This window comes from Lineus longissimus, chromosome 10 (genome assembly GCF_910592395.1).
Source record: "Lineus longissimus chromosome 10, tnLinLong1.2, whole genome shotgun sequence".
Taxonomy (NCBI): domain Eukaryota; kingdom Metazoa; phylum Nemertea; class Pilidiophora; order Heteronemertea; family Lineidae; genus Lineus; species Lineus longissimus.
The window spans coordinates 12650436-12938793 of record NC_088317.1 but is presented as its reverse complement, the minus strand read 5'-3'; the positions used below and the strand labels follow the sequence as shown (position 1 = coordinate 12938793).

General features: G+C 42.3%; 6 protein-coding genes, 2 long non-coding RNA genes and 2 other non-coding genes across 18 annotated transcripts; 2 read left to right on the top strand and 8 right to left on the bottom strand.

The window, feature by feature from the left end:
* Positions 1 to 18480: 18480 nt before the first annotated feature.
* LOC135494356 (uncharacterized) lies at positions 18481 to 19996 on the bottom strand. Its single transcript, XM_064782274.1, has 3 exons — positions 19843 to 19996; positions 19567 to 19723; positions 18481 to 19408 (listed from the first exon to the last, which is right to left on the bottom strand). Exons 1-3 carry the CDS (start codon positions 19994 to 19996, stop codon positions 18754 to 18756), a joined length of 966 nt encoding a protein of 321 aa, XP_064638344.1. The 3' UTR covers positions 18481 to 18753.
* A 33-nt stretch (positions 19997 to 20029) lies between these two features.
* On the top strand, positions 20030 to 20698 carry LOC135494355 (uncharacterized). The gene has a single exon (XM_064782273.1). It carries the CDS (start codon positions 20030 to 20032, stop codon positions 20696 to 20698), a length of 669 nt encoding a protein of 222 aa, XP_064638343.1.
* Positions 20699 to 45877: 25179 nt separating this feature from the next.
* LOC135494354 (unconventional myosin-XVIIIa-like) lies at positions 45878 to 47359 on the bottom strand. The gene has a single exon (XM_064782272.1). It carries the CDS (start codon positions 47357 to 47359, stop codon positions 45878 to 45880), a length of 1482 nt encoding a protein of 493 aa, XP_064638342.1.
* Positions 47360 to 50443: 3084 nt separating this feature from the next.
* LOC135494910 (uncharacterized) lies at positions 50444 to 54576 on the bottom strand. Its single transcript, XR_010448488.1, has 3 exons — positions 54558 to 54576; positions 54014 to 54057; positions 50444 to 50483 (listed from the first exon to the last, which is right to left on the bottom strand). It is a non-coding gene; the product is annotated as an uncharacterized LOC135494910 (long non-coding RNA).
* A 34078-nt stretch (positions 54577 to 88654) lies between these two features.
* LOC135494986 (uncharacterized) lies at positions 88655 to 90407 on the bottom strand. Its single transcript, XR_010448499.1, has 4 exons — positions 90320 to 90407; positions 89895 to 89970; positions 89617 to 89687; positions 88655 to 89396 (listed from the first exon to the last, which is right to left on the bottom strand). It is a non-coding gene; the product is annotated as an uncharacterized LOC135494986 (long non-coding RNA).
* A 30003-nt stretch (positions 90408 to 120410) lies between these two features.
* Positions 120411 to 120530, bottom strand: LOC135495201 (U5 spliceosomal RNA). The gene has a single exon (XR_010448544.1). It is a non-coding gene; the product is annotated as a U5 spliceosomal RNA (small nuclear RNA).
* Positions 120531 to 120952: 422 nt separating this feature from the next.
* On the bottom strand, positions 120953 to 121071 carry LOC135495192 (5S ribosomal RNA). Its single transcript, XR_010448537.1, has one exon. It is a non-coding gene; the product is annotated as a 5S ribosomal RNA (ribosomal RNA).
* Positions 121072 to 136161: 15090 nt separating this feature from the next.
* Positions 136162 to 204113, top strand: LOC135494707 (serine/threonine-protein kinase PAK 3-like). Of its 7 annotated transcripts, none has more exons than XM_064782924.1 (16): positions 136162 to 136291; positions 141462 to 141549; positions 142151 to 142239; positions 151717 to 151820; positions 164927 to 165086; positions 176105 to 176128; positions 178999 to 179016; positions 182230 to 182414; positions 182964 to 183124; positions 185877 to 186063; positions 186802 to 186894; positions 188119 to 188218; positions 188532 to 188628; positions 193224 to 193323; positions 194980 to 195117; positions 195930 to 204113. In XM_064782924.1, the coding sequence occupies exons 2-16, from the start codon at positions 141488 to 141490 to the stop codon at positions 196011 to 196013; spliced, it is 1602 nt and encodes a 533-aa protein (XP_064638994.1). In that variant the 5' UTR covers positions 136162 to 136291; positions 141462 to 141487; the 3' UTR covers positions 196014 to 204113. The 7 variants fall into 7 exon arrangements, with proteins under 7 accessions (XP_064638994.1, XP_064638997.1, XP_064638998.1 ...); XM_064782927.1 differs by lacking the exon at positions 176105 to 176128 and adding an exon at positions 167016 to 167033; XM_064782925.1 differs by lacking the exon at positions 136162 to 136291 and adding an exon at positions 136753 to 136777.
* Positions 204114 to 218579: 14466 nt separating this feature from the next.
* On the bottom strand, positions 218580 to 219152 carry LOC135494353 (uncharacterized). The gene has a single exon (XM_064782271.1). It carries the CDS (start codon positions 219150 to 219152, stop codon positions 218580 to 218582), a length of 573 nt encoding a protein of 190 aa, XP_064638341.1.
* Positions 219153 to 249355: 30203 nt separating this feature from the next.
* LOC135494705 (uncharacterized) lies at positions 249356 to 276117 on the bottom strand. Of its 3 annotated transcripts, XM_064782921.1 has the most exons (14): positions 276016 to 276094; positions 271267 to 271359; positions 269713 to 269759; positions 269046 to 269091; positions 268497 to 268695; positions 266117 to 266254; positions 263434 to 263619; positions 261783 to 261953; positions 261417 to 261550; positions 259228 to 259453; positions 258593 to 258862; positions 257538 to 257759; positions 256870 to 257182; positions 249356 to 252054 (listed from the first exon to the last, which is right to left on the bottom strand). In XM_064782921.1, the coding sequence occupies exons 2-14, from the start codon at positions 271287 to 271289 to the stop codon at positions 252029 to 252031; spliced, it is 2001 nt and encodes a 666-aa protein (XP_064638991.1). In that variant the 5' UTR covers positions 271290 to 271359; positions 276016 to 276094; the 3' UTR covers positions 249356 to 252028. The 3 variants fall into 3 exon arrangements, with proteins under 3 accessions (XP_064638991.1, XP_064638992.1, XP_064638993.1); XM_064782922.1 differs by lacking the exon at positions 271267 to 271359 and having other exon boundaries at positions 276016 to 276117; XM_064782923.1 differs by lacking the exon at positions 271267 to 271359 and having other exon boundaries at positions 269713 to 269756; positions 276016 to 276113.
* Between the last annotated feature and the right edge of the window lie 12241 nt (positions 276118 to 288358).

Below are 288358 nucleotides of genomic sequence, written 5' to 3'. Positions count from 1 at the left end.
AGTCCTCATTTACCCCGATCAAATTATTCTTTTGAAAAAATAGAGCGACACTTATTGTTTTCAATTGGCTAATAAAATGAATCACATTCTTCACATGCGGAATAATCGTGCTCACTTCTGGCGTATACCCATTAGCTGCCCGAAAAAAACAAATCTTAATTTCATATTCAAAATATCCATTGAAGCCGCCCATCATAACAATATCTTTGTCCATTACAAACCACATACCCAATTGTTTTATCTTCTGCGTGAGTCTTATTCCATTCCTCATCACAATTGGATTCTTCAATTTCATTCGAACCCTCTTCCGACGCAAAAAATGAACATCGTAAATCGTGCCAGAAAAATATTGAGTCCTTAAATTGAAACAATAAATAAGTATATTTCCATCCCCGACCGTAATGTGCAATACTTGCTTATCAGCATCACGTTTGCATTTGTCACGCTTAGGAATTCTCATTTTTCCAACGACAAGGCCCCTCACAAAGTCATACAACAAAACACCTTTCTTTCCTGTTACTAGTAAAAAACTATTGAGAGATTTTAATGGCCAGTCACCATTTATCAATGTTGACGTTGAATGATGAGACTTTATGAACGCATCTTTATTTGCGCGATAACTATACACAATAACTTGTATGTTATGCGAGGAATATACAATAAACAGGATATGCCTCTGGAGACTGTCGTATTTGCAGCGGATCTTATTCTTTCCCTTTAAAATGAAATGCGGTATCAAATGCATTTCCCTGTCTAACGTGTAGTTTACGAAACGTTTCAGCTATAAAATGGAAGGAAAAGTTGGTTTGTTGGAACATGAGCGTGCCGTTTGCCTTGCGCAATCCCCAGGAATGCCATACGATGGCCAGCAGAACGACAAGAACTTAAGGCAGCACAAAACGACCTGGCGCAATTCTTTAAGACAAGCGGCAGAACAGGCTGAAGTAGATAATGATCTGTTAACACCTTCCTTCGCTGCCGAAGTTGGGGGATTCGGAGGGTAGTTGGTGAATCCTCTACGCAGATGTTGGACACTTGCGGTTGGATGCTAGGTTTTGTATCATTGGATTGCACTATTTGAATTCCATTAACCTCGCATCAAGTGATTTCAAGATGAATAGTTTATTTTATTTGGTTACCTCATCACGTGACCAAACTTCTACTCACACGCAATCAACCAAGGTTTATAGCGTTTACCTCAATAACTTGCACTGTAACATGATACGACCATCCCTTGACCCATTGAAATACAATTGAACTTCCTCAATCGTGTAATGCACTGGGCCCAGAGATGGCCCGACGGGCCTCATCGAATTCACGGAACGGACTGGACTGAAATGACTAGAACGTCAAACTTTCGGGGCGGTTGATGTGACCTTACTTATCCGAACTCTACTTATTGATAAAAGATTTGCACACGTCTATAATTTGCTGATGAGCTTGGTAATGTTTTGTACCTTCTTGGCGGTGATGTAATGGCTTTGTCGTGGTTATTTGAATCAATTATGTTGGATTTTTTAAATCCTGTACATTGTGGGGTGACCAACGCGTTTATTAACTTAACCAGTTAAGAGCAACAGCGATGGGAAATGGAGATTTATTCACGGCTGGATCCGTCATGATCAGCCCCACTATGTGATAAATCCCCTACAGTCAACCGCATCACCTACCACGGTCATAACACCAGGTTAAACATACCTGCGGCCCAGCTGGTAGTCGATTCCGGCCTGTATTCTGTTGTTTTTTTATGGCACAAGTTCCAAGCTGTTCCAGTCCAGTCAGTTCTGTCAATTCAGTAAAGCCAACAGCAGTTCAGATTTGTTGAATGCGTTGCAATCCAATGATGCAAAACTTAGCGTCCGAAATCTGCGCCAGGTTTTACCAACTACCATTTTTGAGGATTGCTATTTGCGTCTGTAGCACTAACTACTGATGTATAAACCGATATGAATTATATTCAAAACTGTACACGCACAAGCTCTGATTGAGATGTAACCCAATATATATAAATTGTATTCAATACTATACAACGTTATGGTTGTACATCCTCCTACATTGACGGTCGAAAGACGACGCTCAAAAACCGACGCACCCAAACCGGCTAAATAGCTAACAGACGATAAGTTTTGTGATTCAAAGAAAAATTCACCAGTTACGGGAGCTGAGATTTGAATCACCGGAATTTTTTGTGGCTCATCATTCGAAAATATCACTTCAAAGAGAATCGACTCGAACTTTAGTCCAAATCCGCCATTGATTACTTCACTGGCGCCAAAAACTAATTCTTTTCACCTCAATTACATAATTTTTTTCAAAAAGGCCATTTAGGCGTTCAAGTCAGCGAGTGATACTCGTTATAAAATCACTGAACTATAACAATGCGATGTATGAAGAGAACAATCGTACAAATATCGGAATGAACGGTTATTTTGAGGAGAAGCTTTTTGGTAAATGTTCTGCCTGAGCCTAATGAGCGATCATATAACATTACTGTGGTACATGTGCATGTTGTGACGCGGACTGATTTTCAATATGGTGATGACGAATAGCATTGGAGGGACTACGTCCGCATGTCTCGTTTCCATGTATCGTACCCCGTATAGGTTAAATTGGTTGCTGGTCAAAATTGTCTTTAATTTCCAGCCTCTAAACGTTTCGCCCCTCTATTTCGGCGAGCCACAATGGATTCCCGCGTCTACTCTCTGTTCCCGGCAGCCCGATGAATTTCCTTTTGAGTCGCTATGCATCTTATTATCATTGAAGTGCGTATTTTATGATAATTAATTCTTATTCCGTCTTGGTATGTTCATTTGGCCTACCTTACATTCATAGATCTGGCTCCTACTAGTGGACAACACATCTGATCTCCTAAGGCATCGTCCTTCTTTGCGACTTAGCTGACATATCGAGTCACCCTGCTTAATATTGAAAAACAAACATCCGTGTATCAGGCAATACAAGCCACACCTAAATCTCGATAACGTTGACGGTATCGCTATATCTGGCTTGGTTAAGGTGTAGTTGTCCAAAACCTTCGCAAAAACCATTTGGTCTAACTTGTACATTTTGGCTATGGAGAAAATACTTTAGAATCAGGCAGAACAAAGGTTTTTAAAAAAATGAAATAAAAGTGTATGCGAACGATCAAACTGTACGATAATGAATTGTATATTAAAATCGGACAATGTCGGAGTATTGTCAAATTAATCTGGAAGAAGTTGGAAAAACCGTTCAGAAGTCGAAAAAAGCCTCAGACGACTACAACCAACCACATCAGATCGGGAGTGCATGATGAAAAATATTTAAATGAAGACTGTTGAAGATTTCTTGGTAATCAACAGCGCGTCTTTCTTTCATTTCTTTCATTTTACACAAAATACATTACGCGACTGCTGATGTAATATCGGGATCCGGATCCACCAGAAAGCACTTGAATTATCCGGCCAAGTGCCAATCACATAACTTGATCACATGCACCTTGCAATGAGCGTATGTCACACACAACAGTTTCTAAAGTGTTTTTCAACTATCCAGTCGATTTTGCAGCAAAAATTATGATATTGGGCCGGAAGCGGGCCTCGTGCATCCCACTTTGTCTGTTAAAATTCCGAAAGTAGGCCATTTCATGACATCATCATCTAATGAATGTCGGCGTGCAAGTTCCTGGGCTGAGGGGAGGGAGATGCAAAGGATATGGCAGAAGAATTGTTCAGAATGTGACTGGTCAAATCGTATTTTAGAATCGAAATCGGACTCAAAGCGGAGGGTCTATACCATATTTCTGAGGATTGAGTTAAAACGTAGTAAAAACTTGCAATATCAATTGTGATATCGCAGTCTGCAGACGAGTTTTATTGTCGAGGTTGGTCGGGCAACAACACTGCGATTTTTTGCTTAAATCTGATCACATTGGCGTGGGGATATAATGTGAAAGACACCAGTCTGCGGAACAGAATTATCTCCCTATCCCGTATTGGACACCCTGTCTCCTAATCATCCGTCAATCGCATCAGGATAGTAAACACGCCATACTGTCCATATGGATATTGGCAACGCATTTCCCTTCATTCTCTCCAAAGCTGTAACCTATACCACCTAGAGGAATCAGGCTTGGCGAGAATAAGTGAGCATTACTGCAAAGAGCGCGCCGTGAGTCACACTTCTCGTCTTCCTCAACCAGTCGACCGAATGCCTTATAATTTATATTTCTGCCGAACACTCACAGTAGTTTTTGTATGGGATTGCTGATGTCCGTCTACTGTGTGCCGATCACATCCATGCATCGTCGGTGGTATACATACATCGTGTAGATTTACATGTGCGGCAAGTGATTTCTAGGTCCAGCGGAGTTTTTATCATTTACAAAAATTCACTTTTCTGACAATCTGCTCTGATGAGATTTACATGTACTCAAAGTTAAATTGCCTGGAACTAGGATCAGGTCGTTTTCCTCCGACACTATATTTCATCTAATCATGTTGAACTCTGACATAAACAGCGCTATAGTAACATGGTGATCCCCGCGACTTATCCTTGCCCACCATGCTTGATGAATTCAAGACTCAGTTGGTCTGTCCTCTTCACACCACAAACCTCTTTGGTGGGATATTGATGAGCCCGACGATACTGTATATTCATGAAAATAACACCACTTCGGGATATTCAAGGCCCGGCCTCTTCTCTCGAGTCTATTCACCAGAGGTAACCAATGAGTGACTTCGCTGGCCCTCGCCGTCGGTCGGTAACTGGTGACGGCTCAGCCGAGCTGTCACGGTTACGCTAAACCACTTATTACCGCAGCCCTATTGATTCGAAGTGTTGTGGGCCTACTGGTCGATGAGTGCGCATGTGGAATGATGTAAATGGTAAGGCCACTCGCCGACCGTTTATACAGGTCGTCTCATAGAACTGAAGCACTTTTTAGATTGATCCAAACCCCCCAAACAAAAAAAATCCTTATTGAAACGCTGATGGAAAATCTACAACCGCTTGCATTAGTAAAGCAAAGTGAGATTCAGGCAATGATAGTAGTCACGAAATTCCGAAGAAAAACGAGGAGCTCATTCTCTGTTTTTCTACAACCCTCTTTTTTTTATTTAGACTCCCTAGGCCTACGTGGGAAAAAACAGAATCGAAGTTTCTAGGATTTGTGGTTTTCTTGTGTAATTCTAGGGCCTCTTAGGCCTATAAATGAAGCCCCACCGAGGGTACCCACGTTGCAGACAACCTGTGCGATAATGGATGCTGTAGAGCCGCTGAGAAAACGACGCCGGCGCTACACCGTGACAGAAAAACTTGCCTACCTGAGAGACCAGAAGGAGGACTGGTGAACGGCACGGTGCGCAGTATGAGAGAGTTCGCCGCCCACTATAACATCCCTTGGGAGACGTTAAGAAGGTGGAATCTCGAGGACCTCGAGCAGGAGCAAGAACAAGGGCATGGCCGGAAGAAGACGGTGATTGAGTCCCGTGATCCGTTCTGGCCACAGGTTGAGGACTAGCTTTACCAATGGCTGCAGCAGATGAGAGAGCGTCGCCTCGCAGTCTCCGTTCTCGACCTTCAAGATAAGGCGTTGGTAGTGTGGCAAAGCTGGTGGAATGAGTTAGCCCAAGATGTCAGAGAAGGGATTCAGCATCGTCGCCCTCAGCTATGGGATTTCAACGCATCCATAGGCTGGGTGGAGTGCTTGATGAAGAGACGCCACGTGTCCCTACGGAAGGTGACCAAGAATACAACGACCGTCCCCGCTGATGGTGCTGCAAGGATCCAGACCTTCCGAGATGCGGTTACTAGGAGCATCGATCGTCTTGATATACAGATGCGGTTCTTCTTTAACATGGACCAAACCTTTGTCTTGTTTGACGTGAGAACCATGTACACGGCCAACACTACGGGGGAGAAAGCCATAGACGTCCGATCATCCAGGTCCAATACCAAGCTGGGATACACCGTCACCCTCTGCACCGCAGCCTCTGGAGCAAAGTTGCCGGCGCACATCACCTTCCCCAGAAGAGGTTTCGTCCGGTTGTTTGCAGCCCTCCAAGACAACCCACCAGCAGATGTAAATATTACCCAATCGGAAACTGGTTGGATGAGGGAGGAAACGGCGCACCACTGGTTAGATGAAGTCATATCACCCTACGTCACCGACAACGAGACCGACCAGTTCCTGTTAATCGTCGATCATTATCGGGTCCACCGGACAGAGAACTTCCGGACGAGAGACCGCGATATGAGAGGCAGCCTGGATTACGTACCTGCTGGTTGCACATCTCTCGTACAACCGTTAGACGTTGCAGTCATGAAGTTCTTCAAATGTCACATACGGCGAAAATGTAAATCGTGGAAGAAGGACCACACGGACGAACGAGGAGACTGCCCTCACATCGGCCGGAGAGACGTGACCAACATCATTAGAGATACCTGGGATGCTGTTGATGAGGACGTTACGTGGGTACGATTCTGAACGCTGGACAATCTAATAATGTGTATCTTTAGCTTTGAAAAAAAATTGAATCGGGATTTGCATCGTTCTTTTTATTCCTTCACTGATCACTTCGGACAAGACTGTACATTCAGAGGGATGTTCGGTTTTGTCTCCGGATATGTGACGGACAACTTCTCATTCATACCAATTTCGCACTGCAAAGTATCTTTGAAAGCCCGAAGCTGGTAAGGGATAATAAGACCCGAAGACATGCTCCATTATCTCCCTGAGCTGTGCCTCACTTTGAAAGGGCAGGTCAGTCCCTAAAACCAGCAGAAGCCAATATGTCAGTTGGACTTTTTTCATGGACACCCTGTACACTATCAGCCATTAGCACTGGGACACCCTTTACACTACCAATGACGATTAGTTGAAGATGTTCTGGGACACTGAAGGCCCTGATCCCATTATCCCATTCATAGGAGACCTACGAATCGGTTTCAACAACCCAAGCAATAAGGATTTGACTAGAAACTGAGGTATATTGGATATGAGGCCTGGACGACCCTCTCTGGAATCCCAGCCAATGATCGGCCTTCTCAACATCTCTGTTCGCCACCCTATGAGTCAGGGGCGGCGACACCGGCTGTTAATGAAGTGGTGTTATTTTCTTGAATTTACAGTATGTTCGGCTAACGATTGTGAGTATGATAGTCGCCGTCGTCGTCGTCACATCTTCATAAAGGTTTTCGCAACCTTTATTAAGAGCTACGACCGACGAAAAACGATGTCAATTATCGATTAATCCCCCGATTCGCCTTACCACTTAATAGGTGAAAGAACGAATTAAAGATGATAAGCGGGTGTCGCGTACACGAGATACTTTTGCACGTCGTATATTACTTCTTTGTTTGTAAGGGTTGCGAAACATGCTTACTATCGAAACGCACACTCCGGCGCCGTGGAAGTAGTCAGTCCCATTCACAGCATGTCTAACCATAGCGGACATTCATGACAGTACACACAGGTATATAACCCATAGCAGACAGTCTGCTTTCTATTTTTGCATTGAACACTTTTAGCCAAAAACTTGTTAAAACATCTTTCTATTCTGGTGTACATGCTACACAACACGAGCACGTGCAATAATCATCACAACCTAGATAGATATGGGAGAAGCAGGCGCAATTTGCACCCTAAACTAGGCACAGGGCTACAAAAACACTGATTTCTTTACTTATTCAGGACAACTACATCAGTATAAACCTATTAACAGACGTGTTCAAGCTATCAACTAGAAATAGCAAATCGACGTCGAGTGTGCTGCCACAGAACAGGAAATAGCGTAACGAAGGTGGGCGCCTTACCAGGTCATCCTGTTCAGAGTGTCTCCTTGTACCTCCCTCAAAATCAAAGTACGGGGATCGCAGTTTCTCCGTGGCTGCCCCTTATCTCTAGACTCCCCAAAGCAATTACATCTGCTGAGACCCTCACCCTATTCAAATCCCTTCTTAAAACACACTTGTTCAATCTTCACTTCAAAAAATAGAGGAGGTAGCGCTTTGAGCAGGGTGACCTGGAAAGGAGCTTTACAAATTCTATATATAGTTATTCATTTATTATATTCGCTGTTGAATCTGCCTGTGCTTTCAATTTTTTTGCTGTTGTCTGCTAGCGCTCTGGTAACCATAGTGGATAGTACCTCGCTGACACTGTCCGAATCCCCATCTTTTTATACAGCAGGCGACAGCAAAAATAAAAATCCGGTAGCCAATCCCTAGATAATCACACCTACCTAGGGTACTGCACCACACAAATCGTCTTAACTTTAGGGCTCTTTTTAGAAGATGTACTTAACATATATACGTAATATACATGCATAAGACGGTGAGCCAGCGTGCTCCAAGAGAGAAGTTTAGTCACGGTCAGGCCGTACAGGCATATTTGTTTCCATCAATTAGTACCAATCGATGAGTTGTGCAATCGATATTTTCTTATCATTCCTCTCCCAATATAACATAAATGACAATATATACTGTCTATAACTTTGTAAAGCGTTTTAATCTTTTCACAATACCAACATAAACAGCGAAACGGTTAATGCATATTGTTGTTTCATGATGCGATATGCACATGTATATACAATATTGTACCGTAAGCAGTTACAATGTGCAATCATCAGTACTTAGTATGAATCTAGGTAATAAAGGCACTGGAAAAAAGGCACTGGAAAAAAAGGTACGGAAAAAAAGGCACTGGGAAAAAAGGCACTGGATAAAAAGGCACTGGAAAAAAAGGCACCGGAAAAAAAAGCACCAGAAAATCTCTACCTATGTAAAAAAGGCACTCGGCCCAAAAAAACTTTAAAAATCAAAAAGAATTTGGTGAATCATTGTGTCCTAGTATGTCTTTTCTGTAATTTTTTCCCTTCATTTTTCCAACTTGGAAATAGGAACAGCCTGTCAAAAATATAAAAGCCCATATCTCAAGCACCAAACAGAAACACATTTCCCAGGTATACCGTTTGTGTCTATACATTGCATACATTAATTTGGTATGATTAGGGTTGGCCAAATGTCATTTTTTTGGCTGGTCCAGATACGGGCTTTTATATTTTTGACCGGCTGTGACCGTAGTCCACCTGCGCCTTAAAGTAAATGAACAAGTAAATGAGCTTAAATATATCGTAGTTCAGGGATCTGCCTGTCGTGATTTGTTTTGCTGTGGACCCCCAAAATATGAGGGTTCGGCATTTTTTCTTTCAGAAATCACCATACCGTATTGTATCGTTGCCATTTTAGGAGCGAGCTAATAAAACATATGCATCCCGTCCTCGGTGGCCAATATTTATAGTGGTCTTCTGATGAATATGATGATGGTGTTTTTTTTTGTAAATTTGGGTAGTAGCATGTAATCATAGTGTAGCAGAAAAGCCTGGCCAGAGCGATAAGGACGTCTTAAACTGAGGACCAACACAATGTCACAACAATGTCACAACCAGGACAATACTTATGGTCGATAATAGTCTCAGGACTATTGCGACGCTAGGACCTTTTTAGCTACAACACCAACTCTGGTGTTCCCTTTTCCAATACCAGGAGATGTGATATTATGAGTCTTGATAATTGAACAATCTGACCATGGCAAACCACAAAAGACAAACTCTGGTTCTCTTTTAAATCATTTAATTTCCCTTCAGACTATCAACAGGCATAAAATACATCGGTTACAGATTCTACAGTGGCGCAAGCATTCAATCAAGGGTTTTATACCAGTTTGGTAAAAAGACTGTGGCTATTTCCCCCAATAACTCCCAAAAGTTACAGGTGATTTATGGCTGGATACAACCCCATGTCGATATCCTCCCCATTTATCAAGCGATAGAGTAAATCTAATAGCTCTTGTAAGAAGGCAATCAAATCCTCCAATTCAAGAAAGGTGCCAATTACTACAATATCATCTGCATATATATGCACACTAGGTGCCTCCAATGGCACAAACTGCTGCGGCATTGTTATATATAAAATGCTAGGATGATAAATGAAATATGGGTTGCACTTAGTTACTCTAAGTCAAAACACTTAGTTACTCTAAGTCAAAATGTCAACTTGAAAATGGCAAATTCTGCCACCTACCTGTTAGCCAGAAACAGTAGCAAAGCAATAAGATCAGGCTTGCATCTACCAATGTAGTGCGCACTGGTGCTTGCACAGCAGATTTACTTTGGTAAAATAAATCTTGCTAAAAATACGGTTGTCTCTTTTAGAGCTGTTAATTAGGCCATGTGTCCAGGCAATCTGAGGCTAACCAGGCTAATCAGGGTTTTATACAGCATCCACGGGGGTCACCCACGCGCTACAGACCCTCGAAATGCTAACCAAAACAAACACGTTTTGAAACATGTGCAAACTTCAGGCACAAAATACAACTAATTCCCCCAAGTCACAACTTCGAAAATAACACCCAAAGATTCTATAGATATTCCTAAACTAAATGGTACCTTTGAAATTACTTTCATACACATATTTACCTGAATTAACCGCTCACTCATCAAAACAATACATAAGTCTGACGTCATCCAACATGGAGGACAGTTTACAAAAAGTCACAAATCGCAGCATAAAAATGGTGAAATACAAGCGTTCACCTACTTGTCAACTTACCATGAGGCTCTCAATCACTAAGGACAAATGTATCCCTAAAGTTTGAAGGTCCAACCTAGCACAGTTTTAATAAAAATGGCCTTCAAACACGAAAATTTGATCCAGTAAAATTGATACGGTTGCATCTAAAATCCCAACCTGGAAAACAGGTACTTGTTACACAGCGGGTGTATGTAAAATATGAACCCAGGAGTTGTCCCCAGATGAAATGAAAGGTGAAAAGCTAATATTGTTACAATAGCATCAGACACCTATAGGCCCGTCTCTCCACCAGAGGGTTTTTTCTGCGCTGGTAGTGCTTGGAAGGGGTGCATTTAAGGGGTTAAAGTCGCGTTTCTTATGAACGTGTCCGTTGTGCAGCAATTGAATATGTTATCTGCGAGGCTCTAGTGGATAGATAAATGAAAATCAATTTGTACAAACCAACATATCTTTTGCCCAAGTTGGCCTTTAAAAGGGTAATCCAAGAGGCAATTGGGGACTTATTGTTTGGGGGGGGGGGGGGGTTCACAACTTGGCCATCAGGGGAGCCAAAACTTGAAACACAAAGGTTTATAGATGAAATATGTATTTAAATAAATTTATTCATTAAAGTCAGTTACCTTAAGGTTTAGCAACCTAAATTTAACAATTATGAACAAATTATCTTTTTCTTGGAAAACCATGCAAGCACATATGAACCAGGACACTATAGTATATAAAACCATTGAAGCAGAGCTTCCGGCCTCCCTTGTTGTTCGTTATCAGCTCCATGATCGTCACAGCACTCTGGTTTGTATGATACTGAATGGCTAACTGATGCCCACCTTATATATGTTTCTGTGAAGCCATCACTAAATTGCAGTAAAGAAGAAAGACGATCTAAAACAATACATGCGAAACCATGAAAAGAACTAAACAAAGAAATTTCTGGGAGGCCAGTCAGGATCACCAACAAAGAATCCATGATGAAGCCATCACGAAAATACACATACAAAGAAACTCATGAAGATTACATGGAAGCCATGAAATATGAACAATTAAAAATTTCTCTGTTTTGGAAGAATGGCCTCCGAAGTTGAAAAAGAACTGTTTTAATATTTAGAACATGGTTTCAACTTTTGGGAAGGGCATAGGCCTACTGTACATACTGGACACCATAAATACTGCTCAGTCAACATACCTTTCTATTACAGTAAATATTTCGTGGTAGAAAAACTCATCAAATATACATGTACAAGTTACTGTATGCCTAATAGCTACATGTAAGCCATTCAGTTAATTAATCAATTAACAGGTAATTATGGTTGATTATATCTAAGGTGACTTCCTAATTAGCCTTCTCCGTTCCGCCATATAACCCTTAGACTAAAATGTAAGTCTAGTATGTTAAAAAATTAGGCAAATCCGTGAACAACAATAAATTATTGCTTCCTTTAAGTTTACTTAAGTTCCTACCTCCTGTACATCCAAATAGGAAAAAACGAGGAAGAAAAATTTACAGAAAAGAACGTACAAGGACCCAAGGATTCACCAAATTCTTTTTGATTTTTAAAGTTTTTTTGGTCGAGTGCCTTTTTTACCTAGGTAGAGCTTTTCTGGTGCCTTTTTTTCCAGTGCCTTTTTTACCAGTGCCTTTTTCACCGGTGCCTTTTTTTCCAGTGCCTTTATTTCCAGTGCCTTTTTTCCAGTGCCTTTTTTACCAGTGCCTTTTTTCCGTACCTTTTTTCCAGTGCCTTTATTACCGGATACCACTTAGTATGTACCAGAGCGCAATTTTTTTACCCCAGGTCAAATGTTTTGTTGTTTTCAGATTCCCCTAGATGTCCACATTACTATGCAAAAACAGAAATGTTTAAGTTACATTGACTTTTAAAAATTCCATAGGAGTTATCTTCTTGCTATATATGGTGGCCTCAAACGCATGAATTGGGTGTGGCGCCATCATCAACACTCAAAAGCTTATAACTTTGTTAAAAATGACTCAATGCTATGAAGCACTGTTTGTGTTATAGAAAGGATATACAGTGACTACTTAGTTAACTGGTGCTTGGTCTAAAATTTTCTAAGTCACTAATAGAGGCCCAGAATGGGATATTGTCGATTTACGACCATGTAGGGCCTATACTAATCACATTTCAATGAAGAAAATGACAGAGTTTTGATTACATGTTCATTTCTTGATCTGGTCTTCTGTGGCCAATTTTATCAATCAATGGTTGGTATGAAAGGCAATTGCAGTTGTGTAATTTCCTAGGCCCTTTACCCTAACAATCATATTGGTCATTCCTGTAGAAAGTTCAAATCATGAGGAACACAACGTTGTTGTTACTGCTGATGCTTTCGCTCTTTGTCATGTGTCAGTCAATGATGGATGCTGGCAATGATGACGATGATGATGATGATGATGCCGATCAGCAGAATGGTGCTGCAGCAGTTGGTCTCCCTCGACGATGTAACAGTTACACTGTTGAAGCCAGGCTGCGACATGCCTTGGATTGCCAAACAGCAATTGAACATGGCCGCATTCTAAATGTCAATGAGTATGCTAGGCGCTATCGACTATCCCCAACAACGCTCAGGAGATGGATACACAACATCGATGAAATGACGGATCAAGTGGAGGAAAATGCAGAACGCCGGCGAGTCAGAACCGACCATGATGGTTGTTGGCCGGAAGTTGAGAATATCGTGCACCACCATTTTCAAGAACGGAGGAATATTGCCCTGCCCGTTTCTCGGTCGGACATTGTTAATGATGCAACGATTGAATTTCAGAACTGGTGGGGCCAACTCCCACACAATGAACTTGAGGACATTGCAGCACGTCGCCCCGAAAGGTCCCATTTTTCTGCATCAGTGGGTTGGGTTACAAATTTTATGAAACGGAAAAAGATTGTTTTCCGCCGTAAAACGAAAGATTCCACCACTGTACCGGCTGATGCACCACAGAGAGTGAGAGAATTTTAGACTGGCGTTAGGCAAACTGTAGCTGACAACCATGTCCACACGCTCTTGAACTTTAACGAAACGTTTGCTCAGTTGGACTTCCCTCCGATGTATACAGCTGAGACCAGAGGTACAGTAGATGTAAATGTGAAAACATCGCGAGGAAATGCCAAACTCGGGTGCACCGTTGGATTGACAGTTGGCTCCAACGGAGAAAAACCGCCTGCTCATGTTGTTTTCAGGCAGCCGGGCTTCGTGCGTCAGATTAGAGATTTGAACAACATTCCAGATAACGTACGGGTCACATCCTCGAGGTCTGGTTGGGAGAATGGAGAGACACTGCAACATTGGTTGGACAATGTTCTTTTCCCTTACATTGGCGATTTTGACTTTAATGACATCCTTCTGCTTTTGGACAGATTCCGACCGCATCAAGCAGAGGATTTCTGTTACCCAATGGTTGAAGCAGGCATACTGTTAGACAATATTCCTGCTAGGTGTACATCGCTGGCTCAGCCGTTAGATCTCACTATTATGAGGGGATTTAAAGCTATAATGCGAAAGTATTGGAAGTTATGGAAATGTGATGCAACTGAGGCTGACGGAAATTGCCGCAAAATTACATTACAGGATGTACTCGGCATTATAAGTAGAGCATGGAATGATGTAGCTCCTGAGTCTGCGGCTAAGTCATTTCAAGTGGCTGGCTTAACACCTCAACCAGATGGTCATTATCGTGATGATGTTGCAGATGATTTGTTGCTTGGTGAAAACGAATTGTCAGACTCCGATAATGATGATGATAACTTAAATTTTGACGACAACTTGGAATTGTAAAACAGTTGTAGTGCAAAGTAGTGAATAAGTAAATGTTGTTAATGGCATCGGTTATGTAAGTGTTAGTTACTTTACCCCCCAAGTTAAACTTTTGGGCAAAAATCTCACATCCCCTCCCTGATTCAAATGCCACTTTTTTTAGGGTTTACCCTGTAAAAAGCTTGTAACGACATTCATTTTCCATGAAAAGCACTGGCCAGTGATCGTAGTCTTGGATGGACTTTCTGCATGTCGGATTTCAAGCTATTAAAACTTTCTGAGTACTTGATGAAAGTGATCATAGTCAATAGGTATCAATGTTGACATGTGCAGTAGGCTCAAGTTGTCATTATTAGCCCATTCATGCTTCTCAAAAGGAATGTAGGCCCTGCACAACCCATCTGGGCCTAAAATGCATATTATAATGACCTATTATGGACTTAGAAAATTTTAGACCAGCACCAGTTAACTAAGTACTCACTGTATATATATATTATCAGAAATATCAATATTCAGGAGCATATCACCATCGTAGGGTGCACCAGGGCCCATTTTCATAATTGGCAGGTTACCATGGCGACGCATTCTTAACCTGTTGACCCTCATGGTACGTACCTCACGCGCTATGACAGGAATCAACCTCCACAGACAACGGATGCATGTTGGCCACATTCCCAAGAAGGAGGTACCCGGAACAGCCCTGTGAGTTATCTGATGCCCGATTCCAATGATGATGGGTTGTCAGCCCTGTTAAGATACCGCGACCAGGGGAGGGTTCTTCAAAGGAAATTATAGTAATATAATGCATAATTCTGACTACATATGGGCCCATCATCAACTAATACAGTACACATAAATGGAGTGTACAATTTACACACAATGTGTCTGCCTACTCAGGTCATACATGCATACATGCAGATAAAAATTCACTCTCGGTTTTTGATTCCGCTCAACCTTATAGGCCAAGCGCATGCTGGCCTAAAAGGGTTAAAATGAAATATAATGCTATCAATATTGACTTAAAAACATGCAAAAGATTTGGAAAAAATGTCCAGCATAGGGAATATAAAAGAAAATGTGTGTCCGCCCATCGAGACCCCGCACTGAACCCACCATTTTGAATACTAATAGGCCATAGCCCTGTATTAGACACTTTGTACATTACGTGTACATTGCTGGTCATAAGTTTTGGGGGAAAAAGTATCCCTAGGTCCAATCAATCCTCACAAAATTGTATACGTGTTAAGAAGAGCCCTTTCAAAATATAATAATAAAATTCTACAACATTGCAATACCAATTGTCTGAGAATAAATTACTTCTGTACAACATATCCGTCAAATCGACAGTCGCGCATTGATATGGCCCTATCAAAATACAAGTTCTAAACTGACCAGTGAGACCACACTTATTTAGATATATTATCAAAGCGTATTTCTGTGATGGCCTGACTCTGAAGATTTAGTATCGACCACAGATTATAATTAATTCCACTTTGATCCATCCCAGCCATGTATTTACCAAAACTTGACATTTCCATAAGCTCTATGTGCCAGTGCCTCACTTCTGGTCGTAAATGAATACATGTCTCTGCCCACCAGCTTTACAAATATAAGCCTGGCGCCAAATAACATGAATAAAGCCATACTACCTATATAGGCCGTGACAAAACGCTTACTCCAAGAAAAGCTGATTTGATAGCTGTGCCGCAATTTTTTATCGCCGAGTTATTCTTTATCAAATCGGTTACATTATTCAAGCATGTAAAAGTGTGGTTTGATTTTTCTCCGAGAATCTAATTTTGCGTTTAGGGAAAAGTACTTTTCACTAACACTCACCAGGCATAAACTTCTGATGGAAGAATTTTTGATGGGCCAACAAAAAAAATTTATTGGAATATAGGTAAACTATTCTTATTTAGCAGAATTCTGAAAACTGTTACTCTAACCCATTTGTGCGTTGATGCAAAAGTGCCGTTTGTTAGGAGAAACGGTCGTAGGGTTAATGGTGGAATTACCATAGTTGAATACATGTATATTACATGCCATCATAGAATCTATGATGGCCCATCGTTCTATGATGAGAACCTAGGTTTGTGATAATTATCATGTAGATTCGACCATCATCCTGACATAACCAGTGATTTTCAATATATAATGTACTCCGCCTCTCGATATCTCAAACCCCTGATGAAATCCATGCCCTTCAGACGGATGGTAATAAACGGTAGATAAAAAGCGCCAAATCATAGCGTCGCTCTGTATTAAAAGCGGATTTCGCACGAGTAACATGCACAAAGCCCTTCCCGCGCCAAAAACATTATCAAAGCGATCTTAGAATAACCGTCACCAAGTCAAACGTGAGTTGAAGCCTATTGTCAACATGTTCATCCTTATTAGAGTAACTGTTCTGCGCCGGACTTTTGAACAGGAATTAAATAGGTACATTTTTACCGCCCGGGAAAAAGTAAACAGTAGGCTGAATCGCTAACCGTGCGCAATCCGCTGTTAAGCTTGGTTATCGGAGGCTCTTTGTTGAATTTATCGTCCCCCGCTGCAAGTTTGTTTCATTTCGTAATAAATGCACAAAAACACTTCAACATAATGTATATCATCATAAAATCGATGTAGATTGAATAATCTAAATGTTAGGAACGTGTTTATTGTATACTATAACACAAATCTGAACATACGCTATACAAGGTGTGTAAAGTTAACGGGACAGCCACCCTTCCCAGCGGATTGTACTGGTTTTTCTCAGGGTTTTGTATTTGAGTTAGGTCAGGAGTATCAAAAACCTGTATCTCAGGATGTTCTACCATGGGCACGCTAATGAATCTCTGACGGAAACCTTTGCCTGAAAACAAGAATAATATCCAATACAATGCTATTATATTCTTTCATGGCCCCTCTAAAAAAATTAACGGATCCAATCATTATGAAAACAATGATGGCCCCATGGTAGATACGAGCATCTATTTTCATATCAGAATTCCTCGTAATCACCTCCGAAACATATACATATGTTTTGACATAAAGAGTTGTTGTGACCGACAGCCATTTTGGTTCAAATTGTGAGGAATATTGCCGATAATTTCTCTCTCTCGCAGTGTTTTTGAAATACAATACCCGGATCCTCTCGAACGAAGGGTGGAAATAGGGGGAAGACATACACCTTGATTTATCAGCACACAAATGATGGATATATGCATCGAAGGGAACTGATACAAGTGTTGATGTTCCATTTACTTAGACCACTGCGTTGCACACGCTGATTGTTCTCTGACAACCACTTAAACAATAGGCACCTCTAGACGCAAGGACCCAACGCGCCGCGTAGCGGCAAAATAGCGAGGCTGGCGAAACATTTTTAACGCATCACGTGATCTCATTATGGACTTATAGCGCGATTATGGGGTTGTAAGCTGTATATTATCACGAGGAAAGAATAGCACGCGACCTAAGGCCAACCTATTTATGTGAAGTGATGATTAGAAGGTAAATAGTTCAGGAAATGTTAATAAATAATCATTCCTTATCGTCTTTTGAGAGTATTTTTAATTGTATAAAAGTATATGCCTGCGTCAAGGCCCGTGCACACCAAAACCGCGCGTCGACCGCGGCGGAAAACGCGGCGGTTTCCGCCTGCAGACAGGGGTCACACAGGGGTTACACCAGCGCGCGAAACGATGCGCGAGGCGCGCTTTTCTACGCGGGAAATTCGTCCATTTGCCAAGATGATGGAGCCAGAAGAGGACGTCTGTGATATTTTGGCATTTTATGCCTATCTAAAGCATAGAAAACGCAAAGGGCAACGTACAATTTGGGTGCATGATATATTCCAAAAAAGGAAGAAGCTTGGCGAATATCATCACTTGGTGAAAAGTCTGTTCTCCTATGAAGACAAATTCTTTGAGTACTTCAAAATGAGTCCATGGCACTTTGAACATGTCCATGCTCTCATAGAGGCTGACATAAGGAGATCCGATACTAATTATCGCGAGGCAATCACCACTAGGGAACGGCTGGCCATTTGCTTGAGGTAAGTGATAAAAACTTGATCATTCAGTTCCTTGTAACAATGTTTATTTAACCAAACATACAAAGTGTAATGGTTGCAACTGAAAGATGATGAGTGAACGCATCACATCACATCACACTTCTCTGTGATGTATGAAATTACAGTGCAACATACGGCCAAAATAACACTTTCCATAAAACCTATAAACAACCTATATCAAGGGTACAAGGGCATCTTCGTTGCACGGATTATTGTCACCGACCCTCCTGGTCGTACACTGATCGAGACAAGAAATATTGATAAAAGTAAATTCGAAACAACAAAAATTAAATCGCGAACATAGGCTTTCTGGGTGCTTTTAAATGAACAGTCAACAGTACTTCACGCAAACAGTCGTTCCTCTACATTAGTTGTGTGAAAGTGCCTGAGTATGATGCATCAGACTCAAATGTGTTACTTGAGAGGGAGGCTGGTGTTTCACTCCGAGGCATAGGGTTGTATGGAAGCCTTTCCGCTGCCATCCCATAAGGTTGACTATAGACGCTAGTACTTGGTTGTGTGTAGCAGTACTCCTGTGTTGGTCTGAGTTGTTCTGCTGGTCGAGAATAAAGATGCTCCATTTCAGCATCATGGACAACTTTGTGGATGGAAAATCGAACTTCTGCCTGTGCTTTTGCGGGGAGCTTTCTGATGCTGTTTGCCATGGAATTGAGAAATAGGGTTACATAGTCGTCGGTTTCTTCTGCTCTTTTAGGGGTTGGTTCTTTCTTTGCTTTGAGGTAGTCAACAATGGCAACCTCCACTTCATCTGCAGCTTGCGCCTTAAAGCATCGCCTCTTTTTAGGTGGAGGTCTTGGAGTTGAGGCCGGGATCAAGCTAGTACTAGTAGATGGTATGTCTGCAACTTTGGAAGAAGGCGCTGGTTTCACAGGTTGAATTATACTGACGTCATCACTGTCATCTTCAGACAAAGGTTGCTGAGTATTTCCCTCTTGTGCTTCAACATCAGCAGTGCTTTCTCTCTCCGCCTCGCTATCGCTCAGGTTACCGCTTGTTCTGAAGAAAAAAGGTGGATCACGGTTAGAGTCGGAGGCATTGTCTGTGGCCGAGGTTAATGAGTCGGTACGGCTGGTGAGACAGAGTTGGTTCGTCAGGTTGGACTTGATGCCAAAGTTATTGTGGGGATAAAACCTAGGTATTTGTAGTCTACTTACTGGCGTTCTCCTAGAGTTGGAATTATAAATTCGAGTAGATGGGCATATTTATACGGCTTCACTTCTTTGGCCCTTTGTCCACTTTTGGTCTTAGATTTCTGTCGATATTTCACGAAGGCATCCCGGATATTCTTCCACTTTGTTTTTGCTTCAGTAACTGAAAGGATATTGAACAAGTACTTATTCTAACCGCTTTTCTCGTTGCAGGTTCCTGACAACTGGCGACTCATACTTAACAATATCATTCAGCTATCGTGTCGGGAAATCAACAGTTACTTCCATAGTAAGAGAAACATGCGATACCATTTGGAAGAGGCTTCAGCCATTGTATATGCCTAGACCCAACAGACAACAGTGGTCTGACACGGCAGCAGGATTTGGAGACCGTTGGCAATTCCCAAACTGCCTTGGTGCGCTCGACGGCAAACATGTCCTTATTACAGCACCTGTGAACTCCGGTAGTATGTACTTCAACTATAAGAAATCATTTTCTGTTGTTTTGATGGCTCTTGTTGACCACAAGTATTGCTTCAGCGCTATTGACGTCGGGGCGTACGGTTCTAATAGCGATGGCGGTATATTCAAAGCATGTCCACTCGGCAAGAAACTCGTGAATGGAACTCTGGATATACCTGAAGACAAGGCACTGCCAGGTACTACAGAACCTATGCCTCTTGTGATGATTGGAGATGAGGCGTTTCCGCTTCGTACTAATCTGATGCGTCCAGTACCGGGACGTGGACTCTCTAAAGAGGACAGGATTTTCAACTACCGCCTGTCTCGTGCACGTAGAATTGTCGAAAATGCTTTCGGCATCTTGGCAAATAGGTGGAGGATGTACCACAGGAAAATACCACTTGACCCAAACAATGTTGATTCGGTAGTCCGGGCCAGCTGTATCCTGCACAACATGATGCAAACCGACAGTCACCCACAAGGAGCACCAGCTTGTCCACCTATTGAGCAGGGCGGCGACATAACTGATGGAATTTTGAGGGACTTGGATGACAATGGAGGTCGTTCAGGTGCTGATGCAATGGACGTTAGAGACAGATTCAAAGAGTACTTTTCGTCTCCTCAAGGTTCCGTCTCGTGGCAGGATCAATGCTGCTTTGGGCATTGTGAGGAGTAGCGAACAAAAACTTTGGCGTGCCCGGGGCCTGTTTTTGAAGAGTAGGTCTATCATAGATTGTGGGTGACCAATGTCCGCGAATTCATATTCACTTAACATGTACATTGTAGCTTACTTGAACGCAACTCGGGACACTTTTCTGCGAGATGTACTTTGTACTGATCAGGTGTAAGGTGACTAAGATATAGAATTATAACAATTTGATGAAATTTCGTTATTTAGGATATCAGTCCACATGTATTACCTTGTTTTGACTTTTGACTATATGCGAGCAGCAGAATCTGAATTCTGGAATTTGACATTGGATACAATAGTGATGCCACCTATGAACGAGGAAAACACTTTCTTGTGTAAAGTGGACACATTATACATCTGCCAAGGTTGTCTTCTTTATAACATTTCATACATTTGTTATCTTGAGGTTGGCCTATTAGAGAACTGTAGCCTGGCTTAAAAAGGCACATAAGCATCGACCTTGAAAGTACATTTGAAGGGAAAATAAAGCAAACTCTCACCATCAATTCCAACTCGTTTTCCAATTGTCTTCCAGACATCCTCCTTGAAATCTGATCTTTTGTAATCTGCCTGTCTCTTGTCAAACAAAATCGGATTTTTCTCTACCTCGATAATCAAAAGTTCATGTATATCATGCTGGGGTCGCTCAGGAGAGGACTCGCTAGGTACATATCTCTTCGATTTCGCTTTGGGCATGATCAAGCCAGAGTTCCTGCTGTTGAAACAACTGGACCACGTGTGTAGATGAAGATATGACTGCACCCTCTTCACCTGATCTGCAGACTGAGCATGCGCAGTGAGAAAAAACGCCGCGGCTTGCGGGCTGAATAACTCAAAAGTTATCTGGCGCGGCGCCGCGGCGGCGACCGCGGCGCCGCGGCGGCGACCGCGCCGCGCCCGCGCGTCAATTTTTGCCGCGCGGTTTTGGTGTGTCCTATTCATAGAAAATCTATTGAAGTTATTTTCGCGGCGATGAACGCGCGTCGTTTTTCGCCGTCGCGGCCCGCGGCGCGGTTTTGGTGTGTACGGGCCTTTACAGAGTCTCTGCAATGGTCATTTTTATCACAGTAGTCTCGCGCAGCCAGACTTTCTTTACTTATTAGTCAAGCGCAAGCCAGGCGTTCTTTGTACTATACGTTTTACACCACAATGTATCTGGCCCGAAGAAACACTGCGCAAGATTACCTCGAGCTGGAGCTAAGAATAGATTATGCTAATGTGCATACTTCCTCATTGAGTTTTCCCAAAAGGTGCATATCGCGCGAAGCTACTTATTCTAATACCATTAGGCCCCGCGTGGTGGCGCTGAGGCGACCGCTGTAATCAAGAGAGTGAGTGGTTGAGTCACTCTAGAAGCTACTTGGTCATAACAAATGACGGACCTAACCAAAATTGCTTACATTTTCCCATTGCTACAATGAAAGACCAAATATTGAAACCACAAGTCTGTTGACTATACCCCCTCACACTCAGAAACCACAAACGCCAACCCCTTCCTGCTTCCTTAATACTTCTGGATCTGCTATTTAGCAATGGTACAACTGTCAGTAAACATGCAGCCCTAGTAGGCCTATTTTGGTGTCTTGCTTCATTATACATGAATGAGAGGAAGCAAACGAAAATTCGGTTACTTTTGGTTAATATCTACTTACTGTTATTTATTCGTATATGGCGTCCTTTGAGAGCAAATTTTCAACTAAAATCTATTCGTAAATGTTACGTCCGCATCGTTTGAGGCTGTGGAGGGCAACTGCTTGCCGAATTTCTTTGAAGTTATGTTTTGCTTATTTCTGCCGTGCCCGTTGAAAAATGTCTTTGCGAGAATCTTGGCGCAAACTTGTTCTGACTGGTCTTATTGCGTCAATTCTACTTTTTTGATATGGGGAGTGAGAACGGTACATGTGGCGCAAGGATTAGCTATGAACATGGGTTTATTGAATATTCAGAAACGGTCTTAGATCGATGAAAAGAGTAAGATTGTTTACCTGCTCTGCACATTATCTGTTTCAGTCCATAGCATTGTTTGCCAAACAAGGGGCGTCAACATATATTCCGACATTTTCTGGCCTTTCAAAAGATTAGTGAGACTTTTCCTACATTTCCCCACATTTGGTGTTCATGGTGAGACCTGCAACTTGCTTATGAGCGTGTCGTTGATTTTGTGGATCAAGTCGTGTGTTGGCGATTGTTTTGGGGTATATAGGCATATGTCCGATCAAATATTTGCGACAAATATGTAGCATTTTCTAGTATGATGTGACATTGCGATGGGATTTGAACAGAATTTGTGAACATGGTGGGACTATGTAGTTGCCGTTATATTGTATATGTACTTAAGTTGTCCGGTTTGCACAACCTGCTTTGCATTGTGGTGCGAACATTCTCGCTTGGATTTGCTTTAAAAGCCATTGAACACAGAGTTTGTTGTGCACTTGCAACTGTTCACGCTTGTGTGGTACTAGTATCAGACAGTTTCTGAAGATCAATTGTTTGCATCATTCTGAATCCGACAAATTCATATTCAGGCGATGTGTTTGTAACGCTTTTTTTGAATACACGCATCTATTTTCGGATGCAGGTTTATCATCCCGTGCGCCTCGATCGATCTTTGATATTTTAATCCCGATGACATTTATTTAGAGAACATTTGTCTTTGAAATGATATAATTCTCATACAAGAGAGTCTGTTCAACTGCTTTCTCAACCAAGCTGGCTGGGGCAGCTGGTCGCTAAATTACACATTTTCCTGATCACGGTTTACGAATGATGGGCGTGCACACAGTACGCAGACTAGACGTAGGAAACTCACACAGCACCTTTGATTCCGTACATTTTTGACACCACGACATGTCGGGAGCGGATTCTGACCTGTTTTCACAACTTCGACCCTGAACAGGACTGCAGGGTGCTTCACTGCAACAACACAGAACCATAAATGCCAGAGATCGCCGATATCTTCATATCGCCCGATTATCCTTTTATAGTATCAGTCATGTCAGGGAGTTACATCACAGGAACTCCCCACCAAACCGAGCAACGAACTTGCATTTTCGGCGACATCCCGGCCCTGAAGTATGCCCATGATACAATGGTCAGTTACGGCGTCATGCCATCCCTGGCCTTCGGACTCCCGGGAAACATTTTCATCATCGCAATAGCCGCTGAGCGACGGAATAGAAATTTATCGCCTTCAATCTACATGGCAGCGATGGCTGTGGTGGACACGTGCCTCCTCCTATCGTCAGGGATATTTGCACCGTTGTTTTATGGATCTGAATTGATCATTAGGAAGTTTAGAGAAAGCAGTTTTATGTAGGTATGGGCAGTGCTAACGGGAATACAGAATCTAGGCGACACAACTTGCTTTGAATGAGCCCGTCCACATTAATCGAGGAATTACTTTTTTTTATCTTAGTGCTTTTTAACTTTGTTAGCTCCGTCACGTCACACGAATCGAAGCTTTCTCTCGCCTATCAGGTCCCAAGTCTGCTGAGATATCCAATCTTCTTTCTTACATCGTATGTACCCAAGTATCTTTTTCCCTGTTTGTTCCGTCGCCTGGTTGAATTCCAGTATAGGCATCTCAACTCCGTTTTGGAGGATCCTGAAACAGTTCCCCAGGCTTGCCTGGAAACTTTTCTGTGTCAAATCTTGGGTGGGTTTTAACTAGCTGTATTGACTTTCCGAAGCTTCAACTTTAGCTTGACAATCAATAGGTAATGGTCGCTGCCAACATCTGCCCTACGCATCACTCGGACATCACATAATATGTGCTTCCATCTGCCATTGATCAAAATGTGGTTAATCTGGTTTGTCGTTCTACCATTCGGTGATCTCCATTTCTGTTTGTGGATGAGCTTGTGATGGAAGATGCTACCTCCAATAACCAGGTCGTTCTCTCCACAAAAATCACATAACCTTTCTCCATTGTCTGACATTTTTCCCGTGCCTTCCTTCATGATTCTCTCACGGACTGTGGTGTCATTCCCCACTTGTGCGTTGCAGTCCCCCATAAAGACGACGGTATCATGGGCTGGGATGTTCCTAACAGCTGCTTAAAGGCTGGAGTAGAAAACACCTTTTTTTTCTCTGCATCGGCGTCTTCTGTTGGAGCATAAATGTAGCAGGTGATCACGGACAGTTTGGCATAGTGCGAGTAGAAGCGGGCATATAGAAGCCTGTCTGTCATTGGCCTCCATTCCATCAAGGTGTTTCAAAGATGTTTTTGGATGATCAAGGCTAATCCGACTGTGTGTTGGTTGTCTTGGCGGCCAGACCAGATGATTATATATATGTCGTTAGAGTCCTCTTTCCATTACCAGCCAACCCAGCTTCTTGGATTTCGAGGATTCCAATGTCATACAGGTGCATCTCCCGGATGACCTGTTCAAGTTTCCCAGTTTGATATAGGGTTCTCACGTTCTCACATCCAAGTTTGGTGATGGTTTTTGATGCAAGGACGTCTTTTGTCGGGATGTGGACTCCTCAAGAGGTTTGGTCCACCTCCGTCATATGATCAGCAGGCTGATGAACGTCTTCCCTTGCATCGGGTGTGGTATTTTCTCGAGTTTCAGTTTCCGCAATGATGATTGTTTTTACACGGCAGAGTTGTTAGCCCTATATACGCAACCCCCAACCTGGAGGACCAGGAGTCCTTTATCGTCTGACCCCTCCCTCAGAACCTGTTTGACATGGTTAGGCCTGCCAGCCTCTGGGTTCACGGGGTACCGTTGCACCGCCACAAGGTACGGACTCACAGCAACAGCTACATTGAACTGATTATAAGTGCTAATTTGTGATCAAGGACGGTCAGTACCCGGGACTCAAACACACACTGTGTACACGCGCGTCATAAGCCGATCCTGCTATACTAACAGGAAGTACATTCCCATGGCCCAATTATTTGTTGCATAGGGTGGAAATGTGGACATATTAATGCCGACGGGGTATAGCCCATTGAAAAACAGCCGATTAGCATTGAAGTACCCTTTCGTAACAAAATAATGTGATCAACGGACTCTACTTCCGAGAGATATAACACGCTCGTTTGTACACTTCGACACACATGCGACGTGTTCAAATGAGTGATAGCTCATCCCCTACAACCCCATCCAACAACTAAAATTATCAGTGTTCCCGAAATAATCTCCTATCGCTAGCTGTATTCAAACATCTGCGAGATATGTTTACGTACATGTAGAGTAATCAATTAATCGCATCTATTTTTGATTGATGCAAATTTAGAGAAGAGTTATTCGCGAATTGGATTATCGACATCTTGAGGTATTAACATCAACATCGGCGTTGGGAAACTCTTGCTAAGCTAGCGAAGCAAGCCGAGATTGTACTTGTTGGCTGCGAATTAACTTATTTTGCCTGATCAGAGCTTTTGGATAATGTGTGCGCAACATTTATATTTCACAACTACATTTAAACAGCCGGAACCGCTCACAGCATCATGAGCGTTTCAGATGCCGATTGTGCACTGACCTGTCTTTATCGAATCATACATTATATGAGGCCCCTGCTTTTGTGGTTAAATATTTAATCTTTCAAGAGGGAGAGTAACCTACCATGGCGTCGGTTGGTCACCCAACCGAGGAGCAACAGACTTGCATTTTCGGCGACATCCCGACTCTGAAGTACTCCCACGACGCATTGATCAGTTACGGCGTCTTGCCATCCCTGGCTTTCGGACTCCCGGGCAACATTTTCATCATCGTAATAGCCACTGAACGACGGAATAGAAATTTGTCGCCGTCAATCTACATGGTGGCGATGGCTGTGGTGGACACGTGTCTCCTCCTATCGTCAGGAATATTTGCCCCCTTGGTTTATGGATCTGAATTGGTTATCAAGCAGTTTAGAGAAAGCAGCACTGTGTAGGTATGGGCAGTGCTAACGGTTGGTTGTCTCACCAAAACCGCTCGGGTGTATCTAAAATGTTGGCTAACATTTCAGCCCCACCCAAGGTAAAACATATCTCGAATTAAACAACGAAAAATGTGGTTTTAAATGCTTTTCGACAGCTTCCACATTTTTCACCAACCTAAGCGGTTATACCCAACCATAACCGCTGAACTCAAAACGAGGCTTTGTTTGCGCATAGTGCATTTACACTATGTGCGGTTCATTCTAAATCCAGGTATTTTAGAATTCCACATTAATCGAGAAATGACGCCTTTTTCACTCAGCATTGAACATACATTGTATAGGTTGCTTAGATCCCTCCAATCTCATGGATAATAAAAAAATACTGGTATAGTAGTTCTGAATTCCCCCCCCCCCCCCCCCCATCACCGAAATTATTGTCAGACCTATTGAATTGTGACAGATTTGGATTTAGTTCTACAGAGACCCATGATTTTAAGTACCTTAGAGATGATTGGCGCTGATTTTTCGGTAAAAAAAACCCGTTTTAGCCCTTGTGGTGTTTCATTTTATCAAGATTGGCCTAATGACCCTTGGGATTAGCCGTTCATATTGTGTATCTCGGGAATATTTCCTCCCCACAAAAGAATTAAAAGGTGAAATATTGTGCAGCGTCGCTTTTGGGAACGAGACAGTTCGCCAGCAAATATATCTCTATCACAAATAGCTCTTTTATATTTTGAAATTGACTGAAGAATAACCATTTTAGAGCTATAAAAGTGAGACATTTTTGTCGATCTTGCCTGTTTCTCATCGTTTGATGAAGCGCCGCGGCTTTGCCGCTCAGTTAGTGTACCCCCGTCTCGAGCAAGTCGCAGTGTTTTGCACACCCAGACTGATCACTCAAACGTCTTCAGTTGCCGCACGCAGTTGTTAATGTAGAACGGAAAATATCCGCAACATAAAATTTTCGCGATTGCCTCATGATGGACATATTCGCGGCAGAATATTTTCGCGAGTGAAGAATTTTTTTCCAAGAAAATTTTAACTGTCTATTTCGACTCTAAACTCTGTGTATGGGGACTTAAGTGTAAAATGTCCCCTACTTGTTAGTAGAATGTTAGTGTATGTTACGCAGTCAATATCGATAGTAGTGAGTTGGAGAGAGGAGAAAATGGAAAATGGAGAGAATAGTAGTATGGATTTCGAGTCCCAAGACGAAACTTTGCAAAGTTTTCATCAAACTGATAATCATATTCCTTCCTTCTCTGTCTCCAACAATTAAAAGTTGCTGCAGTCAACCTGATGCGTTTATCCGCGAGCGAATCGACGAGACGAAGCATTTTTCAAGCATCCGAATGGTACCTTACAGATCCGCAAGGGGCGCGTTACCGAAAATGTTGCAAAAATCAATAACGTGATCGTAAATATTGTCATATTTTTCAAAATGAGAGTATGTAAATGATACGCAAACGGTAAACCAATGAAAGGCCAGTATCTATTGAACCTTACAAGTGATTTGGGGGCCTTGAAACTCCTTATATTTATCAATGAAACCTTATTTCCGCCTAAGGTTTTGACCGGGCCGTGCAAAACTCCCCTTTTTTTCCCGGGCAGTTCCCTTTAAGTGTATATTATAAGCGCTAATTGCGCGGGGTATACACGTAGGCCTTCGTTGGGCCAAGCTGTAGTGCCTCTGCCTCTGTGGAAACATGGCAACAATCACATGGATTTCAAGCTTAAAGCAAGAGATTTTCGCGGCAGAATATTTTCGCGAGCCTGACCTACTCGCAAAAATATTCTGCACGCAAATTTTTCCGTTCTATAGTATGTAGTACACAATATTTTGGAAATGTGAAATTGAAATTATTTGTAAAATTTACGTACAGTATACTTTGAATGAAATTTCAAATGTTCTCGAAAAGTGGATTTTACTGAGAAGGCTTATCCTCATGAATCTAATCCAAAGTTAAATGTCATCTATTTTTGAAAAGAGGGTCACATGTCAACTATGTGTTGCTATGTTGACTATATTACAATGGACGTTGGTTGCACTTTATTGTAGAATAGGTTTGTGAAGTTTTGTCAGGACTCAATGAAAGGGGAATGTCCGTGAAAGAGGAATGTCCTCCTTACTTTTCTTGCTCTCCATTTGTAGATTATGCAAAGAGAGAGTTCACAAATCCTCTTTTTTGTAAAATGAGACATTTTACAACTATAATTGCTCATCATGTTCACTCAACCCCAATCATCAGTCAGTCAAAGTGTGAGCAAAATTAGCCCGAACACAAAGCGCCCTCACAATAAAGTTTGTGACATTTCACTAGTTTTTGAGGTTTCTTTGTGAAAGTGGGGTTTATAAAACCATTTTTTCTCCAAAGATAAATAATCTCTAGGAAAAAAAGCATATATATTCTTGTTCACGCAATCAAAGTCATCAATCTCACAGTGGTTTCAACACAATTTAGGCAAGACTTCGACCAATATTGAAACACTATATTTTTTGGATTAATGCAAAAATAGTGCTTACAAATCCTCTTTTTTGTAAAATGAGACATTTCACTGCAACAGCAGCTCATATATTCATGTAGTCACAGACTTGATAATCAATTTGTCAAAGTTATGTCAAAATTAGCCCAAAATATAAAGCGTCCTAAGAACAAAATAACTTTTAGAATCTTTGTTAAATTTTTGTTCATCAAAGTCACTATTTTCAAAAGTCAACCATGCTTCCAGTCAGGCTGAAAGGGTGGATGTCGTCCTGGGTGCCGACAAATGGTACCCAGGTTCGAGATCGACTGGACAATAAGCATCCTGGGTGCCATTACACTAGACAAACAGCACCCAGCTTCTTTTTGCCTTGCTTACGGATCTTAGGGACGAGGACGTTTCTTGCAATCTCGTTTTATCTTGCGCCGTGGTACTTGCGGCATTAGCAGTGCGCGAAATAAAAGAACAGATAAACAGAACAAAACGCGTTTAGGCCTATAGGTCTTTAAAAGCACATTTCGGATGAGTTATTCAGAAAATGTATATAGGAGGGATATATTCAGAGAATGAAAAATTGTGTGATGACAAAATGAATGGATTTTCTGCGTATTGGAACGCGGTTGGAAACAGGGACGGTCGCCATCTTGCAAAAGGATGGTTATCGTGACACGTGACCTCCGCAAGCGTGGGGCCAACCTCGGTTGTAGGTATAGAAAAAGTGTAGAAGAAGAAGCTGGGTGCTGTTTGTCTAGTGTAATGGCACCCAGGGTGCTTATTGTCCAGTCAATCTCGAACCTGGGTACCATTTGTCGGCACCCAGGACGACATCCATCCTATCAGCTCCAGTCAGAGCAGTCCTAGCTACACTAAACAATGATATATATATCATATATGATATATATATGATATATATGCGTATATATATACGCATATATATATTAAGCATAGTAAGTAATCTCTACCTGGGGTGACATAGACTGCATTGTTTAGAATCAATGGTTTAGAATTAGGCTTGTTTTACATCTCTGGTTATGTAATAATCATACAAAGCAGCAGTGACCCATATCTTCAACTCAAAGGAGTTGTTAAGCTGCCCTCTGTTGGATTAGTAATAGAGAGGGCGGCTGATCTATGGAACAGCCTCCTTGCTATTGTTTTGGTTGAGGAATTAGCCTCACGCTTCGATTGGGAACAATGGATGATCTCGAGGGAAGATAGAATAAAAACCGAATCGGGATCAAGGGCACTGGAAACGTAATGGCTGCTACATGTATTATTGCATGATAAGTGCTAATTTGTGATCAAGGGCAGGCACTCCTCGGGACTCGCACAAACATGCGACATGTTCAAATGAGTGATAGCTCATCCCCAAACCCACCAAATCACTCAAGTTTTAAGTGTTCCTAAAATATTTTCTTACGTCCATGGCTTTATTCCAATCCCTGAATCTTAGAAATTCATGTGATCGAGATATGTGTACGTACGTGTAGAGTAATCAATTAATCGCATCTATTTTTAACTGATGTAAATTTAGAGAACAGTTAATTGCGAATTGGAATATCAGAATACTGACGCATATATGTAGCTCTTCGGAAAAACTCTTGCTAAGCTAGGGACGCACGCCAAACCTGTACTGTTGAATCAGATTTCACACGACATCATGGCTTATGGATGGTGTGTGTAAAAACTACATTTAAACAGTCGGAACGCTCACAGCATCATGAGCGTTTCAGATGCCGATTTTGCACTGACCTGTCTTTATCGAATCTTACATTATATAAGGCCCCTGCTTTTGTGGTTAAATATCTAATCCTCCAAGAGGGAGAGTAACCTACCATGACGTCGGTTGGTCACATCACCGAACCTCCCCATCCAACCGAGGAGCAACGAACTTGCATTTTCGGCAACATGCCAGCTCTGAAGTATGCCCATGACACACTGACAACCTTCGGTGACCTGCCATCCCTAACAATCGGGCTTCCTTGAAATATACTCATAATTCTCATCGCAAACCAAAGGCGGAATAGAACTTTATCGCCGTCCATCCACATGGCAGCCATGGATGCGGTGGACATGTGTCTCCTCCTATCGTCAGGGATATTCTTCCCCTTGTATATGGATCTGATCTCATCAATTCGTCGAGGGGCAGGAGTTATATGTATGTATGGCCCAATGCATTTATTACGCCTATCAGTTAATCACACACTCGTGTATATTCATAGATTTTTGGCAAGAACACGAGTTTAGTAAACGCCGTTCGTATTTTCTGTTGGGTCAAGAAAACAGTGCAGTTATACACAATGATGCAGTGCAGTTGTCATGATCATGTTATTTTATGTAAATTTGCTGAAACTTTATTTCTACCTTACATTGTATGTGTATATCGGTCTACACAGCAACGTTGACATTTGCAATCAGTACCTATTCATGCAATTCGGAATTTTCAAATTTAAATTTCAAAAATTTAGTGAACGGCATTATATTACCAAGCTTGCGGCTGCCCAGCCACTTTACACTCTACATTTACATGTATTATTTGACAGTATCAAATTCAACAAGAAATGTAAAAAACAGTCATCACGCTATTTCAATTTCAATCCCAATAGGAACCTCCGTGGAGCGATCATCTTTGTGGGCCTCGATGCATTGACGACATGTTGCACGGAAGCGAGTACCTTCGCAGTGACATCACCGTGAGAACACCCAGCTTCTGTCACGTTGGCCTTTGCGTGCGTTATGTAGCAGGGTGTCGTAATGTTCGACACCAGGAAGGACACCGCGTGTAGCCGTGTGCGTGCGATGAAAAATAACGCGTTTTCTACTATGAAATGGGAAAAAAAGTCCAAAGCTTTCAGAAAAATACGTTGCTAAACTGGCAAAGAACAATTTCATTGAGGGAATAATACCTTTATGTCTTATTGAACTGAAACAATAACTATATATATTTTCATTTTTTATTTCAGAGCCATGATGTCTCTGATTATAACCTGTGGCATGCTCTCTGGCTTTTTTCTCACATCTCTGTCCGTCGACCGCCTCATAGCTGTAAGGTTTCCCATGTCTGCACCAACCATGTGCACCCCGGAACGGGCCAAGAAAGTCGTCTGGATAGGGACCAGTTTAACTGTGGCAGCAAATGCATATCTCTTTTTCCTTTTGCGGTATATAAAGTACGAGGATAGTGGTAAGTTATAGTTCTTATAGTTTTTAGCCCGATTCTAAGTCGGGTGTCGCCACAGCGAGTAGTATGCTACACGCCCCGTTGGTCCAAACCAGTGATTCAAATATCAAAAGACGTATACATATGTAATACCCTCGTGGAATCAGACATTTAGTCCCCTAGAGAGGTAACAATCGAGTGTAGTGCAGCCAGGTCGTACTCAGGGAATTGTCAAACCCTCAACAATTTTTGAAAGATTCTTCCTGGATGACAGATCTCATATCACAATTTTGTTTTACAAATTTTCATTGATCACATGACTATCGGGAAAGATGTTCTTCCCTCTGCAGGTCTCGAAGACCTTGTCCTTGACGTCCCAGGTGACCCCGTAGGCGGACTCCTAGCAACGGGCTTTCAGCTCCTTTTCGGTACGATCCTCCCTTTCGCAATCATCATCACCTGTAACCTAGTGATCATCTCGACCGTTAGGACGGCCGCAAAGAAGCGCAGATTCCTCCAAAGCGTAACCACGGAAGGACGGTCAGAACAGGAGAGACAAGATAACCAATACCTTACACGACTGCTGATATTCGTCAGTGTGGCGTACGTCTTAACTTCTATACCATACAGGCTTTTAGTCCTGGTACTATTGATACCTCAAATTGAACAGATATTTGACTTATCGGACCCGTGCTATTTCATTTTGTATAATATCATGACGTCGTCATTTTACACAATTTGGATTATGAATTATGCGATTAATTTTTACATGTATTGTCTCGGCGGCGGGAAACGATACCGGGAAGATTTAGCGAAGGTCGTGAAGAGAGCAACGTGTTGCTTTGTACAAAAATACGTTAGATGAGCCCAATATGTTTTCGAATAGGCTGCATCGCATTCGCCAATTTCCTCCAGCAGAAATCATTTAGGATTTCCTGTCAGGTGACAGGTTTGACCAATCAAAACCCCGTATTATGCGATTATGGCTGTGCTGTCTGTGCCAAACAAGCTTGATAGCTCTGTTTTGATTGGTCAATACCCAAACTGCTGCTTGAGGAAAGTGGAGAATGACAGAGTGCATGGTGCACTTGCACTGGTGATCTCCGCTGACGGAAAACAAAACGATCATCTATCAACATTTTAGCATAATTCACTGGAAAGATTTACATATCTTAGTCAGTGTTAGTGTTTAAATGATATTCGCATCAATATCTATAGTCGACTTTAGTATGGCCAAACTTTGAAGACCGTCAGTTACCTCACACATGTCACAGACAATCATGAGGTTATTTTTTTTTCAAACAGTTTTCAAGAAGTCCCCCGTGATGCATGATACCTTTCCCGACGCTTTTATGACGAAGTCGGCAGCGGTTTCTAGTCTAAACGTTTAAGCAGAAATGACCATTTTGCCACTGTTGACCGCAAGGCGATGCTTTACTCCTTAGAATGATCTGTGGACTATCTATTTCCTCCTATTTCCCTTCGTATATTGTGTCGACGCTATTAGCCGGTTTTGACGAGTGCTGCTGTGTTAAAGCAGATCCTCTTTGGATTTTAACAAACAAACATTTATCCTTACCTCACGCGTCTCTGAGACAAGACCACTAATGGATATTCATAGGTTGGAGGGTCGAGGCCTATCAATTAGACGAGTGCATGTTTTTAACTCTCAAGTACATATTTGGAGAGGTATTGAAAAAATATTTGTTGTGGCAAGTCTACAGATATAAAGAAATTATTTGATGAAAAAATTAATTTGGAATTTTGCTAATTTGGTAATAGGCGGCGTGTTTTGATATTTTTCTGCCAGTTGGTTGAAAAGAGTGGGAATATCAATGTCTGTCTAATTTGTCGATTATCAAAAAATTCCGTGGTCAACTACCAGTTTATTTTTCACCATTTACTTGCCCGACTGTCCGGAATATCATATCAAAATTTCAGATTCACAACCCCACGCAGTATTTGATACGTCGCGGTCAAACATTGACAGCTTAACTGCTAAAAGGCTTAAAAAATCAATTGTGGTCTTGTCTCCTCTTTTGCATACACCTTTGACACACCATTGACCAGAGTCTAAAACCAAGAGGAGATTACACACAGTGAATGTGCTTTGGTGCGCCTTTTATATCTCAAATAAAGGTGCATAGTCTGGGGAAGGGGTGGCAACAAGCTGATCGTCCTTAGCAGACATGTTGGAATCATCATGAGTTTTGTTATTAACCACTTCCTCGAGGCTATCAATTCCCCTGAAATGGTCACCCGGCATGTTCAAGAGACACAGGGATTTGTTTATAAAATCGTCCAATATAACTTCTCCGCCCCGTAACCTTAAAACCACAATTAGAATGATTACCCAGCTTGGCTTTTATTTTTAAAAAGATGGACATAAACATATGATTGCAAATTAAAACATGATTGGCATCATCATTTTTCGATACACATGTACCAATAATTAATTATAGGCTTCATCAACTCCTGATTTTATATTTTCATTTCGGCAAAGAAGTTACTGGCCGCCATGTATAGTGTTTTTGGCTGCCCCGGGGTTACTGGTCACCCCATGATTTCTTCTAAACCCATATACAGTAGGAAGCCAATGCTACATTCATGATATTTGAACTCGGTACTACATGTATGTAACGATTCGTCAGTTCTGTTTTTGCTAAAGTACATTCATATTTTAAAGTGAATTCTTGTGTCCTTTTTGGGTACTAATTTCATCTTGTTATTGTAGGCTTTTATAGCCCGCACTGTCACTAAAACCAATTGATGTCGTACGTAGCATTTACAGCACACTTTACGTAGGCCAGCGTCGTTATTAGTTTTCGCAAATCACCGAAACGCCAACGCAGAAGCCTGTCCCATTCCTCGACAAACGTGATGAGGAGCTCGAACAATGGGAAAAGAGTTCACGTTTCGGGCGCATTCCGAAAAATAAAATGTTAATTAAGTCAGAACCCGCTCTATCATCGTTTTCTATTGTACGAATAACACTCATTCTCTATTTTGTTTAATTGGTTGCCTGCCACAGCCAAATTCCATAAGGCCAATTAAATTGGCTTGACCTGTCATGTCCTCTAGTTTGAGCAACTAACGAAGATGGCGGTGAATTTACCCTCCCTCGATCACCGCACCTGACAAAATCCTCTGAGAGAGATGTGTGCATCGAGAGTATCGAGAGTATGTATCAATTAATCACATCTATTTTTGACTGATGCAAATTTAGAAACAGTTATTTCTGTTACAATACATTGAATACTCTTACCTGGAGAATGAGTTCTCCAAACTACCTAGAATCTTATCAGGCCTTCTAACTTACCGATCAGACTGCCCTGGATAGTATTTCTTGAGGCCTGGGAGAATGGCTGCCTCACAAGAAAAATATCAAAAATGTGCGCTCATTGGTAGTTTTTAAAACAAGACTGTGTACATGGACAATATCTTATCATATGCACTAAATTTCGAGGTAAATTAACCAGCAGGTTACTCTGTGGTGTACGCACAAAATCAATCCATGCATAATTTGTTCTCGCTTACTATAGGACAAACCAACAGTGACCCGGCGCATTTTTCTCTATATTTGATGCAAATCCTGCTTGAAGAACCTTCTTACCAGATAAACACAACAATATTCCGTTGAAAGACCAAACAACACAGTTTTTCTAACTTATTAAATAAAATTTACTTTCCCAGGACTGGCAAGATCGGCAAACTGGAAGACCTGATAAGATACTCTGCAATTAGGCCATGGAACGTGTGGCAAAAATGTGTCTAGAAAATGGATTCCGTTTGACAAATTAGCGGGCAAATTGAAAACAGTCGTTTTTGGGTAATATGGGGGTGCTGATTTCAAAAATCAATTTTTCTCCCGCGTAAAGTTGCACATTAAGTCAGAAATGAGACCCTTAATAGGGCTTAATTGTCCCAAAGTAGGGGTCAAAAAGTTGATGTCATCGAAACATGTCAACATGGGTATCAAAATGAAGGTCTATGGGGGTACTTTAACATTGCATAGTTTTTGGCCCCTTAACGAACCGTGGGACCCCCAGGGAGGGTCAAAAAGGGCAAAAGTGGTAACTTTGACCCTGTCCCACGATCTTCATAGGGACTATAAATGGATAAAATATGTTTTATTTGACAGTAATCGTCTAGACCTTCAAAATGATACCCATGACAACACTCTCAGGGTAAGGGTTGCCGAGATAGTAATTTTGACCCCTTTTTAGGCTCCAAATTTAAGATCTCGAAAACCAATTGCCCAAGGGTGTCGTCATGGGTATCTATGAAAAGGTCCATGTGAGTACTGTCGAATAAAACAGTTTTTATCCACATGCGGTGCCCATGAAGCTCATGGGAGGCGGTCAAAGTTTCCACTTTTGCCCTTTTTGACCCTCCCTGGGGGGGTCCCACGGTTCGTTAAGGGGGCCAAAAACTATGCAATGTTAAAATACCCCCATAGACCTTCATTTTGATACCCATGTTGACATGTTTCGATGACATCATTTTTTTGATCCCTACTTTGGGACCATAAGGCCCTATTTATGGTCTCATTTCTGACTTAATGTGCAACTTTACCCGGGAGAAAAATTGATTTTTGAAATCAGCACCCCCATTTTACCCAAAAACGACTGTTTTCAATTTGCCCGCTAATTTGTCAAACGGAACTTCACATTTTTCACACTCGTCCCATGGCCTAAATGTGGGGAATTGATTCTCCAGGGTGCTCGATCTTCCTCTCTGTGTTTTACGACGAGGTTTCTGCCAGTGCTTCCCTTGCCGTTGTCAAGTAGTCAGACAAGTTATTTCTGTATTTGATTATCAGCATATTGATAAATGACAACAAAAACTCTCGCCAAGCTAGCGAAACAAACTGAGGTGGTACTGTTGGCTGCCAATTTACTCGTTTTGCCTGATCATGGCTTATGGGTGATGGGTGTGCAAACAACCAAACTAAATTAAACAGCCGAAATGCTTACAGCATCATTGGAATTTCAGACGACATTGGGCCGGACACTGACATGTTTGTATCGAGTAGAATCTAATAAGACTGTTTCCTTTAATCCTCTAAGGAGAATGGCGTGGGTGGGTCACATCGCCGGAACTTCCTACCCAACCGAACAACGAACTTGCATTTTCGGCGACATGCCGGCCCGGAAGCATGCCCATGATACACTGTCAACCTACGATGACCTGTCATCCCTAACTATCAGGCTCCCTGGGAATTAATCATATATTCTCGTCACAAACCAAAGCGAAATTCAGCTTTATTGCCGTCAATCCACATGGCGGTTATAGCTGCGGTGGACTCTTCCCCTTGTTCTATGAATCAGATAACATCAAACCGTCCAGGGGCGGCAGTTACATGTATGTACTGTATATGTTAGAGACAGACTACAGGCAATAGTGATTTGATATTGACCTAAATGAAAAAACCGATGCCGACCCTGTGACATACCGTAAAGTCTTCAGGTGCCGTTCCGTCTTGGAACTAGCCGGTCCACATTTTAGATGTAACCCTCAATAAACATGGCTGTCAGCATCATAACAAACAAGTAGTTTTCCCCATATTTTATCCATCAAATATATGGCGTGGCATTGCCATCCAGATCTCACATGGTGTCAGAAGTTTATACCGAACCTGAAGTTATACTAGTATCAAAGATGGGTGATAAAAATGCCAATTTGAAGTAGCCAGACGGGCTGAACTTCATGTAACAAACCAATCTTGAGTGAGGGTTGGAAACGATGGTACCAACGCTTCAGCATCTGGCTGGACGCTGCAAATAAGACAAAGAAAGTAAACACTTTGCTTCATGATCTGGGCGATGAAGGCATCGAAATATACAGTAGCTTTGAGTGGGCACCAGGTGATCCTGATGCCGATCCAGTCGTGCCAGCTGAAAACAAGGCTGGCTTTGATACAGTTGTGCACAAGTTTTGAGCAGCACTGCCAAATCCGTGACCCGCAATTAATGTTGCATGAAGAATTCTGGTTTAAGTTTAGCCGCCAAGAAGGACAACCGTTTGATAAGTTCCTCAATGACATCCGTACGAAAGCCCAGGAATGCAAGTTTCCAATTGTGCGTGAGGCAGTGCGGGACAAGCTCTTTTTCTCCTGCCTGTCGTCACTGTGAAGAAACGTTTGTACAAAGAGGGTGCTGCCCTCACATTGGATGAGACAATCCGCGTATGTCGGTTGTATGAGAGCACCAACAAAGATGTGGACTCGCTCAAGCCATCCAGTGCTTAAATTGTGTACTATGCTTCTGCCAGACCAAAGCAGAAATTCGACGAAAAGCCAGCGTCGCGTGAAGTCAATCACGCAGCCTCCGGTCAGAGGGCTCTGCCAAGTTGTACCCGCTGTGGTCTGAACCATTGGCCTGAAGAGGAACAGTGCCTTGCCCACGGTAAAACGTGCAACAGTTGCGGAGGCCCCAATCATTTTGGTGCTTATTTCAAAACACCTAACAGGCAAGGCAGGGGTCGTCGAGTACATGAGGTCGCATATTAAGACGTCGACTATCAGGAAGACTGCCTATTTATCGAGTGCGTTTCATACCAGATTGGGGATGTTTCATCGACTGACATCCCAAGTGCATGGTACACCACTGTTCGCGTTGGAGATGCAAAGGTCAAGGTCAAGGTGGACACTAGAGCCGAAACGTGTGTACTTCCGAGTCGTGTCTATGCAAAGCTTAAAGGGGTCAAATGGGCACCAGCTATCCAGCACTCGCCAGCTACTCTGCGTGCATATGGAGGTGGTAAACTCGACCACCAGGGAAAGGTTTCGCTCAAATGCACGGTGGGACCCAAAAGTGGAACTTTTGACTTTCACATCGCAAACGTCAACTCGCCAACTATTCTTGGACTCCAGGCATGCCAGGACCTAGGACTTGTGTGCCCTGGACCTAATTTAGATATGAATGAACTGTCCGCTGAAACAGATGGAGCAGAAAGGATCATTGCAGAGTTTGAGGATGTTTGAGGTCGTGGTTAACTACCAGAGCCGTTTCACATCGAAGTGGACCCTGGTGTCAAACATGTGGTGCATGCCCAGCGGAAAGTGCCAATTAGCATACTATCGAACTTCAAGGAAAATCTTTATATCCTTGTTGATGAAGATGTCCTAGCCTACATAAAAAAACACCGATTGGGTTAATAGTTAAGTTATTGCAGAAAAAAAGATGGCAGCGTGCTCTTGTGTCTCAATCCGAAAGACTTGAATCGGGCAACCAGGAGAGAAAGAGTTCATATCAGCACACCGCAGAAGGTGATCGATAGGATCGGTGCTAAGATATATTACACTGTGCTTGACATGGAAGACGCGTACTGGCAGATCCCTCTCGATGAGGAAAGTTCGTTTTTGACAACATTTACTAACACTCCCTTTAGATAGATAGATAGATAGAATTAGCATTTCTATAGCGCCCCATATCACTGTCGCAATGTTCTGTGGCGCTCCCCACCTAGTTTGAATCACACCCCGAAATAGTCTCGAAATAGAAATGTCTTTAGAGAACTTTTGAATGTGGCCAATGAGGTCTCTTGTCGCAGTGTGGCGTCCAAAGTGTTCCACATTTGGGGAGCAAGAATCTCGAATGCTCTCCCACCAAACGTTTTGAGTCTATATGTTGGCTGAGTTATAATATCCTGCGACCCTGATCTTAGTGGCCGGGTTGGCACGTAGGGAGTGATGAGGCTGCAAAGGTACCCGGGGGCTGTGCCATGTATCGCTCCGTAGACCAGGACCAACAACTTGTAAATCATTCTTTGCTCCACCGGCAGCCAGTGCAATTCCTTCAGGACAGGCGTGATGTGATCAGAGCGCCTAGTTTGGGAGGTATCGCTTTAAAAGGATGCCATTCGGAATCACGCCAGCTTCCGAGATACTGCAAAAGCGCAACCAGCAACTCTATGGTGACATCCCATGAGTGTATTTCATAGCAGATGATATGATCATCGAAGTAGATGATGATCATGACGAAATCTTGCGCGAAGTCATGACACGGGCTAGATAGAACAATCAGAAGTGCAGTAAGCCGAAACTACAGTTAAAGTTTCAGCCATCACTCAGATACCACAGCCAGTGGATCCAGAAGGGGTCCGTAGATTTCTTGGTTTATTGAGCTACCTTGCCCCATTCATTCCGCACATGTCGTCAATCACCGTTCCTCTTGGTCAGCTGATCAAGAAAGACGTCTCGTTCATATGGGGGCCCGAACAGGAAGAAGCTCTCGGTACGTTGCGCCACCTGGTGGCCAGTGAACCAGTGCTTTGGTTCTTTGATCCCAAAAAGGAAGCGACTATACAGTGTGATGCATCGTCCACCGGATTGGGGGCCTGTCTGCTAGAGGAAGGCCAACCTGTTGCCTATGCGTCGAGGTCAATGTCATCTGCAGAGACTAATTAGGCCCAAATTGAAACAGAGATGCTAGCGATTCTCTATGCAGCTGAAAAGTTTCATCACCTTATCTATGGCCGTACTGTCATAGTCCATTCGGAGACAATCTTTCAAAAGCCGTTGTATAAATAGTCCCCACGACTGCAACTCATGATACTGCGCGCAATGAAGTACGATTTGCATATCAAGTACCTAACTGGCAAGCACATGTACATTGCAGATAAGCCGAGCCAGTCTGGCATCTGGTGACTCTGGTGAACAACAGTTTTCCGAAGCTGACAAACAGGTCCACACGATGGTCACCAGTTGCCAATATCCGAGAGCCGCAGAATGCAACTCCAAACCGCAACTCATGAAGACAAAGTGCTGCAGGAAATCAGTCGCTATGCTCACTTTGGATGGCCAACATATAAAGGCAAAGTGTCACCAGACGCGCAGTGTCACTGGCCCATTCAAGAGCAGCTCCATATGGCAGAAGACATTGTGTTACGGGACCACAAGAGTGTTGTTCCGGTCAGTTTGAGATCAGACTATCTCAAAATAATTCATGCAAGTCATCTCGGCATTTGAAACGCAAAGCTCGCGCAAGGCAGGTACTTTACTGGCCAGGACTGTCATCGGACATTGAAACGCATGTTGCAGGTTGCGGTTCAGTCGCAATCAGCAAAAGGAACCAATAAGCCCACATGAAATCAAGGGTCGCCCATGGGCCAAGTTAGGCTCAGACATTTTCACCTATCAGAAAGACTATCTTATGGTCGTGGACTACCGGTCGAAATATCCTAAAGTATTTTAGCTGCCATCAAAAACCGCGACAGCTGTCATCCAGAAGCTGAAAGAGCGCTTCTCGCGATATGGCATACCCGAAGAACTGGTCGCTGACAATATGCCATAGAGTAGCCGTGAACTCCGGTCATTTGTAGACGAATAGGGTTTTAAATTGGTGACCTCAAGCCCACGGTGTCGACAGAGCAACAGTCTTAGCGAACTGAATGTGCAGACTGTTAAAAATCTGCTAAAAAGGCAATTGGTGATAGGCAGACCCATTTTTCGCAATGTTAGATTTTCGCGACTCGCCAGTGTCGGGAATGAACTATTCACCGGCTCAAATGCTAAAGAACCGCCACCTCCGAACAACGATGCATGTGAGTGAGGAGCTCTTGAAACCAGTGATTCCTGAGGATGTGACAGCTCAGCTCCGCCAACGCCAGGCCGTCCAGAAAAAATACTACGACCGTAGGACCAGAAAGCTTCCTGAGGTAAAAACTGGAGAAACTGTCCGTATTTGTAAGGACTGTCAGTGGCAGCCGGCCGTCGTTAAAGACATTCATGAGACCCCCAGGTCTTACGTTGTTACCTCCGATAATGGTGCCGATTACCGCCGTAACAGGCGCCATCTCCGTCAGTCACCTATTAAGCCGTTTGCCCAAAAAAGTCTGAATTCGAAACGGAGAATGCAGACCCCCCGGCCACAGACAGAGTCGACAAGTGAAGATATGCCCATGGCAACCCCAGGAACTCCAAGTGTTGCTGACCCCATACAGCCTTGCAGAGTCAGTGGCAGGACCAGGTCTCTACCCATTTGGGCCAAGGACTATATATGTATATATATATTTATTTATTCCTCCTATGCAGAAGAAGATATACAAAATAGTATACAATAAATTTAACAGAGTGTATGAGGAGTGAGTGCATTATTTACAGGTAATTTGGTAATTAATTGAGTGAGCTGGTTAATACCAGCACTCCGCTGCAATTTGCAGCAATGACATGTTATCTTCTAGGTCGCTGCCAGGTATTTGCTTACCTAGCAATGTCTCTGTTAGATCATTGTCATTCATGTTCCACAGTGCCGCGGACACCTCTACGGAGCATTCGTCTACGGCTCTTTCCCAGAATAGGTCTCGCTTTACCGCGAGACCCGAGCACTTGCAGAAGAGATGTCGTGGTGTGTCCGTGTATGCGCTTTTACAATGTGAGCAATATATAGGCTCTTGCAATATGACAAATGTGTTCAGCTTTGCAAGAAAAGCATATCTATGTTTACTCCTCGGGTCCTTTTGGGCGGACAGCCAGAGGAGGGACGGAAAGTCCAACGTTTTCTCAATGTTCAGAATTCTGGTTAGTTCGCAGTCCTTGTTACACGCGGACACGAAGTTAACATTTTCATGAGTCTCTATGGCTAATCGTACAGTCGATTTCCAGACGGATTTGTGAGGGAAAAGAGCTGGGTCCGTGGCGGCTAGTTCTAAGTAATCCGATAGATGATATTTATATAACGTGTCCCTGAGCAAGGGAACATAGCCAATGCACTCCTTACTGCGGGTAGTTCTGTCCTGCATGGATAGGTACCTGAGTCTGAATACCGTCCACGGGAGTTTGCATGGCGCTTTACTTAAGGCTACAAGTTGACCAAGGAACTGGAGACGTCTAGCGTCCACTGAAGATTGAATACAATGGCTCCCGATCATTGCTTGAGCCACTAAAGTCCTAGTCATTCTCGGAAATCCTTGCATCCTTTTCAAGCAAAAGCGGTGTGCCCTTTCGAGGATCATCGTTTCGCGCGCAGACAGATTGTTCCAAATTTCACTACCGTAGAGCGCTCGGGGGAGGCATACGGTGCAGTAGAGTTTGAAAGACGAGGCTGGATTAAAACCAGAAGGTTGAATCCCCGGACCTAGGATGCACATTAACGTATTTTTCAGCTTCTGGGCGGCGGCTATTACTTGCCTCAATGGCTTGGAGTGCTTATCCTGGGATACCCCAAGGTGCACACAAACATCTGTTTCCCTGACTTGTTTGTTACCCAAGTGCCAATTGCGGAGTGGCTTCGCTCGTTCCCACTGTCTCACGCTTTCACCGAATACTATTATCAGGCACTTTTGTCCATTGTAGTCGTATCTCCACTTAATTGCATACTGGTCACAGCACCCCATCATGCCGTCTAATCCAAACTTTGAGAGCGATACCAGGGTGAGATCGTCCGCGTGGCAAGGCGATCCACAGTTCACGTCTTCGATTTTAGCACCGACATCTTACTGATCAAGGTTGTCAAGAAGTTCGTTGATGTAGAGTAGGTACAACCAGGTTGAGAGTACACCACCTTGTCTGACAGACTGTTTTAGCGCAAACCACGGGGACATAGTATTACTGACAATCACGCAACTTTCAGCATCCACATAGCAGTTTTTGGTCAAGCGCCAAAGCTTGCCTTGCACCCCAAAATTAAAAAGCTTGTAGAAGAGCCCGTTATGCCAGACGGTATCGAAGGCTTTGGATGTATCCAAGAAGCACGCGTACACTTTCGAGTTCCTTTCGAGATTGTGACGGATTGTTTCCTGGAGCACGAAGGCAGTGGATACACAACTGCGCTTCTTTTGGTAGGCACTTTGCTGGCGATTAGGGAAAACTATATTGTTGTCTTGCGTCCATCGATTCAGTTTCTCTAGCATCAGTTTTTCTAACAGTTTGTACAGAACAGGTAGCAACGTTATCGGACGATAACTCCCTGGTTCGGCCCGATCCTTTCCCCCACCCTTATGTATAGTGTGGATAACTCCGTTCTTGGCACTGGCCGGTACATGCTCAGATGTCAGTATCACGTTAAGGAGATTTGTGAGCGTTGTATGGAGGATGCGACCTCCATATTTGATGTGTTCGTTCGTGAGGGAATCGTGACCTCCTGCTTTCCCACACTTAAGTCCACGAATCGCGCGCGTAACTTCCTCAAAAGAGAAAGGGTGGTCGAGGCCGTCTATCTGTATCTGCTTTGACCTTTCGTCCATGTCTTGCACTGACCTGTCTACTTCACACCTAAACGTTTCATCATATCTCAGGTCGCATTTCGGAGAATAAAGCTCTTCAAAATATGCGGCCCACTTATTCGCGATGTCCGAAGTGTCATAACACATTTCCCCTTTGAAGCGCATAGGGGGAGGGGGCCTGTTTGGCGTGAGTTTACGGCTTTTTAGCAGTCTCCAGAATTTGTCCTGGTCTACCTCGGCAAGCTCGTCCAGTTCTGCATAGAAATTCGCCTCCAAGTCGGCATTCTGCTTTCGCAGAGCCGCTCTGAAAGCCCGTTTGGTCTCTTTGTGCAGTTTGAATTCCTCCGAGTCCGCGGATCTGGGTTTGTCTGCTTGCACCCACAGGTGGCGTGCCTGTTTCATTTGCTGATAGATAGGCTTGAGTTTTTCATTCCAGTTCGGTCTGCACTTCATACGCGAATTCCTCCGTTTGGGAATGGAGAGATCAGCTGCGGTGACCATTGTGCGAACTACTGATTCATACAGTGCATCAATTTCGGCGTGCGTACGCGCAGTTGACGTATCGACCTGCGGGAGGTTTCTTTCGAGTATTGCTCTGTAGTCAGTTATGCAACAGAAGTTGTCTCTTATGCACCGGTCCCAATTGTAGCGCACAACTAGAAATCCCCGAGCAGTAGTGTTGTCTGAGGCGCCAGTATGGGACATTTTTACTACTGCACAGATGGGTAAATGGTCCGATGTGTTTATGCCATTTTCTTGCAGTATAACACAATCACTAGCCGATTCCATCAGCGAAGCATTCACTAGGATGTGATCAATAAGGGTTTTGTTGGCCCCCTCGAACGGATCAAAGGTATAGGTGGGGCCCTTGCAGATATTGCTGGCGGGGACAGATATAAGTCCAGAGTTTGAAAGGAAGGCGTTCATTGCGCGTATCCTTCGACTAGTAACGCACAGCGGCACCCTTGTCCCGTCGATTTTCACGTTAAGATCCCCCATGATGATCACCTCACCAAGGGGGCTGTAGTAATCATACAGCTGAGATAAGTAGTCCACGTATTCGATGAAGTAATCGTCCGGGTGGTTCGAGCTTGGGAGGTAAGCCACAATGATTGTGATCATCCTATACCCCGTAATACTCAGTGATATTCCCACTGTTCTATCGCTATCCAGGTGCAGGTCGGTGATAGAGGGTGTAAGATCCTTGCGCCATAGGAGGGCCACACCACCTTTACCACGGCGCACCTTATCGGAGATAAATAGGTCTTTATCACAGACTACATAAGCAGAAAAATCATTGTTAACGGACTCTAAGAACTGGGCCGAGTCAGGATATAGCCAGTGTTCTGAGATTCCCAAAATGTCGAGATTCCGGGAAGTGAGCAGTTTGTCCACATATAGTGACCCGGACATTATGCCGCGCGCATTCCAGCACGCAAGAGATAGGTTACGAGACGAGCTATCCATGAAACGATTGTCTAATCCATCCACTCCCGACAGAGGACACCGGCTGGCCAGAAGTCCTCATGGAGCAACATGTCCTTGTCCTGTAGGTCAACAATGACTTTAGCTGACTGGGTGCCTCTAATTTTGCTTTTCATGAGTCTAACGTGCGGCTCGCTCACTTTGTGACCAACTAAGAACCTAAGTATTGAGTCAACGGTGGTCCGGGGCGAGATGAACCCCACGAATAGGGGCGCCCTCCGCCGTCGAGGTTTTCTGGTCACGCCAGTGAATTCCCCGCAGCCCTGCTCGTTCGTTCTGTAGCTATCTACCCCAGAGTCGATATCCGGGTTCGGTCTGTTCTTTACCATGCACTGATTGGAGAAGACGACTGTTTCAATTTGCTTTGGTGGAGGGACCGCTCGTTCAGTTTGCTGGGTAGTGGGGGTGATCATCCGTTCGATATGCTGGGGTTTGGCCCCCACTCGTTCAACTTGCTGGGGCGGGAGGATCCCTTGCTCAGCCCTCCTGGCCAAGGCTGCTCGTTCTGAATGGTGGACCGCTGATGCATCACCGAGAGGTTGAGTGCCTTTGACACGAGTGGATGGCTGGTTTCCCGCGACCGTTTGTGCGCTGGCATCCTTATGTTGCTCATTGCGGGTACGAGTAGCATAGCTATCCTTTTGGGACTTCAATTCGTTTGCTACTTTCCTTTCGGTATCAGAGGCCTTGGACTTGACTGCGTCAAGCCCTTTGCGCAGATCTTTGAATTTAGAGTCAAGTTCATTCAAGATAGTCTCGGTGTTTTTGACGTCCGTTTTTACCTGTTTGACGTCATTGCGCAACTTGGCCACACCCGAGTCGCGCGTATCCTTTATGCGCTCAAAAGCAATTTTCACCTCCTTGAATTCTTTCGGCAGATTCTCAAAGGTCTCACATTTACCCCGCAGTCTCTCGTTATCCTTAGCTAGGGCCTCGCGTTTCCGGCTCGCATCCGACAACTCCGAACGCGTGTCACTGAGATCCCTTTGCAGTTTGTGGCACTCTGCCTTTAACGAGGAGTACTCCTGCTGGTGCTCCTTTAGGGCAGCGTGAAGGCCTTCGTACGCTGCTTCACAGGCCTCCATCCTAGCAAGTACGGAAGCGATATCGGATTTTGTCTGTTTAACGAACGTTTTGCCTCGATTCGAGATTTTGTCTGGCTCTTGAGAATCAGTAACTTTATCCCGAATTCGGTTCAGTTCTGTCTCAAACGAGCCCACAGATTCTTTCAGCGCAACGATATCGGTGATCGGATCGTTCAGAGTTGCGTGGTCTTTTTCATCCTTTTCCCGGTGCAGATTAGTGACCTGCGCTTGCAGGTTACCATTTTCAGCATCGAGCCTTGAGACAGTTGCAGTAAGTTCTGCAAGTTTGACTTTGTTTGCATTAAAATCGTGTGACACTGCTTTATTAAGCTCTTTATACTGTTCGAGCTCAAGCGCGAGATCGCTATGAGTGTTTTTGAAAGAAGCCATGTCATTTTCAAACCTGCACACACACGCGCAAATGTCCGCCATTGAGAGAAGCTTTGGGCCATGCACTGGATTAGTATTTGCGGTTATGCGAATGTTTGAGGTTTCCTGATCGGTTTCCGCTTCAACACCTTGCTCATGTACATCTACACTGGTAGCGCATGAGTTGGCAGGCGCGATTCGGACATGGCGCATGGCTAGGTCGAGGATCAGCTGCCTTCTATTGATATCCGCAGGGGTTGAACCTCTGCTATGCGAGCGATAAACCTCATAAATATCGTGAACTGTGGCCCCGTCCAAGAAAGACTGGAGCAAATAACAGTCATTAGCATTTTTGACGTGCTTGGTCCCACCACCCTTGGTGCTTTTGCGTTTGATGGGTTCGGAAGTCGGACAATCGTCTGGCCGGGCTGCTTTAGCCTTATCGGACAGCCATGATCTAAACAGATCTATCTGCACAGTGTTCTCTCCTGTCAGCTCGAGTAATCTTTCGACGTACGAGTCTTTAGGGAGATTTGAGAGTTCTCATTGAAAGTGGCCGTACCAGGCCTGATCAGCGGGTATATCGCCACTTTCGCCATTGTCGGACAACATGGATGCCTGTGAGGAAACCGAAGGAGAATTTAACTCCCTTGAAAGTCCTTCTGGCGTGAGATCTGCGTTGCTCTCAAAACTCATTGTGACATCATTAGATTCCTCACCTCTAGTTGTTTATATTCCGGTTGAAGACGGGTAAGATAGTCCTCGCTATGTTGGGTTATCCGAAGAAAACTAACACCGGTCCTTGAAGATCGACCAGCTCTGCCGCCATCTTGAATTCCTTATCCTTATAAACTATGCTAACCGTAAAATGTTGGCCATCTTTGGTTCTCAAACAATGTAGTTCCAATGATCGAGCCTAAAGGCGCTTCTAAGACAATATTCTTCTTTCAAGGACTCTGTATCTGCGCGCGAAGTTATGTTCACTAGTTTTCATGCGTTATTGTTAAAGTAAGTTTTGCGCAATTGTTTCGCGTTACTTGTGTGTGTTTCATATACGCGTACGTAGTTAGGACAATTAGGGCAATCGTTTCGATCCGCGCCAAGTCAGCATAGTGACATCTATAGTCAGTTGGTCCAAGCATCCATGTTCTTGAGCGTTGCCTTGTATCGTTTTTTGGTTTTCAGTTAATAGTTTATGGTTTTATAGTTTTATAGTTTAAAGTGTTGGCGCAAAGTTGGACCGCAACAAAACTGCAAAGAGGGATGTGAAAAACTGTAAAGTCTTCAGGTGCCGTTCCGTCTTGGAACTAGCCGGTCCACATTTTAGATGTAACCCTCAATAAAAATTACTGTCAGCATCATAACAAACAATTAGTTTTCCCCATATTTGATCCATCAAATGTCTGGCGTGGCATTGCGTCCAGATCTCACAGACCCCACACTGGAATGCATCGGGACACGGCTTGCGACATGCCATAATGAAAATCGAACAAGGATATGGCTACAGCCCCCCCCCCCTCCCCTCCCCCGCCCCCGCCTAAACACGCAGGAACACACTCCGAAAAGGGCTTACGAAAATCACCAGAAGCCAATTACTTCTATCATTTGGTCTTAATACATGTACATGTATCTGAATTGTTTCATGCACTTTTCCTCCCAGACATACCAATGCGGTGTTCTTCCATGAAATAATCAATTAATTGTCAGATTCGCCGGTTATGACATAAAGCGTGTCCCAAAATAAACTAACTGAAAGTCCATAAAAAAATGGCAAACAGTTCTAAAACACCTGTTCCCAAATTTTTATTTCTTCCAACCATTTGTGATAGTACTTGGCATGTGGGCCCTTGGTGTCACGTGCTAATACATTAGCCTGATATTGCAAAATGTTACCATTGTTACGGACGATGAAATTATGACGACTGGGAAATCTAAAAATGAACATATCCTGAACAGTGATTTCATATTGCCACCTACTCTGCGTAAGTAGATTCCAATCCAGGCTGATCACCTCTGACCCTCCCCGGACAAACATCACTCTGTTATTGGTAGTGTCCATCAAAAGATCCGTAATGCTTTCTTTGGATTTTGGAATACGGAATACCTTCTCTTGAATTTCGCTGGAGTTTCTGTTGCGAAGATAGAGTCTTATAGTTCCATCAAGGTCAGGTAGCTTTTTACAAGTAGCGAAATCACCGAAATTAGTGAGAGATGTGACCCATTCAGTGCCAATGTGTTTGTGTATAAGTTTTTCTATGACAAAGTATATAATCCGCGGATTTTTCGTTTTCTTCTGCACGAAGCCAATAAAAACTAAAACTTTGCCTCGACGTTTCTCATCATGACAATACAGTAACACTCTATCAGGTTTTCCCTTATCAATAATAAACCTATGTGAAAGACAACTTATCTTTTGGATTTTTCTATCATTTGGTCTTAATACAGTTATCTGAATTCTTTCATGCACTTTTCCTCCCAGACTTAACAATGCGGTGTTCTTCGATGAAATAATCAAGAAATTGTCATATTCGCCGGTTATGATAAAGGAGCCTTTGAGTTTTATACCAGAATGTGAATAGCAAATCTCCGAACTAACGTTCCTTAAACTGTATAGCCACATGATTGTGATCAGATGCTTTGGTTGAGGAAGAAAGGTAGTTACAATGATCTTGTCTTCTTTCATGTGGTAGTAGACATCATGACTATATTTTATAGCTGGTTTCATGGCCAATACCTTTCGTTTATAGTAAGATAAGTTAACCTGTAATAATACGGCGGTATTTTACCATGTTAAAGGGAGTGTCGCTTGGAAACTCTTATAACATCGGGAGCTTTTATTGGCACGGTAAAAATCTAATGCGGGAATAAGCTTTCATTGATAAATCTGAGGAGTTTCAAGGACCCCAAATCACTTGTAAAGTTCGAGGAATACTGGTCTTTCACTGGTATTCGTTTTCGTAGAATTTACATGATCTCATCTCGAAAAATAAGACAATATTTACGATCAATGCCATCAATTTGTTCATTGATTTCGCAACATTATCGGTAACGTGCCCCTTGCGGATTCGTAAAGTCGAGAGAATCTGCCTCGTCCAGTTTCTATGCTTGCAGATAAATGAATAAGGTTCACTGTCGGTACTTTAAACTGTTGGAATAAGAGGAGAAAGGAATATGCCATTTTACATGTTGTATGATTTTTGAAGATGTTCTTAAGTTTCTTTTTTGGGAGTCTTGAATGCCTACCGCTACCAAATACAATAGACTATCCGATGAAAATTGATGCTCCACTCGGGCTGAAAGGGTGGATGTCGTCCTGGGTGCCGACAAATGGTATCCAGGTTCGAGATCGACTGGACAATAAGCACCCTGGGTGCCATTACACTAGACAAATAGCACCCAGCTTCTTTTTGCCTGGCTTACGGATCTTAGGGACGAGGACGTTTCTTGCAATCTCGTTTTATCTCGCGCCGTGGTACTTGTGGCATGAGCAGTGCGCGAAATAAAAAGAACAGATAAACAGAAAAAAACGCGTTTAGGCCTAAAGGTCTTTGAAAGCACATTTCGGATGATTTATTCAGAAAAGGTATATAGGAGGGATATATCCGAAATGTGCTTTCAAAGACCTATAGGCCTAAACGCGTTTTTTTCTGTTTATCTGTTATTTTTATTTCGAGCACTGCCAATGCCGCAAGTACCACGGCGCGAGATAAACGAGATTGCAAGAAACGTCGTCCCTAAGATCCGTAAGACAGGCAAAAAGAAGCTGGGTGCTGTTTGTCTAGTGTAATGGCACCCAGGGTGCTTATTGTCCAGTCGATCTCGAACCTGGGTACCATTTGTCGGCACCCAGGACGACATCCACCCTTTCAGCTCCACTCGGTGCCCCAGGTATGTGTACACATGGAAGCCTACAGCACACGAAATACTGTACAAAATATACACAGCGGTTTGTCTGGTATACTCTGTTTCCTCACGTATACCGTCTTTGGGCGCCATATGCAAGAGGCCTGAAGGGATGAATACCTCGCATACCTAATACAAAGGTTAGGCCTAGTGGATTGGACTAACTGGCTCAGATCGTGGCGCGGAGACACCCACCACTTGCAGTCCACTACCATTGGTCGATGGTATTTTAAATGAATTGAATGGGTTGTATTACCAGACAATCGTGTTTGGGCTTTATTCATGGCGTGACGGAGGCGGAGCAAATTGACAATGCCTATTCACGTGGGCAAAGAAAAACCGGCCCGCATGTGGTGAACCCTATTGCGTACCCCACCCAATATGGACACTGTTATTTTTATTAGCGGTATAGGAAGACGGTATACGTGAGGAAACAGAGTATATTTTGCCATATTGTGTTCAGTACAGTTTCTAAGGTTATTTACTTCCCCTGCTAATTCCTCCGACAGGGTTTCCACGTTCCCGCTTGCCTCAAAGTTATTTCTTAATGAATATTCTTTGCATTCTCCATCTTTTCTTTGCAATTACTATTGAGAGTGTAACATAGGCTATCCTAACAGCCTTTTGCTATCATCGCAAACATTATTTGTATACCGGAAGACTGTGGTCTCTTTTGTAGTCACTTACGAAAACCATTGTGGAAACAGCTGACAGTACCCGGGAATCCACGCGCTGCTCGCGAATTTTCAACGCCGCCTAGTAAACAAAGTTGTAAGGTTATGCAAATGAGCTTCCTTATATGGAACTAGTGACGTCTCATAGTAGTTGATAATTTCGCTACAAATGTCAGTACTGTCAGACTACAGACTCCTTAACAAGTGCAATTAATATTAGAATATTTTCGCTTGACTGTGTACCTGTCCGAAACCCGAACTATACCTATGCGCTCGAACTACTCGTATTTGACAATGAGCTCTCTGCTCAAGTTTTCCAAACACGGTTATAGGAGGAGCTGTACGGAGGGCAACGAAATCCAGTGGTATCTGCATTAGAGATCGTCCATAAACGTGAGTGTATTTTACAATCGAAGCAATCTCAGGATTGGGTTGTTCAGCCTCTTACTTCAATTCTATCATGAAAAACTGACCAAGCAAATACTTTAGCGGCCAATGATTTACTCTAAAAATCCTAACAAGCCTTTTACCCCTCCCATTTGGCCGTTGGCCAAACCAAACTGGGACTGAGCTTAACTGAGACCGAATTCTAGTTGATAAATTCCATCCTAGGTGGCAGCACTGAATGACAAAAGTTTTGGCCACCAAGGAGCTAGTAGGTGCACTAAAATAACTGAAGTTTATGTGATATTATTGTGAATACATGATTAGTCAGTATATATCCGGTTAACTTGCAGCTATTTTCGGCGGAACCGTTTTATTATGTGATGTGATCACCTAATTCATCGTGACAAAAGCACTTTCACTCAGTCGGCCCCAGAGATGTTGTCACGAAAGATATCTCCGTGAACAAGAACAAGAACGAGGTGAAGTCGTATTTGTTCTCTGAAGGCGTGAGGCTCTTCCATATCTCAGAAAAGTCCACATTCCTGAGAAAATGCGGTGATCAGTTCATTGTACATAGGCTACATGCATTGAATAGAGCCAAAAGTGTACTGCATTCTGTTGGAAGCCCTCGAGAACTGATGACGTAGTATGCAAAAAGGGAATCGCCTCGTTCTCGGAGTGCAACTGAACCTCTCTTATTGTTAGGATTGTGCAACACATTAGCGAGCGATACCTCGTAACGGACGAAAAGAAATATATTCAACTCCTGGCAAAGTCATGTGACCAAAATTTTACATTATGCGACCTAGGTCGTTTCTCTCTGGTGTAGGACATTTATTACTGTTGTAACGTGTTTAAATGTCCTAGGGCAAAGTGTCCCGGGGACGAAGGGTTATATTAGCTAGTTTCCGCATCGATTACGATTACGATTACGATTACAATTTGTGTTTGACGTCATCGATTTTTGGTGCTACGTCATCCCCGGCGAAATCGTCGATGGTACTTTAGTCTCGTTCTTACGAGGATTCCGGCTGATCTTCGTAAGTCGAAAAACGATTACATGGATTAGCGAAAAGCCTATTTTCCACGCTACATATCAAATTCAAGGTGAAATATTCATTGAAGAATACTTTAGAACATATCTGTCAAACATAGGAACTGCATTTAATGTGATCAACGGCGATTTTGATCATGTTTTAGCGCCGAGAAAAGTGCACCCAGAGCATGAGAGCAGAGTATAGGGCCTATATTACAGTTCACCAAGTCGTTGGTGTGAATGCGGAAACAAAATTGCTGGTTCATGCCGGTTTTGAGAGTATTACGATTACGACTTTGAAATCGTAATCGTAATCGTAATCGTAAGCGATGCGGAAACTCCCTATTATGTGTTTTCTATCAGCGGTATTAAATGTCATGGGTCTTCTACATTTAAGACTGCAACACCGGAGGTGAAAATAATTTTATTTTTCAGGGGAGTTACGTCCAGTGAGAAGGACCAAGATCTGATATTTTAATCGCACACTGGACTATTTGGTTAGCCCAGACTACAGTATGATGGGTCGTAGATCTCTGTCATTCCGGCAGGAACTAACTCTGACCACGATCTGTTATTGATTGCGGAGAATTAAGATCAACTTCGCTGATTTTTCTCGATGAAGATGACCATTATTATTATCGCGGTAAAACATTGTCATCGAATCTGACTACTAACCTTCGCCTTTTCACGGGAATATATAACACTGCCCTCTGCCTTCCCTAAGAGTAAAATGCCAGCTTCATATCTGCTGAACTGGCAAAAATTATTTTTCCGGTCAAAATTGAACGTCTGGCATTTTGGATCACTGATACAGTTTGAAGAACATTCGAGAATCGACGAGACGTCCGCGAGATTCCGGTCCGGTGTGACGATAGAGACGTCCCGTCGATTGGTCTTGAACGACGCAGAAAGACCACCAATATACGCGAGGCAAACAGGTTGGTAGTAAATATATAAGATTACGAAAACTGCAAAACATGTAACCATTTTTGTAGAGTAATTTGACTTCGCAACCTGCATGAAATGTTCACAAACAACGATCGCGCTAACAACAATATAAAATGCATTCAGAGATCGCTTTAAAAATAATGTGATTGCGTCGACAGAAAAAACACCACATTTCTAGTATTATCATTTTCATATATCGCTTTTCTGTGTAGCGTCACGATGGAAATTCCTCCATAAACCTCTATTTTGATTATTTATTTATCTATAAAACCTCCTTGTAGAAGATAACCTGTATCATACATAAAACATTTCATATCATTAGAATAATAATTGAGGAAATTTACATACAAAACCTGAAGTTATAACCCTGACAAGACCAACTACAATGTACTCCAAGGTACAGCGTACAATGTGTAATTAAAATTAGAAAACCCGCACCAGGAGGCCTTCCATTACCTTATTCTGGGATTGCCTCTTGCTGAAGTCATCCGCGTGGAGGAGTGCCCTCAGCACGGACCGACCGAGCCGTCTGACCGAATGCCAAGGCGGAAGGGGAGCATCCAGTTTCACAGATGGACTCGCTGAGGGTACCCGCCAAAGGGCGACCCCCCACAAATATACTTAGCAAGTAGTGACATATTCAGATTTCTTACAGAAGAGTCCATTTTAAAATAATTTTATATTGTTGAATTTTATAATTGCTCACAACAGGGTTAACTTTTTGAATGTCTATATGACCAATTCAGCGTTGTCAAAATATAAACGTGTTAAAGCCTATGCATAATAGGCCAGTAACAATAGCCAGCTTTGTTTTGGAACCAAAATACGACCAAAAGCTGACTCCCCACCCACCTGTCCATCAAAACACAGTTTTCGGTGGCAGTGAGAGGGGCATTGTCTCTTCCTTTCTAAAAGTACAACCTGCATATACGGGAGAATCCAACTTACCTCGACGCGAGTCCATGTCATAAACATTTTTCTGAGTTCTAATAATACCGTAATGTAGTAGGGGTAGCATGGTAGATCGAACAGCTTGTATTACCTAATGGTGTTCTTCATGGGCATGCCTTTTGTAGGCCTTTAGTCCCTCAATAGAATGATGTGAAGGCTAGACATTTCTGTGGGGCAGGACTTCAACTTGTCCAGCGCGCAAGATTGAGGGGTATAATAATCGTAAACGATCGTAAAAGCTTTAGTTACGAGGCTTGGGTATTAGGACGACTAGATGAAATAATTATAGTGAATAACCGTAAGCCACAATTTGTAGTGGGATTACTTTATTCTGTAATACACTATTAACCTTTTATTCAAACACAATGTACGGTAACGAAATCATTTAACATGTACTGAGCAGACTACTCGTCATTTTCGGGGTCAGAAAGGAACTCTAAACCATCAACGTGCTCTTCATCTTCAATAACTAGGTCATTGATACCGATATTAGCATGTTCTGCCACAAGGCCACTTACACGCCAGGCAACACGCACTGCCTCATCAACAATTCTCTCCCACGCTAGTCCAATCATTCTTACAACTTCTCTACGCGATATAGGCGGACAGTTACCGTCATCGTCGGTATTTCCTACGTTCCACGCCTTCCAGATCGCCCTCAGTCTCGATTTAAAAGCATACATGATCGTTAAATCCAGTGGTTGGACACGCGAAGTACAACCTCCGGGAACAAAGTCCAAGCCGCCACCCAAGTTCTCTACTGCTTCTCGAAACAGTCCATTAAGGTGAGCGGGATACCGGTCCACAACTAGCAAAAATGCAGCTCCATCAACGAAGTCGGTGAGCACTGTTTCAGCCCATTGAACTAACGATTCGATTCTAGCCCATCCATTTGGGCTGGATGTTAACTGAAGAGAAATATGCAAAATGTTCAGTTCTTCATCGACGGAAATCTAAAAAGTTTTACTAGATTACAGCTTTCTCAGTTACTACTCCAATAGGCACAAGGAAAGAGCGGATTTTTACCTAGTAGGATTTTGTGTTGATATGACTTACCCTAACGTTTTCGGGTGCATGCTCCCCCAGTTCTTGCATAACACGTCCGTGCGGAACTAGTCTACGGAAACTTATCTCGGCAATTCCTTTCCTCCCATCAGCTGCAATCAGTAAAGTGACTGTACATCCTTCTTTCGGGTTGCCCCTGGAAGATGGGATATCGGTGTCGCGGTTTCCTTTGTTGTCCATCGAGTAGTTCGGAGAAAAGTCATAACGGACGAACGTTTGATTCATATTGAAAAGATGATCTGGTTGAATGTTCTGTTCTCGTGACGTGTCTGCAACTTGTCTCTGAAATGCTTCAACAAGTTCTGCAGCATTCGGTGGTATCTTTTTGGAGTCCTTTGTGGCGCGCCTGTAACTTATTCGATGCCTGAAATGAAATAAGCATGTCTATTACACGGACCGAAAGTGAATGGTACTGTGCCTGCGTTCTTCGATAGAAATGGGACGACGCCGTTAGGGTCAACGAACAATAGAAACGTAATACATTAATATGATTCACCTTTGCATGAATCCCTTCAGCCATGACTGTGATGCCCGAAAGTCCAGTCTATGGGGGCGGTCCCTCTGTAAAAGTTCCATATCTCCATCTGGCAATTCCCCGATCCACTGACGAAATTCCCTCGTTGCTTGTCCTGTGAGATCTTGCCCAGCTACGGGAAAACCCAGCGTCCTTCTATTTCGATACCAGTCTGCTAGAGAATCTTCCACCTCGGGCCAGAAACCTTTAAGCACAAACAATGGCCTAATTATCAGCTGTATACAATCATATGACTTTTCTGTGAACAAGCAAATAGTTTATGCTTAAAGAGATCAAAATCTTTATTTAGACTGGCTGAACGTTGTAAAAATAACTAAATAGGTGATTACATCTTATGCAGTTCATTGACTGGAGTCAGTAATGTTATGCACGATATGCAATGTTACCTTGATGCCAGCTCACGACCCGGGGAACTCGAAACTGCTAAATTTTAAGAATGGAAGCTTATTTCCACCTTAGGTTTTAACCGGGCCGTTCAAAACTCCCCATTTTTACAAGCGTTTCGCGATAGGTTTCCTTTAGCCTGTGGAAATCGATTGCTTACCGTTGCCAAGTTGCCAGTATCTTCTCATTCGTCGTCGTCGTTGTTGACCCTCTACAAACTCAGTTCTAATGTCATCTTCGTTTCTTATCCAGTCCCGAAATGTCGGCGCCCGAATATTTCGGAATCTTGCAAAATGAGTTGGTGTCTGCCCATGTTCCAGCCCTTCTAAATGAGCTAACCAATATTCGTCCAAATAATCGATTTTTTGCTGTAAGGAGTATGCCTGAAGCCGTCGCCTTGGCGGTCCCCCAGCCTCGTCCATCGCCGTATTTGAACAGCATGAGGAAAGAACCAAAATAATCCAAAAGCAGATCATTCGTCTTCGTTTGGAAAACAAATTTTGCAGTGTGGGCCTTGATCAGGCGCGTGTCATGCCCTACAGACATTTCTAGGCCTTACATCATTCAATTGATTGAGGGGCTGATTGAAGGCCTACAAAATACCACCATTCGTACAGGTAATACAAGCTGTTCCATCTATTATTTTGCTACCCCTACTATATTACGGTATTATGAGAACTTAGAAAATTTTATGACATGGACTCGCGTCGAGGTAAGTTTGATTCTCCCGTATATCGATATCTTACATATAGGTATTCGAAATGAACTGTAAGAAATAAGCATATGCCGCATAAATAATAAAATAAAATAAAGTGAGAAAATTATATACGTAGCATCCGTACCGCTATGATTACCAAAGAAGTTTAGAAAATTGAGGCGAAATACGAAAAACAAACGGACATTCAGTCTGACCAACTGTCGTTATCCAGATTTTCATCATTATCCAGAAAGACTAAGGTGACGAAAAGCGATCCTTGCTAAGCGGGATTGTACCGATCATCACGAATTCTCGAATTCGTTTACACAAAGTGAGCCAGTAACTCTTTTCTTTTGAAGTCCTCGAGAAATTATATGAAAACCGTACACAGGTACCGCATTTTTGTTCAGCCCCTGGACGGGTTTTGTCAATCGAATAAATTTTCGAATAAATGCACAGCATCTGAAAGTACATGTACTCGTATCAATGAGCCAATGTATAGAGTATAATCACACTGTATATCAATGAATGCCACGACTATGAAACACAAAGTCCCATATGAGTAGCATGACAAAGTGCATACAAATGTGTCAGATTCAGTGTTCAAACGATATGCCAGTATCGAAAACATCGATATCTCGTCAAACATGCTACTACCATTGATTTTTATTGTCTTGTATTCTATATTTCGTCATGAATGGGCTTTTTAACGTGAGAATGGGAAGTTGCCGTGTTGATCAATATCAATAATATTAGAAAAAAAGTATACTGTCTTTTCATCGATGTAAGACCGGTTCATTAGGCTTAATGCATACGCCTACCGCGAGCACAGGGCACAATACCATTTCACTCATTGGTCGAAAGTTGAATGAAGTAGGTGTATTACTAGTAGAATGACAGATTGGCCTAACGAGACACATAGGATATGCAAAGTGCTCGCGTTTATTGTGGTTTGCGGTCTGAGTTTGCGGTATCAGTGCGGTTTTGCGGTTTGGGTCTGTTTGATAGATCAACGTTAACCCTTTCTCACATAAAACGCGTTTGAGTGGGCATCACAGGCCTTTTGGGGCTCTACCAGCATCGCTTCAAGACAGCGATGCTTTATGCATTCAGGTTTATTCAGATTGGCTTTCATCCAATCTTTATTCATCTTTTTTGCCTTTATTCATTGTTTTTATTTTTTATTTCTCATTTCTGTTTTTTTTTTATTCATTATTTTGGATTTTTATTCTGGTCCGGTTGTCGATTTTCTCTGTTGACTCGATTGCTTACTGCCCTGCTATCTCAGGCTCAAACTTATCAGGCAGATTGAGGAATTCTACCCCCTGTTCGTCGTCATCGTCGTCATCTGGAACTGGGTGTGGACCTGCGTCTATGTTCTGTGGGCGTAACGCTTTCTCAAATCCATGCTCGACGACCTCTGGGCTGATCGCTTCCAAGGCACGGCTGACGATGTTGACAACATCTCTGAGTCCAATTGGATCACACTGGCCTGCTTCGTTGGTGTTTTCGGTCTTCCATGACTTCCATGCTTGTCTGGCGTGACATTGAAGGATCTCATGACAGCCACATCCAGGGGTTGTGCCAAAGATGTGCATCCGGCCGGTACAAAGTTGAGTCTACCCCCTTCTGTAGTGAGACGATTCCTGAAGTTCTCCGTTCGATGTACTTTGAACTGATCCACCAAAAGTATGAAATGTTCAGCATGGGCCTCATGGACGTATGGGATGAAGATTTCGTCAAGCCAATGGTGACTCGTCTCCTGTCTGACCCATCCCGTGGCGGACGATGTGGCCACAACGTTTTCGGGCAACTCGGCCTCTTCCAGAGCTCGAAGCGCGCGAACAAATCCTCTTCTCGGAAAGGTGATGTAGGCTCGCTTCTTATCGTCATTCGCCGCCACGCAAAGTGTAACAGAACATCCCAGCTTTGCATTCTTCCTGGAGGTTCGTACATCAACAGCCGTGGCACCTTTCTCATTGAGGGTGTACATTAGGCGGAGGTCAAAAAGGAGGAAAGTCTGGTCCATGTTGAAAAACAGGCGCATTCGTATACCAAAATTTTCGATGGTGTTGGTTATTTCATCGCGAAAGTTTCGAACCAGGACAACGGCGTTTTCTGGAATGGTGGTAGTGTTCTTCATGACCTTTCGCAGGCTGATGTCCTTCCTCTTCATCAAAAGTTCCACCCAGCCGTTGGATGCATGGAAATCATGCATTAGTGGTTTTGCCTCTGTGGCGAGTTGTCGGCGCTCTTCTGGGAGGGCTTCCCACCAGGTCTGGAATAGTTGCACGGTCTTCTCCTCGACATCCTGGATCACAACAGGTAGACGTCTTCGCCGAACATCCCGGAACCAAATTTATAGTTGGTCATCGACCTCAGGCCAGTAACCAATCATCCTCTGCTTCACCTTTCGGTCTTTGCCCCGGTTCTGCTCCTCCTTCAATTCCAGGTCATGACGGTTCCACCTGCGAAACGTCTCAAAAGGTATGTTGTGGTGGTTGGCAAATTCTGTCATCGTTCGCACAGTGCCATTTCCAATGGCAACCTCAAAGTATCGCAGGTATCGCAGCTTCTCCGACACGGAATAACTACGCTTTCTTTTAGGCAGTGGCTCATCCATATTGCTTCAAGTTGTAGGCAAGGCAAGAAGAGGTTTCCGACAGTACCCAAACTTTATATACGCCTGAAACCTCACTGATTACTCAATAGTTTTTGCCCTTTTAGGCCTACGTGTTGTCCCAACTAAAATGCTAAGGTAATTCTCCCGGATTCCAAACTATGGACCAGACATTGTTGTTCGAAGTTCCTTTCAATCATCCATTACACTTAGCAAACAAGCCTTGATATGCCTTTTTTACGCTTTTTAAGGTACTCAAATTTTGAAATTAAACACCCTGTAAAAACCGGTGGAGTATTGTGTGGGACACCCCGTATTATTCCGCCGCGGCACTCGTCCGTACAAATGACGCAACCCTATTAGGTCACCTGCGAAACATACAGCAGCCCCTCTAAAACCTAGGCCTGCCTTCCAAGTTGACAGTCTACTGCTATTGGTCGTTACCATGCGTGTATTGTGATCCTCTACTGCGTACCATCATAAGGTGGGTTTGGCCTGAATATTAGGAACCGGTGGTTTGTCGATGAAAAGACAGTATATACATGTAATACTAAAACTATTTTTTTGTCGATCAACTTCAATTTTGTTGAGATAAATACCGTGTCTATACTTCAAAGTCTGTCAGAGAAAATTTGAGAATTGGAAATCACCAAAACAACATACATGCAGTCATATATGACAATATGAACCTGAGAATAAAAGGTGCTAATGAAAAAATAGCAGGCTGGATCAAGACGGTTTAAAATAAAAGAATGTAATACAAATATAAAAAAGTATAAACTAAATGAATATTCAAAGTCAACTGTGAAATCGGAAATATATTGGGTGAATGGGTAATGGGGAATTTTATTACCGGTTGGCGTCCAAAGCACAATGGATTCCCAGTCCATGTCACTTTCATCAACAAAAGGTGCAGTATTTTGTAAATTGCGCAAAAAAGCCTGGCCGCTTTTTATGCCTTGGATGGTTGGTGCAATTTTGTTGGTGCCTCCTTGAAGATTAGAGAAAAAATGTTGTTATTCCGTCAATAAGAAAGCTTTACTTAGTAATTCCCAACAAACAAGTGCGACCATTAGGGGTTTTCTTAACTCGAGCTATTTTGCAGCTGATCGAACAGAACTTTCCGATAGCGGAATCCCTGAAACAAAAACCTCGTCGCATGGAAATGCCTTTTACCACGTTTCGAATCATATACTTTGGTCTTTAGGACCGTGTGGCGCTTTGTGAAAAACACGTACGAAAAGTCACTTATTTAACATAGCCGTTATAGTGGCCATCTTGGATTTCGTCTCCCGGCCGGATCATACATTTGCTCGATTGGTTGGGAAAACTGTGCACTATTGATATTGGGCCACTCGTTGAACCATGTTCAACTCCGATAATTTTATTCAAAGTAAAGTATCCAGTGGGATGCAGCCTTGTTCTCGCCATCAATTGCTCAATAAATACTCCCAAGGCTGGGCATCATAAAAAGGAATTACTCGAGTGCTTGATAGAGGCATCTTCATGTTACCATATGGAATACTGTGTGTATTTGTGTTGTTTGAAATAAATGGATAATAGAATTTAAAATGTTACTTCCATTGTTAATAGCTATTTTTCTTTTTCGCGTCGAGTAGACAATCGAAGGGCAATTTTCAACCAATCATCGCTCCCAGAAGCGCACATTTGTCACAATCGTGCCTCATGGTTTAATTTACTAAATCAGTCCTAGCAATTTATTTGAAGAGCATTTATTTCCAATCTTTAATGCTAAAGAACGAGCAAACAAACGCTGGGGTCGTTTTCGCCAAGCTAACCGAGAGTTGGGGCCGAGGTTGGGCTAGTTGCCGATTAACACATTAGCTTGGTCATCATTTTCAAACAATAGGTGCGCAATCATTTGCCTTTTTGACCAACCATTCCCAGCTTTTCTTACGCCACGGATCATGATCAGTGGACCACAGAATAAGGAATTCTGTCGAAACGCACTCAGTTCAATAGAACCGAATAAAGAGGAAACTCTTATGCAGTGATTCGCGGCAGAGAAGTTACTGACACCATAATCGGTATCTGTTACTTAGGGGAAAAGTTAGCTATCAAGGGCGCAGTGGGTCAGATCACCGGTATTCCCACACCGAGCAACGGACTTGCATGGGTTTTCGGCGACATCCCGGTTATGAAATATGCCAATGATGCATTGACCAGCTACGGTATTTTGCCATCCCTGGCCTTCGGACTCCCGGGAAATATTTTTCATCATTGCGATATACATGTATAGCAAACCAACGGCGGAACAGAAATTTACATGGCGGCGATGGCTGTTGTGGAAACGTGGCTCCTCCTATCGTCAGGGATATTCTTCTTCATGGAGCAGTCAAGAGGGAGCAGTGCAAAGTCAGTAGCGTACTCTCGTTTCACTTGTGTAAGGTCAATGGCATTGTAGTATTCTCATGTGACAAACCAGCAAGTGGACACATACATGTACCTAAATTATCATGCAGTGATGCTGGAAGGGTGGATGTCGTCCTGGGTGCCGACAAATGGTACCCAGGTTCGAGATCGACTGGAAAATAAGCACCCTGGGTGCCATTACACTAGACAAATAACACCCAGCTTCTTTTTGCCTGGCTTACGGATCTAAGGGACGAGGACGTTTCTTGCAATCTCGTTTTATCTCGCGCCGTGGTACTTGTGGCATTAGCAGTGCGCGAAATAAAAAGAACAGATAAACAGAAAAAAACGCGTATGATTTATTCAGAAAAGGTATATAGGAGGGATATATCCAAAATGTGCTTTCAAAGACCTATAGGCCTAAACGCGTAACTTAACGCTTCACTGCAATAACTTCCAGTCGCCCGATTAACCCATTATGGCATCAATCATGTCAGTGGGTTACATAACACAAACTCCCCGCCAAACCGAGCATCGAACCTGCATTTTCGGCGACATCCTGGCCCTGAATTTTGCTCATGATTCAATGGTCATTTACGGCGTCATTACATCAATGGCCTTCGGACTCCCGGGAAACATTTTCATCATCGCCATAGCCACTGAACGACGGAATAGAAATTTATCGCCTTCAATCTACATGGCAGCGATGGCTGTGGTAGACACGTGTCTCCTCCTATCGTCATGGATATTTATACCCTTGTTTGATGGATCTGAATTGATTATTAAGCCGTTTAGAGGAAGCATTTTTTATGTAGGTATAGGCATAGGATCTTCCTTAAATCTCACGGATTATTATTTATTATTTTATTTTTGACGTGGCAATGCGGTGAGATGCGACCAGCTTAATTGGCTTGTGTGACCGTTGTGAAGGCTCAAAAGTCTTCGCTTGATCTCTTAAACCGTGTGAGGTGTTGGAACTGACGTCAAGACGCAGTGGTTGACGTGATGCTGGGCCCCTTTATGACGTCATGGCTTTGAGACGGACATGACGTCATGCTCCTAGGGAGCATGGCGGCAAAGTTGCGCGGAATGGCGGGGAGGCGCGCCATGTGGGTTATGCCAGGGGTGGTGTGAACGGTTTCGCAGGAGTTGCTCATCAGACACTTATAAAGGCGATATTGATCAAGATGGGTTGGCCCTGCAGAGGCGGGCCGTGGACACGGATTAATCAAGGATAATAATAAAAATACCGGTATAACAGTTTTGAATCCCAAGCGCATTATAGAATACTTTTCCCGCACACACAAGTCTAAGGGAGGTTTTGCTCGATAAGCCCGGCCTTGGGCTGACTGCTACTGTTGATACGCGCTAATTTGCGATCGAGGGAAGTAACTACATGTACTCGGAACTAACACACAGCTCGTTGGACAACTCTTACTGAGCCGGCGAAACAAGTCAAACCTGTACCTTTGGCTGCGAATTCAAACGTCATTATGGCGTATGGATGATGTGTGTAAAAATTACATTTAAACATCCGAAACGCTCACAGCATCATGAGCGTTTCAGATGCCGAATGGGCCGGACACTGACCTGTCTTTATGAAATCAAATAAAAGGCCCCTGCTTTTATTTTGTGGTTAGATATTTAATCCTCCAAGGAGAGTAACCTATCATGGCGTCGGTTAGTTACATCACCGAAACTCTCCACTCAAACGAGGAGCAACTAACTTGAATTTTCGGCGACATGCCAGAACTGAAGTCAGCCAATGATACACTGACAACATTCGGTGACCTGCCATCCCTAACCATCGGGCTCCCTGGGAATATAATTCTCATCGCAAACCAAAGGCGGAATAGAACTTTATCGCCGTCCATCTACATGGCAGCCATGGCTGCGGTGGACATGTGTCGCCTCCTATCGTCAGGGATATTCTTCCCCTTGTTCTATGGATCTGATCTCATCAATTAGTCCTGAGGCAGGAGTATGTATGTATATGTGAGGGAAAGAATACCGGCAATAGTGATTAGATATTGACTGATCAAAAATGAAAAAAATCACGAAAATACACGCCGACGCCTTACTTAAACGGTTAACTAAATTGCATCGGGACACAAAAAGCCGAAAGAGTACTACTTATGAAATGCCCGATGCTAAAATAATTAGTCTATGCCCCCCCCCCCCCCCATACACACACACGCAAGCACAAACGTAACTTAATTACACGTAACTTACCTATACTCTAGTTCCACCGACCTATGACCGGGCACTTCATTTTTTTGCAGTTATACACAACGCCGTCGTGCAGTTGTCATGATCATGTAATGTTATGAAAATTTCCTAAACTTTTTATTTACAGTACATTGTATGTGTATATCGGTCTACAGAGCAACAATGTTGAAATTTGCAGTCAGTAATTATTTATGCAATTGGGAATTTTAAGATTTAAAATTTAAAATTTTTTAACGAACGGTGTATGCCTTTAAGGGCATTATATTACCAAGCTGGCGGCTGTCAAGTCACTTTCCACTCTCCATACTAGTAGTTGATATCATAGAGTTCCACATGAAATGAAAAAAAGTCATCACCCTATTCCAATTGCAATCTCGATAGGAACCTCCGTGCAGCGATAATCTTTGTGGGCCTCGATGCATTGACGACATGCTGCGCGGAAGCGAAAACCTTCGCAGTGACATCACCGTGAGAAGACCCTGCTTCTGTCACGTTGGCCGTTGCGCGCGTCGTGAAGTGGGGTATCGTAATCATCTGACGGTGTATTCCTGTTTCGCCTATTCCTGTTCCGCCTATTCCTGTTCCGCCTATTCCTGTTTCGCCTATTCCTGTTTCGCCTATTCAAATGTATTGCTAACCTCCCCACAGACGTAGGAATATGAATCGTCCCTTACTATAGTGTTAAAGGCTATCATTAAGAATAAAGTCTGAAATAATGGATTTAGCGACATGTCAATTATTTCAGTATTATTCGGAATAACTTTGGAAAATTATACATAGCTTACATCGGCTTATGTTTTAGCTTATTTTAAAAGGCAAGAAATAAAATAGTAAGAAAATTTTACCCTTTCATCAGATTTGAGAAAGGTTTCTTAGGCCTGCATTTTATATTGTGGATTCTCTTTCTTTTGTCTTAGTCAGTAACTGGCTTCGTAATAGAAAGAATACCTATAGCTACATTGTTCTTTACTATGACATGGGTTTTACAGCTGATTTTGATTAAATAATTATGAGAATGTACAGTATTATGTATTTTTATCAAAAAGTCATGAATTCCTGTTTTTATAAAATAAGCGACTGCTTTACTCTACTTAATCTATTAGTTTTTACTGTGTGTCAGTATGGTCATATGGTCAAATAAGTCCCGGACTGTCCCCGCTTTCAAGTTGACTCTTTCAAAACGGTCATGGCATGGTTTGTTAACAAAGTTGATGGCATTTGATTAGTCAAATTGTCATCACATCGTTAACATCATCCAATTGTCCCCTCACGTTTTCCCCATAAAATGGACATGCATCCCTAAGGTTCCCCCTGGGAGAGTCGATTTATTGTAGGGGTACTGGAAAGTAGGCGAAACAGGAATAGGCGAAACAGGAATAGGCGAAACAGGAATTTTGTAGGCGAAACAGGAATAGGCGAAACAGGCATAACCCCATCTGACAGAGGGAAGACTTGTTCCGTGTCTAGCCGTGTGCGTGCTATAAGCAATAACTTATTTTTCTACTATCTAAGAGTAGAAAAGAAATGGAAAAAAGTCCAACACTTTCAGAAAAATACTTTACTGAACCGGTGAAGAACTATTTCATGGAAGAATAATACTTTTTTCTTTAATAAACTGTTATATTAAACAATTACTATACATATTTTCATTTTTATTTTAGAGCCATGATGTCCCTGATTGTAACCTTTGGCATGCTCTCTGTTTTTTTCCTCACATCTCTGTCCGTCGACCGCCTCATAGCTGTAAGGTTTTCCATGTCTGCACCAACCATGTGCACCCCGGAACGGGCCAAGAAAGTCGTCTGGTTAGGGACCAGTTTGACTATGGCAGCAAATGTATATCTCTTTTTCTTGTTTCGGTACATAAAGAACGAGGATAGTGGTAAGTAATAGTTTTCATAGTTTTTATAGTTTTTAGCCAGATTCTAAGTCGGGTGTCGCCACGGCGAGTAGCAAGTAAGTTGGTCCCAACCAGTGATTAAAATCACCCGCTGCGAAGCGGAAATATCAAAAGACGTATAGATATTTAATACCCTCGCGGAACACGACATTTAGTCCCCAAGAGAGGTCACAATCGAGTGTAGTGCAAGTGCAGCCAGGTCGAGGAATTGTCGAACCCTGAACAATTTTTGAAAGATTCTTCCTCGATAACAGATCTCATATTACAGTTTTGTTTTACAATGTTCATTGATCACATGACTATCGTTAATGATGTCTCTTCCCTCCGCAGGTCTCGAAGACCTTGTCCTTGACGTCCCAGGTGACCCCTTATAGACGGATTCCTAGCAACAGGCTTTCCGCTCCTTTACGGTACAATCCTCCCTTCCGCAATCATCATCACCTGTAACCTAGTGATCATCTCCACCGTTAGGACGTCCGCAAAGAAACGCAGATTCCTCCAAAGCGTAACCACGGAAGGAAGGTCAGAACAGGAGAGGCTAGACAACCAATACCTTACACGACTGCTGATATTCGTCAGCATGGCGTACGTCTTAACCTCTATACCATACAGGCTTTTTTCCCTGGTACTATTGATACCTCAAACAGGTATTCGACTTATCGGACCCGTGCTATTTCATTTTGTTTAATATCATGACGTCGTTGTTTTACATACTTTGGATTATGAATCATACCATTAATTTTTACATGTATTGTCTCGGCGGCGGGAAACGATACCGGGAAGATTTAGCGAAAGTCTTGAAGAGAGCAACGTGTTGCTTCGTACAAAAGTATGGTAGATGAGGCCAATATATTTTCGAAGAGGCTGCTCCGCATTCGCCAATTTCTTCCAGCAGGAATCATGTAGGACTTCCTGTCAGGTGACAGGTTTTGACTAATCAAAACTCCAGTATGTGATCATGGCCGTGCTGCGCTGTATGTGCCAAACAAGCTTGATAGCTCTGTTTTGATTGGTCATTCCTGTCAGGAAGTACCAAATTGCTGCTTGAGGAAAGTGGCGAATGACAGAGTGCATTGTGCACTTGCACTGGCGATCTCCGCTGACGGAAAACAAAACGATCATCTATTAACATTTTAGCATAATTCACTGGAAAGATTTATATGTCTTAGTCGGTGTTATTGTTTAAATGAGTTTCGCATCAATTAATACCGAATTTAGTATAGGCAAACGACGAAGTCGGCAGCGGTTTCTAGTCTAAATGTTTGAGCAGGAGTGACTATTTCGCCACTGTTGACCACAAAGCGACACTGTACTCCTTGGAACGACCCCGTTGCCTAACTATTTCCTCCTATCTCGCTTCGAGTACTGTTTCGACGCCAATTAATCAGTTTTGACGTGTCTGTTGTACAAAGGCATTTTGTACAGGCGCTCCACATCCGGCTTAATATCGTCAACACCATTGACCAGAGTCAAAATCAAGAGGAGATTACACACAGTGAATGTGCTTTATTTGGTGTGCCTCCTACATCTCAAATAAAGGTGCATAGTCCGGTGAAGGGGTGGCAGTATGCTAATCGTCCTTAACAGACACATGTTGGAATCATCATGAGTCTTGTTATAAACCACTTCCTCGAGACTATCAATTCAACAGAAATGGCCATTAATCGGTATGTTCAAGAGACACAGGGATTTGTTTTTAAAATCGCCCAATGCAACTACTCCATCGTGTAACCTCAAAACCACAATTAGACTGATGTACCAAGCAGGTATTATATAAAAAAGATAGATATGATCGAAAATTAAAACATGATTGGCATTATTTTTTTCGATATACAGTACATGTACATTGTACCAAGAATTAATTATGGTCTTTATCAACTCTTGATTTTATATTTTTATTTCGGCAAAGAAGTTACTGTCTACCATACTGTTATTGGCTGTCCCGGGGTTACCGGTCACCCCTGGATTTCTTCTGAACCCATATAAAGTGGTAAGCCACTGCTACATTCCTGATATTTGAACTCTCGGTACTACATCTATCAAAAGGAGTCGTCAGTTCTGTTCTTGCTTAAGTACATTTACATTTAAAGTGAATTCTTATGTTGTTTTTGGGTGCTTATTTAAGTTTGTTATTGTAGGCTTTTTTAACCTGCACTGTAGCTAAAATAAGAAAACCGCACGAGTGGCTGATCCGGGTATCCAGATTTCACGAGATGATTTTCTACGGCCCGAAAGCTCGAGACCGCAGGTGTATGTGTCATTTGGATACAGAGATAAAAACCAGTATTGATATATAACAATTTTGGGTTATTTTGATTAATTTTGATCGCGTACCTCAGAATTTGGCTAGTGGTACCATAATACTAATATTTCTCGTAGGAGCAGGAATAGAACCAATGGTACTGCATCCTCCCATAGCAGGCCTATGCATCGTTTCTAAAATACACCCAATCAATGCCCTCACAGGACTATTTCTTGGGTTGAGTTTCGTCTGTTCAGCATTGTGATGAGTACGAGAGAGGGAGATATTGATGTTGGGCTCTGATTGGGCAACTTTCTGACCACCACCATCTCGTGTGCGGAGCCAATTTCAATTGGTTTTTGTCTGAGCAGGGAGATGTAATACTATTTGAATTCCTTGCTCAAAGGAAATGGGCGGCTTAATTTTTACTTCAATATGTTTATTCTTCTGCCGCTTCATTAGCACACCATAATTCTGAACGTTTTGACGATTTTTACTCTATATATATAGGTATATGAAAAATACGATTTTCTTCGCCCTCAAAGATTATTCCTAGAGCGCAACTTTCTTTCCCACTCCCCGAAGCCGGCGGAATTCCGCGGCGTCATTTCAATTTCAGCAAGTCAATAGGGTCAAGTGAGAACAGTGAAGGCAGTGTTATTTTGCCAAAAGTTGGGGGGGGGGGGCGGGGCGGGGCTGAAGCCTTGCAAATTACGCATTTTCTTTTCCATATTTCCTGTTCTTTAAAGCCACGTTAGTAACAGATGAAGGCAATGTACGTTTATGTGTTCAAGCTATAGGTCTCACTAGCCAGTGGTGATCAGGTCGGCCCAAAAACTAGTTCTTCAATCTCGGGCGATTACGGAGGTATTTTGTGAAGGGGTAGCTCTGACGATTATTTGAGGAAAATACCGACTTCTTCTGTGCACTTACGCGGTGAGCAGGCCCTGCATGCTATTTATAGCTCAACAGGAAGTTGACAGAGACTGGTTCCTGTGATATTGCACATGTTCTCAAGGTGAAATTTCGAGGGCAAAAAACTCAAACAAAAGCCGCAACGACACCCTATTTTTATATAAAAGATTGAAAGAGTTGACAGTTGGCTTTCTAAAGGTGATGAGAAGATGTGTATGAAATTTATTTTTTTACCGTCTTTGATAATCTTGAAGTTATAAGGCATAAAGGTGAAATTTTTCAAATTTGCATTAACATACAGTGTATCTCATGCATTGTGTTGCACCAGTCTATGCATGACTGTATGTCTAGACGACGTTGAAACTTGACCAGATGTATTCTAGAAGTGACAAGCTGTTCAGAAAAGTATAGTCTGTGTGAGAGTAAGGTACTGCCAAATCTACAGCCGCTGGAACTGGGGTATGCATGAAATGACGTCGCGGTAGGCCTGGCCTCCGCACTGGCTAGTGAGACCATAACAAGTAACCTCATCCGCCACCGAGGTTGATTTGGGCTCTCCCCGATTCGCCAAGCAACAGGAAAAGTCGTTATCTACAGCGCGACGTCTCACGGTGTAGATCCATGGATCTATGGCCAGGTAGCGCCTTACAAGTGCATCTATCCACATGGAGAAGATCGAGACATGGAGGGCTAACTCTGGTCAAATCGGAGTCAACATCGGGATATCGTGATAAATCAGTCAGATTTTGAATTTTTCTTTATTGTGCAATTTGTGATTGGTATTATTGTCCTTAGTAATGCCAATGGTCCTTTAACATGTTTAAGCACGTTGTTGAAACAGACAAAAAAACGTCCGTCATTTCATTCAGAATTCCTCGGGAAAAATCCGTAAAATAACGTCATTACATGTTTATGCAGCATTTTGATCTTTGGTAGTACATAATTCCCGCACAGGCGTTGGTTTCTTCGGAAGTTGCCCTGGCGGCCCGATAGATCTTTGACCTATACTCCATGGTGCAATATTTCCCATGAGACTGAGGATTCGGTTTACAAATCACTAGAAAACATTATGAGTGCATTCAATGATACCAATAGGCTATCAGTTTCAGGAATTGAGCTATCAATTTCAGGAATTGATACTCGGCTGAACTTGAAGGTATTGGTTTTCTCACTGAAACCGCGAGGGTGTAACTTAAATGTTGACCAAAACCGAGGCGAAACCGAAGTTTTGGGCAAAATTTTGGCTCAAACTCGCGGTTTCGGTGAGCCAATCAGTACCGACAATGAGGGATCAATTTCTTTTCAAAAACACCTCAAAATATACAACAAATGACGTGATTTTAGATGCTTTCCATTTCTCCAACATTTTGCACCGATCAAAGTGGTTTTGGTTGCCTAACCATAACCCCTGAATTGAAGACGAGGCTCCCTAGGCGCATAATGCATCTACTCTGTAAATGATGCTAATTGTGAATCGAAGTATTTTAGAATATCAAGTGTAAATAAACTAGGAACTTATAAGCAACATTTTAGTACGTTATATAGCTTTGATTTAAGCTTGGTGTTGCCTCATACCATAAGGTGCACTGTGTCGGATTGTTTAGAAAAATACAGCCTGTCGTTCAAGTCCTATATCTAGAAGGTGAACTGACGAAATGTGCTAAATTTTTACCTATCTTTGATGACGTCTTAATCAAGATATCTTGTGTCAATTTCGTCAACACCGTGGTATTTGGTATTTTTAAACAATAACCACATATATAGGACGCAACAACAATCACAGTTAGCAGTGATTTACCATTATGTACAAAACACCGTTATCTAATTGATTAAATGATGACGTCGACAGATAGACAGCCAATCAGATGTTGCTATAACATAGGGCAATAGACACCTAGTTTGTAGCCAATAACATCTCATTTGATAACTATGATTAAAACTTTGGTCAAAGTAAACATTATTGTGTGGTGATCAAGTTATTGAAACTGCATTCATGTACATGATGGCATTTTGGATAAAACCAGAATTTTTAAAATGGACATCGCCGTGTAAAACGTACAAGATCAGCGTGCTGAAATGTACACGATCACAATGTTTATATCAGGTGATCCTAGATGTGTATAAAGTTTGATAAATTCTCTTCGTCCATCTATCTGATACACAACTTTTAGAGACAGGTGGTTGTTCTCTAAATAACCCGAAATATCTACAGGTTCGTGGGATTACCAATAATAGACATAGACTAAGAATACATAATGTGCTATAGCATCACCTAATTGTAGACTGACATGACTAAAAATATACTGTCTTTGACACGTTAAGAGGTCAGTCCCAAAAGTGTACAGAAAACATGATTGACAGGTAACACAGCACAACCATTGGCTACTAGAATTGTACATTTCCAATGGTGGTCATTACTAACAAATGGTTATTAATCTTTTGATTGACCTTATGGAAATGTACATGAATATCTGACCGATCGGGCTTGATATATAATAGTGGGTGGTATTACCTGGTTCACAAGGACTGACCTCTTAATGTGTAAAATGGAGTCGCATGTGTTATAATCTTGAAACAAACTCAACGTCACTGGTTAGCGTAGGCCAATAAAATATACCCTATTGTGTCGTATCTTTAGAATTGATGTTAAAGGCCATATATCAAGGTTTGAAAACATGCTTGATACTCATGAAATATGTTGAGGGTTAAAAAAACAAGATCCCAGACATTAAAAAATTCTAATAATAAAGTCATTATTTAGTTATTTCAATTTTCAATTTTAAACTATTTGAATTTCCCACCACACACAACTTTAGATTAGTTCCACATGTGGCCGCTAGGGATTTTTTGATGACGTAGATCAGGTCAGTCAGAACAAAGCAAGATGGCTTCCGCATACAGTTCAGAGAGTGAGAGCAGTGAATTTGAGGATGTTTTGGTCGATACAGAAGAATATTTAAACGTTGAGCCGTACATGTTCGAGCCATTAATATCACTAGATCATAATGAGAGTGATCATTCGGACGAAAGTGATTAGAATTTGTGGTTAATCAATTTGCATGGCAGACCTGCCGATATAGCAAAGAAGACATTGATAGACGGTTGCAGATGCATAACATGTATGATTTTTGAACAGACTAGTGTTGCACAATATTGTTTCGCCTCGTCAGTGTTGTATCGCCAGTTATGTCATGACGCTGAACTATTGAAAAGTGACGGTATTATGCACAATCATCTTGACGTGACGATATAATGCCGTGCAACGTTAGATAGGCCTAGATGTCAGATGACAATAATCTATCATTGACAGTGGCTGTCATTGACACTGACCTGTGTCGCTGTCACCTTGCTATGGCTGGAACACAAGAAGACACTATGCGGTATCACAGGCCCCAATAGGGCCTACACATTATGTATAACAACCGACCTCAGCAGCCTCGGGCATTAAATGCAAATGACATGGTTGGAACAGCTGTTTTTAACAAGTGGCATTTAATATTCATGTGATAATCCGTATCGATAAAGTGATCACTGCAAAGTTTGGCCGAAGGCCCAGGCTTCCAACACTCCAAACGTTTGCACTTCCGAATCCACAGCTTCCTCCTCTCTCGTTAAACTGGCTTTGGAAATTCATGAAAATGGGTCCCATCCGTCATTCGATTGTTCTTTGTGCTATCCTTGACACAATTCGGAGCCACACAATACACCATAGTGAATGAAACACATTACTTCCAGGTGTGCATAATTAATTAAGGCCCTCCTGCTTTTATGATTGCATGACATGTACAGATAACCTGATCTACATCACAACTTTTGCTGAACCCGCCGCCTGGCTCTAACAAGCCAGTTGCTAGCCTGATTAGGTAATCAAGTTGTCAAACACATTATTGGCTATATCTTCAAAATGGATGGAGCTAATTGCATTTGGTTTTCTGTATTGTATAAAGTGTTAGGTACACTTTTGAAATCGTCTTTCAGCAGAAAATGGCAAAAAACCTTGATATATGGCCTTTAAGGTTTTAGAATCCCTCCTCCAGTAATGAATGTTGACGGAGCCTCATTCCTTGTATTCGAGGTTTTAGAGTACTTGTGTAGTATGTCCAGCCCCCCCTTCAACAATGAGGCGGTCTTAATTTAACATTGCTACAACGCTCAGTTCAATCCGGAGCATAGCCCCGCAGTGTCTAATCTTATCATTGCCGCTCATTGTAGCCCAATTTACACGGTGCGGGTTCTATCCGGATCGACATCTGTTCGGTTCAACACGCACCGTGTAAATGGGATTTAACTTGCCCAAACCCACCTTAACCGGCCTTAAGCGAACCGACCGATCGGTTCAGGAGAATTATGCCGGTTTAGGGGATCGCGCTGCCGTGTAAATGCGAACCGACCAGGTCGGTTTGAATCTATGTGTGCTTTTTGTGTACATTGCATAGCGATGAGTCGTGTCATACATCTAAGATAAGAGTATATATGTAAACCATGTGTATCCTATAATATCTATCAGTTTAGGGACTGGCCAACCTGCCAACGTGTCACCATCGGCCAAGGCACGAACGAACCAGCCCCGATCCGGATCGAAGCCGGTTCAGCTGACCTGCACCGTGTAAATGGGATTTCACTCCACGTGAACTGACCTTGTCGGAACCGACCTGGGGCGGGTTTAGGCCGGTTCGGTTTAACGCGCCCAGTCTAAAAAGACCTATTGAAGAAATGGTGTCGATTACTAGTGATTGGTCAGAATACCAGAATGATGACCAGCCGGTTACGACCAATCGATCCCAGCGATTACCACTGACCTTCCAATACATTGCTGAACTTGCCAATCAAGAGAATTCGCGCTTGAAGACATGCCTCCATTCGTGAATGTGGCTATGCAGAATTATAATCGTGGATTGGGGCATGGCCAACGGACTGGTCGTTCAAAACCGAGAAGAAAGTATATGTTACAAGCCTAACCAGTCGTGTTCATGAGTTTAAATCTCTTGTGTGGTCAGGTGTGACAGTCTCCTACCCTCTCGCGAGAGGCGATGATCGGATAAATCTGGTGGAGAAGACATTAAAAAAATGGTCGTTTCTCATTTTTGTAACACCTGAAATGGGACCTGTGTATCCCATGTTCATACCGATTTAGTAGGCCAGAGCGGTACGTCAGCTCCAGACAACCGTCCATAGTCTACCGCAGATGATGAAGTTACAAAATCACTTGATCTGCTCAGTCAGTGGCGCCAGTCGACAGAGAACCTATGTCGATGTTCTCTAGCGTTACGGACGGAAACTTAGTCAAATGTGTGCAGCTACAACAGCCAGCCCAGTTTCCGGTCCAAACAGCAGGGGCTTCTACGAGCGAACCAATATTTTCCAAGTTTTCGGATATGCTGATCCTCTGTGTTCCTCTTATTGTAATAGAAGATCTATCAATGAAAAAAAGTCCATGACGCGTATGCTTTTAAAGCCAAAATGTACTCTGCCCCCCCCCCCCCATGGCCACCATTATATTGCCGTAACGCACTGCTTCGCTCTTCCCTAGCATTGCAAATTTGAAACTATCGTACATGTACTTACCAAGATTTTCCAAGATAAATTTCTGTGATAGAATACCTTTAAATAGCATAAGCCTAGCCATCTTTCCCTGGAACGTCTCGGTCGTCTGACTGCAGTCAGATCCAAGTCGTAAAGGATAATGGTGATCTCCCCATCTCAGTTTGACACGGTCACGCTTCAAGACTTGAGTAATTTCCCAGCCATCCCAAAATACCTTCGCATGATATGACCTCCCTCCTTCATTGTAGCTCGTGCTTACTACCAAGAGGTGCCACCCTTCCTTTTGCTCACAGGAAGTAATGTTCGCATGCGTGTAATATTGTGATTTCCGAACGTTGTGCACTATTGTCAGACTGTTGAATTCATGATCAAAGAAAATTAAGAGCCTGTAGCCTTTCTTAAGTTCGTAAAGCATACACTGCCGCTGGCGACTACAGTAACATCTGACCTTAACGTAAAAAGCGATAGTGTAGGGCTTAGGATGTAACCCTGTCGTGAAGGGTTGTTTGGTATTGATACTTTGATGTTTGCCGCCAGTCATGTGAAGAACATGGCCAAATAATGTCGACTGTACATAGTGTCCGTTTCTAAAATGTATAGATAAGCAGTAGTGGTTTTATTCAGATGTCCCAGATGCAGTTTATCACGTTCACCAACAATAACCTGATGTGAAAATATCTGTGTTGTGGTGATACACGTGACAGACTAAGCATTGAAGATTTTTACGCCTCAGTAAAGCACAGTTATTGAGGCATGTGTATTAAAGGGATTAAGGCCAGCACTATACCCAATCGTAGAATAAAAACGGAGCCGAATCCATTGAGTTCCAATACTGTCACTTGAATCACCACACTGATGTATGCGACGATGTGAAAATTTAAATGTGCCAAAGCGCGCACACGGCCAAGACGGCAGGGCTGCCAATTCATCGGTAGCATACTTTCGATGCCATGGATCTCTCCCTGAAAAGGAATAGTGAAGGTAACTTGCAAAGATGCTTAAAAATCCTAAAACCTGGAGCCTTTTGCAAGTATAGTGTTGAGATACTCACTCCACTGTCGCATCGCTCCCATTGAGGTAGTAGACTCGATATACTGCAGCAGGCCAGAGAATAAACATTAGTAAGTGATGCAGTCGTGCCCGAGAGTTTACAAACACTTGAAAAATCTTAATAAAATCTACATTTTTTACCTAAACCACTTCAATTTAGAGATGTTGCATGCCGTGTCTATTCTCTCTATGGTAAGATGAAAAAATTGCCATTGCCTGAAAAAATATCTTGAAAATATCACAATATCAAAATACAACGAAAAATACACTTTTCAAATCCTCCATTTATTAATCTGGAAACAGAACCGATTCATTCTCTGGTCCATTTTCTGACTTTCTGTGAAGAAATTTTGAAAAAGCGCACTTTGTTGATATCGCAAAGTAACATGTGAGATTTTCAATTTTTAAATATTTTCATGGGATTTTTTTCTTTTGATGCTTTTGATAAGGCAAAGTTTTTGACAATTTTTTCGAACTTTTGACTTAGTGGGATCAGATAACTTCCGAGTTCAATCTTAAAATTCGCGATATCATCAGTTGATAGTAGACGGGATTTCTTTCGAAGTTATTTTGCAAAAAGTAAAAGAATAAACCAGAGTATGATTCTGTTCATTTTGAATATTAATAACTACAGGATTTAAAAACAAATAATTTTCCTGATATCATTGTAATATTTTCGTGAAATTGTCGTAAAATTGTTCATGGGATGCCAATTTTTGCATGTAATCAACGAAAGAATAGGTACAACATACACCATTTATCAAATAAAGTAATTTTGGATAGAATTTCAGATTTTATTCAAATCTTTCAAGTGTGCATATATGTATACATGTACTTATAGGCACGACTGTATATAACTTACTTCGCAATAAGTCTTAATTCTGAACATTATACCGGGTTTTGTGCGCAGCTGATATACGTAGAGGACCAGTCTGGGCGACGGAAGCAGCGATTGCAGATCTGGCAAAAAAGACAGCAGACGCAAGACATTAATTCAACAAAACAAAACGTAATCTAAAGCGCCCCGAATACCAGAGATTTTCATTTGTACAACCAACGATTATCAGCGCTTGGCTGCGCGGCAAAATTCGCTTTTCTGCGGATTAAACCGGTTATCGCCGTGTTTAATATGCATTGCAGCTCAAACCGTGGCTGACCGATTATTTTCCCAGCACCTGCAACGACCGCCACAAACGATACACATCAGATGCATCCGATAGAAGGTTGCTTCGACAACAATATCTCGCTTGCTTTGTTTCATATTTGGACGAGTGAAGACCTTACCGCCGTTGGGTATTCTTGGTGGATTACTTGTACTCATATCACAACCAGAGTAAATCCGCTTCGGTAGTGACATGAAGAACATACATGTACATGTATATCCCGTCAGAGATAAAAATGGCCTTATCGACGTCATTGCTACACCAAGCTCTATATATGTTTACACGGATGACAAGGAACAGGTTTGTTTGATTAACGATGACCGTGTCTGAGTCACATGTGAACAAAATTAATCGGGAAATGAATGGGGTACAGATGCCCTAAATGGTGGATAATTCTATTGTCCAGTGGAGTTGGTCTCTGTCGTCATCCCTATGTCATATCAGTCCGCATCTTTATAATGTTCTTCCTGCTTTGTGTTTTAGTAATTTCGGGTAGGCATCAATGCTGAGAAAATCAATCAATCAATCGTCCGCTGATTTGTTTGTACTATGAATTATTTAAGAACAATAACATCACTTTTTAGTGAGCGTTCGCTTCTGACACAATTGTGATATTGATCATGGAGGAAAGTAAAATGAGATGTAAACTTACTATTTCGGCGACCGACCATGTTGAGAACTAAACCTATATCCAGTAAAGCATTTCACGAGACGTATGCCGCACAAGTCAGTTGTTTGTGGGCAATGCAGAATATAATGATATTAGCTTCGAGCGTGAATGCGCGACTTGAAACATTTAAAGGCATACCCCTTCCCCATGGTAAAAACCTTGGGTCCGACCTTGAGTCATGAACTATTCCTTCCATCAAAAGTAGACGAGATTCTGTAGGCATGAGCAAAGGAGAGATATTGGTGGATTTGAAGTGACCAATATGGCCACTGAGGGAACTCGATCTGGTTGGACTGAGTACTAATATTCCTCGCAAGAGCACGAGTAGAACCAATGTACGTGTACTGCATCCTTCCATAGCAGGCCTTTTGTATCTTTCCTAAAATACACTCAATCAATGCCCTCACAGGACTATTTCTTGGGTTGATATTCGTCTGTTCAGCATTGTAATGTGTGAGAGTACCGGAGAGGGAGATCATGATGTTTGGCTCTGATTGGGTAATAACTTTTTGACCACCACCAGGTCGTGTGCTAAGCCAATTTCAGCGGGGCATTGCCTGAGCAGGGAAACACCTTGCCCATGCTCAATCTGCCCAGGCCTTGGGTGTCTGGCTGCTACTACATTGTATTATACTGATAAGCGGTAATTTGTGATCAAGGACGGTCACTACTCGGGACTCACACACACACTGTGTACACGCGCGTCATAAGCAGAGCCTGCAATACTAAGAGGAAGTACATTCCAATGGCCCAATTCTTTGCTGTAAAGGGTGGACAACGGCACATATTAAAGCCGACGGGGTATAGCTCATAGATAAATAGCCGATTCGCATTGAAATACCCTTTCGAAACAAAATAATGTGATAATGGACTCTTCTTCCGGGAGATATAGCATGCTCGTCCAAACACTGTGATAGTCATCCCCAAACTCACCCAACCACTAAAATTTTAAGTGTTCCTGAAATATTCTTCGATGGTTTGCTTTATTCCAATCTCCGCATCTAATAAATTAATGTGTTTACGTGCATGTAGAGTTATCAAATAATCGCATCTTTTTTTGACTAATGCAAACTTAGAGAACAGTTACATGTATTTGCGAATTTAATTATCGACATCTTGAGGTATGAACATCAACAGCTCGTTGGGTACTCTTGCTAAGCTAGCCAAGCAAGCCAAGCTTGTACTTGTTGGCTGCAATTTAATACATTTTGCCTGATCAGGGCCCGGTTGTTCAAAAGCACAAAAATCACGTTATCCCTAACAGTTACGTTAAGTATCCTCAAGTACGTTATCTCTTTCAGTTAAACCCATTGAAATGTTCATGTTAAGACGTAACGTCTCCGTTAAAGCTAACGTTTTTTTGAACAACTCAGCCCAGGGCTTTTGGATGATGTGTGTACAAACTACTTCCAAACAACCGGAACGCTCGCAGCAATATGAGCGCTTCAGATGCCATTGGACCGGAAGCGACTTTGTTTTTCCCACGAGAGTTCCGGAAACCAATCTTAGTTCATTTGCATACAGCCAATCAGCGCTCGTTGACATCGATCGCGCATTGTTCAAGATGGCGATCAACCTTGTATTGTGCTCTCATTCGCATAACAATAGCATCGATTCTGAGCAAAAACTTTGGCTGGCGGTAAGTTTAGCAATAGCATAGAGCGTGTAGAAGAGTACAGGTTACAGAACCGACGCGACGCTGATAAATTGCGCGATTTCTGAGGTGCCATTATTCGATAGCTTGCACAATTCAATAGCTTGCTCAATATGAACATTCCTTCTTCGTCGAAACCGTAGCTAACTGGAACCTGCTACTCGAAAAAAACGGTAAATGCGGAAACCCCAGAGGTATTCCGTTCGAGGCTTCCCACCACGGAGGGAAGTCACTGGCGCGCTCTCTCTCACCCGTCCATACAAAAGCCAAAATTGGTCGCTTTGGACGTAAAGTAAACAGTAAACAAAAAACATAAGTCGTTCATAGGCCTACAGTACTGTACAGTGCAGTGGCTAAACAGAGCATAGAACGAGAGCTTGAATCGACACTGCTTATGATGTCACACAGGACACAGCAGACCTTCCCTTATCAAACTCCTCAGAAGAAACATATGCTAATGGTATATTATTATGGTAAATTGCACTGAAATCCCACAGCAGACCTTCCCTTTAATTATCAAACTCATCAGAAGGTAAATTGCGCTAAGTCGAAAAGGTAAACAAATGCACTTGTACAGATTCTGTTATTGAAGTTGCCATGTGATTTTCGACAACAAAAGCGCTGAGTGGCTGTATGCAAATGAGCTAAGATTGGTGTGGGGAACTCTCGCGGTAAAAAATGTTCGCGTACTGGACACTGACCTGTCTTTATTTTTAGGAATCAAATGAAAGGCCCCGGCCTTTCAGGTTAGATGTCTAATCCTCCAATAAGGAGAGTCACCCATCATGGCATCAGTGGGACACATCACAGGAATTCCCTACCCAATCGAGCTACTTGCATTTTCGGCGACATCCTGGAACAGTTACGGACTTTTAGTGCCATAAAAAAACCCAAAAGAATATTGGCCAGAATCGATTAACAGCTGACCGTGATAGATAATGAGGCTGACCTCAGGTCATTTATCACAGAGGCCAGCTGAATTATCTTGCCGTGATGATATCCCCATTTCCCATCGCAGTTGCCTCGAACCTTGATGAACCTTGATGAATGCAGTAAATACGCAGCCAAATACACTGCAAACTCCAACCACTATGTATACACCATAAAATGTCGTCCTATTTTCCTGAAATTTGGCACAGTTGTGTCTATGAGATTAACGGTATACGGTAAAAAAGGTACTGGAAATAAAGGTACCGGAAAAAAGGTACCGGATGTCACATACCACCCTTGCTTTCACCCCTATTGCTTAATAATGGTAGCGACCATCGGCATATAGGCCTTGGTCGCGTTGGCCTCGCCCGTTTTGGTCCCTGGTCTTTTGGCCGCATGGTAATTGGACATGCAAGAACAGAGCAAGAACAGCCGTAAGTTTTCGTTTTAGTCCGTATTTTGCCTTTGGTGCGTATTTTGTGATATGTTTACGTTTACTTATGTTTGTATATGCTTTTTTAGGTTTCATAATAAAACGCAGTAGAGGAAAAAAGCCTTCGTTGAGTCGCCGCAGCCCTTGGTTGTGACATCTGGCGACCCCGGCAGGACTATCACCGTCAGTCCGACACCGTCAGTATAGAGCATCGTCCGACAGTCGACACCGTCCACATCTGGCAGGACTCCAGTTCCACTGTTTCGCGACGACATGACTACGTAGTGTACAGGACGTCGACAATACACGTCACACCATTCAGCGTCCAAGAACTTGCAGGACTTCGTCCCAGTTCGTGAACGGCAAGCTACGCAGGAGAAAAGAATTCCCGTGCAGCTCTGTGAAATTTCCGGTATTTACAACGTATACGAGTCGTATTCAGCCTGGCAGTACAAGGTGGTAAGAGTACTGTTTTGTGACTTTCCTTGTGACAAGAAACAACTCTCAGATGAGCTCTGGTTTCCACCCGCCGACAGTTTCGTGGAAGAAGACAAAGATACATTCATAACAATCATTGTTGTTCGCCATTGAATGCATTTGTAGAGCGTGTTGCCCTGATGTTTGATTCGTATTGTTGAAGTATTGAGTTCTTTCACCCTGTTTTTTTTTTAGAAACGGTTGTTCCTTAGCGTTATTATCAGTCAGTTTTACTCGTAAATTGCCATCATGACTTCTTCAGCGACGTAGTTCGGTTGTCGCTCGCGTTGCTTGAGTCGCGATTATTTGGAACCCTGGTTGACCTGGTCGATTGGTTGCGTGCAAGTTTCTCGAATTTTATTGATTCGCTATGTCAGCCAAGCTTTTAAAGGAGTATTTAGCAGTAGGCACTTCATTATGCCTGTCTGGTGAGCCATTGCGCGAGTTCGTCGACAAGCACATGCAAGATTATATGCTGAAAACGCCGCGGAAGAAGCCGAACTCGCTGAAAGGGCAGAAGCAAAAGCCAATGCCGCCGCCGCCGAGGCCCGTGAAGAACGTCGCTTGACTCGTGAGCATGAAAGAGAGATGCAGCTGAGCAGATTAGAAATTGAACGCGCTAAAGCCGCCACCGCAGCAAGTGGCGCAGCCCGTGCCGACCCAGCTTTCAAGATGCGGCCTCCAGAAATTCCAAAGTTTGATGAAAAAGGCGATGACATGGATGCGTATATCGCACGGTATGAACGCGTCGCGACGCAACAGAGATGGGATAAGGACGAGTGGGTTTTCCGCCTGAGTACTGTATTAACTGGTAAAGCATTGGACGCACATAGTCAAATGAAAACTGTTGATGCATCTGATTATGATAAGGTGAAAACGGAACTGTTGAAAAGATACCAACATACTGAAGAAGGGTATAGGCATAGGTTTAGGGAGGCGAGACCTGAGAAAGGCGAGAACTCCACCCAATTTTTGGGTCTGTGAAGTTGGCTCCCAGTTCCCAGATCCCAGTTCGTTATACGTACCCATTTTGAAACATGGTGTGTTTGGGTACGAAATGGGCTAAGCATTTCCCAGTTCCCAATTCAAATTTCTTTCAAATATTAACCCTCCACAGTCCGATAACTCAACTTGGTGGTTTTAACCCTTTCCCACCAAGCTCTCGATTCAACTGTCAGTGACTTTAACCCTTTCTGACCCATTTCCCGGTTCAAAATACCAGCTCCTTATTCATCTTAACTCGTTTTAACCTTTTATAACTCCATTTCCCGATTCATTTACAGTCACTTTAACCCGTTCTGACTCCATTTCATTCATTTGCAAGTCACTTTAACCCTTTCTGACTCCATTTCCCAATTCAAAATGCCAGCTCCTTATTCGTCTTAACTCATTTTAACCCTCTATAAGTCCATTTCCCTATTCAAATGCTGGCTCCCGATTCAGCTACAAGTCACGTTAACCCTTTCTGACTCCATTTCATTCATTTGCAAGTCACTTTAACCCTCTCTGACTCCATTTCCCAGTTCAAAATGCCAGCTCCTTATTCGTCTTAACTCATTTTAACCCTCTATAAGTCCATTTCCCTATTCAAATGCTGGCTCCCGATTCAGCTGCAAGTCACGTTAACCCTTTCTGCCTCCATTTCATTCATTTGCAAGTCTCTTTAACCCTTTCTGACTCCATTTCCCAGTTCAAAATGCCGTGGATCGAGTTTGTTTACAATATGCAGTGCCATCTTGGAAAAGCCGTGACGTCACCGCGGTATCGTCCTCGATTTGCAAGTCACTTTAACCCTTTTTGACTCCATTTCCCGGTTCAAAATGCGAGCTCCTTATTCGTCTTAACTCATTTTAACCCTCAAATACTGGCTCCCAATTCAGCTACAAGTCACTTTAACCCTTTCTGACTCCATTTTATTCATTTGCAAATCACTTTAACCCTTTCTGACTCCATTTCCCAGTTCAAAATGTCAGTTCCTTATTCGTCATTTTACCCCTCTATAAGTATTAAATGCTATCCCAATAAACAGCCCAGTTCCTCACCCCAGACAGCTTTCGGAACGTGCGAAGATTACATAATAGGTCTGAATTTACCCATGTATGCCCTCAGTTTTGCTGTAGTAATTAGGATTATATGTATTGATTAGAATCAACTTGGCGTGAACCAAGTTTTGTGTATTTTATTTCGGCTGCCATCTTGAATAGTAGGTCTGGGCCAGCATTGCAAAGTTAGCTAAAGGATGACTTTGATGGCATTTTTCTGTGCAAACGTTGATGATTGTTTACAACACTTTCTAAGCCCATTTCCCAGTTCAAAATGCCAGCTACTTATTCGTCTTAACGCATTTTAACCCTCTATAACTCCACTTCCCCATTCAAATGCTGGCTCCCGATTCAGCTACAAGTCACTTTAACCCTTTCTGACTCCATTTCCCAGTTCAAAATGACAGTTCCTTATTCGTCTTAACTCATTTTAACCCTCTATAACTCCATTTCCCTATTCAAATGCTGGCTCCCGATTCAGCTGCAAGTCACGTTAACCCTTTCTGACTCCATTTCATTCATTTGCAAGTCACTTTAACCCTTTCTGACTCCATTTCCTAGTTCAAAATGCCAGTTCCTTATTCGTCTTAACTCATTTTAACCCTCTATAACTCCATTTCCCTATTCAAATGATGGCTCCCGATTCAGCTACAAGTCACTTTAACCCTTTCTGACTCCATTTCATTCATTTGCAAGTCACTTTAACCCTTTCTGACTCCATTTCCTAGTTCAAAATGCCAGTTCCTTATTCGTCTTAACTCATTTTAACCCTCTATAACTCCATTTCCCTATTCAAATGATGGCTCCCGATTCAGCTACAAGTCACTTTAACCCTTTCTGACTCCATTTCATTCATTTGCAAGTCTCTTTAACCCTTTCTGACTTCATTTCCCAGTTCAAAATGCCAGTTCCTTATTCGTCTTAACTCATTTTAACCCTGCTCAGCTAAGTCTGAAGTTTCTCGTACAATCAGGTGATACGCGGATGACCACAGTTGCTATATTTTGTATGGCCACTACGAAGGTGGCACTATTTTGAGACGGGTATCCCTGGTTTATCTTGTATTATTGTGTACTAGCTGTCGCCGCCAGCTAATTATGTATGTAACCATGCTTGTTTATACCACTTGCAGCTTGCCGCTAAGCTCCTCCCTCTTGCAGTCAATGAGACGACTTAATTACCATTCCTGATTTTAATCCCTTTCTCTGAACCAATCAGAGTAATTGCATTCATCCTGTACGTATTTGTAACCCGTATATGATATGTTTGTGGATAATAAAGCAGATTCAATTTAGTCTTAGAATAACCAAGTTGTTTAAGAGTTGTTTCTCACGAACCTGTTGTACAAATTGTTGTACAAATTGTTGTACAAATTGTTGTACAAATTCATTCAGTTTTGTTTACCATAACAATACTTAACCGCATCTTTCAATGAATATTGCATATAAACTTGATCATTCATTCCAGGTTTAAAATGCTTCTTTGTTTACTCGCCATATATAATTTTGATTCTACCCAGTAAATTACGCCAAGGCATCAACGACTCATCCCAGCTGCAACTGCCCTGCTCATAACCCGGCCCTGGGACCTCTAGTCACAGCATCAAAGGCGTATAGCTGAGTACCAGGGCCTGTTACCTCGGAATACCCATTCTCACTTAACACCTCTTGGTCTTATGTTTATCTATGATCGTAGAGGAAGGGCGAAGGGCAACTAGCCTAATCTGCTGCTGACATCCCCTTAATCTTCCATTGCGTAATAAAATTCCTAGGCCAAGGTATGCATGGTCTGTGTGTTAACAGAACAGATAAAGATAAAACAAGCCTATCGGCGTCTGATTCACAATGTGGTTTGTGAGAAGTGTCATAGTCGTCAACAGTGTAGCTTACGTATTTCGAAGACCAGTGGAATTGGCGGCGTCAAATTAATATGTAAAGAGCAATCTCTAGTGAACTCACACAACTGTTTGACATGGGGGAGCCCCCCAAACCCCCGTCCTTCTGACATATATAGCCAGTACATTGGGGGATGAGTCCCCCAAACCCCCTCCCCCGTTCTCTGAAAGTGACAGGTTTTAGCCAGTACATTGGGAGGAAGCCCCCCCAACCCCCCCCCCCCCCATTGGACTCTAAAAATATAATTCCTTGGAGACGCTGAACAATAGGGCCCCATAAAGAAATAGTCCCCGCCCCGGTAGCTGTCTCATATCTGCTGGAAGAAGCAGCTATTTGTGGTGAAATAATAATTGAATGCATGTCATGACACCCAGGAGCTTTTTCTCATTTCTGAAACAGTTGCATGGTTGGAATGAATTTCCAAATCCGTCCGTCAAATCTCTATGCAATGAAAATTGAAATGTCCCAACTGTCTCCACCGACGTTGTCCTGTATGTCCTAGCAGACGATTTTTAAATAAATGATGTGATTGATATACTTGTAGATTGGACTTTCTTCAATGATATGAAAATTGAAAACCCTCTGACATGCCTGAGTACAAAAATGCAGAGGCAAGACACACCATGCATGTCATGACACCCAGGAGCTTTTTCTCATTTCTGAAACAGTTGCATGGTTGGAATTAGAATGAATTTCCAAATCAGTCCGTCAAATCTCTATCCAAATGGAACATTATGACCACTCTATATTTGTGCAGTAGTGTTAAAACTGACTTTTTGGAAGTAAAGTACGTAAATCGAGATGACGTTTACTTCGTCTGCAATGAAATGTCACAACTGTCTCCGCCGACGTTGTTGTCCTGTATGTTTTAGCAGACGATTTTTAGATACATGATGTCCCACACCCGCACTTCAGGACAGTGGAGCTGGTGTGAATAAATCTACTTGCGTGAATGGTCAATGGCTCATGACGTCATGAAATAATTGCGTCACGAGGAAGGAAACAATGGGAATCATGGTAACTGTGGTTGCGGTGCGTCGTGAAAGCAGGATCGGCAAGCGCGGCCCGTATGGAATGCGACAAACTACCGGAACCAGAATTGTCATGGGTCTGCACAAATTTTTTCAGATTCGATGGACATGATGGATATATGAATTTTGTTTACACTTTATACACATACGTAACCATTACACTCACTACATTGTGTGAGTTAATTAGTGAAATTTATAATTTACAAATTACAAATTACAAATCGTTTATTGAAACCGTGTAAAAAGTTACATTTTACATAAGATGAAAGTACAATGACCATAAGCATGATGAACTAAATAACTGGTGTGACATTGTTGTGGATTTGGTGGTGTGCAGCTGGAGGAGTGGACAATGTCACAACCAGGGTTCCTACATTATATACAGTGGAACCTCCGTTAGTAGACACCTCTCTATTAAAGACAACCTTTCCAATAAGGACACTAGTTTTGGTCCCAAATTGGTTGTTTCCATTCAATTTTGACCATTCTAATCAGTCTTTGGGTGTTCCGAATGCTTGACACATTTCGAACATGTTTTGGTTGGAAACAACCCTACAGTCTTACACTTATGGCTGAATGAATGAGTGCATTTTCGTGTAAGCTCGGTGACGAAATGCTGCGACACTATTCGTCACCAACATGCTTGATGGGTGGTGCCATCTGCACAAAGGACGATGAATTAAATAACTGATGTGACATTGTCGCTGCATTTGCAGGTGTCCACATCGAGGAGTAGATGATGTCACTACATGTACCAGGGTTTGTACTTTCATATACAGTGGACCTACTTTTTGTGGACACCTTTCTATTGAGGACAACCTCTTTAATAAGGACAGTAGTTTTTGGTTCCAAATTGGTTGTTTCCATTCAACTCGACTTCTCAGTTTAGGACACCTCTCTGTTAAAACAGCACTTTTCAGTCCCTGGGGCATTTCTGGAAATTTCATGCTATAGAGCAATAGGTTCAGCTAAGTGACAAGAACAGTACTATAAGACGGTTTTAAAAAGTTGAAAATTATTTATTTAAATGACGTATGAATGGTTCAGCAACGATTGGCAGTGTGCATTATGTAATGAAATATGATTTACATAATATAACATTTTTGTGACAAATAGAGTACAGATGATGGATAAATCGATACAGTGGATAGCTGTTAGAATATGCAATACATGCAATAGCATTTGTTTTTATTGAGATTTTGCGAGAACCAAGTGGTATTTTGACAAGATAATAGAAAGCCAATAACACTACAAGAACATGACTTCAATACATTGACATTGCAGTACTTGGTATACTAAAAATATTCAAAGATGGGTATCTTGAGTTAAAGTACAAGATGTATGAATGAAGGAGGCACTCGGGTAAGAAATGGTGTCGCTAATGAAAGATTAGAATTAAGACATATCTCTGTATTTCATGTGGTGTACTGACAAATGGTGCAGTTTGTTAGCAATTTTGTACATAGTTGGTGTGTCATGTTAATTCATACATCTTGCTATATAAAGCGAGTGAGAGAGGCATTGTGACATTAGAGTGTTGTATATCTATGGAATATGTGACCCGTCACAGCAAAACCAGGTACATGTCGCACAGAAGATGAGCCTAAATGACACCAGGAGATAATGGAAGAAATTGATGTGCTCATATTTTACAAAAGGCAGACAATAGATAAATGAACAAACAGTCCGTCTCAACCTGCCAAGCTCAGAGCGACATGCGCCTGGTTTTGCTGTGACGGGTCACATATACAAAGCTTACATAAAACAAGATTTGTATGTTTATTTAGGAGGAGTACAAAAGTTGTATATAAAATGCCGACTTCATAATGATTTATAGGACACAAAATTTGACATGACAGCATTTTATAAAATATGAATAATCTATAATGAGAATAGTTTTGTAGCACCAATGATTTGAAAATACTGAATTTATTTATTGCATGAATAGAACACAAAAAACAGGATGATTACATGATTGTCACATGCGTGAAATATATTGTCATTGATGGGCATTGGGAACAAAAAGAATTGCTGTTATCAGCTGCATTGGTAGCGATTGCTTTAGCTGATTTTCAGAAACTGACAGGAATGAGAATGTTGATATAGTGTTGAAAAAATATTTTTATAACATACATTGCATTAAAATAATACTAAGAAGTAGACGAGTACTAATTTCGCACACTTGAAAATATATGGACATTGACTGTCACTGGTAGTGGTAGTAGAGTAATTACATGCCATCAGCAGCACTAATTCAGACAGTTTTCGCTGTGCTTCAGTAACTGACTGGAATGACTAAGTTTGATTGTGCTGAAATGATACATAATAACGTACATTGCATAAACAAAATGATTACAAGATTTGTACTGTCTTGAAATATATGGACAGGGACAGTCACTGGAAGTTTGACATGCCATAAGTTGCACTGCTCCCGACAGTTTTCACTGTGCTTCAGTAACTGACTGGAATGACTAAGTTTGATTGTTCTGTATTTGCCTCCATTTGGATTTTGTGAACAAAAGTTACTAACCTTGTGTAATTGAAGTGTCGAATTCGCCTTGGTCGAAATGATAATACAGTAAATAAATCTATTGAATGTTGCTGAAAAGAAAACATTTACTACGTTAGAAGCCATGTACATGATAACACCACCACCACCATTATCAATACCATCACAAGTCAACTGGGGAATATGTGTGATATTTGTTCAAAACTTGCGTATATGGTATTTGCAGGTCTATTGTATTGTAACATATTTTTCACTTTCAAAATTAACTTTTTTACTAGAAATTATGAATCAATACTAACCGTAAGAAGCGTATGAAATTACAGAAGGCCTTCGTCGAAAAATGTAATGTACTTGTACTCATTCGTGTCATTAAACCTGAAAGCAGCACAGCATAACAGTGAAATTACCGTGACATCAATGTATGTAGTGACGTAAATTTGAATTCGAAGTGCACAATTTCACAATTAAGGTTTTGAACACATTGAACACATTGAGAGCTGAAAAACTTCATACAAATGCTTTCACACCAATGATATGATTGTGGCGCTCCTGATGAGGTATCGCCCTCTGCTAAGCAGCTTTGGTCGTAACTAGGGTAAATGTTTTTTTCAAGTGATATGAGCGATGCAATACCTTAGTTACAACCAGCGCCACGTAGCAGTCAATGAAGTTGTGCTGGTACCCCATTAACGTCATGCTTCTAATTTGAAGAAATTAATATTACCTTCATCAAGTACGTAATATTACACCAGGCCTTTGTCGAAAATGTAGATCTCGAAGTCTAACTGTAATGAAAGAAAACATCAATGTGACAATATGGTCTACTATGTACGAGGGGGAGAACGGGTATTTTCGGGACACTGGGATGGGCCGAAAATAACTGTCGGGATTCGGGATAGACACCCTTATTTTAGCGGGATTCGAGACAAGCCGTGTTTTGCGTCACGATTCGGCTAAAATTGCGTATTGGGAAACGGGATAAGCCTTTTTTCCTAACGGGACGTCGAGACAGTTACCCCCCCCCTTCCCCGTTCCCACTGTAGTATATTTCAATATTATTGTCTTTGGTTAATTTGGCTAAATTGGCCAGGTTAAGGTTTGTTGTTGCTGCACTGCAACAGGGCTTGCGTTGGTAACTGTATCCAGGCTGCTGGAGGCTGCATTGTTGCCTGTATATAAATGGCAGCTCTCACAACAGTCTAGGGCAGTTTACAAGCCAGCCAGTCAGTCCCAGTGTACATTGAGATTTAGGAGTGTTTATTCGAAGAGGTTTAGAAGAGTTAGAGAAAGTGTAGAAACCTGACCATAGAACGAGACGGAGGTCAAGGACGAGTGACACAACGGACAGCGAAGTAGGAATATTACACCACCCTCATGACATGTAGCATTGATTGTAGGCCTATTGTTACTCACAATCTATTTTTTTGTAATTGATACTGGTAGTATCAATGTGAAATATGCCACACGTTGGGGGCATGCAAGGCCTAGTACAATACACCATCATCACAATCAAATATTTCAATAATACACTATCAACGAGAGTGAATGTTCAACCATCAATCACGTGTATTGTAGTGTACATCCCCCATGACGGCTTGTGCCCCGCCGACACGACGAGCACATGGCTGTGTGGTGCGGAGGGGTATCGAGCGCGTCACCAACAGCCGGTATCCCGTGAGGTCAGCAGGTGGAGGACCCAGTGACGTCACTCCCGGACCGCATAAAAGCCCTCGCAGGCCCAGTCTCGGGGCAGAAAAACAACAGAGGTCAACAGAGTAAGTTTATCCCGTATCTTGTCCGGTTTCGTGCACATTTCATGCATAATGCACCGTATCATGCTCGCACCTGAATATTCGCGGTAGTGCACACCTGAATCAGCCCGTGGGTCACCCCGTCCGGCCCCTCGCTAAAAGTGGCCGGCACTACAATTGGCGACGAGTTCGAACCCACTGTGGCTGTAGTTTTGCGATGGTACAAGTCAGTACACTGTGCTGACAACTTCGGGCGAATGTATTTTTGCCTTATTAAATATATTTAGCTCAGACATTTTGGGTGTGGCAATTAGTATCTCTCGTATCTGAAGTTTTGTAAAAGTTTGCGACTAATATTTCACTTGCACATGTTGAATTTGTTGATTTATTCCGCACTGTATTTTTGTACCGAGCACCGGCGACGTATACCCGCATATTTAGTCGTATCAGTTTCATTAGTCAGATTGTGAATTATTATTGTGTGCCACACCCGTCTAGGCCTTTGAATTATTTCTCTCTCGTCTAGTGAATACCTAGGCCCGGTTCTTAGAATTTCTATTCTGATTTCGTAATATTACTATTCGTCCGCCTAGTTCTTATTATTATATTGTTATATTACCATTTTCGTCATGGCGTTTAGATTTGCTTCCGCTTCGGAAGATTATGACAATCCGGTTTCAATAAATAAGTGCTCGGATGAGGAGTTGGATCGTTTGCTTTGCTTTCCTTCTGCCGCTCCGGCGAGTCGGACGGAGTTGGTATATTTGAAAGAGGCGCGTGCGCGGGGTCAAATATTTCGTTCCTACGACAACTTGTTGTCCATCTTTAATTATAGGACTCTTGACATTTGGCGGAACTTGTCTATTATTGATTTCTCTTCTCCATCAAGGGACCAGAGTGTTCGTCCAAAGGGACGGAATATTACTTGGGGGAACCCTCCTCCTGCCAATGTCGAGGAATTAGGCCGTACTGTAGGCCTATTAGCTCCTAATGGGAGTTACTCTCTTAGGCCCACTGCGCGAGCTCCGCCAGGTTTTGATGCGCGACCGCAAGTTGTTAGCACGCCATCACACGATCGAAGGTCTCTTCGATCGTCTGAATTCGACTTATCGGACGGTTTGGAACCGATTATTTCACGTGGGCCACCCACGTCACAGTATGCTGGTAATCCCATGTTGCGTTCTTCGGTCCAATCTCCGGACGGCAATGAGCTGGGGAGGCGACTGGAGGACGTTGGGATCCCGTCATTGTCTACGTATTATCCACCTCATGTTGCACAACGTCCTTGTCCTAATCCAAATGTTCAACAAGGAACATATCACCAGAGAGGTGCTAGTACTGGATACCCAATACCTCCCCCGAATTACATTTCAGGTCAGCACGGACAGGTGTTGAATCGTGCCCCATTTCCACCATTTCAGGTTCCTCCCTATTTGAATGCAGGTCCCTGTCCAGGCTTGACTGCGACACCACGTCTCCCAAATCATTTTCAGGACAATAGACAGCCGGAATATAATCCTCAATATTCCCAATATCCCCAATATTCTCCGTTTACAGCTGTGGTTCCACCTCAACCCGGTGTCCAAGTACGTCCACTTACTCCTGCTCCTCCACATCTATCTGCCCATTTTCAGTCACCCGAGGTACGACGAGAGGATGTTCATCGATATGATTCTACTTCCATGATGCCCCCCCGTTTCCCATTTTCAGATCCTGGGCTGCAACATCATGCAATTCCGGAACAAATGGATCACTCCAGGGACGACTCGCGTCATTCTCATTTCCGTCCGTACAATCCACCCCCAGCCCCGCTCCCTATTTTCGATGGTGGTGGCCAGTGGTCAACCTTTGATTTACAGATGCAGAGGGCGGCTACCAAGTATAGGTGGTCGGAGGTGGAGAAATTAGATCGTCTCATTGACGCTCTTCGGGGGAGGGCACTCGAGTTTGTGGCGGAGTTGCCTCATTATTACCAGAACGATTACAATCAAATTTATATGAAACTACGTTCCCGTTTCGGGAGGACCGAGCCTCCGGTTTCGTATCGCCGTCGTCTGGCTGAGCTTGAACAATATGAAAACGAATCGTTGGCGGAGTTCGCGGAGCGCGCGCAACGTCTTGCGTCCCGTGGTTTTTCCTCTGCGGAGCCCGCGATTATTGATGAGTTGGCGGTGGAGGCCTTCTTCCGAGGCTGCCGGGAAAAGAATGCCGTCATTTTTGCTATGGACAAATGTCCTCTGAACATTGATCACGCCCTCAGATTAGTCCAGTCAAATCTGGATAATCAAAAAGCTATTTGGGGCCGTACAAAACAGTCAAAATTTTATAGTCGTACTACTCTTCCTGTAAGTGATGGTCCAAGCATACGTGCTGTCTCTGCTGGTGGTCTGGAGGGACGTGTTGGAGTTCTGGAGACCGATGTCTCTGTCCTCCGCTCAACCGTAGAGGCGACACGAGAGGATGTCTCTACTATAAAAAACACTGTGTCCTCGACGGGTGAGAAGGTGGACAGGGCACTCCGTTCGCTTGACGGTCGGCAGCGCTCCCGTTCCCGATCCTCCAGTCCACGGCGGGGCTGTTCAAATTGCGGTTCAATGGATCACTTCTTCAGAGTCTGCCCGGATGTGTCATGTTACTTCTGTAAAGAAAAGGGGCACATCAAGGAGAACTGTCTTAAATTGTCTCCGTCACCGTCCCCAAATGCTTAGGGACTGAAATGTATGGCCGACATTCAGTCCCTACCATCGTAAGGCCAACTTTGAGTCATGTTTCTCCCACCATACGGCAATTAGCTGAGTCTCATCCGTGGGACTCGGACAGTCGTATGGTTCAGGTTCCTTCATCTGGATCTAGTCTCGGTAGCAACTTGTTGGAAAGTCAGTCAGGTTATGTGTGCAAGTCGTCACCGTTTCGGGTCGTGAATGACGAACTACCCGACGTTGCGCCGGAGACTGAGTGGACTAGTGAGTTAGCAGAAGAGCTTTTTCTTGCTAGGACACCAGCCTCTGGCCCACCCCCTGGTGGTTTGGTCTACAGCGACTTTGGGGATTACGATTTTGTTATGTCTCGGAGGTCGTCCCAAGCGAATTGGAGTGGTGACATTGTAGCCCCAGATAGTTGCATTTACTCTGAAGGTTGTGGCGTGGCTGTCCCAAGTAATCCGTCTCCTGTAGAGTCCAGTTTGCCGGTCGGTTGTGACTTTGTCCCTCCAAATATATCCGGGATGTCCCATGATAGTGTCTGTCGGGTTGTGTCTCGGCCTGTTGAGGGTTGTGACATTGTCCCCTCGGAGGACTCTCAGGGGATGTCTCGTGTTGGAGGTGGAAAAGTGCTTCCCCTTGTTGACTATGACGGGATGCCCCGTTCTGTTAGAGGTTGTGACAATGACCTTTCGGGTCTTTGTCAATCTGTTCCGTTCAAATCCTTTGATCCTGGTAAGAGATGGTTGTCACCCGCCCCTGATTCTTCTCCGGACGATTTAGAGCTGGGGAGGGAGGGGGGAGGTGTGGTTTCATCATCTAATCCCGTTTCGGTTATCTCTCATTTTGACCTCGGGTCACCACCAGCCCCTGATCCTTCTCCGGACAATTTAGAGCTGGGGAAGGGGGGAGGAGGCGTGGTGTCATCATCAAATTCAGTCTCGCTCATCTGCCCTTTCAATCCTATATTGTCACTTGGTTCCTCAATCAACACTGGAGACATTGGCTATATCCGGGAAGTAGATTTTGGGGGTGTGGGCGTAGTGGGGGAGAGTGCCGTGGTCCTGGCTTCAATACAGGGAATGGTGGCTGAAGCGACAATAGACAGTGCTGCTCAGGTTACCGTATTGAGTACAGACTACGTGCGTTCGCTCCCTGTCGCTCTCATTTCTAAAGAATCCGTAAAACTTAAAGGTGCAGCCAAGGATAGTGACATTATTGCTTCGTATGTGGAGGGGGTGGAGTTCAGGATTAGTGATCAGGTGTTCTTGGTAAACGCGTACATTGCTCCGATATCAGATCCCATTCTGTTGGGGTTGGATTTTCTCAAGGCACAAAAGGCTGTTATTGACCTTCACCTTGAGAATCTAATCTTGAATGATATCCCAATTCCGATTAAGCTGGTACCCAATGTTCCACCGGTTTCCGAACCCAATGTACGCAACATCCGTATGGACTCATCCTCCCACGTTGTTGGGAACTTGGATGAGAAGTCTGATGTGTTGTCTTCGGGACTTAGAACTCCCATTGATCTCTCTCCTAGTTGTGAGTCTCTTCCTCCCGATCCGGATCCCAAGGCTCCTGTTCCTGAGTATTTAATGGATCTATATCTCCGTTCTATAGTACACCTTACGGACGAGCAAGCAGTGAAAGTTGCTGATCTCCTGAATGAGTTCCAAGATGTCTTCTCAAAAGACGAATTCGATATTGGAACTTTTTCGGGGGTGCAGCACCATATAGACACTGGTGATGCTGAGCCCATTAAGGTCCCGACTAGACGAACTCCTGTTGCTTTTGATGATGAGGAGAGGCAGAATCTCACTTTGATGTTGAAGGCCACTGTCATTGAGCCTGCTTCATCTCCCTGGTCTGCGGCCCCGGTGTTGATCCGTAAAAAAGACGGCAAGGTCCGCTGGTGTTGTGATTGGAGGGGTCTGAACTCTGTTACAAAAAAAGATGCATACCCTGTCCCAAACATTGAACAATGTTACCACACACTGAGGGGGTGCAAGTACTTCAGCACCCTCGATGCTACTTCCTCGTATTGGCAAATTGAGATTGCCCCCATTGATCGAGAAAAAACTGCATTTTCGTCTAGCAAATACGGTCTCTTTCAATTCCGGAAAATGGGGTTCGGACTTTGCAATGCTCCCGCGACGTATCAAAGTGCGATGGAGCATATTCTCTCTGATCTGTTGTGGGACAAACTGGTTTGTTACTTGGATGACGTCATTATGGGAGAATTGACTTAATTTGAAGACCACCTGGTACTCCTCCGTAAGTCACTTCTCAGGTTTCGTGAACACAAACTCAAGTTGAAGCCTCGAAAATGCAACCTCTTTCAACTGGCGGCTAAGGTTTTGGGTCACATTCTCGATGAGCGCGGGATTGCAGTCAATCCCGAGAACATCGAGAAAGTAAAGTCATGGGCCCCACCTAGGTGTCTCCGAGAGTTGCAATCTTTCCTCGGCTTCGCTAATTACCACAGATCTCATATCAAGGGTTTTTCGGAGATTGTGGTTTCACTCACCGAATTACTCAGTAAATCAGTCCCATTTCAGTGGGGAACAGAGCAGCAGTCCGCTTTCGTACGGTTACGGGAGGCCCTGTCGTCTGCTCCGGTGTTAAGTTATCCCAATGATTCTGACCCCTTCATTCTAGATTGCGATGCTTCTGATCGCACCATAGGAGGGGAACTCCTACAGGTTCAGAATGGGGAGGAAAGAGTCATTGCATATGGGAGTTATACCATGACACCGGAGCAACGGCGTTACTGTACCACCCGTAAGGAGTTGTTGGCGTTGGTAAGATTTACCCGGAAATTCCGGCACTTCCTTCTCGGGAAGAAATTCACGGCCAGAACAGATCATGGCAGTTTGGCTTGGCTTATGCGATTTAAGCATATTGAGGGCCAGTTGGCTCGTTGGTTGGAAGAGCTAAGCTGCTATGATCTCCAAATTATTCATCGTCCGGGTAAATTACATGCCGACGCTGACGCTCTGTCTCGACTCCCTGATTTGCTCCCCGCTTGTGATTGTTATAGGGCGGGTATCTCCTTAGACAGTCTTCCTTGTGGTGGTTGTGCTTACTGTACCAGGGCGCACAATCAGTGGGCACGCTTCGAGGAGGAGGTGGATGATGTTTTGCCTTTGGGAATTAGGATGGTTTCATTAAATTCCTCAGACGACTCTCCTGAGGACCCTATGTTGAACCCCATGTGTAATCCTTTTCTTAGTGTCTTACAAGATCAAGATTTGGACTCAGAGTTGAGTTGGGATGGTGAGGAGCTGGATTTTATTCCGGACATTGTCACTTCGGGTACTGGTCGTGTAGACGTACTGCCTTGTTTGTTTGAAGAGCTGGATCATTCAGATTCATTGGTTGAGTTGTGCGACGGGCCTGGGACAGTCGGGGGTGGTTCTGTTTGTGACCCTGTTTCCCCCCCGGACGTATCTGAGCTGGAGGGGGAGCAGGATCTGATAGAGCCGGTGTGCCCCCGGTCCCCTTCTTCCCCGGCGGACAATTCTGGTTGTTCAGATGTTCCCGATCTTTCAAAATATTGCTCTCCTGTGAATTGGACGGATAGTTTCACACGTGATGAACTAGAGGCGTCTCAGACTCAAGACCCAGATTTGGGAAAAATCATTGGTTGGCTTAAGGAAGGTGTTGTGCCGTCCAAGTCCATGCTACAGTCATGTGGGCCTGTGCTTAGGCATCTTTGGTTATGTCATACTCAACTGGTGTTGGAGGATGGCCTCCTTTGGTATCAGTGGGATGATGTTGTTAATTCCCGTTTGCTTCTTATGGTTCCCTCATCTCTCAAAGAACGTGTCTTTGGTATAGTTCACGATAACATCACATCCGGCCATCTGGGGTACAAAAATACTCTTTCTCGTCTGAGACAATCATTTTATTGGCGAGGTATGGGTCAAGATTGTTATGCATATGTGGCCTCGTGTTCCATATGCAGTATCAATAAGAAACCCTGCCGTAAAATGAAAGCCGCTATTGTGCCATTTACGGCTTCTGTTCCGATGGAAAGGGTCCATCTGGATATCCTAGGTCCGTTTATTCCGAGTTCTAATGACAATCTTTACATTCTCATGATTATAGATCAGTTTACCCGTTGGATTGAGTGCTTTCCACTCCCCACTCAAGGAGCTGAGCAAATTGCTCAGACGTTCGTCTATGAGTTTGTCGCACGCATGGGTTGTCCGTTGGAGATACACACAGATCAGGGCCGTAACTTTGTTTCAAAGTTATTCGGAGCTGTCTGTCGTCTCCTTCAGATAGCAAAAACCCTCACTACGCCTTATCATCCTTCGTCTAATGGTCAGGTTGAGCGATATAATCGCACTCTTCTTCAATTAATTCGTTGTTTCCTGGGAGAGGACCAGCGGGATTGGGATAATGATTTACCCCTTCTCGCTGGTGTTATCCGCTCTATGCCGAATCGGAGTACTGGTTTCACCCCCAACATGCTTATGTTGGGAAGAGAGGTTCACATGCCCTCCGACCTGGTCCTCAGCCCATTCCTAAAACAACCTCCCGCAGCATCGGCCGGCGAATACGTACTGAAGCTGCGGGAGAAACTTGAGTTTGTACATCATATCGCTCGGCAGCACTTGGGTGTAGCCGAGCACCGTAGAAAAAAGGACTATGATGTACAACTCCGGGAAAAGAGGTATCAGGCCGGGGATATCGTGTACAAGTCTGACACTGCGTCCAAGGTTGGGCAAAGCTCCAAACTTAGACCGCCTTGGCTTGGTCCGTTTCTGGTTGAGAAGGCAATCTCGCCGGTTTTATATCTCATCGACGGGCAGAGTAAGAACCAAGTCGTTCATCATGATCGGCTTAAGCTCTGTCGAGATCGGATCTTACCGTTCTGGCTTCGGAGAAAGCGTCATCATCTCCTTGGTCCGGACGATTCAGTGATTGCTCCATGTACAGATTCCCCTGACATGGAAACTGGGGTGTTTCCCTTTTGTGCTCTGGATGAATTGGAGTTTGCGGATGTTGCCCAGGGTTCATTAGAGAATATTTCTCCTTCATTACTTTCAGTTTCTCCTCCGTCCGATGATGCGCTGCCCGGACGATCTGTAGAGCTGGGCGGGGCTTCCCGGTTGGAGGAGACAACTTCTCACTATGAAGCCGAGTTGGACCTCAGTCTGTCTTCCTCCCCGTCAGTTAGTCTCCCTGAAATCAGTTTCTCTCAGGATATGCCCCCGATTCCAGGGTTACCACTCTGGGGGGTACATAATGGGTACGACGAAACTGACGAACCACCCTGGAGACTGTCTGATGGACGCGGTGGGAGAAGGCGGCGGTTGCCGGCTTATTTGGGAGATTATATTCTCTAGATTACATGAAACTAGGCATTCCATAGTTGCGGGCTTGGGTTATTGTTTCCCTTTACCTTTCTGTGTTCAAACACTATCTTACGATACGTCCAATTCTCGTCTATCGGCGTATCGATTTCCACTATTTCAAGCTTCTTGAGACTGATTGTTGAATTCTGCCGGAGTCGGGTTGCCGAGGTTGGGTTTCTCGTGGTCCGTCTTTTCCCCAATCGGTTACTCCGTGTTGGTACTCTGTTCGTTTGTCTTGTTCTATGGGGAATTTTATATTTTTCATCCTGTCTGAAATTCAAATTGGTGATCTGTTCCTTTTGTCGATCGTTGATACCTCATTTGTTTCAACATCGATTCAGTGTTGTCATTTTTTCTATTTATTCCGGTTCATTCCTGGGGAGGGTTTTACACTCGGTTCACTTATACGGGTTTGGCCTCTTCGGACAATCAAAGGCTGAGGAGGCCCTAGTTATTTGTACTAAAATTAAGTTGTCTTGGTAACGGGGTGTCCTAATTTAGTATGCTCCTCGGACTTTGTGAGCTGAGGGGTCCTTAAGGACATTCCAGTTTCCTTTATGTATCTATTAACTTGTCTTTGGAACGGGGTGTCCTACTTTAGCATGCTCCTCGGACTTTGTGAGCTGAGGGGTCCTTAAGGACATTCCTACTTCCCTCCGTGTATATAGTTATTATAATCATGATCTAAAGTGCCCTTGGAACTGAGTGTCCCATCGTAGCACGCTCCTCGGACTTTGTGAGCTGAGGGGTCCTTCTGGGCATTCATAGTCCAAATTTTGTATAATATACTATAAAGTCTAGTTTTTTCATACATATTATAGGCCCGAGTGGGGTTAAGTTTTTTTTTGGTAAAACAGCCGGCGTGTCTCTTCGGATATAAAAAGGCTGAGGAGGCTCGTGCCGGGAATTACATTGTACAGTACATCGACAAGATCATGCAGCTCCCAGAAGACGGTGACCAACCTCATCTTCCCGAATCCCGAGACGACCTAAGGGGGAGGAATGTGGTGCGGAGGGGTATCGAGCGCGTCACCAACAGCCGGTATCCCGTGACGTCAGCAGGTGGAGGACCCAGTGACGTCACGTTTTCAGGAACAGAAATAAGATCACATTGTGAATAACAGCATGCTTCATGCTATACTGGACATCACATGATAGGCGGTATATCCACACCTGATGCATTGCAATTTTTTTAGCTTAAGTACGGACGGATAGCTCTGACCTGGCTACAGGGAGTCTATGTCAGTAAGTAGGCCACGCAATAGCATACATTATATAGGCCGTAGGCATGTGTACTATTTTCAAGTTAGGTCAAGATAGAGGCAAGGCTGTAATATTGGTCAATTTTTACCGGCATCATCGATTCCTCTTCAACGATTGTTTACCAATTTTGGAGAAATTCCAAAATGCGGCCCATGAGTTAAGACGAATAAGGAACTGGCATTTTGAACCGGGAAATGGGCTTAGAAAGTGTTAAAGTGACTTGTAGCTAAATCGGGAGACAGCATTTGAATCGGGAAATAGAGTTATAAAGGGTTAAAAGGAGTTAAGGCGAATAAGGAACTGGCATTTTGAACTGGGAAATGGAGTCAGAATGGCTAAAAGTGACTTGTAGCTGAATTGGGAGCCAGTATTTGAATAGGGAAATGGACTTATAGAGGGTTAAAATGAGTTAAGACGAACAAGGAGCTGGCATTTTGAACCGGGAAATGGAGTCAAAAAGGGTTAAAGTGACTTGCAAATCAAGGACGACACCGCGGTGACGTCACGGTTTTTCCAAGATGGCACTGCATATTGTAAACAAACTCGATCCATGACATTTTGAACTGGGAAATGGAGTCAGAGAGGGTTAAAGTGACTTGCAAATGAATGAAATGGAGTCAGAAAGGGTTAATGTGACTTGCAGCTGAATCGGGAGCCAGCATTTCAATAGGGAAATGGAGTTATAGAGGGTTGAAATGAGTTAAGACGAATAAGGAACTGGGCATTTTGAACTGGGAAATGGAGTCAGAAAGGGTTAAAGAGGCTTGCAAATGAATGAAATGGAGTCAGAAAGGGTTAAAGTGACCTGTAGCTGAATTGGGAACCAGTATTTGAATCGGGAAATGGACTTATAGAGGGTTAAAATGAGTTAAGATGAATAAGGAACTGGCATTTTGAACTGGGAAATGGAGTCAGAAAGGGTTAAAGTGACTTGCAAATGAATGAAATGGAGTCAGAAAGGGTTAACGTGACTTGTAGCTGAATCGGGAGCCATCATTTGAATAGGGAAATGGAGTTATAGAGGGTTAAAATGAGTTAAGACGAATAAGGAACTGGCATTTTGAACTGGGAAATGGAGTCAGAATGGCTTAAAGAGACTTGCAAATGAATGAAATGGAGTCAGAAAGGGTTAAAGTGACTTGTAGCTGAATCGGGAGCCATCATTTGAATAGGGAAATGGAGTTATAGAGGGTTAAAATGAGTTAAAACGAATATGGAGCTGGCATTTTGAACTGGGAAATGTGTCAGAAAGGGTTAAAGTCACTGATAGTTGAATCGGGAGCTCGGTAGGAAAGGGTTAAAACCACCAAGTTGAGTTATCGAACTTTGGAGTGTTAATATTTGAAAGAAATTTGAATTGGGAACTGGCCGGAAATGCTTAGCCCATTTCCTAGTTCCTTATTCGTACCCATATTCGTACCCATGTTTGGGTACGAATAAGGAACTGCGAACTGGGAACTGGGAACTGGGAACTGGGAGCCAACTTCACAGACCCCCAATTTTTGGCAAGGTTAGATAGGTACCTAGATAGGTGGGTTAGTCTATCGAATTCTGACCAGTCTTATGAAGGTTTGACCGATCTTTTGCTTAGGGAGCAGTTTGTCAATGCATGTCACAGATCACTCGCTCTGTTCCTTAGAGAGAGGAGTCCGAAGGATGTGAATGAGATGGCAAGATTGGCAGAGCAATACATGGAAGCTCATGGTGCAAATAGCTTGAATGGTGTAGGTTTCAATAAGCTTAGTTTAGGACAGGATCAGAAGTTTAAGAATGGTAGCTCAGTAAAGAAAGCTGATACCGATTACGCTACAAAGGGTAGCTTGGTGGGCATAAAACCCGATCCTAGGCATCATGGATGTTGGGGGTGCAATAGCACTGCCCACAGGTACGCTGATTGTATAAGTTGAATCCGAGGAATGAGTCCTCGAAGTCTAGCTCGAGTCAACCTAGGTCTACTCAGAGTGGAAATCCTGGTAGGAAAATTTTAGGCTTCGCTGCCAAGCGGAAGAGTTCTGACTATTCGAGTAGGCCTAGTGAGTGTCAGTCTGGCACCGATAGTGTTAATGGCGTGAGTGATGGCAATGTCCAGTGTACATTGTACAATGCAAGGGGCAAGTCCAATCCGTTGGAATGTGTAGGACAACTGTAGGAACTGATAGTGTTAATGGCGTGAGTGATGGCAATGTCCAGTGTACAGTGTACAATGCAAGGGGCAAGTCCAATCCGTTGGAATGTGTAGGACAACTGTAGGAACTGACTTTCCGCCTGTTGAATGTTTTGCGGACGGTATTGTGAAACTAGCATGCGGCAATGAGTTAAAGTTAGTGACTGGAGCATGTGATAAGCATGCGGTCAGTGATCTCTGTCACGGCATGCCTGTTTTGAATGGGAAACTCGGTGACGTAACTGTCATAACATTGCGTGACACAGGGTGTACTGGTGTGGTTGTAAAAAGAAGTCTTGTCAGTCCAGAGTCGTTGACAGGAAAGTTTCATTTGTGTTTCTTGGCTGATGGTACAGTTAGGAAGTGTGCGTTGGCGAATATTACTGTGAATACACCGTATTATTCTGGAGTTGTAGGTGATGCCATGTGTATGAACAGTCCTATTTGTGAGCTGATTATTGGCAACATTCCAGGAGCGCGGGATCCTAATAATCCAGACCTGGATGTTGATGAATGTATAGGCCTAGATTCGGAAGAGCCGAATGGGGCAGTTACAGGTGAAATAGGCCCAGTAAATGATAGGCCTAGTGATAGAACTGTGGACGTTTGGCGTACGGTTGATGATAGGCCTCCTGTTGAGGATAGGCCCACCGTTAGTGCCAGCGATGGGAGATTGTCTAGTTGTCCATCAGATGTCGACACTGATGCATACGCAGTGTTGACCAGAGCACAGGTTCGCAATAGGGACAAACCACTTTCCCCCTTGAAGGTCAGTGATGCAGGCAAGAATCTTGCTGGTGTTAGTTGTGACGAAATCAGGGATGAGCAGCGGCGTGATGCCACCTTGAGTCGATTGTTAGAAAAGGCCCAGATAGGAAAGAAAGGAAGTTGTAGAGGTCGTTATCAGGAACGGTTTGAGGTTAGGAAAGGGTTACTCTGTAGGATTTTCTTCCCTAAGGATAGTGATTCCGTCAAGCAGTTAGTCATACCTGGCAAGTTCAGGATGAAAGTCATGCAAGTTGCGCACGAGTCCATAGTCTCAGCCCACTTAGCTATTCGCCGCACGATAGACCGTATAGGAAGTTGTTTCTATTGGCCAGGTTTATCAGGTGATGTCACTCGGTTTTGTCAGTCATGTGATGTCTGTCAGAAGACGATTCCCAAGGGCAGAGTTCAGAAGGTTCCGTTGGAGTCGATGCCGATCATCTCTGAGCCGTTTGATAGGATTGGTGTAGACTTAGTAGGCCCTATACATCCTCCCACGGAATCTGGAAATAGGTATCTGTTGACCATGATGGACTATGCAACCAGATATCCGGAGGCGGTGGCACTTCCCAGTGTTGAAACAGAACGTGTCGCCGAAGGCCTGTTTAGTATGTTTAGTAGGCTAGGTTTCCCATCTGAAATATTGACAGATCAAGGGACGCAGTTCATGTCTGACGTCATGAAGGAAGTTAATAGGTTACTATCCATAAAGTCTATTTCGACCACCCCGTACCACCCTATGACCAACGGTTTGTTGGAGCACTTCCATTTTACATTGAAGCAGATGCTTAAGAAGCTGTGTGCAGATAAGCCTAGGCAGTGGGATCGATATTTGGATGCGGTATTGTTTGCGTAAAGAGAAGTCCCTCAGGAAAGCTTAGGATTTTCTCCATTCGAACTTCTCTATGGTAGAACTGTCAGAGGACCAATGCAGATTTTGAAAACCTTGTGGACAGAAGAAGTGTCCAATCCCGATTTGAGAAACACGTATGAGTATGTGCTAGATTTACGTAATCGTATGGAAGAGACATGTAAGCTGGCCCATGATTCCTTACGTCAGTCTCAGACACGCGCCAAACATTACTATGACAAGAAGGCAAGGCCTCGCACAATGAAAGTTGGCGATTTAGCATTAGTGTTGTTACCCACTGATAAGAACAAGCTTCTTATGCAGTGGAAAGGTCCGTTTGAGGTCATTGAAAAGATAGGCTCGAATGATTACAGGGTTGATCACGGATCCAGGAGGAAGGTGTATCATATCAATTTGTTGAAGAGACCGTGTTGCTGGTTCTGTGTTGCTTGATTGTGACAGTCACGTGACTACTGGAGTCACGGTGATTGACTTTGAGCCTGACACTGACGAAGGCGATTTTGAGTCTTTCGTTAGGCCTAGTGCAGCGGAGGGTAAGGAGACTTATCGGGATGTTCACATTTGTCCTGACTTGACCCTTGAACAAAGACGGCAGGTACTTGACTTACTGGAGGAATGTCAAGATATATTTACTGATGTCCCTGGAGCCACTGATTTGGTGATGCATGAGATTCACTTGGTAGATGAGGATCCGGTTCACGTCAAGCCTTATCCAATCCCATATGCGATGAGAGATCAGGTGAAGAAGGAAGTCATTGAGATGTTGCGTCTTGGTGTGATCCAACTCGGCCTATAATGCACCGATCGTTTTGATAACGAAGAAGGATTCTTCGATCAGATTCTGTCTTGATTTTCGCCGCTTGAATTTGAAGACCAAATTTGACTGCGAACCCATGGCCAATACGGATGACATCTATGCCAAGCTTGGAGGTGACAGGTACTTTAGTAAGTTTGACTTTTCCAAGGGCTAACTGGCAGACTATCATTCCCGAGCGATTTAGAGATTTCACACAATTCTCGACCCCCGAGCAAGGCTGTTTCCGCTTTTGCCGCACCCCCTTTGGATTGAAGAACAGCGGGGCTACATTCAACCGCCTGATGCGCAAACTGCTTGCTGATATTGACAACGTTGAAAATTTCGTCGATGACGTAATCGGTCACACGGTACCTTGGAATCAGCATATAGTCATGTTGCGGGCGTTTTTTACCAAGGTTCGCGAGAACAATCACACTGTCCGCCCGCCAAAATGCTTCATAGGATATCCGGGAGTCGATTTTTTGGGAAATGTAGTTGGAAATGGGAACGTTGCAGTGGACGAGCGTAAACTTGAGCGCGTGATAACGACACCGCTGCCCGCAACGAAGAAACAGCTTAAGTCATTCTTGGGAATGGCCGGTTGGTTTAGTAATTTCATCCCGCAGTTTTCGGAGCACTTCAGATATGACGCGCAAAGGTAGTTCTAATTACCTTGTTTGGCATGACACGGAACGGCGAAGCTTTGAAAGTTTGAGAAATGCGCTTTCGGAACGACCAGTGTTGAGGTTGCCGGATTTGGAAAAGCCATTCGTGATTTAGGTAGATGCGAGCGGCTTAGCCGTGGCAGGCGCTATGTTGCAGGAGCATGATGGCAGGTTACACCCGTTAGCGTATTGCAGTTGAAAGTTGTTGCCTGGAGAGAGGAATTACTCATGTATAGAAAGGGAAAGTTTAGCGATAGTTTTTGCAGTGAAACGATTTGAGAAGTATGGTGCTGCTCCCCAATTTCGAGTCATCCCCAATTTCGCGAAAACCCGTTTTTTCCCGTTTTCTCGCGCGTCACTTCGTTTCCAGAGAAGAAATTTTCTGATTTTTGATTTTCATTTCGTTCCGCAAAGAAAGCGCCCAAAAAGCGTCCTAAACAGGTAAGCAATTCTCTAATTACGTTCAAAACACTGGGTCAATACCTAGGATCATGCACTACACAGAAACACAACAATCAGTCGCTTATATCACTGATAAGAAAGGGTTTGTTAGAGCGTCACTGTGCGGCGCTAAGAGCGCTCGCATAAATAATGAGGCACGCACTGCGCATGCGCGTAACAAAAAGTATGGTGGCTCATTAGAAATGTTATACAGGGTGTTGTTAACCCTTTTAAGACTAGATGAAAATTTAATGATTATTATCATACTGTTAAGGCTTATATTCCATTTTCCTGCAATTTTCATGTCATATTTATGTGATCAGTGCAATAAAGTGATTATATTTATACATTGTTGTACGTTATATTTGATTATTATTATGGGTGTGTGGTGATTTCTACCTTCTTTAAAAGAAATTAACTGGATTTCTTTCAGAAAACTCCAATGAAGGTTGGTGGTTACCGCCGATATGACCTTGAATCCCTTGAAAAGGCCTATGATTTTGTTATTTCTGGTGCTGCTGGACCATGGAAAACATCTCAACTCTTTGGTGTCCCAGAAACAACATTAAGGGACCGTGTTGCTGGTAAGTAAAAAAGTAGCTTAAGACATGGAGATTCTTTTCAGATATTTATTAAATTATTCACCATTAGGCTAGTTTAATTACTTAAATATAGAAATGAATTGCCATTTGTTATCAATGCATCCTAACTTATCAATGGTTTTCTTCAATTTCAGGGAGAATAAGACCCGACACAAAGCGTTCTGGCCCTCCAACTATCCTCGCCCCTGATGTCGAGCGCACCATGGTGGAGCACATTGAAGATATGGCAAGAAGAGGATATGGATACACCAGGCAAGACATCGTTCACCTCGGAAATGACCTTCTCTTATCATTGGTAAAGACTACACCAACACAGAAGCCATTGTCCTTCAAATGGTATTCCGGCTTCATGTCAAGATGGCCAAGTTTACAGTTACAGACACCAAGATCATTAAGCATGTTAAGGGCTAAAGCGTTTAACAAAGAACTAATTGACAAGTATTATAATGATCTCAAAGCTATCCTCCAAAAGTATAATCTCATGGACAAGCCTGAATTGATATACAACCTCGATGAGACAGGTGTGAATACAGAGCACAACCCACCACGGATTGTTGGCCCTGTCAATGAACGCCTGCCAGCAATCACATCTACTCGAGGCGCGATCACCACAGTTCTTGCATGTGGGAATGCAATAGGGAATGCTATGCCCCCGTACTTTGTATTTGCCGGAAAACGTGCCAACGCAGACCTGATGCAAGGAGCTATGTCTGGAGCAGCCTCTACTATGAGTGATAATGGCTGGTCAAATGGTACAGTGTTTAGAAAGTATATAACAGAACATTTCCTGAAGTACATCGTCCGCAGGAACGACCCAGAGCAGCACATCAACCTCCTGTATGATGGACACAAAAGCCACATTAACTCTGAGATCATCAACTGGGCCAAGTCTCAAAATATAATTCTGTTTGTATTGCCTCCTCACACCTCACACAGATTGCAGCCCCTGGATGTGGCATGCTTTGGACCTTTCAAGCGCGCTCTCAACAGGGAGATGGCAAGCTTCTTGAGGACCAATCCTGGAAGACTCATCACCCGATATGACATCTGCCCTATGGTATGCAAGGCCTATCCAAAGGGCCTTGCTCCTGCTAACCTCATCAGTTCTTTTAAGAAAACAGGGATTCATCCTTTTGACGCCACCAAGATTCCTGAGAGTGACTATCTCCCCAACCAGTCCGTCACCCATCGTCCTACCACTAAAGACTCCATCCACTCCCAGGATGTCAACGCAGCTGATAAATTTATCGCAGATAGGATACCCCGACCAACCACACCACCAACCAAGAAGAGGAAGAGGACACCAACATTCTTTGGCGCAATAACCGAGGATGACCATCCAATTAACAACCAAAAGACCGGTGCAACGGAAGAAGAGTCAGCACCCTTGATTGAGACTCCGGCCTCTCCACTTCAGCAGACCCCTGACATCATCCCTGAGCCCATGGAAGCAGATGTTGCAGAGGCTGGACCATCGTCAACTAGGCCGACCCCTGAAGACCATGCCAGCAGCAGTGATGATGACGATGATCAGCCAACCGATCCATCAAAGCTTTGTTGCGTGTGCAAAAAGTGGACGCCACCTCATCCAACATACATCCTTGAAATTTTCAACTGGGCGGAATGTGATCACTGTGGCCACTGGTGCCACCTGAAATATTGCAGTACTGTCAGGGTTGTCCGTCGCTCTGACTCCTTCCTCTGTCCCCACTGTAATTAGAATAAGATTATTAGACCCACCGACTTAACATCTCATCTGGGGCCATCCACTTTATATCAGAAGCATTTAGGGCCTGTTGTAAAGTTTCGGTTGTCCAAATTGTTTGGGGGGGGGGACTTAGATGCAAGTATATTCAAATGGATGGCCCTTAATTTGCAATGAATATGTAAATAGTGTATCTATGTCAATATCTATGAAACAGTGTATAATAGCTAACCTACTTTGTAAATAGATATCATTATCATATCAATCCTTGATGACCCCAAAGGACTGCATTCAGGTGTTTTACCTAAGGTATCACTTAGGAAGGTAATTATAGGGAGTTATAGATTAATTCACTCTAGATACCCATCCCATTATAACATGCCCGTTCACAACCGTTTATACCTGACTTATATCTTGGCACTCTTAATTGATGAATTGAAGCCTTCTGGGCCACCGTAGACGCGCATGCGCAATACCCGCGAAAATGGGGAGCCGCTTCGGATTTGTTTTGGTCTGCATCGATCTTTCAGTGAGCGATTTCAAGATTAATTCACGCTTAAAACATCCACGCAGCACCCCAGATATTTCGTTATTGATCTCAAATTTCGTAATAAATAAACTTTTGCGTGTATGGAATCGCTGGAAGCTAGTAAATCTGCACTTAGTGATAAGACCCGCGAAAAATGGCTCCTACATGATACCTGTTGGTCGTGAGTTTTTGTTGTATACTGATCATCAACCACTGGCATGCATTGATAAGAGACAGATCGACAATGCCAGGGTTATGCGTTGGGCGATGTACTTGCAAAGTTTCAACTTTAAGATTCGTGTCATTAAAGGTAGTGAAAATAGGATCGCGGATTATCTCAGTCGATCGTTTAACGTGTGAGTGTTGGATCGTTATCGCTTACGGACATTGTTGTACATATATGGACTATTCAGATACATCATTTAGACGAGTACTTGTCTAGCAAAGACCATACAGTTGTGATATTGCGCAGGTTTACAGATGCAAGTTGTCCATAGTTAATTAGTTAAATTTTGTACTTCAGTCGTACATGTATGCGTTGTAGTCCGTCGTTGAGTAAGTGAGTCACTGAGTGACTGCGTTTGTTCTCGTAATTGGAGATTCTAGTTTGCTTAAGTTAGTTTAGGTCTATCTTTAAATTTTTTAAATCTTGTATGTCCAAACTTAGGAGGGGGATGTGTCACATACCACCCTTGCTTTCACCCCTATTGCTTAATAATGGTAGCGACCATCGGTAAATGGTATGTATTCCGAAGGATTGTGACGGAATGTACCGAATCACACAGCTAATCATAGTTAGGCTTATGTTTCCGAGTCTCAGCCAACCAATCAAGATCGTTGTAGTATCCGGTTATCCTAAACAGCGTCCACCAGCGCCCACCAGCGTTCACCAGGTTTAAAGTCGGGTATAAAGTCATCAAAATAAAATTTTGTGGCCAAAACGTAATACGTACACCATAAAAAATACATTTCCTAAAGATTTCATGCTTATTTCGTTTATGACCATTAGATTTTACTTTGATGGCTTTAATGTATGTATGTGTTTAAACCTGGTGAACGCTGTCTAGTATGACCCGATTTGTTTACGTGACTGCACTTTTCCGCCAATAAAACAAGACGAAAGTCGTTGCAAAATCGTTCCGAATATCGGACAAGCATGCAAGAGCCACCAATTTCTTAAAATCGCTTCATTATCGCCTGGAGCGATTTTTGGGGCGAAATCGAAGAATTGGCGCGATTGTGGGCGAATTTCGCATCTGACATTCCGGCGATTTCATATATTATCGCCTCGAAATACTGTAGGGTGAATTTCGCCGGCGAATATCGCGTGCGGACTTTGGACGTGATCCCTAACGGTTGGGTCGATTTCTTTCATTTTCTCAGAGTTGGGTATTGATTAGTAGAACATGCCTATTTTACCTGATGGGGGTCTTCCTTTTTTAGGTTTTAGGTCTTTGTTTTAGAGATTTTCAGAGGTCTTAGGTCTTAGGTCTTGGGTCTTGGGTCTTAGGTCTTTGTTTTTTATACACCCCATGATCCGGGCTACCGCACACTGCTATCGGAGTACCAGCTATAGAAGGATGTGAGCCAAATGCGCAATCGCTATCCGCCGTGCTAAACGGATCCAAAGCTACCCCAGCGCCGCGTATCAACAGCGATAAGAACCAGACTAGCTTTTCCATCTGTATTCATGCAAAATTGGGACGGGTACCAGTTGGCTTGCATGGCAACATAGCGCATGGTTTTATCGAAAAAATTGCGAACTTGTGGGAAACGAAAAATGGACGGGTTAAATACGGTGAAAACAGCTGAAAAAGGGGTTGTAACATTTGGCACTTTTCCTCCACTTATGATTATAATGTATAGATTACATTCCAAGCAGGGATATTCTTCAAAAAATGTCCAACTCGATTGCGTCATAGAGTCATCGCGTCGACGAGTCATCGAGTCGAATAACACAAGACGATCTTGGCAACAGGAACAGTTCAAACGACTCGCTGGGAAAAGGAATCAAAATAAAAGAAGCACAAATTGATGCATCGGTATCTTAGGCAGAGCAACGATCATATCAAACTGCGATTCGCATCGTTTTGACAATATATCTGGTACCTTTTTGATCGATATCCTCGCTGAAAACCGCACGATTCGCAATTTTGTCTCGGTGAGGTGTGAGAACTGGCTCGGAGAGGGCGCTGCCGATCTGAAAATCACGGTGAGGGTGCAGTTGATTCTCCGTGGTGGTGCTGTCTGCGAAGAGTGTTTGCAATTCACAGGAGAACATCCCCCATATGAATATCACATCACGTGTGCAAATTGTGAAGCGAAGAGATGTCTACCTTGCTTCATGGTGAGCGTTCATTAGGACCTACTTTTGCATAAACAGATGTGTCCATGTATGTGCACATGTGCAACAATTGATGAAGAAGCAGATTTCCTAGAGCTGGAGGAAGCAGATCAGTCCTATACCAGAGAAGTTTAGCATGAAAACCTTTTCCCAAAAGCAACGGGGAAAAAGGCCCTCTTTAGGGTCGCAAATAAATCCAAAAATAGATCTCGTTGTACATAACATGATTTTCATTCTGGCATCATTGTTGTCAGGCCAAAATAGTTTCTTATAGATCATTCTTACCTTATTCATAGATACATCCTAGATAAATCAGTTAGCGGTGCTGGAAATTAAAACACTCGATCTATCTCCGGATACTGTCTTACACAGAATGATAAAAGAACAGTCCACTTTGTTGTTTTTGAATAAAATATAACCAGACACTAAAAAACGCGACTTGGACAACAACCAAATTTTCTATACTTAGGTTAAAAACTTGATTACCATCATCATCCTTAAAGGGAACTGAAACCGCCCAGCCAGTTCGTATGACCTCGTTTTCATTTCCCGCGTATCGGGTGATCAGAACGAGGCATGAATGAAACATGGCGCCTAGCTGTCAATCATTGAGTGACGTCACTACTATGGAATTTACTACGAAAATTCATGAATGAAAGATCGCATGACTCACGTGATTCTCACATGATTCTCAATAATAACAAATTGAACTGCGCATGCTCGGGCACTGGGGGCGGAGCTACAAATCTGAACTCGAATATGAAGTTGGAAGTTTGACTTTCTCGGGTGAAAGTCGAAAAGTTGAATAAATCGCTCGGCGGTTCCAGTTCCCTTTAACTGTGTTCTAATGGTAACACAATTTAGATCAATGACCGTAATGTAGGTCACTAGGTCACGGTCAAGTTCTGAACTCTTCATTCCCTAAGTAGGTCAGTAGGTCACTAGGTCAAAAATTATCATTACCAGAAATACATGACAAGGCCTATACACCACAGCACTAGTGTTCCCATTGTTCTAAAAATAGCCAAGCAATGCCTGTAGCTGAACCGGTGTAACATCTGTGGTTGTTCCCCATGTGTCAGTGTTTCCAAACAATAGGCAGCTAGAGAGACCACGACTTTTCAATAGGGGGGATACACAGAAAAACTTGTCAATCTATTTTTGAGCGTTCCCAAACAATGAGGGGAAACACTCAAAAACAGAAACACTCAAAAACATTACACCGGCCTTCCTATATATTTGCCCTGTGTTTTACAATAGGCCACATAAAAAGAGTTAGTTTAGCATCAGTTACACTTCTGAAAAGTGAGGAGGGTGGAGGGTTTGTTTTTTGGTTTTTAAAAAAAATTGTATAGGGACCATGTTAGAAAATGGCCCTATTTGATATAAAAATGATCAACAAACTATTAAATATTCAAAACCGTTTATTAAAATCGTAAAAAAATAATAAAATGTTGTATTTAAATTCACTTTTTACAGGTACACTGCTTCGATCAATCGAAGTCATGAAATGTATTGAAAGCAATGGATTTATAACACGAGTGTATTGAACCTTTTTTTGAGGTGCTGCATGCGAGGTTTAGTCTGAAAGTATTTTCAAGTCATTGAATTGCACAGTAGTTGATTAGAAAGTACCTGATTAAGCCGATTGTCAAGCTACTAGAAAATAATACAATGTTCTTCTGTGGACACTGGTACACACATATGAATATCTTCTTTTGACTAGTTCTAGGAGTGGAGTTTTATGTTTTCAGCCGAAAAAAATATTGACAAGGATAAAATCTCAAGACCAATTGACTAGTGGAGACTACACATTTATAGCAGCTCATTATTGTGCACTATTAAAGCTGACTAGACCAAAACCTCAAATGGACATACATGTATGATTATATAACACACTAGCATGGGAACTGAGTCAGAAGGGCTTGCATAAATTTGCCTTTGCACTGAACATTAACGAGCAAATAAAATGTTCTACAAGTGAAAGTGACCCTGTTGGGAGAGCATCGTGTGCACCATCAATGTACCAAAGGCACTCAGTCAAAGAGGTCACGAAGGCTCCCCGTACCGCTGGCATCTGCGGGACACCAACCCACTTTATTGCTTCTCAAAAAATTGATAATGTCATTTTTAAGTCTCACTTTTGCACTCCTTTCTTGCCCTTTAAATTCCTTTGGTAAGTGTGTGAAGGATGCAGCTGATTGCATCAGCAAACCCAATGACCACAGATCACTATCAGTATCATTGGCAACTGCGAGGACATCAAAAGGATCTAGTCTACCCTTTTTCCCACCCGCACTACAAACTCACCACGGGACTCAATGAACCTTCCGTAAACTTCAACAACCTCTCCCACAGGTAGAAGTGTCTGAAAAGGTATCTTTGCTGTGCCAGGTGCCATCCCCACAACACACTGCACTATACATGTGTTGTAGGCCTACTTCTCAGCAATGGGAATATTGTCATAATCTCCATTGGAGAAAGATGAAAAAACATCGCATAGTCTAGCCTCACTAGGCACACTACATCCAAACCAACGCGGGTCTCAATCCCCAGTATGGCCTCAATATGTAACATACCTTCCATCTGCCACACGAGGTTGGGCATAGTTGTGCGAGTGTCAATTATGCTCGTCCAAGTTCTAGGCCATATAGCGAAAAAAATAGCCGAGATGGCCCCATTATTTCACATCAAATAAAGAAACTAGATGCATTTGGCTACCGGTGGTAATTGGCATTCCCATGTGGCGATTTAGGGCCCAATTTTTATGGCCATTTTTAGTGAAGTTTTGACCAACAGATCAGCTGTGCTCTGTTGTAAACCACGGACAATATCGGGACGACGTCAGCTTAGAATAGGTTTAATCAGTAAATATTATGCTACCAAATGTTCTTGGCCAATAGCGTAACTCGATTCACATCATGTGATTTCAAGTCATCACATCGTATCGGATCCAAAAAAGCAATAACGGATCCAAAAAAATGTCGTAACGGATCCTAAAATACATTTTGTATATTTCATTAAAAACAAATTGTTTCATTATTTTCCTTTGGATTGATTTCTTTGCCAAGACATTTGGTTGCATAATATAGCAAATAGTGGATGTTTAAGGTCGTCCAATATGGAATTTTGCTGGACTCAGAAATGTCTTCGTCCAACAAAATTCCATATCGGACTCCCAAACATCCACTATTTGTATAGTGATGGGCATCCTATGAGCTTATATGCCTCATGGAACATTTTGACAATATTCTGACACAATCTTGTGTTGACAAAAGTACATAGAATTTGTGTGTATTAACGTGTACATTTGTATGTGAGTTGGGACAAATAGACGTCCAGTTTTTGTTAACTTTCCTACCTTTTGGGAAGATAATAGTGCATTTTATGATCTTTAGAGAAGGTATGCCTTTTATAAATCTAATCCAAGGTAAAACATATTATTTAAAGTGGTTGTGAAGCCATATTGTGATGAAAATTCGTCTGCATGTTTTGAAGAGCTGATCCGGCCGCCATCTCGGATTTGAAGATTTCACACCTTTCAGGTCAATGTTTTCATTAAATGTCAGATACGAGTAAGGTAATGATTATTTCAGATATGTGAGTAGATTCTAAATATGTCCAGCTTTCTAATCATCATACTGAAAGTTTTAGGAAATGTATCTAAAAAGTTCGTATCTGCTGTTTTCAGGTACGACAGGTGCCGTTTCAGGTTCAATGAGAAAACCATTTGATTTAGTGTTTTAGCAAAAAGTCTAGTTGAAGAAAACTGGACTTAGTGAAAACAACTGTTGAATAAGGGAAAATGCATTGGAACTGCAGAATTGAACTCTATTTTTATCTCAATGGAACTTTGTAAATATGTTGACTTTTGAACTTAATAAAGTTATTCAAAGAGTACATCTTCTTGATTCAACTTGGATGACTTATCCCAAACTTGTAGCAACGCCCATTCGGATCCTCCCTCTATTTAGGAGGGTTTCAGAGGATAGTCTGATAAGAACCCTAAAATTGTTGAGGTCTATTTCTTTGTCAAGATATTTCCATACCGGGCAACCTGAAGGCATTAGCGGCATTCCAGTAGCCAGCTTCCATGGTGTTCCAGTAGCCAGTTCCACGGCATCCCAATAGCTGGCTTGCCTAATCATACATCATAAGCACCATAATCCATACATTTCCGGCTTCATATGAATCCAGCGAAGAAGTTAGCAGCATTTTCATCGCATTTAGTTCATAAGTTCACCGATAGGTGGCACCACCTTCGACACCACTTGGATCCTGAAAATGGTAAATAATTGACCAAGAAATGGCAAGATGTGTGCGATCTTCAAACGGGCCTCAATCGGTTCAAAATGAATGATTTGGGAATGCCATTACCACCGGCAGATAGCCAAATGCATCTGGTTTCTTTATTTGATGTGAAAAAATTGGGTCATCTCTGCTATTTTTTTGCAATATGGCCTAGAATTTGGACGAGCATAATTGACACTCGCACAACTACGCCCAACCACGCGTGGCAGATGGAAGGTATGTTACATATTGAGGCCAAACTGGGGATGGAGACCCGCTTCAAATGGCACAGATTCTAGGCTCATAACATTGCCGAAGATACCTCTGCACATGGAAACTAAGACCAGGGCGTCAAAGTAAATAGTATTTGAAACAGGTTGGACGCATTCATGAACATGGAAGCGGCCTGCGTCTTAAGAGCTACATTTCTCGGGGGGGGGGGGACAAAACGGACCCCGTCCCCACTGTGTAGTGCCACCTGAAACACATGGATACTAACTATCATGCTTTGCTCAAGACTCGTTCTATGCTGCTTTAGGCTACTGAGGGGCCATTTCAGAGGTGAAAAATCACCCAAAAAAAAATTGGGGGGGAAAAGAAAAAAGTTTTTCGAGGCGGCGAGAAAAAACGAGGCGGGCGCTGATGCTAAACTAAATATTTTTTTGTGGCTATATATCATTATCTTCAGGCTTTATCAAAATAATTTCCACCTCAAAAGTAGAGAACGTATACATATATGCCTCTTTAATTAGATAAATACGGTAGCTGGGAAAGGACATTACAACTTTTTTTTTCAAGAATTATCTGTGGCCCCGCACTTTCGAAAACGAGGCTATCAATCAAGATGGACGACCGGGACACCACGATCCGAGTACTTTTAGGCTTAGGATTAACTCAGAAAGAAATATTAGACACATTACGATATCGTTTTCAAATATCGCTTGTTCAAGACATCGGCCTAATGGGTATTGTTGTCTAGCCTAATAACCCACTAAAGTTATTTCGTCGGTAAAGCCCCACTAACGGGCTAAAATACGGCGAAACAGATAAAAAGTGAGGGGCCTCAGATAATAAGGGAGGGGCCACAGATAATAAGTACGGGGCCACAGATAATAAGTACGGGGCCACAGATAATAAGTGAGGGGCCACAGATAATTCTTGAAAAAAATAGTTGTAATGTCATTTTCCAAACACCGTAGATTTTAAATTCAAAGCGGGTGATTTCCTACTTTTAGTAACCAAAATGGTCTTCAGACCCCCATTCTATAAAAATTTTCACCAACCCCATCAAAAAGTATATCAATATGTATGGTACACTCCAGGCTTACAGACTACAGTGGTGTAGCACACAGCGTCATCCAAACGTTGCTGTCTTCATAAAAAACGCCAAATTTGCTCGTGCGGGAGGCGAAAAAGGCTCCAAACTTCACTTGTACCATGTAACCATAGAAATTTTATCAAAATCGCTCAAAATTTCGCCAGAATGTAGCTAGGTATACAAGGTATCGAACCTGCTATGGGAATAAATGCGTCACTGCACAACTCCGCTTGACATAAACATGAACTCTGCCAGCAGTAGGTGGCACTACACAGTGGGGACGGGGTCCGTTTTGTCCCCCCCCCCCCTGAGAATATAGTACCTAAAACTCTGGCGGTTTCCATGGACATGAATGGGCCTGGCCTGCTCGAAATACTATTTACCTCAATGCAAGCGTCCTGGTTATATTGTGCAGAGAAGGCTTTGGTGATATAATGAGGAAATTCTCAGCGCAATATTTACAAGCATGCAGTGATGAGGCGGTGTTAACTTCCTGTTGCCCAGGTCGGGTTGCTTGAGACTTGCATTGGTTTGATGGCGGCGATTTAAAATGTGAATATTTGAAGCCGAATAGCAAAAAAATAGCCGATATGACCCCCTATCTTCGCGTCAATTCAGTAAACGCCATGTCCTTGGCTATCTGCTGATGGTAGTGTCATTCCCAAATCATTCATTTTTATCTGATTTTATATAGGCGCATTCGAACTTTGTAGACTGACGACGATTTTGGTAGATCTTTTACCATTTTCAGTTTCAGTGTGGTGTGAAAGATGGCGCCACCTGTAGGTCTGTTTATGAATGAAATGCCTTGAAAATATCAAAAAAATCGTCCTTGGGTTCCTACGAACCTAGAAATGAATATATCATGGGGCTGTGAGATTTAATTTAGGCTCGGCAGGAACTTGAACTATACCGCTGTAGCACGAGCAGGGCCCAATCTGACACGCCACTGATACCGCCCTCCGCACTGTGTAGTGTCACCAGTAGCCAACAGTGCATTTTCTATCAAGTTGTTTGGGGCAGCTAATTACTGATATGGCGCATGCGTATTGGACTCAGGTCGGGGATAAATCTGGTGTTGTTTTCCCAAAATATACTACTGATGTTCTCAACCTCCCTATTATACATGAAATAAGACGTAAGAAGGCTGTCGTAATCAAGACTGACCAGCCAAGGCATAGATTTGACGGCAGTATCTAAAACCACATACCACACACCACATACCCACATACGCCAATTTTTCCAGGTGGGGCAATCTAATGATGGTTGAAGCTTTTTCTTCACAACTATTGTTAAAGGAAAAATCTGTCGATATTTTGACCTTATAGGGCGCCACCGCCAGTAACTTATGGCAAAGGGGAAGTCTGTTGTCATAGGGGAAATTTGTCGATATTTCCACCGGATGTGGTACTCTGCCAAATGGGAATATTTTGGATTTCCCATAACAGCACAGAGCGACGTTGGCGCTCTCTAGGATTCGACCATCGACAGATTCCCCCTTTAACAGGAGTAGCCTACGTTAAGTTGGAAAGGCTTGTCGAAATGTCGAAAGACTTCCCCTAGAACAGAAGTTTATACTGGCGGCTTTAAGGCAGAAAAATAGGCAGATTCCCCTTTAACAGAGTAACATCCAGTGGCGCCATCTAAGATTGAAATATCTACGGATTCCCATTTTAACAAGAGTAAGTTGGAAATAACGACAGAATTCCCCTTTAACATAAGTATGGTCGAAATATCGACATATATTCCCCTTTGACAGAGTACCACATCCGGTGGCGCCCTCAAAGATTGAAATATCGACAAATTTCTCTTTTAGCAGTAGAAAGCTGCAGACTCCCCCTTTAACAGAAGTTACTTGCGGTGGCGCCCTATAAGTTCAAAATATCGCTTTGATTCACCTTTAACAGTGACATCCGGTGGCGCCCTCTAAGATTGACATATCGACAGATTTCCCTTTAACACTAGAAAGTGACGGTGGTGCCCTCTAGGATTCAAATATCACAATATCCCCCTTTATATCGACAGATATTCCCATTTGGCAGAGTACCACATCCGGCTGAAATATCGACAAATTTCCCCTTTAACAACATACTTCCCCTTTAACATAAGTTACTGGCGGTGGCGCCCTCTAAGGTCGAAAGATCGACAGATTTTCCTTTAACAATAGTTGTGAAAAAATTGGCATGTGGGTATGTGGGTATGTGATATGTGATATGTGGTTTTAGATACTGGCAGACTGTACTTGACCAGGTATGACTGACATGACTGATAGGCCTTGCTCTATAATACTAGGCTTCTGCGCGGGTCGTGAATATTACAAGGTGGGCCTAGTGACTTTTCTTTGTCTCGTCAGTGTAGAGTGGAAAACCTATGAATCTAGGTGCTAAACCTCATTCAGCATGTGCTCGAGGTCAGAGATCGATGAAACAGTTTCCGATTCAATACTCCAATCCAACGCAATGGGTTTGTTTACAAACAAGCACAATGATGTACACAAAACTCACTGATTTGGAGGAATTCAGTAATCTAACTTAGATGAGTGGTGAAAACAAGTTTTTTAATATATTACAAACAACACTTCATATTTATCTGTTTTAGACTCTGAATAGGGAGGAAAATGATCACAAAAAGTTGAGAACATTTGGTCACATGGAGCATCATGTGACCAAATACTCTCAACTTTTTGTGATTTTTTTCTTTTTACATCAAGTCCAAAACAGATAATTTCGAAGTGTTGATGAAATCATGTGTTGAATATCTGTTTTCATTGCTTGAGTATAGTTAGGTTATTTAATTCCTCCACATAAATGATTTTTGTGTGCATCAGTGTGCTTTTTGTACATCACTGTATACCTGTTTGTAAACAAACCTTTTCCTTGGATTGGAGTATTAATTTTATATGAAAATAATTGTTTTCGACGGATTATTGCAGAACTGAATTAAAAATTTTTCCAAGTCACACATTTCTATCATGTGGCAATCGTTGTGTACAGTGTTACCAACAAATAAGTAATGGAGCTAAAAAGATGACTGCTGGTCAGAGCGAATGACGAATTCTGGAGTGGGATGTTGCAAATAGCAAAAAAACTATTTTGAACGATTTCATTAATGGGTTGAACCATCAACTGCTTTGAAAATCTATAGAGAACGAAAGGTGATCAATCTGGGGGGGGAGGGGGACTATTACTAGTTGATCACTTTGAGGTATGAGGTTGGGTGGATCGGTCTTTCTTTGGTATTAACTACCCTGCCGTTGGCAGAGCTATGAAATATGTCGATAGACTCATTAGAGTGTTCCTCTCCACGGAAATCTTTAGTAAAAGGCGATAGATTTATGCGTGGGATTGAAGAGAAACCATGTTGTCTCGCCCGAGTTGGATAGAGTTTGCCAAGTTATTCACCATGTGTTTGGTTTTGGATAATGGGATGCCTAGTAGTTCTTGAGTCTGTAGACAAAAGAAAGGTGTCGCAAGCAGAAAACCATTAATGACCAACAATTGCCACTGTTGCCAAAAATGTCATGATGTTGCGTCTTTAAATTTTTAATGATCAGATCAGCATTATTATTCAGCTCGTTGTCAGCTGTTATCGCCTCGTGTTCGGCTCGCATCCGTGCAGGCCATGCCAATTGCGGATTCTCGAGAAAAAGTCAGAAGGTGAAATATAAAAAAAGAACACGCTTACGTTATCTTACTTTGACCTTTGACCTTTGGTCAGTTCTATAGCCGTCCCAACCGTGTATCGTTATATTGGAAGAATAATGAAAAAAGTACGAAAAAACGAAAAGTCTACAACACGTGGTATTCCGAGGCGGTCACCCATCCACGTACTAACCAAGCTCGACATTGCTTAACTTCGGTGATCGGACGAGAACCGGTGTATTCAACGTGATATGGTCGTAGACATGTGAAACTGACCTTTTGGGCTACTTATAATACTAGGCCTGTGACGTAATTATATTTTCGACAGTACACCTGTGACAGTATATTTTCCAGCCGTTTTAACAGTAGTGGGCCTACTGTAACACTTGTTACCAAAAATGTTACCTTTATACCTTATAACTTCAAGATTAAGAAGGATGGTGAAAAACAATTTTCATACACATCTACTCATCACCTCGAGAAAGTCAACTGACGACTTTTTCAATCTTTTATATAAAAACAAGGAAATGTCACTCGACCGAATCGGCCCTGCTTAAGGTGCAAAGTGACATCCTTGAGTCTTTGGACGGGGGTGACGCTGTGGTGCTCGTTATGATCGACCTATCAGCCGCATTTGATACCATCGACCACAACATCCTATTACAACGATTTCAAAACATTTTTGGCTTAACTGGGATGGCCCTTCAGTGGGTGGCATCATACCTAACAGACAGATACCAATCAGTGCTGATTGACAATGCTCAGTCCACCCCAACTCTGCTGAAGTATGGTGTTCCCCAGGGGTCTGTCCTGGGGCCCAAGATGTATACCATGTACACAAAACCCCTCGGTGACCTGTTGAGGAGTCACGGTCCAAAGCGCCACTTTTATGCGGATGACGCACAAATCTACAAATCATTCCGCATTAGATGCCTACAAGACACCGTCTCTTGCACTGAAAATTGCCTTGCTGCCACTGGCACATGGCCAGCTAACAACATGCTGAGCAAGTATGACGACAAGGCGAAGTCATGCTTTTTGCTTATCCTCACAACCTCAAAGCCTTGGACCACATTGCTACACAAGTTGGTGACTGCCTCGTCAGGTCCTCGCCAGATGTAAGGAATCTTGGTGTTATCTTTGACACCAAGATGAACATGGAGAAAGAGGTGACCAGCGTTTGTAAATCCGCCTATGCACAATTGAGAAACATTGGTCATTATCAGGGCAGGCGGTATTTGCACCACGCCACCACGGGCACCACGCGACCACCACGCCACCACGCGAACAGGCGGAGCGATCATAATGACGATATCAAAATAGCGGTCGATGACAGAGCCAACATATTGAAACTCCTACCTGATTTATTTACGCTTAGGCCTACACATTTCTTCAAAAGGCATCATTGAATAATCACACAAGTGCCGAATGACAGGGTAAATCTCATTAAAGCAAACAGTAGAAGAAACCCGAATAGGAAACGCATTGTGCATCAAACTCCCAAGTTGACAGTAGACACCAGCCTCTTTTACTTTCTGAACAGGTGCTGTTAGGCCAAATTTAAGGATTTTCTCAGCCTAAATTATTTTGCTACAGTCCAGGGGTAGCGAGCATAAAGGGGTCGTAAGCCTACGTCAGGACTAAGCCAGGCGTAGAAGAGGTCGTAGAGTTAATATGGTGAGCATAAAGGTGGGCGTAAACTGCGCCTGGGTATAAATCTGGTCGTACCTCTACGCCTGCTTGGTAGGAGGCGTAAGTCATTTCAGACCAGTCGTAGGTCGATGGGTCATATCAATAAAGTCTGGTAAATGCTTTTATTTAAGAATTTTACGAGGTTCACCAATGCATATGTACAGCCGAATTCAAGTAAAAGCATTTACTAGCTTTTTTCATATCGTATACAAGAAGGTGCATTTGGAATAGAATTTAACTGCGCCGATTTGGGCCGCATTTACAATACACGGGAATGAATGTACTTCTCGAAATCAAATTGCCTATGAATTCGTAATGGCTAGACTTATACGGCTTGCGGATGAGTTTGGGCGTCGTCAGATGAGACGTGAGAGGGTTTTCAGGGATAGAACGAATCCACTCGAACGGCACGATGATAGCGAGATCTATGACCGATTTCGATTTCGGAGGGAAGACATCTTCGAACTGACGGACATGCTAGGGGATGAAATTAAAAGTCCAACTAACAGAAACCATTCGATTCCGCCAGTTTTGTGCATTCTTACGGCACTGAGATTCTACGCAACCGGCAATTACCACCTTGTCACAGGAGATTTGTTCAGGATACATCGAACCACTGCATCAAGAATGATCAGACGGGTTTCGGACTCTCTGGCACGCAGATTGGACGAGTACGTTCATTTTCCACCCGAGGGAGATGGCGTGAGGCGTATAAAGGCCGCGTTTTTTGATATAGCAGGATTTCCAAACGTATGCGGTGCCATCGATTGCAGTCACATCCCCATTCAAGCACCAAGTCAAAATGAATTTGAATATGTGAATCGGAAAGGGGTACATTCTATCAATGCTCAGGCAATATGTGACTCGGGAAACATATTTCTGAATGGTGTGATTCGATGGCCTGGCGGTACCCACGATTCCCGCATCTTAACCAACAGTGAAATATCCCGCGACTTCGAAACTGGACGGATAAGTGGCTTCCTAATCGGAGACAGTGGGTACCCTCTTCGACAATGGCTGATGACGCCACTGTATGTGGCAGCAAATCGGAAGGAGAGGAGATACAATACGTCACACAAGCGAACCCGTAGTGTTATCGAGCGCACATTCGGCATATGGAAACGTCGATTCCATGGTCTTCATAACAAACTACGAATGACACCAGAGAGATGCTGCGTAGTGATCGCTGCAACTATGGTATTGCACAACATTGCCATGAGGAAGGGACTGCCAGATTTTGATGATGAAATCCCAGATGAAATGGAAGATATACATGGTGAATTCGACGGACAGGAAAACGGACAAGAAATAAGGCGACAGCTCATTGACAACGTTTTTGCGTAGGTAACATTTAATTATCATTTTGACAGAAATGCACATAAAATCTGCTTTTGTAATTACATCAGAGCTCTCCCTACAACCTAAGTTGTTATGTCCTTTCTGAACTTTCTCTAGCAAGGTGACGTATTTTATGGAAACAAAATCATTATTTATCATCAATGCGTACAAATGGATTAGACCACGCCTTTCATATCAATGATACATTCCGATGACAAGGTTATATTTCATCTGCCACTTTGTTTGTCAAAGTAAGAACACCAATCAGTCCGTCATCCTTATAGTTAATGATTAATTATAAAGTCTATTGACTTAGTTGTTCTATTTCCATTTCTAACTTTCTCTTCTTGAGTACCATTACTTCTTTTTGAAGCATTATGAGTCGCCTCTCCTCCCTCAGCTTTTCACGCTCTTGCTTAATTTTGTCCATTTCCAGCTTTAGTTTCTTCTCTTCCAGCTGAAGCACCTTGCTGTAAGGTACGGACCTGCGGGCGGTAGCAGGAGTTGCAGACGCATCCTCTTCCGAGTGATGTGAGGAACTGAATGAGGCTTCTCCATCACCATTGGAGTCGCAGTGTGGGGACTGGTTGCCTTGGGTGAAGGCGGACTCATCTGCACCATCATCTGATGTAGCTTAAAGTAAAATAAGAAACATTTCCTAAAATATGCAAGTGCTGCTGATAAAAATAACATTCTAACATGATTAGCACTTATTACTGAACTTTATACTGCTTCTACCCTATTGTATTGAAAGAGTTAATAACATGTTACTGCCGCATGAACATTTTTCAAAAAATTATTTTTGTCGACTTTTTTCTATGAAAATGTTTCGTCTTGTTTCCAATTTGTAAAATACATATAGGATAATGCCACCAATTTTCTACCACCTCCAATTTTCGACCAGGTGGTGTTATTCTTTCCAGTTGATCAAAATATTTTCGATTTCATGAAAGCTCTACCTTCATGTGCATGTCATCTCCACATAAAAATCAAATATTTTTAATCAGACATAAGAAAAACGCGCCTTGGTCGAAAATTGGAGGTTGTCAAAAATTGGTTGTACTGACATACCTTCTATTATGTCTGCTGCCGAGGTCGACGCCGGTGCCTCAGGTCGAGTAGCCGTTGGCATCCTCGGTCGTTTGGCAGATACCGACGAATGGATCAAGGATGTGGTGATCCCGGGTCTTAAGGTTGATGTCGGTGCACGAGATATAGTAGCCGTTGGCATCCTCGGTCGTTTGGCAGATACCGACGAATGGATCAAGGCTGTGGTGATCCCGGGTCTTAAGGTCGATGTCGGTGCACGAGATATAGTAGCCGTTTGCATCCTCGGTCCTTGGTTAGATATTGATGGGCGAGTTGTCACCGGTATGGTCATTCTTGACCCATGGGTTGACAGTGGTAAACGAGATGTTGAGGGTGATGTGATCTTTTTCTGCTGAGCAATAGATGCCGATCTAGGAGGCTCTGACATCGGTTGACTTTGCAGTATTGCTGCTTTGGTATGGCGCGTGCGGCTCTCAACGCCCTTTAAGCCTGTGAATGATACAGCATCATCTCCGTAGACATCCAAAATCTTATTCGAAATATCAGAAATTGGAGTTGCTGGTCCTCCTCCAGTGGGCGGGTTCTTGTTTTTTGTGACCTCTTTTTTGGCATCAGAAAGCATGTCTTTCCATTTTTTCCGGACTTCGTCTACTTCTCGTTTCGCCCGTGGATTCAGCGCATTCACTTTGTTAGTCATTTCCGTCCAAATTTGATTCTTCCGGGTATTCGTAACTGTATTGGAATGTCTGGACGTTAATACCTCGCGGAACTTCGCGAATTCTTCCACAATGCATAGCTTTTCTTCCTGTGAAAAATTCGCCTTTCTTTTGCCACGCTCGGCCATCCTTTAACGTCTCCTGAACAAGGCGCATTCAGAATGCCCCCTAATATAAACGCAGATGGACACCATTGCCCATAAGCGGCCCATACACCATTAAACATTATTATTGGTCCATATGAAGAGCCACGACAAGGTAAATATATTGTTAAACCTTGTTCATACCATTATAAAATTCTACCATCCCATTCTGAAAGGCTGAGGTAATCGATTAAACGCGCCATTCATAGTTTCGCCAAAGGTGCGCCTCCGTCTTAGCGTTATATCATTACGACCGCTTTTATGCTCTCCTTCTAAATCAGGGCCGTAACTTTTATGCTCACCGACTAAAAATATTTACACCTGGTCCTACGTCCAGAGTTACGACCGACTTTAGGCCCTGACTTACAACCTCTTTATGCTCGCTACCCCTGGTCACAAAAGAGTTACAGTCCTGGGGTAGCGAGCTGCAGCGCTGGTGTAAGCGCTTGGTGGATTTTCGATGGTGCGGCATTGGTTCCCGAACCAAGATTGGTGGTCCATTTTCAGGTGGTGTAAGTGCGGCTATTAACGTCAGTTACGAATACCCGGAAGAATCAAATTTGGACGGAAATGACTAACAAAGTGAATGCGCTGAATCCACGGGCGAAACGAGAAGTAGACGAAGTCCGGAAAAAATGGAAAGACATGCTTTCTGATGCCAAAAAAGAGGTCACAAAAAACAAGAACCCGCCCACTGGAGGAGGACCTGCAACTCCAATTTCTGATATTTCGAATAAGATTTTGGATGTCTACGGAGATGATGCTGTATCATTCACAGGCTTAAAGGGCGTTGAGAGCCGCACGCGCCATACCAAAGCAGCAATACTGCAAAGTCAACCGATGTCAGAGCCTCCTAGATCGGCATCTATTGCTCAGCAGAAAAAGATCACATCACCCTCAACATCTCGTTTACCACTGTCAACCCATGGGTCAAGAATGACCATACCGGTGACAACTCGCCCATCAATATCTAACCAAGGACCGAGGATGCCAACGGCTACTATATCTCGTGCACCGACATCAACCTTAAGACCCGGGATCACCACAGCCTTGATCCATTCGTCGGTATCTGCCAAACGACCGAGGATGCCAACGGCTACTCGACCTGAGGCACCGGCGTCGACCTCGGCAGCAGACATAATAGAAGGTATGTCAGTACAACCAATTTTTGACAACCTCCAATTTTCGACCAAGGCGCGTTTTTCTTATGTCTGATTAAAAATATTTGATTTTTATGTGGAGATGACATGCACATGAAGGTAGAGCTTTCATGAAATCGAAAATATTTTGATCAACTGGAAAGAATAACACCACCTGGTCGAAAATTGGAGGTGGTAGAAAATTGGTGGCATCATCCTATATGTATTTTACAAATTGGAAACAAGACGAAACATTTTCATAGAAAAAAGTCGACAAAAATAATTTTTTGAAAAATGTTCATGCGGCAGTAACATGTTATTAACTCTTTCAATACAATAGGGTAGAAGCAGTATAAAGTTCAGTAATAAGTGCTAATCATGTTAGAATGTTATTTTTATCAGCAGCACCTGCATATTTTAGGAAATGTTTCTTATTTTACTTTAAGCTACATCAGATGATGGTGCAGATGAGTCCGCCTTCACCCAAGGCAACCAGTCCCCACACTGCGACTCCAATGGTGATGGAGAAGCCTCATTCAGTTCCTCACATCACTCGGAAGAGGATGCGTCTGCAACTCCTGCTACTGCCCGCAGGTCCGTACCTTACAGCAAGATGCTTCAGCTGGAAGAGAAGAAACTAAAGCTGGAAATGGACAAAATTAAGCAAGAGCGTGAAAAGCTGAGGGAGGAGAGGCGACTCATAATGCTTCAAAAAGAAGTAATGGTACTCAAGAAGAGAAAGTTAGAAATGGAAATAGAACAACTAAGTCAATAGACTTTATAATTAATCATTAACTATAAGGATGACGGACTGATTGGTGTTCTTACTTTGACAAACAAAGTGGCAGATGAAATATAACCTTGTCATCGGAATGTATCATTGATATGAAAGGCGTGGTCTAATCCATTTGTACGCATTGATGATAAATAATGATTTTGTTTCCATAAAATACGTCACCTTGCTAGAGAAAGTTCAGAAAGGACATAACAACTTAGGTTGTAGGGAGAGCTCTGATGTAATTATAAAAGCAGATTTTATGTGCATTTCTGTCAAAATGATAATTAAATGTTACCTACGCAAAAACGTTGTCAATGAGCTGTCGCCTTATTTCTTGTCCGTTTTCCTGTCCGTCGTATTCACCATGTATATCTTCCATTTCATCTGGGATTTCATCATCAAAATCTGGCAGTCCCTTCCTCATGGCAATGTTGTGCAATACCATAGTTGCAGCGATCACTACGCAGCATCTCTCTGGTGTCATTCGTAGTTTGTTATGAAGACCATGGAATCGACGTTTCCATATGCCGAATGTGCGCTCGATAACACTACGGGTTCGCTTGTGTGACGTATTGTATCTCCTCTCCTTCCGATTTGCTGCCACATACAGTGGCGTCATCAGCCATTGTCGAAGAGGGTACCCACTGTCTCCGATTAGGAAGCCACTTATCCGTCCAGTTTCGAAGTCGCGGGATATTTCACTGTTGGTTAAGATGCGGGAATCGTGGGTACCGCCAGGCCATCGAATCACACCATTCAGAAATATGTTTCCCGAGTCACATATTGCCTGAGCATTGATAGAATGTACCCCTTTCCGGTTCACATATTCAAATTCATTTTGACTTGGTGCTTGAATGGAAATGTGACTGCAATCGATGGCACCGCATACGTTTGGAAATCCTGCTATATCAAAAAACGCGGCCTTTATACGCCTCACGCCATCTCCCTCGGGTGGAAAATGAACGTACTCGTCCAATCTGCGTGCCAGAGAGTCCGAAACCCGTCTGATCATTCTTGATGCAGTGGTTCGATGTATCCCGAACAAATCTCCTGTGACAAGGTGGTAATTGCCGGTTGCGTAGAATCTCAGTGCCGTAAGAATGCACAAAACTGGCGGAATCGAATGGTTTCTGTTAGTTGGACTTTTAATTTCATCCCCTAGCATGTCCGTCAGTTCGAAGATGTCTTCCCTCCGAAATCGAAATCGGTCATAGATCTCGCTATCATCGTACCGTTCGAGTGGATTCGTTCTATCCCTGAAAACCCTCTCACGTCTCATCTGACGACGCCCAAACTCATCCGCAAGCCGTATAAGTCTGGCCATTACGAATTCATAGGCAATTTGATTTCGAGAAGTACATGCATTCCCGTGTATTGTAAATGCGGCCCAAATCGGCGCAGTTAAACTCTATTCCAAATGCACCTTCTTGTATACGATATATAAAAAGCTAGTAAATGCTTTTACTTGAATTCGGCTGTACATATGCATTGGTGAACCTCGTAAAATTCTTAAATAAAAGCATTTACCAGACTTTATTAATATGACCCATCGACTTACGACTGGTCTGAAATGACTTACGCCTCCTACCAAGCAGGCGTAGAGGTACGACCAGATTTATACCCAGGCGCAGTTTACGCCCACCTTTATGCTCACCATATTAACTCTACGACCTCTTCTACGCCTGGCTTAGTCCTGACGTAGGCTTACGACCCCTTTATGCTCGCTACCGTGTCATGTCGGCCCTACGCGCTACAAACGCGCTGAACGAGTCAAATGACATTCTTATGGTGCAATAAATCATTTTGAAGCCGCGACATCGTTGAATATGAAGGGTGACGTCATTTATATATTCATATGAAACACGATGGTATTTTTTAATTTTTACTATTAAAGGACCACGCCTGCCCGATGATGAAAAACTTCGGTAAGTTTTTTTCAGTGGATGGTGTTTTTCCAATATAGGGGTTTTAAGAAAAGATTTTATACTGGCCTAAAAGTAAAAACAAGAGGCCCAAGGGCCTGGCGCTCAGCTGGATATGACCTAATAACATAGGACTGAGGGTATAAAGTAGTAAATATCGGCTTTATACTACTGTTTGAAGGTCAAGAGAACACGTTATACCACTAAAATTTCCAATGCAGAGCTGCCAGTTGGATGAAATATGATTGAACTAATCAGCAATGGTATGTAAATATTACAGGAGGCAACGGAAGATATCCCTAGTTCAGTATAGCTTTACAGAAAAAATGGGAGTAACATTATTGTGTTGCTTAAAACGTCTACTTTTTACTCATGTAAGAATCGTAGTACTAATAATAACTTCAACTTATTTTCCAGTTATGATAACACAACACGCATCTTCATGATCATGATCTTTCTCAAACTAACTGAATGACCTATTAGTAATCGCCTTGGACGCACAACCTAACCACATATCAATCCGCCCCGACGATCGACACATCCATTCGATTCGATAACCGGGTAACCCTCGATAAAGTTTGATAAATAAACTAGAACTGAGATTTCACAGGAGCACCTGTGAATTCATGACTCCAGGGTTGTTTTGAGGGCGATATTGTAAGAGTTGGTCTTGAGTGCGTGAAGGTCCGTGTGAGGCACCTGGGGAGAGAAGACTAGTTGAACGATGGGATCATGGAGGTATAAATAATTATTTATACCTCCATGATCGGATCTGACACGGACACTACTATTGATCTCATTATATGAATACCATTTAATTACAAAAAAGTGAAAACAGATCATATCATATTCCTTGGGATAAATTAAAATAGGAGTGCGGGAACAAGGTTTTTTAGCAGGAGGAAAGCGAGAACATTTTGTGCCGTCGTATTCCGATTTGGCTGGTTAGTGGTGAAATCTGCTTTTAATTTTGCAAATTAACATATTCGTTTTTCGAGTTCTAACGTTGTCTGAATTAAAGATGCTTTCCCAATGCTTGACTGGTCTGGCAATTAAAGAGACATTGCCAGGAAAACGTGACGTCATTTTGGCCATTCTTCTTACCGCACGCCCTCTCTCTCCGTAAAAGTTCCTGACATGGTGTGAAGTGGGAGGGCGCACAATGGGAACCACACTGCCGCGATGTTAATAGTTTCTATTTATAGAATTCAGCGGCAGAGATTTTAGGCACGGAAAAAGTGGATTAACTCGGCTAATCTCAATGGATTTTACCCAGGAATGTTTTCAAGGCGAGAGAAACATCTGATTTAAGTACTGCGCTTATTAGATTTCATGTTCAGGCCGAAGATTGGCCTAAAACGTGGACGAAAAGAGTGCATTATCGAGTGTTGGAGAGGTCACGTGATTGGACGAGAAACCTGAACAAAGTTTTCGTGCTTTTAGCTGTCAACATCAATGGCTATAATATACTCCTACGGAATAGTAGAACTAATAGAACTAATTTCCGAAGTTTCCAATAGTTTGAACACAAATCAAAACATCGCCCATCAGCTGGACTCAGATCTGCATAAATTACGATAAATAATGATGTCGTCGCTTCAATTTCGCAAAGAAAGTTGACTCCATTCGAAGGTTGTTTTGACCAAATTCTGTTGAACTCATCGTTATGAGGGCATTTGAACACATTCTCGTTGATCTTTTCTATAAACGTGTGAAGTTTCGTACCAAAATACGTTTCCGTAAAGGCTTAAAAAAGAAAATTTGTCACTTACAAAATCATCGCTCCGGTAGAAATAAAAAGGTCACCGCCATTTTCTTGATGATAGTACTCCAGGTAACCGGCGGGAAATTTAAAGCGGGGTCATCCGGGGTCAAACAACAGTTTTGCTCACTACCGCCAACTGGTGATATAAATCCACACTAATCTATTTTATATCAAAACTTCTGTATCATGAAGACCTTTTCAACTTTATTTCGAGCTTTTATCTGCTGGAATAGAGCGTCAAAAAATTGTTTTTTCATTTACGCATTTTGCCCCCTGGGGAGCTGAATTTGAGTCGAATCGCCCAAATTTTTTTCCGTAAGCAACATTTTCTGCGGTGTTTATAAGCAAGACTAGATTTGAAGTGCCTCGGTTGTATGATTACAAAATGCCCAACTTTGCCTACAGATGGATGGATGGATGGAAGGATGGCAGGATGGGTGGAAGGACGGACACCAATCGAATAGCTATTTGACTAGCTCCGCTGACTTTGTCAGCTGAGCTAAAAATGACAAATAATCATTGTTCGTACAAGCATGTAGTTCTACATGTATGCTGATCATGGGGCAATAGGCCTACGATGCTACCTCCATTCGACAAAAATGTGTACCGAGGAAAATGCATTTGACTGTCAAGTTGTTGTAAGCATCATGAATAGCGACGAAGTCTAAATGCGTCCTTCCTTTATAAGAAATTGATATAAAGATGTATCTTAAAATCGAAAATAAAAAATAAGATTTTTCTTACCTTTTCTCTTTCCATTGTAAAACTGCCTGTATCTCTCAAAAAAACGGGGGGTTACCAAATGCAAACGATGGGTCCAATCGTCAGTCAGGTACTGACGGATACAGCCCAGCCTTTCATACTCCGCATGATTATAACCAAAGTCATTACGCAACATATTGCGTTCAAATAAAATCATTGCGGGAGTGTTTCAACAACGACGGATTGTTTATTTTACAAGAGTTCCATTACAGAGGGCACCTGTTTTGGTTTGAAACCTTTACTTTCTCATCAAACTGACTTATTTTGTAGATGTGTCATTAGTCACAGCTACAGATGACAGAATGCAACTTAGGCTTTGGTGTCCATTGAACAAAGGTCTTCAAAGGTCAGGCGGGCGCGTCGATTATAATAATAATATACAATGTATAATAATTATCACAATATTGAAGATAAGAAGAAGAATTCCCAAGCTTGTTGGCTTGGGAAGCCTAGTGATTCACCTTCCCTAAAGAATGCATAAGATTCGAGACATGTCCATTAAAGGGGCACTATAGGCAGCATCTTGGTAGGCAACATAAAGTTACACAAAGTAGCCAGTGAGTCTCTCACCTCTCACAGTTTGTCCTAACCTAGTCACACCTGTAACAGGGATACATTCAGTGATGAATCAAATAAGACCTAATGCCCTTACTCTGTTTATAAGTCAGCTAAAGTTGGCCAATTTGACCCCCTGCTCCTACATAGTCCCCCTTTAATGGGAAACTATAGGCAACAGCTAGGTAGGCAAGATAAAGTTACACAAAGTCGCCAATAAGGGTCTCTCACACAACAGTATGTTGAAACTATGCACACGTGTTCGAGTGAGTGATAAATCTAACTCCTCCCCCCCCCCCCCCAACCCACCCCACCCAAACGAACGGCCACCCCTTTAAAGGGAGACTATATAACCCACTCGTACTCGTATGGTTTTTGCAGGTCAGTCGTCAGTTGGAGTAGGTCTAGTTACTCAACGGTAATTCAGTACGTATTTCCGTAGTTGGCGTACGCCTTTATTCCAATAATCCCAAGAACGGGCATCAGAGAAGCTAGGATAGCAGCCAACGCCATCTATAACTGTTCAAAGAAACCATGATCCAATGAATCGACCGCGATTTTGATATCGTCATTATGATCGCTCCGCCTGTTCGCGTGGTGGCGTGGTGGTCGCGTGGTGCCCGTGGTGGCGTGGTGCAAATACCGCCTGCCCATTATGGAGGTGACCAACCGCGCAGCGAGATCTCTCGCTACTGGTCTGGTCATTTTCAGGCTTGACTACTGTAATTCGCTTCTCGGCGGGCTGCCATTACCAGCTATTGCGGGCCTAGCACACTCTGTTTTGAATAGAGGGAGTTTTGAAAGCTTCACAAATGATTGTTGCAAGGAAGTACTTTATGATAGTTTGCGAAATTTTGATTAAGTCTAGGTGGAAAGTAATATTTTTCGCATATTTGTTGGGAAAAGAATTGAAAACCCTCCAATTTTCAACCCCCCTATGGACACTATGAATTTTTCTCCAATAAAGCTGAAATCTTGGGAATATAATCCTAAGAGTTATATCAACCACGTCTGAGTCGGGAGTTTGTATCAAATGTATAGTTTCGGAGCTAGCGCAGCTAGAAAAGCCCCCAAAACCCACTTTCTCAGGAATTCACACTACGGGCTACGAGTGAAGCATTACAGATTTACCAAAATTTTCAACCTATAGATGGACACATCGAATTTCCATCCAAATCACTCCAAATTTTGCCAGTAAATACCTAGACATATATAGAATTATGTCAGAAGTCGGGAGTTGGGATTATTTTTACACCCCGCCCAAAAAGCCAACTTTATTGATATTTTCTATGCATTTTCCATTAGGCTTGCCAGGACCAATTAAGCAGGTGCACTAATTGGCTTAATTGGCTAGGCCCGCAATAGCTGGTAATGCCTAAAGTTCTTACCAAGAGGCTGCAACGGGTCCAGAATACTGCAGCCCGCATCGTAACCCGCACACCCAGGCATGAACACATCTCACCAGTGTTAAAGCAGTTGCACTGGCTGCCCGTTTGGAAGCGAATTCAGTTCAAGACTCTGGTCTGGCCTTCAAGTGCCTGCACGGCCAGGCCCCTAGGTATCTCTCTGATATGATCAATGTTTACAAGCCTCAAAGGCTCCAAAGGTCGGAAAATTCTTTCACCCTGGTTAGCCTATCCCAGGTGGGGTAGTTGTAAAACAAGAAACACAGAAACGAAACAGAAACACAGAAACGAAACAGAAACACAGAAACGAAACAGAAACACAGAAACGAAACAGAAACACAGAAACGTAGGAACGAAACACAGAAACGCAGGAACCGCCACTCCTGTGGCGAACTCTGGTCCTCAGACACCATCCTGTCGCCATGGTTGTTGCCGCAAAAGCTGGTGTAACAAAAACTGGTACTCTGTCGGATGGAAGAAGAAATGCTCATTTTCCAATATCCCATTTAGCCTCCTCAATGCCTCAAGATAGCGATAGCGGTGCTCCTAGGTTCTGAAGTTCATACATTATGCAAATGAGTATAAACCTCCCTCAAAATCCGGAAACTTGCTGTTAGGGAGAACGCGTCAACCGGCTTCTGATTGGTCAAGTAAGTTGACATCAAAATGTAAACATAGTGCACGTGCGCGCCATCCAGATGAGGTCACATTGCCGTACTCGCGTTATTTTTAACAATGCCACGTGTGTTTGTTTACATTTTGAAATGGAGTTGGTTTTATGGTATTGCTTTCATTTTTTCCAAGGCCTTGCATTTTTCGAGTGCATATTGTTATTGCCAGCTTTTGTTACACTTGCACTCCCTTCGTGCCCCTGATGGAGTCATCCTCAGAGTTTACTTTAACGACGATAACAACGACTTGGTCATGGAAAGTATCAAGTAGGTAGGCATTATTTAAGGAGCTGTAGAGGCATGTTCCTTATGACGTCAGTTCATGCATATTAATGAGGTTGTGACGTATGTAACACACATATTAAATGAGAAAATGTGACCAACGCGATTGGTTGTAATCATTTCCATCAACAATATCACGTGGGGTATTGTGTTTACATGGATCGGATCTGTCAAAAATGACATCTGTCATTTCGGCCATTATCAACTTTCCCGCCAGCACATCACTGCGTATGCGTGTTATATATGTCACAACTTCATAAATATATGCATAAACTGACGTCATATTGCATATTTTAGGAACATGCCTCTACAGCTCCTTAAATAATACCTACAATCGAGGTGCCATCTATGCCTGTGCCTCAATTCCAACTTTTATGAAAACCCATTTATTTTTCGTTTCTGTGTTTCGTTCCTGCGTTTCTGTGTTTCTGTTTCGTTTCTGTGTTTCTGTTTCGTTTCTGTGTTTCTTGTTTTACAACTACCCTCCCAGGTGCACGGACACACGGCGAACGGTGGTTCAGCGTTTTCATCGCCAAGCTCTGGAACCAATTGCCAGAGGGCTTACAGAAGGCACCCAGTCTAAACATCTTCAAAAAAATGCTCAAAACACATCTTTTCAAGTAGTGCCTTCTGTAAGCCGATGTAACAATGTAAAGCGGCTTTTTTGGAAGTTTTTTGCCCTCGAAATTTTACCTTAACATGACTGTGCAGCCACACAGGAACCAGTCGATGTCAACGTCCTGTTGAGCTATAAATAGCATGCGGGGCCTGCTCACCGCGTAAGTGCACAGAAGGAACTGGTTGCAAACAATCGTCAGAGCTACCCCTTTACAAAAAATATTTCGATTTCTCACCCATTTCAAAAAGATCGTCTGCTTGAGGGGAAGAAAACGTACATCCCTAGTGTAGTGACATCTTTTGTTCTTTTCACGAAATTAGTAAACTGTTTTGACTTAAACATACATGCTTCCCATTTGGGGAGACCTTTTGGGTCCATATTAACCAGTGGTAAAATATACTCCCCATCTCTATACGTTAGGGGTTGGCCCTAGTGTCAAAAACCAACCTGATCTCAGGACACCTCGGACGGCGCCTCATAAAATCACGTGACTACATGTCTTTGTAAGTCGCCATTGGTTTACAGGATTTGCTACAAAGTGAATCATTATGTCATCATTTCTATGCAGTGCAGCACAGTAGGCTGAATTTGATCACCTACTGTTATTTGAATGGGAAATATCTTTCACTTGGTACCCATATATTGGTAAGATTCGGTATGGATGTGTGTCAAATTTCGATATGAAGTAGGGAATTTTTGCCGGCTTACGGCGCACCCTACGTCAGTGTGTAAATTGCATGTACATGATGTACACTAGTGTCTGTTCATTATCTATCTGTATACATTGTAGACTGTCGATACGGATGCCGGATAGAGTGATTCATCGTGTGTTCTGAGTCATCGCATCACTTCTTCAGAATGTCTGACAATGTCTGAGCAAGTCTGCCGTGAAAATTATTTTGTTTTCTATTTAGTCAAGGCCAGCCCGTCCCTTTTCTGTGGCTTCTACTCTTTACTGGCCATAGCATAGCCATAGGCCTGCTTCAATACTTGCTGGCGCTAAGGCAAATCAAAAGGCAACTCGAGGCTAAGGGGGAGAAGGGGGGTCACTTCTGAAGAGGGGTTTTGCATATCCATGTCCTTGGATATTGTTTCAGATCCCCTTTAGTCTGCAACATCTCTCTTATCTTTGTAAGTAACTTGAGAAATTATCCTTTTTCCCACAAAAATATTTCCTGACTAAACGCATGCATGTCGTATACGACACTTAAGAAGTTTGCCCTGATGTGGCGACGGTAAGCCTACGTTTTAGACAATGGGAGACGGCTAAAATGTAGAATCCGGAATGCTTGCATCCTCGCTTTGCCAGTTGGCAGATTCTCCATTTTAGCAGTCTCCCATTTTTTAAAACGTACCGTCGGCCAACTTCATAAGTGTCGTATTGCAACAGAAATGTAATAAAAGAACCAAAAGTAAGTTCCATTCAGTGCATTCGATTCAGTCTGGCACTGCCATTAGGTCATCAAAATTAACTAATAGCCTTTGCGCTTCCACCTAGTAAATCCCCGTATTTTTTGCGCTTCCACCTTTGAATTGCTGTGCTTAAATTATTTAAGGTCTATTTAATAAATAGTGTGTGAAAACCCGGTGTCTATTAGCCCCGTCGAGCTCGATGGGGCTAATTTAAAAACGGGTTTGACACGGGATTTTCTAATAGGTGGAAGCACAAGAAACACGGCAATCTGTAGTTCCTTAGCACGGCGACAGATGGCGCGTTCGATTTCTGTAATTGCTGTCCCTATGGCCCATGCGTAAAGTGTCAACAAACCTCCAACATTTACAAAACACAGGAGAGGTACTAACTGCAGCGGCTCCTGTTGCTGGATCGCCTAACAATCTTATGCTGATTTTATAGGTGAAAGGGCTCGTCGGGTTTTCTTACACACGGCAAAGACACAGGTGTCAAAAAACCCGGGGATTTTGGATAGGTGGAACTGTGGCTATGGACTGCCCATTTCAGTAAAAAAGATCAGGAATTTTACCTTGGTACGACACCTCTGAACTATGGTCCTGGATATGACGATGGACGGTTAGAGAAGTCTCACACGTAACGGATATGAGTCTTTATGACCTATGAAGGAAGCCCATCTCCTTGAAAGAAAACACTGCGTTGCACTCAATGGCCTATAATTACACGGGCTGATCTGAAACTTCTGTGGTGTGATGGCCTAGTGTAGCCTACGGGAGGTTTCGTGTTGATTTTGGATCCGACTCGAAATCCAATACGGCCACTACATTCTGCCTTATAGTTAAGAGGACCAATTCACGACTGTAAGGCTAAGGTTTGTTTACAAACAGAATACAAATGCTGTACTACTAAGTCAATATCTCACTTAAAGTCCAAGTCCCAAATGACATCCATCCTGCTTCGCGTCTTTGACGGGCAACATCCATGCGAGGTTGCACACGGAGTTGCATGTCAATGACGCACCAGTGACAAGCTTTATAAGGTCTCTCAAGTTTCGCATAAGTTATGTGTGACCTATGTGCTAAAGTGGGTAGCAATGACGTGCCAATGATGCGCAAATGACGCGAATTTAGGGATGACAATTGATAGGGACTATATGTGGAGGATTTCAGTAACCTAATGAAAATTATTCAACACAGTTTTCATTTCTCTGCTTTAGACTTATGCAAATAATTAAATAATCACACAAAGTTGAGAATATTTGTCACATGATGTGTCATGTGACCAGATATTCCCAAATGTTGTTGGTAATGAGACAAGACCACAATTGATTTTTTAAGCCTTTTAGCAGTTAAATTGTCAATGTTTGACCGCGACGCATCAAAGAACGCGTGGTGTTGTGAATCTGAAATTTAGATTATGTTATTCCGGACAGTCGGGCAAGTAAATGGTGAAAAATAGAATGGTGATTGACCACGGAAATGTTTTGATAATCGACAAATTAGACAGACTTTGATATTTCCACTCTTTTCAGCCAACTGGCAGAAAAAACTCAAAACACGCCCCCTATTACCCAATTAGCAAAATTCGAAATTAATTTTTTCATCAAATAATTTCTTTATATCTGTAGACTTGCCACAACAAATATTTTTTCAATACCTCTCCAAATATGTACTTGAGAGTTAAAAACATGCACTTGTCTAATTGATAGGCCTCGACCCTCCGACCTATGAATATTCATTAGTGGTCTTGTCTCTAATATGATTTTAAGACATGTTTAAAAATTATCACTCAAATTGAGTAAGGTTTAATACTGAATACCTCCAAAGAAGTAAGCTTTGTATTACTATCAGTGACCTTTGTACAGCATAATTTGTACAGTCCAACATTCGGCCTGCTTCGCGTTATTGAAGCTTAACGCATGTATGATTTATGCGCAAAGTTGCGCATCAGTGATGCACCAGTGACTCGCTAATCTCTCTATGTTTAATGTAAATTACGGGCAACCTACGTGCGACTTACAATCATGACGTGCCAGGGCCAATGACGCAAATGTGATTAGGACTGGACCTCTGTTTGTGAACAAACAGTTACCTTACAGTCGCGGATTGTGTGACAGGCCTGAAAGGTCTGTAACCTGATAGCCTAGTGTAAAATCAAATGTGGGCATCATTGTTTTCCAACCAATAACTTCAAAACCAATTGAGTGACATACCTGAAACAATCTCTAATGCCCACTGGGGGGGGGGGGCAGGTATGTTGCGATTTGCCTCGATCACGCCATATAGATCTAGTTTACTGCTAATATAATCTTGCCAGGGGTGACTGTACAGCATAAACCCTACAGCATGAGCCATCCATTGGAAAAGGTTTTGAAAAATTATTTTTTTGAACTAGGAAAATGAAAACAGAAAGGGCTGTTTTCACCAGAATGTCCTATACTTTGAGAAGAATGAAACTTTGCCTTCATAGTCAGCACAGAGTTGGAAAAGTCTTTGTACTGGTAGTTTGCCATTTGCAGATATTTCCAGTTTGGCAGATCAGTTACGCACAAGTAGACCCTTGAACGATGTAGTTGTAAAAGAACAAAAGTGAATTTAGTGCATGTACAAGTGTGCATGTTTGGCATTTTAGACTCTTTCGCTACTGTACCCGGTAAGGTCCACACGCTGTGGACGTTTCTTTCCACAGTATCTGTAATACTGAATTTTCCCCAATTTCTATCGTTCACCACAGTCTCTATAAATTTTTAATTGGTTGATAAAGCGAGATAGCAGCACTGCACTCAATTCAATGCAGACTTCGTCCCTAAGATAGGTAATGCTGGCTATTTTGCAATGAAACATTTCCTAAGCTAAGTTCGGATCCAAACCACCCGGTCTGTACGAGGTGTGGACCAGGGGTATGGTACTCGGTGATTGGTTTTGTAACGCGTAGGCCCCTAGGCAATGTATGCGTGCATGTTTGTCAGTGAAAGTGTCAAGAATGGGATGTTTACTTTTCTCTTTAACCATAGACGTAAGATGTACGTCCACTTTTTGGAAATTGATGTGCCATACAGACATTTGACGTACGTCCACATTTCATATGTAGTGTGCCAGGGTTTATCATGATTTCCATTGATTTGGATGTTCCACGTACGTCCGTATGGCACACGTGCAATTCTAAAATATAGTTACAGTAAAAATTCTCAGATGGCAGCACTGGGACGACTTTTTGCATGGATGACTGGAACTCTGTATTTATTATTGTGTCTCATGATCACAGGCGCCAAATTCAAAAAGTGAAAAATGGTAGCCTGGGTGGTTCTGCTGTGATTTTCTGTATAGCCATGATACCAGGTTAGAGGGTGAGGGGTGAAGGGGTGTCTCTAGCCCTGAGGGTCTGGGGGTGATCAGGGTGTGGTCAGGGGTCGGAGTTGGACTGTGATTGTAATCATGCTGTTTTACTTTCAGGGCCTGCTACATCAAGCTGCACTAAAGGCCAAATATGTAGGCTTCACACCTCTAATAGACTTTAAGCCATTTTCCTTTAGACATCAACTGGCATTATAACTTTTTCCCGAATATCTCACTCGAACCTAATATTGGCAGGGCAGAAAGACCTCACCCAGGCCATAAATCCATAGAATTTTTAACTGGTCATGACCTGTGATTGACAGTGATAATTTCAGGGTTCGGGGGTCTGAAGTTTTTGGGGTCGTTTTTGTCTTTAATTTCACGCGTCCAACACGTTTCACGACTCAGCGGGTTAATTGGATCCCCAAATCCACGCCGGTGAACATATGAGGCTCAAAGTTCATCTGAATGTTTGCCAAAAATAACTTTAATAATTTCATGATATCAGAGAAACTACATTCTGATTGCACAGATAGCACCCCTACTGGACAGTGAGACCACGCATTGATTTCTTAAAGTACTACTTTCCTATGCGATCTACGCTGATTGGTCAATTAGTGATGCGGAGCCTGTATGGTTTATAGGGTCTAGTTACAACGTGTTTGCCATGTATACTAGTATGAAAACTTTAAAAAAATAAATTTCCTTTTTAGCCTTGGCACAGGGGTTACATAAGCGGCCGGCACCCAAAGGGTTTAGTGTGGGGTCAAAAGGGGTATTTTTCTCAGAATTGCCCGGCAGACAAGACCTCAAAAATTGGTTGAAGTGGAAGATTGAAATTGAAAAGTAAAAAATCTCATAAAATTTTAAAAGCTGTTGTTCTGTCGATCTGTAAATGTGAGTTGACATTTTTCCAGATTTTCTGACCTGTCTGAGGGCAGCCATTTTCATCTCTATTGCTTCATACCAGAAAGGGTTTAAAATGCTGCCTGACGTGAGCCCAGAACATGTAGACCCAGGCCTGGCTGAAGTGGACTGGCTTTTAAAAAACAACTTTATTTTGTTACAGAATTGACCGTTGCAACCACCGCCATCATGTCAGACTATCAGGATGCAGATAAACCCCCCGCACCGCCACTGCGTCACACTAGTACCAGGTATGTTTATTCTCAGACTCCACTTACATGTACCATGAAGAGACAGACAAGCACACATGCTGGCCTCAAGATTCGATTTCAAGAAATGTGTCACCTGTCCCATCGAAATGGGTTGCAAGTTGCATTTTAGGCATATGGAGTTTCCATATGCTCATAGCTTACCGGTAAGTCTAGGCTTCATTTTGATACCACTCCCATCTTTCTATCTTTGTGGTGCCAGAGATACTCGTCTTAGGAGAAAACAAATAGCTTTTACCAACATTGTTCGTAGAAAATCAACGATGTGTTAGATATTTCCTTTTGGCACGAGAACAAAAAATAGCTTTAAAAATGTATTTTTCAAAATGATATTTTTGCCAAATTGCCCAAGAATATTTAGGTGTGAAGTTTATGAGGCATGAAACCGGCGTGTCACCACCTTGGCTGAAATTACTAAGGATGTACATGTAATAGTGCACTTCTTTTGACAACAATTTAAAGTATTTCAAATTCCCCAACAACATAAACAAGTGAGCACACTGCACATTGACCATTTTGATTATCAAGGTAAGCATGCTTGTCCAACATTTTGAAATTACGAATTCACTAATCTGTTTTCCAGGGAATCGAATCTCCCCCTTGAAATGAAACCATTGCCAAAGGAGCCTGATGACGATAGAAAGAAGGAAAGAAAAATGAAACCATCCAAAGGTGAGTCATTCAACACATTTCCAAAAATTGCCATACTCTGAAAAATACATAAAATCAAAAAAGAATTGAAAGTTATTGTTATCACAGGAAAATTGGGGATTTAGGATTTATGGCGGATGTTTGTCACAATTTAGTGAACCTGAAAGCAAATGTCTTTATAGTAATTTGTTGAAGTGTCTCAACTCGACAAACCTTCACTGTGTGTTCACCGAATGTTTGTCATCAGGTCAATTTATATTGGTATCGTCATTTTAAAATGAATACATAAATTGGTCATGTTCTGGCTCATGATCCCCCTGACTTCGAGCCCTCTCCCTCCTCAGCCATGTAGTGTTAGGTCAATGAGGAGCACATTCATAGAGCGGGGGTGAAACCAACTAATAGCGTGACCCCAGTGGGGCCATTCTCTTGGCCACTGCCGTGCTTCTATGGATTTTGTGTCCACATCCAGATTTATGTATATTGTGGTCTACTGTTAGCTTCTCAGTCGGCCAGTTTATCTACATTTCCCAGATGGATTGTTGGTTTTGTATGGTGGCATCATTGCTACTGGCGTAGGCTAGACAGAAATTCTCTTTAGCTCTGTAGATAGAGTGACTGATGGTCTTATACATGTATGCCAGAGGCCCCGTGTTCAATCCCCACCAGACCTTTGTGTGTTTCCAATGTTACATTTGGGGGCAAAGGTGGTAAAAGGGTACTAATAATTTATCTAGATACTAAATCGGATGTGTCTTTGGATAATAAATTAACCCTTTGTATCTCAGAAGAATGAGGTTGTTAGGAAACAACCTTCCCTGACAGGGGGAGTATGTAACGGCAGCATCTTTCCTCCAAGCCTAGGCTAGAGGGAAATTCCCTTCAGCTCATTACGTAAAATGATGCTCTTCAAAGCCAGAGGGGGACACGACTTTCCTGGGTATAGGCGGAGTATGTAGTGGTGGTATTGTTCCAATACAAGCCGGGGTTCGATCCATGGCAGGACCTCCAATACACCATGGTGGCATCATGGACCGTCCTCTGTCCCACTGTTGACTCACGATGCTCTTGAAACATGTTAACTCTTCCGTGCCGACTGACGTGTATAGTCGGGTTAAAAAGGGAGACTATATTTATTCATCATTTACTTTCACTGCACCCTCCAGTATGCTTGCAAAAAAAATTTTGTTTGAATGGACCGAAGAGGGCTCGCTCTATGGTGTACAAAGTTCAAGCTAAAATCAGGACTCACAGGAGCCCTACACCGGAGTGAAGGTAATGGAAATTTATAAGCATGGGTATAACGTCTCCTGGATACCAGGTTTAAAAGCCATAACCTTACAAACAGGGTTTGAAGGATATTTATTTAATTTACCAACATGCATGCAGGCGTGACTTATATATGGTCCCAAAAATTCCCCTGCATATATTTTGGCATGACGGTGAACTGATGAAGGAGAGTTGGGTTGTGATGCTTCGTTAAGTTGCCGCATTGGGGGATTTTCGGCCTTTGCGTCAAGGACTGTCTGTCACAACCTAGGTCAATTGAACCAATCAAGCAGCTCTATTGGTTGTGATCATCAGGCAATGTATTGTTTTTTTGTAAAATTTGATTGGGCTTTTGGTGGTGTAGGTTGTGGCAGTGCATTTCAAGGTCCTTCAACGTGTTCTGACTTGGTTGCGATGGTCCATCTACTTTATGTAGTTTGAACCAAATAACTCGAACGAAAAACAGTAGCGCACCATGTCAAAACGTACAATTCCAGAGAACTGATTGAGCCAATTTACTGGTGGTGGTCATGCATGTACCGTAGAACCTCCCTTAGCAGACATCTCTCTACAGGATCAACCTCTCTAATAAGGACACTAGTTTTGGTCCCAAATCGGTAGTTTCCATTCAATTTGACCTCTTTATTCAGTACATCTCTCTATTTTAGGACATCATTTGTCAGTCCTGAGGGTGTAATTAATAGAGAGGTTCCACTGATTCGCATTCGTGTTAGCGGTGCGTTTGGTCTTTTGGAGGTGGTGTTTGTGACGATGCATCCAGCTGCAGGGATCAAAGTTCACTTTTTAGCTCACCTCTTAGCAGAGGTGAGCTTATCCCATACCGTGGCGTCCGTCGTCGTCGTCCGTCGTCCGTCGTCCGTTAGCAGGGCACGTTTTGTAACTGTTAGAGATATTGAGTTGAAACTTGGTACACATGTACCCTTATGTAATGACACCTTGGAGACCAAGTTTCGGTCCGATTCGTTTCGTGGTTTGGCCACCAGGGGGCCAAACGTTAAAAGTGAAAATATGCAATATCTCCCTTAATAGTAGTTGGGAAATTTTGAAAAAAATATGGTAGGTACTTCTAGCAAAGGTGCATCATATATCCTCCGGGTTTTTGATTTGACGTCCTTTTCAAGGTCACAGAGGTCAAATGGTGTAAATTGGCCGTTAGGATGTAACGATGGCACGTTTCTAAACTGCAATGACTATTGATACCAAATTTGGTACACATTTACCCCTAAGTCAGGTGATCTCAGGGACCGAAGTTTGGTCCAATATGATTCACCACTTGACCACCAGGGGGCAAAATCCAAAAACCTTAAAAATGTGATTATTCCTTAACTACTTGCCCGATTGCCACCAATTTGATATCATGGGTACATCTAACCACCATACAGTATATGTCACACAGGTTTTTAATTTGACCTTCTTGTCAAGGTCACAGAGGTCAAATGGCGTAAATTCGCTGTCAGGCCGTAACTATGGCACGTTTCTTAACTGCAATGACTATTGATCACAAATTAAGTACACATGTACCCCTTGGTCAGGTGATCTCAGGTACCGAAGTTTGGTGCGATCTGATTTGCCGTTTGGCCTCCAGGAAGGGGGCCAAATCCTAAATTCTTCAAAATGCCATTATTCCTAGTAATGACTTGCCCGATTGGCACCAATTTTATATCATAGGTACATCTAATTCTAACAACCATTCAATAGGGCCGTTTAGACGACGCGAAAAAATCCGGATGCGTCCCGAATCCGGATTAATTTTTCGTCGTGTAAACGCAAAAAGATCCGGATCAATGTGGTTGCATCCGGACTAAAAAGGTACCATCGCCTTGGGTGGTTTTAATCCGGATTCATCCAGATTCGATCCGAATGCGGTCTTTTCGCCTGTCGTCTAAACGGCCCTATTGTGTCACCCGGGTCTTCTTTGATTTGACCTACTTTTCAAGGTCACAGAGGTCGAATGTACTGTAAATTGGCCATTTTGGGGAAATTGTAATTGCTTGGACCTACATCAAACCTAACACTACATGACACAATACCATGCTCTTTATCCATCTTTCCTCCACATGAGGTGAGCACAATGGCCCTGGCCATTTCATTTACCAAGGTGCACCGTGCGACTGCATCTCGAAAACCTGGTCGCATTATGAAATTTTCAGTCGCAATTCTTTTCCCGCCATTGTCCGCGTTTTCCCGCCATTTTCCACAGTCGGCGAAAATCAAAATCTTGATGAAATATAAGTGTATCTGAGCAAATAAAATCTCGAAAATAGTGTTGTATTTCGGCGGTATGTAGCATCTTATAAACTGAACCAAATGCCTACCTTGAGAACCATCCACGGCACTAGAGCAACGTAACACATATCATATGCAGAAGAGCGGAGCGAGCCACGTCGGCCGCTGGGAATGAACGCTAGCTGGTCTTGACGGTACCAAATTCACTCGAGATGAGATCACTTGCCAAAACACACAATAGGCCTTCAAGTTCGCCAAACATCATGCAAGCCTTCCATGAAAGTAATCCAAAACAAACCAGAGAATTCAAACAGACTCTGCGAGTCTGGAGTCTGTCATCTTACCATATACATTGGGTGATTTCAAAGTTGGTTTTGGTTTTAGTGTTGGGTGTTAGTGTCAGTTTTTTTCTTAATTTCTACCCCTAAAAACCTATGTCTGGATAAGACCAATTCGAGGTTTTAGTTTAACACCAACACCTGGTTTTATCTAAACACCTAACACCTGGGCTGAAACTAAGAAGAGGTTTTATTCTGCAGGTAAAACTAACACCAAGATGGACAGAGATAAAACCTTGGAAAAACCAAACATGCATGTTGTTGTCGTTGTTACTGTTATTTGACTATTGTGACCGCTTCCGATCTATATAACTTTGTCGTCTTATTTCACGTCCATCACTATTCCCATCAGCGTTCAAAATACATGTACCAGCAACTACTTTTTAGCTCAGCTGACAAAGTCAGCGGAGCTAGTAGTATAGCTGTTCAAATGGTGTCCGTCCTGCAATCCATCCATCTAGGGACCCATCTGTGGACAAAATTGGACATTTCTGACCGGGAAGACCTAGCCACTTCGTTGACGGTGCTAAATTAGGAGTTGCCCAAGGTGAACTCAAAAAACGAAAAATCAGCGCGATCCGACCTGTATTAAGAGAATGAGGTCATTTCGCGTTTAGATTTCTTTCCCTTTTTACCTCGGTCCACAGAGCAAATATTGTTTTCAAATGTGGCTGAATATTTTTAAATATTTTTTCATTTTTTACTTTTAATGGAATTAATATAGTTTTAACCGCCAGTTGGCGCTGCAGGCACATTGCCTGAATTTTGGCGATTTCAAATTTGGCGGTGGCTAAACTTTTTTGCAAGCAGTGCCGCTGATTGGCCGATCGATAGAAGAGATGCCACCATTTAAAAATGGCGGTAGTCGCTGGAAGATGAGTGAACTTTCTCATGTTCAATCGGTTGATACTCTTTTAATCAACATGACCATGTACCTGAAATTTGTTTAGGTACTGAAAAGACTCTATATAATTCAAATTTATCAATAGTTTTTTATAATATTGCGGAAATTTTGTGCACAAATTAGCGAAAGTTGGTGCTCGTCTCATGTCATTTTAGAGCGAGAAATTTGTTTCCGTCGATCTCTACCACTGAAAAATCGCTTGCATAGCTTCGAATTTTTGTGAAAATAAGTATCTGAACTTGGTTTCAAATAGTCTAGAGAGTTACCTTTGTGGTGATACATATGGTATGTGATAAATATTTGTGGAATTTGTGAAATTCGGTTTTCAAACGTGCCAATGATGCAAGCGATCTCGCGTGAATTTTGCAAGGCCTGATATGTCGACAGGGTGTCAAAAATCACTCGCCTAAATTCAATTCAAAGATCGAAAATGATATCTGAACTTAGTTTCAAATAGCCTACGCAATTATCATTTCGGTGATATATAATGCATGCATGTAATAATTGATTAATCTGCCTAAAACGCGCAATTAAAACGGCGAAAGATCGTGATTACTGATATAAACACTCTGGTGGCGGTCGCACTAAATAACGACCGGTAGGGCCCGGCGCGTGGCGGAGAAAAAAAGGTAGCGCCCGGAGGTTGAAACGGGATTTTTATGCACTTTTAACTGTATATATATGTTGTTTAGATGTATTTCTAACAGTTCTGTAACTTTTATGACCAAGCTTGCACCCAAAGTTGGTAAAATTGATGCTTGTTTATGGACTGCGCTAGCGACCGGAGAATTCGCCGTCGGCCATTTTGGGACGGTCCCTGAGTTGTTGCGGTTGGCAATTTTGCAACAAATCTCGCCATTTACGTTTGTTTACAATTATTTTGAAAGTCACATTGTCATTATGACATCGTAGTATGAATTCCACTGCAGTTTCGTTACGCAGCAATGCTCATGTTTTTGGTTGGCAATCCTGTACTGTCTGTACACTGCGCTGTGCATGCATGGCTGTACTGTAGGCTGTAATAAAGACAAAAACGATAGCCTAGCCCTATAGGACAGGCTTAGAGTATAACTCAACAGGCCCTCATGATTCATTTGATGGACACCTTATTTGATAGTACCTCATCATTAAGTCCACTAGATCCTGTTCTGTCACATGTCGTAGACGATAGACAATTTTCAAAATGTAGTACACCACTCGCTCATCTTTAAGCCCAACTTGGCTCACATCAGTCATCATGTGGACACAGTTAGCTGTTGAGTGTTATGGTTCAGTCTGTGAGACTAATTTAAAGAGGTTACACTTTTATTTTGAATTGGAAAACAACCCCCAGGACTGACTTTTCACTGAGTGATAAGTGTGCCCTTCGAAGGTTAAGTCTCTTTCTGGATTTGCTTCCATAGATGCTTTGTTCAGGATATCATCTGACCGATGCCTGATCAAGCACAGACTGTATCCGGTGGTGTACATTTCCCCGTCTATGTCACCCTTTTTTATTCAGTCAGTGTTAATTTCTCTTCTCTTTTTTTACAGATTAACTGTTGTTGGTTATTGCAAGAGGAGTCGTTGGCACATTTCAAGTCCAGGAAAGCACTTGCTGTTCCCACATTCAGAGTAAGGTGTGCTTACTCGTTTTACTGCTTTCCATTCCTGGAGAGCGTTATCAAATATCTGCCGCAAGGCAACAAATATCTGCCGCAAGGCGCTTCAAATATCTGCCGAAAGGCATCAAATATCTGCCGCACCAATAAAGTTCATTTTGTTAACCAACTCTTTATCTTCTTTTCATCACATACAAAAAAGACCGTCCCAAACATTTGGCTGCATTCACTTCATCAATGTCCAGACAACAGTCGGTTCATTTGACCATTGTAAAGCACCAGGCCCCACCTCACAAAATACACTGTAATAATTATGTACCTTGTGTCCATGTGCATGTTATTAGTTCCACCTACGCTGCATGAAGACAAGGACTCCACTCTTTGACGTCACCACACAACTCCTTGACGTCATCACACACCCCACTACTGCAACGGCAATAGAAATGACTTTACGTCATAATACCTGGGTGACGTCAACTCAGTACTTCAGCATGCACTGATATAGCAAGAAGGTCTTTCGCATCAGCACTTCTGCGTGCTAGACGTTATAGCTTCACGTTGCCTCATAATAACGGTACCGACACACACTTGGCCCTTGCCTTCACCTATCCATTTCAGCTGAGCGCCAGGCCCTTGGGCCTCTTGTTGAAATGGTACGAACAACATGATTATTTTTTTCTTAACACCAACACCAACTTTGAAATCCACTCGGTGTTAATGCCTAAGGTGTTAGTTTTATTGGTAATACAAAATGCACTACGAATCTTCCAAATATAACACCGAGCTGGGATTAAGATCAGACCTTGGTGTTCCAATAGGTTTCAGTGTGAAACTAAAACCTAATTTGAAATAGGATAATGCTAACACCAGAACTGATTTCATTTCTGGTGTTGTGGAGAGTTTTAGTTTTAGTCCCGGTGTTAGTTTTTGACACTAAAACCATCCCTTAGTTTTAAGCTAAAACCGGACATAATGCTGAAACCAACAAACACCGACTTTGAAATAGGATGAAACTAAAACCCACTTCATTTCAATGCTGGTTTAATCAAGGGTTTTAGTGTTCCATTTAGTTTTAAAACTAAATCTAAAAACTGACTTTGAAATCACCCATTGTATTTTCTTAGTGTGCCATTTTGTTCAGATCGCACTGTGTAAGTTGCCTTTCAATTACGGTCGCATTTGAAATTTTCTGGTCGCATATGCGACCAGTTGGTCGTGAACGTTGATCCCTGTGCTGGTTCTGATAAGGTGTCACAACCTACATGTTACCGCCTTTGAGAATGAAGAATTAGGTGGTGGGTGACGTCATAGGACCGCCTCAGATTTGTCTGAATTGTTTTTGACTCCAGCGCACGATACAACCAAGTAAGGAAATAGGTTCTCTGACAAATTGCTTAAAAAGTTGACAATTCATTCATGATCAAAGATGGGTGTTTTTACTGATGTCTTTTTAATTGGCCCACCAAGCTCTGCCTATACATGTAGTGTCCTTTTAATCTGTTTCTACTATGCTGGCATCCTTTTCTAGGAATGTAGGAAGTAAATTCCAGCTGTTACTGAATTCGAAGAATTATTTATGGCTTGTATTTATTGTAAAATGCATTGAATTATTCAGTTGAATATTATGCACTGGTTCAAGCATACTAAATACACAGTTATTGAGGCACAGGGCAAGCAGGATATTTTTAGTGTGAACAGGACAGGAGGATTATTTTGATGTCCTATTGCGGCAGGTTGATTATTGTTCAGAGGAACAAAGGTAGGGTTGTCAGCACTGTCACAAGATGATCCCTATATCGCATTCTTACCCTTAGACAGGACTTCCCAGGAACTTGTGGTGTTTCGGGCAAAACTGACCCACTACATTTCTGATTCTATACAGTGATGAGTGAGAGAGATGCTTGCAGTAAGCCCCTGTTTGCACTGTCATGTGGTGTAAACAAGATGAATTCGACTTCATCATGTCACTCCGGATGCGAGAAATAATTCATACAACTAACAACCCGTGGCTTGTAGTGAGTTGTGTCATTGGTATCGATTCTTAAGGGTCAAGCATAGACATTAGTTCACCACATTTGAAAACAGGAGGACACGTGAAGCACAAAGGTGCACCACCCCTCTGCATCATCATCAAGAGCTTTTTGGTGTATTTTGCAGGGATGAGATTCTTCCCCCATAGGCGGATTGCCGCCCATTGCAGCCGCCTGAAAATGGTTTGTAAAAAATCTGCGTTTCAATAGCAATAATTCTGATTTTCTTCATTCCACGGCCGAGGTAAAATTTGTCCACTAGTAGTTTACCACAAAAAAAAAATGGCAGCGTCCATGGGGGCTGACATTCTGCTATTGTTTGGCCGGATTCCCGCATTGTGATTGATAAATTATATATATATACGCCACGCGAGATCGCGGTTCCGTTCGAGAGCTACTCCAAATATGGCGAACCATTGTTCGACGTGTAAAGTGAAACTGTGAATACTGATAGCAGAGTCGGACTTTCTTTGTCGGAAATGCTTGGAAATGGCTTCTCCAACCCTCAAAAATCAAAAAAATTCCTGGTAAGAGGGGACACCCCCTCGTGCTCCCCCTTCGGGCCTACGGCACTCACTTGGAGGGCCTATGGCCCTCTGCCCATTGATTGATCAGTCGATCTCATCCCTGATTTTGGTGAAGAGCTTTTTGGCCTATTTGGTGTATTTTGGTATATTTTTAAAAGATCCTATTGATCAAAACAACAGTACACTCCAGATGCAGTTGATGCGGCTTAGACTCTGGTTGCCCTATCATGAGGAAATATTAACTAGGGTGACAAATTGGGTTGTCTCAGGAGTCTTGCTTCCCCCTCATCGCACATGCATGGATGAACATAGTATTGGGATAGTATTCCCAAATAAGAGTAAGACCTTTATGAACTGTATTACAATCTCTCACCAACTGGCACCATTCACTTTTTGTGACAATGTTCTGTTTTCAAAACATTCTGGAGCTATTAAAGAACACGTACTTCCCAAACTAATAGGTGAGCACGCGATTTGCGTGCAAAGGTCAAGCTCCACCGAGTCAAACTGAAAAAATTCGAAAACTTTAGATTACATGATGTCTGTGGCCATGATCACAACTCTTTTTCCTCTCTATTTCAGTCTACAAGACTATCAAGAAAGATGACAAACCAGTTATCTCAGCACCGTCTAACTTTGAACATACAGTACATGTCGGGTTTGATCCTTCTACAGGGGAATTTACGGTAAGAGCATTTTGTAACAAATTTGTTGGTTAGCATCTTTTCTCCAAGATCTTTCAGGATTGACGGTGGGTTCTTTTCTTTTTATTGGGCAAGAGGGATTGCTACCATGTACCATAATGTAGTATAATGTGGTATTGCTTACGACATCGATGTAGGTCGTTGTATGACAACGCCATCTATAATAAACACCAGTTTTTGGCACTGGTTCATTTTGATAACTGGTACCAGAAGAAACTCGATTAGATCTACTTAATCCCTAGGCATCCGAACAAAACTTAATACTTTATTGTAAAAACATGGCAATATATGGTTAACAATACAACAATAGGTGTTTCAGAAGGGGTGGACCTTAAGGTCATGGGGGCGTGGCTAAGACCACGTGTGTAAGAAGCAAACTGTCTGTGACATTCCTCCGGGTGACAAAGATGGTGAGAAATACTAAGTTGACTTCTTCCACAGCTTTGTAAATTAAGATGAGTAAAAAAGTGCTGACTTAATTAAAGACGTATTCAAGTACCAAAAGTGCTAATCAAACATCTCAGGGCTAAAGTACATAAATACTGAATTGCAGTTAAGTCGAAATTCCCGAAAAGCTGTTTAGACTATACCAACTATATGAAACAGACTGAAACAAGAGAATTAGACCAAAAACCAAGTGGTGTAGAAACTCAATTTCCGCAGTATTGTGTTCTCTAAGTTAAAGTTTAATACAACTATAGATTCATCCACTTGATTGGGAACAACGTTTACATGACATAGTGTTGGCCGTCGTCACGTCACCATGCATTTTACATTACTGTAACGTGATGAGACGCAACGTCTTCGTAAACGTTGGTCCCAATCAAGTGTATGGATCTATAGTAAAGCATCATACCCGTGGCACAGGCAGGTTCAAATGGGCTATACCTTGAATAGATTGAATTGCAATAAAAATCTTATGCAATATCGAAGAGACAAATTAAACCAACCATTTGTCCACAGACTCGGACCCTGTGGCGTTCTGTATGCGGGCATTTAAAAGTATATCAATTAGTCCGATAGAGATGATAAGGCAATGTGAATATGCCTCGTTCATTAGTCAGCAATATGCCCCTTTTTATACGGAGAAGAAGGAGAACTCCGATTGGCCTTCACATGTCGGCCTCCAAATGGCTCGGACCAATTGCACTATCACTACATGTACTATAACTTTAAGATGCGTGCTCCTCCTACATGTAGCATGATCTCGGGCAAGGCACTTATTCGACAGGCAAGCTAGAAGTTCAGCTACATCTTCAGATACATCAAATACTGCAAGCTGTGGTGAGCACATAAACAGACCATGGTAACCTTCATTTGAAAATCCCTTCATAATCAAGGGCTAGCTCTGGCTAAAACGAGGGTTTCTTTTATGCGAGTTGCGAGTTGCGAGTTACAAAGTGCGAGTTGCGAGTTACAAAGTGCGAGTTGCGAGTTACAATGTGCGAGTTGCGAGTTAAAAAATGCGAGTTGCGAGTTAAAAAATGCGAGTTGCGAGTTACAAAGTGCGAGTTGCGAGTTACAAAGTGCGAGTTGCGAGTTACAAAGTGCGAGTTGCGAGTTACAAAATGCGAGTTGCGAGTTACAAAATGCGAGTTGCGAGTTACAAAGTGCGAGTTGCGAGTTACAAAATGCGAGTTGCGAGTTACAAAGTGCGAGTTGCGAGTTACAAAGCAACTCCAGGTTCCGCCTCCTGAACATAATCAAGTATGGATGTCTTTATCAGTTATGGCTCTGGGTTGACCTCCTGTGGTGAAAGTTCAAGAATCCTTTTACAGCACATGTGGCATTACTTAGTATCAGTCCTGCACAAACAATAGTAAACATCACTGTGTACTACAGGATGTTGGTCCATTTTTAAATTAACCCAATCAAGGCTATCAATGAACTGTTAGGCCATGGACCTTTGAACTATTAGGCCATGTACCTTTATACTATAAATGTCCATGGGCATGGTATAGGCGTATATCGAATGAGTTTTCATTGCTGCAGATTACTAGGGTCAAATTTGCTCGTAATGGGCCTTAGCCCACAGGGCTCCAATTTTTAATTAATGGGCCTACTTTTAGTAACAAAACAATCATACATTTACAAAACAGGTTTCTTTTTATAACAATATAAAATGTGGTTGTCAATGATCAACTGACATGACTGATATGACTGACAGACCCGGCGGGCAGAAAATGCATGCTGCATACCGTCTGCAGACTGGGGGTTTTCTCATGAGTCAATAGAATCTAAGGTTTGGAATTAGGGGACCATATCAGTAGTTGCTTTGCGCCAACTTTTTTCAAAGTTTGTTTTCTTATATTTGAATTACCTGTGAATCATATTGCAGGAAGATTGTTTTGATGACGTACTTAATACAGAACATGTATATTGTATCGGCCTGTTGTGCCTCGTGCGCCTGGTTGATTGGCCGGCAAGGTTGGGTTCGTCTCAAAGGCAGCATTTCATGATAAAAAGTGCTGAATGACATGGGTAAATATAATTAAAGATAACAGGATGAAGAAACCCAGGGAACAGAAAACCATTGTATATCAAACACCCACCTTGACAGTTCTCCTCTGTCTCTTGATGTTAAGTGAAATACCGGCCTCTTTGACATTCTAAACAGGTGTTGTTAGGCCAAATAAAAAATGTTTTCAGGCAAATGTTTATTACTACAGTCCTGGTCACAAGATACATCCTAGCTGATTAGCATCATGTAGGCCCTACGTGCTAAATCCGTGCGAGTCACACATACATGTAGGGTGCCAGTGGATGCACTTGGTTCACAGTTAAAGGAATTTAGGCCTACACCCCAACTCGTGGTGTATCGCAAAGCCTGTTTGCACAACGGCCTAGATAATCTTTGTTCTACCGTTTGGCATATACCTGAAATGGCCTCTTATTTTTTAGTGTGAAAATCACATGGCAACTGTTGAGATGGTCCCCTAATTCCAGATCTTAATTTTAATACAGAAGTTGGCTGAAAGCAACTGCTGATATGGTCCCCTAATTCCAGACCTTAGATTCTATTGACTCATGAGAAAACCCCCAGTCTGCAGACGGTATGCAGCATGCATTTTCTGCCCGCCGCTGACAGACCCGTCCGTAATCTCACTTTGACAAGGCACTAGGCCTATATAGATGCATATTGTGATAGCAAAGTCAAAGACCAAGGCCAACTAATAACGGTAATGGGTTAATTCAAGTTATCGGGTATATTCCTTTCTAATTTCAATGATGTCCAGCTAGCTGCCCTTATATTAGTTAGACTGAACAATCTAGCCTCCAGTTTTTGGTTATTTTGCTAAAACTTTCCAACTCAAATTCTCAAGATCCTGCAAAAATCAGAAACAGTCAACATGTATGATGTCTATAAGACATGGAGCTTCCCCAACATCACTGAAACTGTATACACCAGCTTATAAATGCACACTGTGTATCAAATCATAAACAGTCACCCAGCTGAGAAAAATTAGGGCTCACCAAGTGGCTGGTGATAAGGTTGATGAGATGGACCACACTGACACATGTTTCAATGACCTTAGTCTAATTCTCAGTATGATCTTTGCAACTGGATATACATCAGCTGTAGCTTCAGGATAGCACCCATGATCCTTTCTGGCTTCTCACGTTGTTTTATTTGGCGTTTGGTGTTTCCATCTTTGAATCCTGTCATTTTTTGTGTACAAAATGTTCAAACTTCCATCAATCGGGATATCAAATAAACACGAGCCTTTGTTTGCTGGGATACCACGCTTTCGGTACCATGATCTCAAAGGAAAGGAGGAGATAGGCAGTGGCGGCTTTGGGAAAGTCTTGAAGTGTTGTCATTCTAATGAAACTGTGGCTGTTAAAGTATCACAGGAAGAGGATGACTTTGTAACTCGCAACTCGCACTTTGTAACTCGCAACTCGCATTTTTTAACTCGCAACTCGCACTTTGTAACTCGCAACTCGCATTTTGTAACTCGCAACTCGCACTTTGTAACTCGCAACTCGCATTTTGTAACTCGCAACTCGCATTTTTTAACTCGCAACTCGCATTTTGTAACTCGCAACTCGCATTTTTTAACTCGCAACTCGCACTTTGTAACTCGCAACTCGCATTTTGTAACTCGCAACTCGCATTTTTTAACTCGCAACTCGCACTTTGTAACTCGCAACTCGCATTTTGTAACTCGCAACTCGCACTTTGTAACTCGCAACTCGCACTTTGTAACTCGCAACTCGCATTTTGTAACTCGCAACTCGCATTTTTTAACTCGCAACTCGCATTTTGTAACTCGCAACTCGCATTTTTTAACTCGCAACTCGCACTTTGTAACTCGCAACTCGCATTTTGTAACTCGCAACTCGCACTTTGTAACTCGCAACTCGCACTTTGTAACTCGCAACTCGCATTTTGTAACTCGCAACTCGCATTTTTTAACTCGCAACTCGCACATTGTAACTCGCAACTCGCATTTTGTAACTCGCAACTCGCACTTTGTAACTCGCAACTCGCACTTTGTAACTCGCAACTCGCATTTTGTAACTCGCAACTCGCACTAAAGTAACACTCGGCGAAAACAGCACCCATAAACAATAGACCACCAATTTGACCCCAGCTCCTAACTGCGGGAAAACCCAAGTCCAGCAACCAAAAGTACCAAAAATATATTTTTATTTACATTTGAACTGCACACATGCGTTTGTTTACAATTTCATTTCCCGCGAAATCTCGAAAATCAGGTGACCTGCAATCGTGGATTGAAAATAACATTAACCTGGGTTCAGCAGGTCAGCTGGTATACCGGCTGTTCCAATCATCCCCCTACAGCCAGCTGTTCAAAAGGTAATGTTATTCACCCCACAGGGAGTGCAGGTAATTGATTAAGCCCCTGCATAACTTAACAGCAATGGCTTGGCTTCTGTGAGTGGTAAGGAGAATTGACAGTGTCCGATTAAAAATCCCTCATTACTCCTCCGTTGAGGTAAATTTCCGAAAATAAACATAACGTTGCATCAGGATAACATATCACCTGCAAACGTGCAAAATTTCGAGACGAAACACTACCCCCAAATGGCACTTTATCGAGCCGCCTTATAGTATTATGGCCGAGTGACCCGAGTTATCTTCCCCGAGTAAGCCCCATGACTCCACTCGAACGGGTTCCAATTACCTGGGTCAGGACGGGTTCTGCCGACGATAGACATGATAGAGGAGTGATCCTGCAAAGTTCGCATTTGTGAAAAGCCTGTAAAACTTCCTGGCCTTAAAGTTCACCCAAAACATGGGCACATAGTTAAGTGAACACTCCCAACTCGCTTTTGCCCCACGACAATGCATAGTTTAGGAGGAGATGCGTGACATAGCCCCAAATTTCATCGTTGACCAAACTTCTCTACACATAGCTACACTGTTACACATGTAAAGCACCAATTAACTATAGTTGGTACCGAGACATTCAAAATGGAGTCCGTCAATTATAATAAGATTGTTACTGTGGACTTGGTGTCTCAAAGGGACAAACCCAATACACTGTAAAGCTGGTCAAAGAACCTTAGAAGAATGTGTGAATCCTTTGCTACAGGATGGTGTGGGAGATAAGGGCCTGTCCCTGGAACTGTATCATCTGCTGTCTCAATGAAGCTGCTAGAGAACTGTTCCTTTATGATCTTGTTGTAGACGGCCCTGGTATCGGGTGCGATCCTCCGGACCATTCTCTTAGTCCTGGCTTGGCAAATTTAATAGTTGGTAGGTAGGTGTGGATGGTCCGGTCTCCAAGGCAACCTCGCTGAGTATCGCCCATCTTCTAAGCGCTCTAAGTGGGTCTGTAAATTCTTTCACTATGTTTCTTCCCAGGCAATTGAAGCAGCGTCCTTCCTTCATGATTATCTCCTTCCTTTTCGCGACATCCATAACAGTAGTCCACAGAGCCGAGTTAGTGCTGTTCCTTACAAAACATTCATGTAATAGGCAGACGGGATTGGGCTACGAAGGCTCCGGTTAAATTTGACATGTTTGATTCTGAATAAGATTGAGACTCACCCACGGCACAGGGCGATGCGCATTCACCCGCGGGTAACGTATCGATTTCCCTTTTATCGCCAAACGTAAATCCTTGATATTCCAATTCGAATTTCCGCGTGTTCTTGTTATCTGTTGACGTATTTCCTTCGTAAGCTTCTGGAGAATGATGGGTACAAGTAAATCACTGTATGAATCCTCGGTTTTTTCCGAGAGAGGAAAGACCGCGTTTTGATGTTTCAATCCTGTCGTAGAATTTCTGGAGGCTTGCTAGGGACCTGTTTGGTCCAGGTATTCTCCAGAAATCGTTCATGTAAGCGTAAATGACTATAGATGCGTTTGTCCGTAATTTTCCTTTAGGATGTCCAGTGCTTGCCGATAGTTTGCGTTAGCGAGAGGCAGATTTAGATGTTTATCCTTGGCCTCCCCAACCAAGTGTTCCTTAAGGTACTGCAAGCGCTGAATGTCCTACAATGACTTGTTGTTGTGTATGGCTGCATTGAAACTATCCAGAAACGTATTCCACTCGAGAATATTGCCATCGAATTTTGTTAGGTTAAGTTTTGGCAAATTTACATTACGTTTAGTGGACTCTGATGAGCTTTGAGGTGAGGTCGTGACAGGTCTAGCCGGCTTCAGGTTTTTGCCGTGCATTTCAAGAGCTATGCTCGTCCTCTGATATCATCTGCGTTTATCAGTTCCTCCTCAAGCTCCCCGATCGCGGTTTTCTCAAACACCTGATTATCAAGATCCTCAAGTTCGCCCAGCTTACTGGACACGCATTTCGTGAGAGCAATTAGCTCTGCTAATCTGGCATCATCCCCGCTTAGCGCTTCCCCTTCTGTAAGCAACTTTTCTAGTTGCCCTCGCTGGACTGATCTCCTTGTGCATAGGCCCTTCTCTTCCATTCTGGCCACGGCACCAAAATGTGTGGGGTCAAGTCCTTTTATGGCAAAATGCATGATTTGGGAAGGCTGAGCAAGTGATGGCCAACTTCACAACTTGGTTTCTGTAGACTAACTTACTTTATTGTAAAAGCATGGCAATGAATATATGGTTAACAATACAAAAATAGGGGTTTAAGAAGGGGTGGACCTTAGGGTTTAGGAGGCGTGGCTAAGAGTGTAGGAAGCAAACTGTCCGTGACATTCATTCATTATTTAGAAACACTTGGAATAAATCATAGGATTCATATGAAATATCCATTGGCTGCACTTTCAGGGAAAGCATTGGCTTGGATTGCTTTTAATAAACAGATCTCTACCCGTGAATGAGTCTAGAAGCTTCCACATGTAACTTGTCGGATGGACATCTCATTGCAACATGAATTCACTCACAAGAGATATCTTCAGTTTGCTTCCTGTTTTGTCTTGCAGTGCTGTCATTTCTAAATCAGCACGATCATTGTGTCTGCTATCTTAGATTTCAGCTGCTGGCCCTTGGGGGTGCTCGATCTATTTTGCAACTTGTGCAATGAACATTTTAAGGGTAACGCTACCTATCCTAATGCCTTCAATGGCGTTGCTTCTTGGTTTATTTGGACCCCAAATTTTGGCAATTTGTACAGTCCTTATCACAATTGACATTCCTTAATTTGCATATCTCATGCGCAGTTTGCATGTAACTAACATGCAACCCTCCGCATCGGTTGCACGAATACTCTAATAATCTCATCCGACATCACTTTTGCTAGCGCTGTGTTCCACTTACACACATTTTTGGCTCACCGTAGGGGAGTCTATACAATACTGCAGTGTCCGTCGGTGTCCTCCATCGTCTTTCGTCTGTATCCTGTTTAAATTCAGTGACACATTTCTTAACCGATAGAACTACGAACTTGAAACTTTGTACACAGGATCCCCTAGGTCAGGTGACCTCTGACATTGAATTTCAGTCAATTCTGATTCTTGACTTGGCAACCTGGAGGCCAAAATAGAAAACCTAAAAAATGTGATTTCTCTGTTAGAGTGTTATAAGTTACTCGTTTTCGATAAAATCTTTGTGTTAGGTTCTCCTTGCAAGGATACATCACATATCCCACGTGGTTTGATTTGACCTAATTTTCAAGGTCACATAGGTCAAATGGCGGTTTGTGTGTATCTATGGCACGTTTCTTAGCCGCAAAAGCAATGAACTTGAAATTTGGTACACATGACTCCCTATGTCGTTTAACCTCTGACAGCACAAATTTTTGTCTGATCTGATTCTCCACTTGGCCACCAGGGGGTCAAAACTAAAAAAGGTACAAAGTGCAATATCACGGTTATTCATAGTGACTTGTTTTCGATTATATTCTTATGGTAGGTACTCCAAGCAAGGATATACATCACATATCCTGCAGGTTTTTGATTTGACCCCCTTTTCAAGGTCGCAGAGGTAAATTGGCCATTTGAATGTAACTATTGCACATTTCTTAATCACTTTTAAATGTATGAACTTGAAGCTTGGTATATTACACATGATCCCCTATGTCAAATTTACCTTTAACGCAGAAATTCGGTTAGATCTGATTCTGAACTTGGCCACAAGGGGTGCCGAAACTGAAAACGTAGAAAGTGCAATATCTTGCTTATAAGTGACCTGTTTTTCGATAATATTAGTGTGGTCGGTGGGTACTCCAAGCAAGGATACATCACATGTCATAGTCCCACTTTGATTTGACCTTTATACTACACATGTGGCGTGTTTCTTAATCATCATGAATTCCTTACCACAAAATATAGCATACGGTGAGCACAATGGCCCCTGGCCTTTTCATTCACAGTAGGATCGCTGAAGTGTTTTGCGCTCGTTAGGTGTCGCAGCAAATTTTCATGGCATGCACACAGCCAGCTTACGTAGCACCACAGCAGAGGTTGTGATCAGCTTGCATCAAGCAGATTATGTCAGTTGTGGCTGGGACTGTAGTGATTGGTGAAAATGCCAAAATTCAAGATTTGTATTTCAGATCTTTATTCAAGAATAGGGTTGCCGGATTAATATAATTCATATTTCAGTGGGATGGGTTGGGGATTTGTTCTGAATTATCATTATGTCAAGTATTAAATGTTACTCATTTTTAATGAGGGCCTGTGTTTTGTGGCAGTTACATGTAACCTCGGTCTTCGTACAGTGAGTGATATTTATTGTGATTCCCATACCACTGTTTGTGGCAGTACTGACTTATTGTTGTTGACTGGTCATTTTGGAACCAAGGGCTTCATCACTGAATTGTCTTGACACCAGGTCGTTGACGGGTCCTACAATGTTGTGCTTGTTTCCTTAGTTTATTGTGCAATATTTACGTTGGCTTTGTTTTCTTCTGCATGCATGCAACTTTTAAAGGTATTACAGGATTAAAACTTCATCTTCTTAAACACGTGTTAGAATAATTTATTGGTTTCGGTTTTATATTGGTGGCTCTCCAAGTACAGTGATTCCAAAATTTGTTGTGAGATGATGCACTGGAGGGACGTTATAGAAAGACAAGAAATAGGTCTGAATTTTCAAGTAGTGCGTATAGAGGTTTATTACGGGGTTGAATGAAACAGTCTTTTGAGGAAATAGTTTTACCTTGACATGAAAAATGCATCGTGAAGCTTGAATGCTTGATTTTCACAATTCTGATGTTTTCCTTGTGGCAATGAGTAGATCAGTTTGTGAATCTTCACCCTTGATGGGTCAAGATGAATCGAAAACCCTCAGATTGGTTCCTTTGAAGAGACTTTTAGTGTTGTGACCTATTGTTTCTTTTGACCAAGATGAAGATAGAAGTTGGGTTATTCTGTTTTAAAATTCAACTTTTCATGCCAAAATGAAAGTTTTTTACCCACACATATTTTTCCAGGCAATACCCTACTAGTGCTACAGCTCCCTTACTCTAGCACAGCAATTGAGGATTTCCTAGATTTCTATGACATCCCTCCAGTGCCATCTAACTGGAAATTTGGAACTTTGCACTTGGAGCACTACCAATTGTGACCCATCACAGCAAAACCAGGCACATGTCGCACAGAAGATGAGCCTAAATGACACCAGGTGATAATGGAAGAAATTGATGTGCTCATATTTCACAAAAGGCAGACAATAGAGAAATGAACAAACAGTCCGTCTCAACCTGCCAAGCTCAGAACTACATGCGCCTGGTTTTGCGTTGACGGGTCACAATTAACAAGAACATACTTTTATTTCATTCACTGCGGCAGGTGGTTGTAAGTAAAGAAAATTTATTTGACTCTAAGACAATCCCAGATTCTGCATACCAGACAACTGACAACTCGAGTTAAAAAATGATGCATGTCACTATTCAATATGCCCACCATATTCAGTTTCCTTTCCATTTTTTCGATTTTGGAGACCACATTTCATGTCATTAGGGAGCCAATTTCACTTCTGTCTGTGAGAAGTCTTTAGCTCACCTCTTAGCAGAGGTGAGCTTATCCCATACCGTGGCGTCCGTCGTCTGTCGTCGTCGTCGTCGTCGTCCGTCGTCCGTTAGCAGGGCACGTTTCGTAACTGTTAGAGCTATTGAGTTGAAACTTGGTACACATGTACCCTTATGTAATGACACCTTGGAGACCAAGTTTCGGTCCGATTCGTTTCATGGTTTGGCCACCAGGGGGCCAAACGTTAAAAGTGAAAATATGCAATATCTCCCTTAATAGTAGTCAGGAAATTTTGAAATAAATATGGTAGGTACTTCTAGCAAAGGTGCATCATATATCCTCCGGGTTTTTGATTTGACCTCCTTTTCAAGGTCACAGAGGTCAAATGGTGTAAATTGGTCGTCAGGCCGTAACTATGGCACGTTTCTTAACTGCAATGACTATTGATTCCAAATTTCGCACACATTTACCCCTTAGTCAGGTGATCTCAGGGACCGAAGTTTGGTCCAATATGATTCACCACTTGACCACCAGGGGGCAAAATCCAAAAACCTTAAAAATGTGATTATTCCTTAACTTCTTGCCCGATTGCCACCAATTTGATATCATGGGTACATCTAACCACCATACAGTATACGTCACACAGGTTTTTAATTTGACCTTCTTGTCAAGGTCACAGAGGTCAAATGGCGTAAATTGGCCGTCAGGCCGTAACTATGGCACGTTTCTTAACTGCAATGACTATTGATCACAAATTAAGTACACATGTACCCCTTGGTCAGGTTATCTCAGGTACTGAAGTTTGGTGCGATCTGATTTGCCGTTTGGCCTCCAGGGAGGGGGTCAAATCCTAAATTCTTCAAAATGCCATTATTCCTAGTAATTACTTGCCCGATTGGCACCAATTTTATATCATAAGTACATCTAATTCTTACAACCATTCAATGTGTCACCCGGATCTTTTTTGATTTGACCTACTTTTCAAGGTCACAGAGGTCGAATGTACTGTAAATTGGCCATTTGGGGAAATTGTAATTGCTTGGACCTACATCAAACCTAACACTACATGACACAATACCATCTTTCCTCCACATGAGGTGAGCACAATGGCCCTGGCCATTTCATTTTAAAAAGCAATTGTTTCCAGAATCAGTGCGATGCAATATTCAGTATGGCTGCCACATGTACAGCACCATAAAGCGCCGTCATATTGACCTCAGTGCAATGAGTTAACAGAGAAATTTGATGGAACCCCTACAGTTTACAAGGGATTTCGATTTATGTATCGAATTTGCAAATGGATTGGAACCAGTTCATCGAGCTGATTCTGTTCAGTTACCAGATGTCTGTCTGCAACGCCACTGGCTTCAGCCCATTCTTCCTGACCAATAGGAGAATGCCACGGCTGCCAATGGATGTCACCTTCTTGGAACCTAGAAACATCATCCTAGTCAATGCATCCTAGTCAACACCTAACTGAAACATCTTGAATTTCCTTCCATCCATTTTGTGGAATATTCAATATCACTATATCTAGTATATTTTCCTACATTTTTTACGCTTAATTATATTTTTCTGGAGCATTATTTTTTACATCTTATAAATTTGTCGTGGGCCTTTTGTGGTGGTGGGGAGCTGGAAATTTCAAATTAAAAAAAGTGACAGTCTATCATTGCAATAATCAATAAAGGTTAAAGCAGTGAAGAACCATTGCTGCATCTGGACGTAACCTTCCGGTTCCAGTCAGATGGGGTGTATCCATGCCAATACCAGTGGCACCTCTCCGTCATACATGTGCATCACAAAAATAGCCGAACCAGCAGTATATGTTTGATAAGAAGGCAGTAAGTACTCTATAATAGTCTGAAATCAGTGAATATCTGGTCATTTCCGGATTTTAAGACATTCACCTCTTCTCAAAAATATTTTTGTTGATTTCGATTACGATTGAACCCCCCCCCCCCCCCCCCCCCATCGTTGGGAGGTCAAAAGATTATAAATTGACATTAGATCATCCAGAAAATTTATTTTTATCGTATTTTTTCTTTCTTTTGCACTTCAATTGTTTTCCTTTCACATTTTCCATTGGTCATCATCACAAGCAAACGCTTCTTGTGCTTCGCAAATCCTTCGTTTTTGTATTATGAACATCCTCTTATCAGACATTTTTCACGTTCAATCACAAAATGATGGTACCTCCCTATCAGGAGGTCAAAACACCTAAAGTTCTGAATATCAAGTTGGCCAGAAAAAAAATATATAAATATTTAATCAGGATTTTTTTGCACTTGCATGTAACTGGTTTTCAATATCTGATCATGCTTTGCATTGGTTATCAGCATGCCCACTGCCTTCTGCAAATCTGGTAAAAACATTCCAAACGTCCACCTATTGGGACATCAGAGTGTCAGCCTCACATCCCCTTTGGGAGGCAACCCTCATAAAACACCAGATTTGAGGTAACCTTCCAAAGAGGTAGTAAGTTCCCAAGTTCTCTGATCAGCGAAGGGTTTTGCAGTGATCTTGGATACTGTTCAGGGCAATTCATTTCTTTTTTTTCTGTGGTGGGTCTGTTCTGCTCAAAATTGACCCCTGCATGTCAGGATGTGGCACACCCAGATATGGTACACCCACTAAGTGCAGGAGTGACCATGCACTTCAATCCACAACAATTCTTGCCTGTGATATATCATGATTGAGAAATAAATCATTTCTTGTTGCAGGGCATGCCAAGGGCATGGGCGGACCTACTACAACACTCGGCAATCACAGAACAGGAGAAGAAGAAGAATCCACAGGCTGTCTTGGATGCCCTCAACTACTATGATAAGTCGCAGAAAGAGGAGCAGGAATCAAAGTACATGACAAAGTTTAAACCATACAGTAAGTTCACAATGATATTTCATTACTCTTCATTCATGAATCTTTACTGGTGTCGTTATCAGTTGGATTTTGTGTCCAACCTGACTGTCCACCTCAACATTTCCTCAACATGCATTTCAAGTTTTTGTTCGAATAAATTCCTCCTAAAACAAAGTGATTTTGAGGGGTTTTATGCAAACTATTTTGGAAATGTATAGAAAATTGCTGTGTGATCAGGTTTGTGCGTGCAGACGATGATGATTTGAAGCGTGGTGAGTTTTGGCCCTTGAACAGTTTTAATCGGCTCAAAATAGGAATGAATATATTCACTTCAGTAATATTAGATAAGGCTACATTACAGCAGACTCGACGATCTTTCGTAAATCGCCACATTTACAGCATTTTGTTCGAGCATTCTTGCCGTGTACATTTGTGTACATTATGCATGTAATACATGCAAAACACACGCAATGGAAGCCAACACTGGCAGAGATGATATGTTTGAATATTGTCGCTGCTTTGGAAAATGTGTCCACCTGTGTGGGATCTCTTGCGCTAGCGTAGACACTCGGGTACAAGGGACTTTGACTTTTAGTCTCATCTGACGGACCCTCAAATCTGGGAAGAGCAGGGAATAAAAGATCCTTGAAAAATGATGAGGAGAAAGTTGGTAAAATATTTGGAACTTTTTACAGATTTTCCAGAAAGCCCAGATAGCTTGGTTGGAGGGTGTAATTCCTTAAGCACACAGGAGAGTGTGTTCGAGCCCCACTCACTTCCGAAAACTTTTTTTTTCATCCGTGAAAATAAATGCATGTTTAGGGTATCATTTTTAGGAAAGAGTACATCCAGCTCTTTCTAATGACATACTACACTTGAATAAAATTTAGTAGTTTACATATAATTGATGATTCAAGGTGGGTATACTTTTTTTGAGACACCCTGTATTTTTTCCCCTAGAGCTTTGAAGGGGACTTTAAATTACCGGGCATCTGTTCACCGCTTGCCATCTCTGTCCATTTTGACCTCACGGCTGCTCTAAACGCCTTGACCCTTTCAGCACGAGTCTCGCAAAATTGTTAGCAACGCAATACCTCCGTTCTGGACGAGTCTCGCAGAAATGCGAGATCGACGATTTTTTCACTACATCGGTTTTCCAGTCATTTCTAATGCCAATCTGCATTCTTTAACTGCTCGGAGGGGATTCCCGACATCCTGGGGAATACCTTTTCTATTCATGCCAATTTCATAGTCATTCTTGCATGCCGATATTTTGCTTTCAAAAACTTTCGATTTTTGACGAAAAAACTTGAAAATTATCCAGTCAAGAGTGGAGGTATAGGAAAAAAATATTCAGTCCTGAAAGGGTTAAATGTGTCAGAATTTTTTTGATGAAACTTCAGGGGTGTGTCAAGTAGCTTTTTTGGCAGGCATCTTAAATTCCCTATTTCCAGCTGTACCTGGACACGAAGGTGGTATTTTCCAGAGGGTATTCCTCCCAGGCAGGATGAGCGTTCTGCATGCCACTACGGTTAGACTCCAATAGGATTTATTGGCCTAGTGACTCTGCCATTGGCCACACAACTTTCCTGACTAATTCATATTTCAGTGCCATATAGATCAGATACAGCATTGTGAACATGTTTGTTCGCGTTACATCTAGTTCAGCATTGAAATTATCATTTGATATTATACTGTCAAACAGGGTATAACTTTTGCAATAAGCATGAATTTTGGAAGACTTAATTTTCAATGCAGTCAGTTTGAGACTTGAGAGCCAGTTTTTCTAAGTATCGGGCAGTTTTTAATTCGAGTGGAGGTGATGAGCACAGCAGACTAAAAGAGTCCTGATAGTACAGTATTTTGAACTTGGAGGGCCTTTGGCTGTCAATTTCACTGAAATGTTTGCACGTGTTACTTAAATGTGTCTCTCTGATTTCCTCCTCCAAGGTTCCACTGCATCAACAGGTATGTACCATTGCTGTTCAGTGTTGTGTGTTGTTGTAGTGCTTTGGATGATGGATATACAAGGTGACGCTTGTATGGATTTTAGCCGACACGGGTGAGCTCATGTCATCACGCCTTGTCCGTCGTTGTAGTCCGTTAGCAAGGCACATTTTGTAACTGCTGGAGCTATCAACTTGAAACTTGGTGCATTTTGTGTCATTCAAACTTACCTATGGAACACTTTTGCATGTTACTCCATTTGGGCTAAAACACAAGAATATCCCTTTAATTTTGTAAAGGGAGAACTGAGTTAACAGCTCGGCCGCCAGGCGGCGCCCTGACCGATCCCACGAGATCGCGCCGATCTCATGCCGCCATATTCAGTCTTTACTCTTGTGCTTCTACGAAGCACATCGTTTTTTCAAAGCTGCCGTGAATTCGATTTAAAACCAAATTCAACCAGCCAAGTCTAGGCGATTTTTGGGTTCATTCACATACGGAGTAGACCGCCAAACTAATCTTGGCATTAGTATTGTCCAGTCTATTTAATTACAGACCTTTCTTAGCTAGCTTAGTCGACCCGGCTCCATTATTTTGATCTTGGTAGGGTAGATTTACGTAGGCTATTCTCCTCTCTATTGTAATGAACAAGACTCAGATCCATTGCAATAGTGTTTAATTCAAGTAGGCATGTTTTCCTTTCCATTAATAATTGCGTCCTTTCTGGCCTACTTGGGGTTCCCAGTGTTTTTATTGTCATTGGTACCATTTTTTATATGGCGTACCCCTCCGACGGCATCCTTTGTCTCACCACAAAGGACTTCGTCTGGTGGCGGGAAATGGGCCGCGAAGTCGCCTCAACCCTCTTCCGGTTCCGTTTCCGGGCAAATAACCAGGAGGTCTACCAGACCTTCCGCCACCACCCCTTCCGTCAGCCGAGTTCCGGTTCCAGCCGCGGCTGCGAAGGATGCGGGATCAGACATTATCAATGTCTGTGGTCCCAAGGGAGACTTACATCCAGTAAGTCTCCAAGGGTTTAATATACCCCGGACCTCAGGGAACCTTCCGGTTCCTCTGTCGTCCGGTCCCCCGAGTACAAGCCCTTTGTACCCGCGGGTGCACCCTGCTTCCGGTCCGCCGATTGCAGTTCCGGTTGCTGACGCGGGTTCCCGTTTATCAGTAACCGAAGACTCTACTGGGGGTTTTTCTCAGTCTTTACTGCGAAATAACCCCAGTCCTCACGGACACAGTAGAGTAGGGACGTACTTTATAACGCCACCTCCGAAACGCCATGCGTCTTCGGTAACAGCGTTTCCGCCCTCCGTACCTCCTCCTAAAAGGGCAACCGGTAGCTCCATACTGGCGAAGGAGTTACGGGCATTTCCGGTTTCGGACTTCGTCCTGCCGGAAATGCAGGCACCTCCCTACGTTGGCCAACCTCTTAGGTGGAGCCAACCGGAAGTGCCACCCCCTCCTCGTAGCAGAGGCGTCGTTCCCATGGAACGAGCCACGCAGAGGGGACATCTGAACTCTGGTTCAGAATATGGGCATCTTCCTCTTCCGGAAGACCCATTCGCCCGTACATACGGCTTGGAGGGTTCGCTTATGCGCTCACCCTCTCCTCAACCGCCCGTCGTTGAGAGAAGCCGCACGTCGGGTCCGGAACCAGAGTCGGGACAGCAACTGTCCCAGCTCATCCAGATGGTAGCGGGTCTTACTGATAGACTCAGCCATCTGGAGCAGGGTTCCGGTTCCTCTGGTGCGCCTGGTCCCATCGGATACCCACCATCCGACTCCTCTATTTCAGAGGAATTTTCTGAGAACGAGAGTTCTCAGCCAGGCTACCGCTCCCCCAATCAGGAGGAGCTGTCACCAGAGGAGGCCAGTATCTTGTCGGATATGAGGACACTCAGATCCTTGATCAGAACGTACCTCCCGCAGGATCTGTGCCCTACCCCGCCGGAACTGCCAGACTTATCGACACCGACCTTTTCATTTTGGGGACAGGAAGTGGATCCCAATCCACAGGTCTCTCAGGGCTCCACTCGGGCCTTTTAATTCCTTCCTCCCTCCCCGTCGGTGGTAGCAGTCTCTGAACTTTTGGAGCGTACAATCAGAGACTCCCAAGGCGCCCACCAACGTACTTCCATCCCTGTCCTTCCGGCAGCCGGACCGGAAGCTTGGTGTAAACCGGGGAAGTTGTTCACGGCACAACTTCCTCCCGTTAGGCAGTACCGCGCTGACTATTGTCGAGTCAGCTCGGCCGGCTGTCCAGCTGCAGCATCGACTTCCATATTAAAGGACGATGTACAGCTGGACCAACTTGTGCCTAGGGTGACCTGCTCCTCGGCTTACCGAGAACTTAGAGCACAAGAGGGTCTGGCCAAAAACACGTTAGCGGTGCTCTCCTACGCAGAGCACACTTACCTGGCCATAGCCAGATCCCTAAAGGATAATGAGTCACTATCTGATGACACAAAATCTTGTCACATTCGATTAGGCACGCTATTGCTCTGTCCGCCAAGACCGCAGCAAATAGCGTCCTACTCATAGAGACGTCGCACTGGGCTCTCTCAAGGTCATCAGATCCCTCCAGCTGGAAGGGGCCTTAAGAACCGCTCCTATGGATGGTTCTTTCCTGTTCGCAGATTCTGTACAAGAGGTGGCTCAAGTACAGAAAGATTGGGACAAATTATATGCCCCCACTGCGACACAGAGGGCCAAGACCTCTCTACCTAACGCTAGAGGTACGGAGTGAAGCTAGATTTCAACCGTACCCCCCCCCCCCCCCCGACTACCATATATCCGACCCCAGTTCAGCCACCGAAGGACCCAGTCAAGGCCTCTGCCCTCCAAGCAGAGGTCGCGACATTACTGGAGAAGCAAGCTATCCAGGTCCTTCAAAATCCATGTTCCCCCGGCTTTTACAGCCACATTTTCTTGGTTCCCAAGAAAGCAGGGACATGGAGGCTGATCATAGACCTTTCCAGGTTAAACACCTTCTTGAATGTTCCTCATTTCAAGATGGAAGCCACCAGGTCTATAGCAACGGCGATACAGCCCAACGATTGGGCGGTATCGATGGATTTAACGGATGCGTACTTACATGTACCGATCCATCCAGACTATCAACACTTCCTTCGATTCCATTACGAAGGAAAGACGTATTAATTAAGGGCCCTGCCGTTCGGTCTGGCATCGGCACCCCTAATTTTTACAATGATAGTCACAGCCTTCGTCGCTCCCTTTCAAGTGATGGGGTTCAAGCTCCATCACTACCTAGACGATCGGCTACTCCGTTGCAAATCGCGGGAACTACTACTGCAACAACTTCAGGTTCTAAAGCAAAAAGTAGTTTCCGCAGGTTGGATTATCAACGAAACAAAGTCAGAATTCACACCATCCCAAGACTTCGTTTACGTTGGAGTTCGGTTCCTTACGGCCATAGGGAAAATGCTGCCCCCCCTAGACAGGATAAAGAAAATTATTCATCTCGTCGCAGAATTCAGAGGAAAGACTCAAGCTCCCGCAAGGCGATGCTGGAGCCTTTTGGGCCTTCTGAATTCGGCAGCAGACCAAATCCCTCATGGCCGTCTATATATGCGTCCCATCCAGATGTTTCTAATGTCTCTATGAATACCCCACAGGGACCCATTAGACAAGTTGGTATTGATACCTCAATACCTACTCAAGAACGTCTGGAACTTCTGGGAGTCGGAGACTCGTCTCCAAAGCGGTGTAGATCTTGCTCCACCGTCCCCAGAAGTGTCCCTGTTCACAGATGCTTCTCTTCTAGGGTGGGGAGCACATCTGAACAACGGTGACATGTCCATAAGGGGTCTATGTACAAGGGAGGAGACCATTCTTTCAATAAATATATTGGAAATGAAGGCTGTCCTTCTTGCCGTGAGGGCTCTTTCCCTTCACCTGAAGAATCGGAGAGTAACCCTGTTCTCCGACAATTCTACAGTAGTAGCATATGTCAGGAGACAGGGAGGCACTAAGTCCGGCATTCTTTGCCAGCTAACTTGGGAGCTTTACCATCTTTGTGTCGACCTTGGAGTATCGATATGTGCCAGACACATACCGGGCAAACGCAACATCCTTGCTGACGCCCTGTCCCGTCAGGACAAACTAGTCCAGACAGAGTGGACACTCCATCAGGAGATTGTAGACGACCTTTGTCGCCTTTGGCAATCTCCGAAGGTAGATCTGTTCGCCACCAGGCTGAACAATCGCCTTCCCATCTATTACTCTCCACTTCCAGACGAAGAGGCCCTGGAAGTCGACAGCGTTACAGCCTCTTGGGTCGGGCTGAACGCATATGCGTTTCCACCCCTCCCTCTCATCCAACCAGTCCTGAACAAGACCTTGACCAGCCACCCGGTGAGAATAACTCTCATTGCACCTTGCTGGCCAAATCAGGCCTGGTTCCCAGCCTTGCTGGAGCTCCTGATAGACCACCCCAGGAGTCTTCCTACTTGGAAGCACCTCCTGTGGCACCCCCTGGGGAGATGCTACCACCAGAACCCTGGATTTTTCAAGTTTCACGCCTGGAACTTATCCAGTTGCATCTCCATCAGAGAGGCTTTTCGGACATCGCTGTCAAACGCATGTCCGCACCTCAAAGGGGGTCAACCCTTGATGTGTATCAAGGAAAGTGATCTACCTTCACTTCCTGGTGCAGGGAGAACGGAGTTAATCCGATCTCTCCCTCTATATACAGATTAGTTGATTTCTTTATTGAATTATTCACGGAAAGACAACTATCTGTCACGGCTATAAAAGGGTACAAGTCCGCCATCGCTTCTACCCTCCGTGTTTTAAGCACCTGGGATCTTCGTTGGGAGGACCAAATAACCCCTCTTTTCAGAGGAATGTTATTAGAGCGTCCTAGACCGGTTCACAACACCCCTAAATGGGATCTTTCTGTTGTCCTTAAGGTGCTCATGAGGCATCCTTTTGAACCCATGTCTATTTCATCCATGAAATATCTGACACTCAGAACGGTCTTTCTAGTAGCCTTGGCTACCGCCCAACGGAGATCAGAGCTCCATGCACTTTCTTTTAAGAAGCTGGCTTTTAGAGAGGGAGGGGAGGTTATCCTGGCTTTCATACCAGGCTTCCTGGCGAAGAACCAGGGACCGGCCGCCTCTCGGCCCCCGGTTACTATTCCCTCTCTGTCAGGAACGATCTCTTATGATCTTCCTGACAGTACTTTATGTCCTGTCAGGGCCCTAAAGTTCTACATAAATAGGACAAAACCTCCCGGTATCCGCCAGGGGAGAGAGCGTTTGTTTTTGTCCTATAAGGAGGGAAATAAACGAGAGATAGCGGCCGCCACTATTTCAAGGTGGATTGTGGAGACTATTCGTCTTTCCTACAACACCTTGAGGACTTCCTCTGATCTTCGTGCGCTAGCTAACATCTCAGCGCACGAAGTTAGAGCACTAGCCACCTCCTGGGCTAACTACCAAGGAGTTGCTCTTCAAGAAGTCGTTTCCGCTGCATGTTGGAGTAATCACTCCACATTCTCTCGTTTCTACCTACGAGACGTTTCTTCCCTCGTAGATGGCATGCACACAATCGGCCCGATTGTGTCTGCGGGGCATGTTGTTTGATCCTGGCTAGATCAAAAGAGGGGGGAGCCCGATTGAAGAGTCAAACGCGCATCTTGCGCCATTTTTGATATGCCCTATCTTCAACAATCCAGGCAACCCCTAGTAGACGAGAAAGGAGGCAATTTCTTATTGTTGTTTAGCAATAACTCATTCTACACCCTTGAACATGCCTTACTTGCTCTAAGCTCTGTTGCCGGAAAGAAGATGGTTTTATTACGCAATTCTAGCACTTTCCGGAGAATGGGTCTATTACTCTCTATAAATACGATTGTAATACCGAGATCAAAATACCGGTCCCCCGGTTCTCCCCATTTCTTTCCCCTGGCGGTCCTCCTTAGCTAATATGCCGGTGGTGCCTCCTTGATGGAACAACAGCTCAGCCTTAGGTAAGTCCTCGTTTCCCACCTCCAATAGGTTGCTGGGATTCGATGCAAAAGTGTTCCATAGGTAAGTTTGAATGACACAAAATGCCCATTTCCTTACAAGAAATGGCCATTTTGTTAGTTCATACTTACCTATGGAACCTGCCCTCCCGCCGTCCCCACAAACGGGACATACTCTTTATAACGCTCAAGAGTGGGACTGAATATGGCGGCATGAGATCGGCGCGATCTCCCGGGATCGGTCAGGGCGCCGCCTGGCGGCCGAGCTGTTAACACAGTTCTCCCTTTACAAAATTAAAGGGATACTCTTGTGTTTGAGCCCAAATGGAGTAACATGCAAAAGTGTTCCATAGGTAAGTATGAACTAACAAAATGGCCATTTCTTGTAAGGAAATGGGCATTCGTTTCCCCATGTAATGACAACTGGGTTATTTTGCCACCAGGTGGCTTAAACCAAAAACACAAAAAGTGCTACAGTCCAAATCACTAATGACATCTGTCCTGTATCGTCAGTGACGTGCAACGTAGGTGCAGGTTGTGCGGAGCTGCGCGTCAATGACGCATCAGTGACATGCTTATCCCTCTATGTTTCGCGTAGATTATGTGCGACATTCACGTGACCTACATGTATGCACTGGGTAGCCAGTGGCGTGATTTACGGGGCTGTCAATTGTGATTTGGACTGTATATCTCCCTAACTACAAACTAGTCTAAGGGCTCGATCATGACCAAATTTTTATCTAAGGTACATATCATATCAGAAGGATTTTTAATTTGATCATCTTTTCAAGGTCACAGAGGTCAAACAGCATAAACTAGCCAATAGTGGCATGTTTTGCAACTACTGGAGGTATTGGCTTGAAACTTGGTATTTATGTAGCCTCGGTCCAGTGAGATTCCTGGTTGGATCATTGTTAAATCTTTTTCATATGACTTCAACCTTGGTACTATGTTCCCCTATGTGATGACACCTGGGAGACCAAAATTCAGTCCAGTTCGATTCCTGATAATGCCTCCAGGTGGTGATAACCAAAAACACAAGAAGTGCTATATTTCCCTAACTAAGGTGATCATCACCAAATTTTGATTGTAGGTACAAAGTAATGACGATACATGACATGTCAGGCAAGTTTTTGATTTGACCTACCTTTCAAGGTCACAGAGGTCAAATAGCGTAAATTGGCCGATGTTGGCACTTTTGGTAACTACTGGAGCTATTGACTTAAATTTGGTACATACAACCTTGTGGACTAAATTCGGTCAGGTTTAATTCCTGGTTTAGCCATAAGGTGGCTAAAATCAAAAACAGAAAAAATCTGTGAGGGAGGTGAGCACAGTGGCCCCGGCCATTTCACTTAAGGTTGTTTCAGTCACAACTTTAAACTGTCTTGGATAGTCTCACGTTTTGTTATTATTTGGCATTAGTCAAAGTGTAAGAAGTTTATTCCTGTGTTGTAAGAACGATGAGCTTGACCTAGTTTTCAAGGTCATAGTAGTCAAAATTTGTAATGAAAGTCCTCCATCCATCACCGCCCGAATAAAAACGAAATTGCAAGTAGTGTCTGCGATAATATGGAATTTATCTATTCTCCTGTCTTTTTGCCCCATGAAAGCACAATGTCCTTAAGACATTTCAATATCTCTTTTTTGGGGAAACTTTTTTCAAGGAACTACTGAGGTCAATGTTCATAATTTGAGTAGTATGCCTGGTTTCTTGTTTGATAAAACAATTTCTGATTTGGGGTGATGGTCACACGATGTATATATCGTGTATATCCCCGAGCCAATGAAGGATGGAGATACATGTAGGACTGTTGTACAGAGTGTATCAACATCAATGATGCACTTTAAATTTCAATGCAGGACTTGTTTGTTTTGGGACACCTGGTACATCTATATAGCAGTGGGTTTCAATGAAGGCAGCCGCTTGGTAATTACAACTGAGAAATCAATTGACATGTTCACATGTGACCATTGTTTGGTAAGCTGTCGTGGTTTACAAGAAGTGTGAAAAGTGTCTTGCACAGGATTTGACTAGTAACTGCGAAGAAATTTCGATTATCATGTGTATGATCTCATCATGACGCCCGCCCATCCGAAATGAACAGTATTTCTTTGATTCACTGGTTTTCTGTCACATGATGACCATATCTCAAGAAATTAGTCATGCAGTGTGAGAAACATTTCAGGAAGTGTAGATTAAGTGCCTAATGATTCTTAGCAAAACTGGCTCTTGGGACCAAAATATACTTTTTGGAAAAATGCTCATGCAATTTGGGGATGTTTAATGTTTTCCTTGAATTGTCATTGTCAGGTCTAGATAGGTCAAAATCATCTTGTGAGAGTCAAGAAGTTAGGAGTATTAACTGTTTGATCTTTAAATTTATGTCGGAGATCTATCTAAGGGGATTTTTCATCGACTTTACCTACGTCTTTACCTTCATCCAAGTCTTTGTAAGCACACTCCCTGCGACATTTCTCTTAACCTCTTTGTTACCGCCGACTGGTATATCGGTCTCAATCAAAAACAGGCTTTAACCGCCGACCGCATGAGAGGTCGATATGATTGACCTTTCTGTGTATTGTTTGGTATGATCTGGCTCGGCTCTACTAGTGTATAGTGACGTAGGCATGTCGTCTGCTACCTACCACCTTGAACTAAATCGTATAGATGGAAGTTTTGCCAGATGCACGTTGCTGCACAATAATACCAAAAAAGGCCCTGGCATGGAACGGTTCGAACGGTGGTCAAGAGGTTAAAGGGGATTTCGTACGACCAGCACTTGAGCCTAATTTTACATTGTCATACTGCCCAAGAAAATGTAAGCATACTCTCATGTGTGTCTGTCTGCATTGCTACCAACCTCTGTCAATACTGAGAAAGGGTCACAGCAAAGCAATGTATCTTTGAAAATGTCCCAAAGGAATTGATCCTGAAACTTCTGAAACTTGCAGAGGCATAATTGGCTCTTCAGTTTACAGCATTGCCGAAAACTTTTACATTTGGTTTTCTGTAGTGCCAATCCTTTGACATTGTGATTTATTCGATTGTTTTCATGAATGTATTTTCTTGGCTTGTATTGAATAGGCTCCTCTGGCTCTGGAACCACAGGTAATTTTTCTGAATGCTTAATACTGGTGGTGTCTGCCTGCTTGTTGTTTCTTTGGTTGCGTCCATCCTTTCCTGTAGAAAAAAATGCAGAGGGAGCTCCGACGTGTGTAACAGCCATGGCCATGATTGGTAAAATGGCCCCATTTTCCTCTCTAAAAAGGCCCACCTTATCAACTCGAAATGAGGATTTTCGATGTCAGGGTGGGGTTATAGGGGGTGGTCGTATGGTAATGCCAGAACCAGATCAAACATGTCGGCCCTTGAATTTCCTTTTGTTATTTCCCTACTGATATTGCCGTACTAAAGTAGGTTTTCCAGCGTTATCATATAGGTTTGGGTATTTTTTCATACTTCAAAAGTGAGACCTCATTATGAAATTCGTTGATTTTAGTTTGAACACTTTCTGAAGAAACCACAAGGCCGGTTTTAGTGGTTGGATGTGAACTTTGTTTGGAAGCATTCGTCAAAGTTCAGTCAATCTTGGACTGATTACTCCCACATTTTTGACCAAATACCAGGGAATCCAACTTACTGTGTTCAGGAAAGTGGTATTGTGGCTAAGACTATTGTTAAGGGTGTCAAAATCGTTTGAACTAAGAGGGTGACCCAGAATAAATGGTGCAACATGACAAGAAGTGGAAGGTTTTTTTTGACCAAATCAAACTGGGCAGCAACACAAGACTATTACCTTTTGTTTCTCACAAGAATCATCCATTTACAGAAAATAGACTATGAACATGATTTTTATCCATACCAGTTTTTCCAGGAGCTTGGGCACTCTCTGGGTGGGGTTTGCACCTGCAACTGAGAGCCCAGGGTTCAAGATTTCTTGATCCTTTCAAGCCCCTTATAAGAACAAGACACTTGCAGAGAGTCACAAGGAGGATAAAAGTGTAGTGCATTTGTGACGGCTGGGTGGATTATTTGGAAACATGCACAAGTTTACTGTTTCTGCCACAAGCTGTGCTTATCACATGATGGCCCACCTATCACTTAATCACGGTGCGCCAAGACGGGTTTTCATGGCAAAAAACTCACTGAAAATTCTCATCTAGTGGTGTTGGAAGGAACCAGAAGACCCTGTTTTTGCTCAGTATGCTACATCCTGATGATTCTTGTCTTTTCGTGAGATGACTGTAGACGGAGATTGTTTTTATTTTTAAAAGGTGTCGTTCAAAAATTGTTTTTAAAACAACTTCTTTATGCCTTACTGTTATGCTTAGTCTGTACAATAGTGCAGTGTTTGTCGTCCATCGTCATCCATTAACAATTCGCAATTGAAGTAGTGGTTCATTTCTTAGACGCTGGGGCTATTTACTTAAAACATGGATGAGGTGACCTTATTTCAAACCTGATTCTTGACTTGGCCATGAGGAGGCCAGCGCTGAAAACATTAAATTGCGTTATCTTGCTTATTCAGTGAGTTGCTTTCAATATGGTAGGTAGTCCTAGAAAAGATGCATCATACATCTTGCAAACTCATGAATTGACCTTTTCAAGGTCATTGGGGTCAAATGGCGTAAATTGTCATTGGGGTCAAATGACGTAAATTGGCTGTTAATCTATTACATGGCTGCTTTCTTTGCTACAGTGACTGTTGATCTCAAAGTGGTATTCAGTGAACAAATTTCGAAACCAATCTGATTTAGAGTTTACACAGAGATTACCACTGTTCTGGACCAAGGAGGATACCGCGGTGACATCACAACACGTGATCACGATCCATATTACTGATCGCTATGGCCAATCAGATTCAGTCTACTGACAGCACCAGCACTGAACACTTCTCCACGTCTCACTGTCTGGTGCGCTCCTGTACACAAAAACACCAATAGACATACTGCAAATATTGCAATACCTAGTATGGATTCTTCATGTGTGAAATAAAATTTACAGAGCAGATTAACTTCCACGAATAAAAAAGACATTGGGCGTGGCCAAAGTGCGGAAATAATGTCTCCGCTAAAATACACTACGAAATACACTAGGATATGCACTACGCGATACACGGTAGAGATGCAGCTGAGTTTGTTATTGGTTTGACTTAGAAGCCTGCCCATATCATAATATATTCATGTATTCATGAAGTATGAACTCATTTCTGTCCCATACAACTCTAAGAACAGTCAATTTTTCCTTAAATCATCACCGAAACCGCGATATCCGCAGGAAGATTTTGTTCTAGTGTCCGAACATGCATGATCTTACAGGGGCGCTAACTCGACAAATAGAGGGGATCTATGGGGATCTATGCGAGTTTTAGGTCCTACAGGTCTCGAACTTGTATAATCTGTAAACATGCCTCCAAATCCCATTATGATAATGAAGAAATTGCCCCATATCTGGGAGACTGTTTTGAAACCATCGCTAATTTTGGAAGATCGGTGCTCGGCTATTTGGTTTTAAAAACCCTATTTTCCCCATCAAAACAGCACTTTTCATTATTCAAATGATAACTTATTGTCTGAAGACTTATTTCATAGCAGAAAAGTACTAATAACTCTGATTTGATGCGAAAAATCTAACTTTATTTGATGACTTGATTTTCCCTTGGCCGTGGATCGAGTTTGTTTACAATATGCAGCGCCATCTTGGAAAAGCCGTGACGTCACCGCGGTATCCTCCTTGGTTCTGGACATGGCCTTGTGCAGAAACATGCCATTTAGTGTGGGGAAAAAATTATTTGCTTTCGACTTGGAGAGATTATTTGACCCGTCAAGCTTTAAATCATTCTTTATGTTTCCCTTTGTGTTGCTTCAAACTCAACACTTAAATGTATCTTTTATTAAAATGTGCATGTTATTTTTTCACTCTTGCATGTTTTTTTTGCCTCTATTCATTATTGTCATCAATTTTTTTGTGCCACTCAGGATCATCCAGCTCAGCAGGTATGTAATTTGCAATTATTTCCTCTTTGTGAGGAATGAAATATTGGTGTGATTGTCATACATAGTGCTCTCCTTCACCTTCTTACAGTTTTAATGGTGCTGATTATGTGACTGCATGATCCATTCAGAAATGTTTGACTTTTCACAGTGTTTCAGCTAGAGGTCTGAAAAGGCAGGGCAGATTGGGACTCAGTTTCAAAAGGGCAGGGTGCAGCACCCTGCTTTCTATGGAAATGTGTTAGCCCAGCTAAAGCTCTTTTGCTGAAACACTATCATTTCAGTAGTGGTGCTTACACTATGAGAAATTGCCAGGTCTAGCCCTGATCTAGTTCAGGCTTACTCCAGTCTACACCATATGAACCAGACAATTCAGTTGGGGCTTTTGGTCCAGGTTAAAACCCAGACCAGCATTTTGCATTGTATGGACAGTAATAGCCAGGTTATAACATTTAGCAAGTTCTGCGAGAGATGGCGAAGTCTCATCTATTTGCATTCTTCTCCAGCGAATCAAATTCTGTTAGCGTGAATAAAAGCAAAATTTAGATTAGACCAATTTCTGATAGTGTGGACAAATTCAGGTTCGGTCTAGTCAGATGTACATGTACAAAGTGTCAACACCACTTTTGTTTTCTCTAATATGAGCATTATATTGATAAAGGTAGTTCATGCATGATTAGGTAAAGATTAATGAGCAAAAAACAGGCATTAATTAAAGCATTTTCAGAATAAATGTCCACAACATTTTTGGCCACTGTGCAAAAAATTCTGGGGCAATTTCTTCAAAGTTAACTCTTTCCGTCCTGGGTGCCTTTTTTCAGCGCAGTCATTTATTCCAGGGCGATTTTCTGAAAAGTTGCTGATATTCAACAAAACATTTGACAAATTCTGCTCTCCTTATCCAATAAAACTTTACACCATTATAATCAGCTATCCAAGCTCTTTCTGTTGATGTATAATGGGTCTATATATCCTTCAATGTCACTCTGTATGTTTTGTCCAAATTTCCTGTGAAATTGAGTAATTTGAATGTTCGCGAAAGTTGTCAAAAATTGTTTTTAGCCAATAAAGTCACCAGATTGTGAAAATAATTGTATTTTGTAACCCCTAACACAACTCCAAGGGAAGTGAAACAATGTTCAAACATACATACAAAGTTTATTGGGGTTTGGCCCCCAAATTGTCTAACATCAAATGGTTGTGTTTGACTGTATGATACACAGGATTTTGACATGTGTCACTGAGGCCCTCTGTAAAGCTGTCAAAGAACTAAATGTTGTCTGCTACAGCTGTCAATTTATTGGAAGTGATCGTTAGTTTCATCAGTTATGTACAGGAGGTGATACTGAAAGCCAGGAGATCGTCAGGACAGATTGAAAATAGGCTGATATGCTATCACGACTATGTCCGTGACTGGGCATTCAGCCATGTTTGGCCATCACGGACATGTCCGAGCCTGGGCTTCAAAGTGTATAAGATGTTCTTAAATATATTATTTTGTCCCAACACAGTTTCTATGTTAGATGGTGGCAAATCAAGTAGAACATAGGCTTTCTTCATTAGAGCCCTTTACCGATTTTGAGCGTCTGGCCAGGGCCTTTTTAATGGAATTTTTTAGAATGAAACTTTGGATATTTGAAGGGATCCTTAGAAATAAATCAGCCCTGGAAGATTCATCAAAATTCATCCAGAAATGAGCCGTAGAAATAGGAAAATTTTGAATATTAGTACGCTACCTCGTTTTACAGGGATACATTTAAAAAAAACTGAATATTTAATCAAAATTCATCAAGAAATTAGCAGTACTGAGTGGGAAATGTCAAAAATCGATACATTTCATCATTGTTCATGGATACATTCTAAACTCTATCATATAACCATGGTTTCTGAAGTGTGAAATGCCACTCGAGTCCCTAAATTGAATTTGAGAAAAAATACAAACTCTGAAGAAATCGGTCCGGTAGTTTTTGCACAATGGCTAAATTGACATGGACATATACTTCTGAAAAATCCAGTCTATTTGCCATTCCTTTTAACCTCTTACAGTTTTCAGAAAAATTCTTGATGGTGCATGCTGGTCAGTTCTTCTGTTGGTGTTGCCTGGTAACATTGTCTAAAAGATGAGGGTATTTGTTATTGTTGTAAAGAATTGTCGGCTGTTACAACCAGAGTGCAGCTTTTTACCTCTCATTATTGACCATTGCCCAAAACCTGTGCAACTGTGAACAGGCAGTGACCTGATGAGGATTCTTTTAAAATTTAATCAAAAAATCCTTGATTGGTCTATTCCAATAGTTTAACTCCCTTTTGCTGCGTGTGACGTGCTGAGCACGTCATGTACATGGTCCCATGTCGTGTGGGTGACATGCCTGGGATGTCATACCCTTCTGAAATATTTATTCACCAGCACTTGGTCGCAACCTCTCTAAATATGCCAAACACACTCGGGAATAATTAGTTTTATCCTAACAGTATAGATGGCGACACTTTCGAATAGTTTCAACCATTCAGTTAAGAGTTAGCTCCACTGTTTATTATTGGTATCGACTGTCAGCACATGGCAACGCTGTCCGAAAAATGTCTGCAGCCGCGAAAGGGTTAACATCATTATAAAACAGGTTACATGCAACGTTATCGCCGACGTCCTCTTTCACAAAAACATGCAAGACAAGTTTGCGCGAGCGACGACCGCTTACAAAAACATGTACAGATTTTTTGCGGTTTTCACGGCCCATAGACTAGTCACTATATTGGTTGTTGTTGAACTTGTGCATGTGCATGGCAAGAAAGAGTCATTCTAATAAAAAAAACAACATCACATGTGTTTCCTGCACTTCCTTGATTCTGAGTCATGGCTTTCTGGTCAAGTATCTTGAGCACAAGACTTTGATTCTGCTTTTGTTCCAAACATTTGAATTTGAGGTCAAAGGGTATATTCACCTGGTTTGGGAAATCTAAATTTTCTGAAACCATTTGCAAATGATATCAGTGTTTTAAAAAATGATCACTTGGCTTGGCAAAAGACACAAATTTTGCCTTTTGAAGTCGCACTTAATCTATTCCTATACCATTGCTTACCTGCACAAATCTGAAATCCTTAACTTGGGAGGCCGATGAATTTCAGACATTTTCTTCAATTTTGTATCTGTTCCATTTCATTAAAAAAAATGTTTGGGAAAATGTATCATTGTACCGATTCTTTCTATACTGTTTCAGATTTGAATTCTTCGCGGCCTGCCATCTTGGAATATGACAATAACCAAGCGAGTGGTGCGGCACCTTCGACACCACCTAATGATACAGTGAAGACTGAACCTAGCCCACCACCATCACCAGAAGAAGACGAATCCCCTGAGGGACCTCCTGCTGTGCCGACTAGACCAGATAAGACAAAATCAATTGTAAGTTGACCTGCACTTCATTTCCAACTGGAGTTCTGCACAGAAATATTTCTCCCCATTCAATATGTTACTAACTTGCTTTAGCTTGACTTTTGCAACAAGAAGTTTATGGTTGTCACTGATATCAGCACTTCGGTAGGTTCGACAAACAAGCAGGGATCGTGCTATGTGATCTATCTGTGCTCTGGGTTTGTTTCTTACATTGCTGGCCAGGTATACATATGGATCTTTATCTCAGAGTTGACTGGATGCTACCACACGATTGTTGGCGGCAGGGCCATCCAGCACATGCTTTCGGTTGTGAGTATGGTCAAGCATACATGTAGCACTGCTTCAGGGCCATGCCTCGGCTTCCCTGCGTGCGTGAATGCTTGCTTGCGAAGTCGCTAGTCATTGTCCTGATATCATGCTTTGAAGTTTTCTGCAGTATATTGTCCAGTTCCTGATAGATGTAGTCCCTCATAATCTGTTAAGTGACCTCTGTTGTCATTACCCTGATGGATTTTAATCGACTGATTTTCTGACAAAACTCATATCCAATTTTTCCAGTACACCATGCCCGTTGAGGAACCAAAGAAAGCGCCAACCAAAGACGAGAGACCTAAGAAGAAGAAGATGACAGATGAAGAAATACTAGCAAAACTACGAACAATAGTCTCAGTGGGAGATCCCAAGAGGAAATATAACAAATTTGAAAAAATAGGACAAGGGTAAGCCAAAAATGAGTGGCATGAAAAGTGGCCAATAAACTTTTAACCCTTTTGCTGTGGGTGACGTGCATAGCATGTCATGTACATGGTCAAATGTCGTGCAGGTGACGTGTATACCACGTATTGCCCTTCTAAAATATTTATTCACCAGTGCTTGGTCTCAAACCTCTCTAAATATGCCAAATGCACTTGGGAATAATAAATTTCATCCTAATACGTGTAATAGTATAGATGGCGACACTTTCGAATAGTTTCGACTGTTGAGTTAAAAGTTAGCTCCACTGTTTATTATTGGTATCGACTGTCAGCAAATGGTGGCGCTGGCTGAAAAATGGCTGCAGCGGCGAACGGTTGGGTCATATCTCAAATAACGGTCCTTGTCAGATTAGGAAGTGCATCAGGTTGAATATTAAATAAAGAAATTGAACTTTGTGCTAGAAATATTTTGATGTTGATCTACTCTTCAAGGTCGCACAGGTAAAATTGTAACATTTCCCCAGAGGTCGATGTGACCTACATTAACTTGCATTCATATAGAGTGAGCACAGTGGCCCCAGGTCACTCTGCTAGATCATCTCTCTTTTACTTCTATGTTCTCCCAGCTGAAAGGCCGACACTGTTCTTTGAAAATTTGAAAAATGGACTGAACAATTTTTTACTTCGGCATTGCCTTTGTGTAGACAGGTACACAATACTTGAATATCAAGTTTTAGCAAATTCGGATACATAGAAACTGCACTACGACATTGTGTATAACTGCGTTTCTACACTCATCAAAGAAAGTCAAGGACCACTTTTTATTTTTAACATATTTTTTTTACAGCACATATTAAGGACCAGAAAATGCCTAAATAGTTGTTGTTGCATAACTTCTAATGTCACAACCTGAAAATGGGTGTTTTTGGTGTGTCAGCTGACCACATAAAGTGGTACAAAAGTCCATGCAAGTGCTTTTCCTTGCATTTCCCACCAAGCTCAGGCAGCATTCTGACAAGAGAGATGCCTAGATGCCACTTGAGTGAAGTAGAGGTTGCACGAGCCATAGGGATGCTGGAAGCTGGCTTCAGTCAGCGACGAGTAGCTGAGATGATGGGTGTGTCTCACAGTGTCATCAGTTGTGCTAACCAACGACACCGGGAGACAGGGCGATACTCGGAGAGACCTCGTTCTGGCCGCCCATCAGCAACAACTGCGAGGGATGACCGCTACTTAGTGAGTCTTTGTCGTCGCAACCGCTTCAGTAGTGCTCGCAGACTCAATAACCAATTCACTGCTGCAACTGGGGTGACTGTTTCAAATCAAACCATCCGTAACCGACTTCATAGAGCCGACATCAATGCCAGAAGGCCACTGCAATGCATCCCATTAACCCCTGCTCACAGAAGAATCCGTCTCAATTGGGCTCGTGATCATGTGGGATGGACCCACCAGCAATGGCGCCGTATTCTGTTCTCAGATGAGAGCAGATTCAGCCTGGACCACAATGATGGACGTGTTAGAGTCTGGAGACAACAGGGAGAGAGATTTGCAGATGCCTGCATCGCTGAACATGACCGCTATGGTGGAGGCAGCATCATGGTGTGGAGCGGAATCAGCTACGGTGAACGCACTCGCCTCTATGTGGTGTGAGGTACAAAGATGAAATTGTGGAACCTTTTGTGGTTCCGTTTGCAAAAAACGCTGGGGAAAATTTCATTTTCATGGACGACAACGCCCGTCCCCACACAGCGAGGGTGGTGACACAGTACCTGGCGGATCATGGAATTGAGCGTATGGACTGGCCAGTGAAATCCCCGGACTTGGATCCGATAGAACATGTCTGGGACATGATGGGAAGGAGTATTGGAGCGCTTGAGGTGCAGCCAAATGGGTTGCAGCAGCTTGGTGTTGCCTTGGAGGCTGCATGGGATGCAATAGATGTCAGGGATGTTAATCGTCTGATAAACTCAATGAGACAGCGGTGTCAGGCTGTTATTGCAGCAGGGGGAGGCCATACTCGCTACTGACCATGCTGACATTGATGACAAGACATTTAGGCTAAAATTGTGAAAAAGTTGACACACCAAAACGCCCATTTTCAGGTTGTGACAAGTTTAGAAAGAAGTTATGCAACAACTGGAAAAAACCACATGTGAAATTGATTACTGTGTCTTGGAGGTCATACAGGACATTCATATTTAGGCATTTTCTGGTCCTTAATATGTGCTGTAAAACAAATATGTTAAAAATAAAAAGTGGTCCTTAACTTTCTTTGATGAGTGTATGTTCCTGGACCACCAGTTATTGCGAGCGTTGTACCCCTTTAATGAGGCTAGGAATAAAAGGGGGCTTAGAAGGGACATGATTTGGGGTACATGGGAATGAGGGAACACTGTACCGATGCTGGTGTCCCTCTAAAACTACTTGACATCACCAAATTGAAAAGTCTGTGTCATCACATAATGGCTGTGGAGGGTCGGGTGGGTCGTAGAGTGAATCAGTCAAAGTACAAGATAATCTTATATTCCTATATTTATGCTGTCTGTTCTCCATAGATCGTGTTTTAAAAATTGTTCATCGTTCGAATAGCCTTTTTGGAAAAAAGTTGAATCGAGGTAAAAGGAATTAGTTTTTTGCCTCATCAGTGGCAGATTTAGACTGAAGTTTGAGTGGATTCTCTTCAAGGAGTTGGAAGTTGTGTGTGTTGGAATGTAACATTTGTATCAGCACTCGCGTTTGAGTTTGGCTTTTACGATTGTTGTTTGTTTTTCAGAGCTTCCGGTACGGTGTTCACAGCAATTGAAATAGCGACGGCGAATGAAGTGGCCATCAAACAAATGAACCTCTCACAGCAACCGAAGAAAGAGTTAATCATCAACGAAATCCTGGTCATGCGAGAAAATAAACATGGAAATATTGTCAACTATTTAGATAGCTTTTTAGTTGGAGAGGAATTGTGGGTGAGCATGTTTATATTTCTTATGGAGTTGAGAGCTGATGTCATTTTGCACGTTGGTAGCTTATTCTAAAACACCCGAGTGAGAATATTTCATTTTCATAATGGATAATGCATTTAGCCTCGTTTGAGACAACCCAAACCGCTTGGGTTGGTGCAAAATGTGGAAGCATTTCAAAAGCATTAAAACCACATTAGTTTTTGGTATCTAATTTAGGATGTTTTAGAATAGAAATTGATACCTCAGTGTCGGTATTGATTGTCTCACCAAAACCGCTCGGGTGGAGCTAAGATATTGGCCAAAACCTCAGCTACCTTGGTTTTTTGGTCTACATTTTAGCTCCACCCTCGCGGTTTGGTGAGACAGCCAATACCTCCAGTTCAGTATCAATTCCTTAAACTAACTACATATATGGTTGATTTAAGGAGAGCTAGTAAGTCACCCTCCTTAACGCATCACTAGACAGACTTGAATCAAACCTTCAACCTGCTTATAAGGTTCTGGTAGATGATATTGTGTAATTTTGTATACATGTAGACTCTTTGTCAAAATAACAGACGCATTGTCCATGGACCATTTCATTTCTTTTCTACAGGTGATAATGGAGTATTTAGCAGGTGGATCCTTGACCTGCCTTCTGTGATGGTCTCTAAAACTGTCATTCATCATTTACCTAAAGCCCTTCCACTCTTTGTCAAACTAACACAAGTTGATCATTGCTCATTTCATTTCTTTCTGCAGGTGGTAATGGAATATTTAGCAGGTGGATCCCTGACGGATGTTGTGACAGAGACTTGTATGGATGAGGGACAGATAGCAGCGGTATGCCGGGAGGTTAGTATGGCCAGGTTTTATGCCAAGAATTGCATAGGCTCACCCTGGAGAAATCAATTTCCCAATCTCTTGAAACTCAGGCAGGCCTCCCAAGAGCTGGCTGAAACTGGAAAGTAGAACCCTTTGTCAATAAACTGCTAGAAAACTGTGTTTCAGCTATACGTGTAGTCAACAACAAAATGATATGTTTTCAATCAGTAAAGAGGTCCCTCAAGCACGATTTGCATCATCACCCTGGATAATCAATTCCCTAGCATCTGAGGCACATTGAGTTCTCCTTGTATTCGTGTACATGTAGTTGAGGATGTGGGAGTCAATTCTAAAAAGGTTGTCATATTACATTTCAAGTCTTTGTCTGAAAAAAATTCCTCCTAAAACAAAGTCATTTAGAGGGCGCTATTTTGGTAGCATGTAGAAAATAGCTGTGTAATCAGGTTTGTGCGTGCAGACGATGAATTTAAGCAAGTGTAACAGTGTGATCGGCAATACACGTACAATGGAAGCCAACACTGGCAGAGATGATATGCTTGAATCTTATCGCTGCTTTGGAGAATGATTGTGTCCAAGTTGATGGATTTTGTCTTTTTGCCCCATTTATTCTTGGACACCCTGTTACTATAGATTCATTTATGCAGTTCACCTACTTGGCCTTTTTACACCGTGCTGGTTCGAGGAGACCCTCCTGAACTCATGCGGGGCCTATTCGGTTCCAAGCCAGATAGTTCATTTTACACTGGGACCGTTCATCGAAGTGGCCTCGATCAAGAACGAGGACAGTTTATTGAGTGTCTTTTAGAGTACGTCAGACTGCATAATTTGATTGGAAAACTTCCTTGCCACTACAAGTGGAAGTGGTTTTGCTTTTTGCCTAATATTGCCTTCCGAATTCAGGAAATCACAAAATATTAACCACTTCAGAAGCGCACACAAAACAGCCTTAGGCCAGTTTGCTTTTGCACACAAAATAAACCCTCCTGAACCAGCGTACATCCGCCCGGGACTGACTACCTGAATCCTCCTCAGACCAGGAGGGTTCAGGCCAGTTTGATTGCTCTTACACAAAGAAAAATTAAACTGGCTGATTCCTGAACTGGTCTCAATCTGGCTTGAACAGGCCCTGTGTAAAAAGGGCTGCTAGCTGAACAAACTGAAAAATCTATGCTATTGAAATGCACCCTCTCAGGCCTTTGTTCAATAAAATTACCTGCTTTGTTTCCTTTCCAGTGTTTACAGGCATTAGATTTTCTCCACACAAATGGCGTAATACATCGTGATATAAAAAGTGACAATATACTCCTTGGAATGGATGGCAGTGTTAAATTAAGTAAGTGGAGTCCTTCCTTGTGTCTTTAGCTCATCTTTGGGGAGCTTATACAACGCAGTGTCATTGTCATCATCCGAGAGCAGAGCACGTTTCCTATGAGCCCAGGCTTTGTAAATGAAATTTGGTGTGATTGTACATGTACCTTTGGGCAGTATGCCCAGACAAAGGAGTTGTTCACCAAAGGGACATTCCCCTAATCTGTTATGCAGGTTTATATTGATCCACCCTGTATAATTGACCTGTCAGCATTAAGAGCAAAACTGATAATCCTATGAGAATGGTTTGTTCCATAACAATTCTTTTTCTCTTTCAGCTGATTTTGGCTTCTGTGCACAACTGTCGCCTGAACAAAGTAAAAGATCTACCATGGTTGGAACTCCGTATTGGATGGCTCCAGAAGTCGTGACGAGGTAATTACCAGAATACATTTATGTCACCTGGATTCAGAACGAACCACACTTAATTATTTTTTGGAATAGACATTGATACCTCACTGTCGGTATTGATTGCCTCACCAATACCGTGAGGGTGGAGCTGAAATGTTGGCCAAAACCTTGGCTCTGCCTTGGTTTTGGTCTACATAGCTCCACCCTAACCAATACCTCAGTTGAGGTATCATTTCCTTAAACAAGGCACATTTTCTACTCTTTAGTATTTTCAACAGCAAAAAAATATCTTCCAGGACAGCACCACTAGATGATGTTTTCAGCTTCCATTGCATTCAACAGCATTGTTTTGCAGTTTTCATCAATTGATTATTTTTAGCTCAGCTGACAAAGTCAGCGGAGCTAGTCAAATAGCTATTCGATTGGTGTCCGTCCTTCCATCCATCCATCCTGCCATCCCTCCATCTAGCCATCTGTAGACAAAGTTGGGCATTTTGTAATCATACAACCGAGGCACTTCAAATCTAGTCTTGCTTATAAACGCCGCAGAAAATGTTGCTTACGGAAAAAAATTTGGGCGATTCGACTCAAATTCAGCTCCCCAGGGGGCAAAATGCGTAAATGAAAAAACAATTTTTTGACGCTCTATTCCAGCAGATAAAAGCTTGAAATAAAGTTGAAAAGGTCTTCATGATACATAAGTTTTGATATAAATAGATTAGTGTCGATTTATATCACCAGTTGGCGGTAGTGAGCAAAACTGTTGTTTGATCCCGGATGATTCCGCTTTAAATTTCCCGCCGAGGTTACCTGGAGTACTATCATCAAGAAAATGGTGGTGACCTTTTTATTTCTACCGGAGCGATGATTTTGTAAGTGACAAATTTTCTTTTTTAAGCCTTTACGGAAACGTATTTTGGTACGAAAATTCACACGTTTATAGAAAAGATCAGCGAGAATGTGTTCAAATGCCCTCATAACGATGAGTTCAACCGAATTTGGTCAAAACAACCTTCGAATGGAGTCAACTTTCTTTGAGAAATTGAAGCGACGACCTCATTATTTATCGTAATTTATGCAGATCTGAGTCCAGCTGATGGGTGATGTTCTGATTTGTGTTCAAACTATTGGAAACTTCGGAAATTAGTTCTATTAGTTCTACTATTCTGCAGGAGTATATTAAAGCCATTGATGTTGACAGTTAAAAGCACGAAGACTTTGTTCAGGTTTCTCGTCCAATCACGTGACCTCTCCAACACTCGATAATGCACTCTTTTCGTCCACGTTTTAGGCCTAATAAGCGCAGTACTTAAATCAGATGTTTCTCTCGCCTTGAAAACATTCCTGGGTAAAATCCATTGAGATTAGCCGAGTTAATCTACTTTTTCCGTGCTTAAAATCTCTGCCGCTGAATTCTATTAATAGAAACTATTAACATCGCGGCAGTGTGGTTCCCATTGTGCACCCTCCCACTTCACACCATGTCAGGAAGTTTTACGGAGAGGGAGGGCGTGCGGTAAGAAGAATGGTAAAAATGACATCACGTTTTCCTGGCAATGCCTCTTGCCAGACCAGTCAAGCATTGGGAAAGCATCTTTAATTCAGACAACGTTAGAACTAGAAAAACGAATATGTTAATTTGCAAAATTAAAAGCAGATTTCACCACTAACCAGTCAAATCAGAATGCGACGGCGCAAAATGTTCTCGCTTTCCTCCTGCTAAAAAACCTTGTTCCCGCACTGCTATTTTAATTTATGCCAAGGAATATGATACGATCTGTTTTCACTTGTTAGTAATTGAATGGTATTCATATAATGAGATCAATAGTAGTGTCCGTGTCAGATCCCATCATTCAACTAGTCTTCTCTCCCCAGGTGCCTCACACGGACCTTCAGGTCCCCATACTCAAGACCAACTCTTACGATATCGCCCTCAAAACAACCCTGGAGTCATGAATTCACAGGTGCTCCTGTGAAATCTCAGTTCTAGTTTATTTATCAAACTTTATCGAGTGTTATCGAATCGAATGGATGTGTCAATCGTCGGGGCGGATTGATATGTGGTTAGGTTGTGCGTCCAAGGCGATAAGGTCATTCAGTTAGTTTGAGAAATATCATGATCATGAAGATGCGTGTTGTGTTATCATAACCGGAAAATAAGTTGAAGTTATTATTAGTACTACGATTTTTACATGAGTAAAAAGTTGACGTTTTAAGCAACACAATAATGTTACTCCCATAAAAAAACTGTCAATTCTCCTTACCACTCACAGAAGCCAAGCCATTGCTGTTAAGTTATGCAGGGGCTTAATCAATTACCTGCACTCCCTGTGGGGTGAATAACATTACCTTTTGAACAGCTGGCTCTAGGGGGATGATTGGAACAGCCGGTATACCTGCTGACCTGCTGAACCCAGGTTAATGTTATTTTCAATCCACGATTGCAGTTCACCTGATTTTCGAGATTTTGCGGGAAATGAAATTGTAAACAAACGCATGTGTGCAGTTCAAATGTAAACAAAAATGTATTTTTGGTACTTTTGGTTGCTGGACTTGGGTTTTCCCGCAGTTAGGAGCTGGGGTCAAATAGCATTCCGCGAAGATGACGTCACTGCAGGTCCTGCCCTCTATTTCCCCATCGCTGAATTACAGGCAATGTCGGACAAACATGCGGTTTCGTAATGGATTCAGGCTTTCTAACTAGGGCAGTTAGATTCAATCTGGCACATGTCCGAGTGTTGGAAATACCACATAATTGTTCTGAATATTTCTCTCTCTGACTCTATGGTATCATTCATGCTAAAAACAATGCAGGGTCAAAGATAATTGACTTTGAAATAAGCTCAAATGCGTAGAAATAAGTGTCAATGTCCGACTGTCACGTGACTAAAACGTCATCAATATCTTATGCAAATGACCTTGTGAGCTATAAATAATAACTTCGCGGAATGCTATTGGTGGTCTATTGTGTTGTTTTAGTCAGAGGTAGCCCTTGATTATGAAGGGATTTTCAAATTAAGGTGACCATGGTCTTTTTATGTGCTCAGCTCACCACAGCTTTCAATACTTGATGTATCTGAAGAGGTGCGCGGAACCGGACATGGCCTTACCAAGGAGCTGCTCACGGTGCTGAACTTCTAGCTTGCCTGTCGACTAAGTGCCTTTTTGGCCGAGACATTGCTACATGTAGGAGGAGCAGGCATTTTAAATTTATAGTAGTGATAGTACAGTTGGTTCGAGCCATTTGGAAGCAGACATGTGAAGGCCTATCTGGGTTCTCCTTCTTCTCCGTATAAAAAGGGGCATATTGCTGACTGAGGAACAAGGCATATTGACATTGCCTCATCATCTCTATGGGACCAATTGATATACTTTTATATGCACGCATACATCATGCCATTTCAGGGTCCGAGTCTGTGGACAATTGGTTTGATTAATTTGTCTCTTCGATATTGCTCCTTTATTGCATTAGATTTTCATCACAATTCAACTCTTCAAGATATAGCCAATTTGAACCTGTCTGCACTAAGGATAGATTGGTTCCAGATTGACTCACTAGGGATACGCAGTAGAGCACAATGTCATGAAAAACGACCCTTTGTATTGTAAATTCCAATCACCTGCAGGACAGGTCAATTTCTCTCAATAAAATTAATTTTGTTGACTCCTGTAATCTCTACCTTATTAAAAAAAAAAGACAGTGGTGTTAGTCCCAAACTGGTAATTTCTATTTATTTTGACCTCTGTTAAATCAGGATACCTCTCAATTACAGACAGCATTTTGTATCCTTGTGCTGTACAACCCAGCCTGGACATACCACAGTTGTCCATTGGGAAGTCTCATCCTCTCTGACACTTCTTTTCTGTAAAGCTACCGATACAACATACTGAACTAGGGATCTGTAAAGCTACCGATACAACATACTGAACTAGGGATATCTTCCGTTGCCTCCTGTAATATTTACACACCATGGCTGATTAGTTCAATCATAGTTAATCCAGCTGGCAGCTCTGCATTGGAAGATTTAGTGGTATAACGTGTTCTCTTGACCTTCAAACAGTAGTATAAAGCCGATGTTTACTACTTTATACCCTCAGTCCTATGTTATTAGGTCATCCAGCTGAGCGCCAGGCCCTTGGGTCTCTTGTTGTTCAGAACATTGAATTGGTGACATTTTGGAATGGTCATGTGACCAGATCATTTTTGAATGGCTGAACTGAAACTTTATTTTGATTTTCTTACATCGTCCATTGTCCACCTCCTCCTTATTAACCAAATTGGGATGGTTTTATGCATTGGAGCACGTTTTAAAGGGGTTCGCCGTTCGTAACTACTTGTGGTCCAGTTAGATAGAAATCCACTACTACACAATGTCATAGTGCAGTTATTGTGAACACGAATTTGTTTAAACTTGGTATTCAATATTTATATATCAATCTACACAACGGCAATGTTGAAATTTATATTTAGAATGTATTTTTGCCATCCAACATTTTAAAATTCTATTACAAACTCAAAATTTTTAATGAACGGCGTAGGCCTTTAAGTATAGTAGTGAAGTTTTTAAGTCCAATAATGTGGTGTGACTCCATATTATTATCTAACTCTCTGATTTCAGGAAGCAGTATGGTCCTCGGGTGGATATATGGAGTTTAGGTATCATGGCTATTGAGATGATTGAAGGAGAACCACCATATCTTAATGAAAACCCATTGAGGGTAAGTCACAGATGTGTTGAGAACACTTTCGGCTACAAAACTTGAACATTTGGCTTTCAGTGTTTTGTGCAATAGGTTTAAAAACAAACTGATAAGGTATCTGATTGGTAGCTAAAACTACAACTTCTTTACCCCGGCCTGACAAAACCTAATTTCGACAATGAAACATTTTGTGAGGTTGCTAATTAGTGTACAAAGCATTATTAGTACATGTATGAAAGAGAATTGAAAATATTTATACGTGATATCCAATAATTTCATGTACAGTACAACCTCTCTATTGCGGACACCCATGGGACTGGGCCCAGGTGTCCTTAATAGAGTACTAGAGGAACTGGCCAGACATGTCCGTAATGTAGAGGTGTCCTCCTGGCAGAGGTGTCTGCTAAGGGAGGTTCTACTGTACTAGTTTAGGTGGTTAATGTATGGTTTTAAGTTGAGATATATTACTGAAGCACAATACGACATTTCAGAATAATGAGTTGTCCCCTTGTTATGCGACTTGAAACTGCATGTACGTCGTGGATTTCTGCAATCAAAAATCAAACTACATATTGCAGAGTTTGTGATGAATTGTATTGCAATTTATATTGACAAATAATAATTTCATTTAGTGGGCCTACCATATATTGTGATTTCAATTTTCACCGTACGTTTTCAGAAACACACATCTTACTTTTAATATACAGACTTATACTGACTCACCCATGAAAATAAATGCATTTTTAGGGTATCAGTTAAAAGAGTAAATCAAGTTCTTTCTAATGACATACTATACTTAGAATAAAATCTAGTTGTTTACATATAATCGGTGATTCAAGGTGGGTATCCTTTTTTTGAGACCCCCTGTACTAGTTCTCCGAAAGATTGTCCACTTGGTGGAAATAACCTTTTTGCCATATGATACATCCCAACCATGCACTCTCTTTTCTGTGATGCGAATAAACTTTCCCTCGGTTAATTATAGACCCCACATATACAACAAATGTGGGGTCTATATTGAGATTACTAGGAGAAGGTACTAGGCTTCTGCATTCTTCCCAGGTTATATTATGGAGGTAGTCCAGCAAAACTGCTATTTCAACTGAAAAACTGTCACCCCTGTCTCATCAAACTAAACTCGATCTAGTGCACCTGGCAAAGATTTTTTCGAAATTCGGATAATTTTGATGACTTTGAAGCATTTCTATGCGCCGATTTTCTGATTTGCTTTCAAATCTCCGACGCGATTCTCTCAATCACACGTACATTAGCATAAGCTCCGCCCCGTAATGGTGACGTCATATCCTCATGCATCATTGCGGCGGTATCTCTTTGCCGAAGTGGCGAGCTGTCCAGTATTTTGAGCAAAGAACGACGGTTGAATGTAGGAATGAAATAAAGGAATAGCCTTAAATGCTTATCGATGATCCATCCTGCCCATCTGAAAAGGTTAGGGTGCTGTTTAAATGTTACTGAGTGTGTGATTTTGAGAAAGCGCGAGAGTGTTTGTCCGGAAATAGATCATCCGCGAAACGGAATAGACTTCACTCCTCCATACGTGTACTGTGTGGGCCCGTGGGGGCTATCAAATTTGCTGACAAGCGAATTTCAAATTTCTAGTATTTTCAGATGTTATTCGATATTCATTCTAGTATGTGTTCTTTCCATTGTTAGGCTCTATACCTAATTGCAACCAATGGTCAACCAGAGATTAAACAGCCTCAGAAACTCTCTGCCATATTCAAAGATTTCCTCACTCAGTGTCTTGAGGTGGATGTTGACAAGAGAGCTGGTGCCAAGGAACTATTAAGTGTAAGTTACTGTGCTGTGATATGTACTCGGACCACTGAGTCTCCCATGCCGACTTATCGGCGGTGAATATCAGTCCTAAAGTCTCCTCCTTTCACCGCCGACATCAAGGGCCAGGAAATCCGTCGGACGCACAATCATAAACGGTGGCCAATCAAATTGCTCGACACAAAGTCATTGAATGCGACCTGAATTGATAGTGCCAACCTCAGGATCAGGTTACCCTTCTTCTGAACAACATGCACTGTGCTTTTGGGTCAGGTAAGCATCCCTGGAACCGTTATTCATTGAACACCTGGTCTTCAATTATGATGGCTTTCAGTGGGTGTCCCATGTGACAACCACGAGTGAGTGTAATGTTAGTGTTGCCGCGACATGGAGCCTTGGGAAAGGAAGGGAATGCAGGGAGACTACTGATAAAGTAACAGACCTTCTGACAGCCGATCAGGGGGAGTTTATCGGCGGTGAAGGATGGTCATTTCACACAGAATGTGATGATCATTGATTAAAAACCAAGTCAAAAGTTAATAAACTGGGGATAGCGTCGGTCTTTCAATTCAGTTTGAAGACCTCGAAAACAAGATTGGGGTCAAGTGTTGCCATTGAGGAAGGGTTTGGTGGGAGTTGCTGATGTGATTGCTTTGCTGTCGGATGGCCTGTGGTGATCAATAACCAGAGGAAGTACAGAAAACATTTTGTTGTAACTTGCAAATTTAGGGATGACAATAGTGATTTGGACTGTATAAGTCTTAGTTTTTCATTGTCTGGTTGAAACGTTGAAACAATGTTTTACTGTGATATTTGTCTCTTTTCAGCATCCATTCTTAAAGGGGGCAAAGCCTCTTGCGAGTCTTCAACCACTTATATTAGCTGCTAAGGAATTCACGTCTCGCCACTGAGGTTTCGATCTGAGAGAACTAGTCAATACATGTGCTGGTCTATCATAGATAGCTTAGAGTGGATGATGCGAACATCTGTCATTCAGTAGGCTGCTTCCAGGTTGGGCGGTCAACATTGTGTTGTTTCATCCTAATAGGATTGTTTAGGATAAGGTTTCAGCAGAAATGACTAAGCCAAGTAGTCGAACACTTCAAATATCGAAGTGCATCATAGCAGAATCCTTACTTTAATGTGTAGTGATTCAAAATGCAGTAGCACTTCTACTCGAGAAATTTCTACACTGCACCATTATGTACAAATATGCATTCAACTTTGGAATCTCCAAAAATGCCTGCTATGGTCGCTCATTGACATTTACAAGTTTTGTTTAAAAACGTTAGAGACAGCAGTGCATTGCAGTGCTTAAATATATTCTGCGACCAAGTAGAGCTGGTGTTTTGGCTCTAAAAGGTTCAGTACATGCATGTATAACTTATTTGTAGAGCAAAATAGTTTGCAATCTAAATATTCACGGTTGGGCCGAGAAAAGATTTGTTCAACCAGGAAGAGGATTTCTGTTACTGTCCAATGTTAGTATGTTAGTTAAACTCACCACTTGTCATCTGTATTCTACCCTACTAAGGCAAAAGGCATTAACTGACCTAGGACAGTTTCATTCGGACAAAACATTTTGCATGCAGGAAATCTTTTGCAAATTTCACGAGTAGGTAATATAATGCTCGATAGGAAGTGTGCACTGTCCAGGTGAAACTAGTGTGAATTCTTTTCCCGATCTTGGGATCACCAGAACAGTATCAAGCTCCAAATATTGGACAAGATAATTTTCAGAGGCCCTGCAGACCAAAATAGGTGGCAGTGTCTTTTCTTAATCCTAGATTGGCAAAATGAAGCCTCTATAGTTTCACCCTAACATTGTTGAACTTGTGAACAGAACATTTTTTTTAACTGGTCAGACGACTTGGAAAATTGGTGTGTTGCTGTTTGAAGTTTCACCAGGGGGTATTTTGTAGAAATGTTTAGTATATATTGTTCATGACTTGCTTCTGCTTGGGGCCCGATAGTTATTTCTAAGACATGTATGACGGTCAACCGAAGCAGCACCATGTAATTCCAGTTTTAACTGAGACATGCTCCATTTATGCTGCCATGTTCTGTAAGGGGTTGTTTCTTCTTAACATAGAAGTGAGGTGAAAGATAGAATTAAGGCAGAGTTTGGGAACGGTCTAAACTGTATTGGGTTCCGCAAGATTTTTGTTTAGGCTGTTTCATTGGCAGCAATATGGGCAAAATCATGTGACTATATTTTCCCTAACCCTTGCCATCTGAATTAAGAATGGGAATTTTTACCATGAATTTTCATCAGGCTATTAAACCATGAAAATGAGCATATAAATGCACTTATTATACATCATTGTGAAGCGTATGACTTCTTCTATCAAACCATACCATTATCTGGCTGAACTGGGCAGAGTGGAAGGTTGTCCTCACCCCAGACCCATCAACTTCACTGTCACTACCATTGTCACCAACACCAGGCATACTGAGCGCTCTATCCACTGCAGATGCATCATGATGATATACATGTACACTACCGGTACCATATTCGCTATCGGAGTCATCATCTGAACTAAATTCCACCTTTTGGTCGTCTAAAATTAGCTCTAAAACTTGCTGAGTAGTCAGCGAGTTTCATCTGAGTGCCATCTTACTTCCTGGTTGTGAAAGACACTCATAAAATTCGGATTTTATCCAAAACAAATCGAAAATACCACAAAAACAGCGTCAGTCACTTGTCTTGACAGCTAGTGACATATGGTGTTACTATACTAACGGTCTAGCTGGCCATTCAGGTTTTTCCGTGAGGTCCCGATGTGAAAGGATTAAAGTCCCCAGGCTCATGGGTGACTAAGTTCCATGCAATGAGCAATGGCAGCATCGAGGTGACATCACGGATGGGTAACTTTTTAGTGTTTTCAACCCGACCAGCAACTGATTATATGTGTTGCCTGATGTGTCGCTACATTTCTTTTGCTGCAAATAATTGCACGTGCAAAGGTAACTTTCTGATGACCAAATGGTCTCAAGGGTTTCTAACAAGCAATCATTATAACATGATAAATTCTTCTTTGCCTCCTCTGTAGAATCAATTCTCAATATTACCGAGCATTTTATCAGACCTTCAAGTTTGCCGAGCTTGCCACTCCTGGGAAAGGACAATTTATTTAATAAAGTTAGAAAAACTATGTTGTTGGGTCTTTCAATGAAATATTGTTGTGTTCATTGGGTGATAAGATTCTTTAAGCATGATTTGCATCAAATAAAAAAAAGCACTGCTGATTTGTCCTTTGGAAAGTGAACAGATTGATGTAAAATATGCATGGATTGATTTTGTGCGTGCACCACAGAGTAACCCGCTGGTTTATTTACCTCGAAATTTAGTGCATATGATGACATACATGTAGTTTCCATGTTAACAGATGGACACAGTTCATTTTAGAGAATTTACCAACGCGTGCACATTTTGGATGTTTCCTTGTGAGGCAGCCATTCTCCCAGGCCTCAAGGAGCACTATCCAGGGCAATCTGCTTGGTAAAAAGGCCAGATAAGATAGGGCAATCTGGGGAATTCATTCACCAGCGTGTGCCTTGATGTCAGTATCTAAAGCAATGCAAAAACAGCTGCTGTGACGCATTTGTGTTAGATATCTGATTTCGTGATGATGGAGGGGAGCAGAAGAGTGACTATTATTCCATAAGACAAATTGTAGGGTGTAGTGCCACAGCTGATTGCTGCTCTTGTCACCTTTGAAGTTTGGCACATCTCATGACCTTTCTAACAAACCTGCGATTCTTGAATTGGATCCCCAGGCACATTGACGGGTCTCGTTCATTTTAACCTTCTCTTCTGCACCTGTGAAAATATGTGCCACAGATGAGTTGGTTATTTCAGGACACAATGTTCAGGTGCCGTTTCAACAAAACGGAAATTTCATTCGGTGTTGCATTTTCCCACAAATTGATCTCCAACCTGTGACGTTTTAGAAGAAAGCAAATTTCCAGTCTGTCGGTGAGATGATTACAGTAGAACCTTTCTGTTAAGGACACCCTCGGGACTGACTAGTGCTGTCTTTAATGAAATGGTCAAGGGACCATGTGCTCACCTGTGTCAAAGGACCTTGAAAAGTAGGTAAAAAAACTGCAGACGATATATATCATTGCTGGAAGTTCCTACCATATTTTTTTCAAACTTTTTGCACCAGTATTTAGCGAACAAAGGCATATTTTCACTTTTGACATTTGGTGCCCTGTCGGCCAAACCGTGAATCATATGACACCACGATTTGGTCCCTCAGTAGGGGTCACTAACTTTGAGATATCTGGCTAAAGCGGTTACAAAACATGCCACCGTTCTTGAACAGCGGTGCCACCAGACGACCTTGATCCTGTGGCCTTGAAAAGAAGATAGGAAAAATAATGTGGTGGATATATGATGCACCGTTGTGAAGAACAACCATATTTTTTTCGGATCAGTAATAAGGGGGCAATCGCATATTTTCACTTTTGACGTTTGGCCCCCTGGTGGCCAAACCGTGAATCATATAATGCCACGATTCAGTCTCTAAGTGGCGGTCACCCAGGTGTACATTCGTACCAAATTTGAGATCTCTCTGGCTGAAGCAGTTACAAAACGTGCCGCCATTGTCTAACGGCAGTGCCACCCACAGACTTTGACCTCTGTGACCTTGAAAAGTAAGTCAAATCAAAAACCGAAGAATATGTGATGTAGCATTGCTAAAAGTACCTACCATATTTTTTTCAAACCAGTATTAAGGGAGAAAACGCATGTTTTCACTTTTGACGTTTGGCCCCCTGGTGGCCAAACCATGAATTTTACGAGGTCGCGATTCTGTCTCTGAGTAGCGGTCACCAAAGGGTACATGTGTACCAAGTTGGAGTTCAATAGTTTAAGCGGTAACGAAACGTGCCACCCATGTCTAACGACGGACACTGCGCCATTGTAAAGGCTCACAGGTGAGCCAATAAAGAGTGTCCTGATTAGAGAGGTCAAATTGAATGGAAACAACTAATTTGGACCAAAACTAGTGTCTTTGTTAGAGAGGTTGTCATTGATAGAGAGGTGTCCGCTAAGGATGGTTCTACTGTACTTCTGAAAATATTTCTGTGTTCACTGTACTTTCGGCTGCCATTTCTAGGATCATACTAGAATAAACATTTATGCAAGCATAAAGTCTGTTCTCAAAGCAGTATTATTTTCTATGCATTTTTTTATTTCTCGCTGTATATCAGTAATGCCAATAGTCTCGTCGGGTTTTGTTTTGTGACTCATGTATATCTTTGCAACAAATAATGTGCTCATAGCATATGGGTCAAATATCCCCTCGCGACTACAATATATGACCAAAAGCAATCACTCGAATGTTCCTGACCACCTGATCGTGTATCGTCTTTCTGATAGACACCATCCCCGCAACAGTTGTTATATTTGAATGACTGATTTGTTCTGAAACTGTTTTTCTGGACGCCAATGTCAGAACATGACTCAATCAATTGCCATTTGTACCTGTAGCACCAAGGGTCGTGTCTAAAAGTCAAGTTGACTAAAAAGTTTGTAAATGTACATTAGCTTTAACCTTTTGACCACCGGGCCGTTCGAACAGTTCCATACCGGGGCCTTTTTGGTATTATTGCGCTGCTATGCTATCTATCCAACTTACTGCGTCATTATACACCAGTAGAGCCGAGCCAGATCATACCAAACAATACACAGAAAGGTCTATTATAGCGACTGCTCAATCGGTCGACAGTTAACACATGTATTTGATTGCGACCGATATAGCGGTCAGCGGTAATCAAGAGGTTAGCAAAATTAGTCAGCACCAGCATATTATTGTCAATTAACTATTAATGTCAAGCTGGTCTCAGAAAACATTCTAATAAATTTTGTTTGTTTATTTTCATGCTGTACATGTAACTTATTGATATGAATATGATGCTGACTTGAAACATTTACCTGTCGGCTTTAAGAGAGAAGAGGATCACAATGATTAGTGTGGTTGCCACTTACGCCATATTGATGTTTAAATGTGATTGACACCTGTCAGCTTTAAAGGCCAACGTCGTTTGTTGAAGAATATGAAATTTGTTATTGAATTTGAAAATTTCCAATTACGTGAATATCTACTTTACAACTTTTAGCATTACCTTTGTGTAGACAGGTATACCAATACTATAAATGCCAAGTTTCATCAAATTGGTATGCATATTATTAACCCTAAAAGCGCCAAAGGCGACGATCATAGCAGTAAAGTGCCGTAGGCGATGATTGTCAAAATTTAACCATGCTCTATTACATTCTATAACACCAGACAGCAGCATTGTTTACCATGGTTTCTTTTAAGTCCAACATTAATGAATAAACTTCTTTCGAACTTTTGGGCGAGTTTGAAGAAATATGGCTTGTAGGAGAAATGAGTTTGTGACTGCAGATGGTGACTCCGACTATTTAGGCAGTGATTTGAGTGAAGATGATGATCCTATGCCCGCTGAACACAAGGATCATACAGGGGGTCCCAATGAAACTGAATCCTCTGATGATGAATGTGGGGTATATGTGCATTTACATTTTCGTTTATGCTTCGGATTCCAAGCGGTTAATTTGGCTTATCGAACAAGAAAAGTGGGTTCACAGTTCAGGTTAGAGGTTATAACAAACAAAATTTTATATGCATTGTTTGTTGATATTACTACATGTAATATAAAACTGCATCTAATCAGCAGTTGAATTAAGCATGACAAATTTATTGAATTTTCCTCCGTTGATTCGGCGCTGGAAATACATATTTTATGTACATTCTGCGTTTTAAGGGTTACCTGCACTACGGCATTTTCCTGGACCACCAGTAATTACAAATGGTGTACCCCCTTAAACCATTTCGTTACAATGGCCCGGTTTAGCGGGCCATGATGCAATGACGCACGCTACTGATCTCTACGTCACGAGAGGCGTCATGACGTCATTTGAATAGAAAATAACGTTGCGACACGCGCTTCATGTATAGGCAAGATAAAGTTACATGAAGTCGCCAGTAGGGGTTTCTCGGAATATCTCTCAATACGTCAAAACTTTTCACACTTGTTCAAGGAATATATTTAGTGCTGAATCTAACATGACCCAGTGCCCTTACTCATGTTACTTTGTATACTAGTTACTTGAAGAAGGCCAATTTAACCCCCGCTTCTGCCTTTGGCCCCTTTAAAATAGAATAGTGATCAATGTGGTGGCATCATGACTCATATTTTCTGCTTACAATTTTGTAATTCTTGCAATTAAAGTGACAGTTGATATATTGGACAATATTTGATCTATAGATATGAGATTATTTGTAAATGCAACAAATATCCATGCGGAAGTGGGTGTTGAATATCAGATGTGCTGCCCCATACTTTTTCTGCTATTGTACATATCTAATGGGTGTTCTCTTTTTTTGGCCACATGAATTTCACTTCGCTTCTGGTGTCACATTATTTTACTTTCCTTTTTAGCTCACCTCTTGGGAGCTTATACGATACCGTGGCGTCCATCGTCCGTCGTCGTCGTCTGTTAGCGGAGCACGTTTCGTCATCGCTAGGGCTAGATGGCTAAAATTTGGTGTGATGGTACCTTTGGGCAATATGCCCAGATGTATTTTTTTTCTTCGTGATATGACCTTTTTCTCGCTTCAGGCAGCCATCTTGGAAATTGGTTTTTTGCCTTTTTGAAGCTAATGGCTGTACGTAGAGTGACAAGATTTTTATGGTGGGTGTGTCTTAATAAGATCTGACCTACTTTTCAAGGTCACAGAGTTCAATGTTCACTAAATCACAGATAGGTGGCACATTTCGTTTCTATTTGAGCTAGAAGGTTCTAAACTTGTGTGGACATGTATCTAGGGACCTCTATTCTACCCCAAAAATTCGTCCCGCCAGGTGGCCATCTTGAAAATTAAACAAAGTTGGATTGCAACCAAATTTCATGTGATTGTATATCTATGAAGTCTCTGCAACATCCCTGATTTTCAGTCAAATCCATGAAAATTAATCTTGAAAATTAAACAAAGTCCTATCACTCCGAAACTAATGATCGGATTGCAACCAAACTTCATGTCATTATGTGTCTATGTACTCTTATCAATATCCTTAATTTTCAGTCAAATCCCATGACAAATATGGCCGCCAGGCCGCCATCTTGGAAATCAAACGAAGTCCTATTACTCCTAAACTGTTGAACAGATGTCAACCAATTTCCATGTGACATGTACACTCTTCAATAACCCTGAAATTCAGCCAACTTCATAAACAAAATGCTTTACTTAGATGGTACCGGTGATTTTCTTTTGTGCCATTGAGCCGAGAAGAATAATATTATTCAATCGAAACTGGTGAAACTAGCCAGAAACTGTTCTCTCCATATCCATTGCAAATGACATGCATTATATTACCTGAGGTGAGCACATGGTCCCTGGACCATTTCATTGAAAGTGTTGCTTTATCAACTATGCTTATCACTTAGGCCAGTGTCAAATCTTTATCCACCACTTGTCTTCATGTTCCAAATACAAGTTGGGGGTCATGACTGGAGTCTTTGAAGCAAAAGACTTATTGACTTTAAAGATACTGGAGTATCTTGAATTGATCTCTCAGCAGGAAGCCCATAGTAGTGTGGAGTAACCAATGTAATTGCTCTCAGTCTACCTAAGGTAGCCAGGCCAGGGTTACATGTACACTTTTCCACCTACCTGGCTGAAATAGACTTTGTATCACTCTCATTCAAGATTACATAACATGTTGGAAGAATTAAATTAACTTCCTGTTTGTTAAAGAGGCTTGTGCCATTAATTTTAAGACCATGAAATATACATATACCACAGGCACTTGCCACCACAGGGGCTTAATTTCTGATAATAAGCATAGTTGGAGATCCTGAAAGAATTGACAAGTGTAGTTAGCTCTTTGACCTTTCAGCCTAAGATTTGTGTGTAATGTGGCAAATTTCCATATGATAATGGATGAAAAAAATCTATATCAAAGTCTCCACATCATCTATATGTTTTCTTAAATTTTAGTTTCAATTGTGTACTGGTTTTTAGCTCACCTCTTAGCAGAGGTGAGCTTATCCCATACCGTGGCGTCCGTCGTCCGTCGTCGTCGTCGTCGTCGTCGTCGTCGTCGTCGTCGTCGTCGTCGTCGTCGTCGTCGTCGTCGTCGTCGTCGTCGTCGTCCGTCGTCCGTTAGCAGGGCACGTTTCGTAACTGTTAGAGCTATTGAGTTGAAACTTGGTACACATGTACCCTTATGTAATGACACCTTGGAGACCAAGTTTCGGTCCGATTCGTTTCATGGTTTTGCCACCAGGGGGCCAAACGTTAAAAGTGAAAATATGCAATATCTCCCTTAATAGTAGTCGGGAAATTTTCAAAAAAATATGGTAGGTACTTCTAGCAAAGGTGCATCATATATCCTCCGGGTTTTTGATTTGACCTCCTTTTCAAGGTCACAGAGGTCAAATGGTGTAAATTGGCCGTTAGGATGTAACGATGGCACGTTTCTAAACTGCAATGACTATTGATACCAAATTTGGTACACATTTACCCCTTAGTCAGGTGATCTCAGGGACCGAAGTTTGGTCCAATATGATTCACCACTTGACCACCAGGGGGCAAAATCCAAAAACCTTAAAAATGTGATTATTCCTTAACTTCTTGCCCGATTGCCACCAATTTGATATCATGGGTACATCTAACCACCATACAGTATATGTCACACAGGTTTTTAATTTGACCTTCTTGTCAAGGTCACAGAGGTCAAATGGCGTAAATTCGCCGTCAGGCCGTAACTATGGCACGTTTCTTAACTGCAATGACTATTGATCACAAATTAAGTACACATGTACCCCTTGGTCAGGTGATCTCAGGTACTGAAGTTTGGTGCCATCTGATTTGCCGTTTGACCTCCAGGGAGGGGGCCAAATCCTAAATTCTTCAAAATGCCATTATTCCTAGTAATGACTTGCCCGATTGGCACCAATTTTATATCATAGGTACATCTAATTCTAACAACCATTCAATGTGTCACCCGGGTCTTCTTTGATTTGACCTACTTTTCAAGATCACAGAGGTCGAATGTACTGTAAATTGGCCATTTTGGGGAAATTGTAATTGCTTGGACCTACATCAAACCTAACACTACATGACACAATACCATGCTCTTTATCCATCTTTCCTCCACATGAGGTGAGCACAATGGCCCTGGCCATTTCATTAACTGCAATATCTATTCTCAAAGTCAGTAGAGAAGTAAGTACCCCTTGATCAAATGATACAGGTATCAAAGTCTGAGACTCCACATGTCCAAGTCAGTGGTGGCCAAATCAAGGCAAATCAAGCTCTTTATAATACAGTGGAACCTACTTGGCAAGCCACCCTCTTAATTAAGGACAGTGGTTTGGATTTTGGTCCTAAACTGGTCATTTTCATACCTTATTCCAAAGGCATATCTGATAGAGGAGTTCTTCTGGATATATGTCATCTGGGTTTTCAACAGAATCAACCTTTGAAGGTCAAATGGTCAGCTTTGCCATATTTTTTAATCACACTGAATTTATCTCAAAGGGACAACTTGGGTGTGGTATTTACCTGGCTGGGAAGATAATGATACTGCCTTCCACCATGCACCGCCACTTGTATGTAGTATTGCACTTATGCTGATCTCTGATGATGATTTTCAGGCGTGTTGCATGGCTTGTGAATTCCATGCAGGCCTATGGTTACACCCCATCCCAGTGCATTGTTCATTGCAGTTCAATAACTTGTTTAGAGATGTCGCGGTCCTGCTGGAAGCCATTATTGTATAAAAAACCAACATATCTTATGCCTAGGTAGTCCCTTTAATTTTTTGCCAAATCTAAAGCTCTAAAATTCCTGTAATTTGCTTGATGCCAATTTTATAATACGGTTTAAGGGTTAACCATGGGTACTGCCATTTTGGCTAGCCCTCCAAATACTAAAGCAATTAAAACTCGTTCTAAATGAATTGAATGCTCATTTCAAGGGGGGGAGTCTGTTCATTGGAAAATAAAGAACAGCCTCCTGCCCTTGAAATTAGCATTCACTACGTTTTGAAGGAGTTCTAATTGCTTTAGGATTTGTCAAGTTCCGGGAAAAATGGCGGTACCTATGGTCAGCCCATAATAGTGCCCTAAATCTGACCACTATACCGTGTCCCCACAAATTGCTTGGTCAAAAGCTGTTTGCATTATTTCATAGATCCAAATATTACATCTCTAGGGGTTTTACGTAATTGGCATACATGTACAACGTTTTGATATTGTTGACATTGTATTTGTTACACAATAATATCAAGGATGTACTATCAAAACTTTGAGAATGTTTTTTGTATTGGTTTCCCACAGACAAACAACCTATTGCGGAAAACTAACAGTGCCAATATTATTGCTCCCCGCATTCATGCCACAAAGGCCTTCCTTAGCATTCATATTCATCATCTGACATCAAGATTTGTGATGTGGAAGCAGGTGCACAGCAGAAAGCAAGGACGTCATACCGGCCAGTGAAGCTGAAAGGGTAGATGTCGTCCTGGGTGCCGACAAATGGTACCCAGGTTCAAGATCGACTGGACAATAAGCACCCTGGGTGCCATTACACTAGACAAACAGCACCCAGTTTCTTCTTCTACACTTTTTCTAGACCTACAGCCGAGGTTGGCCCCACGCTCACGGAGGTCACGTGTCACGATAACCATCATTTTGCAAGATGGCGACCGTCCCCGTTTCCAACCGCGCTCTAAAAATCTTTCTTTCATCAATTCCATCTTATTCAAACGGGGTATTCGTCTCTAAGGAGAGATAAAGAACCTATAGGCCTAAACGCTTTTTTTTCTGTTTATCTGTTCTTTTTATTTCGCGCACTGCTTATGCCGCAAGTACCACGGCGCGAGATAAAACGAGATTGCAAGAAACGTCCACGTCCCTAAGATCCGTAAGCCAGGCAAAAAGAAGCTGGGTGCTGTTTGTCTAGTGTAATGGCACCCAGGGTGCTTATTGTCCAGTCGATCTCGAACCTGGGTACCATTTGTCGGCACCCAGGACGACATCCACCCTTTCAGCACCAGTGAAGGTTATACAATATTAAGCCTATAGACTACATTGTATGTGTGTTTAAGGCCCCCTGACTAGCCTACTTGTATTTCAATACCTTGGTAGATAAGTACTTCTGGTACCATAACACTTTGTGAATCCCAGCTTTGCTGTTCTGTACATATGTATGTTTATTCTTGGTGCTGTTGTGATGATGAAATACAATATACAATGCGATATTTGTTGGTCATTTGTTTCATTTTCATGGTCAAATGTTAGATTTTGAAATATTGAGTTAGGCAGAGCGTATCATTATTGGGTAACCTTTTTGGCTCGCCATGTCTGTACAAAATGCAGTGGTCTTATACATGTACATATAAATTTGAAAAATGCTGTGCTTATCATCACACTGTATACCCCTCATCCTGACTATATCAGGCCATTTCACTCGATACATACCGACTCCCTCAATGGAAACATGTGTAAGGAGAAGTCGTGTTGTAGGCTCTGTTTGCAAGAGGATGTATACCCCTTTATAATAGCCCAAGACTAATTTGTGGAGCGTGATAAATTGGAGAGGGTGTTATTCTGATATAGAATGCATTTTTGCAGATGCATGTAGAAGAAGATATGCTGAATTTGTGTCCATTGAGTGTGAATTATGGAGGGTAGGTGATAAAGCTTGGAACCAGTGAAACCTTGACAAACAAGGTTTGAAACCAGTGATAAACCTTGTAATCAGTCCTAAAAATGCATAAAAACATGAAATAATGCCATTTGAACATGAGGTGGTTACGAATCAATATTTGGAGCTTATTTTTACATGATCAGATCGGAATTAGACGGTAGTTTAGAAATCAGTCGCATATCTGATTCAATAATCTATATTTTAGAACAACCCAGTCATACCTCGCCTCCAGTGTACATTACTGATCTCCCAAATATAGGCAAGCACGTCACGACACGCCCATCACACACCCATAATATGGACCAATCAGCGCTCCGCTTACTACGCCACCACACGGGGCCTATTTGAACTACGGAGCGGTGTGATCATACAGGGTGATACAGAGAAGATTGACTACATCATGCAGTACCGCCTGGCACTTATCCGTAGAAACGTAGAAGGTTTATTACCGAAGGTTTTAGCCGGGTTTGGAGATGATAAATGTGAATAAATTCCTTCGCTTTGAGCGATTTCGTACATATTCATGTACACATCGAGGGATGTAGAGTATAGATATTTTCGTGATGTATTGTAACCAGTTCTAAGCGGACACATTTTTAGCTCACCTCTTAGCAGAGGTGAGCTTATCCCATACCGTGGCGTCCGTCGTCCGTCGTCGTCGTCGTCGTCGTCGTCGTCGTCGTCGTCGTCCGTCGTCCGTTAGCAGGGCACGTTTCGTAACTGTTAGAGCTATTGAGTTGAAACTTGGTACACATGTACCCTTATGTAATGACACCTTGGAGACCATAGGCAATATCTCCCTTAATAGTAGTCGGGAAATTTTGAAAAAAATATGGTAGGTACTTCTAGCAAAGGTGCATCATATATCCTCCGGGTTTTTGATTTGACCTCCTTTTCAAGGTCACAGAGGTCAAATGGTGTAAATTGGCTGTTAGGATGTAACGATGGCACGTTTCTAAACTGCAATGACTATTGATCCCAAATTTGGTACACATTTACCCCTTAGTCAGGTGATCTCAGGGACCGAAGTTTGGTCCAATATGATTCACCACTTGACCACCAGGGGGCAAAATCCAAAAACCTTAAAAATGTGATTATTCCTTAACTTCTTGCCCGATTGCCACCAATTTGATATCATGGGTACATCTAACCACCATACAGTATATGTCACACAGGTTTTTAATTTGACCTTCTTGTCAAGGTCACAGAGGTCAAATGGCGTAAATTGGCCGTCAGGCCGTAACTATGGCACGTTTCTTAACTGCAATGACTATTGATCACAAATTAAGTACACATGTACCCCTTGGTCAGGTGGTCTCAGGTACCGAAGTTTGGTGCGATCTGATTTGCCGTTTGGCCTCCAGGGAGGGGGCCAAATCCTAAATTCTTCAAAATGCCATTATTCCTAGTATTACTTGCCCGATTGGCACCAATTTTATATCATAGGTACATCTAATTCTAACAACCATTCAATGTGTCACCCGGGTCTTCTTTGATTTGACCTACTTTTCAAGGTCACAGAGGTCGAATGTACTGTAAATTGGCCATTTTGGGGAAATTGTAATTGCTTGGACCTACATCAAACTTAACACTACATGACACAATACCATGCTCTTTATCCATCTTTCCTCCACATGAGGTGAGCACAATGGCCCTGGCCATTTCATTTAGTGATTCCCGTGTGCTTGTTTGTCATATCTACTGAGCTTTATTAGAGCATTATATACACAAATGATTCTTCTAATAAAAAAGTTTTATTTTAGTATATTGAATACAAAACAATCACAAAGCTTACTTTTGCTTTCATCGAAGAGCAATAATTAGATATTTGCAATAGCGGCCCGTCATGAATATAAGTTTTTTTTTTAACTACAATAACACATTTCCAATTCATTCAATGATGACGTCATCCTCCACAAAAAGGTTGATTCTGGAACTACTGGCAAATTGCTATCAATAAAGTCAGCTGGGACGAGATTGGCAGTTGGGAGGGTATAAATCGTGGAAGGAACGCGCCCGATTTCACGCGGTACTTGCACAGTGATTCCACGGTTTAGTACTGACTATTCCAAGGTTTATCACTGGTTACATGGTTTCACTGATTCCAAGCTTTATCAACTACCATTATGGAGTGATTACCGGTACATTCCAGTCTCCTGGATCACGATTCGAAATTCCGTTTAGCTGTATGTAGTAGCAACTGCAATCTTTCGGTTTTTCGTCAAACGCCAGGTAAATTCGTGAGCTGGTTAACACTTAATGCGCCCAAAATATTTCAGAAACTAGCCCTTCGGCAGTATTTATGCACTTGGGTGGATAGTTAAATACTGCACCAGTTGTGACCACGACTGCACTGATATTAGTTGCCTGCTTTCTGTGACAAGGGATCAGAGGCCAATGTTTTTGTGTGATATTGGGAGATCCAGAAAACTTAGTCGAATTGTCATGCCCAAGATCAAGTAGTGGTGGATTTAGAACCCGGGTTGCATGAAGTACATTTTACAAGTCCCCCTCCCTTTGTACTTGGAGCAACAATTTAAAGTGCTTCAGTCCAAGTTTAGCCGGTCCCAGAGATGGCAGGAAAACCGCATATTTTTCACTTGTACATGTAGATTTCAAATTATTTCTTCGGCAGGGCCCTCTTACCTACCAAGTATCCAAGTGGCACTTTCACTGACCGCACCCCTTCATAAGTTTTCTAGGTCTGCCACTGTGCAAATACTTTCAATCCGATGGCATGAAATATCTATCGCACCATGGAATTTCAAAATGTTGCGAAACAGCATACAGGATTTCACTCTCCTATGTCAAGGGCAAAATAGATAACTGCATTTGGCTCCGATGCATCTGTAGAAAAAATCAGCGCATAGTGTCTGAGGTATTGGTCACAGCATTTGTCTCCTTGCCGAAGGAGACATGGATCAGGTAGGAAAAAGACTTTATCAATTTTGTCTCCAAGTCGTAGAAACAGGAGGCGGCGAACACAACTCCATGCTGGTAACAGCATCTGCCTCCATAAAGTTAATGTGTGTTAATGCTGTCTTTTACTGCCAACAAGCATATTCTATGCTTGCTACTATTATAAGCCAGGTAGACATCATAGTTGTAGAACTACTCCTGTTGTTGTCGTTAGCTGGCTCTTTGGTTACTGCAGTGGACTGTGCCTTACTGACACTGTCCGAATCCCCACACAGATGAAAAGGCCTGAAAAAACTAGTGAGGATAACAGCCAGCCCCGGCAGCCAGTCGATCACAAACACCATCAATTCTTTCTCCCTACACAACGATACCAACTACATGTAATGCTATGAAATAAGAAAGGTCATAAAACAATATAATGATAATAATGATTATTTATATTGCTCTTAATGTATACAAGGATACTATGGCAAAATACAAACAAATACAAAGTACAATATAAAAATACAAAGATACAGAAAATTGCAGCAGATAAATGATGCAGAAGAGGCGCATAAATTTGCACTATGCTTGATGTGTCTCTTGTGAGAGTGCATTGTTTCTTACATCCCAGATATGTTTTAAATATTTTCCAGTTTTAATTATAAGGGGTTGTGTGTCAGAGTTCAAGGTCATACACATTTTTACCCCTCAGCCGAAATGGGCTAGAGGGGTATTGTCGTCATGTGCGCCGTCCGTCCGGGCGGGCGGGCGTCTACTATTTGGTTTCCGTCGATTTCTAGAACGGCTTTGACGATCAATTAAATACTGTACCTACTCAGTTATACCGACAGTCCATTAAATATACGTAGATCAGCGGACCGCCTTTTTCACCATGTGACTGTGGTAATGCTTCTCACGTGGTACATATAAGCCCCGGCAACATTTTAATATTCATTTATCGGGGTCAGTTCAAATGCAATGGAAATGTGATCTGACAAAAGTCTGTTCAATAGCCGTGTCGGCGGGTTTCATGCCTCACGGATTGGCTTTACAAGGCGATATTCAGGTTGTTTGAAATACAGGGTGTCCCAACATTAAAGTTGCAATGCTCCTATTCATTAATCGGGGTTGGTCAAGTGCATTGGAAAAGTGATATGAATCTAGTTTCTAAGTCTCGTATGGGGAGTCCAAGACCTTCTGTGAATGTTTTGATCTTGGCCGATCGCTGGTGCAACCAGCAGGTCTATAGTGACCTCCGCCTATGACTTAATGTGTGCAATCATTACAAAATGGCCAAAAACAAATTAACATCAAGAGCAGAAGAGGGAACCATAAGCTGGGGTGTACAGTCGCACTTTGCTGTACCTTAGAAGGAGAAAAAGCGCCAGCTTTTGTCATCATCAAAGCTGCACAGGAAGGCCCATTGGTACGGCGACTGCGGCAGAATTGTCCTGATAATGTACGGGTAGGTAAAAAATTGATTTCTTTTCAATCCCGACAAACACCGCTTTGCTATAAAAATTATAAATAAAAGTATGAAATGTTGGTTCGATGACTATCAATTGTAAATTTATCTTAGTGTTAGACAACTGAAGACATGTACCAGTTTTTCTGGCTGCACTGTAAATCTGGATGTTTTTAAAGAAAACACATTTACATGTTATTTCTGTTACAGTTTCAAAACACTTATGACACGTTTTTTACTCAAGATGTGTTTAATTTCAAAACACAAATTATGAAAAGAACATGTGTTCTGTTTATAGTTAAACACTCAATTAAACGGCAGGCGTCTAAGTTTGTCTTGCACGTTGCCTCAGTCATCATTTTTTGCCCCGGTATACCTAGGTGTATTAGACATGTATTAAAACAGTAAAAATTGATGTCTTTCAATTTCTGAAGCTGATTCACTGTGTTGTAAAATAAAACACTAGGCGTTCACCAGGTTTCCTGTATTTTCAGGTGATTGGAACGCCAACTGGATGGATTAGACAGGAAGCTTTGAAGTTCTGGCTCACTGAGGTTTTCTGTCCTTTTGTTGATGGAATCGAAAGAGAGGAGGTAGAGGACAATTCGCTATTGATAATGGATCGCTGTCGTGTTCATCTGCAGGAAGAATTTCAACTTCAAGCCGCTGATGTTAATGTCGTTACTCAGTACATTCCCCCTGGGTGTACCTCGATTGTGCAACCATTGGATTGTACAGTTATGCGGGCCTTCAAATCAAGAACGCGCAACGAATGGAAACGGTGGGAAAAAAAACGGATGCAAATGGAAGTTGTCCAAAAATTCAATGGGAAACCGTTTTGAACATTGTTTCAAGATCATGGGATGCAATAGTGCGTGAGGCCATCGTGAGGTCGTGGGACGTGGCCGGGCTTATGCATGATGGAGCAGCAGCTGACCATGATTTGCTATTAGACAATCAGGAGATGGACGATTTTGAAGAAGATGGACTTGGATTTGATGACGAGATTGACATTAATTAGTTGATTTGTTGACTTAAGATGTCAATGTGTTGGAATTGTTATGTAAGAATGTTGTTTTTGTTTGAGAACCTGTTTGTTCAGGATTTATCAACTGTTGAATAAAAAATGAATCTTTACATTTTAATTTTAGTCTTTCATGTCTGACAAAATGAATCAAGGAAAATGAAATTGCCACCAATCTTTTTCTATTACCCTTGGCATACCGGTAACAATGCACTCTCTGTTCATAGCTAAATGCCCATAAAGCTTATTGATTTTTTTGATAAAAGCAATAATCATCAGCAAGTTGTTGCTTGACCGCCAGCAGGGTTCATTGGAACGTTTATTTTGGAACACCCTGTATTACAAACAGCCTGAATATCGCCTTTTGAAGCCAATCCGTGAGGCATAAAACCCGCTGACACGCGCTATTGAACATACTTTAGTCAGACCACATTTGCAATACAGTAAACTGACCCCGATAAATGAATATTAAAATGTTGCCGGGGCTTATATGTACCACGTGAGTAGCATTACCACAGTCACATGGTGAAAAAGGCGGTCCGCTGATCTACGAATATTTAATGGACTGTCGGTATAACTGAGTAGGTACAGTATTTGGTATGTACATTGGGGGTGACTAGAGGAAGGTCCCTTTCGAAAACGGGCTTGTTCCGATTATCAATATGGCCGCCAGGGCGGCCTGTTTGCAATTGGTTTCCGTCAATTTCGAGGATAACCGTTTGTCCGATCAAATTCATTTTTGGTGTGTACATTGGGGGTGCTTAGAGGAAGGTTCCTTTCGAAAACGGGCTCGTTCTGATTCTCAATATGGTCACCAGGGCGGCGTGCTTGAAATCGGTTTCCGTCAATTTCGAGGAGAAGCGTTTGTCCGATCAAATTCATTTTTGGTATGTACATTGGGGGTGACTAGAGGAAGGTCCCTTTTGAAAACGGGCTTGTTCCGATTATCAATATGGCCGCCAGGGCGGCCTGTTTGCAATTGGTTTCCGTTAATTTCGAGGATAACCGTTTGTCCGATCAAATTCATTTTTGGTGTGTACATTGGGGGTGACTAGAGGAAGGTCCCTTTCGAAAACGGGCTTGTTCCGATTATCAATATGGCCGCCAGGGCGGCCTGCTTGAAATCGGTTTCCGTCAATTTCGAGGAGAACCGTCCGATCAAATAAATTTTGGTATGGTCGTTGGGGGTGACTAGAGGAAGGTTCCTTTCGAAAACGGGCTCGTTCTGATTCTCAATATGGTCACCAGGGCGGCGTGCTTGAAATCGGTTTCCGTCAATTTCGAGGAGAACCGTTTGTCCGATCAAATTCATTTTTGGTATGTACGTTGGGGGTGACTAGAGGAAGGTTCCTTTCGAAAACGGGCTTGTTCCGATAATCAATATGGCCACCAGGGCGGCGTGTTTGAAATCGGTTTCCGTCAATTTCGAGGAGAACCGTTCGTCCAATCAAATTCATTTTTGGTATGTACGTTGGGGGTGACTAGAGGAAGGTTTCTTTTAAAAACCGGCTCGTTCTGATTCTCAATATGGTCACCAGGGCGGCGTGCTTGAAATCAGTTTCTGTCAATTTCGAGGAGAGCGGCTTGGAGGATGGAATCAATTTTTAGTGGGTGTAGGCCTAATGCAGTTTTGTAAGGGGAAGGTTCCTTTTCGAAAATCAGTGCGATTCGAAATTCAATATGACCGCCACGCTCACATCCTCAAAATAGGTTTCCACAATTTTAATTTCCATATGCAAACTAGCCACTCCACTAAGCCAACTTTACCCATTATCTTACCTTCAACCTTAATAGGCTGAGGGGTTATGCTCGCTTTGCGATGCTATTTTTTATAGATCTGACAATCCCTCACTGAAGACCACCACCTGGGTAGGACCATGTATTCTACCCCACCACACAAATGACTTTGAACAATGCAGCGAGCGCAATGGATACGTACGTGTACATTCTATCTATCGACATGCTTGCTGATTGTAACCTCAATCCCAATGAATGTAGGTAAAAAGGTACAGGTAAAAAGGTACAGGTAAAAAAGTTAGGGTAAAAAGGTTACAGGTAAAAAGGTACAAGTAAAAAAGGTACTAGGTAAAAAAGGAATAGGTATAGTGTCTTTATTGTCAATGCTATGAACTAGCGCCGGGTTAGCAGTTTTGTCAGGTTACTTTCGTCGAGGCACTGGTACTGCCATTTTTCCTAGACCTCCAAATCCTAGAGCAATTAGAACTCTTTCCAAACAATTGAATGCTCATTTCAAGGGCGGGAGTCTGTTCATTGGAAAAGAAAGAACAGCCTCCTGCCCTTGAAATTAGCATTCACTACGTTTTGAAGGAGTTCTAATTGCTTCAGGATTTGTCAAGTTCCAGCAAAAATGGCGGTACCTATGGTCAACCCTTAAAGGCCATATATCAAGGTTTGAAAACATGCTTGATACTCATGAAATATGTTGAGGGTTAAAAAAACAAGATCCCAGACATTAAAAAAATTCTAATAATAAAGTCATTATTTAGTTATTTCAATTTTCACTTTTAAACTATTTGAATTTCCCACCACACACAACTTTAGATTAGTTCCACATGTGGCCGCTTGGGATTTTTTGATGACGTAGATCAGGTCAGTCAGAACAAAGCAAGATGGCTTCCGCATACAGTTCAGAGAGTGAGAGCAGTGAATTTGAGGATGTTTTGGTCGATACAGAAGGATATTTAAACTTTGAGCCGTACATGTTCGAGCCATTAATATCACTAGATCATAATGAGAGTGATCATTCGGACGAAAGTGATTAGAATTTGTGGTTAATCAATTTGCATGATTGACCTGCCGATATAGCAAAGAAGACATTGATAGACGGTTGCAGATGCATAACATGTATGATTTTTGAACAGACTAATGTTGCACAATATTGTTTCGCCTCGTCAGTGTTGTATCGCCAGTTATGTCATGACGCTGAACTACTATTGAAAAGTGACGGTATTATGCACAATCATCTTGACGTGACGATATAATGCCGTGCAACGTTAGATAGCCCTAGATGTCAGATGACAATAATCTGTCATTGACAGTGGCTGTCACTGACACTGACCTGTGTCGCTGTCACCTTGCTATGGCTGGAACACAAGAAGACACTATGCGGTATCACAGGCCCCAATAGGGCCTACACATTATGTATAACAACCGACCTCAGCAGCCTCGGGCATTAAATGCAATTGACATGGTTGGAACAGCTGTTTTTAACAAGTGGCATTTAATATTCAGTTGGATGCAGATATCCGGCTTCATGTGATAATCCGTATCGATAAAGTGATCACTGCAAAGTTTGGCCGAAGGCCCAGGCTTCCAACACTCCAAACGTTTGCACTTCCGAATCCACAGCTTCCTCCTCTCTCGTTCAACTGGCTTTGGAAATTCATGAAAATGGGTCCCATCCTTCATTCGATTGCTTTGTGCTATCCTTGACACAATTCGGAGCCACACAATACACCATAGTGAATGAAACACATTACTTCCAGGTGTGCATAATTAATTAAGGCCCTCCTGCTTTTATGATTGCATGACATGTACAGATAACCTGATCTACATCACAACTTTTGCTGAACCCGCCGCCTGGCTCTAACAAGCCAGTTGCTAGCCTGATTAGGTAATCAAGTTGTCAAACACATAATTGGCTATATCTTCAAAATGGATGGAGCTAATTGCATTTGGTTTTCTGTATTGTATAAAGTGTTAGGTACACTTTTGAAATCGTCTTACAGCAGAAAATGGCAAAAAACCTTGATATATGGCCTTTAAAAGTTAAGGTAAAAAAGTTACAGGCGAAAAGGTACCAGTAAAAAAGCTATCGGTAAAAAAGGTATCGGTACACAAGGTATTGGTAAAAAAAGTACAGCTAAAAAAGTACTAGGTAAAAAAGGTATAGTGTCTTTATTGTCAATGCTATAAATTAGTGATGGGTTAGCAGTTTTGTCGGGGGTTACTTTCGTCGAGGTACCGGCACACATGTCAGGCTGTTCACTTCCAACTTTCAATCTATTCATTGAAAACCAACAGTATTTACCATGTGTGGTTATCGTTTTGAATGGGAATGAGAAAATGGAAGATGTTAGGGAGAAATTTATGAACCTGTGCTTGTCATTCCAGGAACTGGCATTTCAGGTCGTTAAAAGGACAAAGTCCCGAGAACAGAGTTCGAATTAACTGGTAATTAAATAGAAAATGGACTGTGATTATAACTTCATAATTAATGAACCAGAATGTAATGAAGCCACTTTTGAGTATTACTTATCAGATCAATTAAACATAAAATCTATTACTTTGAAATCAATATCCCTTTACAATTAATGGTGGACTGGTGATTTTCTACCAGAGGGGTCAGGCATTTCTGATAGCTTGTTGAATTACTTAGAACGTTAGAAAGCGATCCATTAGACAAGAAGGAATTGTGCATTGAAGCAGGCGGCACATCATTAGATGCGTCTTTGTTCGCCGTATTGTTTTCTGAATTAATTGCAACTCGGTCGACAATAAGCGGCGACCAAATTTGTTCTCCGGTTTACTCGACATCAAACGACTTTTTCAATGAACAAATTTCTTTATTGTTTTCTCTCGGGAATTCTACATGACTAAAAGTGAAGTGCTGCCGCCTATACTACTCTGGCAGAATTAAACGTCTCACAAAACGAAAGTCCTTCTCAACATTCCCCTCCTCTTGGCCCAGCTGTAAGGGTTGGCCAATCCAAAATCCTTATCACTCAATCCACTATGAAAGTCCAATATAATCCAATGTCTATTAGTATTCGTCAATTCTAGTGAAAGTCCAATGTTGAAATATGAAAGTCCTCTATCAACAATGATCAGATATGAAAAGAACGATTAACGTCACTTTTATTCTCGAATCAGAGTCTTTCACATCCATCTTACGTCACTGACACATTATCGCACTTGGCAAAGTTTGCTAACCGGACGTGTTAGATAATTTCCACCAGTTGTCTTCACCTTGGCTGCACGGACAATATCATCCTCTCCTAGATAGACTTCGGTGACTCTCCCTAGGACCCATTGACCTCTGGCTTGCTTCTCACCGACAATGATCACCAAATCTCCAAGTCTCAGGTTTTCGTTTTCGTATAACCATTTCCGGCGGTTGTGAAGAATTGGTCATGCTCATGCTGCCATCGGTTCCAAAAATGCTTTAGGAGTGACTGCACATGCCTCCATCGTCTTCTCGGGTTGTGTCGCAGCTCATCGGTTGATGGTGGTGCCAACTGACCTCCCAACTGACCATGAAGGAAATGGTTCGGCGTCAGGGGTTGCGTGTCGTTTGCATCACTGCTAGCTGGCATCAGCGGGCGGAATTTAACAACCCTTCAGCTTCCACAACGAAGGTATGGAATTCTTCATCATTCATCTCCGCTTCTCCAATAGACATCTTGAAGGCACGTTTCGCTGCCTTCACCATTATCTCGAATACACCCCCGAAGTGGGGTGCACCTGGAGGGTTGAAGTGCCATCTGATGCCTGTAGTGTTCTGGTATCCAATCGTCTTCTTCTGTACGGTGTCCCAGTCGATGGCTCGGACTAACTCCCGGAGTTCTCGTTCTGCCGCGACGAAGTTGCTGCCATTGTCTGTCAATGCATCTGTGGGAACGGATCTTCTGCTGGTCATACGTGATAAGGCCATGAGGAATCCGTCCGTATCAATCGTGTAAACTGGCTCTAGACGAGCCGCTTGTACTTGCAAACACGTGAACACAGCAAGATAGCGTTTTGTTCGAACTCTGCAGCGACTCTGTTTCGTGACGAATGGTCCCGCGAAATCGATCCCACATTTGGCAAAAGCTCTGAGCGGCGGATTGAGACGAAATCTTGGGATTGGTGCCATCTGCTGATTTACGGGTTTCGCCTTCTGTAACATGCACCTTGCACACTGGTTCTCCCACTCTCGGACGGCCTCTCTGGTACGTAGAACCCAGTACTTCCTTCTGATAGCACAAATTGTGGCCTCTTTGCCCACGGGATGACCTATTTTCTCATGATCAGGCTGTGATTTCCTCTAGAAACATCTCCCTTTGTGCCTGGCGAACAAGACGAATCTTCGGCTTCCTTTAACTCGTCCACCGTCAACTCAGCAGTCCAACTGTTCAACCCATCTGGAAGTGGCTTCTTTAGGATCCATTCGATGCTCCTTCGCAGGAATCCCATCCTCCGGATAAGACGGTTGGTATCACTCCATCTGCTGGGATGCAACTCGAACTCCTTGTCAGCTGGTCTTATATGATACGTGGGTGATGACTTTTCGCAGGTTTCTTGCTCGATGGGTGTAGCTACTTTATTCTCCGGCCACTCAACAGGCTTTTCTTTCAGATACTGTGGTCATTCCCACGATAGGCTTGAACTGGCTAATTCGGGTACTGTGAGTCCTCGGCTCACTAAGTCTGCAGGATTGAGCTTCGTTTGTCACAGCCCGTAGCCGGCGGAGGACAAAAAAACAACTATACGTGGCGGATATAGAAAAAAAAGAGAATACAATTCACAAATCATTTAATTGACATTATATACACATTACACATTACACATTACACATTACACATTACACATTACTCACGTAAAGGCCTCGCGTGCTAGCTTTATAATTAAGCGGAAAATGCGGTATAATGCGGTTAGGCGGCGCAGGATGTTCTTGCGTTAAAGATTCGCCATGTTGTTCAAGTGAGTTTTCTTGTTGCGACGTCAAAACGTCGTAAGGTCTCATTAGTAGTTCCTAAAATCATTGATTTATCGGTCCTTACAGTATGTCAGCACTGATTCAGCAGTTGTTTTCGCAAGGACATGTTTTTTTGGAGTTTCTGAAACCTAGAGCGCTACTCAATAGGCGACTAACAAGAAACTACGCATTTATACTGTTGTTGCCGACGTATGTGTACACTGAACTTGGGATGTGCGTCGGCCCCGTGTTGAAATGCCGTCCAGTGCCAGTTGGTGCGTTTTTCGCTGATTTGTGCAAAATTCAACATATCTCAAAAGTTCAATGGTTGACCCTCGATTTTTTTTGATTTTTGTATAGCGTAAGCAACTGTCTTTCATGGGAGAATGGTCTCTGTAAGAATTATTCAGGAAGAAATGTATAATATTTGGGGTTTTTCGTGATTGTCCGGCCCAATTGGCAATATTGCCATTTGGGATGGTGAACAGAGCTAGGAGCAAATGCGACGCTTATGATTTATTTAAAGAAATAAAATGCCCGATTTAACATCCTGCAGAATCAGGGGAATCGGGCGTTTCCAGTGATATACGACACAAATGGGTTGTCCTCATGCATTCACTTTGGAAACGCATTTTAAAATAGATGTTACGTCCTGTTAATGGGGCACGTCATCATCGCGTACATTTGGGAAAAACTCCCTAACGAGCCCTAACGTCTAAACAATAAAGAAACGCGCAATCCGCGGCCAACAATAAACACAAACTTCGCGTCACGGATGACGTCACATATAATGTCCGTAGATGACGTCATAATACTCATAGCGAGTGCGCATGCGTACTTAGTTTCGGACATACCGCCGCGCGGTGTATTGATCATGGACGAATCGTCGCGGCTTCTGAACGAGTCGCCCGTATTTGGAACGGATCGGAACATCGTTGGTACATGCCTCCATCTACTGACATCGGTGATCGACTGAATTTCTCCAACCCTGTGAGCGACGTATGGCTTGTACTCTTTCCCTGGTTGTGTAATCCAGTAAAGGACATTCATCGAGTCAGTCCAATAGGTGACGTCCAATCTTCTTCCATCCTTTCCACTCTCGAGGGCCTTTTTTACTTTCTGTACCAATCTTGATGCCACCACAGCTCCGCAAAGTTCAAACCGTGCAATCGATATGGCCTTCAATGGAGATAACCTGGTCTTTGCCATGATGAGTTGAAGTTCGATTTCTCCATTTACTTTTTCGGTCCTGGCGTAGACAGCCGCTCCAAATGCTTCCCTTGAGGCATCGCAAAAACGTGAAGATCCGTTTCTTCTTCCCTGTTCATTCCCAGGTGCCTCTCTACGGTGATGGTGTCGAGTAACTTCAGTCCCTCTATCCAGGCATGCCATTATTTCGCCAAGTCTTCATCGAGTGGTGCGTCCCATGTTTTGGTCCTCACCCAACTCTTTTGAAACGTTATCCAGGCCTTGATTCGGAATGGGTCTAGGAGTCCCAAAGGGGTCGAAAAGGCTGGCCATGCATCGCAGGATACCCCTCCTCGTGATAACTCCCTCTGGCTTAGGCTTCTTGGATACGAACTCGAGCTGGTCCTTTTCGGCATTCCATATCACCCCAAGTACCTTCTGTGTTGGCAGCGTCTCTTGACCATTGATCTTCACCATCGCTTTCTTGTCTTCTTGTGCAACACCAGCTACGACATCACTGTGGCTAGAGACCCATTTTTGCATCTTCATTCCGGCTTCTTTTAGTAAATCGGACCGTTGCTCACGGGTTTGTTGACCTTCTATGACTGTGCAGCGACTATCCAAACCATCATTTACGTAGACAGCCTAAGCAATAGTCTCTTCTGCTTCTGGGTAGGTCGACTTCCTATTCTCTGCGTGGCTCCCTGATCACTTGATTGGCCTTGTATGGCGATGAGCAATCTCCAAAGATGGTACATTGGTACTCAAAAGCTCTGCCTCCCCATATGATTCTGTAGTACGGTCTATCTTCAGGGCTTAGTTTGATCTGCAGAAACATCTCAGAGATATCCCCGGAAATGGCTACTGGAAATCGGCGGAATCTTGGTAAGACATCTACCAAATCATTCAACAGGTTCGGCCCAGGTAAAATGGTATCATTCAGGCTTCTTCCTTCGAATCGGGCAGCACAGTCCAGGACCATTCGAATCTTGGTTGTTTCTCGACTCTCATCTCTGACAGGAAAGATGGGGATGTAAAAGTCTCCTGGTGTCATCTGGTTTACTTCTCCGATCGATTTCAAATAGCCTTTCTTGACTTGTTCTTGGATCTTCTCGGTACACCTTTCATAGAAATTGGGGTCGGTTTTCTGGAGTCTTTCTTCTGTTTTACTCTGTCTTCTTGACACAGCTTTTAGGTTATCTGGTAACGTAGGTCTATCTTCTCGCCAGGGGGTAGCGACTTGAAATTTACCATCTTGGAGTACCATTGAAGCGGTCACTTTCTGCTTTGCTAATTCTTCTTCCGCGGACATGATGACTGACTGCTTACTGCAATTTGGCTGTGCAAGACCAACGGCCTCCAATTCCCAAATCTTTTGAACCATGTTTTTACCTCATCGCTGTCATCCATGTCAACTCGAAAGGATCAGCTGCATTGATCATCTTGGTCTTTATCCATCCTACAGGTTGGTCCTATACAAGTCCAACCGAGGGGTGTTCTTCTTGCAATGGGGGACTCCTGACATCCATCTCCTCCTCCTCACTTCTTCCATAGCATGATGAAGGTATGGATGTCGGTTCCCTACCAAGATCCCAACACGTCGTCTCCGTGGGTGTTTTGCAAATGGCATGTCTTGGAGATGTGGCCATTCCCTTGCTGCTGTCTTCCAGTCGATCAAATGTGCGTTCCCTACCAGCACCGGATGGGTCCAGATGGTTGCTAAGGTGAATTCCTCTGCCTCACTTACTCCACGGATTCCGAGATTCTTAATCTTCAACGTGTTATATTCTTCCTCTTTATTGCCAAACACTCTGGAAGTCTTTTTCAGGCTCTTCACAATAGGGAGATACAACTCATGTGCAATATATTCATTGATATAAGTCTCAGTTGAACCGTCATCGAGCATCGCCATTGTCGTTATGCTTTTCTCTCCATGGCGCAGCACAACTGGAATGGTTCTCATGGATATGTAACTCCCAATGTTGCATGTGCAATATATTCATTGATATAAGTCTCAGTTGAACCGTCATCGAGCATCGCCATTGTCGTTATGCTTTTCTCTCCATGGCGCAGCACAACTGGAATGGTTCTCATGGATATGTAACTCCCAATGTTGGTGTTAACTTGGTTGCTGTTATCTCTCGGGTTGCCATGCGCCTGGTCTGGGGGTGGATCGTTGTTTGAGGCTGGATTGTTGTTATCAGATTCCTTTTTGGACTGATTAGACTGTGGTTTCTTGGAATAATCTTTCCGCAGTAGTGGATGGTGTGAAGGCTTGCCATCTTCTCGTGGTTTTGTACATTGCAAAGCCCGTTGACCTTGATCCAAGCACCATTTAAATAATCCCTTCTGCTTCACAGCTCGCCATCTGCTGCCTACATCCATGCCGATAAACTTCTCACAGTCCCTGGGATGATGACTCTTACTGCATAGCGGGCATTTTACATCTCCTGTAGTGAATGTACCATTCCTTCTTTCTTTACTAGGCCAGGTTCTTCTTTTTTAGCTCAGCTGACTAAGTCAGCCGAGCTTGTCAAATAAGTTGTTCAGTGGCGTCCGTCTGTCCATCCATCCATCCATCCATCCATCCGTCCGTTAAACCCATGGTGCACATTTTGTAACCGTAAGACCTAGAGACTTCAATTTTGCATTTCTGGATACTTCTGGTCAAACTCTACTTTCAAAACAAAATTTGTCGCCATTCGACCTACTTCCTGCGAGCGAGAGTGCATGAAGGAAACTGGCCTATATCGGCCTAGGAGCAGCAGAATTAGTCGAAATATGCTCTAATATTAAGATAAAATTCTTGAAAATCTATTTTATTGAGAAAAAGTTCAAAATTTTAACAGGAGAGGGCGCTACCTGCCTTTTAATTATTTCTGCCGATTCAAATTCCCGCCCGATGACGTCAGCCATCAATGAAGTCTCCTATTTGCCAGTTCTCAAAACATGGCAGCTACACAACAAAAGCAGTAGCTCCAGGAATAAATCACTGTTCACTTCAGCTTCGTAATCGATTGTACCCCCACTTTATTGTGTTTCGTGTGGTGTTCCTATTCAATCAACGATGTAAGGCCTTATTATGTTGGTTTTAATTGAGAAGGTGCATTATAAGCGGCGTACGAAATACCGAAGCGGAGACAAAATGGCGGCATGTTGTTTACGCTATGTGCAATAATCTTGGAGCTCAATGACACTCAAGTACCCAATTTTCTGCTTAAAAAGTAGTCTGGTAGGCAATATTATCACTAGTTCGTTTCAGTGGTAGTCATAAGGTCTTTAGGGACTAAATTCAGAAATTAGTTCTTGAATATTTGGCGACATTTCTGTGAAAACGATATCGGAAGTGCATGCTCTGTTCGCGATGACATCGCCGATGTATTTTGAAGTGGAGAATTCCCACAGTATGTGCAGTGAATCGGCATGATTCTGTTCGCCTATTATGTTTTAGTTCTACGATTCTTTCATGAGTAAAAAGTAGACATTCTAAGCAATACAATAATGTCACTCCCATAAAAATTGATTGGAAATTGAGGGAGCTACGGCATTCTCTTCGGCAACTGGCAGCGCTGAAAAAAATACATTGCATACTGTACAATACCAAATGGCACATTTTAAAAAGCGCTCATTGGACAACGTAGGGAATCACCAGAAATGACGTCATCGCTGGTCTAAATAGAAAACTACGGTGGCGCAGTAGAGCACAAGAAAAGGTTTAGCATTAAAGCGAACTGGAACCGCCGAGCCAGTTCGTATGACCTCATTTTCATTTCCCGCGTATCGGGTGATCAGAACGAGGCATGAATGAAACATGGCGCCTAGCTGTCAATCATTGAGTGACGTCACTACTATGGAATTTACTACGAAAACTCATGAATGAAAGATCGCATGACTCACATGATTCTCACATGATTCTCAATAATAACAAATTGAACTGCGCATGCTCGGGCACTGGGGGCGGAGCTACAAATCTGAACTCGAATATGAAGTTGGAAGTTCGACTTTCTCGGGCGGTGAAAGTCGAAAAGTTGAATAAATCGCTCGGCGGTTCCAGTTCGCTTTAACTTCGTCATGCAAGCTTCAGCAACAAAACGATTTCTCCTGAATGATTTATTTGATCATCATCAGCTTGTTTCCCCTGATAGATAAAAAATTGATTTACAATTTCCATCAAAGTTTTCTATTTTGTGTATAGTCACATGTTATTTAACTGGCAAGGAGCCAAGCAGTTTTGAATATTCGCGGGAAAATACTTCGTACTTGTAAACGAGGCTATGACAATGAGTATCCTCATTCATGGCATAAACTTCATGTTTCATACGATGATTTCACCCAAATTATGGTCAGGATTGAGGAATGAACAGTGGCATAATTATGTCAACCAAAAAAAAACATTGGTACCGTAGTGAACGCAAAAGGATATCAAATACCATGGAGCATGCCATTTTCATGCATAATGAACTAAACACCGGGAAGATATTAATGATATTAACTCAGCTGAGCGCCAGGCCCTTGGGCCTCTTGTTCATTCTTGTCATAGGATCTTTTTGGTCCTGATTCTACTCCTGCAATCGCCTTCTTCACTATCGTCTTCATTTCTACCAAGTCTTCAAGCCAGGTTTTCATGCTTTCTAGGGAATCCGGGCGTTGGGTCTGTCTCTGCCATTGAAACATAAACAGCTCCCCCTCTGGAAGTTTACTTCTTAATATCGTATAGAGCATACCATCTCCCATCTCTTCCTTTCGACCAACAGATTCCATGAACGAAATGACTGTATGGAGGCAGCTAAGTAGTCCCTTCAATTTCTTGGTTTTTTCTTGGTCATCGTCGCGTATCGGAGGGAATTTGTTCAAGTTTTCAAGCAATCTGTTTCCTTCTCTTTTGTCGGTTCCATACCCTTTCTCAAGACGTCTTAGGGCCTCCAAGTATTGCTCTGTAGTATAGGCCTTGGCTTTCCCGGAGAGCGCACCCTTCAGTCTGAGTATCTTTTCTTCATCCCTCATGGGCTTATCTTCTACCGCTATTCGAAATGCCGCACGCCATCCTCGGTATTACGCCACTTTCCCATCAAACTTTTCCAGCTGAATTCTAGGCAGCCCGTAATCTCTTCTTTCTGGCATCTGTTGCATAGGTCTCCATTATGGGCCGTGAAAACCGCAAAAAATCTGTACATGTTTTTGTAAGCGGTCGTCGCTCGCGCAAACTTGTCTTGCATGTTTTTGTGAAAGAGGACGTCGGCGAACGCGGTCGTATATCAAAACAGACGTCGGGTGGCGCTCGCGCAAACTTCCCTCACATGTTTTTGTGAAAGAGGACGTCGGCGAACGCGGTCGTATAAAAAAACAGACGTTGGGTGGCGCTCGAGACGGGTCATCCTATTTAGCGTCCAGTGGCGACCAGTGGCGTCCAACGCGAAATAATAGGGTGTATATGGTTAAAAATGTTTTCAAGCTCCTAAAACACTTTCAATAAACAAGATTTAGAAGTTTGGTGGAGTTTGCAAACCTAGTTTTTGAATAATTATCACCAGAAAACGATCTTAGTATGCGTCCAGCAAAAGTACTGGACGCCATGTTTGTTTTAGCTGCCGTTCCTTGGGTTTATAGAAAAAGCGGAATCGGGATCTGGCATCAGGTTGGCATACTAAGATCGTGTTCTGGTGATGATTATTCAATGAAATGGCCAGGGCCATTGTGCTCACCTCATGTGGAGGAAAGATGGATAAAGAGCATGGTCTTGTGTCATGTAGTGTTAGGTTTGATGTAGGTCCAAGCAATTACAATTTCCCCAAAATGGCCAATTTACAGTACATTTGACCTCTGTGACCTTGAAAAGTAGGTCAAATCAAAGAAGACCCGGGTGACATATTGAATGGTTGTTAGAATTAGATGTACCTATGATATAAAATTGGTGCCAATCGGGCAAGTCATTACTAGGAATAATGGCATTTTGAAGAATTTAGGATTTGGCCCCCTCCCTGGAGGCCAAACGGCAAATCAGATCGCACCAAACTTCGGTACCTGAGATCACCTGACCAAGGGGTACATGTGTACCTAATTTGTGATCAATAGTCATTGCAGTTAAGAAACGTGCCATAGTTACGGCCTGACGGCGAATTTACGCCATTTGACCTCTGTGACCTTGACAAGAAGGTCAAATTAAAAACCTGTGTGACATATACTGTATGGTGGTTAGATGTACCCATGATATCAAATTGGTGGCAATCGGGTAAGAAGTTAAGGAATAATCACATTTTTAAGGTTTTTGGATTTTGCCCCCTGGTGGTTAAGTGGTGAACCATATTGGACCAAACTTCGGTCCCTGAGATCACCTGACTAAGGGGTAAATGTGTACCAAATTTGGTATCAATAGTCATTGCAGTTTAGAAACGTGCCATCGTTACATCCTAACGGCCAATTTACACCATTTGACCTCTGTGACCTTGAAAAGGAGGTCAAATCAAAAACCCGGAGGATATATGATGCACCTTTGCTAGAAGTACCTACCATATTTTTTTCAAAATTTCCCGACTACTATTAAGGGAGATATTGCATATTTTCACTTTTAACGTTTGGCCCCCTGGTGGCCAAACCATGAAACGAATCGGACCGAAACTTGGTCTCCCAGGTGTCATTACATAAGGGTACATGTGTACCAAGTTTCAACTCAATAGCTCTAACAGTTACGAAACGTGCCCTGCTAACGGACGACGGACGACGACAACGACGACGACGACGACGACGACGACGTCGACGACGACGACGACGACGACGACGACGACGACGGACGACGGACGCCACGGTATGGGATAAGCTCACCTCTGCTAAGAGGTGAGCTAAAAACTAGGTTTGCAAACTCCACCAAACTTCTAAATCTTGTTTATTGAAAGTGTTTTAGGAGCTTGATTGAAAACGTTTTTAACCATATACACCCTATTATTTCGCGTTGGACGCCACTGGTCGCCACTGGACGCTAAATAGGATGACCCGTCTCGAGCGCCACCCGACGTCTGTTTTTTTATACGACCGCGTTCGCCGACGTCCTCTTTCACAAAAACATGTGAGAGGGAAGTTTGCGCGAGCGCCACCCAACGTCTGTTTTGATATACGACCGCGTTCGCCGACGTCCTCTTTCAAAACATGCAAGATAAGTTTGCGCGAGCGACGACCGCTTACAAAAACATGTGCAGATTTTTTGCGATTTTCACGGCCCATACTCCATGCTTGGGGTGAAATTGGCTCAGCAATACGAACATAGCTTGGTGTGTTGTTGATCTCTCGAAATTGGCTTGGCATTGGCATTATCGGGTTTCCTGCATATCCATAGGGCGGTCTTGACTGCATAGGTGTAATCTGGTTGCTGAACACTTGATACCCATTTTGGTGGTCCTTGACATCCTGATACCCATTTTGGTCGTCCTTGACATCCTGAGATCCAGAGTACGACAATTCACGCCTAATCGATAGCCTACTGTCTGGTGTACGTGGATCGTCCGTCCTCCCGCATGTCTCTCTCAGTGGCGTAAAGGGCCTATCTTCTTGTACCATTCCTGTCATTTGCTGCTGGTTCCCTTCGAATATGGTTTGCTGTTCTCGATCTTTCGGTGATGCTTGCGGGTCCCCTTTAAATATCCAAGTCTGTTCCCTTTCAACTGTTGCTGGCGGGTCCCCTTTAAACGTTGAGTGTTGTCCTCTGTTGCTCCTGTGTGACCTTAAACTTCCAATAACAGATGCTTCTCTAACTTGCCTCAGACGTACCATTTCATTTTCAATCTTTTCCTCATATAGGATGATTTCTTCCAGCATTTTCGGAAATACATCATTTTCTGTACCAAATTTCTCCAGGGCAGCAATTACATCTTGGACCTTCGAACAAATATTGTCTTCATGGGCATTTAGTTCATATTGACTTCTCTCCGATAGGACAGCTTCACTTGACATCGAGATTGTAACAGCAGACTTTAAACCATTAATGTATCTTCTGGAAACAGGCCTGTGTTCATCTTCTTGATACTGAGTATTTCGTGCAGGGCTTGATTCCCATTCATCCAAAATTATCAGGTCTTTGGCCGTCAATCCCATCTCCACACGTTCAGCCTTGCCATCTCCGTGTACAGCAGCCATCAACAATTCTTCCTGGGGACGAGGTTGATTTTCGTACTCGCCGGCGTGGCCCCTCCTAGAATTGTATGCATCTTCCGAAATCTGGGGGCGAGGTAGGGCTAACTCGTGAGGATTTTCGACGGGAAAAAAGGCTGATTATCTCCTATTCCTTGGCCAAATCCGGACATTTCAGCTTGTCGAGTCTTCTACGTGATATTACTTCTTCAACTACGCTCTGCTACCAAATGTTCGCCGGTTTACTCGACATAAAACGACTTTTTCAATGAACAAATTTCTTTATTGCTTTCTCTCGGTAATTCTACATGACTAAAAGTGAAGTGCTGCCACCTATACTACTCTGGCAGAATTAAACGTCTCACAAAACGAAAGTCCTTCTCAGCAAAATTCCCAGCCGGAGTTTTTGTAGCCCAGGAAAAACCTTACCATAAACGGAGAATATCATAAGTGAAACCGGATTTCCATACTCACGTCATTTTAGTTTAAGTGAGTTTTGTAGTGAATGGCAAGGCTTTATTGAACGTCCTGGAATTAACCATGTTAAACTCCGCTGTGATAACATCAATTACCTAATCATTGAACTTGCAGAGGACAAAGATTTTTCGCTGGAAGAAACATTTGATAAAAAAGATGAATATCTCAAAATGTCGACAGTACAAACTGGTTTTGAGGCAGCAGTTACCCAGATTAGCACTACAATAACAGGGGTTAAAAAATACATACTCACAGTGGTGAATAAGTGGTTTGGTCTTAAACAAGAAAGATTCACAAAGAAAGGAAAATATTACTCTACAAAACCACTTCCAATTTACAGAACACAACTCATTTTGAGATCAAATTTGATTGATAAAAGTAAGACACTCTACAATAACCTTCTGACATCTTTTGTATTTTACCAGTGGAAGATGGCGACCAGATAAAGAACCAGAGATATGAGCTTAATTGTAATAAAGTTGTCAACAAATGTACCAATTATCTAAAATTTGAAATCACTGGTGAAGATCAACAATTACCTAACATTTTTCGCTTGAAACTAAGATTAATGTATTTGATTAAGTGGAAATTACTCCACTAAACTAAGACTGTTTTTGTCTTCACTCTTTGATCTAAAAACAGTGTCTGCTCGATTCTCAGACTTTACTGGCATCACGGGTTTAACTACTGATTTAACTTCTCTGTGACATTGAGTGTTCGGGCATTTTAGGCTCTGAAGGTTCTTCTGGTTCTGGTTCTGGTTTTGGTTCATGTACATTGAATGCTGTCTTGTCCTTTTTTAACCGCATGAATTCCTGAGATTGTTTACCCAGTTCTCTTGACCATGCTAATTGTTTCTCTGATCTTACCGTTTAGGCTTTTCATTGGTTGCCACTTGTGTCACAGGAGTCTCCTGATTCTCCATTCATCTTATTTGAATTTTCTTGTCCATCCAGACTATGTCTATCTTGACAATGCCCTTCCAGACTATGTCCTTCTTGACAATGCCCTAAAGTAATGAGCGAAGATGAGGCGAGCGTACATTCCAGTGTGCCGCAGCAGCACTCTGGAATGACCTCCCTAGTAATATTCGAAATGCGGACTCCATCACAACTTTTAAGACACTCCTCAAGACCCACCTTTTTCAACAACATTACGAACATTAGAATTGTTTATTGTTGTCAAAGACTATACTTCTTATAGAGACTCTGTTTTTGTTAAGCGCCTTTGAACGGCCCAATATAGGACTGATAAGGGCGCTATATAAATGTGATACATAGATAGATAGATAGAAGGGCAGTTAGTGCCCCCAGTCTCAGACTTATCCACCCGAGCCATTTGTCAAGTTCATTGGTAATTATGTAATCGTTTTGTAAATCGAAGTACAGTGCTTCTTCGTCATCTATTGGGAATGTCCAGTTTGATAATTTAGCGTAAGCTTTTAGGACTGTCTTACCCAAAGAATCAGTAAGTCTGGCAGCCATCTTTGTCTAGTAGATTCTATGGTGTTTAAAGATTTCCTTCTCTGTCATATTATCTAAGTCATTAAATGTAATCTGTTTATTGCTTTTCCCTGTTGCCACCAGAACTTCGAGGTCTTGTTTTTCTTTAAGGCCACTACCAGTCAAATAGTTCAAATTTTGTTGATTGTTAGTTGAGCCTAGTTGACAACTAGAATTGACTATTCCTTGACTAGAATTAACTAGACCTTGACTAGGAGTAACTACATTTGAACTATTCAACTGCTTGTTCGAAATTTGTTGTTTTGTAGTGCAGTTCTGTTGATAATTAGTCGAACTTTGTTGGTTACTACCAGTGTTCTGTTGGTACCTAGCACCGATTCGAGCTATGCTCTCAGGACTAAAATGTCTGATTGGGTTTTGACTGATTACAACAATCTGTTTCATTTGTTGTTCAATTACAGCTGATATCTGATTTATCATTGGCTGATTTATCATTTATTGACTATCCATTTAAAAGTATGGAAAAATAAGTGTTAAAATGTAAAACGTTTTTTCAGTGTAAAGATATGAAATAATCAATCTGCACTAGCACTAATTAAAACGTCAAACTGCTTGTCAATCTACTGGTAATATTCCTTCTCATGTCTGTCATTCTGGAAGAAAATACTTTTAGTGAAACCATACCATAGTTCCTCCAAATCATTAACTCGTTCCTTGTTGGTTAAATAAGGGTTCAGGACTGCATAATCAATTTTCATCTCTTTAAAGGCTTGGTGTAAAAACACCTTGTAATTAATTGTGACCTTCACACCACAGTAATGCAGATATCTTTGGAAAGCTTAGTAAGCCAACCTAAGATCAGTAAAATTGTCTTCAGTTAACTGAGTCTTGCCAGTAGCTTGATTAATGAATTCTGTCTCTAAAAACCAGTCATACTCCCCGCAGTGAAATTCAAGGAGCATGGCCTCACATGTAGCCCCTGATTCTGTAATTTAGAGGGTAGAGTGGTGATACCCATTTTTAAGGTTGACTGAATTGTCTTTTCATACTTCTCCTTACTAAGCTATTTTCTTGAACTAGAGAAGTAACTCTGTAAATACGTTTCAAAGAACTCTTTTGGGTAATTTACTACCGGTTCTTACAGACGTCTCCATCCAAGCCTTCTAAGGATGCTGTCCAAGTAATTTTGATCTCGAGATTTTTAAAGTCATCATCATAAATAGTTTCATTACAAGTAATACAGAATCTGTACTTGATAGGATCACAATGTTTCATAGGATCAGATCTTGTTGGATTCAAGTTTTTCGTGTACTCAAACAGGGTCCACCGTTTACAGTTACGGCATAATTCGGCCTTAGATTCAGTACCGGTGTCATACTGTTTCATCTTTGGTATTGTCTTACACTCTGGACGTCGTCTGCTCTCTGAACGTAGTCCGGTTGTCTCAGTCATGAAATAATCATTAAGTTCTTTCTCAGTCATGAAATAATCACGAAGATCATTAAAACCATCATTAAGAGTGGAATCCGATGATTTCATGTCTGATGATTTCATATCTAATGATTTCATATCTTATGATTACATGAGTTACGATTTCATGAGTGACGATATGTCTCTAGGGCGAATAAAACCCTTATGATTTTCAGGTTTCCACTCATTGAAATAATCTTTTAGTGGGACATAATGGTACATATCATCCATCAAGTACATTTACATAATATCTTTCTTTTTAATTAAAAAGTCATTAATCTACTTGAAGTAATGAATATGGTGGTGCTGATGGTAGTGTCAGACTATGATTACTCAGATTATGAGAACTCAGACTATGATTACTCATCGGATGATAACAGTCATAATGGTGCTGATGGTAGTGTCAGACTATGATTACTCAGATTATGAGAACTCAGACTATGATTACTCATCGGATGATAACAGTCATAATGATACGTAATATTCGGACTTTGTCCTGCTCGATTTACTGGCTTTTCAGTTTTTCTAGCATCTCTGTTTGTGCTAGTTTCTTGCCCTCTTTTAAAAAAGTCTTCTTAAGTGGCTCTACGTCGACATTGGAGCTGGTATCCCTTTGTTTCTTTCTAATAGCATTTTTCATGGAAATATACTTCTCCTTCTCCTTTAGAATTAAACTGAATTCCTCTGTAGATATGAACGAATCTGTTAATGCTTTGCTAACTAGATCATTGATAGTGTTAAGTTTGGAAATAGCCAACGTACCTTTCTTTTCATGCTTTTCTACTTTCTTAAGAATGTTCTTTTTCTCCCAACTTAGAGCTGACGAAACAAGGGCACTTTCTATTGTCACACCACCCCTAAGCTAAACCTATCGGCGCCGGGATGACACCAGCTAATGCTGAAATACCAACAGAGCATGCTGCTGCACTGGTCATATTAAGGAAATGGCTAATGCCAGTAATCACGTCAAATGCTTTCTTGTGTTTTGAAAATATCTTTCTTCTGCATTCAATCTCATCTTCAAAGAACCTCTTAACATCACTGATTTGATTGAGTCTGAAATCCTGAGGTTTCAAGCTTTGATCATTCTGTTCAGTGTTCATATTATGATTACTCAAATTTGGATAAAGTGTATTGCCTTCTTCCATTTAGCTAATGAGAAAAACTAGAATCAATTGTTCTAGGTTTGTTTTCAGGACGAGGTCCTGTTCTTTCGGTAATGGGATTCGGCTTCGTAGGATTAGACAGTGGTTTTGATAGTGGTTTGGTTACTGGAATGTTATTCGCTTCCAGGTTTTCCAGGTCTTTCAGCAATTCTCATGTCTAATCCGTCTTCGTCTAATCCCTTTTAAATCAGGTTTGTCTTCTTCATCTATTTTTCTGTAAAACTCTTATAATCTTTTTTTCCAGTTCTTTGTTCTCTTGGTGTAGCCCCAAGTTCTGTTCATTTATTTAGATAAATAATACCTACATCTAATCCGTATTTCTTGCCTTGACTGGTCTTGTTTCTTAATATCTTCTCTATCTTGTACTCTAGTTGGTCAGAATTAGGAACATAGCTCAATTCCTCTTCATAGAAATATCCATGAGTTTCCTCCTTGTGGTAATCTTCAAGCTTGTAGACAATAGGATGAGTGAAGATTATCTGTTTGACTTGGAATACTACCTCAGTGAAGTTTGGTAGGTAGCCTTTATCGAAAATGGACTTGTACTTTGAAATTCTTACACTATCACCTACTTTGTACTTTGGATCACCAAATGTTTCTTTGAGCGGGAGACGGTAAAGGTTGTACCATACTGCTCCTTCGTTTTCCATCTTTCTGGCGTCGACAGGTTTCAAACCTATTGATGAGTGAAATGTATTATTGTAACCACTTACCAAGTCATCTACAACATCAATCCACATGCCAGTCTCCTTAGCGGTGAAATAACGCCAAATCTTCTCCTTCAAAGTTCTGTTGAAACGCTCTACAACTGCTGCCTTCTTGTCAGATTTTGTGGAGAACCATTCTACGTCATTTTCTGTTAAGAGTTCCTTAAAGCGTTTATTGTAGAATTCTGTACCATCATCAAACTGGATCTTTTCCGGTCTCCCCTCTCTGAAGATCACTTTAAATGCATCTCTGATTTCTTCTCCTCTCTTTCTCTTTACTGCCACGGCCCAAGAGTAACGACTGAACAAATCTATGACCGTTTAAATGAATCTGAATCCTTTATTCTTATGCTCAAATGTCTGCATGTCAACCAGATCAGTTTGCCACTGTTGATCGATGTAGGATACCATTGTCTTTCAGAAGGTGAATTTCTTAAGAGCCGCTTTGTGTATTTGATGTTTTCATGTTTTCACTTCTATGTACTTGACCTTTACTTGTTTCCACATTTTACTCAATGAACTGTAAGCCACAGGACCTTCAGGGTTGTACAACAAATCTCTTAGATACTGCTCGCGCTTTCGAGCTTTGCTTCTGGGATGAAGTCCTGAATGTTCTTTTACATTCATTTAGATGGGTGATCAAAGACCCGGACAAAGTCCAGAGAGCTTCGCCCGATCAGGACAAAGACCAGAGAACAGAGTTCGATCATTAAAGAATCTGCTTGTTTACGAGCCACATAAAATGCTAATCTCTGGTGTCACCAATTGTGGTAAGACACATTTTGCCCTTGACCTCTTAGAAAAGGGATATCGTAACAAGTTCCAGAACATAGTCATTTTCTGTCCAACATATTTCAACAATAAGACATATGAAAGGAAATGGATTTATCAAGATATGAGTGTCTACATAGTTAATCCTGAAGCTGTGGCCAGTAATTTGGACCTTAAGCTAATATTTGCTTCTCAAACCTTTGCAGGGTCAGATACGTTATTCCTAATTAATGATTGTGCTAATTTTAGAGACACAAAGAGACAGGTGTCTGAGTTATGTAATCTTGCTTTTTCCGGTAGACACTACAATCTGACTGTTTGGTTACTAGTTCAAAAGTACAATTCACTTGTTAAGGACTTCCGAGAGAACATCCGAATTTTAGTACTGTTTTTAGCTCACCTCATTTCAGTCCGGTCTGATTTCCTGATTTGGCCACCAGGGGGCCAAAACTGAAAACATAAAAAGTGTGATATGTCTCTTATTAATGATCCGTTTTCAATAAACATTTTATGGTAGGTACTCCTAGCAAGGATACATCACATATTATACGGGTTTTTGATTTGACCTACTTTTCAAGGTCACAGAGGTCAAATGGCGTAAATTGGCCGTTAGGGTGTAACTATGGCACGTTTCTAAACTGCAATTACTATTGATCCCAAATTTGGTACACATGTACCCCTTAGTCAGATGATCTCAGGGACCGAAGTTCGGTCCAATATGATTCACCACTTGACCACCAGGGGCAAAATCCAAAAACCTTAAAAATGTGATTATTCCTTAACTTCTTGCCCGATTGCCACCAATTTGATATCATGGGTACATCTAACCACCATACAGTACATGTATATGGCACACAGGTTTTTAATTTGACCTACTTTTCAAGGTCACAGAGGTCAAATGGCGTAAATTGGCCGACAGGCCGTAACTATGGCACGTTTTTTAACCGCAATGACTATTGATCACAAATTAAGTACATGTACACATGTACCCCTTGGTCAGGTAATCTCAGGTACCGAAGTTTGGTGCGATCTGATTTGTCGTTTGGCCTCCAGGGAGGGGGCCAAATCCAAAATTCTTCAAAATGCTATTATTCCTTAATGACTTGCCCGATTGGCACCAATTTTATATCATAGGTACATCTAATACTAACAACCATTCAATGCGTCACCCGGGTCTTTTTTGATTTGACCTACTTTTCAAGGTCACAGAGGTCAAATGTACTGTAAATTGGCCATTTTGGGGAAATTGTAATTGCTTGGACCTACATCAAACCTAACACTACATGACACAATGCCATGCTCTTCATCCATCTTTCCTCCACATGAGGTGAGCACAATGGCCCTGGCCATTTCATAACTCTTATTTTCTTTACACCTGAACCTTTCATCATTGGAGGAGGTAAAGTCTTTTTATCATTAATGTCATTCTTACCAGGCTGTTAATGTCAAGGGGCAACTAAGATGTTGTTGTTGTAATTCTCGATCTTACCAATCTTGAGGATCATGTCAGACCCAATTATGTACAATCCTGGAGCTATTACATAGTCTAATATTGTATGAGTGTCAGACAATGCTTTCTGGTACCTAGCAATTGAAGTTTGGATGTCCACGTGTTGATCAATTGAATCTTGTGAGAGTTTTAAGAATTGCTTCTGTGCGTCCAATTCAGTTCCAAAACTACCAAGTATCGGTTCTTGCTTTAGCCTGTGCTCCTAAAATACAGTAAACATAAGTTCTTATGCTGTCGTTGAGTCTAACAATTCCAGGCTCAGTTAACCTCTTCTTGTCCGACTAAATGAAGTATTTCCAACCATCATCATTCTGAACAATTCTTGGCTATGTGTCACGATTGAGCATAGGTGTAATGTTTATCAGGCAAAGCATAGTGATCTCTATGATCCATTAATCCATTTCCATGAACCGCACCCCATAAATATGTTGTTCCTAGGCCACAATTGTCTCCTTTCTTTGTTCTAAAATCAAAGTCTGTAGATACGTTAAATTCATTACATAATCTGAAGAATTCTGTTACGTTGTAGTGATTGTTAGCAGAGTTAAATGCATCATCCATGGGTAATGCTACTTCCGTTTGCTTAAGTACCTTCCTAACTTGATAGTAAACATGAAATTGGTAGATGGATTTGACAAGCGGTATTGTAACCCCTGTCACACCGGGGAGACCAGACAAGGTTGTGGCACAATAAACAGCAAAGTTCACCTGATTCTGATAGTATGTCATATCACATTTAGCCAACCACCTGTTTACTTCACTCTCTTTCTAGAATCTGAAACCGTAGGAGATTGTCGGGTCTAAAACTTCGATACTGAAACTCTGTTCTTCAGCAATGAATACTTTCAGAATATCCACTTATTAAACGTGATTATTCATTATTCTATTGTGTGTAGTATTCCGTGTTATCCTCTATTTTGTAGTAATAGGGAAAGGCGTTGGGATGGTTTTAGCGTTTATCATTGAACCATTCTTAGTGGTTTTGCTCCAAATATTGCCGAAATATTATGTCGTAGGATTCCTACCAGCGCCTTTCCCTATTACTTGTAACCGGTAGTTTGGGCGGGTGGCTGGACGAAAGGTTTAGTCTATCATACTCTAGACTCTCTGATCTATCTCTGGGCATGACCGCCCCCAGCACAATGCACATTGAACAGGCCATGGCCCCTACATATCTGACTGGCTCGGGGCCTATCTGCCTGTGATTCTGAACCCTTGCTGTGAAATCGACACAAAAAACGCCAAGGGCAGGACATGATGTCATGACCACCAGAAATGTTAGACAACTTGGTGTCGCTATCTCGATTGAACAATGTTGAAAGGCATCGAACGACGCAAGGCATAAGATGTATGGGGGCTTGGCTTGCATATTCCAAAACGGTGTTAGATCGGTAAGTCTTGAGTATTTGCCCTTGATACCGTATTTGGGTAGGAGAACCTTTACCTACCTGCAGCACTCCGAGAATCAGGCCTGTAGTCTATTCGTAAATGTTATATCCGCATCGTTTTGGGCTCTGAAGAAAGAAGTACTGGACGATCTGATGTATTAGGCTTCCCCATGCAACCAATATGCTGGGGAAGACTGTTGATTTACTTCACTAAAAATAATTGATTTGCGCGACGCCGTGAAAAGGAGCGTGAATTCCATCAATCAGATTGGGTCGGCACCATGCACAACACTTCGTCATCATGACACTTTGAATTATGGGATTGCGAAACGCAACACGTACATGTAGCGGACGCTATTTAACTCGTTGTCAGTATTGATGACATCACGATTAGGATTTCAACGGATACGTCGATTTCAATAACCGTGACTTCATCAACACCGGCATAACTGAACTCAAGGAAGGACTTGCAGTCAAGTAACTGTACTTAAAATAGTTTCAGCGTATTCTACATGTTTATCGATGTACTGTGGCAACGCTTTATTAAGCCCTCTGTGCAGCACATCCAAGTATGTATAACATTATCCTACCTTTTAAATTGCTCAAGCAAAAGTCAAACCTCAAATCTTGTCAAATATGTACGGGAGGCAGAACTTATCCGTGTTGCAACACACACTGTTTTGTTCCGTCTGGTTTCTCACCCTGCCTCTAACCCCATTGTTTTCTTCTTTGCCATCGTTTAATTTCATATAAATCCTAGTAATCACAATAAACCTTTAGTTTTAGTAATAAAGATATTATGTTATGCATGTATATTATTACTGAATTTGGAAGTTTGTCTCAAGCACCACGACTTCGTGTTTTGTCCGATTTACGTGAAACTCGACAACATGACGCCCTCAAATAGCCTTCGCTATTTGAGGGCGACGAAGGATACCCTTAAAATGATATTTCGATGGCTCTCCATATTATTCATACCTTCGCACCAGTGTGTCTTCCTTCCCATACCTGCATGGTCAGTAAGTAACGCGTGAAATGCCCCGAAGCTCAATATGCACCGTAATGATTTTACATGCGCAATGTAGTTCTCGCCTCCTGAGAATCAATTACATTTCGTAGACTCCGCAGAAGGCCAGGAAAGACCTTACTTTCAACACTCCTGTGTCTCAGCTCTTTTCTTGATGTGTTTTGTGAAGATGGTAATAAAACTCATTGATCAGCTGCTCATCATATAAAGCTGTCAGATATTATATAATGTCCCATCTGCCACCGGTTACATATGTATCATCAATTGGTATCATGCGGGTTATGCTAATCATTATTATATCCCTGATTTCTTATTACCATCAATGTTTACATTTCCCATGATTATGGCAATCTAATTATCGCTATCAATTCCTTCCGAAACCGTTTACAAGACAATCCGTAGATATAAAAATTCAAACAGTAGTTTGTGCTTTCCATTAGAACCGCCAAGTTCATTGTGAAAATTTGGACTTGGAGAATAACTTCGGATGATCGGTTATAATTTTTATAAAAATACCCCCAGAAGAATATTTCAAACAATGTAGCTATATTACTGATGATAAATATACAAGTTACCATAACCGCCGTGTAGGTAATTGTCCTTTCAGTAGACGATGGACGTTCCGTTTTCGACAGGCGAGAAAGATTCTTTTTACTTTCATGGAGCGCACGGATAATGCCAATGTTGCAGAAGAGGAGACACATCACTGGGATATAGATATATATTGCGCTGTATATCTCATCAAATACCTTCCTTGCAACCGTAAAATGAAACGGGCAATACCAGGACCTTAAATCCGGACGGTAAGGACGAAGGAGTTGTACACACCCTAGCACGGTTCCCACGAACACGATACAAAGAGTCACCAGCTTCGACCGTCGCAATGTACAAACAGTTGCAGCCTTTAAAGGCCAGGTTAAAGCCACAAATCTGTCGAATGCCATGACGGTCAAAACCAATGGTGACAACACTAAAGCAAAGTACAGAAATGCTAAATAAAACAGGCAGTAGTACAACATCACGTCATGTTTAAGTCGGATATCCGGAATCAGTACCAGAAGATACCGCAATGCCATTCTTCCTATGATGTACGTGCTATCAAATACCGCGAGACATCGCATATAAAAGCACGTGGTAGATTTGCTGTATTTTGATTGGTTCATAAGAAGAAAGCTGAGAATATTTCCGACAAGGCCGGCCATTGCGAGGATAGGTGGCAGGATGGTGACGAGGGTGAAGTTGACAAGGGTTAGAACAGAAATGATATCAGACGCTTCCTGAATGGCAATCTCTGTCGTGGATGGCAGTGTGTCCTGCCCCATGATGTAGTGTGGTGATCGATATGTCGGCTGTGTAGTTTTTACAGGCTTTGTCTGTTCCACGCGTCGACCTTGTGAAAAGCAATTCAATTGTAGTACATGAAGGCCCCCACGCCAAAACCAACACCCGAAATAACCTTCGCTGTGAGTGCACCTGCTTGCTGAGCTGACAGTAGCCTGAAATCATATCTTTATTACCGCGCAACGTACATGTAGTATAATTGTTGTGATACTACATTGATGTGATATTTTACTGTAATAAGGCCTAGAGCCGACAAACAATGCTCTGCGAGAGGAAATATAACACTGTAACCTTTTTTTCTCTGTTCCCCATGATTCAACAAATGCACAGCGTTTTTATACATAATAATGCATGTAATAATCACGATATCAAATGCTGAGGTATCGAATTGCGAAATATATCGGGTGGGCCTCAAAAAACGAGTACACTTCTACATGTACCAAATATGGAACTGTAAACGATAACACGAATGGTACATAGTCTGTATCTCTCATATTGCAAAATCGATATTTGGCACATTCACTGAAAATCGGAGGTCAAAAGACCAAAATTGTAAAAAAAACACATATGTTTTGAAATTTAATGTAAATCTGCAATGCCAGGCTGAAGGTTCACTCGGAAAATTACTTAAAACTACATGCACTTGGATATGGATTCTAAAATACCTTGGTACCGTAAAGTCAACTTTTAAATGGAAAATGCATAAGCCTCGTTCTGAGAGTGGAGTGTTTTGGACACGCAACCAAGATGCTCTACCAAAGTTCCCTCGGGTTGCACTAAAATGTGGAACCATGCACACAGCTCACTTCAGAAGTTTGAGGCTCTCAAAACACTGCTTCAAACACAAATCAGCCAAGGAAGCATCAACCACCCTAAGTTTTTTAATGAGCACTACACATATTTGCTGAGAAAAACGCTCCAAATAGCCCATTTGCGCGGATTTTAGCGTCACTTGAGCGAGCCGATCCGGACTTCCTATACGCGCTGCCGTAACATAATGTAAACAACGGCGCTACCGGCGCTCCGGGCAGGCGATGGATGGAATTTGCCAAATTCGCACATATTCAAGTTATTTCGTGGCCTATCTTTTTAAGTTTGAGGTATTTTAGAATAGAAATTGAACCCTCGGCTTCGGACCTTGGTTGAGTTACCAAGACACTCGAGGGTGGAGCTAAAATTTCGTCCAAACCCTCGCCTGTCGGCTCGGGTTTGGACTGTATTTTAGCTCCACCCTCGAGTGTCTTGGTAACTCAACCAAGGTCCTCCGCCTCGGGTTCAATTCCTTAATTATAACCCGAATACAGTAAATGCAATGCTTACGTTGTCAGGGTGAGGCAATAGTGAGGTTGAGATCCACGACTTACCGATACTTATACTTATATTTTTTGCCAAATACATCATCAGATATGGGAGGAGTTTTCCCCTCTGATACGTTCTAGCGAAAGTTGAATTTTTTGCTGCATTAAAATGCCCTGCCGTTGCTCATATGGCTATTATGTAACAAATCCGACAACCCAGCTGTAACTGATAAGGATGGATCATTATCTGACATAGAATTAGAAAAATGAGAAAGCGATTTTTACGCATCTAAAAGCCTATTTTGTTGGACATCTTTTGTGCTCTATAAGTCGCCTTCGGAAACGTGGCCCCTGGTTAAATACAAAACGAATGACATAGTAGTTCATGGCCCTCGTCATTGATCCGCGCCGAGTCTATTACGTAATCATCTTTCCATACACGAGAACATATGAAAACAACGCATCCGAATTTCAAGGTAAGTGGAGCTTTACTGCTATCAAAAACTCGATTTTTCGATAGTTAATGCACTCTGATTTTGAAAATGTTTTACTAGACGCAAGGGCCCAACGCGCCGCGTAGCGGCAAAAAAGCGAAGCTGGCGAAACATTTATAACGGGTCACCGTCACTTATTATTGGACTTATAGCGCATTTACGGGGTTGCAACTATTTTGCTTTATAGTGTCACCAGGAAAGAAAAGCATGCGACCTAACGCCGATCTATTTGTATAAAGTGATAATTGGAAGGTATATAGTAGGAAATATCAATAAAATAATCATTCCATGTCGTCTTTTGAGGGCATTTTTGATTGTAAAAAATATATGTGTACGTCACCGTAGTCTCTGCAATGATAATTTTATCAGAGCAGTCTCGCGCAAGTAGAAGTTCTTTACCTACTAGTTCTTCACTTATTAGTCTCAACGTCTGGCGCAAAGCCAGACGTTTTCCATTACGATTTCACTACGATGTTTGACAATAAGGAGCAGTGCGCGAGATATGCTAATGAGCAGACTTCCCTCGCTTGAGTTTCTGAAGAATGTTCCATATCGCGCTATGCTCATCACTGCTGATTATGACAGGCGTGCAGCGGTAGGTATCTGCTCCCCAACTTCCACCCTAATACGGTACAATAAGTTACCATTTGATGAGAATGGGACAATGCCCTCACTGTGTATGGAGTCATAGGGATAAGAAGACATTATTCATTAGTGTTGGTACAAGTGATTTTGCCCAAAAAGCATGCGCATTCAAAAAACAAAATATGCAAGGTATCACGTACATGTAACATGACCATGACGACGTGCAGAAAGTGCACTGGCCAGTGCATACCCTATGGCTATGTATAGTAAACATGGTAAACATGAACAACATCATTATTCATCGGCAGTTCATTTTACTCCGAGCTTTTCCTGAAACATATTGCCATGATGATTAGGCCTACCATGTACCATGACCAATAACGGCACTAGATCATGTAGATATCAACAAGTTCACATGAACCGTATAATCCCGCATAATCCCGCATGGCGCATGTGGGGCATGCGTCTAAACCAAAGCCCAAAAATCACTTGTTTTGGTCTATTTCACTTGTGTTTCCCCCGTCTCCCAGTCCATAATACATTTACAGTTTACAATCCCCGATCATGGCCCAACAAAAGGTCATCGGTTGACTAAAGCCAAGAAACACAACTGTTCAATGGATTTATAGTTGAATGCGATCAAACTACATCTTTTCAATCGTGGATTGTAAATTTAACCCCATGGGCCTAGGGAAGGCCCTATAACAATACTTTCGACACAGTTATTATCTCCGCTGCCTCCACCATGTTACACACAGTGCTCACTGCTGATTCTAAAATGCGCCACCTAGTCAATTGCACTATCGTCATCACCTCATCATACTTCATTGACATTACAGGCACACATTGACATAGACCACTGTTGCAATCAACGACACAGTCGCTATCCAAGTAGCATTATAGAGGTAATTATCATTATCATACCTCATTAGCATGTGAACCAATCGCGTCGCGTCCTTTGCGATCACGGCAAAGCCTCATGGAATAATGTCTTTCAACGTTGAATAATTTTTCATATTCCATGCCTACAACTTCAATTTCTTCATAATCCATGGCTAGAAGTTCAATACTAATATAATATCCAAGATAAAGTTACAAGAAGTAGTCAATAGGGGTCTCTCACCTCTCACTGTATGTCCACACTATTCACGCTTGTACGAGGAATACATTCAATGCTGAATCTAACAACACCCAGTGCCCTTACTCTGTATATTAGTCACTGGAAGATGGCCCATTTCACTCCTTGCTTCTACTTCACCTATAGTCTCATTGCAAACGCCTCAGTTCTATGATATCACATTCACTTTCAGCTGTCATGCAACGCAACAACTGTGCTATCTGCCATCGCACATCAACGAAGAAGTGCAGCCACCCACATTCCACCCCACGTCTGTCCGACCAGCTGCAATCCTCGAGGACGCCCCACTGTACCACGATTTCACTACAATGTTTGACAAGAAGGAGCAGTGCGCGAGATAGGCTAATGAGCAGACTTCCCTCGCTTGAGTTTCGGAAGAATGTTCCATATCGCGCTAAGCTGACCACTGCTGACCATGACAGGCGTGCATTGGACTGGTACAGGTTGGAACTGAACATTGAATATGCTGGTGGTGACGCTTTCTGATGAGAAGTTGGTCGTGACTGATGCAGTATCCTTGGACTTGTCCACAGCATCGTTCAATCATTGCTCTCTGAGCTGCCTTGATTCTGTACCCAAATACTAAGACCAAATGCCTGTTGACTGTGCTTTAAGAGAGACTGGCGCCATGCCTAGAGATATGACTGACCCCTATTGGCAAATTTGTATGACTTTATCTTGCCTACCTAGCTGCTGCCTATAGTCTCCCTTTAACTGCGGAACACTTCAAAGTCGATAAAATGCCATGTTCCACCTTTTAATGTGTTCAGACCGCCATTTTCAAAATAATCAAGTCAGGACACTGCCTTCTAGTCTCATAATAAATTTTGCTTTCCTCAATATATAATAACATTTCTTCTTCTTCAATGCTTTCATCATTCCAAACTTCTCCTCCTCTGACTTTTACAGGGGTACAGTCATGGCAATCAAAACCCAAATACTGAGACCAAATGCCTGTTGACTGTGCTTTAAGAGAGACTGGCGCCATGCCTAGTCTCTCTTAAAGCACAGTCAACAGACACCAACCCCCTCAGACTCAGAAACCACAAACGCCCAACCCTTCCTGCTACCCTAATACTTCTGGATCGTGAGGGTATCTATATCACACCACTTGAAGGTTCTGTCCTTCCACCAACAACACGATTTCTAGTTGAAAAGTGAGTTAGAATCAGAGTGTACACTAAAAATTCAGCTTTTTGCTATAAGGCCAGGCGCATGCATAGGACTTATGCCAAAGTGTGTGATCGACGGTGTTGCGTGTCTCGAGGCTTTGGATTGCTGCGGGTTCGGACATGGGCCGATTGAAGGGGGAGGGCGATCTTTGCTTTTTACCAGGAATTCACTAGGCGGGCAAGCCCCCCCCCCCCACATAATCTTTTAAGATCTTGAATCCACCACTTGGACAGACCATTAAACTTGTCCGCAATGAGTCTATGACGTGAAATTTCACTTTTTTTTCTTCATTTTTCAGCATGGACAATACAAACCAGGTAGCACAACAGGCCACCAGAAAAAAAGGGTCAACTTCTCAGATGAAGACGATACCCTCCTGCTTAGAGCAGTAAATGCTCAAAATCCGTACAAACAAGGAAACAGTTGGGCCCAGATCGCAGATGCTTTGAATAAGGCTGATTTTTTCAAGTTGGAAGTTGATTCAAGACGCGTGCGGGAGATGACCAAGTTGCTGCTTGATAAATTTGAAGAGGATGAAAAAAAAGACATGAAGGCGTGAGTATGAAAGTTTATGATTCTATGAATCACGCTCGACTGGGTGTCCAAACTGCAGTATTATATACATACATTATGTATTTACTATTTAGGATCCTCAGAATACACATGCCTGTAGCTTCATTTATAACCTGTTTTCAGGTCCGGCGTAGAACACGAGTTTACCGAGAACGAACAGTTACTTAGCGACATCTTGGACATGAATTTGGACGAAGATATGAAGCAGACAAAGAAGAAAACAGACGATGAGACCCGAGGAAAGGAAATCAGGAAAAACGCTTTGGAGACGCTTACAGAACGAAAAGGTAACAGAAAAGCCAGTGATTATTTTTCAATGATACATTTTTTTGGAATGTTTTTAGAAGTCCAAAAGGTCCTAATGAAAAAAATGGCCAGTTTTTTGCGCACCCTCTCGTCCTCTCAAAAACCTGAAGGTGTTGGCATCTGGGAAGTGGTGATCTCTCCTCCTGTAAAATGTACATTTTTGTACCTGGTTCATTGAAATATAAACGTAGCTTATTTTTTTGCAGATGGAGGTGACGATGAAACTAAGCCTGCGCCGAAACGCCAGAAGACCACCTCAGGCCAGGTACTCGAGTTCATGGCGGAGAAAGCAAGTCATGAGCACGAATTAAAGGAAGAAGAGCTTAAATTGAAGAAGCAGCAACTTAAGCTTGAAGAGGAAAGGTTCAAATTGGATCGGGAAGAACGACAGAAACGTATGGAAAGGGAGGACCAGGAGGAGCAACTTTGATTCAAAATGATGCAAAAGTTTGTACTGGACAAATAAACTGAATACACCATGTGGTGAAGTATTTTAGATGGAGAACAATCCAACCCAAGCTCGGCTCGGGAGGATCGAGGCCAAAGCCTGTTTGGCTTCCATACAGGCATGTGTGACAGTTGGTTAAAATTACAGCCACCATATAATACTTTGCTACAGGCTGGAGGTACAGCTTTTGGTTCTTGTCAAAGTCCACGAAAGCAAAGTTGGAAATTACTTTCCCGAATGTCCATTCAACACTGGCGCGGACCTTGGACATTCTCCGATTGAAGGCGGATTCAGCCTCCTGAAGTTGGGCCCCAGCAAAAGGCCTCATCAAGAAGGGACGGATGGGATACGCTGGATCCCCGTATATCTTGTACCCTGGATGGCGTCTATCCAACTCTTGTAGCTGTTCTAGGAGGCCACTCATACGCAATATTGCTGCATCATGGCGGCGTCCCTCGACGGGGCCATAGAGATTGGCAATCATTCCGTTTGGGGTGCTCACCGACTGGAACTTGATGCAATGTTGTCGTTTGTGGCCACTGTACACGATCCTTTGATTCCTAGTGGGTCGCGCTATTGGTCGGGCATTCCCATCCACGAAGCCCCAACACTGTTGAAGCGGTGCATCCCTCGCTTGGACAGCATCACCGAATTGACGTAGGTGGTCCTCCGACAACCAGGGTTGGTCGAGGTCACGTAACAGGTGGCTATGCTCATCGTACAGGATGTCCAATGTTTCATCTTCGAAATATACGAAACCTCACTTGTAGTCCTTCAGTGGTCGATCGCTATATCAACTATCCATATCATCGGCTACAGTGCCGTTGCGGCACTTGACGGTCGCTGGCATTCTCAGACTGGTGGCCAGCCGTTCCATGTCGTCCCTTTCGAAACGGAACATACTATTATACTGTTCGTTCGTTAGCTCACTCAAAGTCACACCCGTTCTCGTTGGTTTCTCTGCCTTAGCCAAAAACATTAGAGCAAAACCCTCCTCTTCGGACATAGCCAAACTCATCACATTAAGTGGAACAGCCATTTTGCCAAATAATATTACTCGTTTGTAAAGCGAGCTCCGATTGGCCACGGAGCACTTGGCACCTCCAATTCGCATTCATGTTACAATACACATGCGTATACGTCGTCAGTTAAGTTGATGTTTTCTCAACTCATTTTTTCCATACCTTGTGACGTATACGGATGTTTATCAGTATGAGTATAAGTTTTGCTATAAGTGTGTTGATCTCAACCTCTCTATTAGGAGTAATGCAACCGATAGTTACCGAATAGTTTGGGCGGGCGGCTGGACGCTATCACATGTATAAGGTTTAGTCTAACATATTTTGCCCTTGATACCGCATTTGGGCAGGATAACCTTTACCTACATCCAGCACTCTGCGAATCAGGCTTGTAGTCCATTCGTAAATGTTATGTCCGCATCATTTGAGGCTCCAGAGAAAGAAGTACTGGACGGTCTGATTTATTAGGCTTTCCCATGCAGCCAATAAGCTGGGGAAGACTGTTGATTTTACTCAACTAAAAATATTTCTTCTTCTTCTTTTTCTTCTTCTTCTTACTGTTATATTATCACTTCTGGAGCCCAAACAGTTGGGCGTTTTTCAATGAAATTTTCAAACATATCAGTTGGGCGATATGAACGAAAATGACATTGCCCTTTTGATCATTGATTACGTAATTTGCATGAAATGTTTTTGTTAGTCATCCCCAGCAACAAGCTGGGGATGATTATTGATTTTAATCCACTACTCTTCTTTTTCTTCTTTTTCTTCTTCTCACCTCTTGAGCCCAAACGGTTGGGAGTATTTCAATAACATTTGGCACTCGTATCAGTTGGGGATATCATTGATTACGGAACTTGCATGAAATCTATTGTTATGGCTAATTTGGGCCAAATTTTGACCCAAAACTTTCCGGACAACGCCTCCGTAACGGTATGGCGGAGAGCACTGAATCATTCAGGGATGATATGGCTGATTTCGGCATCCCCGACGAGCTCACTAGAAATGGACTAATCATAAGCTTCATTTGGGGGATAGTTCCCTTCAATTTTGCTTTCGAAAATGGACCAGCACGGTTAGGTTTTTTCACTAAAAATGAAAAAAGTGCTGCGATTCAACTCAAGTGTAATAAAACTCACACTTTTGAAGCTGACCAATTCTTCCAATGTTACTCGGGGATCAGTCCAGTGTATTAGCTATCAATTTTCCTACACGCTTAAAATGTATTAGTAAAAACAACTAATCTGATAGGTCCTATTGCGCCAACTGTAAAATTAGTAAAAATAGTTGTGAAACATAATGTACCACTAAATTACCAAGTCTACTTATTCCATGCCCAGCTCACTTGATCAACCCGGATAACCTGTCTCGCAGAATTATGTTCATTTCCTGCAATACAGCCTCTAAAATATTTGCACACGTAAAAAAAATCAAATAAAATTCGTTTCATCAACCCCTGCGCACCATTTCAACAAACATGACTCCATGATGTTACCTCAAGATTCCATAAATTGAATTCTGAAGTGTGTGTCTGATAATTGATCCTTTTACCCACCCTGCAAATGTTCTACAAAAGTTCCTTTTTGAGGACTGTGGAAATGTACTCCTACGTCCTGTTCCTGCAATGAGAGGCCAAGGTGAGACCAACGGAAACTCATTTCTTACAGATCATCCTTAACAGCAGTATATCAGAGGCAGTACGCGTCTGCTGTACCCGCTGCTGTAGCTCGTGTCCTTATGAGCAGGCATATTGCCAGATATTACACAAATCTACACAAGTATGGCCAGCAACAGATAAAAATAGATTCTAGTTGTTAGCTGTTCATCTAGTTTATAAATAGAATGAAAGTACATGCATATGAAAATAATGAAAAGGATGAGACGTTCTGGTTCCAGTAGACAGTTTCAATTGATTTCGAACGTTATTGAATAACATTACAGTACAGGTACTGAATAATTTGCCGCGGCAGGTAGGGCTTGTAATTTTTAATACCTGATCGTCCCGGGAATCATGTTATTATGAAAGGCTGTTTCTCTAGGTACCATCACTCCTACTCTATAAACCGTATAAATATGGACTTAGAAAAATTACTAGGCCTACCGACCGCGGCAAATTATACAAGTAGGTACTGTATTCATAAAAACTAATAGATCACATTGTGTTATATATGATGTAGTTTTATCATGATGGCACCTAAATGTATAATACTGTGCTTTTGACTGGCTTCAATTTTTGCTGTGTACAGATTTATAAACATGTAATGATAAAAAATATGATATAAAATATGACAAGATATACATGTACATAAAATATTATAAGACTACTCATAAGACGAAGGTATGAGGTCGTCACTGGTCTGATATTTGGTCCTTTTGGCGGGTTAAGTTCGGTAAAACACGCCATGTACATAGTAGGTGAGGTCACAGCCAGTGTTACACCTAGTGTTAGGTGTCAGTGTCAGGGGTTACACCTAATCCGACCCCTCTAATCCTGGGGTCAGTTTGGTGTTAGGTGTTGGGTGTTCCGTGTTAGGTGTCAGACATGGTGTTGGTGTTTAAGGTGCTGAGTGAACATTTGGGATGAAAAACATCTTAGGCCTACCTGCTGCCTGTCTCCACTGATGAAAGTCTTCTGTTAGCACTCCTAATTGATCCTCGGTGAGTCTAACATGAATATTGCAAGGTTCGGAACTTACTGATGCCGATCGTTCATGTCTTGGACCTCCTTCTTGTTGCATATTCGCCACAAATTGAACATTTGGGATGAAAAACATCTTGAGTGTGTGAATGACAACATAGGCAAAGATGGCTACCACTGATCTGAAGTTGTGACCTCTGGCTCTCACTAATCCCTAAGAGGTTTAGTGTTAATACACCGCATGTAAAATGTACAGGCAATTCCTGATCTTCAACACCAAGCTGGGTTTACGGTGTGACACCTGGTGTGATCCTAAAGTCCAACACGGACTGTGACCTAGGATTACACCAAGATCAAGTGTTATCTAGAGGATCACACTTGATCCTGTCGATAGGTCACAACTGGTGTGATCTTGGGTGTTAGGTGTTAGGATCAGGCGTTGGTGCGATCCTTAAACACTGGCTGTGACCTTACCTATTGTACAAACCAGCATGCTATATCTGCCGAAAATGGAGTCCATTGATCACATTCTTTTGTTACAAAAGGATATTTCAATGCAAATCGGCTGTTTTTCAATGAGCTTTAACCAGTCGGCATTGGTATGTGCACTGACTTGACTAACCAATATATACAACAAAGAATTGGCCCATAGGAATGCACTCCTGTTAGTATAGCAGGCTCTGCTCGCGCTTGTACACAGTGATGTAACCAATACAGTGTGTGTACCTCCATGTCCATTGGTTAACCCTTCAAGCTTCTATTACGTTGAACTGAGGTGTTCACGGAGTACATGTAGCATCGTTCAACAGAGCAGAGTCTTTCAATAACGACAGAAGTACTGTGTACAAACAACCAAAGCTATATTTCCGGGAGGTATATAGTCGGTTGATCATATTATTTCGTTATGCATGCAGGGTGATTCATTACGAATCGGCCATTTTTTCAATCGGCTATACTCTGTCCACGTAAAAATGTGCACTTGTCCACCAGATACAACGAAGAATTGGGCCATTGGAATGTTCTTCTTGTTGGTATAGCAGGCTCTGCTTATGACGCGCTTGTACATAGTGAGAAAGACACTGAACAGACATAGCGACAACACGCCAGGCTCTTCTCCGCTGACAAAAACATTTTGAACACTTTCGGCCAAAATCATGGTGAAAACAATCTTCCTTGTGACATCTGGGGGCATTTACCCCTTGCTCCCCTCTAGCTATGGCCCTGTTCGCATCATTGCAAACACATCAGTTGATAGTGTCAACTAGAATATTTTAACACGAGTGATATAGGATTATCTAGATTATACTAGAAATAGGGTTATCTAGAATATGCTGGCGTTGTAATAGGAAACAATTTTATATCTTGAAAACATACGACGTACAATAAGGGGTTGTGATATTGATAAACGATTTTAGAATTTTCAGCAGGCAAGAGAGATGTGACTCGGAAAATGGATTTAGCTATTTTGACTCGGTTATTGGGACGCGTGCAAATATATCCAACGCATCTGAGAACTGCACGCGGTTTTCCGCGTTCGCCAACGGCTTCTAAGTATTTCCCGAGACTAAATCTGATGTACCAAAATTTGAATGATTTTAGCTATCGATGTGTATGGATCAACACCTCAAGAGTCGCAAAAATTTGGAGAAATGTCCAAACCTAGGATTGCTCTACCCTCTGCTCCCTTCTTGCTATCGTTTGCGGTTGGCTGGCAACACCTTGGAGTCAATATTATTTCGGCTTATATCACCACCATCACGCTGCTGCCTGGTTGTTCCGGCTGGACTGACTACCCAGCGAATATTTTCAATCTATCTGAAAGTTACATAATGTAGTGATGATTATTGTTACTAATACAGATCAATAATTTATGACATTGTTGCCCAGGCAAAACTTTATGGCACGATTGACAGAATTTATGCCGGTCAATCATTATTTCATCAGTTGTATTGTATATTGGGCATGAGATGTCTTTAGGAGGTTATGGCATGATTTCTTCACATCTATCAGCGATAATAAAACAAATCCAGCTCTCTCCAGATCCCCAGAGAATAAATTTATTTTGCTTCTCTAAATCGAGGCGTCTACTAAACAGTCAGGGACTGTCTGCATTGTTGCATGAATGCTTTTCGGCCCGCCCAAAATATGGTAGTGCTGCTATATAATTACCAAAAATACTCCTAATCCTATAGATTGACCCCGGAGACTTTGCACCTTGTGTTTTTATGTGTTGATTTTAGGCTATGCGAAAGTATCGCCCTCTGTACATTTCGTACATTACGTTAGTTTGCCCTTGACGTCTATGGTAGGCCGTAGGGGACATTAATGCCGATTTAAGTTCTAGACCGTAATGAATTTATGTCCAACACGGCCCTCATGCCAATCACCATAGCTATTTATGTGCTAGACCATTATTCCTGGTCAGCGATTGGTTGATTAACGTGCTAGAACTTAACTCCTGCACTGTGATAGGCTGATTTATGTGCTAGACCATTATTGCTGGTCAGCGATTGGTTGATTAACGTGCTAGAACTTAATTCCTGCACTGTGATAGGCTGATTTACGTGCTAGACAATAAATAATTATGTTCTAGAACTTAAATCGGCATTAATGTCCCCTACGGCCTACCATAGACGTCGCAGTAAAAATAATTCTGACCTATAGCGCATTCGATTCCTAGCGCCGCGCTTCGGTAAGCATCGGATCTCGCGCATCGAGCTGCATTCGCAGTCCGCTCTTGCGCCAGGACAAAGTAGCGTCAAAAAGAACTAGAATTGTCGGTTGAGTCTGCAGGCAGACTCTGGAGTCTCCGTCAACTGTGGGGTGCTTTGTTTGTTGAGGAAGTGGAGGAGGCATTATCAATGTTTTGGTTAAAAGTTTATTGGGAAAATAGATATATACATAGTTGGAGATTAAAAGTCGGGTTACTGGTTTGTAGACCTTGGTATGAGAATTGTCTTCGCTGGCAAGGTTTGCATTGGGTTTATGTTGCTGCTGTGTTAACGCTGTGTTGGGATAGCAGCGATGGTGATGTTGTGATTCACATGTGCCTTAAACACTATTCTGCACATGCGACTTGCGCATGACCGGAACTTGATCGTCTTATCAACGCCGTCGCCTCGCTCCAAGGCCCTGCCTGTATTGACCACTATTGTTGCCGCGAAAATTTGTTTGTAGCAAGAATAACTTATAACAACAATGAATCATAAAATATTTCAATTTATGTCTAAGCAAGTGTGTTCCTGTAATCGTTGCTCTTAAGTACGAATTGATCAACATGGAAGCTATCGAAATTGGCAGGGAATATGGTCGCATAATACGTCTCGTTTGGAGAATGTGCAATGGCGGAAATCGAAATTGGCAGGGAACATGGTCGCATAATACGTCTCGTTTGGAGATTGTGTAATGGCGGATCAAATTTTCACGACCCATCGCCAAACGGCTGTCTCGTCCCCTAAAATATGTCGTTATTGCTCGCTAAATAATTCTGAAAATTCGCACTGCACACCTTTGATGTTTCGATAAACAACTCATTATACTATTTGATTTACTTAATGTCCAGTTTTCCCTAAACTTCGCGAACACGAATCCACCTGGGTTCTCCAATCACTAATGATATACACAGTGCATTGCATACACCGTAGTCACATGGAACGGGGTTATAAATTGGGGGAATTTGCCTAGCTAAACCAAGAGTCTCCTTTCAACCCTACATACGTAGGTTGACGGAGACTAATGATGAGACACACTACCGGATGTGCGTTAACTACAAAAGTGACTCAGTAACCTTATTCAACATTTTTTTCACATCGAAATATTAATTTCCTCCAACAGCTATTCTATTTTTGCCAAAAAAGTGCAGTCTGATGAAATAAACACATTTCGTGTAATTCACTGGATTGTTTGCCTTCGTTTCTTGAAGGTCACGTGCGGCGGCTCTTTTTGTGTCGAAGTAACCTGCTCGCAGGGTCGCTCACTTCGGCCTGAAGAGAGATAAGGCGCCAGCACCTTAAAGAACGCACTGGCGCTTACTCGCGCAAGCGCTGCGCTAGTAATCGGACACGCTACTGGTCATATACACGGTTTATTGTCTTTAAACACAACCCGCTCGCACCTAGGCCTAGAAATTCCCAATGTTCTAACTGGCTTACTGAGGGTCAGCAGGGGGAAATCTTCATAAGAAAGTGTGTTCAATAGGCCCGAACCGGAAAAGGCAAATAAACATTACTGAATCCACCCACCAATTAGATCCCAAGGACGACAATACCCGATTTGTACCAGCGCTTCGATGGGTAGAGCCTAAACAGCCAAATACAATAGTAGGCCTATCGCAGCCATAAAAGGGGTGGGATTCTATTCAAGGGTTAACAACGTTATCGTCATGACTCTACAGCGGAACTTTTCATTTTACAATTAAAGACCAATTGGAAGAAACGAAGACAAGATATCCGATCCCTTTTATGGCTGCGGAAGGCCTACTATTATGTCCGGTTGTTTGGACTCTACCCATCGAGGCGGTAGTAGAAATCGGGTGTTGTCGGGCTTGGGATCTTATTGGTGAGTGGATCCAGTATATCTGATGTACTGTTGCGAGGTGCAAATGTCCTCTTTATCCTTTTTTGTAATTATGGTTCCCGATCCAGTAAGATCGGGAACCATATTGTTTCTGGTCATGGTGTGTGTGTGCGTGTGTGTGTGTGCGTGCGTGTATATGTGTGTGTGTGTGTCCGTCCGTCACACCTTCATATCTTATCTCCCTCAACAGCTACAGCTCTGGAAACATGTCGTACCCCCAGGTTTGTCAACCCTGCCAATCCAATGAGCTAATCATTTTCATCCTGGGATGCCTGGATCATGATGTAATTGACATATCAGACTTGATATTTTGTCCGTCACACTTTTTTCCAGATGGCATAACTCGGCCATTTTGAGGTGTACAGCAATAGAAATTAGTTATACCCCTAGGTTTTCCAACCTTGGGAATCGAATGGGCAACTCACATTTGATATAGGATGGTGGGGTCATGGTGATATTGATATCTCAAATTTGATATTTTGCAATATTTTGATGCTAGGATAGTTTGACAACATGCAACAAAACCTAGGTCATCTGTGTTCATTGTAGGGTTTCAATGAAGTCAAAATGTTCAATTACAGGTGTCGTTGTCGAGATATCATGAGATTTTGATATATGAACTTTGATATTCTGAAATATCTTGGTCCATGGTATAGTGAGAGTCATGGAAACTTCAGCAACATGGGTTATTAAGGTTGCTCATTTCAATTATGCAATGACCTTAAATGTTGAAGGTCAAGGTCAAGGTCAAACTCGCAATTATTTTAATATCTTGGTCAATGGTACAGTTAGAGCCATGGCAACTTCACCTATACATAGGATGTTGAGGTAGTTTATTTCAATTATGCAATGACCTTGAAGGTCAAAGGTCAAGGTCAGGTCAAACTCACAATTTTTGAAATATCTGTCCATGGTACAGTTAGAGCCATGGCAACTTCACCTATACATAGGTTGTTGAGGTAGCTCATTTCAATCATGCAATGACCTTGAAGGTCAAAGGTGAAGGTCAGGTGAAACTCACAATTTTTGAAATATCTCTGTCCATGGTATAGTTAGAGCCATGGCAAATTCATCTATTCTTAGGTTATTGCGATCACTCATTTCATTTATGCAATGACCTTGAAGATTCAAGGTCAAAATCAATGTCAAACATGCTCTTGTCTTGTACATGTACTTCTCCCAGATTACAAGGACAACCGAAGCTGGTCCTGTTGTTACTGAATATAACTACGTGGGAACCATATGACATTCACAATGTCTTCTTGTTACTGTATGTTTTCGTATGTCTGCTGTACTACATGTATCACCATCGGCCTTTTGGTAAAAAAATTATCTATCATTCAGAATTAAAAATGTTATATCCTACCCCTTGTTCTGTTTCATTGGTGAGGGGTGACAACCGGCCTGTGGAATCAGTTGCAACCTTTCTCAGTTTTTCCTACCTCTTCGAGTCATGAGCAAATCCAGCCCCAGACAGTAACAAACGCCTCGTATGGACCGTTCAGCTAACGTGCATCTATCTTCCTCACTTTGGCGAGGCTTTGCCATGGGACATCCCTACCAGGAAGCCTTGATCGGGCTTTCATACCGATGTTGAATGTCAAGTTTTAGCTTTTAGACTGTTGCAGTTGAAAGGTATGCTTCGATTTCTCCCGTACGCGCAACTGTACAACAGCTGAAACGCTGGAACCAGATATGCAATATCGGTGTCCTGGCATTGCCTCGCCAAGTGAAGAAGCTGTCAATAATATCAAGAATTCATAAAGACTAGCATTTATTAGATATGCGGTCCATATGAGTGCCCTCTTCAGAGGTGGTCTTCCCATTGAGGCCGTATTTGCCCGCAGAGGTGGTTGGCAGTGACTCGACAGTTGGGAGCTGCTCGGAGAAGTTGTAGTTGATTACATAGGGTTGGTGTGCAGCACCATGAGGCTAAAGACAGAAGTTGTTCATTCGGCCAAACCTGACCTCACCCTTGAGGTATACCTCGAGAACACTACACCATGCATACAAGCAAACACTAGAACTCTCACCTGGGTAGTATTTCATACCTACCGGCAGTATTATTCATCTCCATCCTTCTCATCACCGTTATTAGTTTGTCTATGGTGGCGGCCTCTTTCGCTTGAGCACTCCAAGTGGTTAATACACGAAAAACCTTATCCTTGACACCTGTTTCATCAATATCAATAGCTTCAATATCACTCATGCGAACTTCAAGATGGCGGCCCATTGTCTTCCAGTTCCTCAGTATTTCAGGAGCCTCGTCTCTCACGATGAAGAAGGACTTCATCAAATTGGAATCTGGAACCAATTTGGCGAGTTCTTCCTTATGGAGCCTCCTCAGGGCCTGGGACAGGTTTTCAAGCTGAAAGTTGAGCCACAAAGTTAAACTGATTCAATTTTACCTAGGCTGGTTAATCTAAGGTTTTACCTGTTTACTCACCAAGACCTGGTGGCATGCACGATGGAGGAGGGGAGGGGTGGGGGTTACTGAAACAATTCAGGGGCACGGGAAACTGCCGTTTTGAGCAGTTTGAAATGGTGGAGGAGTTAAGTGGAAGTAATCGTTCTACCGTATGAAAGTCGCTTGAATCCGATGGGAGTATCGTACTTTTCCCAGCCGCAACTTCGGATAAATTGCAAAAGAATCCAGCCGAAATTTAGTGCAAGGAAAATGAGATATTACTAATACTATAGAGAGTAATTGATTCTATACACACCTTATTTTGCACTTGTGTGGTCATAAACCATTCAAAGAGCACTGAGAACACCACCTGTTCCAACGGTTTCCCGGAGCTGTCACATTGGATCTTGGCGATCTGGGTTTTGTCCATCTTTAATTCCGATGCAAGGCTTTTCCACTCTTTCAAACTCCCCGAGATCTGTCTGAAAATATTGTGTGCGAGGGAAATGCCCTCTTTGCGTTTTTTGTGTACACCAGTCTGGAAGGCGAATGAAGAAAATATGGAACAGGCATGGACACTTCTTTAAAATTGAATTCTCCCTTTAACAACGGCATATATTCCTTAATGTTTTTGTAGAACAATGGGTTTACAGCGAGTACTAATATGCAAAATTTACATTTTTTTCCATAGAATTGAAGAAGTCTCGTATTTTTCCTTTGAAATCTGCGAAAAAAACGGTAGTTTTTCTCTGGCGCCATTACGGCAGTGGCGTGTCATTTCCGTGAAAAGACCACCGAAAGTAAACAAACGAACGTTGGTTGCGATTTCGAACTTGTTGACTTGTTTGGGCATGATGGAGAAAGATCGACAAGTCCATTCGGAAACTAGTTCAACGGGGGAGAATGGAGATTGCCTCGGTTTAGGTACGACTACGACAGGGTGCGTGAGGTCAAGATCCCAGACAAGGTTGGAAAAGTGAAGAAGGACGAATACGCGGTCATTAGAATTATTCATACGGTATTTCATAGTTCCGAATTTCCATACAACAAAAATAGTGGGTCCCCCTAATGCCAGCTTCAGGAGCCACTGTCAAGGCATAAGCTCTCTTTTGCACTTTTCCAATGGGTAGACCGTCGACCCATGCATACGCATGCCGGCTGCCACAGTTGTGCAATTTAGCGTCGTATAATTTGACGAGGATACAATTATTTCCGCACGTATTGAAATGAAGGGAGGGATATACTCGTGTGAAAGAGATTAGCATTGAACGCCACCTATTCGTGAATTACCGTTCTGACTAATTTAAAGCAGCTATATATGGCTAGAGTTAAGGCTACACTACTGAATGGTACATTGTATCTACGACAAACCTTTGGGATTTTGATTTCGAATTGATGGATCGGCTTTGCTTCTCTCTCATCACTTTGCGTGTAATATTCGTTGTGTCCAAAGTAGAAGTCACGTGTGGTCTGACCGGATTCATTTACGGGTTCGACTGAAAACTGACGCTGGCAAGACCTATACTTGGAATGGTAAACGAAGTCAATGGCGCCGTCTGCCCGATTGTCGCCGTAGTCCAGTCGGCGGATGTCTCCCTTCAGATCCATGGTGATTGCCTGTCCCTCTCGGACAAGCATTTCCTGCAAAAAACAAAGCATCAATGAAGAGAAGCAGGATATGTATCTTGTAGTATTCCACAATTACTCTTGAAAAGGCGAACACAGATCATTCTACTATCGGCTGTAGGCTGTAGACAATTGGGGGTTAGAAATAATATTCGCTCCCCATTTCGTTGCTCGAAGTCTCGAAAGCCAGCACCATTGATGGTCTTCTGATCTGACAGTCTCAAATGAAACATTTGACAGTTTTTAAACTTTAAAGTTTTTAAAATGCCATGGCAAAAACTGTGCTCATGCGGATGTATGTTAGGCAAGATGATGACTACCTCTAATTACATAGGTAATTACCATTGACCGCTTAGAAAGGATGTCAATCATGATCTTACATGGCTTGGTTCTTGCCCTTCAGTAAAACCACGTTTACTCATATCTGACACAATATGGTCGCTCTCCTCCGTCCTGACGCAATCTGTCAGAATATCTGTTTTGTCTTTCTTCTTCTGCTTCTGAATGAACCTGACAACATGCTCGTCCAGGTGCTGGTTCAGTTTCCCGGCTGCGAACTCCGCATCTTTTGCGCTGGAGTCGGTCTTCATTTTCATCATAACCATACTGAAAATTTGTACCATGGTTATGTTATATGACCTGTGTTACCAGATAAAAACATAACTTTATAGATAGTACCATTGAAGACAGATGGGAGGGCGAGCTCGATTTGGACTCGTTTGCCTGGAAACATGTGCGATAGAAATGACAATTTGTTTAATCGATCGATCGATCGATTGATATCGATAAAACCAACTCGGGACCGATTTGACGGTAGTGGTAATTCGTACAAAAGAGGTGGTTTTGAGCTTCGCATAAAATTTATAATGCGGTACGAATGGAATTCTACCTCATTGCCATGATAAGGTCAAACATTCGGATAGCAACAGACCAACCTCACACTTAAATGTTTCAACATTTTGAGCTCAATTGTCTTTGTCAGACCTGTTGGATCGGAGTTATCGTGAAATTTGTTATCTACCCCTTCCTCGAGACTAACCCCTCTAAAATGGCCATTTTTGCTTGTTAAAGCTCAGAGAATTCTCTCAGGTTCAAGAGGTCATATGATATATCGATATATACTTATGGTTTCACTAGCCAGTGGAAACAATGTCCACGTTGTACCCCCCTCCCCCCAACCCCACCCCACTAAAAAAAAACTAGTTCTTCAGACGCCGGCCGTTTCCATTGATATGACTGGGCCTATCGTGTTCTAAATACGATGTACTTGAACGTCATGATCTTAGTTTTCATGTACAGATGATGCTGTGGCAATTTTATGAGGCCATCTTCTGTGAACTTTTGGCCGGGTCACTACCCTCAGTTTGAGGTTATACGGTAACATACGTCCAAGGCGCGGGGCGAGATTTGGCTTGATTCAACGTGTGCTAGTTCCCTTCAACCTTCAAGCTACATTTGAGAAAGGAAGAGCCGCAACGGCCCTGCAGTTTTTTTATCAAATTTAGAAATATTATTATCCTGGCTATGTACCACAGGGTGGTTTTTTGAAGTGAAAATAAAAAAATTTTCATTGAGTCTTTGACCAGACACACTTCAGCATCACGGCGGGATTTTTGTCAATTTTTGACCGTGTGCAGGATCTGGCAGTACCTAAGGTGGCGCCACTTATTTGTTCCGTATCACATTAAATCCATCCAATGTGCTCTAAAATGCGTCACTGGGTTTCTACGAACTTCAAAATGTGTAAGGTATGGTAGTTTAACTTATACCTCGCCCACACTGTACGCTAGGTGAGCCAAGCGAAAGTTGCGCGGAAGTCAATTCCTGTAGTTTCACTTCAAGACAAATTTGATTAATGAAAAGCCGTAACATCCCTATATTATTGATTTAAATGAGAATATCATTCCTCTGGCTATCAAATGGTTGTTGTCTTACGAAGAAATGTTTATTATTTTACCAATCTATGACCAGGCGAACTTGACACACATCACGCCTATTTTGGACAAATTTCAGACCATTTAAAGGACCCGTGTGAAACAAAATGTGGCGCCACCTAGTGGCAACTATCCAATGAAATCCATCGAAAGATGTTAAAACATCTTCCCTGGGTCTCTACAAATCTAAAAATGTAGGTTGTAGTAGTTATGGACAAATGATTGACCTCAGAAGAATTCTAGAACATGTCCCAGATCTGGGCCTACTCGTGTAATTCGGCTGAAGACATTCGCCGCACTGGCTTGTAAGTCCTATATTTAAAATGTGAGGTATGAGACCAACATGTTTGGTGCGAGGTTGGTGATGTTTGTCTTGGCTACTCATAATGGAAATTTTGTGATCACAGCCTTTATAGTTGTGGAGAACTTTCCAAATCAAAGCCTTTGGCGAGGTTGAGCTGACATTTCAAAGTTTGCGCACCTTATGAGAATAGTAGTATATATTATTTGTTTATTGTCACCTATTTATTTATACAAATAGCCAGCCTTAAGGCTTATGAGACAGTTGTTCGGGCATACGAGTTGTGAGATGTCGTTTCAAGTTCAAAGATAGTAACAAATATATCTTTACTCACCCTTCTACCGGTTTACTGCTCTTGACCGATACCACCCCCTCTTCACTTGACTCTGTTACCTCATCCTCGCAGACCTTCCAATCTTTGTTAAGTAATTGTTGGACTAACCAGGTGTGCATATCAGGGGTAATACCCTAAAACAGCATTAAAAGCAGATTTGTCAGAGGTGGAGTTTTCGCAAATACTACAGTGTTTTAATTGTAGCCTACATGGCATGATAAAATACAACATACAAGTATTCTACAATGGGATTGTGGACTGGGCTGAACAGAAGGGTCGAAGTCGGGCTAATTCTTTGGGGAACTTAATTGAACTTTACTAATTCACTGCTCTTGGTAACCTGGCCGAATTTGTTTTCATTTGTACCACACTTTTCCCTTTCTTTGGACGGTCTACCGCTGGCATGTTATACACGACTGCCTTCTCGATACCATTCATGTTTTCCACACGCATTATGTCACTTGCTGCAATGACGTTCTCACATCCTGATACGTATTGCTTGAGGGTCTCGATGCGTTTGTCGTCAACCTTGCGAGCCTGGAACGAAAATGCAAACACGATGAGCAGTTTTTATTTTTAAAAAGATAGCAACTGCGCGCGCGTGGGCTGCTGGTATCTTTTAACTCCCAATGAGAGGCTTACAAGCGTTTCCTGCGGAGCAAAAGTACGCTTAGCCAATCTGGGGCAGAGTCTACACGGTGTGTAGATTCTGCCATCGACTCTGTACGGAATCAAGCCGCCCCAGGTGGTGGACCAATCGTTCTGATGAATAAACACTCTTTATATGATATACGGGCATCTTTATTGAAAAATCTTTCTTCGTTCTCTGTCTTACAAATATTTCTAACTCCTTATGTATGTCGTTGATGCCGTAAAAGACTGAAAGAAGATGCAACACTTATCTTGAGTTCACAGATCAGAATGAAAGGAAAGAAATCCTAAAGCTAAAGCTAAACCTATCTCCAGAGACAGGGTATAAGAAACTAACGTCCTAAAGATATAAAATCATCTATATAACACCAAAGGTGTGATATACTTGTATCAAGCTCAAGAATGGTCTTATAGTAACCAGTTAAGCCACTGGTCAAAGGTTATACTAATGAATTAAGATATGAAGTACATATGTGGTGGAGAACAAAGAATCCACATGGCTCATTTTGATGCTCACTTTACATGTCCAAAATATCTATCTATGAATAACCAGAAGACGGAAATATCACTTCCATGATATTAATAAAGGCAAAGCTTACTACATACCGTGTTTGCCGCATTCTGGGGTCTAGGATTCCGCTGATATATGTTAGATTGAAATTGGCATAAATGTTTATGATCTATCCAAGACAAGAGCATGTATGAGAAAGGATGGGAGGAAGTTGACTATCCCAAATCCTGGACATATAACCAAATAAATACTCCGTTAATCACAGCTAATAATCAAGGAATAAACGAAAGGAAACATCCTGAAATCTAACATGAAAACTATTTAAACCCAAACGATGATGTGTTAAACTTAAACCATCATGAAATATACTAAATCAAAAATGGGACTAAATCTTGAAAGGTGTAAGAATCAAGTATTTCTTAACAGGAAGTGAAGTGGTCCATAGTGCCTACAACCTTGGTGTACCACTCATGCCAGAGTTTGACCCGTCCAAAGTGCTTTCTAAGCGATGCTAACTGTGAGTCATCTTCAGCCACACAAAATAGAAAACATCTCACATTGCCTGCTGTCACACGGTGCATGTATCAATGGGCAACCGTTACCGACTGCGAGGCTTGAAGATTGGGTATCTTTGAAATAGGCTTCAACCAGCGTTATCTACAGATGCGTGAAACCTAGCATTTGTTATTTTCGAAAGGATTGCTTTGATCACGGGAATTCATCGAGCGCGATGTTTTCAACAATTTATCTCATCCAATGTGGCGCCCAAGCTGCCTGGTGCTCAGGTTTTGGACTACCCTAAGCCGATCTACGGACGGAGTACCTCTGATATTTCATGGGTGTGGGCAGCCTTACCGCAATTGTTATCTCATTGGGTTCTTTGAATGCATCTTTTGGGAAGTGTATGCTGATCTTTGGTTCTACACTCGACCGGACCGTCCCACCCTCATTTGGTTGGATAGTTTTAGATTCTTTCAGTATGGTCCTGAAGATGGCGACACGGATTCGCGTGAAAGGTGGCAGTTCACACTCTCTCAAGTCCTGAAACGGGTGTGATAATATAGGCCAGGCCTCTGTCATTCATTTATGAAAACATGAAAGAGTTGCAACGCTTGACAATAACTTTGTTTTGAATCTATATTGAAGTAGTAAAAGTCTATTAATTTAACTGCCAGAGTGGAATCTCCTAATTGTTCACCTGTACATGTAGATTTTACCCGTGAAGCCATTCAGCTACATGTATGTCTTCAATCAATAGTTTCAGCGCAAAGTGTGTTTTTTGGTGTCTGTTTTTCGTATGAATAGCTGGCCAGGCTAACGTGCCAAAATAATAGGCTGTGGTGCCATCTAAGCCCGGCACCCTCGAAACCTGTCCTGAGGTCTTTATTACACAACGAAACAAAAAGATACATTTTTTGTGACGACCAGAGCCCTCTATTAAACACTGTGTACATTTCGTGTACATTGCTGGTCATAGGTATTGGTAAAAAGTACCCCTAGGGCCATTCGATCCTCACCAAATTTTATATGTGTTAAGAAGAACCCTTTACCAATATTATAATAAAACTTTACAACATTCCAATACCAAATGATAGAGAAAAAATGACTTCTGTACAGCATATCCGTCAAATCGACACTCGCGCATTGATATGGCCCAAAAAAGAGTTCTAAACTGACCGGTGAGACCACATTTTCTTCAATATATTATCAAAAAGCATATTTCTGTGATGGCCTGACTAAGAATCAACCACAGATTGAGAATTAATTCCACTTTGATCCAACCCAGCCATGTATTTACCACAACTTGGCATTTTAATCTATGTGTGCGTGCCACACTTCTGATCGTAGATGAATACATGTATCTGCCCTGAAGTGAAGGTATATGACTTTCATTTTCATGTTTGATGTTGATTTCATCTGCAGATTCATGATTAATCCATGATTTGATCCAAAGAGTAGGCCTACTATCAAATGTTATGCCTCACAATACGGAGCCGCTGTGGACGAGTGGCTGTGAACGAGTGGCTATGACTCTCGACTAGCGGTCAAGGGGTCCCTGGTTCGAACCCCACTGGTGGCGTGAGACTTCAGGCAGGTCTCTTTGTCTTACTAGCCTTACTCAACCCAGGTTTAAATGGGTACCAGTGAGAAATGCTCTGATTGTAACGCTGATTGAGCGTCTCATCTGATAAGTTCTACTGAAAGGTTTCAGGATAGACCGGGGTTTTAACACTTTAAAAAGTGTGAGGTTGGATGACACCTCTACCGCAGTTGATATCAGACTATAAACCCAACTTTAACTTTAACTTTAACACTGGGAGGAAAGTTCAAACCAGTGAGATAAACAACAGTTCCCATAATGGTTTGCTTATACAACAAGACACAGGGAAAACATTTGATACACTCGGCATTTACCTGCCAGGCCCTGTTTCACATGTTTCACATGGCCAACTGTAAGTTGCCTATTTCCGTGCAAGGATATTCCATACCATTTTCGTCAATGTAGACACCAACAACACCAAAGGCCACCGAGAGGACAAAAAAAACCCCACAGAAAGCTGTCTTCGAAGAAATACTGTAAGTTTCATTCGTACATGTACCTCATTACCACATATCATGACACACTGACTGGTTAATGTACGGTCTATAGATTTTAAGCCCGCAACACACTAGCCGCCAACTTCGGTGTTCACAGGCGTTTTTTGCCGCAAGAGTCCTAAACGCCTGAAAAATCCCTAGTCTGCTACGAACGGCGTCGGCGAACGCGACTTGCCGCTACTTGCCGCAACTAAACGCCAAATATCTAACATGTTTGATTTTTGACCCGTGTCGCCGCGTTTGAACGCAAGAAGAAGCCAGGTGTGCTACCGATGGCCGCCTGACTTGGCGTTGGCGGCGAGGCTATGGCCAATCAGCTTGCGTCTTGATGTCACATGATTTCGCGCTGCATGGCCCAGGATGGGTTAAAGTGGCGGAAAAGACGCTACTGGACGCCAATTCTGGGCAGGTGTGCACTGACCGGGATCCACGGGCCGCGAACTTTGGCGTCGAGAGGCGTCAGCCGAACGCTTCTTGTCGCCAAAGTTGGCGGCTAGTGTGCTGCGGGCTTTAGCCACCGCTCCGTGCAGAACACGGGTATTTGCTAATGTATTTATAGTACAATGCGCCTCGTTCTCGGCGTAGCGGTTTTACGGGTGTCGCAATTTTAATACCATAACCGTTTCAATGTAACCATTTGGGTTAGTACAAAAATGTAAGCAGTCCACACGCAGTCAAAATCACTTTTTCAGCCATAACGTTCATTTTTCTCTACCGCGTTAGGCCGATCGATCCCTTGAAAGCTGTTTCGTGGGGGTCGATGATATCAACATTTGCCCTGATAACCCTTGGATAAGACAGTAGAACAATGTAGGCCTCGGTGGGGAGCGGGCTAGATAGTGTATTGGGCTTGGCATGAAATCTTTTACTGCGAGGCAAAGGGCAACGTGATGAATGACACTTTAATCGAAGCTAAATTTTGGTCAATACGAGAACATACCTTATAGCAGCAGGATAAATTGGTCTTCTTTGCAGGAACTCTGGTCCAATCGCGTGAATCGTTGACGCGAAACTTAGCAACAGCTGTGTAAAAATGATGGTTTTCAACCAAAGTTGGCATAGCAAGACGCGCTGGATCCTGGACAACGAGAAAGTAGAATGATGGTATCTTATTCTAAAACAACTGTGTTTAGAATGAACTGCACAATACAGTGTCAATTCCCTATGCGACAATGAAGCCTAATTTTCAATTCAGCGGTTATGGTCAGGCAAACATATAACCACTTGGGTTGGTGCAAATCATGGAAGCATTTCAGAATCATTTAAAACCAGGTTATTCGTTATTTCATTTGATATGTTTTAGAATAGAAATTGATACCTCATCATTGTCGGTATTGATTGTCTCACCAAAACCGCTCGGGTGGAGCTAAACTATTGGCCAAAACCTCGTTTTTGGTCTATTAGCTCCACCCTCGTGGTTTAGGTGAAACCACCAATACAGTTCGTTACCAATTCCTTTAAGCTATATTAGTTTGTTGGTTGATAGAAATAAACTCTTCGGCGTTTCAATCAAGAGGCTGCATTCATCCACCTATACCTGCAGATCCGTTTTGAGCAGCACTGTCTTCATTATCAGACAGTGTCTGCTGAATTGATACACTTTGTTTATATTATCTATTACTGGTCATACTCATCGGGTCGCCGGTAATATCTGGTAATAAGCTTATTTGATTCTCACAAGGATACATGGGACTATAGCAACAGGGATAAATACACTACAGACTTCTAGCATTACATCTGACTTCTTTTTTTTTTGTAACTGATAATTTTATTCACCAAAAACACAACTGTTACATGAAGTTCTACAGAATAAGAGGGCATGCAAGTACATAATATTGTTACAATATAAAACGATAGATGGCGACCTTGTTGTTCAAAACGGTTCAGGGTATAGTAAATTCCTTTTGCAGCTACAGATAACAAGGCAAAAGTGGGTCAGCGTGCAATTACTCGACGAAATGTACAGTGTATGTTATGCTATATTTTCCAGGGCATCTATGAGAAGGCCCCATTTCATCATGAACTTATCGTGTCTGAGATAGATCTTTTCTACTCTCGACGTGAACCGTATCATTGATAATAAGTTTCTGAAGAATGGTTGCGATTGTCTGAGTTTACAGTGATACAAGAATTGTTTTGCAATTAAATTGATATGCTGGACCAGTTCCGATGAACGAGGATCTCCCAGAATTACTTCTCGGGGATTTGGTAGAAATTGTTCGTTATGATCCGAGAGCCACTCTGACAATCGCAACCATACTGACTTTGCGTGGGTACACTCAAAAAAGACATGTTCCAAAGTTTCCGTGTAAAAGCCACAGAAGCTGCACATTCTGGATTCGCTAATGCCATATTTATGCAAGAGGACATTGGTGGGCAAAATACGATGCAGTATTTTTAACTGGAAAAATCGCAATTTGGTCTCCCTCGTACAAATGAATGGAACTGAATAGATTGATGACCAATCAATGTCCTCTCCAAATAAGTTTTCCCATTTGCGTTGTGATTTATCCGGACATGTTGCATACATTTTGATCACCCTTTTATAATATATTTGAGTTGGTTTAGCACAGTTTTTGATAGCAGCAATATTTACCGGCATAAATTCGACCAGTTTACATCCGCCTTCCTTTATACGCTTTTTCCAATTCTTTGGTATGGCATCAACCAGAGCCTTGTGCTGCAGAAAGTGTACATTACCCGTAAATTCAGGTGAGAGCTTTTCCCAAGTGAGAAAGTTACCATCGTCATCTATAATTTGATTAATAAATTGTACACCACTTTCGTGCCAGCCTTTGTAAAATATGCTCCTCCCATTGATTTTGATATATTTGTTATGAAATAATGGCTGCTTTAAAATGTCCTCAATATTTGAGTTGTGATCTATTTCACTACTGACCAGAGACACCCAAGCACCGAAAACATCCTTCCAGAAGGGGTTAAGTTTGGATAAAAACGAGGAATTGTTATCATTACTATACCAGATTAAGTGTCCACCATAATCCTCTAGAGTGGACACCAGTAAAGTATTCCAGGGGGTAACCTTGTCAAGCTTAATCAGCCGTTTGATCCAAGACAATTTAAGTGATTGACAAAAGAGAGTAACATTTGGAACATTGAAACCACCATTTTCATAGCTATTAAACATTGTTGTACGTTTGATTTTGTCTCTCTTGTTTGCCCAGATGAATTCAAAAATTCGCTTTTGGAGAGCGTCAAGAATATGTCTTGGTGGGTTAGGTAGAGCCATGAAAAGGTGTACCAGTTTAGACAAAGCAAGGGATTTGACAATGACGATGCGACCATTACATCTGACTTACCGGGAACTCGAGGTGGCCCTTTTCCGACGTGATATCAAGCACACTGCTGGCCAGCTCCTCCCCTGGCTCAATTGGAACGGTCGTCTCCTCCAGAGGCAGTTCAACTACCGTGATATCGCTCTTGACGAGTGAAGCAGTAAAGGCCCGGAACACACAGTATATACCTTTGTTCTGATATGTCCGCTGCTGTGCCCTATAGCTGAACGATAAACGTTGTTACATCAGAGACAATTGCATAGAAAAAACTGGCTAGATACTAGTTATTATTACTCTCAATATTTTTGCTTACTTGTTGGGGTTGAATAGTGCGTTTGAAATTGCTCCAGAAAATTTAGAGTAAAAGAAGTTCAGAACTGTTTTGAACTGTCAGTTGATAGTATGTTTTCATATTTGGAAGATCTCTGATTTAAAAACAGAATTTAAAATCTTTTACAAAACCTGCGAAGCCAGTCTGAGTGAACGCATTGGCTCTAGGTTGGGATCAGGACTATAAGCATAGAGAGGAAAGAACAACAGCGTTTGTTGCCCTCTCTGAACAGCGGTCCTTACAGTAATTGCCTCAACTTTGAATTTGCGTCCGTTGGCCGCCTCCTATCTGAAAAAAGGTAATGGTGCAGTTTTAGTCCATGAGAAGACGATGTGCTTGATTTTAGAGGGACAGCTTGGGCGTGGGATTTACATAGCCACACTCTGAAAACTAAATGGTTGAAAAGTAACTATTTCAAACAGTTATTTTCAATTAAATGACCATTCATATAGTCGCTGATGGTCAAATCAACAACTAAATGGTTTATTCTTAAACTATATGAATTGTTTATTGCAGTTTTATGATATTTCAGTGATCCTGTTTGGAGAAGTTGCGGTCCTGCTGGAAGCTGTTTTTGTGTGGAGAACCAACATATCTTATGCCCAAGTTGGCCCTTTAAAGGTTGGTAGAGACTTTTAAAAAAAAATTTCGAATCGAGCCCACTAAAAATAGTCCTTGGCGCAAGTGACCTATGCTACGATATAGTGATACAGCTTTATACATATCAACAGGACAAATGTGGCAGATGTGGACTAAATTTCGTGTCGATTCTCTTCTGGAATCATGTCGAAGTGGAAAGACATGTAAACATGTATATGTTGCAACCCAAAGTCAGCATGATTCCGTGTGAATTTGACTAGAGTTCTTCTTTAAAGGGTCGAGAAAAAAAAACCCAGTTCAATTACTTACAGCCAGACGCTGCGTTAGCCATTTTCTTTTCAATCAGGCTCAATCTACTGGAATAAAGAAGAGAGATAATGGTTAAAAGGGTACGCCGTCCGTATACTTACACAATGCCGTAGTGCAGTTATCATGCATGCCAATTTGCAAGATGATTTCAAGGCGCATATTCATTATGGCCATCCTTTAAGGAGATGCGAACTGGTTTTAAGCGAAAGGACTAACGCCGGTGATAGCTCCGGCCAAGCGACGCTTAAGGTCGATCTATAACCATGCGTATATGGCAAGCGGAGTGTCCAGTAATTAAAAAAACCTAGTTTTATTCAAAAAACCTGGTTTTTTACCTAATAAACTAAGTTTATTTGGAAAAAATATAGGTTTTTTTAAAACAACCTTGTTTATTAGCTAATAAACCGAGTTTCTTTAATAAAACCAAGTTTTTTACCTAATAAACCTTGTTTCTATCCACAAATGTCAAGTTTAACAAATAAACTTGGTTTTATTCCCTAAAATGTAAGTTTTTCATGCAGTGGTAATAAACTTAGTTTTATAGCAAAGAATCTTGGTTTATTAACAATAACTGGACAAATGGCTAATAAACCTACCTTTTTACGTAAAAAAAAAACTTGGTTTCATACAAAACAACTTAGTTTTTTGCAATAAAACCTGGTTTTATTGTAAAAATGTAGGTTGTTTTGAATAACTGGACAAACGGCGTGCAAAAACCTACTTTCTATCGAGAAACTTGTATTTTCTACCTCGCCCATGTACACAAATCCGCGATGTTATCGGCACGAGAATGGGCAACCTCGGCACCACGTGGTACTAATGCTGCACTGCACTGCACTCTGTAAGCTAGTTAGTGAGACCCTAACCTCATCCCAGATAACTCAATGTAGGTAGGATCGAGGTTTAAAAATGTAAGTTTTCTAATAAACCAGGTTTTTTTTAAAAACTAGGTTTATTAGTAATAAACTTAGTTTTTTTGAATAAACTAGGTTGTTTTGGTAATAAACCTTGTTTTATTGAATAAATGGACATTTCTGTACAGAAACTTATATTTTATACGATTATGTGGTAAAAAACCAAGTTTTTTAGGTAATTAAGCAGGTTTTTTAGCATAAAATGTTAGTTTCTGTTAAAAAACCTACTTTATTAGGAAAGAAAGTAAAAAAACTTGGTTTTATTAAAGAAACTCGGTTTATTAGCTAATAAACAAGGTTGTTTTAAAAAAACCTATATTTTTACCAAATAAACTTAGTTTATTAGGTAAAAAACCAAGTTTTTTTGAATAAATCTAGGTTTTTTTAATTACTGGACACTCCGCTTGCCATATGCGTAGCGAAAAACTACCCAACTTCAACTCGTGATAATTCATTGATAACAATGATTGACAAAATAATTATGGTACGGTACGTTACGTATAAAGCATCTAAGTGAACTTTCCCCCTAAATAACGGGATCGTATTTCTGGATAACCCAGAAAAATTATTTTTTGGGGAAGGTTCAAAAACCACCTTCATCAATTTCATGTCAACATGCTATGTCTCATCGATAACATACTCTGTTGGAAAGGACGCAGCCATCCCTAGCGGTAGTTGATAAAACTTGGAATCAGTGAAACCATGTAACCAGTGCTAAACCATGGAATCAGTCCTAAAAATGCATAAAAACATGAAATAATGGGTAGGTGATAAAGCTTGGAATCAGTGAAACCTTGGAACCAGTGATAAATCTTGGAATCAGTCCTAAAAATGCATAAAAACATGAAATAATGCCATATGAACCTAAGGTGGTTACGAATCAATATTTGGAGCTTATTTTTACATGATCAGATCGGAATTTGACGGTAGTTTAGAAATCAGTCGCATATCCGATTCAATAATCCATATTTTAAAACAACCCAGTCATACCTCGCCTCCAGTGTACATTACTGATCTCCAAAATATGGGCATGCACGTCACGACACGCCCACCACACACCCATAATATGGACCAATCAGCGCTCCGCTTATTACGCCGCTTATTACGCCACCACACGGGGCCTATTTGAACTACGGAGCGGTGTGATCATACAGGATGATACAGAGACGATTGACTACATCATGCAGTACCGGCTGGCATTTATCCGTAGAAAAGTAGATGAAAGTTTATTCCGAAGGTTTTAGCCGGGTTTGGAGATGAAAAATGTGAATAAATTCCTTCGCCGTGAGCGATTTCTTACATCTTCCAGTACGCATCGAGGGATGCAGAGATCTTTGTGACGTCACCAGTTCTAAGCGGTTTTTTTTATTAACGTGTGTGTTTGTCCTATGATCTCATGCATCTAGTACCGAGCATAAATACTTTATCGTCTATGGAATACAAAACAATCATAAAAACTAATTTTTGCTTCCATTGAAGAGAAATAAAATATTTTAACGACCACATCGCATTGCCAATTGATGACGTCATCCTCCACATTAAAAATGTTGGCTCCTGAACTAACTGGCAAATTGATATCAATAAAGTCAGCTGGGACGAGACTGTCAGTTGGGAGGGTATAAATCGTGGAAGGAACGCACCCGATTTCCCGCGCTATTTGCACAGTGATTCCATGGTTTACATTGAATATTACAAGGTTTATCAGTGTTTCCAAGGTTTCACTAATTCCATACTTTATCAACTACCGAAATAATGCCATTGGAACCTAAGGTGGTTACGAATCAATATTTGGAGCTTATTTTTACATGATCAGATCGGAATTTAACGGTAGTTTAGAAAACAGTCGCATTTCCGATTCAACAATCTATATTTTAGAACAACCCAGTCATACCTCGCCTCCAGTGTACATTGCTGATCTCCCAAATATGGGCATGCACGTCACGACACGCCCACCACACATCCATAATATGGACCAATCAGCGCTTCGCTTACTACGCCACCACACGGGGCCTATTCGAACTACGGAGTGGTGTGATCATACAGGGTGATACAGAGAAGATTGACTACATCATGCACTTATCCGTACATCATCTTAAACATGACAAGAAACGTATAAGAAGATTTATTCACTCACACAACGTAGTGAGTGTAATGGTTACGTATGTATAAAGTGTAAAAAAAATTCATATATCCATCATGTCCATCGAATCTGAAAAAATTTGTGCAGACCCATGACAATTCTGGTTCCGGTACAGTTTGTCGCATTCCATACGGGCCGCGCGTTGGCCGATCCTGCATTCACGACGCACCGCACCCACAGTTACCACGTCGGACGTGATTCCCATTGTTCCCTTCCTCGTGACGCAATTATTTCATGACGCCATGAGCCATTGACCATTCACACAAGTAGATTTATTCACACCGGCGCCACTGAAGTGCGGGTGTGGGACATCATGTATTTAAAAATCGTCTGCTAGGACATACAGGACAACGTCGGCGGAGACAGTTGTGACATTTCATTGCAGACAAAGCAAACGTCCTCTTCTTCTCGATTTACGTACTTCAAATTATTGAAGAATAAAAACAAAAAGTTGACCCTGGGATGGCGTGGGTTAATACCAATGTAATCAAGATAAATATTGATTTGAATTATAGAGCAGTATTCAATCTTTCATAAAATATTGATTTCAGTTCTATGGTCCCCCGGGTATTTTCAGGAGGGCAGCACCAGTAAGGGCTTCATTTCTGTAGACAAGCAGCTTGGAAAGTGAGAATCTGAGAACTGTTTTACAAAAATAGGATTTTCTCTAGATTTTCGTGGTGAACCCTATACGCCATTGCAGTGAGGGATGTCCCAGACCTTGGATATTAACCCCTTGTGGCGGTTTGTAAAAAAACACGGTTTCCTATTTTTGGCAGATTTTTAAGTTTAATAGAAAATGCATTGCAAATAATCACCGGTGTTGTCCCCTATCCGATTTAGCATCTACCGTTCCGGAACGACATCAGCGCCTCTAGTGTCAAGATGGTAAATTTGCCATTCTTGATTTTGGCGCCAAACGAATCCAAAAAAACGCGTTAAAACAAATCAAGAATATATTAGCTACAAAAATTCGTTATTAACTAACCGGTGAAGAAACATACACAAATATCTAGGCTAGCAGCTAGGTGGAAAATTCAATTATTATTTCACCACAAAGAGCTGCTTCTGTCCGCAGATATGAGACAGCTACCGGGGCGGGGACTATTTCTTTATGGGGCCTTATTGTTCAGCGTCTCCAAGGAATTCTATTTTTAGAGTTCAATGGGGGGGGGGGGGGGGGTTGAGGGGGCCTTCCCCACAATGTACTGACTAAAACCTGTCACTTTCAGAGAACGGGGAGGGGGTTTGGGGGACTCATCCCCCAATGTACTGGCTAAATATGTCAGAAGGACGGGGGTTTGGGGGCCTCCCCCATGTCAAGCAGTTGTGTGAGTTCACTAGAGCTTGCTCTTTACATATTACCGAAGGTTTTAGCCGGGTTTGGAGATGAAAAATGAGAACGAATTCCTTTACGCTGAGCGATTTCGTACATTTTCATGTACACATTGAGGGATGTAGAGATATTTTCGTGGTGTCACCAGTTCTAAGCGGACACATTTTTTTAGTGATTCCCGTGTAGGCCTACATGTTTGTCCTATCTACCAAGCTTAATCAGAGCATTATATAATATACAAAATGATTCTTCTGATAAAAACGCTTTATTTTAGTATATGGAATACAAAACAATCACAAAACCTTTCTTTTGCTTTCATTGAAAAGAAATCATTAGATATTTGCAATTGCGGCCCGTCATTGATATAAGTTTATTTTTTAACGACAACAACGCATTTCAAATGCATTCCATGATAACGTCATCCTCCACAAAAAGGTGGTTTCTGGAACTACTGGCAAATTGCTATCAATAAAGTCAGCTGGGACGAGACTGGCAGTTGGAAGGGTATAAATTGTGGAAGGAACGCACCCGATTTCACGCGGTACTTGCACAGTGATTCCACGGTTTAGTACTGACTATTCCATGGTTTAGCACAGGTTACATGGTTTCACTGATTCCAGGTTTTATCAACTACCATTCCTAGCGCATGTCCTTATAACCATTTCCATTTTCAATATTTTATGAAATTGGATAAAAGCTGCTTGACATTTTGAAACTTTATCATTCACGTCGGTTTATTCATTAATTACTGTTTACATCACTAGCCCACCAGAGTGCGTTTCGAAGTATTATGCGCAAATCAGCGGACCATTGGAAACTAAGGCCTACGATTGCTGTCACATGTTCAGGGTTGAGGTTAGGTATCAATAAAAGTTCCTCATTGCTGACTCTGCCTCAAATCGGCGAACAGAGTTTAGGCAATTATGATTCATTATGTTACACTCCAATGGGTAGCTTGGAATGTGCTTGCCTTGGGGAAAAACCCTTGACTATAGATAGACCATTATGAGACGACTATTGTTGACAGTGGCCTATCAATTTCAATTCCAAAACACTGTTAACTGATGTTCTTTTGACTGCTTTCATGCATATTCCTAACCAACCCAAGCGGTTATGGTTACTTCATCAAAATTGACTCCCTCGGCAGCCCATTGCGTCATCCCAATCGGGTCTCGTGATGGACTGCCACAAATAGCGGGAATTCGTGCGGCTGGATGACGAGCCAATGTGCGTTGTTGAAACGAAACTGTAAGGGCATTTTCTGTCGCCGAATCAGAACGCTTTGGCATACAAAACAATGTAGCTGATATCCACTTCATTCCTACACTTCATTTACCCCGTGGATTAATGATATACATAGTTGACCTACATGTGAATAAATAACAAAGAAACCGATTAAATGCAAAAATCTTTGTACGATGAAAAGTCAGGTTACATGAGCTAACTTGGAAATACGGCTATTTAAACTTTATTTATGCTAATTAGCGAAAATTTATACCAAGGCTATTTCGACTACAGCGCCTCTTGCAGCCATTTAATAAACTATCGGCACCAAATTGTGGTTGGCAGCTGGCCAAGTCGTTGGTAAAAAACCTCCAGAAAGCTCACCACGTTTCGAACTGGTTGTAACAGTAACAAATGCCCCCTGGAAAACGTGTCCGGCCCTATTGTGTTCTGCAATATGGCTCTATAGAGACCCTGACCGTCAATAGCTCAGAGATTGAAGCGCATTATAAAATCCTTTGTTTCCCGATCATTCTATCCTAGGACATTTTAAACTTCTACACCGGTTCACATAAACTGCCTTCGCCGAAAACGAGGCGCAGTGTATTATACGCTGAAAAACATGCTGCATTGCAACCAAGGTGTACGTTTTGATCCAAGCAAAATTGGTAGACATTGTCAAAACTTACATTCTAGAAGGAAGTTTCTCGCTTGTTCACGAAATCTATGAATAATCTCTACAGTATGTTTTAGATGAAGAAAGTGGCTCAAAGTGACTATGCGGCGTCAAGTGACCAGATTAAAGTAGAATACGATTATAACCTTTTTTATGCTGATATTGTTGTATCATATAGGCCTATGATAGCTTTTAACAGTGACAACTGATTTATGCTTTGTCAAATCAAAATCTATTGAACTAACTGATTTATAGTAGTTTTTCCAACCCGGATGGTCTAATTTGAGTTGAGTTACCAAAATAAAGCAAAACTGGCCAGTAAGTTAGAGCATATCAAAGCAGAACCCCTACCATTTTACACAATTCAAACTAACAGGCATTTCTATGGACTTTTTGATTGCGCTCTGTCATATTATATACATGTACTCGGCCTTTTTTTATTCCAGAAAATTCTTTTGAGCGGTATATATGAATTCTAGTACTTCCCTAATTTTGAACCTTTGTGAGTAAGAGCTATGCTGTTTCTACATGGCGTATCAACTAAAACTCCAAATCCGAAGAATTTACTTGTGCCACGTATGGATTAGATCCACACTTCAACATGTAGTGTAGGAGAGTATATATTTAGTTCTGTGATATTTTTGTCTCAAATTGATTCCATTCGATAAGGCCTCTGTAATCAGGACACCCGCATTTGACAGTTCCAAGGGCGTCCCGTACACAGGGTGGTCGAGAAAAAACGCAACCAGATACTTCCACTACCAGCGAGTTAAAACCATTGATACCAATGGATGGGGAATCTTTCTAGAAGAAGAATGATACCTAGATTGACCGATTCTTTTCAGGAGTTTTTGTTGTAGAGACGTTTTTGTGAAGCAAGGTTGGAGTCCCTTGGCCAATTTTAATGCAGAAAAACAGATCGCTTATGTTGCAGGTTACCAATATCTCGGTGGTGTACTGAGGCCTGGCCATGCTAACACGACGTTTACTCAGTTGATAATGGTCACTTGGAACCTTATCGACATTATCTCATATCAGTATTATTACCTGACATTTAATCCACCTACCTACTAAGTTCAATTTACCGGCACATTTCGGTATCATTCCTCTCCTAGAAAGATTCTCAATCCACTGATATCAATGGTTTTAACCCCCTGGTAATGGAAGTATCCAGTTGCGTTTTTTCTGGACCACCCTGTATAGAGGGGGTCAACCGTATTTGGAAGTAACACGAAAACGTTCACTTTCAATTTGTATGTTACGTATAAATGTACCCGCTGGGTTAGCAACCCGTCGATCACCAATCTTGATCGTGTTATGATTTTTAGAATAATCTCTCTTTTAGACACTTGCTTCACACATTTTAATAGTCTAAGTATCTTTTGAATGTAATAGACCATACTGGAAATGTTAAACAAAACATAAAGGTTCCAGTTAATTGGTAGCACTCCAAATCAATAGTTCCCAAAAACTAAATGTCAGATGGCGTTGGAGGGTTGTGACAGACATCTTAGAGACCGGGCATGGTTCCACATAAGACAAAAGAATCGAACCCACAACAACAAGCAGTACTACACCATGGCCAAGCACTACATCACTCAGAAGAGTCGCGTCAATGACCCAAGTACCATTACCCCACTTTGGAAAGAAAAATTTCAAAAGAATCGAACCCTAACCAAGCACTACATCACCATTAAAACCGAAACATCGCTAATAGTCGCCCAGGGATGAATTTTCCAAGTACAACATTTTTAGTACAATTAATGTAGCCTCGATCTCTATGCGCCAATTTGAACCTTTTTAAAGACTCCGACTCAACGGAGCGGCCCGCCTCAAACGCGGTATACCCTAGTGACCTCTGCGCCAGCTCTGTCAGCTTAGGGCCATTCATTACTTCTGAATGGGCGCCAACTCTGTTTTGTGCGCGCGCACCTTATTTAAATCGATTTCTCATAAAGAAGAACCGAGCGACACCCTGGGCACGGTTGCCCAAAAGAAATATCACACACGCTATCGTTAACTTTACTTGGCGTTGTCTCCTTCAGTTAAGGCATTTTAGAGTTATAACGCCAAGTTAGGTTAACGTCATCCAAAGATCAGGCTTTTTTACTCCTTCATGTACATGTACTATATTATGTGAAGTTACCTCATCCAGATAAATTTGAGTTACATTGCTCATACCTCATGTGCTCCAACGGGTACTACATGAACATGTATTACAGTTAACAAATAAATGCTGATTAGATACTTTTAACTGAAACAACTTCTCCCTGAAAAGTTAACCGAAAGTTTAAAACCGTGTTCAATATAGAGCCATACAGAGTCCTTTGGGGATGTCAAGGTTCGGAGAAGTATGACAATTGCACCCAATTTCAAGAGGAGACGAATGGTTGGCATGCCGTCGGTGTCATTTGATTACATTTAATAATTTCAATGGGATAGTATGTTTTCCTGTTGCGTTTCATCATCAGAAACTGGCCTGTCTGCACTTAAATACGCAATGGAGGAACCCTGCAACCTGCATATGAGTACGTCGTTGATTTTGAGGACCAATTCTAGTGTTGGCGATTGTTTTGGGATAGGCCTATGTCCGATCGAATCCCCGCTACAAATCTGTTATGGCGGCATCAAGGAGGATACCGCGGTGACGTCACATCACGTGATCCCGACCCATATTAGTGATCGCTATGGCCAATCAGATTCAGTCTACTGACAGCACCAGCACTGAGCACATCTCCGCGTCTCACTGTCTGGTGCGCTCCTGTACACAAAAACACCAATAGACATGAAATATTGCAATACCTAGTATGGATTCTTCCTGTGTAAAATAAAATTTACAGAGCAGATTAACTTCCACGAATAAAAAAGACGTTTGGCGTGGCCAAAGTGCGGAAATAATGTCTCCGCTAAAATACACTACGAAATATACTAGGCAATGCACTACGCAATATACAGTAGAGATGCAGTTGAGTTTGTTATTGTTTTGACTTAGAAGCCCGCCCATATCATAATATATTCATGTATTCATGAAGTATGAACTCATTTCTGTCCCATACAACTCTAAGAACAGTCAATTTCTCCTGAAATCATCACCGAAACCGCGATATCCGCGGGAAGATTTCGTTCTATTGTCCGAAAATGCATGATCTTACAGGGGCGCTAACTCGACAAATAGAGGGGATCTATGGGGATCTATGCGAGTTTTAGGTCCTACAGGTCTCGAACTTGTAAAATCTGTAAACATGCCTCCAAATCCCATTATGATAATGAAGAGATTGCCCATATCTGGGAGACTGTTTTGAAACCATCGCTAATTTTGGAAGATCGGTGCCCGGCTATTTGGTTAAAAAAAAACTATTTTTCCCCATCAAAACAGCACTTTTCATTATTCAAATGATAGCTTATTGTCTGAAGACTTATTTCATAGCAGAAAAGTACTAATAACTCTGATTTGATGCGAAAAATCTAACTTTTTTGATGACTTGATTTTCCCTTGGCCGTGGATCGAGTTTGTTTACAATATGCAGCGCCATCTTGGAAAAGCCGTGACGTCACCGCGGTATCCTCCTTGTGGCGGCATAGACAATCTTGGCATTTTCTAGTACTATGTGACATGCCAATGGGATTTGAACAGAATCTGAGGAACATCGTGGTACTATGTAGTTGCCGTTATATTGTACATGTAGGCTTACTTAAGTTGTCCGTTTCGGAGTTGCAGGCGTATTTAATGGTGTTGGTCGAGGCTCAGAATCTATATTACATTAGTTTGTTAAACTAACAACAGGCGGTGCGCCCGTGTCATGTCGACCTGGCTTTGTCGTTTTCTTCGTCTCAAAAGTAAAATTTATCTAGTTTTATAGGCACTTTAAATGTATACATTTTAAACGTGGTCGAATTCCATCCTCAAATTTAATGTAACAGTACGTATAAAGTAAAAAGTCTGCGCGATCAGAAGACCATATTTTGCAAGTTTGTGCATATCACAGAAAGAGCTATTCACTAATATACTGGGTCTTCTTTCGAGAGAGGTCCACTATGTATTCCCTGTGCTTCGTACATTGTAAGAGGCCCTGTAGGGTACTATAGAAAGAGATAAGGGATTTGCCTGTTGGTCATTGGACATCGAATTCAATGTCGAGTAGTGATTCACCTTGAATAAGGCGCGATTAACTTTCGTTCAATAGCAGTGGGCATGGTCAGAGTAGGTCTGTAATCCACCCTTATGTGTAATCAAAGAGTGCGCTTCCATTAGGCCTTTTCGGTCACATGTTAGCAGTAAGCAAGTCATTCACGGCACGGGGAGTGATAGTGGACAAACCACAATTAGGTTTTTTCATTCACGCGCTGCCCTATTGTCGGAATGGCGGAATACAAAGTAGAGCTGCTGTCTTTGAATAGCGCTGCGCGTCATCGTAAAACACTTTTGCCATTGACACTCTCGATCGGAAAAGATGATCGGACGTGGCCAGTTTTTACTTTGCGCCCATACACGGTGACGCAGAAGGTAGTTAATAAAGCTTGGAATCAGTGAAACCATGTAACCAGTGATAAACCTTGGAATAGTCAGTACTAAACCGTGGAATCACTGTGCAAGTACCGCGTGAAATCGGGCGCGTTCCTTCCACGATTTATACCCTCCCAACTGCCAATCTCCTCCAAGCTGACTTTATTAATAGCAATTTGCCAGTAGTTCCAGAATCAACCTTTTTGTGGAGGATGACGTCATCATTGAATGCATTGGAAATGTGTTGTTGTAGTTAAAAAATAAACTTATATTCATGACGGGCCGCCATTTGCAAATATCTAATTATTGCTCTTCGATGAAAGCAAAAGTAAGCTTTTGTGATTGTTTTGTATTCCATATACTAAAATAAAACGTTTTTATTAGAAGAATCATTTGTATATACTGTCTTTTCATCGACAAACCACCGGTTCCTAATATTCAGGCCAATCCCACCTTATGATGGTATGTAGCAGAGGATCACAATACACGCATGGTAACGACCAATAGCAGTAGACTGTCAACTTGGACAGCAGGTCTAGGTTTTAGTGGGGCTGCTGTATGTTTCGCAGGTGGCCTAATAGGGTTGCGTCATTTGTACGGACGAGTGACGCGGCGGAATAATACGAGGTGTCCCACAAAATACTCCACCGGTTTTTACGGGGTGTTTAATTTCAAAACTTGAGTACCTTAAAAAGCGTAAAAAAGGCATATCAAGGCTTGTTTGCTAAGTGTAATGGATGATTGAAAGAAAGGAACTTCGAACAACAATGTCTGGTCCATAGTTTGGAATCCGGGAGAATTACCTTAGCATTTTAGTTGGGACAACACGTAGGCCTAAAAGGGCAAAAACTATTGAGTAATCAGTGAGGTTTTCAGGCGTACATAAAGTTTGGGTACTGTCGGAAACCTCTTCTTGTCTTGCCTACAACTTGTAGAAATATGGATGAGCCACTGCCTAAAAGAAAGCGTAGTTATTCCGTGTCGGAGAAGCTGCGATACCTGCGAGACTTTGAGGTTGCCATTGGAAATGGCACTGTGCGAACGATGACAGAATTTGCCAACCACCACAACATACCTTTTGAGACGTTTCGCAGGTGGAACCGTCATGACCTGGAATTGAAGGAGGAGGAGAACCGGGGCAAAGACCGAAAGGTGAAGCAGAGGTTGATTGGTTACTGGCCTGAGGTCGAAGACCAACTAGAAATTTGGTTCCGGGATGTTCGGCGAAGACGTCTACCTGTTGTGATCTAGGATGTCCAGGAGAAGGCCGTGCAACTATTCCAGACCTGGTGGGATGCCCTCCCAGAAGAGCGCCGACAACTCGCCACAGAGGCAAAACCACTAATGCATGATTCCCATGCATCCAACGGCTGGGTGGAACCTTTTATGAAGAGGAAGGACATCAGCCTGCGAAAAGTCACGAAGAACACTACCAACATTCCAGAAAACGCCGTTGTCCTGCTTCGAATCTTTCGCGATGAAATAACCAAAACCATCGAAAATTTTGGTATACCAATGCGCCTGTTTTTCAACATGGACCAGACTTTCCTCCTTTTTGACCTCCGCCTAATGTACACCCTCAATGAGAAAGGCGGCAAGGCTGTTGATGTACGAACCTCCAGGAAGAATCCAAAGCTGGAATGTTCTGTTACACTTTGCGTGGCGGCGAATGGCGATAAGATGCGAGCCCACATCACCTTTCCGAGAAGAGGATTTGTTCGCGCGCTTCGAGCTCTGGAAGAGGCCGAGTTGCCCGAAAACGTTGTGGTCACATCGTCCGCCACGGGATGGGTCAGACAGGAGACGATTCACCATTTGCTTGACGAAATCTTCATCCCATACGTCCATGAGGCCCATGCTGAACAGTTCATACTTTTGATGGATCAGTTAAGAGTACATCGAACGGAGAACTTCAGGAATCGTCTCACTGCAGAAGGGGGCAGACTCAACTTTGTACCGGCCGGATGCACACCTTTGGCACAACCCCTGGATGTGGCTGTCATCAGATCCTTCAAATGTCACGCCAGACAAGCATGGAAGTCATGAAAGACCGAAAATACCAACGAAGCAGGCCAGTGTGATCCAATTGGGCTCAGAGATGTTGTCAACATCGTCAGCCGTGCCTTGGAAGCGATCAGCCCAGAGGTCGTCGAGCATGGATTTGAGAAAGCGTTACGCCCACAGAACATAGACGCAGTTCCACGCCCAGTTCCAGATGACGACGATGACGACGAACAGGGGGTAGAATTCCTCAATCTGCCTGATGAGTTTGAGCCTGAGATAGCAGGGCAGTAAGCAATCGGGTCAACAGAGACAATCGGCAACCGGACCAGAATAAAAATCCAAAATAATGAATAAAAAAATAAAAAAAACAGAAATGAGAAATAAAAAATAAAAACAATGAATAAAGGCAAAAAAATATGAATAAAGATTGGATGAAAGCCAATCTGAATAAACCTGAATGCATAAAGCATCGCTGGCTTGAAGCGATGCTGGTAGAGCCCCCAAAAGGCCTGTGATGCCCACTCCAACGCGTTTTATGTGAGAAAGGGTTAACGTTGATCTATCAAACAGACCCAAACCACAAAACCGCACTGAAACCGCAAACTCAGACCGCAAACCACAATAAACGCGAGCGCTTTGCATATCCTATGTGTCTCGTTAGGCCAATCTGTCCTTCTACTAGTAACACACCTACTTCATTCAACTTTTGACCAATGAGTGAAATGGTATTGTGCCCTGTGCTCGCGGTAGGCGTATGCATTAAGCCTAATGAACCGGTCTTACATCGATGAAAAGACAGTATAATGCTCTGATAAAGCTCAGTAGATGACAAACATGCACACGGGAATCACTAAAAAATGTGTCCGCTTAGAACTGGTTACATCACGAATCTCTACATCCCTCGATGTGTACATGAATATGTACGAAATCGCTCACGGTGAAGGAATTTATTTACATTTTTCATCTCCAAACCCGTCTAAAACCTTCGGTAATAAACCTTCATCTACGTTTCTACGGATAAGTGCCAGCCGGTACTGCATGATGTAGTCAATCTTCTCTGTATCACCCTGCATGATCACACCGCTCCGTAGTTCAAATAGGCCCTGTGTGGTGGCGTAGTAAGCGGAGCGCTGATTGGTCCATATTATGGGTGTGTGGTGGGCGTGTCGTGACGTGCTTGCCTATATTTGGGAGATCAGTAATGTACACTGGAGGCGAGGTATGACTGGGCCCTAAAATATAAATTATTGAAGCGGATATGCGACTGATTTCTAAACAATCCTTGCAAACTGGGGACAGTCTACACGAAAGGGTTCGTTGCAGGTATAAAAGAAAATAGTGTCCTCAGATAACACAAAATCCAATTGTTACCACCTCGTTGCAGTTTCCTTCATTGAACAAAAGAAATGGATATTTTTACAAGGTCAAGGATCATTGTTTGTGTCACCCAAGCTTGACCAGAGCTCAGGTCTTTCTTTGGGCAGGATGTCCTAGAGACAATCCATGGGACTTGTTCCCCCTTGGAACTTGCACCTTTACGCCACTGCAGAGGGGGGGGGGGGGGGGGGGGGGGAGGGGGCGGGGGAGCTGGTCTTCATCAAGGCGATTTACCTCTTTTCCCAATAGAATGGGTTTACTTAAGGATGTAACAAATTTCAGGCCTCTCCCCCGATGTCGAAACGAACCTCTACGACTGGTTTTCGGAGAAGCGCGGACTTGGTCTTCCAGTTTTGGCAAAGGACGTATCCAAAACAGCACGACAGATGTACCTCGTGTGGTGGAATGACCTGGGTGTGGAACGTCAGGGTATGATAGTTGGAGAACATCCCCAGCTTTCCGTCTTTACTGCTTCCCCAGGATGGCGATCTGGCTTTTATCAAAGGCAAGTCTCCATGATGGTTCCAGTATAAAAAAAGAAACTGTTGCATTGCATGCTCTATTACAGGGGAGTGTCCCCATTTGAGGCCAAAAACAAGACACACACACACACACACACACTCACACAGTAAGTTTACAAATTACTAGTTCTAGCTAATTGAGGGATTATTCTAGGACACCATTTTGCCGTTTCTCTGCTCTAAAACTTTTCACGCTGATATTGCTGTTTTGTTTTCTTTGCGACCCGGGTTCATCCTTAATATCGACGAAACATTTGCCTTGTTTGATGCAGTTCCAAACTACACCTTGGACGACAGAGGTAATAGGCAAGTAAAAATCACATCTTCACGAGGAAATCCACGTCTCGGCTATTCGGTGACACTCGGCATTACTAGCGATGGAAGGAAGATGGTGGTTCACATTACATTCAAAACCCCAACTAGAGGTGCAATGGCGGAGATAGAGGCAAACATACCTGAGAATGTTCACGTAAGTGGGATGATTCTGTCAAGATTTTCTCAAGTATTGGCACGCATGTAAAAACGTCTCTATCCACCGCCCCACGTTTCTCTTTGCTCATACTTCTCGCTTCCCTTCTCACGAGATGTGACCCCCCCCCCCCCCCCCCAACCGCGATAACCACATTCCTGAGGTAGCAAATCATATAGCAGAGGTCTGATAACCATGCACGTCGTGCGGCCTGCCAAAATCATTTCACAGGCTCCAATTGAATGTTGAGATGACTGACAAGGTTTTGCTCATGCACTGAAATGTGGCATAGCTTTTCAGCCATTATGATTATCTTGCAGATTGTCCAGTCGCCAACAGGATGGTTAAGGGTGGCAACGATGATAGAATACATGAAGCCATTCGTCGGCGGGGATACAACCTATCTCCACCTGTGGGTCCGTGCCAGGGTCCATCTCAATGAGGAAGTTGCTATCCGAGTCATCCAGCTTGGGGCACTAATTCAACTAATCCCAGCTAAGTCTACGCCGTTGCTACAGCCCCTATACATCACAGTGGGTGACAGTTTCAAGACAAAACTTCGATATGCATGGAAAGCATGGAGGACGGCCCACATACTGGCGGATGGTGCCTGCCCCCAAATAACCCTACTTGAGGTGGCCAATCTGATTGGGAGGGCATGGGAAGAAGTTCCACAACACGTGATTTTCAATGGATTTCTGGCGGCTGGTCTTGTGCAGGACGATGCAGCAGAGGGGGAGGCTCTTGCAGACGCCGGAGAAGAAACCGAAGAGAATGATGGACTTCATTTCATTCCCGTAATAGAATAAGAGGAAGAAGACTAAAATTTATGTCATTGGCGGAATAAAAAATACCCTATCGGTATTCTTGGTATAAAGTCGTCTTCGTTTTTTTTGTGTCACCCTTTGTAAAATCATCCACAACAAAACAGCGTGAGCCCTGCACGCGTGCCGATTCACCCATCACAATGGTAGATGATAAAGCTTGGAAACAGTGAAACCTTGGAACCAGTGATAAACCTTGGAATCAGTCTTAAAAATGCATAAAAACATTAAATAATGCCATTGGAACCTAAGGTGGTTACGAATCAATATTTGGAGCTTATTTTTAAATAATCAGATCGGAATTTGACGACGGTAGTTTAGAAATCAGTCGCATATTCGATTCAACAATCTATATTTTAGAACAACCCAGTCGTACCTCGCCTCGAGTGTACAGTACTTACCTCCCATTTATGGCATGCACGTGACGACACGCCCACCACACACCCATAATATGGACCAATCAGCGCTCCGCTTCCTACGCCACCACACGGGGCCAATTTGAACTACGGTGCAGTGTGATCATACAGGGTGATACAGAGAAGATTGACTACATCATGCAGTACCGGCTGGCACTTATTCGTACACCATCTTAAACATGACAAGAAACGTAGAAGAAGTTTGATTACCGAAAGTTTTAGCCGGGTTTGGAGATGAAAAATGTGAACAAATTCCTTCACCGTGAGCGATTTCGTACATCTTCATGTACACATTGAGTGATGTAGAGATCTTTTCGTGTCACCAGTTCTAAGCGGACACAACGTTTAGTGATTCCCGTGTGTTTATGTTTGTCCTATCTACCGAGCTCTATCAGAGCATTATAAATACAAAATTATTCTTCTAATAAAAAACGTTTTATTTTAGTATATGGAATACAAAACAATCACAAAAACTTACTTTTGCTTTCATGGAAGAGAAATAATTAGATGTTTGCAATTGCGGCCCGTCATAAATATAAGTTTATTTTCTAACGATAACAATGCATTTCAAATGCATTTAATGATGACGTCATCCTCCACAAAAAGGTTGACTCTGGAACTACTGGCAAATTGCTATGGTCTCACTAGCCAGTGGTGATCAGATCCCAAAAAACTAGTTCTTCAATCTCGAGTGATTACCATGGATACATATGGGCCTACTCTATCCCAATTGCTACTTATTCAAATGTCAATGTGCGATGTTTTTTTGTGAAGGGGTAGCTCTGACGATTATTTGAGGAAAATATCAGCTTCTTCTGTGCACTTACGCGGTGAGCAGGCCCCGCATGCTATTTATAGCTAAAGAGGATGTTGACATCGAATGGTTCCTGTGAGATTGCACATGTCCTCAAGGTAAAATTTCGAGGGCAAAATACTCAAGCAAAAGCCGCAGCGACAGCCTATTTTTATATAAAAGATTGAAATAGTCGTCAGTTGGCTTTCTCAAGGTGATGAGTAGATGTGTATGAAATTTCTTTTTCACCATCCTTGTTAATCTTTAAGTTATAAGGCATAGAGGTGAAATTTTTCAAATTTGCGTGAACATGAATTTGCGTGCCTCATGCATTGTGCTGCATCAGTCTTTGCATGACTGTATGTCTAGACGACGTTGAAACTTGGCCAGATGTATTCTACAAGAGACAAGCTATTTAGAAATGTATAGGTTTGTGTGAGAGTAAGGTACTGCCAAGTCTACAGCCGCTGGAACAGGGGTATGCATGGAATGACCTCGCGTCATTTTTAGAGGCAGGTAGGCTTGGCCTCCACCGGCTAGTGAGACTTATGGTCTCACTAGCCAGTGGTGATCAGGTCTAAAAAAAGTTCTTCAATCTCAGGCGATTACCAGGGATACAGATAAGCCTATCATATCGCTATTGCTGCATGTTCAAATGTCGGTGTCCTGGGTATTTTGTGAAGAGGTAGCTCTGACGATTATTTGAGGAAAATATCAGCATCTTCTGTGCACGTCCGCAGTGACCAGGCCTCGCATGCTATTTATAGCTCAATCGGATGTTGACATGAACTGGTTCCTGTCAGAGTGCACATGTTCTCAAGGTGAGACTTCGCGGTCAAAATGCTCAAAGAAAAGCCGCAACGGCACCCTATTTTGGTATCAATCAAAATTTAAAATTGTTATTATTTGGCTTTCTCAAGGTGATAAGTAGAAGTTTATAAAAATATTATTTCACCATCCATGTTAATTGTCAAGTTATAAGGCGGCAAGGTGAAATTTTCAAAATTTTCATCGATGTACAGGGTGTCTCATGTATTGTGCTGCCCCCATGTTCTCATGACTGAATTACTTGATAACAATGAAAGCTGGCCAGATGTACTCTAGAAGCGACAAGCTATTCAGAAATGTATAGGTTTATGTGTGAGAGTGATATACTGCAAGGTCGACAGCCACTTGAACAGGGGTATGCATGAAATGACGTCGCGCCATTTGTGGAGCCAGGTAGGCCCGGCCGTTGCACTGGCTAGTGAGACCTATGGTGGCTCTACACAGTGGGGACGGGGTCCGTTTTGTCCCCCCCCCCCCGAGAAAAGTAGTTCTTAAGACGCAGGCCGTTTTCATGTTCATGAATGGGTTCATCGTGTTCCAAATACTATTTATTTGATGCCCTGGTCTTAGTTTCTATGTGCAGATGGGATCTTTGGCGATTTTATGACCCGAGCATTTGT

Coding starts and splice junctions, on each gene's coding strand:
- LOC135494356 (XM_064782274.1), bottom strand. CDS start 19,996: ATGTTTGCCGTCGAGCGCACCAAGGCAGTTTGGGAATTGCCAACGGTC. Junction 19,724..19,842: donor ATGTTTCTCTTACTATGGAA/GTAACTGTTGAT, acceptor ATATCCTTTCAG/TTACTGAAGCAAAAACAAAG. Junction 19,409..19,566: donor CCAACTCTAGGAGAACGCCA/GTAAGTAGACTA, acceptor TTTTTTCTTCAG/AACAAGCGGTAACCTGAGCG.
- LOC135494355 (XM_064782273.1), top strand. CDS start 20,030: ATGTACTTCAACTATAAGAAATCATTTTCTGTTGTTTTGATGGCTCTT.
- LOC135494354 (XM_064782272.1), bottom strand. CDS start 47,359: ATGGCTTCTTTCAAAAACACTCATAGCGATCTCGCGCTTGAGCTCGAA.
- LOC135494707 (XM_064782924.1), top strand. CDS start 141,488: ATGTCAGACTATCAGGATGCAGATAAACCCCCCGCACCGCCACTGCGT. Junction 182,415..182,963: donor CAGATAAGACAAAATCAATT/GTAAGTTGACCT, acceptor CAATTTTTCCAG/TACACCATGCCCGTTGAGGA. Junction 188,629..193,223: donor GCTCCAGAAGTCGTGACGAG/GTAATTACCAGA, acceptor CTCTGATTTCAG/GAAGCAGTATGGTCCTCGGG.
- LOC135494353 (XM_064782271.1), bottom strand. CDS start 219,152: ATGTTACAGAAGGCGAAACCCGTAAATCAGCAGATGGCACCAATCCCA.
- LOC135494705 (XM_064782921.1), bottom strand. CDS start 271,289: ATGGCTGCGTCCTTTCCAACAGA. Junction 259,454..261,416: donor AGCAGTAAACCGGTAGAAGG/GTGAGTAAAGAT, acceptor ACAAATTTTCAG/TATGGTTATGATGAAAATGA. Junction 257,760..258,592: donor TCGAAATCAAAATCCCAAAG/GTTTGTCGTAGA, acceptor TTCGCCTTCCAG/ACTGGTGTACACAAAAAACG.